This window comes from Mobula birostris, chromosome 15, assembly GCF_030028105.1.
Source record: "Mobula birostris isolate sMobBir1 chromosome 15, sMobBir1.hap1, whole genome shotgun sequence".
Lineage (NCBI taxonomy): Eukaryota > Metazoa > Chordata > Chondrichthyes > Myliobatiformes > Myliobatidae > Mobula > Mobula birostris.
The window spans coordinates 53,483,365-53,771,722 of record NC_092384.1 but is presented as its reverse complement, the minus strand read 5'-3'; the positions used below and the strand labels follow the sequence as shown (position 1 = coordinate 53,771,722).

At 40.2% G+C, this 288,358-nt stretch overlaps 1 protein-coding gene across 9 annotated transcripts; it reads left to right on the top strand.

Annotated features, from left to right (window-relative positions):
- The first annotated feature begins 93,266 nt into the window (after window positions 1-93,266).
- Window positions 93,267-275,976, top strand: LOC140210664 (uncharacterized). Of its 9 annotated transcripts, none has more exons than XM_072279827.1 (20): window positions 93,267-93,452; window positions 112,289-112,531; window positions 116,415-116,645; window positions 118,386-118,616; window positions 132,489-132,611; window positions 140,661-140,778; window positions 142,140-142,297; window positions 144,293-144,539; window positions 151,419-151,608; window positions 174,454-174,607; window positions 175,470-175,637; window positions 180,498-180,665; window positions 184,623-184,790; window positions 185,605-185,712; window positions 194,717-194,884; window positions 200,257-200,366; window positions 200,958-201,032; window positions 210,194-210,287; window positions 213,732-213,802; window positions 275,199-275,976. In XM_072279827.1, the coding sequence occupies exons 2-20, from the start codon at window positions 112,364-112,366 to the stop codon at window positions 275,284-275,286; spliced, it is 2,838 nt and encodes a 945-aa protein (XP_072135928.1). In that variant the 5' UTR covers window positions 93,267-93,452; window positions 112,289-112,363; the 3' UTR covers window positions 275,287-275,976. The 9 variants fall into 9 exon arrangements, with proteins under 9 accessions (XP_072135928.1, XP_072135922.1, XP_072135929.1 ...); XM_072279821.1 differs by having other exon boundaries at window positions 185,545-185,712; XM_072279828.1 differs by lacking the exon at window positions 275,199-275,976 and adding an exon at window positions 253,125-253,326 and having other exon boundaries at window positions 185,545-185,712.
- The last annotated feature ends 12,382 nt before the right edge of the window (window positions 275,977-288,358 follow it).

Sequence of the window (288,358 nt, the reverse complement as noted above, 5' to 3'; positions counted from 1 at the left end):
AACAAGTATACTGTTTTGGATATTGTTGGTGGGGACGACCTACCAGGGACAAGTTGCAGTGGTCGCGTCTCTGGCACCGAGACTGGACCCTCAGCTCAGAAAGAAAGGAGGGAAAAGAAGAGAGCAGTAGTGATAGGGGATTTGATAGTTAGGGGGGCAGATAGGAGATTCTGTGGGAGAGAGCGAGAATCCCGGATGATCTGTTGCCTCCCTGGTGCCAGGGTCCGCGATATCTCAGATCGAGTTCTCGGTATTCTCAGGAAGGAGGGTGAGCAGCCAGATGTCGTGGTCCATGTAGAGACCAATGACATGTATAGGAAGAAGGAGGAGGTCCTGCAAAGAGAGTTTAGGGAATTAGGTGCAAAGTTGAAGGACAGGACCTCCAGGGTTGCAATCTTAGGATTGCTACCCGTGCCACGTGCTAGTGAGGCTAGAAATAGGAAGATAATGCAGCTAAATACGTGGCTAAGGAGCTGGTGCAGGAAGGAGGGCTTCATGTCTCTGGACAATCGGGTCTTGTTCCAGGGAAGATGGGACCTGTTCCGACAGGACTGGTTGCACCTGAAATGGAGGGGGACCAACATCCTTGAGGGAAGGTTTGCTAGTGCTGCTCCGGAGGGTTTAAACTAGATTTGCAGGGGGAGGGGAACCAAAGTGTTAGAGCAGATAGTGAGGTGGAGGAGGATAAACGTCATGTGAGAACTGCAAGTATAGTGCATGGAGTAAAGCCAGATCTAACATATAAAGAGGCTTTGAGGAAAGAGAAACAGAATAAAGGGCGTAAAGGTAGTAAGGTAGAAAGGCTAAGGTGCTTGTACTTCAATGTAAGAAGCATCAGGAACAAAGGTGATGAACTGAGAGCTTGGATACGTACATGGAATTATGATGTACTGGCCATTACAGAGACTTGGCTGGCACCAGGGCAGGAATGGATTCTCAATATTCCTGGATTTCAATGCTTTAAAAGGGATAGAGAGGAGGAAAAAGGGGAGGAGGGGTGGCATTCCTGGTCAGGGATACTATTACAGCTACAGAAGGGGTGGGTAATGTAGCAGGATCCTCTTTTGAGTCAGTATGGTTGGAAGTCAGGAACAGGAAGGGAGCAGTTACTCTATTGGGGGTATTCTATAGGCCCCCTGGTAGCAGCAGAGATACCGAAGAGCAGATTGGGAGGCAGATTTTGGAAAGGTGCAAAAATAACAGGTTTGTTATCATGGCTGACATTAACTTCCCTATTATTGATTGGCACCTGATTAGTTCCAATGGTTTAGACGGGGCAGAGTTTGTTAAGTGTGTCCAGGACGGATTCCTGTCACAACATGTTGACAGGCCGACTAGAGGGAATGCCATACTAGATCTAGTATTAGGTAACGAACCGGGTCAGATCACAGATCTCTCAGTGGATGAGCATCTGGGGGACAGTGACCACCACTCCCTGGCCTTTAGCATTATCATGGAAAAAGATAGAATCAGAGAGGACAGGAAAATTTTTAATTGGGGAAGGGCAAATTATGAGGCTATAAGGCTAGAACTTGCGAGTGTGAATTGGGATGATGTTTTTGCAGGGAAATGTACTATGGACATGCGGTCAATGTTTAGAGATCTCTTGCAGGATGTTAGGGATAAATTTGTCCCGGTGAGGAAGATAAAGAATGGTAGGGTGAAGGAACCATGGGTGACAAGTGAGGTGGAAAATCTAGTCAGGTGGAAGAAGGCAGCATACATGAGGTTTAGGAAGCAAGGATCAGATGGGTCTATTGAGGAATATAGGGTAGCAAGAAAGGGCTGAGGAGAGCAAGAAGAGGGCATGAGAAGGCTCTGGTGAGTAGGGTAAAGGAAAACCCCAAGGTATTCTTCAATTATGTGAAGAACAAAATGATGACAGGATTGAAGGTAGGACCAATTAGAGATAAAGGTGGGAAGATGTGCCTGGAGGCTGTGGAAGTGAGTGAGGTCCTCAATGAATACTTCTCTTCAGTATTCACCAATGAGAGGGAACTTGATGAAGGTGAGGACAATGTGAGTGAGGTTGATGTTCTGGAGCATGTTGATATTAAGGGAGAGGAGGTGTTGGAGTTGTTAAAATACATTAGGATGGATCAGTCCCCGAGGGCTGACGGAATATTCCCCAGGCTGCTCCATGAGGCGAGGGGAGAGATTGCTGAGCCTCTGGCTAGGATCTTCATGTCCTCATTGTCCACAGGAATAATACCGGAGGATTGAAGGGAGGCAAATGTTGTCCCCTTGTTCAAAAAAGGTAGTAGGGATAGTCCGGGTAATTATAGACCAGTGAGCCTTACGTCTGTGGTGGGAAAGCTGTTGGAAAAGATTCTTAGAGGTAGGATCTCTGGGCATTTAGAGAATCATGGTCTGATCAGGGACAGTCAGCATGGCTTTGTGAAGGGCAGATCGTGTCTAACAAGCCTGATAGGGTTCTTTGAGGAGGTGACCAGGCATATAGATGAGGGTAGTGCAGTGTATGTGATTTACATGGATTTTAGTAAGGCATTTGACAGGGTTCCACACGGTAGGTTTATTCAGAAAGTCAAAAGTCATGGGATCCAGGGAAGTTTGGCCAAGTGGATTCAGAATTGGCTCGCCTGCAAAAAGCAGAGGGTCGTGGTGGAGGGAGTACATTCGGATTGGAGGGTTGTGACTAGTAGTGTCCCACAAGGATAAATTCTGGGACCTCTGCTGTTCATGATTTTTATTAACGACCTGGATGTGGGGGCAGAAGGGTGGCTTGTCAAGTTTGCAGACGACACAAAGGTTGGTGGTGTTGTAGATAGTGTAGTGGATTGTCAAAGATTGCAGAGAGACATTGATAGGATGCAGAAGTGGGCTGAGAAGTGGTAGATGGAGTTCAACCCGGAGAAGTGTGAGGTGGTACACCTTGGAAGAACAAACTCCAAGGCAGAGTACAAAGTAAATGGCAGGATACTTGGAAGTGTGGAGGAGCAGAGGGATCTCGGGGTACATGTCCATAGATCCCTGAAAGTTGCCTCACAAGTAGATAGGGTAGTTAAGAAAGCATATGGGGGCGTTAGCTTTCATAAGTCAAGGGATAGAGTTTAAGAGTCGCGGGGTAACGATGCAGCTCTATAAAACTGGTTAGGCCACACTTGGAGTACTGTGTCCAGTTCTGGTCGCCTCACTATAGGAAGGATATGGAAGCATTGGAAAGGGTACAGAGGAGATTTACCAGGAAGCTGCCTGGTTTAGAGAGTATGCATTATAATCAGAGATTAAGGGAGCTAGGGCTTTACTCTTTGGAGAGAAGGAGGATGAGAGGAGACATGATAGAGGTGTACAAGGTATTAAGAGGAATAGGTACAGTGGACAGCCAGCGCCTCTTCCTCAGGGCACCACTGCTCAGTACAAGAGGACATGGCTTTAAGGTAAGGGGTGGGAAGTTTGAGGGGGATATTAGAGGAAGGTTTTTTACTCAGAAAGTGGTTGGTGCATGGAATGCACTACCTGAGTCAGTGGTGGAGGCAGATACATTCGTGTAATTTAAGAGACTGCTCGACGGGTATATGGAGGAATTTAAGGTGGGGGGGGTTATATGGAAGGTAGGGTTTAAGGATTGGCACAACATTGTGGGCCGAAGGGCCTGTACTGTGCTGTACTATTCTATGTTCTATGTTGTATAACCTGTATAAATGATTGTTGCATTCAAAGTCAAGAGTACTTTGTGTATAACTGCTCTTCAAACTTACTTAGAAATGGCAGCCTTCTCACCCCAGATGAGAAATGTAGATCCAAGTCCATGATTGTGGTGCTGGGAAAGAGAAGACTCATTGATCAATGGAAGCACTAATAATAGTGATGACAATGGTATGGAAGTTCAAATATTCCAAAATTAAACAGTTGAGGAAAGACCCAATTAAGCTGAGAAGCCCAGGCAGGAAGAAACAAAAAGCCAAGGAGTATACAAGCTAAATAGTTTTCATGCTGTCCTCTGTGTTGTCCAGTATATTTGCTGACTGAGGTAAGCAAGCTCCATTTTGTAAAGCAGCATAATTACTTCCACCTTCTACTTTCTTCAAGCTTACATCTGTTATTTATCAATAGGGTGATTATTAAAAATGTGCAGAATGTATTTCTGTTTTCTTTCATCCAGTGTCAGTATTATTATCTGAAGCTACAGTTACAATATTATTACTGCAGTAGTTTAATTCACAGCCTTGGCAGGACACTCCCATGGGATTTAAATGATCTTATAACCAAATCTTTGAAGTGTTGTTCACATCTCTAGTGGGCCAAATATCAATTTTTGTCTATCTGCCAAAATATTATGGTGCTTAGACTTGATACGTTTAGTATGCAGGCCAATTCCTAGACACTGAAGTAAGGTAAAAATGGTTAATTGAAAACAGGAGGCACAAGAAAGATTGCAGATGCTGGAAAACTGGACCCACACTCAAATAGTGCTAGAGGAACTCAACAGGTCAGGCAACATCTCTCGAGGAAAGTGAACAGTCGACATTTCAGGCTGCGACCTATCATCCAGTCAAGGAAGGAGGAAGCAGAACCCAAAATAAAAGAGTGGGAGGGAGGAGAACGACCACAAGATGGCGGGTGATTGAATGATTAAAGAGCAGCATGGATCACAGTGCAAGAGCAGTGTAACTACGTCTCACAGAACTCCCATCAAGAAGAGGAGGAAATCTTCTTCAGAACAGGCATAATTCTCAGAGACTTTATAGCAGAGCAGCAAAATGATTGGAGAAGCTCAGGATTCTAGGACTAAGATACATAAATGCCAACTTTTTCTTGTATTCTAGAAGTAGTTTGGCATTATTGTCATGTGATGACCTTCTTTTCAGTCTTGAACCTTGTTGATTTGGACCGGCAGGTATCCAATGTTATTTGGTGGAAGGGAAAATAGTTTTTGAAACCATGTTTATGAAGGAAATTTTTGGCTTTAACCAGTGCACCATTTAGCAATGGTTTGAAACTGATGCTTGTAGTTTTGGGAAGTAGCACAGAAATGTATGGTTCCTTGGAAATGTTCATGCTGACATTTTGCTAATACAACACTGGTTTCAGTTTTTCATGTCAGACCAAATAAAATTCAAAAGTTTAATGAAGTGTTATACACTTCAAAGGAATTTGCAAAGCTACAAAAGAAGGGAAGATTTAGTTTATTCTGCCATCTTTCATGGATTTGATCTATTACTCCTCTGGGAGAGTACAAGTCAAAATTTGATCTATACCTGTTGTCTGGGCGTGAAATTTATGTCATATGGACCAGGAAGTTGGAACAAGGTTAAATGCATCAGAACTGTGTTTGCAATCATTTTTATGGCTCTAGCACCTAGATGTTCCAGTTACCTGCCTAAATTTAGGACTTAAATTGAGCAGGCATTGATTTGTAAATCATGGTGGAAGCAAGCAGGAAACACATTTTTTGAAAACATTGCTTAAGGGAGCCATACCAAAACTAATTTCACTTCAGAAATGTTGGACTTCTTTTACAGCATTTGCAATTCCTTAAAATATTTTAATAATTCTTTTGGAAAGCTGACCACTATATGCTTTGTGTAATTGTATTCAGTTGTCCCTACTAGTGCCTTGCTGTTGGATTGAATGAGGAATCGAAAAAAGAAGCACAGGAGAGGGAGACTCAGCAGGACCTCCATTTGTTGCTGAATAGGACGAAGGAGCAATGACAGTGTAGTATTTTAGTACTTGCATTTCAGTAAGGATAGGCAGCAACACCTCCACCACATTTATTCTAAACACTGGTTCTCCAAAAAGCTGCGTCCTCATCTCCATACTCTGCTCCCTGTATACACATGACTGCGTGGCTAGATTCCACTTTAACTCCTTCTACTGTGGTGGGCATCTCAGATAAAGATGAGTCCGAGTACAAGGATGAGATAGAGAGCTTAGAGACATGGTGTCATGACAGTCACCTTTCCCTCAATGTTAGCGAACAAAAGAGCTGGCCATTGATTTCAGAAAGGGAGGCAATGCACATGCACCTGTCTACATCAACAGTGCTGAGGTTGAGAGCTGTGGGTGTGAACATCACCAATAGCCTGCCCTCATCCAGCCATTACAATGTTACACCCAAGAAAGCTCACCAATACCTGCATCTCCTCAGGGGGCTAAAGAAACCTGGCATGTTCCCATTGACTTTTACTAATTTTTAGTGATGCGCAATGGAAGGCATTCTGCCTGGATGCATAATGGTTGGGTATGGCAACTGCTCTGTGCATGAGCATATGAAACTGTAGAGAGTTGTGGGCACAGTTCAGCACATCACAAGAACCAGCCTCCTTTCCATGGCCTCTTTCTATACTTCTCACTACCTCAGTAAAGCAGCCAGTATAATCAAAGACCCCCATCCACCCCAGACGGTCTCTCTTCTCCCTTCTCCCATTGGGCAGAAGATAAAAAAGCCTGAAGGCATATACCAGCAGGGTCCAGGACAGCATTTATCCCACTGCTTTCAGACTCTTGAACAGACTTCTTGTACGGTAAGATGGACTCTTGATGTCACAATATACTTCATTATATTTTTCACTTTATCATTTACCTGCATTGCATTCTTTCCGTAGCTTTTACACTTTATCTGCATTGTCATTGTTTTATCTTATTCTTCCTCAATGCACTGTGCAATGATTTGATCTGTATGAAAAGTATAACAAGATGAGCTTTTCATTTATCTTGATACATGTGCAATAATAAACCAGTAGCAACACAGTCACGGAGTCACGCCGGATTGAAACAGGCCCTTCAGCACATCTAATCTATGCCACCTACACTCAGTGGCCAATTTATTAGCTATCCCCTATATCTAAAAAAGTGGCCACTGAATGTATGTTTGTGTTCTTCTGCTGCTGTAGCCCATCCACTTCAAGGTTCAACACGTTATGCAATCAGGGATGCTCTTCTGCATACCACTGTTGTAACACATGGTTATTCGAGTTACTGTCACCTTCTTGTCAGCTTGAACCAGTCTGGTCGTTCTCCTCTGACCTCTCTCATTAACAAGCCATTTTCGCTCACAGAACTGCTGCTCACTGAATGTTTTTTGTTTTCACACCACTCTCTGTAAACTTTAGAGACTATTGACAGATAAACTCATTTTGGGCTTCAATGGGAATGGCTTTTGGGGCCCCCTGGTGAAGGAAGCCATTGAAATAAAACTAGAGGAAAATAATTTTAACAAAGACGAAGGTCTTTCCAAGCTGGTACAGTGTAAACCTAATTGGATGAGGACTAGCCAATCAGGAGGGACAGACGATGGGGGTATAAATACCACCAGAGTAGGTATGCCCCAGCATCAGCCCTGATGAAGGTGGCAGAGTTTGTCATTGAAACGTCAGTTAAAATTGATACCTGTACCTGGCTGGAAGCCCAAGAAGAGTTTATTCATTACATATGCCAGAAAAGCACTAGATCCTTTTTCTAGAGATTACTGTATGTGAAAATCCCAGGAGATCAGTAGTTTCTGAGATACTCAAACCAAGTCACTTAGATCACATTTCTGCCCCATTCTGATGTTAGGTCTGAACACCAACTGAACCTCTTGACCATGTCTGCATATTTTTATGCATTGAGTTGCTGCTACATGATTGCATTAACGAGGTGTACAGGCTTTCCTAATAAAGTAGCTACTGAGTGTACGTTGCCTAACAAGCTAGTTCCATCTTTACTTCACAGTTATTTGGAAACCAACAACACAGTGTAATCATAGTCACTTCTTTAGGCTGGTCTTTTCCTAGTTTCCAGGCAGTAGTCATTATGCTTTCATCCATCACTAGTCTGTAGTGCCACTAAATTTTGCAGAACGTTGGCTTCTGGGCGGCAAGAGTGTTTTCCATTGGCTGAAGGTTTATATCATAACACTTATCAGTAAACCAAACACACATTTTCAGAAACAATATATCATAAATAAACTGCCAAGGGCATTGGAGGGTCATGATGTGCCTCGAAGAATGTAACAAGAATTATTTGCCCAGAAATTCCAGTGTTTCTGTGTGGACATATTACATGGTCATTATGCAGAGGGGCAACGACCTTGCAATCACAGGACCATTTGCAAGGCACCTATGACTGAATAGGCATAGCACTTTTGTAAGGAGGGAAAACATGTTGTCTAAGACTCAGGTAGGTTTGTAGGAAGCAAAGGTTCTTGGTCAAAGGTCTAGTCTCCCAGTCTGGGGCCATGACATTTGTCAGAAAAATGGAGGAAATATTGGAATCTATAATCTCGGATGTAATAACAGAATACCTCAAAAAGAATAATAGGATTAAGCAGAGCCAATATAGACTTATGAGAATAAAACCACATTTCACTAACCTGCTGGCATTGTTTGAGTGTATGATTAGTAAAATAAACTAGGAGGAACCAGTGAATGAGGTGTATTTGGATTTTTGCAAAAGAGTGATAAGGTCCAACACTGGAAACTAATTAAAGTTAGAGTATTTAGGGCAAGGGAGCTCTTGGGATAATATACTAACAGACTGATACAAGTTTCCCCCACCATCCGAAGGTAGAGTGTTCCTATGAAATTCTTCATAAGCCAGAATATCATAAAGTGAAGAAGCAATTACCATTTATTTATATGGGAAAAAGTTGTGAGCGTTCGCAGACCCAAAAAATAACCTACCAAATCATGCCAAATAACATATAAAACCTAAAATAACAGTAACATATAGTAAAAGCAGGAATGATATGATAAATACACAGCCTATATAAAGTAGAAGTACTTTTCTACAATCATTGCAGCACTGTTTTCCGTAGCAAAAATCTCACGCAAGTGCTCTCAGCAGAAACACTCTTTCCAGTAACCTTTAAGCTATGAAGCTGCCAAATCATACCAAATAACACATAAAAATACATAGCCTATATAAAGTAGAAATCATGTATGTACAGTATAGTATCACTTACCGGAATCGGGAAGACAGCACCAAGCACAGTGTTGATGGTGTGTTAGGCTGAGTCGTCAGAGGCTGGGGTGGTGCTGTGGTTCTCAACCTCCGGGCAGCAACCAATACCAATCTGCGAAGCATGCAGTGGTGCAGCAGTAAGCCGGGATGCCCCCAGCACATTTTTAAGAAAAAAGCCGAAATAAACAAGCTAATTAATTAGGTGCCACCCGGCATGTAAATGTTGGCCCAGATCAGAGGCGATTGCCGATTGCGTCACTTCTGATCTGGGCCGACATTTACGTGCCAGGCAGCACCTAATTAATTAGCTTGTTTATTTCGGCTTTTTTCTCAAAGATGTGTTGGGTGCGTCCCGGCTACCGCTGCATTCTCCGTGGCAATGTATTGGTCCGCGGCCCAGGGGTTGGGGTGGTGGGACACTGGGGTGTCATCTCATTGTTGTCTGTTTCCATTAGGGCAGGCAGGTAGTCTTCTTCTATGTCTGCCTGCCTCGATGTTGAAGGTCGAGGTTCGTTGTCTGCTGTGGCTGATGTGAAATGCTTGAAAAACGACAGTTTGCTTGACTGCTTAGCTTCACACATTCCTCTATCATACAGTTCTTTGTAAGCACTCAAACCATCCTGCAAATTTGCCCTAAACCTACGTACTCTTTCAAAATTAAAGTTGTACTTTTCTGCAATCATTGTAGTCAATTGCAGTGAAAATCTCACGCAATCACTTCACATTCAGTTCCTGGATGACTTCACTTGCGGTCCGTTCGCTACTGCATTCGGTTTCGATTGTTATCCCTTCCTCTTCCAATTGCATCAGCTCTTCATCTATCAGTTCTTGGTGATCGGATGCCAAAAGCTCCTCAACATCATCTTCATCAACTTCCACAAGCCAAACTCACTTTGTCCTTATTTTGTTCACCACAATCAAAACACTTAATTATGTCTAGTTTTATGCTAAATGTAACACCCTTACGAGCTCTTATAGGCTTTTCTGATACCTTAGAACACATCTTGCTAATGGATGCTCACAGGCACATATTTAAGCAATGCCAGCTAGAATGCCGTTCCGAGGGAGGAGCTTGGCTGCTCGGGGCGCGGGCTGCCTTTTTTTGTAACAGTGAAAACACCTTCTGTTAGTGAAAACAGGGTACTAATGTAGGTCTTTTGTAACAACGAGGTTTCGTAAAGCGAATGCTCGAAAAGCGGGGGACACCTGTAATTGTTTTTTTGGGCAAAAAATAAACAATGGGAATAAACAATCATCCTGATGTTGGTAGGATGTGGTCAGTGGGACATAGCATTGTTTGGTACTTTAAAACCCTGGCTTTTCAAAATTTATATCAATAATTTGGTTGAGAGGACCAAATTTCATACTTCCTCTAGATGAAGTTGTGAGTGTGGAAAAGGATGTAAAGAGGTTTCAAGCAGATGCGTACAAGCTGTTTCAAGAGGCAACACCATAAAAGACAACAGGAAAAGTTGTGAAGCATTTGTAAATGTTAAGAAATTGAGCGGTGGTAGACCATAAGATCATAAGACATAGAAGCAGAATTAGGCTATTCACTCCACCAAGTCTGCTCGGCCATTCCATCATGGCTGATTTATCATCCCTCACAGCCCCAAGTTGATGATCATGTTTAAGGATCTCATGTATGCTTGTATACAACCCAGTGTTTGGGCTGGGAGTTGGTCTTAAAGTCTTGGCTCAAGCAACAGAGCAACGACTTGGATTACCATTTGAACTTTTAAGTGGCAACTTGGATTTGAATACTGCATTGTTACATTGTAGATCTGTGGTTAGGTTTCAACAATCATCAAATAAACCTTAAAGAGGAGGAATGAGCAAACGTAAATTCAAAGTTCAAAGTGTATTTACTATCAAAGAATGTATAAATTATACAACCTTGAGATTTGTTTGCTCACAGGTAGCCACAACGCAAGAAACCTGAAAGAACCAAAGAATAAAAATAAAAATAAAAGATCAACAGCCAAATGCAAGAGAAAGAAAAAAAATACAAATCGTGCAAACAATTGAACTGAACGACAACAATCAGAACCAAAAATTGAGTCCTCTGAAACCCAGAGTAGCCTGGAGTAGGCCCAAAGCCTCACTTATCAGTTCATCATATTAGTGGGCATGGAGCACAACAGTCGGACCAGTTATAAGTTATTTGGGGGTAGCGCAATGGTGCAGCAAGTACAGCTGCTGCTCTCAGTTCCAAAGACTTGGTACCCTCATCTGGTACTGTCTATGTGAAGCTTACTTATTCTGCCTTTCACGTGAGCTTCCTCTTGGTGCTCTGGTTCCCATCCCAGTGACAATGTGGTCAATAGTTTCATAGGGACATAGTTGAATGGTGGAAGCAGAGGAAGAAAAATAAAGTGGGTTTAGTGTAGGGCAAGTGTGAAATGGGTGATGGTCCATGTATATTCGATAAGCCAAAGGGCCTGCCTCTGTGCTTTATAACTCTGTGTCAATAAACCTACAAGCATTAACAGTAACTTACAGTTCTGGGAAAAAAAATTATTTTCAGAATGAAGAATTAGTTCAAGATGCGATGTCAATTAACTAATTTTGAAAAAAATAAAATTAGGAGATACTGTTAACATACGGAATCAGAGTCAGGTACAATATCACTAGCATTTGTCATGAAATCTATTGTTTTCAGTACATTGCAGTCCGCAGTAATAAAAGACTAAAAATTACAATAAAAAAGTATATTTTTAAAAATAGCGAGGCGGTGTTCACGGGTTCATTGTCCATTCAGAAATCTGATGGCAGAGGGGAAGGAGCTGTTCCTGAAACATTGAGTGTGTGTCTTCAGGCTTCTGCACCTCTTCAACAACAGAAGCGATGGGAGGACGGTACCTTAATGATGAATGCCACCTTTTTGTGACATCACCTTTTGAAAGTGTACTCAGTGCTAGGGAGGCTAGTGCTCTTGATGGAACTGGCAAATTTCTGCAGCTTTTTCCAATCCTGAGCAGTGGTCCCTTGATACCAGATAGTGATGGAACCAGTTAGAATGCTCTCCGTGGTACACCTGTAGAAATTTGCGAGAGTGTTTGGTGACATAGCAAGTCTCCTCAGATTCCTAATGAAATATAGCCACTGTCATGCCTTCTTTGTAATTGCATCAATATGTTGGACCCAGGATAGATCCTCAGAGATGTTCAAGTCAAGTCAAGTCACTTTTTATTGTCATTTCGACCATAACTGCTGGTACAGTACACAGTAAAAATGAGACATCGTTTTTCAGGACCATGGTGCTACATGAACAATACAAAAACTACACTGAACTACGTAAAAAAACAACACAAAACTACACCAGACTACAGACCTACCCAGGACTGCATAAGGTGCACAGAACAGTGCAGGCATTACAATAAATAATAAACAAGACAATATGCACAGTAGAGGGCAGTAGGTTGGGGTCAGTCCAGGCTCTGGGTATTGAAGAGTCTAATGACTTGGGGGAAGAAACTGTTACATAGTCTCTTTGTGAGAGTCCGAATTCTTCAGTGCCCAGGAACACACTGAATAACACATTGAGAACATTGCCCTTTTATGGTTAGACAATCCAGTCATCGTCATTTTATATACTGTAGACTACTTATTGAAGCTTAACCTTGTTAAGTTTAATGCCTTCTAGTCTTGACCTATCTAAGATTGGCATTTGTCTTTGATGCAACATTTCTTGTCATATATCAGGAGTTGTATGGAACCTCTGGTGTTCACAGCCTCCTTATTTACAGTGTCAAAACAGTGTGGATACTCCAAACACACATGTATTTTGACGGTATACAATATCCCACCTATACTGGCATGAATAGGAAAGTCAACAATGTAGCATGGTATTTAGTCTTCTTACTAAAGATACAGTTTCATTTCTAAACAGTGTTAATTCTAACCAATTATTTGAATCCACATGGGTAGAAAGCATCCAAGTTGTAAGTCATTTGACGTACTCTACAGCTGTTAACATGATATATATTCGTGCAGTTAATGAATTCCAAACCTTGAACACTTGTTGAATGACAAGTACTCTCTCTCTCACTCTCTCTCTCTCTCTCTCTCTCCCCCTCTCTCTCTCTCTTCCCCCCACCACCCCCCCACCACTGTGTTCAAAGACATGTATGAGTATCAGAGGTAAGCTGATGGAAACATGCAGATGCTGGTAATTTGAAATAAAACAGAAAATGCTGAAACATTTCACAGGTTGACAGCATCTGTGAAAAGAGAAACAGCTCTTGCTTCAATCCAAAGAGCCTTCAAGGGTCTCAGCAGAAATATCAACTGTTTATTTCCCTCCATAGATGCTGCCTAACCTGCTGAGTTACTCCAGCATTTTGTGAGAGTTGTTGAAGATTTCTAGTATCTGCAGAATCTCTTGTGTCTCTGAGAAGAGACGGTCTGCTGAGCAGGAGATCACGGAGTGAGTTGAGACTGGTACTTGTGGACTTTATGCACCACATTTACAAAGTGTCTGGGGCCCCATCAGAACTTGTCTGCCAAGTGGAAGATCTCATGGGCTATTAGTAAATCAGCAAGCGTCAATAAAAAGAAGTGAGATGTAAGAGGAGCAGCTGTTACTGGAATGGTCAGGTTTTGACTCAACAGGCTTCAGCAATAACACGCTGAAGCTAAGGGTGCAAAGTTAATTGGAATCATTCAGTTGATTCTAGAACATAAGCTGAGGAAGTTAAAACCAAAGATATAACAAGTGCAGGCAGGATAGTAGTTAAGGGAGTAGAATGCTGTAAAATGTGGGATTGCAGAGAACCTAACGGTCTCCCTGATGACTGCATTTGCAGAAAATGAACCCAATTTCAGGGTCAAGGAACTGGAGCTGGAGCTGGATGTACTTAGGACCAACCAGGAGGGTGAAAACCTAACAGATGAGGTTTTTACTGAGGTGATCACACACAGAATGCGGGCTTCAGATAGTAAATGGATGACCACCAGAAGTGGTGGGAGTAAGCAGCTAGGGCAGGGTTTCCCTGTGGCCATTCCCCTCAGCAAAAAGTATACCCCTTTGGATGCTGCTGGTGGGGGGTGGGGGGAGATGGATGACCTACTATGGCACAGCCAGGCCAGTGGCACTGTTGCCAGCTCTGAGGCTCATCTGGGAGAGGTAAATTCAGGTAGAGCGACAGTGATAGGAGACTCGATAGTCTGGGGAACAGGAGATTCTGTTGCTGTGAAAGAAATGCCAAGATGATGCATTGCCTCCCATGTGCGAGGGTCCAGGATGTCTCAGTGCAGCTGCAGAATATCCTCAAGAGGGAGGGTAAGCAACCAGAGGTCATGGTATAAATTGGCACCAATGACAGAGGTTGAAGGGAGGAAGAGGTCCTGCACAGTGAGCATAGGGATTTAGGAAAGAGACTGAAGAGCAGGTCCTCCAGTGTAGTTAATATCTGGATTACTCCCAGTGCCACGTGGTAGTCAGTGCAGGGATAGGGTGGTGGTACAGAAGAAAGAGTGGCTGAGGAACTGATGCAGGAGGCAGGGCTTCAGATTTCTGGATAAGTGGGATCTCTTCTAGGGAAGGTATAACCTGTAAAAATAAGTACAGGTTACACATGAACCCAAGGGAGACCAATATCCTTACTGGCAGCTTTGCTCGAACTGTTGCAGACAGTTTAAACTAATTTGGCAGGGGGATGGGAACAAGTGCGACAGGGCTGAGGATAGGACAGTGAGTCTGTGAGGAAGGACGGACAGATGATAAGGCAAAATTACAGTGAATCAGATGAGTTGAAGTGTAACATACGGTCAAAGTCAAAAAGGGTGATGAACACAGGACTGAAGGTGTTATATTTGAATGCATGCAATATATGCAATAAGGTAGATAATCTTGTAGTTCAGAGATAGACAGGTATGATGTGGGCATCACTGAGTCATGGGTGAAAAGAGATCATAGTTACGAGCTTAACATCCATATTATGTCCAAAGAACAGACAGGTAGGCAGAGAGGGTGGGGTGGCTCTGTTGGTAAAAAATGAAATTAAATACTTAGAAAGAGGCGACATAGGATTGAAAGATGTAGGTTGCTTGTGGGTTGAGTTAAGAAGCTGCAAAGATAAAAAGACCCAATGGGAGTTATATACATGCCTTTGAATAGTACGCTGGATGGGTGATGCAAGGTACAATGGAAGATAGAAACAACATGTAAAAAGGGCAATATTACAATAGTCATGGGGGATTTCAATATCAAAGGTTCAAAGGTTTATTTATTATCAAAGTATACAATTCTGAAATTCTTCTTCTCCAGATAACCTCGAAACGCAGAAAGAAAAGAATGACAGCACGATCATCAATCCCCAAATCCCTCCTCACTGTACAAAAACACGAACAAGAACAGAACAGGCACATCGACCCCCAAACCCAGCTCCCACACACATAAAAAAACGAGAAAGATCAGGTGAAAACCATAGAATATAAAAACTATGTCTGAAATATCAGTCTATAGTCCAAGTCCATATCCAAAACACAGAAAGCCTGGGTAAGATTCTCCAGGCACAGTGGCAGGCTGTTCCCTCTCTGTAGCAGAGCAATCTCACCAGCGATCCAAAGACAGCCTCCCCTCTCCAATAGCAGAGTGATTCCCCAGCGATCAAAAGGCGTCTCCCCTCACTGTAGCAGTGCGATTCCCCAGCGATCAAAAGGCAGACTCTCCTCTATGTAGCAGAATGGTCCTAAATACAGAGGTTGTTTGGGAAAATTAGGTTGGTGCTGGATTCCAAGAGATAAAATTCATAGAAAGCCTATCAGATGGCTTTTTAGAGCAGCTTGTGGTTGAGCCCTCTAGGGAAATACTATTCTGCATTGTGTAATGAACCAGATTAGATTAGGGAGCTTAAGGTAAAGAATCCTTGGGAGGCATTGAACATAACATGACAGAATTCACCCTGCAGTTTGAGAGGAAGAAGATAATGTCAAATGTATCAGTATTACAGTGAAGAAAAGGGAAATACAGAGACTTGAGACAGAAGCTGGCCAGAGTTGATTGGAAAGGGACACGGGCAAGGATGACAGCAGAACAACAATGGATGGAGTTTCTGGAGCAAATTGGAAGGCACAGGATAGATACATTACAACGATGAGGAAGTATTCTAAAGGGAGGATGAAGCAACTGTAGCTGACAAGGGAAGTCAAAGACAGCATAAAAGGCAAAAGAGCGAGCATATAATAAAGCAAAAATTAGTGGGAAGTTAGAGGATTGCAAAGCTATTAAAAAACCAACTGAAGGCAACTAAAAAAGCCATAAGGAGAAAAAAATTAAATATGAAGCTAGCCAATAATACAAGATAGCTAAAGTTTTTCAGATATATAAATTGTAAAAAAAGAGGTGAGAGTGGATATCAGACCACTGAAAAATGATGCTGGAGAGGTAATAATGGGAGAGCAAAGAAATAGCGGATGAACTTATTAAGTATTTTGTGCCAATCTTCACTTTGGAAGACAATAGTAGAATGCCAGAATTTCAAGAGTGTCAGGAGGCAGCAGTGAGTGTCGTTGCTATAACTAAGGAGAAGGTGCTTGGGAAGCTGAAAAATCTGGAGGTAGGTAAGTCTCATGGACCAGATGGACAACGTCCCAGGGTTCTGAAAGAGGTATTGTGAAGGTGGAAGTGTTATTAACGATCTTTCAAGAATCACTAGATTCTGGAATGGTTCTGGAGGACTGGAAAATTGCAAATGTCACTCCATTCTTTGAGAAAGGAAGGAGGCAAAGGAAGGAAACTATAGGCAAGTTAGCTAGAGTTCAGTGGTAGAGACGCTGTTGGATTATCCATTATTAAGTAAGGATGAGGTTTCGGGTACTTGGAGCCACATGATAAAATAGGCCAAAGACAGCATGGATTCCTTAAGGGTAAATCTTTCCTGACAAATGCATTGGAATTCTTTGAAGAAATAACAGACAGAATAGACAAAGGAGAGTCTGTGAATGTTATTTACTTGGATATCAGAAGCTCTTTGACAGGCTGATTGACAAAACAAGACCCCATGATATTGCAGGAAAGATACTAGTATGGATAGAAGATTGGCTAACTGCTGGAAGGCAAATTGTGGGAATAAACGGGGCCTATTCTGTTTTGCTGCTATTGACTAGTGGTATTCCGCAGGGGTCAGTATGGGGGCTGATTCTTTTTACGTCATATGTCAATGTTTTGGATGGTGGAATTGAAGGCTTTGCAGACAATGCAAAGATAGGAGGAGAGGCAGGGAATCTGTAGAAGGACATAGACAGATTGGGAGAATGGACAAGTAAGTGGTAGATGGAATGTAATGTAGGGAAGTGTATAGTCATGCACTTTAGTAGAAGGAATAAAGGAGTAAACTATTTTCTAAACAGGAAGGAAAGTCAATAATCAGAGGTGCAAAGGGACTTGGGGGTCCTTGTGCAGGAATCCCTAAAGGTTAAATTGCAGGTTGACTCTGTCATAAAGAAGGCAAATGCAATGTTAGCATTCATTATGAGAGGACTAGAATTTAAGATCAAGGATGTAATGCTGAAGCTTTATAAGGCATTGGTCAGACTGCCTTAAAGTATTGTGAACATGAGAAAAACTGCAGATGTTGGGAATCCAAAACAACACACACAATGCTGGAGGAACCCAGCAGGCCAGGCAGCATCTATGGAAAACAATAAACAGTTGACCTTTTGGGCCAAGACACATCATCATGATTGGAAAGGAAGGGGAGAAGTCAGAATAAGACGGTTGGGGGAGCGAAGGAAGTAGTACAAGGTGGCAGGTGATCAGTGACATCAGGTGAGAGGAAGGGGTGAAATAAGGAGCTGGGAAGTTGACTGGAAGAGATAAAAGGCTGGAGAAGGGGGAATCTGATAGGAGAGGACAGAAGACCATGGAAGAAAGAGAAGGGGGAGGAGCACTAGCAGAAGGAGATGGGCAGGTAAGGAGATGATGTGAGACTAGGAATGGGGAATGGCGGGGGAACAATTACCGGAAGTTTGAGAAATTGATGTTCATACATCAATGAGCTAGTGGTTTACCCTTTGGACAGAAGGAGGATGAGAGGAGACATGATAGAGGTGTACAAGATAATGAGAGGAATAGATAGAGTGGATAGCCAGCGCCTCTTCCCCAGGGCACCACTGCTCAATATAAGAGGACATGGCTTAAAGATAAGGGCTGGGAAGTTCAAGGGGGATATTAGAGGAAGGTGTTTTACTCAGAGAGTGATTGGTGCGTGGAATGCACTGCCTGAGGTGGAGGCAGAGACACTAGTGAAGTTTAAGAGACTACTAGACAGGTATATGGAGGAATTTAAGTTGGGGGCATATGGGAGGCAGGGTTTGAGGGTCAGCACAACATTGTGGGTCGAAGGGCCTGTACTGTGCTGACCTATACTATGTTCTATACCATCAGGCTGGAGGCTACCCAAGCGGAGTATAAGGTGTTGCTCCTCTAACCCAAGTGTGGCCTCATTGTGGCAGCAGAGGAGGCCGTGGACTGACATGTTGGAATGGGAATGGGAAGTAAAATTGAAATGGGTGGTTACTGGGAGACTCCTCTTTTTGTAGTGAACGGAGCAAAGGCGCTCAATGAAACAGTCTTCCAATCTACTTTGTATCTCAACAATATACAGGAAGCCACACTGGGAGCACTGGATACAGTAGATGACCCCAACATACTCACAGGTGAAGTGTTACCTCACCTGGAAGGACTGTTTGGGGTGTTGAATGGTAGCATTCCATTCAGGTCCCTAAACAGTTCTTCATGGCTTCATCTGATACCACCCAGGGTCCCAAACAGTCCTTCCAGTTGAGCTGACTCTTCACATGTTGGGGTCGTCTATTGTATCTGTTGCTCCTAGTGTACCCTCCTGTATATTGGTGAGATCTGACGTAGATTGGTAGACCGCTTCGTTGAGCTCCTTCGCTCAGTCTGTCACAAAAAGTGGAAGTTCCCAGTGGCTACCCATTTCAATTCTACTTCCCGTTCCCATTCCAACATGTCAGTCCATGGCCTCCTCTAATGCCACAACGAGGCCACCTCAGGTTGGAGGAGCAACATATTGCATCTGGGTAGCCTCCAACCTCATGATACGAACATCAATTTCTCAAACTTCCAGTAACTACCCCCTCTCTCTTTCACCAATCCCCACTCCTGTTTCCCTCTCTCACCTTATCTCATTACCTGCCCATCACCTCCCTTTGGTGCTCTTTCCCTTCCCTTTCTTCCATGGTCTTCTGTCCTCTCCAATCAGATTCCTCAGCCTCTAGCCCTTTATCTCTTTCACCAATCAACTTCCCAGTTCTTTACTTCACCCCTCCCCCTCTCCCGGTTTCACCTATCATCTGCCATCTTGTACTTCTAACCCCCCCCTCCCCCAACCTTCTTATTCTGACTTCTCCCCTTCCTTTCCATTCCTGAAGAAGGGTCTTGGCCTGAAACTTTGACTGTTAACTCTTTTCCATAGATGCGGCCTGACCTGCTGATTTCCTCCAGCATTTTGTGTGTGTTGCTTTGGAGTATTGTTAGCAACCTTGGGCCCCTTATCGAAGAAAAGATGTGCTAGCATTGGAGAGAGTTCAGAGGAAGTTCAGGAGAATTATTCCAGAAATGAAAGGATTAGTGTAGGAGGAGCATTTCATGGCTCTGGGCCTGTACACACTAGAGTTAAAAGAATGATGGGTGTTTATATTGAAAGCTATCGAATATCGAAAGGCCTGGATAGAGTGGATGTAGAGACGATATTTTCAATAGTGGGCGAATGTAGGACCAGAGGGCACAGCTTTAGAATAGAGGGATATCCATTTAGAACAGAGGTGAGGAGGAATTTCTTTAGCCAGAGGATGATGGCTGTATGGAATTCATTATCACAGAGAACCGTGGAGCCCAAGTCATTGAGTATATTTAAAGCAGAGTTTGATAGGTTCTTCATTAGTCAGGATGTCAAATGTTATAGGGAGAAGACAGGGAAATAGGGATAGTAAATCAGCCATGATGGAATGGCAGACCAGAGTTGAAGAGCCCTAATGGCCTAATTCTGCTCTTTATGTCTTATGGTCTTATGGAGAAAGAAGGAAAACCAGTTAGCCTTGAAAACAGGGAAGGTAGGGGACGGCAATGGGTGTACATAGGGAATGCCTGAAATGGGGTGAAATAATGTAGCTATTAAATTGGTAGTTAAGCTCCTTTGTTTGTGGAATGTGTTGCTAATGTTGTGAAGGCCAGGTCAGGCCTGGCAGACCAAGATGTGCAAATGACAAGAAATGGAGAGAGGAATGGCAAGTGAAAAATGGCTAGTCCTGATATAAACAAAAGAAAAGAGCAAGTTAGCTAAATCGGAAAAGATATGCTTTAATGGTAAATAAGGCAGCAGATGCTATCTCAATGGCTTGTCACTTAACCTTTGAACATCTAGACAACAAAGATACATCCATCAGGATGCTCTTTAGTGACTACAGCTCAGCATTCAATACTATCATCCCCTCAAAACTAACGAAACAAGACCTTGACCTCAATACCTCCTTGTGCAATTGAATTCTTGATTAACTCACTTGCGGACCCAATCAGTTCAGATTGGCAATAACATCTCCTCCACAATCTCCATCAGCACAGATAGAAACATAGACATAGAAAATAAGTGCAGGAGTAGGCCATTCGGCCCTTCGAGCCTGCACCGCCATTTATTATGATCATGGTTGATCATCCAACTCAGAACCCCGCCCCAGCCTTCCCTCCATACCCCCTGACCCCCGTAGCCACAAGGGCCATATCTAACTCCCTCTTAAATATAGCCAATGAACTGCCCTCAACTGCTTCCTGTGGCAGAGAATTCCACAGATTCACCACTTTTGCACCACAAAGCTGTGACTTACTCTGCTTTCCACACTTTACGCATATGACTGAGTGGCCAAGCACAGCTCCAATACCATTTTCAAGTTTGCTGATGACACCACTGTCATAGATCAGATCAAAGGTGGTGACGAATCAGCATATAGGAGGCAGATTGAAAATCTGGCTGAGAGGTGCCACGATACACCCTTAAAGCAATGTCAGCAAGTTCAAGGAGCTGATTATTGACTTCAGAATGAGGAAACCAGAGGTCTATGAGCCAGTCTTCATCAGAGGATCAGAGATGGAGAGGGTCAGCAACTTTAAATTCCTTGGTGTATTCATTTCATGTCTTGGGCCCAGCATGTAAGTGCAATTACAAAGAAAGCAGGGCAGCATCTCTACTTCCTTAGGAGTTTGCAAAGATATGGCATGACATCTAAACCTTCGGCAAACTTTTATACATGTGTGGTGGAGAGTATATTGATTGGCTGCATCACAGTCTAGTACTGAAACACCAATTCCCTTGAATGGAAAATCCTGCAAAAAGTAGTGGATCCGGCCCAGTCCATCACAAGTAAAGCCCTCCCCACCATTGAGCACATGTAGACGGACTATTATTGCAGTAAAGCAGCATCCATCAATAGGGACCCCCACCACCCAAGTCGTGCTCTCTTCTCACTGCTGCCATCAGTAAGAAGGTACAGGAGTCTCAGGACTCACACCACTGGGTTCAGGAACAATTATTACACCTTAACCATCAGGCTCTTGAACCCAAGGGGATAACTTCACTCAACTCACTTGCCTCAATACTGAAATGTTCCTACATCCTATGGACTCACTTTCAAGGGCTCTTCATCTCATGTTCTTGATATTTATTACTTACTTATTTATTATTAATATTTCTTTCTTTTTGTATTTGCACAGTTTTCTTTTGCACACTGGTTGAATGTCCATTTAATGCGGCCTTTCATTGAGGCTATTATGCTTATTATTCTATTATAGGTTTATCGAGTATGCCTTTAAGAAAATGAATCTTGAAGTTGGATATGATGACATATATGTACTCTGATAATAAATTTACTTTGAACTTTGAACTTCGATCTTTGAAGGCCTCTCCCTGTCTGTCCAGCCAGAGAGACAGCCTCTGCATCGTAAACCATGTTGAAGTAAACAGCATGATTCAAAGACAGGCAGTCGCAGAGCAGTAGAAGATCTGTTTCATTATGAGCTGCAACTTCTTTTAGCTAATCATGAACATCGCCGTGGGAGGTTCACACACTGTCTGAATATCGGTGGGAGACTATCAGCTTCAAATTCCTTACGTAAACATGATAATGTTATTTGTTCTTTGTCATGCAGCAGTATCAGATTACCACATCAAAAAACGTCCACATCAAAGAAAGTGACCACCACAGTTATATGAGAAATATTTTGAGATGGAAATTTGCTGTATGGTATATATTAAAAATGATAATGGATACCTGTAAGCAAATTTAAGAATGTAATCTAATCTTACAACTGCTGATGTCATCTGAACTCTTTGATTGGATTATTGTCTTACAATTTCCACATTTCTCTGTTTCTCCTGTTTTACAAAATAACTGTTGGGTCTTAAATATTAGTGCTGAAATTCCAAAGCATTTCTGTCAGTCCCTCACAGCTTTGCAGGAGGGATTCTAATTTCCCCCAGAAGTTACAGCAGGAGATTGAAAAAAGACATGCAGAATTTAAAAATTAAAACACAAACGACTGCATAAATATCCCTAGATGGATAAAGAGCATTCTTACTAAGAAACAATACCTTGAATTAATGCATTACCCAAATTTTGTGATGTTCTAAGGGTAGCTAATGAAGCATGGGATTATTGTCACAAGCCTATTAATTTAAGTGCACAATATTAGAATGCTGTTAGAAACTGAGCATCATGATAAATGCAGAAACAAAAGGCAATTCAGGTAATAGCATGTAGTTGTAAACGGACGAATTTTATTTGAAGGGTACACACCTTAAAAGTGTATAAATAATGGTAAATTCTTTCTGCATAATAAATGTTTTCTAAATCGCCTAACCTGAGTATTATATCAGAATTGAAACTGAACAATAATACCTTGCAGCTATTTAGGTTAACTGATGGCATTCTATGGGTTTTTAATAATTCTTTTATGTTCCCAGTGCACGTGACTGTATGCAGTTAGCTTCTCTGTTGAATCACCATAGCAACTGCCATTTCTTTGAAGTATATTTAATTCCAGATTTGCTTCAATAATTGGGCATAAAATTTCTTTGAAAAGGGTATGTGAATTGTATACAGACCAGCTTTAAGAAATTGAAGACATTCTACTATATATATAATCATTTTTAAATGTTTTTGTCTGTGAAGATTTTAAATTTATGCTGTCTGTGCACACGTGGAAGCAGAATATTTTAACCCTTGCAACTCTAGGACTTTAGCAAGAAAAAAGCTACATCAGACTGAAAGCTAAAATAATTTTTGCTTACCTTTAGATTGAAGCTGTATTAGCAATCTAATTGATACACCCTGAGACTGTGCAACCCATTTGATTTATCATGGTAAAGTGCAGCTTAATTACTAAAATCTGGCCTCACTTGATTGGAGATATCATTGATTGATTCGTCCTATCCATCATCTCCCCATATTTGTAATAAATAGTATGAACAGTAAGATATATGACAGAACAGTCAATATGGCTTAGAAATACAACTGTGTGAGCGTGAATTAATCTGTCTGATGTCCTGGTGGAAAAAGCTTTCCCGGAGCCTGCTGGGCCTGGCTTTAATGCTCGGTACCATTTCCCCAGATGGCAGCAGCTGGAACAGTTTGTGGTTGGGTGACTCGGGTCCCCAATGATCTTTCAGGGCCTGTTTACACACCTGGCACTGTAAATGTCCTGAATATTGGGAAGTTCACATCCACAGATGTGCTGGGCTGTTTGCACCACTCTCTGCAGAGTCCTGTGATTGAGGGAAGTACAGTTCCCATACCAGGCAATGATGCAGCCAGTCAGGATGCTCTCAATTGAGCCTCTGTTGTGTTCTGAGGATTTGGGGGCTCATGCATCTGAGTTATGAAGAAAGATTACAGGTTAGAACTGTATTCTTCAGAATGTTGAAGATTGAGAACAGATTTGATAGAGGTGTAGAAAATTATGAGGCGTATAGATAGGATAAATGCAAGCAAGCGTTTTCCACTGAGGTTAAGTGGGGCTATAGCTAGAGGTCATGGGCTAGGGTGAAAGGTGAAAAGCTTAAGGGGAACATGAGGGGAAACTTCTTCACTCTGAGGATTGTGAGAGAGCGGTACGAGCTGCCAGCGCAAGTTGTGTATGCAAGCTTTATCACAATGTTTAAGGTAAGTTTGAATAGGTACATGGATGGTAGGGGTATGGACAGCTATGATCTTGGTGCAGATCAATGGGAGTAGGCAGTTTATTGGTTTGGCATGAACTAGATAGGCTGAAGGGCCTGTTTCTGTGCTGTACTTTTCTATGATTCTATGACTCATAGATGCTGTCTGACCTGTTAAATCAGCATTTTCTGTTTTTATTTGCATAGGTGTGATATCAACTGAGTTTCCATTTAAGCATCCAGAAAGTTTTGAGTGCTACAATATGAGTTACCACATGAAATCTCAGGCACTATTCAATGATTGCAGCCCTGACTGTGTTTTGATTGTCCAGAACATCCAAGCATGAGCAGATAGACTGCATGCGCCATGCTGTATGCAAAGTATTTACATTTATCACAAGAAGTGCCGTGGGCCCTGCACATTTTGACACATTAAGGCTTCTGTATACAAAGGAATTAGTAAGGGAAGGCAGAAGAACCGATAAAGGATGGTTTTAGCTGTAGTTTAGGGGGAATAAGATCTTTCTGTAGGTAGATGTAAAATTGTCCCTAAAGTGTTTTTATTTACAGTGCAAAGTCTTCAAATATACTGGCTGGCAGTCAATCTTTTTGGCCTAAGGCCACTGTTTTGTTTGCATAGTTACAATACATATAGGAGTTGGGAGTATTTTGCTATTGATCAAATACTAAAAATCTACTTCTTTGTCTAAACTGCTATTGATTACCTCCTTAGAGAGGTGTATAAAGGAATGAAGGAATTAAAAATTAATATCCATCATCTTGAGGCCATTTGAGGCCCCTCTGTTGGTCGGGTTTGACCGTGGATGTTTTTGCCACAGCTGTCTACGTGATACGCAAGCCAGGGCAGTACAATATTGCGAGCAAGCTATTGCCCCTGTAATAGGCAGCCCCACTCCACGCAGCCGATTAATCCAAAGTATGCAGTTTTACACCAGTGGCACTGCAGGAGCTGGCCAGTCTCCATTGAACTTAACACAGGGACTTCAGCATCAGACTTTACCTCAGGGTTTACACCTGAGGCCTTCCCCATGAGTGGGTATAGCCACAAGGCAGCAGCAGAGGTGGTCAGCAGTCGGATCAGCGCATTCACCGTTTGGACCCAGGTTGGCGGTCACTCTTTACAGAAGGTCTGAGTTCATGCGGCTGCTTTCCTCACATGCAGATGAAAAGACATTTTCCATATTATGAGATTTATGTGATTATTGGACTGCACTTTATATTAGTTTCCTTCAGTTTTTTGATGTTTTCTTTCCTGTGAACGATTGGTGGGTGATCTGTGAATTTGTTGGTGTGCAAGGTAGTGGGGTTGAGCATTTGGTGCTACTGTTGCTGTTCTTTTCTGCAAGTGAGGGGGTCGGGAATTGTTATTGTGGCTGTTTTTTGCTGCGGGCAGGGGAGGGATTTGTGGTCTGAAAGTTTTGTTTCTTTTCTTTTTTGCACCGGTTGGGGGGAGTTGATGTCTTTTATTTCATCAACACTCATGGTCCTTCTGTACTTAATGGCTAGCTAGAGCAGACAAATATCAGAGTTGTATTGTACATGCATATTTTGATAATGAAATAAACCTTTGAATCTTTGAGATCAGAGCTTTCCTTCTACTAGATGAGCTGCCATCCACGGCCAACGAGCCCCACCTGTCTGAAGCAACTGGCTTTAAAGTGCCAGTAACTCTCCTTTGCCCCTTCTGCTGTCAGTAGAAATGTTCCACTGGGCTTAGTAGCTAAGCCACACGTGGAGGCCAGGAGCTGGACTTGTTTGTCAGAGGCTATTTGAGAGGCACGCCATTGGGAGCATTTAATAGGTAGTGGGAGCTTACCCCTACTACTACCCCTGGCTATAACAACCTTAAGGATGCTGTCATGTTAACCTTAACATGCTGCTGTCATTTTCACCCGTTTGGATGAAAAACTATGAAGTGTGACTGAGCACAACTTGGTCATTAGCCCTGCTGAGAAATTTAAAATGCTTTTTTTTCAGACATTAACACAGAAAAATAATGTTATATAGACTGTGATTCAGTGTTAATAGATTGTAAACTTAATGGATCATTCAGGATTTATTGAAAGTAGTATGAAAGGTAGCTCTTTTATAAAAATGTGAAATAGATATCTATGATTAGGACAATGTTAATTTAAAAATAATGGGAGATGTGAAATATTATACTTAACTGTTATCTCTTTTGTTAAACTTGTTAATATATAAAACAAATTGAGGGAGCATTCTTGTCATTATAGTAATTCATATGAAGAGACACAATGATAACTGATCCTTATAGTCCATTAGAGCATCAGTTAACTACTTCAGCTGATTTGGTCCATGTAACAGGAATGTTGAAGAAGGGGAGGTGGTAAGAGTTTGCAATGCTTTCTACATCATATTATTAATGCCGAAAAGGCCTCTGAGCTTCGGGCAGTTGCTCTTGAACTAAAGACGGAGTTGCATAATAGTGACATCATAGAGATATTTACATCCTCAGCAAAAGCTGGTGGGTGGCAAATTGCAAACCTGGACTCATCTGGGCTGAGAGCTACTAGAATCACTCTTCTGGCCCAGAAGGGCAGCTTGTCTCCTGCCTTAGCTTTCTGCTTGCCATTCATCCCGCACCTCTCTCACACATATACTCAAAAGGTCAAACACATATACACATCAAATATTTAGTCCATCGCAGAGTTGGTTCTTTGGGACAGTTCCTCAAAACAGTTTTACAATGTGCTACCGATTACGGTCATCTTGCATTTTATATTGGCTTACTCACTGTATATTAAAAAGGTATAGTGAGTAAGCCAAAGGTGCAATATGTATCAGTGGGAGGTGACGTTTAGCACTGCTGGCCCACCACCTCGAGGGAGTCTTGATCATAAGCAGGCCGAAACTCCTGAAGACAGGTGGCAGATCAACTGATGATCCCACTGGTGATAGCACAGGACAGTTAACATCTTAGTCCACGTGCATTTTTAACTCTGTATTAGGTTATGCCTAACCAATTGAAAGCAGCTTAAACTTCGATTTGAGATCTTTGGGTAAGAAGTGAGCATATGGTTGGCAGGATAATCTGGAATCTCATTCTGAATTGTCAAGATAATGCTTGGGTCAATTAACCAGTCTGCCTCAATAACTGGGGTCGGGCATCTGAAGCCAGTGTAAGTCATTAGAATCTGAAGAATAGAATGTTTCAGGAGGGTGCCACTGGGGAATTTTGGTGAGGTAAGATTTAAACTAAGATGTACATAATCATAGTGTGAGTGGTAATCACTAATCATAGTGAAAAGAGCTTAATTTTTTTTTTTGTGGAGACCAGAGCAGCATTTCTGCTAGTCCTGGCTTATGGAGAATCATTTAAGAACTAAACATTGCTAATCGTTTTGCTCAATATTCTTGGTAAGGCTGCCATCAGGTACCATCTAAGTACTGTCATAAGTCATGACCCTTGTATTCAGTCTGAAATATGAAATTAACAGTGAACACATGCCAGAGATCCGGTAAAGAGGAATTTTACTTTGATCTCAGCTCTGATAATAAATTTGGAACTCTTTGGGACAGTGACTTTTACTACCTGATGCCATGCTAAACATCAACAAATAAATCAGAAAAGTTTTCATGTAAGGTTTTCTCTCTTATTCAACTAATTTAATGTTTTATATAAGGATTTGTATTTATAAATATGTAGATGATGTAAGAAAATGTGAATATTGATAGTCATTCAGTGTTGTTATTTGGCAGGTTGCAGTAAAGGCAGAACAACTACGGATAATTAATGGTGTACATGAAGACTTGAAAGTGACTGCTGCACATTATGAACACAGAATTCATGAGATGGAGTCAAAACTCTGCCAAAAGCAGAATAATCAGAACCAGACTAGAGATAAGGTATAATAGAACTATTTTATTTTTCAGCACATATAAAAAGTGATGTTTAAAGTGATGAGATCAGCAAATTTAAAAACAACTCATCAATAAACATTATCTAAAAATTTTGAATTTGGTTTATTGATCAGGATTCAACTGGCAATCTCAATAGCTGGCTCAGAACACAACTGCACTACCACTACAAAGAATGTACAAAAATAATGTGTGTTTTTAAATTATAAGCTGTTAACATCATAGTAAACTATTGGAGAGTTTTAGGCTTTCTTAGCAACTGTCATGGTACGTATAATAAGATAATTATAAATACCCAACCTTTTCAGCCAAGATGTCAAGATTAGTACCTTGTCATTTTCGCCAGCATAATAATATTTGCCATTTAAATATTCTAACAAACTGTCACAGACAATGTTCTAAACACTTTGAAGAAACTTAAGTAGAAATATGCTTAAAAATGTTCCACTCTGCTCCAATTAATTATTACTGAAAGAGAAAGAATTACCACTCTGATATTTCAATCTTGTATTTGTGTGCACGAATAGGTTGCAAATATCTAGGTTGCCAATAGCCAAAGTGCTTTCTTTTCTCAATTGTGAAATTGTTAACTGAAGTGAACCAGGAAACAGAACAGAAAATGTCATTGTTAGATCAGGATGTGTACTGTATGTCTAAATAATTACTTTCTATGTTATTCATCATCAGTCAAAACATTGAACTTCTAAGCAAATAAACTGATCCAAAAAATGTATGATTATATTTGGAATCTGGCAGGCAATATTGAAGTACAGCAAAAATTTAATGACAAAACATATTTGATCATCTTTAGTATTGATTACTAAACTTTTAATCAATTTTAAACTTTGATATGGAAATCCATCAGAAGGAACGATCTTCATTTGTCAAAGGATATTTTCTTGTTGTTTTCATAATAGTGAATACTGAATTTCCTAGCCTTACTGGAAATTCAGAGTACTGGAAAGGAAAAAAAAACTTTCCAAGATTCAGCTATCTTATTAATCGCTAATAAAATCATGTATATCTTAATAACATTCTCCTCCTGAACTTTCAGTTGATGTTAGTCAATTTTAATCAAAGGACAACTAACTCAACTCCACAAACCTGCCTGTCCAGTTAGACCCATTGTCTCAGTTTGCTCTTGCCCCACCGAACTCATTTCTGCATACCTCGACACTGTTTTATCCCCCCTTGTTCAATCCCTTCCCACCTATGTTCATGACACTTCTCATGCACTGAATTTTTCAATGATCCCCACCGCTTTATTTTCACCATGGATGTCCAGTCCCTATATACCTCCATCCCCCACCAGGAAGGTCTCAAAGCTTTCCGCTTCTCCTTGGATTCCAGACCTAACCAGTTCCCCTCTACCACCACTCTGCTTCGTCTAGCGGAATTAGTCCTTACTCTTAATAAATTCTCCTTTGGCTCCTCCCACTTCCTCCAAATATAGGTGTAGCCATGGGCATCCGTATGGGTCCCAGCTATGCCTGCCTTTTTGTTGGCTTTGTGGAACCATCCATGTTCCAAGCCTATACTGGTATCTGCCCCCACTTTTCCTTCGCTACATCGACAACTGCATTGGCGCTGCTTCCTGCATGCATGCTGAGCTCATTGACTTCATTAACTTTGCCTCCAACTTTCACCCTGCCCTCAAGTTTACCTGGTCTATTTCTGACATCACCCTCCCCTTTCTAGATCTTTCTGTCTCTATCTCTGGAGACAGCTTATCTACTGATGTCTGCTGTAAGCCTATGGACTCTCACAGCTACCTGGACTATTCCTCTTCCCCGCCGTCTCTTGCAAAAATGCCATCCCCTTCTCGCAATTCCTCTGTCTCTGCCGCATCTGCTCTCAGGATGAGGCTTTTCATTCCAGGACGAAGGAGATGTCCTCCCTTTTTAAAGAAAGGAGCTTCCCTTCCTCCACCATCAACTCTGCTCTCAAACACATATCTCCCATTTCACACACATCTGCTCTCGCACCATCCTCCCGCCACCCCACTAGGAATAGAGTTCTCCTTGTCCTCACCTACCTCCTCACCAGCCTCCAGGTCCAACATATAATTCTCCGTAACTTCCGCCACCTCCAACGAGATCCCACCACTAAGCACATCTTTCCCTTTCTGCTTTCCACAGGGATCGCTCCCTATGCGATTCCCTTGTCCATTCGTGCCCCCCATCTCTTCCTACCGATCTCCCTCCCGGCACTTATCCTTGTAAGCGGAACAAGTGCTACACATGCCCTTACACTTCCTCCTTCACCACTATCCAGGGCCCCAGAAAGTCCTTCCAGGTGAGGAGACACTTCACCTGTGAGTCGGCTGGGGTGATATACTGCGTCCGGTGCTCCCGATGCGGCCTTCTATATGTTGGCAAGACCCGACGCAGGCTGGGAGACCATTTCACTGAACACCTATGCTCTGTCCGCCAGAGAAAGCAAGATCTCCCAATGGCCACACATTTTAATTCCACATCCCATTCCCATTCTGATATGTCTACCCACGGCCTCCTCTACTGTCAAGGTGAAGCCACACTCAGGTTGGAGGAACAACACCTTATATTCCGTCTGGGTAGCCTCCAACCTGATGGCATGAACATTGACTTCTCTAACTTCCGTTAATGCCCCACTTCCCCTTCGTACCCTATCCCTTATTTATATATTTCTCTTTCTCTCTCTCTCTCTCTTCCCCCCCCCCCCCCCCATTATAACTCCTTGCCCATCCTCTGGGCTCCCCTCCCCTTTCTTTCTCCCTAGGCCTCCTATCCCATGATCCTCTCCCTTCTCCAGCCTCGTATCCCTTTTGCCAATCAACTTTCCAGCTCTTAGCTCCATTCCTCCCCCTCCTGCCTTCTCCTATCATTTCGGATCTCCCCCTCCCCCTCCCCCTCCCACTTTCAAATCTCTTTCTATCTCTTCTTTCAGTTAGTCCTGACGAAGGGTCTCGGCCCGAAACGTCGACTGTACCTCTTCCTATAGATGCTGCCTGGCCTGCTGCGTTCACCAGCGTTTTTTATGTGTGTAACCCATCGCTGTAATCACCCTGTAAATTTAAACAGCACTCCCAAAACAGAAAGTATCTCTTCAGATGTAGAGACTATAATTTCATACTATATTCAACAACTTACAGAATTTTAGTTATCATCAAGGCATCCACCATTTTTATAGCCATCTCTCTTAGAACTTTGGAGCAAGGACTATCAAAAATAAGTTTGTTATCAGTTTCTCATTAACGTTTCTGGTGTTTTCTCTACTGTTACATTTAGTTTGTCTTTTACAATGATTTGAAGATTCAAAATATGTATTCAGTGCCTGTGCTTTATCTCTTTACTGTTTAAGTCACTTTATTTCCCATTACTATTTGTCATTTTTAACTGTTAAGGAATCAGGATCAGGTTTATTATTATTTTCATAAAATATGAAATTTGTTGTTTTGTGGAGCAGTACAAAATAAAGACAACCAAATTACTATTAATTACAAAAAAACAAATAAATGCTGCAAAAAAAGGAATAATGGGATAGTGTTCATAAGTTTATGGACTGTTCAGGAATCTGATGGTGGAAGGGACTCTCTTTGTTTTTTTCTAATGGAAACTCTTACAATATTTTTCATGTTTCTGTTTAGCCACGTATTCAACCTTCTGCCTTTTATCTTAACCAAACATTAAACCTCTTCTTTAATCTGATGCAATTCTTAAACTCTTTAGCCACAGATGGATTACTTTATCTTTGTTGTTTCTATTTCTTAATGGAACGTTCAGTTCTTTGAGAATTATGAAGCATTTCTTTAAATTCTTATTTAATGAGAAACCATTTATTCAAATTTCCAATCTATCTTGGTCAATATTTTCTCTGTACTTATATAATTAGCTTTACATTCAAGACTCTATTTCTAACAACTTTGTCACTCTCCAATAAAATACAAAATACTGTCAAGTGGTGATGTTTTCTCTAAATTGCATTCCATGAACTAATTTTTCAATTTATTTTAGTTAATTTGATTTACACTATGTATAAAGTTTGAAGTCCGCTGTGATTATTGCCACAGAGCCTCCTTTTTAAATAATTAATTCTTCTTTCAAATGGGTAGTGATGTTACTTTGCTTACCGACCCTTGTTATCCCATCACCATTCAGACTGCTTCCTATTCTTCTGACCTAGTTTGTACTTCACTAATGCCCTTAATATTCTTTTCTATAAGACTAACTCTGTCCTGTTCCTTTCTGTCTGCTCATTTAGCATCAACAATAGTATCTTTCAATTCCCAAGCTTAGTCCCTATCAATCAAGCTTTTCTAAAATCTACTGTAGGTCAGACCTACTTTGTTGTGTTTGTGCTGTTAGTTTATACAATTTAATCCAATTGCTTTGTGCATATAATACATCTGAACTCAACCTTTACCAGTTTTCTTTGAATTGCTCTTGTTCAGTGATGCAATGTGACTGACAAAATATCTGTCCCTTCCTACTACACACAGTTTATCACCATTGATATTTGTTGCTCGCCATATAAGCTAGACTTAATTTGATTTATGATGCAGGAAGTCCATTATGTCTTCGCCAATAGGAAAAGATCTCCAATCTTGTCTCATCTTCCAGACCTTAGTCTTTAGCAATGCAGTTCATGGCTCTTCAAATAACATTTAGATTTAATGAAGGGTTCTGCTTCTCTCAAGCTTTCAGATAAATTAGGCAGATAAATAAGTTATTTATTCATTCAGGTGTTAGCTTAGATTATGTGCTTGTACATGATGGGGAATCAACCTATAGTCCTCCCACAGAGGCAAACTGTATTTGCTTTATCAAGAATTATAGAGTCATGCAACTCAAAAACATGCCATTTGGCCCAACATGCACATGCCAACCATTAAGTACCTACCTCAGCTAATTCCTATATTCCAGCACTTGATCCATAGCCTTCCATGCCTTGGCAATTCAAGAGCTTGATCAGCTACTTGATTGTGAGAGAACCTGACTCCACCATCTTCTCAGATGCCACCATATTGGGAAATTGATTGGCGGCTGCACCCGCCAGAATAAGTGGGATCTCTCAGTGGCCACCCATTTTAATTCCACTTCCCATTTACATTCTGATATGTCCATCTATGGCCTCCTCCACTGTCGTGATGAGGATACACTTAGGTTGGAAGAACAGCACCTTATATTCCATTTGGGTAGCCTCCAATTTGATGGCATGATTTCTCAAACTTCCGGTAATGCCCTCCAACATCCCCCCCCCCACTCCCCACTCTCCATTTCCCATCCTTTTTTCCCTCTCTCACTTCCCAGTTCTTTACTTCATCCCTCCCCCTCCAGGTTTCACCTATCACCCAGTGGTTCTCTCTCCCCTCTCCCCCACCTTTTAAATCTACTCCTCAGTATTTTTTCTCCAGTCTTGCCGAAGGGTTTCGGCCAGAAACGTCGACTGTACTTTTTTCCATAGATGCTGCCTGGCCTGCTGAGTTCCTCCAGCACTTTGTGTGTGTTGCCCTCTGACTACAGATGGTCTGTTATGGAGAAAATATTCAGTTTCTACCATAACCATACCTTCATAATTTTGTAATTATCACCGCCCTGAGGCTCCTCCATTCTAATGAAAGCAAAGCCAGCCTTTTTTGTCTCTCTTCATAATAGAAAAGTTCTATTAGTGTCCTAGTAAACTCCTTCACTCTGTTTCCAATAATCAGAATAGGAATGGGAAGTGGAATTAAAATGGATGACCACTGGGAGATCCTGCTTTTTCTGGGGGACAGAGCACAGGTGCTTGGCGAAACGGTTGCCCAATCTATGTCGGGTCTCACCGATTTACAGGAGGCCTCACCAGACATAGTTTTTGACCCCAACAAACTCTCAAGTGAAGTGTCACCTCACCTGCAAGCTGAACAAGTGCTATACCTGCCCCTATATTTCCTCATTCTCTACTATTCTTAACCCCAAACAGACCTTCCAGGTGAGGCGACACTCGACCTGTGAGTCTGTTGGGGTCATATACTGTGTCCGGTGCTCCCGGTATAGGCCGGACACGGGGGGGGTGGGGGGGGGGCGGCTTCACCATTCCCCATCCCCTTTTACCTCTCTCACCTTATCTCCTTGCTTGCCCATCGCCTCCCTCTGGTGCTCCTGCCCCCTTTTTTTCCTTCCATGGCCTTCTGTCCTCTTCTATCAGACTTTCCTTTCTCCAGCCCTGTATCTCTTTCACCAATCAACTTGGCAGCTCTTTACTTCATCCCTCCCACTTCAGGTTTCAGCTATCACCTTGCATTTCTCTCTCCTCTCCCCCCACCTTTTAAATCTATTCCTCGGCTTTTTATCTCTAGTCCTGCCAAAGGGTCTCAGCCCAAGACGTCGTCTGTTTACTCTTTTCCATAGATGCTGCCTGACCTGCAGAATTCCTCCAGCATTTTGTAGAGGCTAAGGTTACACAATAAGCACATGACTGACGCCAATTAAGAACTGCTCAGCAACAGTCTCCTGTCCCAATTAAGCAGCATAGTATCCCAAATAAATGAAGAGAATCCCAGCTATTTTCTCAATTTGTTTTTTGTTTAACACTTGTCCCAAATAAGAGGCTCCCTCAATTAAAAGATGGCTCAATTAACCAGAATCCACTTTAAGCTCCCAGTACCTATTAAATGCTCCCAATGGTGTGATCCTCAAATAGCCTCTGACAACTAAGTTCAGATCCTAGCCTCCATGTGTGGTTTAGCTATGAAACCCAGTAGAACCGTGTCTGGTGTCAGGAGAATGGGTAAAGGCGTGTCACTGGTACCTTAAAACCAGTCACTTCAGGCAGATGGAGCTCATCAGCTGTGGTTGGCAGCTCATCTAGGAGAAGGAAAACTCTGATCTCAAACCTCAGCTGCCTTGCAGCTATACCCATTATGCAGAATTCTTCAGGAATAAATACCAAGGAAAAATCGGGAGCTTGAGTCGCTAAGGCTGTCCTGCGTTGAGTTCATCTCTGACTGGCAATTCCTGCAATGGTACACAATCAATAGCTTGCTCTCCTTATTGTACTGCCCTGGCTTGCATAACACATAGACAGCTGGACACAACATCCACGGTCAACCTCAACCAATGAAACGGCCTCTGAATATATATATTCTTCTTTTTTGATTAATCAGATAGAAAACATTTAGTAAACTGGGTCTATAGATTGTTTTGTTGGGATACTCCATCATGTTGCACTCCTACATTAGCTAAAGGTGCCCATAACTGAGAAATCGATAAAGTGATTGCTCAGTTTCAATTACATTATTAACTTGACATTGATTATGCACAGCTTGCACAGTACTTTACATAATTTCATCTGTGACATTAGAGTGATAGAATTTTGTGTTAATTTTAGGCTTAACACATTACTGAATTTGTAAAACTTGGCACCTCATAAATTATGTTTTTCAGAATATTAATAATGTTTCAGTTTCTTGGCAGGTGGTTTCATTTTTATTAAGGGATTTGTATTATGAAATCTTTTAATAAGAATGAGTTTGTAATACATGAAGCAGACTATTTGAATGTATTGCATTTTCAACAGGAATCTACATGATGTGACCTTTATATATGTACATAATCTACGCTAAATCTTAGTTCCAAATTACAGCACATTTGGTATAAACAAAAATGCTAGAAATTCTGAAAAGGATGGGCAAAATCTGTTGATAAAGAGGCAGAATTAATATTTCAGGCCATTGACTTTTCATTAAAATTATTATATGATTTTTGTAGCTTAATTATGCACTTTTATTGATTCCTTTTGTTTTAAACTAAACAGGATAATTAAAACTTATACACTAGGATATCACAGCCAGTATGTTCTTCTTTCTCTATACATATGCATGGGAATCACCTCTCACTAAAATACTTGCACTATACTATTAAATTCAAAAAACTAACTTTGATTGCATACTTTAAAAAAAAATGTATTGACTATGCATCTTGTCTTTATAATCTAATTTTCACTTCATGTCACATTTTTTGATCACAATGTCAATTTTTCCTTTGAAAATTGTAATCAATATTTCCTGTAAATATCCACAATATTAAATGTTACAATAGATTACCAACAATAACCAACTTACAGCATTGAGGGATGTAGATGTCACCTTCTGCTCTTTTTTGTTTCTCTCCTTTTAGATGACTATGGAAGTACTACTAGTGCTCAGAAATGTGTTTTGCAAATGTGGCTCAAACTAAAAGTGATGCACTCAGTGGTATAACAAGCACTTTCCTTTCCTATTGCTATCAATAGAGGTATTACATTGTTGTCTACTGACCTAATCCAGTTATAAAAGTCATTGGTAGCTATTGACCATACTGAAGTCTATTTTGAATCAGAAAGTATTCATGCCTCTAAAGTGGGTTGTTTATAAACAAAGATGTGAGAACACCAAGGAGGCAAATTGCATAGTGCTGAATAATTTATACCTGTTGAAGTACAGCTGTGTAAGAGAAGTTCTATGCAAGTGAAATAGAACAAGTGATATTTAGTGCATTCAGAACTGGGATTCTTCTAGCTCAGACCCCCCAGGAGTCCTAATAAGTGCCACTACATCTTAAGTTATCTCTGAACTCTCATATGTTCTTAGACAGCCCCTCAGGATTAAGGATCATTGGCTCTTACTCTGGTGTTGTGAGTTCTTAGGTGGCTAATGAAGCCAATACTGGGACTGTGGATGTGTCCACCATTGGAGCAACTGAAGGCAGACTGGCCAGTTGGGTTGGTGCTTTATGAAACCGTTGGTGTAATAATTTTATCCATTTTTCTTGTTGCAACACTGCATCCCAGCTGCAACAAATTTCCAATGGGAGTGGAGATGATTAGTAGAAAGCTGTTTATCTTGCAGCACTCCATACTCCACGTTGATGTGATTAGGTATGTGGCTGGAGCCGAGATTACGTGTGCAGGAAAAACCAGGTGTGAACAAGTCATGCTGTAATTGGAAAAGGTTGGAAACTAGTATTCAACACCATGTACATAATTATATTTAAAAAAACTTCAATGAATTCACCCCATAACTTTAAAGTATTTCTAGGTGTACAAATCCAGTTATTGAAAAGAGAAAGAAAGATATTATGAGAGCTAATTTATGAGGAACATTTTTAAAAACCACAGACACTATTTGCTTCTTAAGTGTATATGAAGGAAAAGAAAGTTCCAAAGTCCTGTAAAGAATAGAGTTGAAGAAATAGTTATGCGAAAAAAGGTATTAGCCAAATAATTTACAGGTATTTTTACATGTATTTGCATTAGAAGATCCTATTCCTTATAATACTGAATAATGTGGAGTGGAATTAAATAGCATTACCATTACTTGAGAAACAACATTAGGTAAACTCATGGAATGGGTAGAAAAGTTTTAGGGAAAAATATGTTGAGGGACAGAACCAATCTGTGCTCAAAAAGGCAGGAATTCATCAAACCAGTGAGTGTAATTTTGTCGGAATGGGGGGACATCCCATCCAACTAATTTGATTGATTTTTTAAAATAGCTAACAAAATGCCTGATGTAGACACTGCAGTTCATGTAATCTACATGACCTTCACTGACGCCTTTGGCATGATCTCACATGAGAGACTGGTCGAAAAGGTTACAATGCTTGGCTTACAGGACAAGTTGGCAGACTAGATATAAAATTGGCTTAGTAATAAGACAGAAGGTGATGGTGGAGGGTTGCTTATGTGATTGGATGTCTGTTATATATAGTATACCACAATGATCTTTGCTGGCGCATTACAGTTTGTTATGTACCTTCACGATTTGGTTATGAATACAGGAAGTATTGGTAAGTTTGCAAGTGACACAGAGGTCAATTGTGTTGATAGTTATAGGGTATAGAATTATATAGATTTGTTAGTAGAATGGGCAGAACAAGAGCAGATGAAATGCAATCCAGATAAATGCAAGGTGTTGCACATTGAAAGGACTATTAATGCTACAACTATAAATTATAGGGCCTTAAAGAGTATTGAGGCATAATGGGGCCTTTGTGTACAAGTCCAAGAATCCCTGAAGGTGGCAGCACAGGAAGAAAACATGCTGAAAAAGGCATACAGAATACTTGCCTGGTTTGTGGAAGAGCAGAAAGGTTTTAGTACAAAATTCCAAAACATTAATTAGGTTGAAATACTGTGTAGCCATACTATAGTAAAGACATGAGTGAACTGGAGAACCTATGAGGAGATTCACTAGGTTGTTGCCTGGGATGAAGAAGAATGAATATTCCTTGGAATGGAAGAGGCAGAGTGATTGCCTGATAGAGGTCCATCAGTTAAACTGAATGATTGCAAACAACACCATTGTTGTTGGACTAATCACCAGAGGGATTAATTCAAGTACCACAAAGAAATAAATAACCTTGTGTCCTGGTGAAATCACAATTTGGAGATGAATGCCCTCAAATCTGTGGAGATGCATATCGACTTCAGGAGGAATGTGTCTCTCCAACATCATCAACAAGTCTAAAGTCAACACCATTTCAGTATTCAGGTTCCTCGGCATCATTATTTTGCAGGACCTCATGTAGGTGAACCATATCTCCTTCATTAACAAAAAAGACTTGACAGAGGATGTACTTCCTGCAGTAGTTGGTAAGATAACATCTTCCGCAGCACATTCTGGTGCAATTCTCCACTGCTATAAGATAGAGCATCCTCATATCAGCCATTACTATCTGGTTTGGTGCAGCATCCCCATAATATATGAAAACCTCAGCAAACTGGGAGGCCAGCAGAAAAGTTCATTGGCTGCAGTGTACCATCACTGCAGGACTTGCATGTGTCCAGGACACAGAAACGGGCAGGAAATATCATTGCAAGTACTAAACACCTAACAAACTGCATTTGCCAAAAGTTCCCTTTCAAAAAGCACTATACGTTTACTAAAACAAAATCTTCATGCCATTTTATAAGTTTCTTCCCCCAGGCAGTTAATCTGATCAATTATTCTAGTTAGTTCCCCCCCCCCACCCCACTCTAACTATTACCTCAAACACTGCAGTGCACTGTAAACTTTAACCACTTTTTATGATGCTGTCTACACTGTAACTACTTACTGGTATTTATGTGCTTAAGCTCATTTTATTCCATATCCATACTTTAACCTCTAACTTTATTTTTATATATTTATATATTCTTTATAATTGTTAAATGTTGTAGTTTTTTTGCATGTAGTGCCAACACACCACAGCAGATTCCTAATACATGTGAATATGTATATAGCAAATAAAGTTGATCTTTGAAGTGCACAAGATTAGAAGGGATATAGCTAGGGTAGACAGTAGGAAACTTCTCCATGTAACTAAGATTTCTGAAACCAGAGGGAAGAGGTTTAGGATATGGAGTAAGAGGTTTCGACAGAGATCCAAAGGGGAAAGATGGAATTTGAAAAGCACAGCCTGAGTAGGTGTCTTAGAGTCGTATTGTGTTACAGGAAATTGGCCCCTCAGCTCAACTTATCCTTACCAACCTAAATGCTCCTCTGAATCCGTCCCATGTGCCTATCCACTCTCTTCTCATAACTCAAGCCTTCCAGTCCCACAATATCCTTGCAATTTTTTTCTACATCTTCTCCAGCTTAATCAAATTATTCCAATAGTACAGAAGATGGTGGAAGCATGTGCTTTCACAAGTATTCTTGCAACCATTTGACTCACCGTGCCATTGAAGGCTGTGGACAAAGTGATGATATAAGGGATTAGTAGTGATGGATAGTTGATTTTCATTCCATCGTCATTAGGAATGTTGTCTTCTTATAGTGAGGTCCTAATATTGTTGTGTTAGCTTCTGACTTTAACAAGTATAGTCATTTCTTTGCCATGTGCTTTGTACTGTTTATTCATCATGACATTATTAATGGACAGAATTCATTGATGTCTGCGACTAGGGAATATAAGAATTGAAGGAAGCCTGCCAATATCTCGTCTTTGAAGGAAGGCTTGAGGTTTTGTAGTTCTTTACATTTCAAGAACAGTATATCTCATGTGAGCTTAAAAATTCAGATGCAATTATTAAGATTGAGAAATATTGCATCCTAAATGGTGATAGGGTGATACTCAAGTTATGTGAAAGCAGTGTTTTATTCTGGTTAGGTTTGTTTTTCCATCCCAGATATTATGTCATCCCAGCAGATACCTCTTACTGCAGAAGCTAAATTTCACAGTCATAAATTAGATCAACCAGGACCTAACTTTAAAAAATCTCCTAGCTCCCTCATTACCTGGTTTACAATCTTGACAGAGATTGTGATTTGATGTTCAGAAATTTTGCTTTTACCAGAATTGCATGTATTAAAATGCAAATCAATATCTCCATTTTCCTGTAGCTTTATGATCATTAGTTTTTTCTTCTTCTTTTTCTTAAGCCTTACCAGCTTGCTAGATACATAGGGCATTTGACAATAGCTCACTGGATTCCTTTGTCCTGAGCCAATGAAAGGCTGATCAGCTCTGTGGCTTGCACTTTCACCACTCAACTTCATATATATTCTAGGCAAAGATCCTTCCACTCCCAGGATGAGGTCTTTGGAGCTTCTAGTGGTGTTACTGTAGCTCTAGGTTTTTAAAGGATGGGGTTCCAAGCCCCATGCCCAACCCTCCCCCTTTCACAGCCGGGCTTGGGACCATCCATGGTGGAGTTGACCATTAGCTTATTCTATTTGATTACAGATCTGGTCAACAGGTTCACTAATAAAATTTCTGAGCAAATACCAGAATAAAATACCTCTTCTCATTGGGCAATCTTTCTACCTGTATTTAAAATATGATATCATATCTACCTCAGCTTGACTGTTTACATACCAGACTTTTAAAGAAACATTAATGCTATATACTGACAGAAGCAATTTTTAAATTAGAGTTGAAAGGGATGGATATTTTTGTCGGTCACTTACACTACACATGTCTATAGAGTGGCATTGTACTGCACTTCTGAGGCTCAATCTAAATGAAACTGAACTTATAAAACTAAGTAGGACAAGAAGCAATAATATATATGCTCAACGATAATTAATTCCTGTGCTTTTGTTCTTTCTTGGGTACTTTTTCATTTGTATTTCACAGGGTATTATTCAATATTCAAAGTGGCATATTGGGCAGCTTTAAATGAGAAGAATAAAACTCAAAATCAACTTTATTCCTTGGCCATATTGAAAAAAAATGTGATTTAAAAGATTTCTTCGATCACTTTTTTATGTTTCTCAATCTGAAATGACACTTAGCATTCTAGAAACAACTTAAATATCTGCTTTTTGAATCTCCTAGAGAAATTGTAATGAAAACCACAAAGCTTGACATGTTCTTATTTTAACAGGTTTACTCCTGATTACTAATAATATGGGAACATATCACATGAGGATCAGGTTTTACAGATGATTCAAATATTAAACCATTAGTGACTAGTGCAGATTTATATAATACAAAACTCATTGCTACCTGTCTTTTTTTTCAGAAGTCTGTCAAAACTCTGCAAAATGATTGTTCTAAGATCATCAGTTTTAGTTAATCTGTGCAATTCAATCATACGATTTCCAAGGGAGTCTACTTATTGGGCCTTCTGCTATTTTGAAATTTCCCTTTTTATGTCTGTAAAGGTTAAGTTCTTCCATGCCTCTTGTCAAATTTACTTTCACTAATTACTTATTATTATTATTTCTTCTTTTTGTATTTGCAGTATGTGAGCATGTGGCCAAGTGGTTAAGGCATTGGACTAGCGACCTGAAGGTCGTGAGTTCGAGCCCCAGCCGAGGGTACATGTTGTGTCCTTAAGCAAGGCACTTAATCACACATTGCTCTGCGACGGCACTAGTGCGAAGCTGTACGGGTCCTAATGCCCTTCCCTTGGACGACATTGGTATCGTGGAGAGGGGAGACTTGCAGCATGGGCAACTGCTGGTCTTCCATACAACCTTGCCCAGGCCTGTGCCCTGGAGAGTGAAGACTTTCCAGGCGCAGATCCATGGTCTCGCAAGACTAACGGATGCCCTTACTTTACTTTTACTTTACTATTTGCAGGTTGTTGTCTTCTGCACTCTGGTTGAACGCCCTAGTGGCACAGTCTTTCATTGATCCTGTTCTGGTTATTATTCTATAGAGTTACTGAGTATGCTCACAAGAAAATGAATCTCAGGGTTGTATATGGTGCCCTATATGTACTTTGATAATAAACTTACTTTGAACTTTGACCTACTTAAACGCTTTTCTGTAGATGAAGTAACATCATGAAGACCTCTATACAATGTATAACTTCTACTCTCCCTTCGCTTGCTCCAACTTTGTATTCAGAAACACTCTTCTTTTCTCTTCATAGTATTGATTAAAAGCAGTATCTACTTCTGAAGCTGTCATAACTCTTAACCAAATCACTTAAAGCTTCAATATCCATCTGATGATACTCCACAACATGTTAGATCTATAGTGTTATTTGATTTATGTCACTTTACATAAAAATCTTAATTTCCTATTGCACATCTTCACAATAGCAAATCCCATGACTGAAAATTCATTCAGAACAACACAACTCCTAACCAGTCAATCAATAGTCAAATTGATTTTGAACTCCTCTTGATCACCATTTCAGACTCTAGTGATGACTTTGATCTCAGCATTAGAGAATACTGCTTTTTCCTGCCTCATATTATTGAGTGAAGAATTTTACAATATAAAGCAAACAAAATAATGAAAAAATAGATTGCTTCACTTCAATTTTCCATTGCAATATAGAGCATTTTATTCTAAAGAATGTCATTTGATTTGAATTATCTAGATTCGATTTTGATCAGTTAAGTTGACATAAAAACATCATTATGTTATTAGAAAGCTTAAATCTTTGCAAATTATGGTGTCAAATTAACAGGAGTATACAGTAATACTCTATATTAGGTTAAGAGATCATGGGATTTTAGGAGTGCTTTGCCTATGTTTGTCAAAATAGATAATAGATTGCTGCAGCCTTAAGAGCAAATTGATGTTTTGAAACAATGGCTCTGAAATAGTATTAAAACAATTAACTGTTGATAAAAGGTCACTGTTATCACCATTCTGATGCATTGCAGTTAAATTCAAAGTACAACAGTACCTTGGATTTTGTTGCAAAGTTGTATTTTCATTCTCAGTTTTTTTACACGTGTCAGGTGTCATTTCACTTGTTCCTGTCCTGTGTATCAGATACTGGAGATCATAATGCATCAGGACTGTGAACTTGCAGAGAATTATGCTCAATAATTCACTTGTGTTAGCAATTTTTTTGCCTGTATTGAATATTAGGAAGAGTTAAGATTTTGCTCAGTTCTAGGTAAAAACAATATTATCCTACAAGATGTATGTGGTCATTTCTGGCCCAGGTTTATTAATTTCTGCATATTATTACAGAATGTGGTTGAGCTGTTGTCTGGAAGCAACAACCCATAAAATTTTCATATACCACAATATGTGTATTTATTTTGCTCTACTCCTAGCATTTCATCATACTTTGAGCTCCTGAAAATGCTATTTTATTTCATGTACCGTTAAATTTTGTTATTCAAAAATTCTTATACTACCAGATATTGGTTTCAAAAGCTCCCTCTATATGTATTCCACTGCCTCATTAATTTTTTGAATGTTCAGAATGTGTGGGATGCAGGAAAGTGACACTATGGTAAGATATCAAACTTGATTTTATTGAATGCCAGAGCAGGCACAAGAAGCCAAAATGCCTACTCTTAATTTTATTCCTTGGTTTCTCTCTGCATGTAAAATATTATACCTCATGACTGATGAAAATTTATTAAAAAAGGTTTCATTTTCTGGGCATTAACTGGATTATAGTGTGCTTGCACTGAGCAACTAAAGATATCTTGTTGCAATAAATTTTAACTTACCATCAACTGTACACAACATTCCAGAATTACTTTAGAACCATGCTTGCAAAGCTACCAAGTCTTTACTTTTCTTCCCACCTTTGCAGTGCCAGTGTCATCACGTCGTTGATAAAGTTATAATCACTTCCTCGAAGGAAGGTTAACAAGTATTGAATTTTATTTTTTTGATGCCAACTTACGTTATAGTATAAAAACTAGGATAATGGTTTTGTGTTTCAAAACTGGACCTTTTAAATAAACACTTATCCATGTGATATCAATGTGTCAAATTAAGACTTAAAATTTACATTGTACGTTCTCATTTTTACAGATGACACGACTTGAACAGATAGTCAAACAGCTTGAGGATGAGAGAGCCCGACTGCAGGAACATTGTCATGAATTGGCTGAAGAAAATGGGCGGCTTTATGTACAGCTAGAGATGGAGAATTTAGCTGTGCAGACTGAGCAGAATGTGATGTCAACAGAGGTCAGTTGATGGGTATTTCAGTTTTAACCTTCTAACATGTTGGTTATAAGGTTATAACATATTATATTGAAAAGTGAAAATTGCCATATATTTTGCCTTAAATACTGTATTTTGAGCAGATTATGTACTTGTTCTTCATATACTTGTGAATTTATATCTACAAAAATATCATTAGAATATCCTGACTTTCATATACTATCTATTTCAAATGATTGTCTGTATCAAATGACATATCTCCTTTTTTGTGTGATAATTTCTTCTCTACCACTTCTTTCCATTCATTTTTCATGAACTATAGCCTGAGTATTTCATGGGAATCATTGACCTGGAAATTGGATTTATTATGTAAGGCATGCCAGGTTTGTAGATTTTATGTTGAGATACACAAGGTATCTTTCAATTATTCGATATGATGTCTTATTCCTGAGAGGACTGTTTTAGTTTTCATGCGAGGATCAATATATATCCCTACATCAGCAATCATGTACAGCGGTACCTACATAGATAACATTTTACTCATTATGCAGTGAGTCAATATCATGAGCACTGAAAGCTGTCAGTCAAGGCCCTGTGATGTTCCCGTGAGAGAAGAGGTTAAACACTGCCTTCCATATTTGTTACCTTCCATACTTATTGTCTTTGGCTTTGTTCTCTTTAAAGCAATTTACACTAAGGCTGCTAGATTTATACCAGTTGTAATCAAGTGTACTTTTTGTTTCAAGCATGAGTTTTACATTATATTTTGATTTTATTCTTATAGGTTTAATTGCATTTCTTCTTAGAAACATAGAAAACCTACAGCACAATACAGGCCCTTTGGCCCACAAAGCTGTGTCGAACATGTCCTTACCAGAGAAATGTCTTATTAAGTGTCATTGCTTATTTATTTATTTATTTCAGGAATATTTTCATAAATTCTTCTTTTTACCATTTCCTCATGGTAGATGACAGTAAAGCTGTCACCTGTAGCCTCCACTGTTCCCTCAGAATGACAGACTCTTCATCCCAACAACAGTCTTCATTTCTATGTAGTTGCTAATATGCTACAGGTGTTGTGCTGTATGGATCATCGTCCAGTTTCCGAATACAGTATAAGCAGACTTATCATTTTTATCCATCAAACTTTCCTTCTGAATTTTGTGGCATTAACTCTTAAGGTATCTTGTGGTCTGATAATACTCTTACAGCAGTATCACTTTGCCTAACCTCAAAACTTTACACTTTAAAGTGGAGCTGCTTTTTGCAGTCCTTCACTTTAATATCGCATGTCTCAGTGCATTTGGTGAAAATGAATGAAAATAATGTTGCAGTTGGCCTCAAATGCGTTTAGTAACTTTTAACCTACCATCATTCTTCTTGCATTTTTCTGGGTGTTCCCAGTGAATATAGTTGCTTTTGCAGTAGTTAAGGGTTATACTTATAACTAGGATCTATGTTTCTTAATCTTTTCAAAGGGAGAACAGCATGTTGATCATACAGTATATTTAAATCCACAAAGAAAATTATAATCCTACCCAAAAAAGGTCACAGCCCAAATTGTGAACTGCCCATTTCCATGGATGCTGCCTGACCTGCTGAGTTCCTCTAGCATTTTGACTATGTTGCTTTGGATTTCCAGCATCTGTAGAATGTCTTGTGTTTAAGAAAATTATAATGTATCATACAGAAAACTATAATTTGCTACATATTAAAGAAATCGTGTTTAAATATTCTACAGTTTTCCCATTAATTATGTCCGCTTTGTAGATCATTTTTACCAAGGTTTATTTCTTCCTAGTCTTAATTATCCCAATTCCAACAGTCATCAAACTCCAGAATGATTGGTGGCATGCACGCACGCGCGCGCGCGCACACACACACACACACACACACACACACACACACACTTAGACAGATGTGCCTCATTTGTCCTTATTGATTAGAGAAGCTTCAAGACAATAAGATTACACACCTGAAATGGGGTTCATTCAAAATATAAGTAGGATTCTTAATGCCAATATCAGGCCCCTTTGCCAAATTGGGCATTTATGATCATTTAAGTGTATTTGAAATAAAACCAGAAAATGCTGGAAACATCAGCAGCTCAAGCAGCATCTATGGAAAGAGAGACAGAGCTGAGGTTTAAAGTTAATGGTGCTTCATTAAAGCTCAGAAAAGTAAGGAGAGAAGAGGAAGAGTATAGAAGAGCATCTGAGACAGGAGTGATGAAGACTTACTAAATTCAGCAGACACATACTGAATATTTTGGTTATCTAAAATGGTATGATTCAGTTTTGAGCCCTGAACACAGTAATGAGTATAGAATAAAGATGAAATGCCGTTCTTCGTGAAAGAGGTCAAGTCTAAAATGATCAGAATGGAATGAAAATGTTAAAGTAACAGACAACTTGAAACTCAAGATCACTCTAGTGGACAGAATGAAGCTACGAGGGGTGATTGATAAGTTTGTGGCCTACAGTAGAAGGAGTAAATTTTAGAAAACCTAACTCATTTATTTTTCAACATAGTCCCCTCCTACATTTACACACTTAGTCCAGCGGTCGTGGAGCATACGAATCTTGGACCTCCAGAAAGTTCCGCAGCACAGGTGATTGATAAGTTTGTGGCCTAAGGTAGAAGGAGATGAGTTATACAGCTCTCGTTACATGCACATGCAGGTCAACTCTTTGAGTGATTATGCAGAACGTTTGAAGTTAATAACTAACCTCCTTCTACCTTAGGCCACAAACTTATCAATCACCCCTTGTACTTTCTTCAAAGAGCTACCTAACATTGTGTTGCTCCACTGTGATCTCTGGATCCAGTTCATCTTTTGAACCCTTTTGAATCACATGCAGTCATCATTTAGGAGTGTGATGGAATGCTTTCCGTTTCCCTTTTCAGGGAAAGCCAAAGAAGCTTAACACAATCCAGTGAAAGCAGCTGTTCACTCTATCAGCCAGAAGTTTGAGCATTCATGCCCAGTATCACCACCATACTCTAACTGCAGGGATTACTGTTTATAAAATGCAAATCCCTACCTTCAAAACATGCAGCTTGCATCATCTAGATAAGAATAAAGACAGCACCTGCTCTCTATCGGGACCCGCCTGGGAAGAATCCCTTTGTTCCATATTCTTCTATGGTTTTACATGTATAGGAACACAATCACCTCTAAACCACACACCATTCCATTTTGGACATGTATGTTCTTCTATATATGGCTTTCACAGAAGAAAATATAAAATTGTTGCTGCAGTATAATAGAGTAATAAATCTATTTTTGCTAAATGAATTTTTTTTTGTGTAGCTACATAGGAGAGAAGGATTGATTCACAAGCTGAAAAACGAAAGGATCGTCATGCAGGACAAAGCCAATGAGACTAAAGAAACAGTAAGAATTCTGTATTGTACTCTTTCAAAGTTTGATATAAGAAAACGTAAGTTATCAAAATAATAGCGCGTTTAAGTATAATATAATTGCTAAGTGAAGTACTTCAATTTCGCAAAATACAGTGTTATCAAATTATTTTTGTTGTTATTAGTATTATCATCTCTGTATGGATTTCCCTACATCTGTACAGGACCATGCTACAAATAAATTACAATTAAAGTAGTGATATTGTTAAACAAATGTTTTATTGGATTTATAATAGAAACTGCCTTGTCATACATAAACCTTTACAAGGAACTGTGCAACACCATCATGACAACATAGTAACTTTGTATATGTACAGTAGTTTCTACTGTAAATGCTGTTAGTAAGGACTAGAGCTGTCATTCCAATTGATGATATAATTTTGTGAGTGAATCATCTTTTAGCATACAAACTTGTACAAAACAAGATCCAACTGCAACAAAAACTACAGAGTTCGTAGTAGTGCAAGAGGTGTTCCATTAGGTTCCGTTGCTGAGTGAGGATTAGGGGTTAGGGGATTAGGGGTCAAGAACCTGTTATTTGTAGGAAAGTAACAGTTCCTGAACCTGATGATGTTGAATCTGGGTGTCTGTACCTCCTGCTCAGTAGTAACAGTAAGATGAGGATATGACCCAGGTAAGGATCCTTTATGACAAATGCTTCCTTCTTCAGGCAGTGCTTCATGTACAGTAGATTCCTTCAATGATGGGCATGGCTGTGGCTATGAACGACTGTGCTGTGTCCGCTACACTTTGTAGCCTCTTGCACTCCTGCGCTTTGGAATTGGAATCATACCACGCCATAGCAGAAGCAGTCATAATACTTTCAACTGTGCATCTGTAGACATTTGTTAGAATGTTTGGTGACATGCAAGATCTCTTTTAAGTTTCTAAGAATGTGGAGGTGCCCGCAAATCTTCATGATTGCATCAGTGTGCTGGGTCCAGGACAGGTCAACTGCGATGTTAACTTCCAGGATGTTGAAGTTGGTAACTCTCTCCACCTTTGTCTCATGAATGAGAACTGCCATGTGGTCTCACACTATCCCTTTCAGAATTTAAAGATCAGTTCATTGGTTTTGCTAAGAATAAGCAAGAAACTGTTATTGTACCACGACTTAACTAAGTGTTCTATCTCACTCCAGTTTGTGGACAAACTTTTAAATGATATTGGAGCTGATGGCATGGGGTAAATAGAGTAGAGCAGGGTGATAAGCACATAGCTTTGAAGTGGTCAGCGAAGAGGAAATGTTCTTTACTACACCAGGTCAGTTTTTATAACATTTTACTGCTCCATGCCTACTATTGTTGAAACTGAACATAGCAGCACCACCTGGATGGGGGCCTGGTAAGATGATTGATTCAGAAGACTGATAGAAGCAGTGAAGAAGCTGCCATTAGGTCTGCACGTTCAGGCTTTCATGCTCATTTATCTATTCCCAGAAGGTGAAAGACTGAAGGACAAATTTTTCTCCTCCTTATATACATTGGTGTTACTTAGCTGTAATAAATAGGTTGACAAGCTGCATTTAATGAATTGCCATAAAAATCGGTGACAGGGCAAACTTAGATACAAACCTACCAGCCGTTGTTTTCCAGAGGGTGGACCCTAGTTTTAGAATCAAAGAGAAGAGCATAATGAGCCTGCAGAGGAAATAGTGAGAATGAACTGCCCCTATGTGTTCAGCTGATTCTGTTGTAGACATCCATTAATTGATTTTGTCCATAAGTTATAAAATGTATAAAATAATGTGATATGTTAATCGTACCTTCATAGTTTTGCAATGAATGGCATCACAAACATAAGACTGAGACAATTACTGAAGGTAGGGAGAGAGAAATATTTCTATTGTTTTTGGATTTGATAGTATCATGAGAGTTCATTTATATGCAGAAGTGTTCACAAATTTCTTTTGAGTGAAGAATACTGAAAGGTGACTGGTTAAGAGGCATTGCTTAAGTGGACAGCCAGCACCTTTTTCACAAGGTGAAAATGGCTACGAGATGAAGGCATAATTTTAATTAAGGTGATTGGAGGAAAGTATGGGGGAATTCAGGGGTAGGATTTTTACACAGAGAGTGCTGGGTGCACGGGACACAGTGCCAGGAGTGGTGGTAGAGCAAGTACAAATACAGGGGTGGAAGAAGAGAACCTTGAGATAGGCACAGGGATAAAAGGAAAATGGAGAGCTATGTGGGAGTGAAGCATTAGATTGATCCAGGAGTAAGTTAAAAGGTCAGCTCAACATTGTAGGCTGAATTGCCGGTACCATGCAGAACTGTTCTATGTTCTATAAATCAGGCATTCATAACCCAGGAATGGCCTGTATAGAAATATAGGACAGGTGCATTTAAGGCAGAGATAGACAGGTTCTTGATTAGCCAGGGCATCAAAGGGTATGGGGAGAAGGTAGGGGAGTGGGGATGACTGGAAGAACTGGATCAGCCCATGATTGAATGGCGGAGCAGACTTGATGGGCCGAATGGCCCACTTCTGCTCCTATATCTTATGGTCTTATATGTGAATACATGGTTGAAGTGCCAGTTTTTGAGAGAGACCTTTATGTTTCAGGGCAGGGGTAACCTGTACAATAATTACCTGTTACATCTTTAACTAGAGGGAGACCAATGTTGGTTTGTTAGGCAGGTTTAAACTGATAAAGAAGGTGATGGAGCCCAAAATGATAATGGGCAGGCTGATTCATATTTAAAAAATAAAACACAAGTCCAGTGGGAAGAGTAGGGAGATACAAAAAGGAAGCCTGTGATAGTTGGTAGACTTAACTGCAATTACTTTAATGCAAGGAGCCTCACAGGTAATATGGGTGAGCTGAAAGTGCAGATAAGCAGATACAATTGTAATATTGTTGCAATCACAGAATCATAATTGAGGGAAGAGCAGGACTCACAGTTCAACATAGTGGGGTCTAGAATTTTCCTGTGTGATCAAAAGGAGTTTCGAAGAGGGGCTGCTGATCAGTTAAAACATTATGGTATTACTGAGGGAGAATATCCTGAAGGGGTTGGCCAATGAGGCTATATGAACAGAACTTAGGAATAAGAAATTGGAAGCTACTTTGATGGAGTTATACTACTTCCCTGCCAAATTAGTGGGAATTAGAAGAACAGATATGTGGACAGATCACAGAAGGGTGTAAAAGCAATAGAGTTGTTTAGAAAGGGATCTTAACTTCTTACCTGGCTATCACCACCCCTTGGGTCCCCTTCTCGTTCCCTTCCTTGTATGGTCCACTCTCATTTCTATTAATTCTTGCCTCTCCAACCCTTTACCTTTTCAACCCACCTGGCTTCACCTATCACCTGGTAGCTATCCTTCTTCCCCTCCCTCCCCTTTTCATTCTGACATTTTCCCCCTTCCTTTCCAGTCCTGAACAAGGGTCTTGGCTTGAAATGTTGACTGTTCATGCATTCTCATTGATGCTACTTGACCTGCTAAGCTCCTCCAGCATTTTATGTGCGTTGCTCAATTGTATAATCTTATATAATGTTTTTTAATAATCTCATGTTCTCTGTTTTTTTAAGTTTTCTTGGTCAAAATTTGGTTTAGTTTGTTTGCAATTGAGGTTAAGTTGGTTGATCATAAACCAGTGATGAATGGATTTAGCTTCGGTTACTAATTGATGGCATGTACGATTTTTTCTTTAGGAAATTGTAGCTTATTCATGACTTTTGTTTCCCTGTGGGCTAGGTAATAGCCTGCAGTCTTTACTCTTGATATAGCTTCAGGTTATTGCAATTCCAATAATTCATAAAAAAGCAATCAAGTTTTGGTTAAAAAAAAATCCGTCTTGGTAACATAAGCATGAATTCAAAAAAGGAATGAAAATGCTTCAAATAATTTCCCACCTGATTTAAGGTGATCTCTGCATTGAATGGTCTGATGAAAAATTGTATATGTGGTGTGACATGTTTTTGCCAGATTTGATGCTCAAAAGTATGGGGTCTTTTTTGTATTAGTATCATTCATGGTCCATTCTTTTTCAATCAATCTTCCATCTGCCTTTTCATCGCCTTACTATTTTTCTTCCTCCTTTTGTTCTTTATATGGGAAAGATATTGAACTCAGTCTGTGATTTGCTATGACCCATCTATAGTATCAAACAAAGTTTACAATATACTCCAGTCCTCCCTTGTTGGTCTTCCATGATAATCTTTATATATTTCACCTTCGGAAAATCTGCTCCTCTTTGAAACACATTAAATTACTCCTACAAACATGAGGAAATCTGCAGATGCTGGAAATTCAAGCACACACACAAAAAATGCTGGTGAACACAGCAGGCCAGGCAGCATCTATAGGAAGAAGTACAGTCAACGTTTCAGGCCAAGACCCTTTGTCAAGACTGAAGTGGCACGAACATAGGTGAGAAGGGATTGAACAAGGGGGGATAAAACAGTGTCAAGGGTATGCAGAAATGAGTTCGGTGGGGCAGCAGGAGCAAGCTGAGACAATGGGTCTACCTGGACAGGCAGGTTTGTGGATCTTGGGTAGGAGGTAGAAACAGGAAGTGCGGAGTATGGGAACTAAGGTTAGTAGCAGTGGATGGGGATCCCCTGAGCTGATAAAGTTGGTGATGGTGTGGGAGACAATGGCCTGGTGCTCCTTAGTGGGGTCATGATCGAGGGGTAAATAAGAGGAGGTATCCACGAGTTGTCGCTGTGCCTCAGCAAGGTAGAGGTCAGTACGCCAGACTACAACAGCACCCCCCTTATCGACGGGTTTCATAGTAAGGTTAGGATTAGTGCGGAGGGAGTGGAGAGCAGAGCGTTCGGAAGGAGTGAAGTTGGAATAGGAACAAGGTACGGTGAAGTTGAAACAGTTGATGTCCCATCGGCAGTTAGCAATAAAGAGATCCAGAGCAGGCAGAAGACCAGAGCAGGGTGTCCATGAAGAGGAGAAGGGTTGAAGGTGGGAGAAGGGGTCATCAGTGGGGGTGGGAGAGTTCTTGCTGAAGAAGTAGGCTCGAAGACGGAGCTGGCGGAAGGAGAGTTCAGCGTCATGGCGAATGCAGAACTCGCTGAGGTGTGGGCGAAGGGGGACAAAGGTAAGGACCTGAAGGGTCTCAGCCCGCAATGTCAACTGTACCTCTTCCTATAAATTACTCCTGACTGTTTTCTATTCCTTGACCTTCAATTTAACATTCTCACCCTTATTTACTAAAACTGTCGACAATCTTCTACATAATCCATGAGTTATTCTCCAGCCTTATATCCTGTTCTGCATCTTCAGCTCCTTGACCTTCAACTTTTGATACATCCCATTACCACTGGTAAATCAGTTTATTATTGTCACATATACTAAGGTTCAATGAAAAACATGTCTTGCATACTGTTCACTCAGATCAATTCATTGCAACAGCGCACTGAGGTAGCACAAGGTAAAACAATGAAGAGTACAGAATAGTGTTCCAGTTACAGAGAAAGTGCGTTGCAGGTTGACAATAAGGAGCAAGGTCACAGAGTGTGGTTGTTGTACTAGGAAACTGTTCAATAGTCTTATAACAGTGGGATAGAAGCCGTCTTTGAGCCTGATAGTACGTGTTTTGTGCTGGTATGCGCTTCTGCCCAATGGAAGGACAGAGAAGAGAGAGTGAGTGGGTGGGAGCTTTGATTATGCTGGCTGGTTTAATAAGAAAGAATCAGAATCAGGTTTAATTTCACCTGTATACGCCGTGAAATTTGTTGTTTTGTGGTTGATAAATTACAATAAGTAATTTGTTGTTAAAAATTACAGTAAGTACAGTATATACATATATATATATAATTAAATACGTAGTGGAAAAAGTGAAGGAAATAAAATACTGAAGTAATGTTCATGGGTTTATTGTCCATTCAGAAATCTGATGATAGATGGGAAGAAGCTGTTCCTGAAATGTTGAGTGTGTGTGTCTTCAGGCCCCGGTATCTTCTTGTTGGTAGCAATGAGAAGAGGGTATGTAATGGTTGACGAAGTCCTTAATGATGGATGCCATCTTTTTGAGGCATCACCTTTTGATGGTGTCCTGGATGTTGAGGAGGCTAGTGCCGATGAGGGATTTTACAACTTTCTGCAGCTTTTTCTTCTCTCCAGATCAAATGGTGATGCAACCAGTAAATTAGAATGCTCTCCACAGGACATCTGTAGAAATTTGCGAGTGCCTTTGGTGACTTACCAGTTTGACTCAAACTCCGAATGAAATATAACTGCTATCGTGCCTTCCTTGTAAGCACATCAATATGTTGGGCCCAGAATACATACTCAGAGATGTTGACACCCAGGAACTTAAAACTGCTCCCCCTTTCCACTTCTGATCCCTCGATGAGGACTGCTGTATGTTCTTTTGACTTCCCCTTCCCGAAGTCTGCAATCAATTCCTGACTGACATTGCGTGCAAGTTTGTTGCTGCGACACCACTCAACCAGCTGATCTATCTTGCTCCTGTACGCCTCCCCGTCGCCATCTAATATCAGGAATCGCTGTGATGCTTCATTCCCAGATGAGCTCAATACCTTTCATGCCTTTATGCACGCTTTGAAAGGAAGAATAAAACAACACCTGTTCAAAGCCCTGCAACATCTGTGACACTGTGATGTCTGTCTCAGAGGCCAACACCAGAACATCAAGTTAACTGCTTATCAATATATTTATTAAACTCTTATAAAATGGTATTTTATGCCTTCAAATCCTAGAAAATGTGCTTAGTCTATAAGTATTAATTTTTTATGTTGAATGCAGAGTACCATGTTTTAAAATCTGCAGGGTTACCTTTGTTTCTCAGAATTTTGATTTGCAACATAAATTGAAAGATTTATTGTTTAGACTTAGACCACAAGGCCATAAGATATAGGAGCAGAATTAGGCCATTTGGCCCATCGAGTCTGCTCCGCCATTTCATCATGGCTGATCTATTTTCCCTCTCAGCCTCAGTCACCTGCCTTCTCCCGGTATCCCTTCATGCCCTGACTGATCACAAATCTATCACCCTCTGCCTTAACTGCACATAAAGACTTGGCCTCCACAGCTTTCTGTGGCAATGAGTTTCACAGGTTCACCACTCTCTAGCTAAAGAAATTCCTCCTCATCTCCATTCTGAAAAGACGCCCCTCAATTCTGACTCTCCCACTATAGGAAATATCCTCTCCACATGTGCTCTATCAAGGCCTTTCAACATTTGATAGTTTCAATGAGATAACCCCTCATTCTTCTGAATTCCAGTGAGTACAGAGCCATCAAACATTCTTCATGTGACAAGCCTTTCAATCCTGGAATAATTTTCACAAACCTTCTGAAGATTTTCCATTAAGCAAACCATGCTGACTTAGGCCTATTTTATCATGTGCTTCCAAGTATCCCGAACCACAATTCTTAACAGTCAACTCCAACATCTTCCTAACCATTGAAGTGGGACTAACTGACCTGTAATTTCCTTTCTTCTGTCTCTCTCCCTTCTTAAGTTGTGGAGTGACATTTTCAATTTTCCAGTCTTCCGGAACCATTCCATAAGACCATAAGATATGAGAGCAGAAGTAGGCCATTCGGCCCATTGAGTCCACTCCACCATTCAATCGTGGGCTGATCTAATTCTTCCAGTCATCCCCACTCCTCTCCCTTCTCCCCAAACCCTTTAATGCCCTAGTTAATCAAGAACCTATCTATCCCTGCCTTAAATGCACCCAATGACTTGGCCTCCACAGCCACTTGTGGCAACAAATTCCACAGATTTACCACCGTATGACTAAAGTAATTTCTCCGCATCCCTGTTCTAAATGGACTTCCTTCAATCCTGAAGTCGTGCTCTCTTGTCCTAAACTCCCCTACCATGGGAAATAACTTTGCCAATTCTAATCTGTTCAGGCCTTTTAACATTTGAAATGTTTCTATGAGATTCTCCCTCATTCTCCTGAACTCCAGGGAATACAGCCCAAGGGCAGCCAGATGTTCCTCATATGGTAACCCCTTCATTCCTGGAATCATTCTTGTGAACCTTCTATCAACCCTCTCCAATGTCAGTATATCCTTTCTAAAATAAGGAACCCAAAACTGCACACAATACTCCAAGTGTGGTCTCACAAGTGCCTTATAGAGCCTCAACATCACACCCCTGCTCTTATATTCCATACCTCTAGAAATGAATACCAACATTGCATTCACCTTCTTCACCACCAGCTCAACCTGGAGGTTAACCTTTAGGGTATCCTGCACAAGGACTCCCAAGTCCCTTTGCACCTCTGCATTTTGAGTTCTCTCCCCATCTAAATAATAGTCTGCCCATTTATTTCTTTCACCAAAGTGCATGACCATGTATTTTCCAACATTGTATTTCATTTGCCACTTCTTTACCCATTCCCCTAAACTATCCAAGTCTCTCTGCAGGCTCTCTGTTTCCTCAACACTACACGCTCCTCCACCTAACTTTGTGTCATTGGCAAATTTAGCCACAAATCTATAAATCCCATAATCCAAATTATTGACATGTATCGAAAAAGCAGCGGTCCCAACACCGACCCCTGTGGTGACAGGCAGCCAGCCAGAATAGGATCCCTTTACTCCAACTCTGTTTTCTGCTGATCAGCCAATGCTCCACCATGCTAGTAACTTCCTTGTAATTCCATCTTGCTAAGCAGCCTCATATGTGGCACCTTGTCAAAGGCCTCCTGAAAATCCAAATACACCACATCTACTGCATCTCCTTTGTCTATGCTGCTTGTAATTTCCTCAGAAAATTGCAGTACGTTGGTCAGGCAGGATTTTCCTTTCAGGAAACCATGCTGGCTTTGGCCTATCTTGTCATGTTCCTCCAGGTACTTCATAATCTTATCCCTAACAATTGATTCCAACAACTTCCCAACCACTGATGTCAGGCTAACAGGTCTATAGTTTACTTTCTGCTGCCTCCCACACTTCTTAAATAGTGGAGTAACAGTTTCAGTTTTCCAGTCATCCGGTACAATGCCAGAACCTATCGATTCTTGAAAGATCATTGTTAATGCCTCCGCAATCTCTCCAGCTACTTCCTTCAGAACCCGAGGGTGCATTCCATCAGGTCCAGGAGATTTATCCAGCCTGAGACCATTAAGCTTCTTGAGCACCTTCTCAGTCGTAATTTTCACTGCACATACTTCACTTCCCTGAGACTCTTGAACGTCCGGTATACTGCAGATGTCTTCCACTGTGAAGACTGATGCAAAATATGCATTCAGTTCCTCTGCCATCTCTACATCTCTCATTACAATATCTCCAGCATCATTTTCTATTGGTCCTATATCTACCTTCAACTCTCTTTTACCCTTTGTATACTTAAAAAGCTTTTAGTATCTTCTTTGATATTAGTTGCCAGCTTCCTTTCATAATTTATCTTTTCCTAATGACATTCTTAGTTTCCTTCTGCAAGTTTTTAAAAGTGCCCCAATCCTCTATCTTTCCAATAGCTTTGGCTTCCTTGTATGCCCTCTCTTTTGTTTTTACTTTGGCTCTGACTTCATTTATCAGCCACGGTAGTGTACTTCTTCCATTCAAAAATTTCTTCTTATTTGGAATATATCTGTCTTGCATTTCCCTCATTTTTCACAGAAATTCCAGCCATTGCTGCTCTGCTGTCCTTCCTGCTAGTGTTCCTTTCCAGTCAACTTTGGCCAGTTCTCCTCTCATGCCATTGTAATTTTCTTTATTTCACTGAAATACCAACACATTGTAATTTAGTTTCACTTGCTTAAATTTCAAAGTGAACTCGATCATCTTGTGATCACTGTTCCCTAAGGGTTCCTTAACCTTAAGCTCTCTTACTACCCCTTGATCATTGCATAACACCCAATCCAGCACAGCCAATCCCCAAGTGGGCTCAACGACAAGCTGTTCTAAAAAGCCATCCCTTAGACCAGGGGTGGCCAACCTTTTACATTCCATGAATCAATTTTTTCAAGCACAAGTTCAGATGCGATTTTTTTTTATGCACGAGTTCTATATTAACATATTTTTACAAGAATTGAATAGGGGTACAAGAGTTGTATGGCGCATCTGAACTCATGAGTGAAAAAATTGATGCATGGAATGTAAATGTTGGCCACCCCTGCCTTAGACATTCTATAAATTCTCTCTCGAGGTCCAGTACTGGTCTAGTTTTCCAGATCCACTTTCAGGTTAAAACCCCAAACGATTATCATGACATTGACCTTCTGACATGGCTTTTCTATCTCCTGCTGTATTTGTAATCCACATCCCAGCTGCTGTTTGGAGGCCTGTATACAACTGCCATTAAGGTCCTTTTACCCTTGCCATTTCTTAACTCAACCCATAGAGACTCTACACCTTCCGATCCTATGTCATCCCTTTCTAATGATTTAATATTATTTCTTATACAGAGGGCCACACTACCCCCTCTGCCTATTAACCTATCTTTCTGATACACCATCTATCCTTGGACGTTTGCTCTCAATGGCAGCCATCCTTTAGCCAAGTTTCAGAGATGGCCACAACATCATACTTGCCAATCTGTAGCTGAGTTTCAAGATTGTCCATTTTATTTCTCATGCTGCGTGCATTTAGATATAACACTTTCAGTCCAGTACCTAGTGATTCTTGTATCTAGTATTCCAAGATCATTATTAATGCCTCCACATCCAGCATCTAGTGATTCTTGAAAGATCATTACTAATGCCTCCACAGTTTCTTCAGCCACCTTTTTCAGAGCCCTGGGGTGTACACCATCTGGTCCTGGTGACTTATCTACCTTCAGGCCTTTCAATTTCGCAGAACCTCCTCCCTACTAATGGCAACTTCACACACTTCTGCCCCTGACATTTTTGAAATACCACCATACTGCTAGTGACTTCCACAGTAAAGACTAATGAAAAATACCTATTTAGTTTGCCTGCCATTTCTTTGTCCCCCATTACTCCCTTTCCAGCATCATTTTGCAGTAGTCCAATATCCACTCTCGCCTTTCTTACACTCTATATATCTGAATAAACTTTTGGTATGCTCTTTCATATTATTGGCTAGCTTACTTTCATGTTCCATCTTTTCCTTAATGACATTTTTTAGTTACCTTTGTTGATTTTTAAAAGCTTCCCAAACCTCTAACTTCCCGCTCATTTTTGATGTATTATATACCCTCTACTTGACTTTTATTTTGGCTTTGACTTCCTTTGTTAGCCAGGGTTGTGTCATCTTGCTTTTAGAATACCTCTTCCTCTTTAGGATGTCCCTATCCTGCATCTTCCGAATTGCTTCCAGAAATTTCAGCCTTTGCTGCTCTACCATCATCCCTGCCAGTGTCCTTTTCCAATCAATTTTGGCCAGCTCCTCTATCCTGCCTCTGTAATTTCCTTTACACTGTAATACTGATATATCTGACTTTAGCTTCTCCTTCTCAAAATTCATATTGAATTCTATCATATTATGATCACTTTCCCCTAAGTGTTCTTTTAACTTAAGCGCTCTGTTCATTGCACCCAATACAGAAAGATGGTCTACGAGTGGACTCAACCATGAGCTGCTCTAAAATCCATCTCACAGGCTTTCTATAAATTCCCCCCTTGGGATCCAGCACCAACCTGATTTTCCCAATCTACCTGCATATTGAAATCCTCCATGACTATTGTAAATTGCCCTTTTGGCATAAATTTTCTATCTATCACTCTAATTTGTAGGCCACGTCCTTACTACTGTCTGGGTGTCTGTATGTAACTCCTATCAAGGTCATTTTAATCTTGCGGTTCCTTAGCTCTATCCACAACAAATCAACACCTTCCAACCTTATGTCACCTCTTTCTAATGATTTGATTTAATTTTTTACCAAATGAGCTACGTCACCCCTTTGCCTGTTCTTTCGATACATTGTGTATCCTTGGACGTTAAGCTTCCAGCTATAATCTTCTTTTAGCCATGATTCAATAATGCCCCAAACATCATACATGCCAATCTATAACTGTGCTACAAGTTTATCTACGTTATTCCATATAACTACCCACATTCAAATATAACACCTGCTGTCCTGTATTCACCCTTCTTGATTTTGTCCACCTTTTACATTGCAACTCATCCTGGTGAATACAATTTTGCTTCTTGCCACGAGTCTCGCTATCCTGGTGAATACAATTTTGCTTCTTGCCACGAGTCTCATTCTGGTTCCCAACTCCCTTCCAAATTAGTTTAAACCCTCCCAAACAGCACTAGCAAACTTCATATGTATCTGATGTCTGTAGTGTTTTGTGTATTAAAAAATACTGTCCATTAACAGAATAGTTTGTCACAATTTTTCTCTTATTCAAAAGGTTTTTCAGTTTGAGTTGCAGATGGAACATCTAAGGCAACAGCTCAAAGCAGCAGAGATGGAGAGAGAAGACAGCATTAAGGCAATGCAGAACTTAGAGAGTCAGCTGCAAGATTATAGATCTCTCCATCTTGAATCCACTAAAGAGGTACCTTTTTTTATTCTGAGCTATATTTGATGAATCTTGTATCATGTTCTTTTCCTGTAACATGTTTATCCATCACCCAAGCGAGGGGAGGTATGGCCCCATTACAAATACCTGGGGATACAAATTGACGATAAACTGGACTGGTCTAAGAACACTGAGGCTGTCTACAAGAAGGGTAAGAGCCGTCTCTATTTCCTGAGGAGACGGAGGTCCTTTTACATCTGCCGGACGATGCTGAGGATGTTCTACGAGTCTGTGGTGGCCAGTGCTATCATGTTTGCTGTTGTGTGCTGGGGCAGCAGGCTGAGGGTAGCAGACACCAACAGAATCAATATACTCATTCGTAAGGCCAGTAATGTTGTGGGGATGGAACTGGACTCTCTCACGGTGGTGTCTGAAAAGAGGATGCTGTCTAAATTGCATGCCATCTTGGTCAATGTCTCCCATCCACTACATAATGTACTGGGTGGGCACAGGAGTACATTCAGCCAGAGACTCATTCCTCCGAGATGCAGCACAGAGCGTCATAGGAAGTCATTCCTGTCTGTGGCCATCAAACTTCCTGAGGGTCAGACATCCTGAGCCAATAGGCTGGTCCTGGTCTTATTTCATAATTTACTGGCATAATTTACATATTACTATTTAACTATTTATTACTATTTTTCTATTACTATTCTATTACTATTTATTATTTCCATGACTATTACTATTTACTATTTACTAATAGTAATATTACTATTACTATTTCTATTACTATTTATTACTTATGGTGCAACTGTAATGAAAACCAATTTCTCCTGGGATCAATAAAGTATGACTATGACTATTACAGCACACGAAACAAGTCACTGAAATATTGAATAGATGTAAGAGAAATGTTCTTTTGTTGCCCTGAAAATTCTGATACAGGTACTTGGAAGCTGGGAAAATCAAACTTAACTTGGTAAAAAAAAAGCTAGAAAGGATTTTCCATTAATTTATTGTTTTAAGTTTAGTCACTCTTGCAGACGTACATTCAGAACTCAATGGGAGAATATAGGTAGTGGTAGTCAATTTCAGGAATAATATTCAGAAGATCTGAATACACTGCTCCAAGGATTTCATTGACCTCATGGGTTGGTAAAGTTCAATGAATATATCATCAAATGCCATTTTCTACCAACTCAATACATTACACTCTCTCATGCACCTGGCTGACATTAGCCCTGGTAACACACGGAAGACAGCTGAAACGTCTCAACCCAAGCAAGGCTGCAGGACCGGATGGTGTCAGTACCAGGGTGCTCAAAGCCTGTGCCCCTCAGCTATGTGGAGTACTTCGCCATGTATTCAACCTGAGCCTGAGGCTCCGGAGGGTTCCTGTGCTGTGAAGGACGTCCTGCCTCGTCCCTGTGACGAAGAAGCCACGCCCCAGCGGCCTCAATGACTACAGACCGGTGGCATTGGCCTCCCACATCATGAAGACCCTGGAGAGACTTGTTCTGGAGCTGCTCCGGCCTATGGTCAGGCCACACTTAGATTCCCTCCAGTTTGCCTACCAGCCCCGACTAGGAGTTGAGGATGCCACCGTCTACCTGCTGACCCGTTCCTACGCCCACCTGGTCAAGCCAGCGAGCACTGTGAGGGTCATATTTTTTTGACTTCTTCAGTGCGTTCAACACCATCTGCCCTGCTCTGCTGGGGGAGAAGCTGACAGCGATGCAGGTGGATGCTTCCCTGGTACCATGGATTCTTGATTACCAGACTGGCAGACCACAGTACGTGTGCTTGCAACACTGTGTGTCCGACAGAGTGATCAGCAGCACTGGGGCTCCACAGGGGACTGTCTTGTCTCCCTTTCTCTGCACCATTTACACCTCGGACTTCAACTACTGCACAGAGTCTTGTCATCTTCAGAAGTTTTCTGATAACTCTGCCATAGTTGGATGCATCAGTAAGGGAGATGAGGCTGAGTACAGGACTACGGTAGGAAACTTTGTCACATGGTGTGAGCAGAATTATCCGCAGCTTAATATGAAAAAGACTAAGGAGCTGGTGGTAGACCTGAGGAGAGCTAAAGTACCGGTGACCCCTGTTTCCATCCAGGGGGTCAGTGTGGACATGGTGGAGGATTACAAATACCTGGGGATACAAATCGACAATAAACTGGACTGGTCAAAGAACACTGAGGCTGTCTACAAGTAGGGTCAGAGCTGTCTCTATTTCCTGAGGAGACTGAGGTCCTTTAACATCTGCCGGACGATGCTGAGGATGTTCTACGAGACAGTGGTGGCCAGTGCTATCATGTTTGCTGTTGTGTGCTGGGGCAGCAGGCTGAGGGTAGCAGACACCAACAGAATCAACAAACTCATTCGTTAAGGCCAGTGATGTTGTCGGGATGGAACTGGATTCTTTGACGGTGGTGTCTGAAAAGAGGATGCTGTCCAAGTTGCATGCCATCTTGGACACTATCTCCCATCCACTACATAATGTACTGGTTGGGCACAGGAGTACATTCAGCCAGAGACTCATTCCACTGAGATGCAACACAAGCATCATAGGAAGTCATTCCTGCCTGTGGCCATCAAACTTTACAACTCCTCCCTTGGAGGGTCAGACACCCTGAGCCAATAGGCTGGTCCTGGACTTATTTCCTGGCATAATTTGCATACTACTATTTAACTATTTATGGTTTTATTACTATTTATTATTTACGGTGCAACTGTAACAAAAACCAATTTCCCCCGGGATCAATAAAGTATGACTATGACTATGACTAAAAGTTGCTGGTGAACACAGCAGGCCAGGCAGAATCTCTAGGAAGAGGTACAGTCGACATTTCGGGCTGAGACCCTTCGTCAGGACGAACTGAAATAACAGCTAGTAAGAGATTTGAAAGTGGAAGGGGGAGTGGGAGATCCAAAATGACAGGAGAAGACAGGAGGGGGAGGAATGGAGCCAAGAGCTGGATAGTTGATTGGCAAAAGGGATATGAGAGGATCATGGGACAGGAGGCCTAGGGAGAAGGAAAAGGGGGAGGGGGGTGAAAAACCAGAGGATGGGCAAGGGGTATAGTGAGAGGGACGGGGGAGAAGAAGGAGAGACAGAAAAAGAATGTGTGTATATAAATAAATAACGGATGGGGTACGAGGGGGAGGTGGTGCATTAGCGGAAGTTTGAGAAGTCAATGTTCATGCCATCAGGTTGGAGGCTACCCAGACAGAATACAAGGTGTTGTTCCTCCTACCTGAGTGTGGCTTCATCTTTACAGTAGAGGAGGCCGTGGATAGACATATCAGAATGGAAATGGGAAGTGGAATTAAAATGTGTGGCCACTGGGAGATCCTGCTTTCTCTGTCGGACAGAGCGTAGTTGTTCAGCGAAACGATCTCCTAGTCTGCGTCGGGTCTCACCAATGTGAAGGCCACATTGGGAGCACCGGACGCAGTATATCACCCCAGCCGACTCACAGGTGAAGTGTCGCCTCACCTGGAAGGACATCCCATTCCCACACGTGAGTGTGAAATTTGATGGGAGATTTGCAAGGTGACTGGGAAGGAATTGGGCAGATATTTGGAGGGGCCATCATGAGTGAGATTGAAAATATTATGGGGAGAATTGGCAAGTTGAAAGGGTGTGTGTATGGGAGAGAAAATGTGGGATACTGGGGTGATGATCAGTAAGGAGGGTAAATGTTGAAGAAGAAAATTAGGACCAGAGGGCAATTGAGTAGGGAGGGATTACTAACTGTGTTTAATGAAGCAAAATAATCAAAGCCACCTGATGCCTTGACTTTTCTGCCAGTAGCTAAGGTAGGATCAGACCCTTTTTCAGTGTTCAGGGCCCAAGCCATTTATTTATGCATTGTCAAATGAATGTTGTATACTATTTGATGCCATTGTACATTCCCAACAGCCTTAAACAATCAGGTTTTTGAGAACAAATTTGTGACCTACCCCACTACAACGTGGTGCTGTGCAGTAACATTTCTAAGCTGATTGGGCCTGTGAGTGGTCCTTTTATAACACATGAATCTGCTTCCTTCCATCCAAATACTTTTCCAATAATCCATACAACAGTAGTTAACTATACATTTTCCAGCACTCTATAGTTTTCTCTTAATGTCATTTTGCATTCTAAATTATGTCTGAACATAATCTAGAACAATCCTTTATAGACCCCTCTTGTAACAGGGCAAAAGAAAAATGTGATCTTACAGGGGGGAAACCACTTGAAGTCTTATGAAGTCCACTGGTTGCGTCAGACTAAGTATATTAAGGAATAAACATGATTTTTTTTATTGGTAGCAGTCCAATGTATTTTAACTATAAGGATGATAAGTATGCCTTAGTACTTACATCAGGTATTTTGGTTTATTTATATACAAATATTTTCATGTTCTTGAGCCTCGCTGGTTGTCTGAATATCATATAGATTGATGATCTCTTTTGTAGGTGCGTCAATGTGAAGATACAATTCGACAGTTGAATGCAGAACTCTTATCTATTCACAATACCCAGGATTCAGTTGAGAAGAGATCAGCTCAAAAAGATGAGACGATATACCAACTGCAAAATGAAATTCAGACTCTACATAGTGAAGTCTTGGAGCTTCAAAGCAAGGTACTGTATATCCAGTTGTTGTGCTTGTGCAATACTTTATTTAAACAAGTAACAGTGTGTATGTATGTACACTTAGTGGCTACTGTATTAGGTAGAACCTTGTGTGGTCTTCCGCTGCTGTCGCCCACCCACTTCAAGGTTCAATATTTTGCACATTCAGAGATGCCCTTCTGGACACCACTGTTGTAATGTGTGGTTATTGAGATACTGTCGCCTGCCTGTCAGCTTGAACTAGTCTGGCCATTTTCTCAGACATCTCTCATTAACAAGGCATTTTCACCCACAGAACTGCCACTCACTGGATGTTTTTTTGTTGTTCACACCATTCTCTGAGAACTATGTGTGAAAATCCCAGAAGGTCAACAGTTTCTGAAATACTCAAACCGCCCTGTCTGGTGCCAACAATCATTCCAAGGTCAAAATCACTTAGAACATGCTTCTTCCCCATTCTGATGTTTGATCTGAACCACAACTGAACCTCTTGACCTTGTCCGTATGCTTTTTGCGTTGACTTGCTGCCACATGATTGGCTCATTAGATATCTCCGTTAATGAGCAGGTATACACGTGTGCCTAATAAAGTGGCCACTGAGTATATTTACTAATTCAAGCTGCAATAATTTTTCTTCACATTTTGATTGTTACATTATTTTAAATGGAGTATTCAGGCATGAAAAGCTGCTTACCAAAGACTGTATGAACAAGAGAAAATCTGCAAATACTGGAGGAACTCAGCAGGTCAGGCAGCATCTGTGGAAAAAAGTACAGTCGTCGTTTCAGGCCAAGACCCCTCGACAGGATTTCAGACCCTTCAGCCAGTTAATAGTTAATTTAGAAATTATAACTGCCCAGGTTCTTCTAAGAAATGGCAACAGTTCTATATGAAACTGTTGGTATTCCCCTGCATAAGGATTGAGAGATTTGTGATTGATGAATGTTGAAATCACAATCCTTCTGAGAGATATTCTGCCTGTCTCTGTACCTCGGACTCCTGATGGAGTTGCTTGTTGGCGGAGAAACTGAAGCAACTGGACTTTGTCCAGATCGTACTGCTGCCTGCGTCAGAGAGGCATCGGAGGAGTTAGTGTGCAGTCTAACAGCAAGTGATTGACAGTCACTTTTCTTGTCATCACAAGGCACTGTTTAACATCATTAATGTGGAATGCTGCAAGTCCAAGTCAGTGATTTATTGGCGGACGATGGGTGATCTACGTGGCCTGGATCATAGCAAGGGCTAGGCCTCGTAGCACGATGTCGCGCGTTTACAGCCTCCCAGGGAGAGGCATTGGATTTGGTGCACTCCACTGGAGGTGGTGTGGCACGGGGTCAGTGTTTGCTCTGCAGAAGACAAGCTGTATTGTGCTCTAACGTAGCCTGCTGCAACATTTATGAACACAGGGTCTTGGACTATACACTTTTTGTGTGACTATATTTTACTGATATCTTAAATCTGCTATATGTGTCTTGTGCTGTGTGTGACTGTTGGTACTGTTGTTTTGCACTTTGGCCATGGAATAATGATGTTTTGTTTTGCTGTATTTAAGGGTATTCATGTATGGTTAAATGACAGTTAAACTTGAACAACCATGACTGATCAAAAAAATTGTTATGGAAACAGCAATGAAGAATCCTCGAGGGACCTTCATTGCTGCCCTAAATTCCAGCAGTGTAATGGGCAGTAAGCACTTGAACATTTCCTTGAGTTTCCCAATAGTGACATTGGGAAATGTCCTCATTTATATTGGCACCATCTTACACCCAACATAACTTCAGCAAATCCCTTCACTTTAATGGCGAGGAAAGGTTGTGAGGAGAGATAAGTTAAAAATAATACTGAACATCCTTTTTAGAATTAATTGAGAAAACATAAACCTTTTTAACAAATAAACATTAAATCATTTTAGCTTTTGAATCTTCCAAAATACATTCAAAACATTCCCAGAATATATTAGTCTTTGACTATTATGACAATTGATAAGCTTTTGCATATGGCTTATCTGATAATCAAACCTTTACCTTGGGAGGACCTACTAGAAAGTAATTTATAACCAGGAGTTCTACATTAGTTCAGTGTGGATCTAGCAGTTACAGCAGCAGTGAGAACAGCACGTTGTCAATTTCACTAAGTTCCCGGCCATCGTGATTATAATATTTAAAGGATTTTAATTTTTCAGTTCCTTCAAGTATATCTGTATTGTCTCAAGGTAGGAGAAGGTGATTCACCTAAACACCTGACTGCCATGTTTGCAGACTGTGTCAGTTTATTTCCAGTTGTTAGGTTTGAGCTAATTTAGTTTGACTTGTGTACTATTTCTTTCTTTTTACAAAAACAATTCCCTAACCAATCCTTCACAATTCTCTATATTCTCTATATTTGAAGAATATAGCAGCAGTATAATAATAAGACAAATTTCCTGTGGGTTGACAGTGAAGAATGTACCAAGGCTAATGATGTTGTCTGCATCAAAAATTAGTCTTTCTTTGTTTGCAATTGAGAATAAAGATTGAGCAATTTGCTTCCTCAAATTAAAATATGACTATTAAATAAGAACCCTGTAATCAAGAGTATTCTATTTCTATAAAAATCTGAATATATTTAACACTACGCTAAAGCTGGGACAGTACTGTTTGATGTTGGGACACATTGGCCCATGATGGTAAATGAACAAACATATTCATTAAGAAACTAAAGCTCAGTCCATTTGGAAGCAAGGAGTCAAAATGCTACCTGCTGAATGAAGTCTGAATCATGTTAAGCCTACAAGAGTCTCATTAATCTAATATTCAAAAGAGCAGCTCCGCATAATTCACAGTTTGATAGAACAGGTTTTCTTACTGGAAGAGCAGACACACTCAAAGGTTTCAACATTTTCCTGTCGGCTAAGTATTCTGCACAACCCAAGTGCCTTAATAATTCAGATGATTTGAACTGGACAAATGACAAAGCCAGCAAAAGTATTGGATAGCTGTGTCCTGGTAATAAATAGTTGGTGGACATTAACTTCTAGTAATAACATTTAAAGCCATGTAGTTCTCCAAGGCTTGATGTTTGCAGCCCCACGTATTTAATGCTTCTGAGAGATCCAAGTAAAGATAATTTAAGAATAAAACTGAAGAGTTAGTTGTGTTAACCGCTGGTGTCATTGAATTTGATTGACTGAAACTTATTTTATACTTAGTACAATGTAAGTTTAGTTGCATGGATGCATTTAAAATCATAAAATAATTTATTTTATATTAATTTTGGGGCTGTAATTGAAAATATATTTTTGCAATGTGAAACACGATAATAACCATTTCTCAGATGATACCATTATTCCAAAAATTTGACCAGGCTCTTTTCCAACATTTGATGGGACTACCCAAATCATAGAAACCTCCTAGCCACAATGTTAAACTGCCTGATCCCCAGAGTATCTTCATCTCCAGATTCTGATTCTTGATACCCTCCAATTTACCAATCGCTGTGACTGGCCACTACAGAAATTTCTTGCAGAAGATTCAGTGTAGTGTGTCTTTTAAGGTGCACATACAATACATTTTTTGAACTGAAGCAATTAATAGAAGTTTGCTTTTGTGCAATATGTTCTTTAAGTTGCACTCAGAGGAAAATAAATTTGTGTGCTTTTAATGCAGTGAATTCGAATTAATTGAACTATTGATGAACTGGGGCAACCAGCTTATTTGTTTATATGGGACACAACACCACTTAATTGGGTTGGAAGACTGTTGCCAAACAGTTTTTAACTGGCATCAGTCACATGCTCTTGCTCTGGGCATTGGACATTATATCTTGTTTAGAGTGAGCAGTTTTTAAATAACATCAGCTGTGTGTGATTGTGTTCAAAAGACAAGGATTTTTGTCACTGACATTTGGCAAGAAATAAGCAGTAAGACAATTCAGAACTGTTTCTCTCACTGTGGTTTGAAGCACTGAGGCTTGGAGATGCCAAAAATGGTCAGGGAGTGAAAATGAAATGATTTTACTGCTTCAACAAGTTAGGACCTATGAAGAATTTGAAGGTATCAGCAATCATCTGTGAATGATACAATGAAAAAATGAAGATCTTGAGAATGCAATTGTTGAAAGTATTGAATGAAGGCAGTTCACTATCTGCTCTAAGTGCCTGCCTTGATTTTGTTCATTTACAATCAAAAGAACATGGCAGCATACACTGGATGAATGTCTCCATCAATAACTATTTCAACCAATACACAAATTTACAGAACTGTAGTAGTATTGATAATATTCTAATTGTTCTATATTTCATTTAAATACATAATTTGTTACTCAAAAATGTCATTTTTATACTTTTTTAACTATTTCCATGAAACTTCAGCTAATTGGAGCAGCCGCTTAATTGGGCCAAAATGTACTGGTCCCAATGTGTCCCCGTTAACCGGAAACCACTGTGTTTGATAATATCTGACTGTTTGCTGCCTGGAAAGTCTAAATGATAAATTCACCCTTAGTTGGTACTGCAAATGTGCATTACATTAGCAGCAGAATGTTGTACATTGTATCTTCCATTGAAGTCATAAACATCCGTTACTATCTTGTGGATTAATGTAAGATGCAAAGATGAGTTTCTTTCCTTAAATTTTAGTCCAAAGTGTCTTTAGAATGGAATTGTAAAATACATGGCAAAAAAAAGGCTGATATAGTTTGACAGAAACAAAAACTGCTGAAAGCACTCAATATAAAAGGAGCAGACCAGGAGCCGCCTGCCCCAGGACTCAACTCCTTTTTCGTGTCAGATCCACCAAGCCCTCAATTCCCCGATCTTTCAAAATTTTATCTACCTCCCCTGTAAATGCCTCCAGGGTTTTTGCTTTTGTAACCTTTGGGGTAGAGAATTCCAAAGATTAATTCCCGTATCCTTACCCACTTCTGATACGTTAGTGAAGCAGTTAGAAAGGGAGAATACATAGAAAGGGACAGAAAAGTTGTGAATACAGGCCTCTGTCCAGCAAGGTCCAGCCATGTTAATGGATTGACAGCCTATATTGATGATCTGCAGCGTATATGTCTGGCTCTGACAGAAAGAAATAATTAGTTACCGTAAGTTATAGAATTCAGTATGGAGTACAGACAGCTACAATGTTCCTGGACAAAGGATATGGCACTGTTTCTCAAGTTTACAATAATCTCATTATTTCAGTGCAGGTGGTCACAGACAGATAGGTCAGAATATGAATGGGTTGGAGAATTGAAGTGGTAATCAACAGGGTCACCCCTGAATGCAAACATTCACTAAAGCTGTCACCCCAATCTGCATTTGGCTTCTCGTGGAATACAGAGATTGGAGCACAAGTTCCTTTCACTGAATATTAACAACTATTCTAATCTATTCATTGCTTTTTTTAAATTACACTATTATCATTTATATGTTTTCAAATGGATATTTTTAATGTTTCCCATCGAATAACATTCAAAGTCAATAAGTAATATTCTGCGAAACCATGTAGTTATATTCTTACCTTATTAAGTTTATGCTTATTTATATCTTTACCATGGTAATTATTACTAATTTAAGGTTTACCTGGGCATTTGGTTTCCTGAGGAGATGCTGAGCCTTTCTGAATACACAATAATTTTAAAAAACTTGATTAAAAAAATAACAAGATCTGCCTAGGTGTGTTTGATGGAGGCCTTTAAGTGTTGATCAAGATTGATCTGCTAGTAGAGTATAATAGCAATATTATATTTGGAAGAAATGAATGATTGTTTTTCTTTTGCCTTTTTGATTTCTGTGCCATTTTATAAATGCAGTTGCAATTGGGTTCCACCTGTAGAAATCTACAGCAAGCTTGGGTTATTCTAACATTGCCTGAGTCAGCAGATTTAATGGTAATAGAGCTGATCAGCAAACCACCTGTTTGCTGATGAAGCCAGCTCGTTACTGAGAGCCTGAAATGTCCCAGACTTTGTGGGTGACTTGAGTTTTCAGTGACCCAGGTTCTGGCGGGGTTTCTCTTGCACAGCTGGACCACTGAGCCTCTGACTAAGGTGAATTGCATGGTTAGGTTATAAGGTGCAATGCTACTGATCCAGAGACAATTCCTATTGATGGGGTTACTGCTAAATATACTAATACTGACCTAAAACCTGCACAGCTGTCAGGTCACAGAGCAGTCAGTACGTTAGCTGCCGAGTCCATGGCATGCACATGAGGCTTTTCACAAAAGATTCAACTCAAAAACTTATTTCTACAGCTTCTGATTTTGGACGATGGGGCAGGTGCTGCAAGCTATGTTCTTCAGAGCAACAGATGCAATCTTGTGGTTGGCCGCTCCCTGTTTGAAGCGGCGTCTGCGCAGGTTGTCTATGAGCAGCATAAGCTTAAGAAGTTTCCGAAGCCATCACTTTCACTGGCTCTTCCAAAGTTAATATTGAACATTACATTTCTGAAGACCAACAAGCACAAAGTCCAATGGACTTTCCTTCCATATTAGTATTAATAAATCCATTGGATCTGCCCCTTTCTGCATGATCCATCTGTGTAGGACTCGTAGTTTGGACTAATACAAATATGAGGTAGACTTCTGAGTTAAAAGCCAAGTTAGATTAAGGCTATGTAATAAGTGAAAGTATTCCATTGACCAGACCTTTGAGTTGAGAGGTAAAAGATGTTGACCCCCCCCCGACATACACAACCTCTCAGTCACCGTCAAATCAGAATATCAGTTTGTTTTCTCTGCACAGCCCTAACTGTTTAATTAGCTACATAAAACAAAATGAATAGAATGTGTAAGCAGACTATACATTATCATCTAACTGTTGTCCACCCAGGCAATTTTAAGTGAAACAGAAGCTTGACAATAAAGCTGAACTATCCACTGTGAGAAAAGATTGTCATAGCTGATATGAAACTTGTCTTAAAGGGAACTATTTTTTTTTATTTAGACACTACAATTAGAAAATCATGCAAGTCATAGAGAAAAGATCTTAACTGGTCTTCAATTTTTTTTTAATTATTTGGGCTGTTTGTCAGTGTGGTTAGATGCAACTAAAATTGGAGAAATTTCTTTTGCTATAAAAGTAAACTACTTCCATGAATGTCTTGCAGATTTCAAACAGAGAAGAGAAGCTATCCATCTTGCAGAGCAGCAGAGAGAATTTGCAACATCAATATAGCAGTTGCTATTCTGAGGTGAATGTTTTGGTACTGCCTTTCATACTCATTGAGTTATTAAATTCAGCAAGAACAATGTTGAATTTTATTCCAGTTTTGTAACCTGTTGTTGACATTAATCAGAACCAATCATTGATAAATAATAGGGCTTTCCTTCGATGTGAATGTATGTACTACAAATTTGGTTTGAATTACATACATTATTTCAAGTTGTGTCAGGAGAAAGTGACCACAACTCCCTGACCTTTAGCATAATCCTGTGCAGAGAAAGGAGCAAATGATATGGGAAAATATTTCATTAGATGAGGACAAATTACTGTAAAATGCTATTAGGCAGGAACTTGTGAGTGTAATTTGCAAGCTCAGAGAAATGCAGACATCCCACCCTGCAAAAACTCATTTCAGGGAGGTAGCACCATCAATTTGTGGGAGACTCCCGGAACTTCCGAGAGAGTTGGGATGCCTGCAATAGAGTAGCTCCTTAGCAGCTAGCCAGCTAGTTTAAATAACGTTAGCTATGCTAATGAACGAATGACACCTGTTAAACTCATCTCAACATGTCTTTTACAGTCTTAACCCACCATGGGCAATAGAAAAGTCACTGTTGCAAACAGTGCAGCGAGCAACTCTGTCATTATTTTTGACCCCTATTGGGCAGAGGTACACTTTAGGGTAGTCTGGGGTGACATATGTTTTATATTTTCTTTTTTTGGAACACTCTGCCATGGCGCGCTCTCTTGCTCTCTCTTTCTCTCTCTCTCTCTCTCTCTCTCTCTCTCTCTCTCTCTCTCTCTCTCTCTCTCAAAAAAAATGATTTCCGGGATATTGTATATAATTTGCGGGCATCGGGAGCCACTATTAATATGCTTGAGACTCCCGGAACTTCCGGGAGAGGTGGGATGTCTGGAAATGTATAAACAAAATGTGGAAAAAGAGCAAGAGAAAATAGATTGAAACATTACAAAGCTACTCCCCAAAACAGTCTAAACTAAGCCTAGTAATTGACCCTAAAAAACAAACCTAATCGCCATATAAGCCTAACTTCAGGCCTAAAAAAATAAACCTACTCCCAAAATGGCCTAAACTAAACTTAAGAACAAGGCCAAAAAATAAAACCTACTCCTTGAGTAGTCTAAATTAAGCCTAATAGCTAGGTCTAAAAATATTGTTTAGGTCTATAAAATTAGAGCATTGTGAATAGAGTGACACATTCCCTGTTAGTTTAATCCAGCCTGGGGACTCAAACGCAACAAGATACAAAAGAGATCACCATAAACTACACAAAGCAGGGAAGATATCTCTTCTTTGAACTCAATTAAAGCCCCGTACATCCCCCATTACAGATCCGCCAAATGCAGACCAGCTCAACGGGCACCCCCACCAGGACCCCCTCTCTCTCCCACCAGTGCCCCCTTTCTCTCCCCAACAGGTCCCCCTCTCTCTGCACTGTGTTCAATTCTGGTCACCTCTTTAAAGGAGGGATGGGAAACTTTAGCGATGGTGTAGAAGAGATTTATCAAGACGTGGCCTGGATTGGTGAGCATGCCTAACAAGGAAAGGTTTAGCGAGCCAGGGCTTTTCTCCTTAGAGCGAAAAAAGGATGAGAGGTGGCTTGATAGAAGTGTATAAAATAATAATAGGCATAGATGGAGTGGCCATCCAGTGCCTTTTTCCCAGGATGGCAATGGCTAATACAAGAGGGTATAATTCAAAGGCAAATGGAGGAAAGGATAGGGGAGATGTCAGAGGTAGGTTGTTTTACACAGTGGTAAGTGCATGGAATACACAGCCGGGTGTGGTGGTAGAGGCAGAAGCATTAGGGACATTTAAGAGACTCTTGGATAAGTACATGAATGAAATGAGTGTATCAGCAAAGAGAAGTATCAAGAATTGCAGCAGGATCTTGATGGATTGGCTGAGGAGTGAAGAATGGAATTATAACTCAGTTAAGTGCAAAGTGATTCATTTTGGAAGGACAAATCAAGGTAGGAACTTCATATTGAATAGAAGAGCCCTGGTGCTGTTGTAGATCTGAGAGACCTTGGAGTGCAGCCTTGTACAGTATTGTGTCAGTTTTGCTCATCCTATTATAGGAAGGATGCAATTAAGCTGGAAAGAGTACAAAAAAGAATTACAAAGATTTTGCCAGGACTCAAGAGCCTGAGTTACAGAGAGAGATTGGACAGACTAGGTCTTTATTCTTGGAGCATAGGAGGCTGAGGAGTGAACTCACAGAGTATATAAAATCTTGTGAGTTATAGCTAGTGAAAGCAGTTATTTTACCAGAGATGGAGAATTGAAAACTAGAGGACAATGTTTTAAAATTAGAAGTGAAAAGGTTTAATAAGAACCTGAATGGCAACTCCTTTTACACAGCAGATGGCAGATATATTCAACCTGCTATCAGAGAAAGTGGTTAAGGCAGTTACATTAGATACAGTTAGTAAGCATATGGACAGGTATATGGAGTTTAGAGGGAAATGGGTCAAAAGCTAGGAAATGGCATTAGGTTGAATGCACATCTTACCAAGGGGCCTTTTTTTTCCAACTTCAGGACTTTTTTTTACATTTAGTCATCATCCAAGGCCAGAATGGTTATTTCTGAAAGCATGAAAGTTTTCCTATTTGCTTACAAAAATTATGAAATGTAAGAAAAATTGTCAGACTTGCAGTACAAACTTATGGCTGCATCTTTTGTCATTTGGCATGATGTCTACCCTCAGGTAGAAAGAAAATACAGTTGCAATTATAACTGCCTGTTAAAATCTGCATTCTTATGATTCTTCTATCTGTCCTAGGAAACAGGTATGTTAATTGGCATGAAAAATACAACTGAAATTGTATGAGCTACAGTATATACAGTACAACAAACTGTTGACATTGTATGAGATGGCATAAATGCAGATAAGATATATGAAAAATGTTTATAAATAGTTTGAACTTTGTTTTCAATGAACATAAAAATCAATGGAGTATAAAGTACAAAGTAAATTTAGTATCAGAGTACAAATTTGTGACCATATACAACCCTGAGATTCATTTTCTTGTGAGCAAACACAGTAAATACAAGAAACACAATAGAATCAATGAAAGTCCACACAAAACACAACAAACTGTGCAAATACAAAGAGAAAGGAAAAACATAATAATGATAATAATTAAGCAATAAATATCAAGAACATGGGAAGAAGATTCCTTGAAACAGAGTCCAAAGTTTGCGGGAACAGTTCAGTGATGGGGTGAGTGAAGTTACCCCCTCTGGTTCAAGAGCCTAATAGTTAAGAGGTAATAACTGGTCCTGAGCCTGGTAGTGTGGGCCCTGAGGTCCTTTACCTGCTTCCTGATGGCAGCAGTGAGAAGAAAGTATGACCTGGATGGTGGGGGCCCTTGAAAACGGATGCTCCTTTCCTACAACAGCGCTCCATGTGGATATACTCAATTGTGGGGAGGCCTTCAACCGAGATGGGCTTGGTTATATGCACTACATATTTCTGTTGAAGGGTAATGGTGTTTCCGCACCAGTCTGGGATGTTTTAGAAGATATGCCAAATCTTCACAAACTTCTAAGAAAGTAGAGGGATTGTCATTCTTTCTTCTAATGGCACTTAAATACTAGACCATGGACAGATCCTCTGAAATGATAAAGCTGAGAAATTTAAGGTTACTGACCCACTCCACCTCTGATCCCCCAATGAGGACTGACTCATGGACCTCCAGTTTCCTCCTCCTGCTCAATAATCAGTTCCTTGGTCTTGCTGACATTGAATTAGAGGTTGTTGTTAAGGCACTACCCAGCCAATCTCCATCCTATATGCTGATTCATTTACTTTGATTCAGCCTGCAACAGTGGTGCCGTCAGCAAACTTAAATCTGGCATTGGAGCTGTGCTTAGCCACACAGTCATAAGTGTAAAGTGAGTAGAGCCAGAGGCTAAGCAAAAAAGCCTTGTAGTGTACCTGTACTGATAGAGATTGTGGAGGAGATGTTATTGGCAATCCAAACCGACAGGGATCTGGGAGTGAGGAAATGGAGGATCCAGTTGCATAAGAAGGTGTTGAGGCCTAGGAACTGAAACTTATTGATTAGTTTTGAGGAGATGGTAGTATTGAATGCTGAGCTGTAGTGAATGAAGAGCATCCTGATGTAGTATGCATCTCTGCTGAACAGATGTTCCAGGTTTAAGAAAAGAACCAACAAAATAACATCTGCTGTTGACCTGTTGTGATGGTAGGCAAATTGGAGCAGATCCAAGTCGCTTCTCATACAGGAGTTGATATGTTTCATTGCCAACCTCCCAAAGCACTTGATGATAGTGGATGTAAGTGCTACTGGAGGCAGCTTACCACATTTTTCTTAGGCACCGGTGTAATTCAAGCCTGCTTGAAGCAGCTGGATACCCCAGACTGCTGAAGCGAGAGACTAAAGATCTCAGTGAACACACCAGCCAGTTGATCAGCACGGGTCTTTAGTACTCATACAGGTGCCCCATCTAGGCTGGATGCTTTCCGTGGGTTCACCCTCCTGAAGGATGATCTCATGTTGGCCTCAAAGACTGAAATCACAGCATCAGCGGGCTGCTGGGAGTTTGCGATGGTTCCTCCATGTTTTGATGGCAAAGCGAGTATAAAAGACATTGATTCAGCTCATCTGGGAGTGAAACCCTGTTGTCACCTATGTCGCTTGGTTTCACTTTATAGGACATGAGAGTATTCAATTTCCGCCACAGCTGTCGAACATCCTTCACTGATTCAAGATTGGTATGGAATTGTCACCTAATTTGAATTAGGCACCTAATTCAAACCTATACTGTTTATCTCGTGTAGGTTCAGTTACTTTTGGGGCTTTGCAGCACAATAGTCTAGCTGTTAACATAATGCTAATGAAAATGGATCAATTCTGTAATTGTCTGTAAGGAGTTTGCAGGTTCTCCCTGTGACAACGTGGATTTTCTCCGGGTGTTCCGCTTTCCTCCCAAATTCCAAAGACATACGGATTAGATTAATTGGTCAGGTGTGTAATTGGGTGGTGTGGGCTCACTGGGCCACACCTATTACTGTACTGAATTTCTAAATAAGGTAAAATAAATGAGTGACAGACTTGAGTGGAGCACCAGCACAGAGGCTATGTACAAGAAGGGTCAGAGTCACCTCTACTTCCTAAGAAGAGTGAGGTCCTTTGGAGTATGCAGGCCTCTCCTTCACACATTCTACTACTCTGTTGTTGCCAGTACAATCTTCTAAGCAATGGTGTACTGGGACAATGACATCAACACGGGTGATGCCAACAGGCTCAATAAACCAATTAGAAAGCCTGACTCTGTGGGAGTCAAACTGAAGACTGCAGTAGAATAAAGGACCCTACGGAAAATTCTGCAATTCTGGACAATGTTTCTCACCCTCTGTATGCCACCTTGGCTGAACAGAGGAGACTAAGACAGCTGCACTGCTCCAAAGAGGGCTATATGAGGCCATTCTTACCCTCAGCCGTTAGGCTCTATAATGAGTCAACCTATAGGTGAGGTAGTGATGACCCCTTTTTTGAGGTAACTTACTTTTTATCCTTTCTTCCTTCTCTTCTAATATATGTATATCCATGCACGTAATGCTACTGTGACACTGTAATTTCCTTTGGGATCAATAAAGTATCTATCCATCTGAAAATAATATGTTATCTCAACTGCTAAATTATGTTAATATTGTAATATTCAGGGATGATGTTAAAAGTACTTTCATTATAAAATTAGTAAACAAACCTTTATGGAGCTATTGCATGCTTAAGGTATTCTTTTGAAACAGCATCAGATAAAGACAACAAAAATGTTCATCAAACCTTATTATATTGTCAGCATTGGATTAAATGAAGAGCTAATTTGGTAATCACTTCTTTACACCAAAATATGGAGAACATAATTTATCATAACAGAAGAGGAAAAGAGCTGGCAGCTAATTTTATTGCACATAAACAAGAATGATTTATCATGACAATAGTTAGTTCATCAGCTCAATTGTTTACCAATAGAAAGAAAAAAAATAGAATTACATAGATGGGGATACCTCATAATAAATTTCTTGCAATCTCATGAGGTGATGATGCCTCTTTAAGTGGGGTACCAAAGGAGCACTGAGGATTGCCACAGAAAGGGCCCTCCTTCATAGTCTGTATGTGAGAGAGGTTGTTAATTAAATAAGACATTCAGGTTTTCCTAAATGATGTTCTCCTTTGTAGATTTGAATTTTCGAGCATTGCAAAGATTTTTTAAACCCATATGTTGACAGCAGGTTACAGGCTCCGTTAGTGAGTGTATATTGAACGCAGATCTGTTTCAGTAATGCTAGATACAATATTTATTTAGGTTTGTTTGAAACATAGGAAGTATACTCCTTTGTCTCTTCAGCCCTAGTAATACACACCACTGCTAGCAGCCACAACTAATAGACAGATTCAGGGTTAGGAATCCCGTGATGTAAAATGAACCTCCTCCCCCCACCCGACCGCCCCTGGTAGCATAGTGGTTAGTGCATTCACTTTATAGTGACCACCATTGCCAATCAGGGTTCAATTCACACCACTGTCTGTATAGAGTTTGTCTGTTTTCCCCATAATCGTGCTGGTTTCCTCTGGGTGTTCTGTTTCCTCCCACGTTCCAAAGACGTATGGGTTAGGGTTAGTGAGTTGTGTGCATGCTATGTGGCGACACTTGCGAGCTGTCCCTAGCCTCGCAGATTTGATCCGAGGCAAACAACGCATTGTATGTTCTGATATTTTGACATACATGTGACAAATAAATCTAAAGTTAATCTTTATAAATTGCAGAGCTGAGTTGTTGCTATAGTAACTGTTATATTTGCATTTACATGATAATTGGAATACGTGTTATGATTTATAATATGACATATAAAAAGAGTATTTATTGTTTGCAGCTGTTACTCAAAAAAGATCATCTGGAAAAGGTGAAGAAAGGACTGGAAATTGCAACTGAAGAATCAATCCAATGTGCACGTCAGCTGTCCAACATTACCTTGGAGAAGCAGAAGCTAGATACATATTTGACTGTATTACAGGAGAAAAACAAAGCATCCGAACAAGAGGTATCGTAATTCCTCCCCTACCCCCACCTTCTAACTCCGACTCCTCATCTTTTATCTCTCCAGTCCCGGTGAAGGTCTCTGCATGAAACGTCGACTGTACTCGTTTCCATAGATGCTGCCTGGCCTGCTGAGTTCCTCCAGCATTTTGTATCATAATTTTGTTTTTTTATTAAATAATCCATGAGTGACATTGGTACACTTATTGCTTCCATATTTCTGAGGAAAGATAGAGACAAAAACAATAGAAGAACCCTGCAACTCATGTTCATGGCATTCGGCCATGCAATAGGTTCTATTTGACTGCTAGTTAAATGGACATTCTGGCTCACCAGTAGTGGGTCATTACTGTCTCTAGTTATTAGGAACTGGTGGTGGGAAGAAAGGAAAAACACACAGACAGGCAGAAAATAGAATACAATAATCAGAACTAAGGAGAGGCCACGATCATCACTGGATTAGAATAGTGATGAGAGAGAGAGAGAGAAAGGCCAATATATGTAGCAGGGAGAGACAGCTGCTACAGTCAGCCTTGACCAAGAAAGAGCCTTTAATCCAGGCAGAAGAGATACTGTGAACAGGCCAGAGAAGGAAACAGTTATGTTTTATTAAGCCATCAAGGGGTACAGAGAAAAGCACTTACTTTGTGAACCATACAACCCGTAACTTCTTTACCACCAGATTTACTGACCCTTACAAATTCGGTGCAGCAGCTGTTCATTTTAATTTATGCTTCCAATAGCATGGTGGAAGGGATGTTAATTAACTATTCTGCCATTCCATGAGACAGTTGGCTGCTCTAATATCTGCAAGTCATAAGCGTGACAGTGAATTTCCTAATGTTGAGTTTCCTGTATTTAAGATACTAAACCCCATTTTCTTTATTCCTGTTGTAGAGATTAGGATTCAAATTAGGAGAGTGCACAGTAGCATAGTGGTTAGCACAATGCTTTACAGTACAAGTGACCCAGGTACAATTCCCATAAGGAGTTTGTACAATCTCCCTGGTGATCACATGGGTTTCCTCCAGGTGTTCTGGCTGCCCCCACAGTCCAAAGACATATCAGTTGGTAGGTTAATAGGTCATTGCAAATCGTCCCGTGATTAAGCTAGGAATAAATCAGAGGAATTGCTGGGCGGCGTGACTCAAAGGGCTGGAATGGCTTATTCCATGCTCTATCTGAATAAATTTTTTTTAAATTGTTCTAAAAGAAAATAAAATACAGTGGACTTTGGTTAATTGTGCCATTGGTTAATTGGGACAGCTACTTATTTGTGACAACTTTTAAGCAACAAAAACTAATTGAGACAGGATTCCCTTTGTTTAATTGGGACAGGAGACTGTTGCCAAACAATTTCTAACTAGAATCAGTTATGTGCAGTTGCTTGGCCACTGGCACTACACCATGCTTAAGGCAAACAGTTTTTAAATAGCATCAGTTGTCTGTGTTTGCATTTAGAAAGCAATGATTTTTGTCACTGATAGTGGGCGAGAAGTAAGCAGTAAGACAATTCAGAACTATTTTGCTCACTGTGGTTTCAAGCATTCAGGCTTGGAGATATCAAAAATGGCCAGGAGTGAAAATGAAATGATTTCACTTTTTCAACAAGTTAGGAACTGTGGAAAATTTGAAGGTATTGACAATCATTTTGAATGTTACAATGAAAATGAAGATTTCGAAGATGCAATTGTTGAATGCATTATATGAAGGCAATCCATTATCTATACTAAGTGTCTGCAACAATTTTGTTAATTTACAGTCAATCAAAAGAACACAGCAGCATACACTGGATGAATTCCTCTGTTGATAACTTCAGAACCAATACATAATTTTATTGTACTGTAGTAGTATTGGTAAATTTTTTAATTTGTTCTGTATTTGATTTAAAAGTGTAATTTGCTGCTCAGTTAAATGACAATTTGTCTTTTTTATACCTTTTTAAAAATTTCCATAAAACTTCAGCTGATTGGGTCAGCCACTTGAATGAGTCAAAATGAACCGGTGTTCCAATTAACCAGAATCAGCTGTACAGTACTTTGCACTTGCCTTTCATCTTATAATTCCCTTGCTTTCTTGCTTCTGTTGGAATTACACAGGACCACAAATTTTTCAAAAGTGTTGCTTCCTCAGAAGTGTTCTTTGTTTATGATAGACCACTTGAAGCTGAACACAAATATAATTTCAGACAACTTGTATTATGCAGTAGTTTGGAGAAACAAGAAATTAACTTTTTGTTTAATATAATGCATTTAATTGCATAATGGTGCTGACACTTTGCAATCCATCAACTAAGCTAAAACTGCTTTGTTGATGATTTTCATCTGTACTCAGTGTCTGAGTCCTCTCGCTTTAGTGTTCAACAATAATCAGCCAGTATTGATGGATTCCAGTTACCCTGATACCATTTCTCCATGACTGCAATGTTCTGGTGAAACCTTTCACCATCCTCGTCAATGACAGTGCCAAGATTTGCAGGGAAGAAGACTTAATGGGAATGCAGAAAATGGATCTTTAGTGTCAAAGTTCAAAGTAAAATTTATTATCAAAGTACATACATGTCACCACATACAACCCTGAGGTTCTTTTTCTGCGGGCATACTTGGGAAATCTACAGAACAGTAACTGTAAAATGCAAACATCAGGAACTGTTAACAGTAAACAAACCATACAAATGCAGAAATAAATAGATAGCAATAAATAATGAGCATGAAATAACAATATAACAGAGTCCTTAAATGAGTTCTTAAATTAGTGTAGCTGCTCCATCTTGTTCAAGAGTGTGATGGTTAAAATATAATGGTCTTCATGGTTTCTCTCTCTAGTCCTATTCTACATAATCATCTTTTTCAGCCTTCTATGCAGGATTTCATATTTCAAGTCTGGCACAGAAAGGGCATTAGGTGCTTTGAAGATCTTTCCATAGACAATCGCTTTGCAACTTTTGAACAACTGTCTGTAAAGTTCAATCTACCCAACACTTAATTCTTCAGATATCTCCAAATTAGACATTTTATCAGCCCTTTAATACCAAACTTTCCTGAGGTACCCGATTAAAAATGTTGTGGACTTGTTTCTTCTTATGAACCCATTAGGTAAAGGTTTAATATCCACTATTCGAGATATGTTAACGATTTTGAGGCGAGTCCCCTTTGACAAAATTAAAACTGCCTGGGAGCATGATTTAAATTTTCCTCTGTCCGACAAGGTTTGGGATTCAATTCTCAAGTCAGTTAATTCAACTTCTTTATGTGCTTGCCACTGCCTTTTACAGTTCAAGGTTGTACAGAGGGCTCATATGTCTAAAACTAAATTATCGTGGTTCTATCCTGATATTAGTCCCTGTTGTGACAAGTGTAAAGGAGGTGAGGCTTCCCTTATTCATGTGTACTCGGCTTGTCCTAGCTTGGAGGAATTCTGGAGAGATGTCTTGTTAACTTTATCCCATATACTTAATTGCTACTTGGAACCTAACCCTCTGATTGCTCTTTTCGGCACCTCGGGAGAAGTTGACACACATCTGAGTCCAACCAAACATCGTACATTGTCTTTTGCCTCTCTTTTGGCCAGACGTGCAGTCCTTCTTAAGTGGAGAGATGTTGCCCCACCCACTCATGCTCACTGGCTCAGAGACATTATGTCCGGCTTAGACCTTGAAAAGATTCATTATTCACTTCTTAATTCGGACATAAAGTTCCAAAAGGTGTGGGGACATTTTCTTGAATATTTTCATAATTCCCGGTTAGATTAAAGGTTCACCCCTCCTTTTTCTCTTTTGCATTTAAATCCCTTACTTCCAGCTTCTTTCAGTTAAGACTTACGGTTTTTTTTATGTGTAAACGTATTATAGCTCAGGCAGTAGGCAATATACCTTTTTATAAATACAGCTCTGTGGTGATAAAAGTTCTGATTAACTTTTCTATATATCGTAAGGTTGGCTAGGAGTTGGGTAGTGGGAGGGTTGGGTGGTAACTAACTTTATACGATTCTACTATGGGTGCTTTTCCTTAACTGTTATGAACTGTGCATTTGATATGTTTGTTTTGCACGGTATAAACCTCTTCTTAACTTTTTTTTGTTGTTGCATTGTAGAAACTTATAAAAAAAAATTAATTTAAAAAAATATTTTAAAAAGAGAGTGTGATGGTTGAGGGGTAGTAACTGTTCTTGAACCTGGTGGTGCGAGTCATGAGGGACATGTACCTTTTACCTGATTGCAGCAGTGAGAAAAGAGCATGGTCTGGGTGGTGAGGATCTTTAATGATTAATGCTGCTTGCCTACAGCAACGTTTCAGGTAGGTGTGCTCAATGGTTGGAATGGTTTTACCCATGGTGTACTGGGCTGAATCCACTATCTTTTTTAGGATTTTTCACTCAAGGGCATTGGTGTTCCCATACCAGGCCATAATGCAGCCAGTCAGCTCACCTTCCACCACACACCTATAGAAGTTTGTAAAGGTTTTCGATGACACGCCAAAGCTCCACAGACTCCTGAGGAAGCAGGGGCGCTGTCATGCTTTCTTCTCAATTATATTTATCTGAGGGGTCTTCTGAGATAGTGACACCTAGGAAATTAAAGTTACTGACCCTCTCCACCTCTGATCTTCCAGTGCTTACTAGCTCATGGACCACTGCTTTCCCTCTCATGAAGTCTACAATCAGTTTGTTGGTCTTATTGACATTGAGTGAGAGATTGTTGTTATTACACCACTCAGTCAAGTTTTCAGTCTCCCTCCTTGTATGCTGATTCTTCATCCCCTTTGATACAACCACAACAGTGGTGTCATCAGCAAACTTGCATATGGTGTTGGAGCTGTACTTAGCCACACAGCCATGGGTGTAAAGCGAGTAGAGCAGGGGCTAAGTACACATTCCTGCGGTACTCCTGTGCTGATGGAGATTGCGGAGGAGATGTATTATACTTTATACTTTATTGTCGCCAAGCAATTGATACTAGAACGTACAATCATCACAGCAATATTTGATTCTGTGCTTCCCGCTCCCTGGATTACAAATCGATAGTAAATATTAAAAATTTAAATTATAAATCATAAATAGAAAATAGAAAAATGGAAAGTAAGGTCATGCAAAAAAACCTAGAGGCAGGTCCGGATATTTGGAGGGTACGGCCCAGATCCGGGTCAGGATCAGTTCAGCAGTCTTATCACAGTTGGAAAGAAGCTGTTCCCAAATCTGGCCGTACAAGTCTTCAAGCTCCTGAGCCTTCTCCTGGATGGAAGAAGGATGAAAAGTGTGTTGGCTGGGTGGGTCAATTCGAACTGACTGGGGTCTACAAGTGAGCAAGTCCAGGATTCATTGCACATGGGGGTTTTGATGCCCAGGTCTTGGAGCTTGCTGATCAGTTTTGAGGGATGACAGTGTTAAATACCAAGCTATATCAGTAAAGAGTATCTTGATGTATGCATCTTCATGATGCACTTCATTGTTTTGTGTGCTTGAAGCATGTTGTTAACCAGCTGCACATAGTTTGGTGCTCTGTAGGTGCCAAGAAATTTTTCAACAGCATCCCTGAATGCCTTCCATTCAATTTTCTGAGGTCCCACTATAAGTTCTTCAAATTGCCTGTCACTGATAATCTGTTTGATTTGTGGACCAACAAAAATGCCTTCCTTAATCTTGGCATCAGTTTTTCTGACTAGAAATATGAATTGAGATAACAAAAAATGGTGTTTTCAGAAAAATGGTGCATGTTAGAGAAATTTCATGGTGATTTTCATAAGCAGCAGTCCAGAATCCTTAAGATACACCCAAAAGTACTCAAGAAGCAAAATCTTTGTTGTCCAGTGTTATGGAAGCAATGTTTCTTCTAAAATCGGAATGTGTTTATTAGTTCACATGCAACAAGTTACAATGACAATCTTGTCTTTCATACTGTTCATATAGATAAAATCATTACACGGTCCATTGAGGTAGAACAAGGTAAAATAATAACAATGCAGAATAAATTGTCACAGCTACATGAATATACAGTGCATGTAAACAAAGTGCAAGATCATAACAAGATAGATTTGAGGTCAGGAGTCCACTTTATTGTACAAGAAGTCCATTCAACTCCGAAACACAGCAGGATAGAAGCTGTCCTTGTGCCTTGTGCCTTCAGGCTTTTTGGAGCTGCTGCCTGATGGGAGAACAAAGAAGAGAGAATGTCTGAGGTCTTTGATTATGTTGACTGCTTCACTGAGGCAGCGAAAAGTACAAACAGCATCTGTAGAGGGAACACTGGTTTCCGTGATGTGCTAAGTCGTGTCCACAACTTTATGGTTGTTTTTGCAGTCATGTGCCATTATGCATTAGTAAGGCTTTTGACAAAGTCCTACATAGCAGGCTGATCTGGAAGATTAGAGTGCATAGGATTCAGGGGGAGCTAGTGTGGTGGCTTCAGAATTGCTTCTGCTAGGAAGCGGATGGTGATGGTTCAATATCTGTACTGTGACTGAAGGCCTGTGACTAGTAGGGTACCCCAGGGGCCGGTGCTGGGACCGCTGTTATTCATTATTTATGTAAATAATGTGGATGTGAATGTATATGACACAATTAACAAATTTGCTGATGATACTAAGTTAGGTGGCCTGTTGCTAACGAAGCAGGTTAGAATGAATTACACAGAGAGTGTGATCAGTTAGAAAACGACTGGGAAATGGATTTCAGCTTAGATAAGTGTCAGTTAATGTACTTTGGACATTCAAACCAGAGAAGGACTAATACAGTCAATGGCAGGGCACTGTTGAGTGGTAGAACAAAGCAAGTTGGGAGTACAGGTGAATAGTTCACTGAAAGCAGCCATACAAGTCAACAGGGTGATAAAGAAGATGTTTAGCATGCTGGCCTTCATCAGTCAGCAGCACTAACTTTAGGAATAGAGACGTTATGTTGCATTTATATGAGTAAGTGGTAAAACTGTACTTGGAGCCTTATGTACAGTTTTAGTCACCTAAAATTGGAAAGGTATTGTCAAGCTGGAGGGAGTGCAGAAGAGATTTACAAGGATGCTCTCTGGACTAGAATGCATGAGTTATTGGGAGTGGTTAGCCTTTATGCCTTGGAGCATAGGAGGATGACAGGTGACCTCATAAAAGTTTATAAAATCATGAAGGGTATGGATAAAGAAGACAGCGATTGCCTTTTCCCTAGGGAAGGAGAGTCCAAAACTAGAGGGCACAGATACAAGATGTGAGGGAAGAAATTTTAAATAGATCTGAGAGGTAATTACCTTAAACAGAGGAAAGTAAGCATTTGGAATGAGCTGCCAGCGGAAGTGATCAAGGCAGGTACAATTGTAACATTTAAGAGGCATGCGATTAGGTTCATGGAGGGGAAGAGCTTACAGGGTTATGGGCTGAACGTGGGCAGGGAGGATACTGTGGTTGGTATGGACCAATTGAGCCAAATGGCCCATTTCCCTGTTACATCACTTTTTTTTTACTGCTCTACGAAGATGGTGCTATGTATTAATGAAAGCAAACAAAACAACTTTTTAATGCATCGTTTATGTCTTCAAGATGTTTCAATGCACTTTAAAGCTATTTAATTATGAACTGTACTTAAAACTTCAATGTAGATTTGCACAGTTGTGTTCAATAAAAAGTAATAAAATAACCTGCTTTGATATTACTGCTTGAAAATTACTCTGTTTCTATATTCTTGGACTCTATTTCATTAGATAATAGTGATGAAAATTTTAAAGCTAATATGTGCAGTTATGATTTCTTTTAAACATAGATACAATGAAAGGGTAGGTTATAATATCTGAGAAACACTTAAATTAATAAAAAACATGGTTTATCATGACCACGAATTTCACAATGTATTATTTCTTGATGGTAACATTTCATGAAGGATGAAATAATAAAAATAGTTTGCAGTAAGTATTTAAACTTATAGTGTATCTATGGCACATTATATTTATAAAACTTAAATTTAGATTTACGTTCAAAAATATTAACTGTCTTAAACTGGCTTAAAATATACTTTACTGTTGTTGCAACTGAATAAACATTTGAAATATTATCAGTTTGCTTTTGCTAAGTTAAACGAAGTAATGTTCATTTGAATAAGTTATTTTTAATTCAGTTAGGTCTTATTACTTGAGTTTTGAAAATTGATAATAAGACACTCTTAGAAACTCATTAAAAATAAAGACTGGCCTAGAAGTTGTGCTGTGAAAGCCCATTCTTACCTTGAGTGAGTGCTCTGGAAACCTAGCTCTTAGCTGATTGGCTAGGCTCTGTGCAGGGCCTTCCACAGCACAAATGACATTCCTGTCCCCAGTGTTGCTTTACTAGCTGGTTAAGACTTATCGCTTGCTCCTCGCCCTCCACTCATGCTTAAAGGCTACCAAGAGAGTTATATGAAAGCCCAGGTATTCAAACATTAAAAAATCCATTAAACCATCTAAAATACTACTTAAAAATAAAACTCTTAAAATTAAAATGTCTAGAAAACATTAAAATAATTAAATACATTTAAATCAACACAATTAAGTACGATGGAAACTCTTACTTTTTTCAGCTTCTCTATTGAAAGCACTAAGATCACTGGGCTTGTTTCAGGTTGACGTGGTGCAAGTTAAAAACGATTTTAAATATAATTCAAAATAATGCTTTATAAAAAGGAAAAGAAGTCTGATAAAATCTTCAAAGAAGTTTGTTCTATTTGGAAGGAGCATGCTTTATAAAATGTAAGGTTCTAAGAAAAAGTCTGATCAGCTCTGTTTAATATTGAATATGGAATGTTCCTGAGTCTTATTTTTTTCCCTAGTAGTTTTAAAGTGTCCTAAATATATACATTCTAAGATTCAAATGCCATGTATATTAATGACCCGGAGAAGGAACAGAGTACAAGGGATCCAAGTTTACACGTACTATGAAAATGGAAGGGCATATTATAATGAGGATATCTGGTCTCCACCTGCATATAGATAGGTTGAGTAAATGATAAAAACTTGACAAATAGAGTTTAATGTGGGGAAGTGAAAAGACAAGAGGAATTGTAGATCACTCACTAAGCAAAACACACAACCTTTCTCAGCACGACTCCATCAGAGGAATCCAGAATGACGCAGGTGTTCTTGTGTACAAATTGATAAAAAGCTGTCATTCAAACTTTGTACAAATATGCTATTCTGAAATGCCTTTAATGAACATGGCCAAAACTGTTTGCTTTATGACAGATTCACAGCAGGGATCAAACTATTCTGAAGCTAGAATCAGAGTTAAAAACTGCCGAGGAAAACTTGAGGAATGCAAAGGAGGAAGTAAGTGCTATGAAAGTTATTTTTCTAGGTTACTTCTGATGTCACCATTTTAGTTATTCTGAAGGACCAATGATTCAGGAAACTTGTCTTTTTTTAAATAGCTTGGGATAAACAAAGAAATAGAAACAAATGGGCCAAATTAAACTCTGGGAAATCCTTTGTCATGCCCTAAAGTGGTTAAGCAAATCCTAGAAGATCAAGGTGCCACATAAGAGACTGATTAATGTACAATAGGCATCCGTTCGTCTTGTGAGACCATGGATTCCATGGATTTGCGCCTTGGAAGGTCTTGCGCAGGCCTGAGCAAGGTTGTATGGAAGACCGGCAGTTGCCCATGCTGCAAGTCTCCCCTCTCCACGCCACTGATGTTGTCCAAGGGAAGGGCACTAGGGCCGATGCAGCTTGGCACCAGTGTCGTCGCAGAGTAATGTGTGGTTAAGTTCTTTGCTCAAGAGCACATTATACGAGGTGAAGTGTGACTGCATGGATCTGAAAACTGGTTCTCCTAAAGAAAGCAGAGAGTCAGAATGAACAGGTATTTTTCAAGCTAGAAAGATGTAAGTAATGAATAGCCCTGAGACACATGCAGGACCTTGAAACGTTGACCGTCCTTTATCTCGGCGGTTCTACTTAAGCTACTGAGTTCATCCAGCAGGTAATTTATTACCCAAAGATCAGCTCTGGGCCCTCAGTTATTTACAATGTATATTAATAGCCTGGAGAAAGGTGCAGAGTTGAAGATATTCAAGTTTACCCATAACATGAAAATTAGTAGAAGGGCATGTTGTGATAGGATATTTGAACTCTGCAACAGAATATAGGAAGGTTAAGTGAATGGTGAAAACTTGGGGCTTGATGCGGGAAAGTGGACGAAGAAAAAGAACTAAGTAAGAAGATTCACAAAGCAAGAAGTAGAACCTTTATTTGCAAGATTCTAACAGAGAATACACAATGATCCAGTTGTTCCTCAGTACAAACTGCAAACAGTTAGGTCACCAAATGAGATTCACTTGGCTGATTCCAGGGATGAAAAGTTTGTCCTATCACATGGCTGAAGAAATAAAATCTATATTCTTTGGAGTTCAGAGGAATAAGGAATGATCTTATTGAAACTTTAACAGATCTTATTAAAGAACTCACCATATTTTCATTCAAACTGTTGGAATAAACCAACAACATTGAAAGGTTTTCTTGTAATTAGGCTAAGGTTAAATCAGTAGGTTGCTGAGCAGTGTGACTTAGTGTGTTAGAAGGGTCTGTTCCACGCTGTATCTCTAAATAAATAACTAAATATAAATAACCACTACAAAGCTCTTAAAGTTGGCCATTTTTCTTTTTTAGATGTTTTCCCTTTAATCAGCATCATTTAATGGAAGGAACTATATTTTGACAAAACAGTGACAGCAACCAGTTTATCTTTTATTTTTCTTTCCTCACTGATTTTGAAAATTGTTGTATACAGAAATTTCAGTAATTTGCTTGTTTGCTTGTCCTGTAGCTCACACTCCAGCAAGGCATAGCAGCTAATTTAAGGGCAAAGGTAAAAACTCTACAGGCTGAAGAACAGAATTTACGAGAAGCCTGCAGAGAACATGATAAGAAAATGAGTCAGCAGGAGAAGGCTTTAGAGGACCTCCAGCACGAGAAGTCCATCAGTGACCAGCAGGTGAGAGATAAGTTTCGGCATGATGTGAAAAGTAAGGATCCTAATCAAATGGTGGAGAGTACCTATAATTTATAGACAAAAATAAATTCATGAAACTGAAATGATCAGAATCAAGTTTAATATCACCGGCAGACGGTATGTCATGAAACTTGTTGCTTTGTGGCAGAAGTACTTTGCAGTACATAGTTATAAAACTGTAAGTTACCATAAGAAGTATATATGAAAGAAAGAAAATTAAATTAAATATGTAGTGCAAAAAAAATACTGAAGTAGTGTTCATGGGTTCATTGTCCATTCAGAAATCTGATGGCGGAGGGGAAGACGGTGTCCTGGATGTTGAGGAGGCTAGTGCCATGATCGAGCTGGCAGAACTTACAGCTTTCTGCAGCTTTTTCTGATCCTGTGCAGAAACCTCTCCATACCAGATGGTGATGAAACCAGTTAGAATGCTTTCCACTCTATATCTGTAGAAATTTTCAAGTGTCTTTGGTGACATACCAATTTTCCTAAGATGCCTCATGAAGTATAGCCACTGTTGTGTCTTCTTTGTAATTGCATCCATACATTGGGCCCAGGATAGATGCTCAGTGATGTTGACACCTAGTAACTTAAAACTGCTTATTCTTTACACTTTTGATCCCTTGATGTCAACTCCTGTGTGCTCCCTCGACTTCCCCTTCCTGAAGTCCACAATCAATTCCTTGATCCCACTAACATTAAGTGCGAGGTTTTGCTGCGACATCATTCAGGCAGCTGACCTATCTCACTCTTGTATGCCTGATCATCACCATCTGAAATTCTGGCAACAATGGTTGTGTCATCAGCAAATTTATAGATGACATTTGAGCTTTGCCCAGCCACACAGGCGTGGGTGTAGAGAGACTACAGCAATGAGCTAAGCGCGCATTCTTGGGGTGTGCCAATGTTGACTATCATCAGGGAGGATATGTTATTTCCAGCACACATATCTGTGATCTGCTGGGGAGGAAGTCAAGGATCCAGTTGCAGAGGGAGGTTCAGAGGCCCAGGTTTTTGAGCCTGTTGATTAGAAGTGAGGATATGATCGTCCTGAATAGTGAGCTGTTATCAATAAACGGCGGCCTGATGTAGGTATTGCTGTTGTCCAGGTAATTCAAGGCTGAGCGGAGAGCCAGTAAGATTGTATCCACTGTAATCCTATTATGGCAGTAAGCAAATTACATCGGGCCCAGGTCCTTGCTTAGGCAGGAGTTGATTCTAGCCATGACCAATCTCTCAAAGCATTTCATCACATTAGCTTTGAGGGCCACTGGACAATATTTGTTGAGGCAGCTAACCCTGATCTTCTTGGGCACTGGTATGAAGCAGATGGGAACCTCTGACTGCAGCAGTGAAGATGACTTGAACAGTTAGGGTGGCACGGGTTTTGAGATACCCACCAGGGACACCATCAAGGTCTGGCACCTTGCCAGGTTTCACCCTCTTGAAAAATGTTCTGACATTAGCCTCAGCGATAGAGATCACGTGGTCACCAGATGCTGCAGGAATTCGCACAGGTGTTGTTTTATTTTCCCTTTTAAAGCATGCATAAAGGACATGAAGTTCATCTGGGAATGAAGCATCACAGCCATTCATGATGTTAGGTTTTGCCTGGTTGAAATCTCCTGCAATGATAGGGAAGGCATCAGGGTGTGATTGCTGATTACATTGCTCAGCCCTTCCAGTGCCTGCCTGACATTGGCGTGAGGTGAAATATACACTGCTACCATGATGGTAATATCATAACATGTATTTGTCAATATACTGTATCTATTCATATCTAATATTCTTAGAGACAAAGTTGCTGAAATGTTTGAGTCTCAATAAATTGTCCTGTAAGTAATAGCAGAGTATAAAGCTTCATAGTCCTTTACATTTTGCTTTGAATCATGCTCCCATTGTCTGGCCAATTGTGTTAAGAACAACTAAAAGTTTTTAAAAAAGTAGTCTTGATCTCAAGCAACATACATAAAAGTTGCTGGTGAACGCAGCAGGCCAGGCTGCATCTCTGAGAAGAGGTACAGTCAACATTTTGGGCCGAGATCTTGGCCCGAAACATCGACTGTACCCCTTCCTAGAGATTCTGCCTACCCTGCTGCATTCACCAGCAACTTTTATGTGTGTTGCTTGAAATTCCAGCATCTGCAGATTTCCTCGTGTTTGAGTCTTGATCTCATTTTGTTTGATCTGCTTTGTATAAATTAGTCAAGCTTTGAATACAATTAGATTAGTTTCCATACAATGTAGTGAAAGACTTCAGCCTTCTGTACACTAGATTGCTTGATGGGATGGGAGTTATTCACCACAATAAAATTCAAGGCACTGAGTGCATAGTAATTCTCAGTTCACTGTGCCCTTTTCATTTATTTTGCAAGCACTTTTCATATTCATTTATGTTCACCAACAACTTCTATTTTAGTTTAAGCAAAAGTATGCTACATCAGCATTGGATCAGTATTTGACATTGATAATGAATAAGATACTCTGCTGCCACAGTTATCTGGGGTATGCCGAGAGTTGCAAATCAATTTCATAAATTCATAACCCTCTTTCAGAAGAAATTCTTCCTCTTTTCAGTCCATTATTCCCTAGTTTATACCCTCCTACCAGAGCAAACATCTTTGTGGTGTCCATTTACCAAGACCTCTCTCATTTATCTAAGCTCCAGGGAGTGTGGGCCAATCTAGTCAATGCTTCTGTTCTCTTAGAGACAAAATAGCTTGCAGGTCTCAAAGTGTGGATTCACTAAAGACATATATACAGTAGTTGCAAGAAGACTTGCTTAAGCTTGTCCTCCAGCCCCCTTGCAATTAGGGCCAATATTCCATTTCTCTTTGAATTATCTGCAGTGCCTGAATGTTATCGACCTGCACTTTCTTTTCAAGGATGCCTATGCTTCAAAGCAATCCAGCTATTTTCCATTAAGGAAAGAACAGGCAGCTGTGAGGCCGTGAGGGTCAGCCAACAATGAGATGAAATGACAGGGAGTTGTAAATGAGGAAAACATCACTTAAAAGATTATTTCACTAAATGATAGAAGATCTTACTATTCCCTGGAACATTGAGCCTTACTGCATATTGTACTCCCCAGAATATGGAGCTTGCCAATGTCATCAACTTTGTCTCCAACTTCTACTTTGCCCTTAAATTCACTTGGTCCATTTCTGGCACCACTCTCCCCTTTCCTGATCTCTGTCTCCATCTCTGGAGACAAACTGTCAACCAATATTTTTTTATAAACCTGCCAACTCCCACAACTATCTTGACTATACAGTCAGCCCTCCTTATCTGCAAGTTACACATGCGTGAATTCAACCAACCGCGAATCGAGAAAACCCGGAAGTGCTCTTCCAGCTCTTGTTGTTTGAGCATGTACAGACTTTTTTTTCTTGTCATTATTCCCTGAACAATACAGTATAACAACTATTTTACATAACATTTACATTGTATTAGGTACTATAAGTAATCTAGAGATGATTTAAAGTATACAGGAGGATGTGCGTAGGTTATCGTGGATCGGGATCGGGAAAAAACGGAAGTTCTCTTACTAAGTAAGTCGGAACAGGTACATCCAGTATTATTTAGTGTCAGTTAGTCAAACGTTTGTCTTAGTATATAGTATATATTTTACCTTTCTATGCATATAAAACACTTAAGAAACGTATGTTTCAGCGCCGGGCTTGGGAACGGAAATTCCCAAGTTCGATCCAGTGACATACCGCTCCCGAGCGTGCTCTCCATTCGTGCCGGGTTGATGTGAAGGATCAAAAACCCAAAACCCCAAAACCCGATAATTAAACCACTGCATTGCTACGTAATAATTGTTGCTTTAATCGGGCAGGGCCTTTCTCATTTTATACTTCAAAATTGTTCCGATCGTTGACTGATTGTAGCCTAATGCTTTTCCAATGACCGATGGCATTTCACCTCTTTCCGATGGCTTTATTATTTCCACTTTATTTTCAATCGTGAACGTGATTATCTTCGTGAACAGAAACACTGCAGATTCAGAGCTCCACTGCTGGGTCCTAAGGTCCACCGCATTGAGACAGGTTGAATAAGGGACTTGAGCATCCACATGTTTTGGTATCCGCGCGGGGTCCCGGAACCAATCCCTCCCGGATAAGGAGGGCCGACTGTATTCCTTCCTATCCTGTCTCCTGTAAAAATGCCATTCCCCTTTCTCAGTTATTTTGTCTCCACCATATCTGTTCCGATGATTTTCCTCACCAGAATATCATAGGTGTTCTTCTTCTTCAAAGAATGAGGTTTCCCTTCCTCCACCATCGATGCCGCCCTCATCCATATCTCCTCCATTTCCCGGACATCCGCCCTCACTGCATCTTCATGCTGCCTTAACAGGAATAGAATTCCTCTTGACCTCACCTACCAACCCATGAGGCTCCACATCCAGCACATCATTCATATTCCTTCTAACTTCTTTTTACAGATGCACCAACCAACCATTGCTCAAAACAGGAAATATTTACACAGCCTGAAAACTGTGTTACACTTCACATCTTTTTTTGTAATATTCATACTATGAAGACTTAGAATGAAAATCGAAACATCACATACTTTTGATTTTATTAATTGAAGGGTATAATGAAATATAGTACAGCAAAGAAAATCTTTCCCGTTCTGTAAACATTTTCGTCTCTTTATTACAAATCCATTGTCTATATACACTCTCCTGATTAATTTTGCATCCAGATGAAAGATATGTGTTAATTCTTACAAGATCATCAAAATGTTCCACATCTCGTCTGTTTCTGGATTTACATTTTATTGAATTGATGAGACCGAATCCTCATTCACAGTCAGTACTAGAAGCTTGAAATGTTCAAATTCTTTGTTTCAGAATCAGGTTTATTATCACCGGCATGTGACAGCAAATTTGTTAACTTAACAGCAGCAGTTCAATGCAATACATAATATAGAAAGAAAAGAATAAATTAATTAATTAATTAATTAATAGATAAATAAATAACAGTATACATATATTGAATGGATTAAAATCGTGCAAAGAACAGAAATAATATATATTAAAAAAATAGTGTCCAAGGGTTCAATGTCCATTTAGAAATCGGATGGCAGAGGGGAAGAAGCTGTTCCTGAATCGCTGAGTGTGTGCCTTCAGGCTTCTGTACCTCCTACCTGACGGTAACAGTGAGAAAAGGGCATGCCCTGGGTGCTGGAGGTCCTTAATAATGGATGTTGCTTTTCTGAAACACCACTCCCTGAAGACGTCCTGGGTAATTTGTAGACTAGTACCCAAGATAGAGCTGACTAAATCTGCAGCTTCTTCCTGTCCTGTGCTGTAGCCCCATCCCCCCCGCAATACCAGACTGTGATGCAGCCTGTCAGAATGCTGTCCACAGTACATCTATAGAAGTTTTTGATTTTTGACATACCAAATTCCCTTCCCACTAATCTCCCTCCTGCCACTTATCTCATCAAATGGAAGAAGTGCTGCATCTACCCATTCACCTCCATTCAGATACTCAAACATTCCTTCCAGAAGAATACTTAATCTGCAAGTTATGTATTGGGGATTGTCTACCATATCCAATGCTCCCGATGCGTCCTCCTCTACCTTGGTAGGACCGGAAGTAGATTGGGGGATCACTTTGCTGAACGCCTTCGTTTCATCCACGAAAAGCAGAATCCCCCAGTGGCCAACCATTTTAGTTCCAATCTCCATTCCCATTCCAATATGTCCATAAGACCATAAAACATAGGAACAGAAATAGGCCATTTAGCCCATCAAGTCTGCTCCACAATTTCATCGTGGCTAATCCATTTTTCCTCTTGGCACCAATCTCTTGCTTTCTTCCTGTATTCCCTTCATGCCCTGACCAATCAAGAATCTTATCAACCTCTGCCTTAAATATACATACATACTTGGCCTCCACAGCTGCCTGTAGCAATGAATTCCACAGACTCACCACCATCTAGATAAAGAAATTCCTCCTCACCTCTGTTCTAAAAGAACATCCCTCTACTCTGAGGCTGTGTCCTCTGGTCTTAGACTCCCCACCATAGGAAATATCTGGTCCATAGCCTCTGCTACTGCCACAATGAAGTCACTCTCAGGTTGGAAGAGCAACACTTCATATCCCTCCAACTTAATGGCATGAACATCGATTTCTCGAACTTCGGGTAATATTTCCCCCTCCCCTTCCCTCTTCTTCCATTCCCCATTCTGACTCCCATCTCACCTCTCGACTTCTCCTTACCTGTCTATCTCCTCCCCCTGGTGCCCCTCCTCTTCCCTTTTCTCTCATTGCCCATTCTCCTCTCCTATTAGATTCCTTCTTCTCCAGCCATTTACCTTTTCCACTTATCAACTCCCTGCTTCTTACTTCCTCCCTCACCCATCTGGCCTCACCTATCACCTTCAAGCATGTGCTTCCCCTCCCCCACCTTCTTATTCTGGCTTCTTCCCCCTTCCTTTCCAGTCCTGATGTAGGGTCTCGGCCCTAAATATCACCTGTTTATTCTTTTTTATTGATCAGGTTCAAGTTCAAGCTTATTGTCATCTGACTGTACATATGTAGAAATCAAACAACACAACATTCCTCCTGACCACAGTGGACCCACAATGCATATATGACACAGCACATAAAACAAAATATTGCCATGAACAGTAAACAGCTCGCTGTCCTAGTGATGAGACTTCAGTGGTAGCGGGGTATTTTTCAGTCTTTATACTTATTTATTTAGAGATACAGCCCAGTAATAGGCCATTCCAGCCCAACGAGCCCGCGGCGCCCAGTTACACCCATGTGACCAATTAACCTTCTAACCCATCTGTCTTTGTCATGTGGGAGGAAACCGGAACGCTCACGCTTTCACAGGGAGAAACAGAACCTGGGAATTGGTCCCAGGTCGCTGGTATTGTAAAGCATTATGCAAACTGCTACACTACTTGCCACCCACTCACAGCCTGGGGAAGAAGCTTGCTGCCTGTCCTATTGTGTTCCTCCAACATTTTGTGTGTGTGTTGCTCTAGATTCCCAATATCTGCAGAACCTTTAGTGTTTGTGGAAATAACAGTTCAGTGAATTTAACTTTAATCATGGAAAACTCGTTGGAAGTACAATGAGTAAGATGCAGTTGGTGATTGTTTGGTGAGTTAGTTACTAGGGAAGCTAATTCTTGGTACCTGGTTCATTAATTTGATTGTATTCTTTAACCAGACAATTGGATAAAGATAGCCCAGTCCGTCTTCTATTTCATAATTTTCAAAAACTATTGCCAAAGTGTTGGGAAGGTGACTGTTAACAAAAATGAGGCAATTAAATTGGATGTGAAGTGGTGGATCAACACAATGAGTGCATCTGAATTTCTGTTATGAGTTGAGTTTAACTGAGCTCCGAATTGGGACTTCTGCTATTCAAAATGTGTTTGTCAAATGTGTTCAGGAACATTTTCTTCATCAGTACGTATAAGTCCCAAAGAGAGAGCGTGTGATGCTAGATCTGCTAATAAGGAAAGAGACAGGGCAGGGTACAGAAGTTTGTGTAGGGGAAAACTTTGCACCTAGTGAGCACAATGCCATTAGTTTCGAAGTAAATCTGTAAAAAGATAGGTCTGGTCCACGGGTTGAGATTCTAAATTGGAGAAAGGCCAATTTTGATCTGGCAAGTGTGGTTTGGGACAGTCTGGTTTCTGGCAAATGGGAGGCCTTCAAAAGTGAAATTCTGAGAATACAAAGCTTGTAGGTACTTGTCAGAATAAAAGGTAAGGTCACAGGTTTAGGAAACCTTGGTTTTCAAAATATATTGAGCCCCTGGTTAAAAGAAAAAAGGAGGTACATAGCAGGTATAGGCAGGTAGGAACAAATAAGGTGCTTACGAAGTATAAGAAAAGCAAGGGAACACAAGAAAAAAAATCTGGAGGGCTAAAAGAAGGCATGAAGTTCCCCTAGCAGACAAGGTGAAGGAGAATCCTAAGGCAGATATGTTAATGAGCAAAGGAAATGCAAAGGACAAATTGGTCCTCTGGAAGATCAGAATGATAATCCATGTGTGGAGCCAAAACAGTTGAAGGAAATCTTCAATACATTTTTGCATCTCTATTTACTTAGGAGACAGGGTACAGAATGTTTAAAAGTAAGGCAAAATAGCATCAACTTCATGGACCCCGTACAGATTACAAAGTAGGAAATGTTTGCTATCCTGAGGCAAATCAGAGTGGATAAGTCCCCAGGGCTTGACAAGGTGTCCCCTCAGACCCTACTGGAGGCAAGTGCAGAAATTTTCAGGGCCCTGGCAGATGAAATTTAATGCAGACAAGTGCGAATTTTTGCATTTCAGTAGGACCAACCAGATAGGTCTTAAACTGTGAGTGGTAGGGCACTGAGAAGTGCGGTAGAACAAAGGGATCTGGGAATGTAGGTCCATAATTCATTGAAAGTGGCTTCTCAAATAGATAGGATCATAAAGAATGCTTTTGGCACATGAGCCTTCACAAATCAATGTACTGTGTACAGAAGATGCGATATTACCGTGACTATCAAAAGTATTCACCCCCTTGGAAGTTTTCATGTTTTATTGTTTTGCAACATTTGATCACAGTGGATTTAATTTGTTATTTTCGACACCTATCAACAGAAAAAATTCTTGTATCAAGGTGAAAACATATCTGCACAAAGTGATCTAAATTAATTCCAAATATAAAGCACAAAATAATTGATTGCGTAAGTATTCACCCCTTTCAAGTTAGAATTTAGTAAATGTACCTTTGGCAGCAAATACAGCCTTGAGACTGTGTGGATAAGTCTCTATCAGCTTTGCACATCTGGACACTGCAATTTTTCCCCATTTGTCTTTACAAAACTGGTCAAGCTCTGTCAGATTGCATGGGGATTGAGAATGAACTGCCCTTTTGAAGTCCAGCCATAAATTCTCAATTGGATTGAGGTCTGGACTCTGACTTGGCCACTCCAGGACATCAACTTTGCTTTGGCTTTATACCTGGGGAAGAAAACAAATGTTCTCCCAAGTCACAGTTCTCTTGAGGACTGCATCAGGTTTTCCTCCAGGATTTCTCTGTATTTTGCTGCATTCATGTCACCCTCTACCATCACAAGCCTTCCAGGGCCTACTGCAGTGAAGCATCCCTGCAGTATGATGCAGCCACCACCATGCTTCAAGTTAGGAATGGTGTGTGTTTGATGATGTGCAGTCCTCAGCTTACGGCAAACATAGCATTTAGTATGATGGCCAAAAAGCTCAGTCTTGGTCTCATCAGACCATAGAACCCTCTTCCAGCTGACTTCAGAATCTCCCACACACCTTCTAGCAAACTCTAGCCGAGATTTCATGTGATTTTTTTTCAGCAGTGTCTTTCTCTTTGCCACTCTCCCATAAAGCTTCGACTGGTGAAGCACCTTGGCAACAGTTGTATGCGTAGCCTCTCCCATCTCAGCCATTGAAGAGTTGTCATAGGCCTCTTGCTGGCCTCCTTCACTCGTCTCCTTCTTGCAAGGCCACTCAGTTTTTGAGGACGGCCTGCTCTAGGCAGATTTACAACTGTGCCATATTCTTTCCATTTCTTGATGATTGACTTAACTGTACTCTAAGGGATATTCAGTGACTTCTTTAAATTTCTCTTTCCAATATTTTTATTAATTTATATATATATGAAAATACAGAGTACAGGAAAATATATATATATGTCAATACATTAAACTAAATCGCATATAAAGACTCCTTACCCTATATTCGTACAAGTCAATTAGTTCGTAACACTGAAAAATAATAATTTTATTATATAAAAAATCTAACCCACTACAAAGACCGAAGCTAATTAGTAGAAAAAAAAGATAAAAGATTGTTAGTCATCATCTGTGCTTTAAAAGCAAATCAAAAGTTTTGAAAATAATTCAGAAAAGGTCCCCACAATGTTTGAAAGTCTTGATTAGATTCAAGGATTGAACATCAAATCTTCTCTAAATTTAAACATGACATCACGTAACCATTGGGTGTGAATAGGAGGGGCCACATCTTTGCATTTAAGCAAAAGCGTCCTTCTGGTCATAAGAGTCATAAAAGCCAAAATGTGCAAATCAGATGGCACCAAAATAATATCCTTTCCTCCAACAATACCAAATAAAGCGGTCAAAGGATTAGGCTTGAAATTTACTTTAAAAAGTATCGAAAAGGTTTGAAATACATCCTTCAAATATCTTCTAAGACTTGGATTTCTTTAAATTTACTATCTGTAAATTTGCTGATGATACAAACATTGTTGGTAGAATCTCAGATGGTGACAAGAGGTCCTACAGGAGCAAGATATGTTAACTAGTGGAGTGGTGTTGCAGCAACAACCTGGCATTCAACATCAGTAGATGAAGAACTGATTGTGGACTTCAGGAAGGGCAAGACAAAAGAACACATACCTATCCTCATAGAGGGATTAGAAGTGGAGAGAATGAGCAGTTTCAAGTTCCTGGGTGTCAAGATCTCTGAGAACCTAACCTGGTCCCAACATATCGATGCAGTTATAAAGAAGGCAAGACAGTGACTATACTTCATTAGGAGTTTGAAGGGATTTGGTATGTCAACAAATACATTCAAAAACTTCTATAGTTGTACGGTGGAGAGCATTCTGACAGCCTGCATCACTGTCTGGTATGGAGGGGCTACTGCACAGGACCGAAAGAAGTTGCAGAGGGTTGTAAATTTAATCAGTTCCATCTTGGGTACTAGCCTATAAAGTACCCAAGACATCTTCAAGGAGCAGTGTCTCAGAAAGGAAGCATCTATTATTAAGGACTCTGGCACCTAGAGCATGCCCTTTTCTCACTGTTACCATCAATAAGAAGGCACAGAAGCCTGAAGGCACACACTCAGTGATTCAGGAACAGCTTCTTCCTCTCTGTCATCCGATTCCTAAATGGACATTGAGTCCTTGAACACTACCTTACCTTCTTAATATATATTGTTTCTGTTTTTTGCATGACCAAGAGAACAAGGAGGTCACCCTCAAAGCGGATCTCCCACCTGGTGAACTGCCTATCTCACTTTCCACCTCCAGTGTTTTCGCCACCCCTGAGCAGGGTGAATGTACAGAAGGCAGCTGGTTCGGATGGAATACCTGGCCATGTGCTCAGAGTCTGTGCAGGGCAGTTGGCCAGGGTCTTCACAGACATCTTTAATCTGTCCCTGGCCCAGGCAGTTGTCCCCACAAACTTCAAGATCACCACCATCGTGCCAGTGCCAAAGCATTCCACTGCCACAGGCCTGAATGACTTCCGTCTGGTTGCACTCACCCCCATCATTACAAAGTGCTTTGAGAGTCTGATTCTATCAGATATGAAATCCTGTCTGCCCTCTACCCTGGACCCCCATCAATTTGCCTATCGCACCAACAGGTCAACAGAGGATGCCATCTCCACAGCACTTCACTCTGCCCCGACCCACCTGGACAGCCCCAACTCTTACGTCAGAATGCTGTTCATTGACTTTAGTTCGGCATTCAATACTGTGATCTCCTCCAAGCTGATCACCAAACTTCGCCAGCTTGGTATCAGCGTATCCTTCTGCAATTGGACCTTGGACTTTCTGACTAACAGACCCCAATCAGTTAAGTTAGACAACGTCTCCTCCTCCACTCTCACCCTGAACACCAGCGTGCCGCAAGGTTGTGTGCTGAGCCCTCTTCTGTACTCCCTTTTCACCTATGACTGTGTTCCTGTTCATGGGTCTAACTCCATAATCAAGTTCGCAGACGACACCACGGTGGTTGGTCTGATCAGAGGGGATGATGAGATGGCCTACAGGGACGAGGTCCAGCACCTGGCTGTGTGGTGTGCCAACAACAATCTGGCCCTTAACACTCAGAAGACCAAGGAGATCATTGTGGACTTCAGGCATGCTAGCAGTCACGCTAATGTCCCCATCTACATCAACGGAATTGTAGTGGAGCGTGTATCAAGCTTCAAATTCCTTGCTGTCCACATTTCCGAGGAGCTCACCTGGTCCCTGAACTCCTCCATCCTGATCAAAAAGGCGCAACAGCGCCTTTATTTCCTGCAAAGCATGAAGAAAGCTCACCTCTGTCCCAGGATACCGACAGACTTTTACGCTGTACCATTGAGAGCATACTCACCAACTGCATCTCAGTGTGGTATGGCAATTGTCCCGTATTGGACCGCAAAGCACTCCAGCGTGTGGTGAAAACTGCCCAGTCGATTATCGGCACCCAATTGCCCACCATTGAGAACATCTACCATAAACGCTGCCTGGGCAGGGTGAAAAGCATTATCAGGGATGCATCTCACCCTAACCATGAACTTTTTACTCTCCTCCCATCCGTTAAGTGCTACAGGAGCCTCCACTCCCGCACCAGCAGGCACAGGAAGAGCTTCTTCCCTGAGGCTGTGACACTGCTGAACCTCTCATCACAGCGCTAAGCAGTATTGCATCTGTATTGTGCTGTCTCAGTACTTTCATATTTGTGTGCTGTAGCACTTTTTTTTATTCGCAGTTATTTTGTAAATAACACTATTCTTTGCATTTCTGGTCAGATGCTAAATGCATTTCATTGGCTTTGTATCTGTACTCGGCACAATGTCAATAAAGTTGAATCTAAAAAATTTTTAATCTATTCAATATACGTATACTGTAATTGGTTTACATATTTATTTACGTATTTTTTTTCTTCTAAATTATGGATGCATTAAACTGCTGCTGCTAAATTAACAAATTTCATGACACATGCCGGTGATAATAAACTTGATTCTGATTCTGATGACTTGGACATTTTCTTGATCCCATCTCTTGACTTGTGCTTTTCAATAACCTTTTCATGGAGTTGCTTGGAGTGTTCTTTTGTCTTCATGTTGCACTTTTTGTCAGTATACTGTCTCACCAGCAGTTGGACCTTCCAGATATAGGTGTATTTTTCCTACAATCAAATGAAACACCATAACTGCACACAAGTCTCCAAAATCAGATCTCCATTTAACATTATGTGTCTTCTAAATCCAATTGGCTGCACAAGTGATGATTTGGTATGTCAGTATTAAAAGGGGGTGAATAATTATGCAATCAATTTGTCATGGTCTGGTCCATGAAGTCCGCGTTCCGGTTCACATTCCGGTCCTTGGACTCCGGACTCCGGGTCATCCGGCTGTCCCTTGTTTCATTGGGCTTAATCAAAGGCACCTGATGCTCGTCTTGGGGCTGGGAATGTAAGTAGCCCTGGGTTTGAGTGTGGTTGCTAGTTGAAGTTGCTGCATTTTTATAACAGAGTGTGGGAGGAGGGAAGATTACCAAGTGCATGGAAAAAAGCAGTAGTAATTCCAATAAGGAAGCCTGGCAAGGATCTGTCAAAACCCACTAGCTACAGACCAATTGCATTAACATCAAGTATATGTAAGATAATGGAAAGGATGATAACAGAAAGGTTATCATATGAGCTTGAGAAAAGGGGAATGCTGGCAAGTTATCAGAGTGGTTTTAGAAAGGGAAGGAATTCCATGGACTCAGTGATTATGTTAGAGACTGAAATAAGGAAGGCCCAGGCAAATAGAGAGTCAGTAGTGGCAGTGTTCTTTGATATTGAAAAAGCCTATGATATGATGTGGAAGGAAGGATTATTAATTAAACTGCACAAGATGGGGGTTGGTGGGAGACTTTTTAATTGGATTAAAGATTTTTTGTTTGGTAGAAAAATTCAAGTTCGGATTGGATCAGAATTATCAAAACAGTACATAGTGGAAAATGGCACAGCTCAAGGTAGTGTGATTAGCCCGTTACTTTTCATCATTATGATCAATGATGTCTTCACAAAGGTACCAGTGGATATAGGTAGGTCACTGTTTGCGGATGATGGGGCCTTGTGGAAAAGAGGCAGGAACATGGACCATATAATCAGGAAACTACAAGAAGCAATTGATGAAGTGGTGGAGTGGGGTTATGATTGGGGATGTAGATTTTCAGTAGATAAAACTCAAACTGTATTTTTTACCAAGAAAAGGGTTGAGGTAGGGAAGAAGTTAAGAATGTATGGGGTTGAATTAGAAAGGGTTGGATCATTTAAATTTCTGGGAGTTATATTTGATTCACGATTAACATGGGCAGACCATATCAGGAAAGTTGAGGAGAAATGTAAAAAAGTAATAAATGTGATGAGATGTTTGACTGGTAGGGAATGGGGAGCAAGTTGTTCAGCTTTGAAGAGAATGTATGTGGCTTTAGTGAGATCTGTATTGGATTATGGAAATATAGTATATGGATCAGCAGCTAGGTCTCTTATAAGGAAACTGGATGTGATTCAGGCTCAGGCCTTGAGAGTGTGCAGTGGGGCTTTTAAAAACATCACCAGTGTCAGCCCTACAGGTAGAAATGGGAATAATGCCTTTGGAACTAAGAAGGATGCAACTGATGGCAAACTACTGGGCTAACTTGCAGGGGCACAATGATTCTCACCCTACTAAAGGAGTGTTGCAGGAGTGCTGGGAAAATGGGAGGTTTCAGAGGGATACCTTTAGTCGGGTAGGGAATGATATCGCGAAAGAATGTGGAGTATTTGATCTGAGGATAAGTCCTTCAGTAGTTTATCCAGTTGTAGCTCCATGGAAGCTTGTATGGCCTGACATAGACTGGCATTTGGTAGAGGTAAAAAGGAAAGAAAGATATAAAACAGATTTGGTAAATGCATTTAACTGTCATGTGATGGAAAAGTATAGTGATTATACTCACATTTATATGGATGGTGCGAAGGAACCTGAAACAGGAGTGACAGGGTTTGGGGTGGTAATACCAGCAAAAGCAATTGGAATCAGCAGAAGAACATCTAATAAGCTAGGGGTGTTTACAGTGGAGTTGCTGGCAGTGTTGGTTGTGTTGCAATGGGTGCAGAAAGCCAGACAAGCCAAAGCATTGATATGTTCAGATTCATCCTCAGTTCTAGCAAGTTTAAGGTCTTTTCACACAAACAGTTGGCAAGATGTACTTTATGAAGTCCTTCAGTTAGTTACAAGAATTGCAAATCAGGGAGGTCAGGTAAAATTTCTATGGGTTCCAGCACATGTAGGGGTGAAGGGGAATGAGAGGGTGGATGAGTTGGCAGAGAGGGCGTTAAAGAAAGAAAATGTGGAAATGCACATTAGTATCAGTAAAGCAGAGGTTAAGTGTGTAATCTGGGAAAAAGTCTACCGAATGTGGCAAGAAAGGTGGGACAGGGAGGGGAAAGGGAGGCATTTATATCAAATACAAAAGAGTGTTGCAGTTACTAGGGTAGGTAATGGAAACAGAAGAGAGGAAATTGTGTGGACTAGGTTAAGGCTGGGGCATTGTGCATCAAACAAAACATTGAAAATGATAGGGAAACACCAGACAGGATTGTGTGAGGAATGTCAGGAAGAGGAGTCAGTAGAACATGTAGTTCTGAGTTGCAGGAAGTATGGGATACAGAGAGAGATGATGAGAAATAAATTAAGGGAGTTGGGGATGCAGGAATTCACATTAAAAGGGTTGCTGGGCATGGGTGAGAGAGCACAAGTCTGGGTATTTTTAGCGTTTTTAAGGGGTACAGGGGATTTTTATAGAATATGACGAATAAACAGGAATAGGATACTAGGATGGTCAAAGATGGGAGGGTGAAGTGTAGGTTTGTATATATATATATATATATGTGTGTGTGTGATTGGGTGAAGGGATTTAGAATGTATGTCTAGTGCACATTCTGGAGCAGAGGGTGGCGGTAATGCACCATTAAGCTGGATGCCAACCGCCGTAAAACAAGATACAGAAAGACAGACAGTGGTTGCTAGTTTGTCTAGTCAGTATCCCATCCTCGCTTCTGTGGGGTAAGTCAGGCTGTCTTTGCTGTTACCCTGTGGTTGAATCTGTCCCTTCCTGTCCTTGCCTCCGTTGGGTAAGCCAGGCCATCTTTCCCGTTACCCTGAGGCTTCAGGCGAAGGTAGCAGGTGAGGGCTAGCTGAGGTGTGGACACAAGTGAGGTAGCAGGCAAGGCTTCAGACATGCCTATCATTTGTGTGAAGAAGCTGCCCTCACATCACTCTTAAATCTCTCTCCTCTGATCTTAAACCTATGCCTTCTTAATTTTAGCAACCTCACCCTGGGGAACAAAGACTATGTGCTTTCACCCTGTCCAAGCGACTTTATATGCCTCTATCAGGTCACTCCTCCATTCCAGAGAACAAAGACAATGGAGCCTCACCCTGTAACTCAGGTTAACCTCTCCCCAAGTTCCAGATGCCATCCTGGTAAATATTTTCTAAACTCTTTGTAGTTTAATAAGTTTTTTTCCAATAATATAAGAGGATCATCTTATATAACTGCAACTCCCAACTCCTCATTCCCCTGACTAATAAAGGCCAGGGTGCCAAATACCTCCTTTACCACTCCATCTACCCATAATGCCTTTTTCAACAAACAACACATTAACACTTCTGTGTCCTCCTGTTTCATAACACTCCTGAAGACCCTGTCTTTTATGTAAAGTCCAACTCTAGTTTGATTTTCCAAAATTCAATACTTTACATTTATCTGGAATGAAAGCCATTGCCAATCCTGAGCTTGCATCCCTAACTAAGATCCTCCTGTAATTTTTCATAATCCTCTATACTGTCTACAACATCACATATTTTTGTATCATTGCAAACTTAGTAACCATACCTCGTACGTTTACATCTAAGTGGTTTATATACATACAAGCAAGATACCAGTATCAACCCTAAAGCACACAGACCTCCAGTCAAAGAAACAGCCCTTAACCATCACCCTCTCCTTCCTGAGCACATTCTGGGGTTGGGATGAATGACCTTCAGAATCATAAGCATTTTCATTTGTGCTGCGACATTATTCCTCATAATTTCACTCAGTGCTGTCTGGCCTACTGAGTGTTAAATGTTGCCAGCAATTGCTGATCTTGCCCTTTTGGTATTTTACTTGGTTAAAAGCTGCCTTGATATCACGTACAGACTCCATTATATCTTTGTACAATCTTGGTCCATGCTTGGACTTAGGGAATAATGAGGTCTGGATCTAGTGCTCTTGATGAAATGCAGACTGAATATTATTAAGCAGATTACTGATGAGTTAGTGCCATTTGTCAATACTCTTAATGATGGCTTCCTTCATTTTGCTGATGATTGAGAGTAGACTGATAGGCCTGTAATTAGCCAGACTGTATTTATTCTCCTTCATGCACAGAAACCTGAAGGGTAGGTTATGTGTTGGTGGTATTAAGAGTATAGAAATATACCATATCATAATAGACCAAGGCACTGACAAGGTCAATCCCAAAGGTACAGGCTTCATCGCTGTGCTTGTGTCTTAAATTCTCTGTACATTTAGATGTTGGCAAGAGGATATATAGCATCAAAACAGTTAATTTTCAATGTTGCACATTAGGAATATCATTATTTAGTACCTTTAGTCTGACCTTTTATCTTTTAAAATTATGACAATTAAAATTATAATAGTGTATCCATTTCTGTCATTCTTATGCAGTGAAAATTATGTGATATTTCAAAATGATTTACATGAACTTTTGTCTTGTGTTGAAGCAACCGGCATGACATTAATTTTTAATGATTTCTTTCTGCTTCATTTGAAAAGTGATTGTGGTAACCCATTTTACAGGTAATCAGGCATGCCGTCCTGTACAGAATGATAACCAGTACACCAATAATCTCAAAAAAAAAGCAGCAAGGTTAAGGTTCATCACTGAAGGTGATGCAATAATATATTCATTGCCAGCAAATTATTTGGACATTTGCTTTCTTTCCTCTGGCTTAGAAAACAGGTATGTTTAATCGTCCAGAGATATTGGAATTCTGATTGACCAGCGGCCTTCTGGAAAAGTGTTTATTAATTTTGATTGATGAAGTGGTTTATCTTAGGCGGTTTTTCTACACTGCATCATGAAAATTATATTAGAATCTAAATGAGATTCAGAATTTCCTTTTTGACAAGGTTGGTTGATGAAAGGGTTCCATGTCAATGTCTGACACACTAAAATTATATGCAAATACTGTTTGAGCTCTATTCAAAATTAATCAAGGGGCAAAAAAGCAGACGATCACAGGAACATGTTCATACTTCTGGCTCATTTTAATTTGCCAAAGGGTGTTTTCAGATTAGTTAGCTTGAGAAATTGGGGTTTGACAACTATGCAAGAGCTTAGATTTAGTGGATTTAGTTGTCTAGTATTTCTCTAATTTTCCTTATCTTTGCAAATTTACAAGTATTTGTTTAAGTTATTTTTTTATTGTTCAAATCTAGCTCACAATGCCTATCAGTCTTGAAAATCAATGATTATTTTTAAAATAGATATATTGTATCCAGCCACCTTGCTTTCATCTTTTGAAAATTCTCTGCAGTGCTTTGTGAAATATTAATGATAATATTCAACATATTATAACATCAAACATATCAAGGATAAAGGGAAATGCATTATCAATATTAAGTATAGCCTAATTTTGAACTATTTTCATTTTATATATTCTCATAGCCATATGTAAATATTTTATGTGCTTTCACATGAAAGAAATGTTTTCTGAAATAATTTGTCATTTGACATATTTTGCCAGATATGTAGTTCATGTGGATTAACAGTATAGGCGCAGATAATGATTCAAGAGGAATGCGTAAAGGGTGTTTCAGTTAATTGGTGGAGGTTTTGCATGAACAAAGGTTAGATAAACCAATTGTGACAGGATGTATATACCAGATGAAAATTAAACTGAGCAAAAAAAAGCTATATGTGGGAGAGAGATTAGTTACTCAAATATCGATCATGAAAAGCAGCTGATGAAGAGCAATGTCAAGAATAAAGTTGTGACTTTCAACTCAACTCCTCTGGCTTCAAACATTTGTATGGAGAAAAAGATACATTCTTCACGACTTTAAATTGTATTTATAACGTACTCTTGGTGTGGCTAAACATTCAAAGGAGCATTTTTCAAAGAAAGTATAGCAGTGAATATTAGAATATAGAAGAGGGAGTTTTTAAGGTGTGTTTAAAGGAGGAAATGGAGACAGCAGGTTTTAAGGAAGTGATTACCTTTGTACTTTTATCAGTGTCATAATCATTTGGAATGCTTTGAAAATGCATAGTAGCAGCAATTGTTTGCCTCTAATGTTATTCCTTTAATAAAATGTGTCCAAAGAAAAAGCAAGCTGAAAACTTAACATTAACACAGAAGTCTAAATTAATATGGTTAATAAAAGAAAGATTGGGTTTTGAGAGCGGTTATGCGAGATAATCCAAAGATAATCCAATCTTGAATTTTCTTCAGTGTTTGAGGATTTTCTGAACAGTATTTAGCATTCTAAGTGGTGGATGTTAACCTTAATATTCCTGTGACCCTATAGGATGAAGCACAACCCTACTTTATGTACTAGTAGCAATATTTGTGGCAGCCTTAAATCTGATCTTGATGTCAGATAAAAAATGTGCTTTTGAGTGACACCTTGATAACTGTCTGATGTAGCCAGATTGTTTGATTTCTTATGTCTCTCTTCTCTTGTTTGATTTATAAAAATTCTCTTGGTATACAGTCCACCTTGATGATCAAATAAAAATGAAAGCAAAGAAGTAATGTAAAGCCTAAAGTAGCAAGCCTGAAAGGCGCAATGCTATTGAAAGTATTTCAAAGTGCTGTCAATATGCACATTTTCACTTAATTGTTCAGTCACAGTGCCATAACTGCGAAGTTTACCACTTTTTGGTGTCACTCATCTCAAGTGGCTAACGTAAAGTTCTTGGTGGTCATTTCAGATATTTCCAATATAAGGATGCAGAAGTGACAGGTACTAATAGATTTCTCAGACTCATCTCCATCTTCCGAGCTATCTGTTGTCAACAACCTTGATGTTATACGTCCCATTGCTATGGGAAAAAAAGAAGTTCCTTACTGTCTCAGGCACTCATGCCTCTTAGGTGTTGAGTGTATTCCACAGTCATCTCATTACTGATACTATTTTGAGGATGCTTTCAAGAAAAATTTAGAGCACTGTTTCAACAGTGTTGGGGACACTGCTATGATGCTTTGCACAGCATAGAAAATTTACATTTATTGTAGTATCCTCTAATACCTTTAATTAAAATTGTTCTGCTGTGGGAACAATTAATACATTGCTGAAGGTTTTGTCAGATACTAACTAATTATCAAAAGATAAGGAACACGATATGTGGTTTACATCTCTATTCATTATAGTTTTGTTATTAAAGGAGAATTCATTTAAAATGTTGTCATCTTTTACTACAATCAAAACTAAAAATCAGATATTCATAATTAAACTCCTGGCATAAGGGTTTGGAAGATGTCATTTATCTAAGTATTTAATATCTGCGAAGATCACGAATTCCAAATTCCATCTAAAATATATATTGAGATTGCCTTTGTTTATAATTTCATTAATTAATTGTTTCTCTGTGTAAAATAATATACGTGCATGTGTATAATTCAAAATAGTAACAATCGCCAGTGGAAAATTAAAGATAATTCATGTTTCTAATATTAGCTGAAAGGGCTGTATATGGTAAAAAAAAAGTAGCAAACTTCTTTCAATATTCACATGTCAATTATGAAAAAGCACAATATACTATAACAATATACGAAATAGAGCCTGTCACATGTAGGCAGATAGATTTTTGGTGCAGTCATTCTTTATTACATTGCCTCTTTATTACATTATACATTTTATTTGCGTAAAACTTAAAAGGTATTTCATGGGAAATTTTAACTAAATCCTTTTATATTGTAATTGTTCATCTACTCAGAAAATAATGCACAAATAATTCATATATCAGAGTACATGCTTTATGTTACTATTCAATTGTAACATAAAGTTATCACAAGCTCTGTGCACTATGTACTGATAGGGAACTTCCAGTTGCCTGGTTCTGTGCATCTAACAGATGAGCACAAAATTCATGTAATGATAGGATAACCTGAAATCCTTGTGCAATGCTCTGTTGATGAATTGATTCTTCTATCTGCATTTTACCACAAAATATGGTTTAAACATAAGATGTCAAGTCTAACCAGATGTAGAAGGCCTTGGTCAGTGCTGGTCAAATGCATAACCAATCAGCTGCAGGTTTATTGGGACGTAAGTTGGTGCAGACCTTGATGGAGGTAGAAATTTGGAATGGCAACAACTTTGGACTATTCTGAAGATATTGAAGGTGAAGGCATTTAGCTGTTTAGCCTAGGGTCCAATGAGCCTCCATCAAGATCAGGAACAGAAGAAAGCTGCGAAGGTTTTGACTTCCTTTTCAGAGGAGAAGGTTCTGTCAGACAAATTTATCTCAAAACTCCTCTGAGAAATACACCTTGATCCATCTGGGGAGCAATGATCCAAAGGCCAAACATTTCTTTGGAGTGGTTACAGAGATCTGCTGCTGGCTGCTGTCTTGAATATATCCAGCAACTGAGTGTTCACAACTCACTTAGTAGGGAATTCATTACCTCCAAGAGAATAAATTTCTTCACATCTGAGTACTGAGTAGTCTCCATCCTATTACAGGCCTTTTTTCTCTTCATCTTTTTTGCTTCTTCACGACATAATTCCAAGATTAATGAGCCACATGTTTGTGACATAGTTGATTTCCCAGTTCCAATGAAAGGCTATGAACCTGAAATACTAACACTCTGCTTTTCTCTCCGCAGATGATGCCTGAATTGTGGACTGTTTCCAGCAATTTCTGTTTGATTTTTTTTCTGATTTCATTGAAATATTAATATTAGACAAGGACATGAATGTGTAGGTTGGAGACATGGGAGAGAGGATCATGCAGGGATGCAGACCCCAATCTTAACTGAAAAAATAAGTTATGTGTGTCTATGTGTTTACGCCTGTATAACCACCCATCTCTCCAAATCTGAATTCCTGCTCATGCTCCTAGATGGAACAGAAGGGAAAAAAATTATCTTCATGTACTACCAAGGGATAATTCGTATTCACTTGTGACAATATTAAGTGCCTCCGTTTAATATGCTCTATATTGCAACATCTGTGACAATACAGTGCTACTTCAGTACTGCCCAAAGCTTCACCCTAGATCATATGCTCAATTGTTTGTAGTGAGTCATCTATTTATCATTTGAGCTAAGGTTGCTAGAAGTTCTGAATCACTTTGTGTGTTAGAAATATTTATTGCATTCATTTCATTTGTGATGCTCCTCCACATGCTTTTCCTGTTCTTGAAAGTTTACCACCAAGAAAAATACTTGGTGGTTTTATCTAAAGTACTCTTAGACCAAGAGCTGTCAAACACTATTGCACCAGTATTTGAAAAATCTTCCTACGTACTGTGGTTACATATCTGGTCAAGAAAATATAGTATAAGCTTTTAAATAAAATGCAATTCAAATTTCCAATTCCACCCTTAGAACCAGAATCAAGAGAAATCCATTTATCAGCTTCAGAAGGAATTGGAAGTTCTCAAGCATTCCCACGAATGTGGCATGGATCATTTTACTCATGAATCTGCTCGACTCCGGAAAGAACTTGACTCATCTTCAAAGGAATTACAGGAAAAGATGACTAAACTGCAACAGTACAAGTCCACAGTTGACACACTGAATTCTGATTTACAAAATGCACAGGAGCAACACCAAGAAATGCTCCATGAAGTAAGAATTGTTTTAGTATATTGTTACAGTAGCCATGTGTCTTTAATGAAAGACTTCTGTTCTCGTATATTTTAATTGTATCATTTTTCCAGCATGATAATATTTCACCAACTTCCCATAATAAAATCTTTTGGTGAATATGTGAGGCAGAAATAAATGGTACTATGGACAAAAATAGTCTGTTTACCATTTTTGCATCATTTTTATTTTATTTTAAGGGAAAAACTGAAAGTCAAACCAGCTGAAGCCCCAATTCATAGCTTGTGGACGCCAGCTGCAGGCTGCACAGATAATAATCTTGCTGACATGGGGGTGGGGAGGTGTTTGGTTTAAGATGCCCACCGTTACATGGATACAGAACTGAAAATGCCAATCATTAAGTAATGCTGTATTATGATGCTGAGATTCAACCTAGGATGCGATGGGACACATCAGTGATCTAACTTGGGGTCATCAGGTGTTTCAGGTCTTTCAACATCAGACACTCTTGCCCAGGCGTTGATCAAATAATGATAAATAAATAATGGCCATTTTTTTTAATCAAACATTGAATGGTGAAGTTCCATTTAAAAACTAGATATCTAACACTTAAATTGTTTCTCAAAGAAACTATAATTCTTATAACATCAAAAAAGTAACTCTCTACACTCTTTGCAATTCCTCAGTTGATAGTTCTTGGAATCAGAAAATAAACTCTCAGGGCAAATGTTAAATATAGTAGTTTTTTTAAAATCACCTATTTTATGTCATGTTATAATGATTATATTTCTACTCATGGTGGTTCCTGTATACACTTATGTTACCTATAATTTCTAAATTATGATGTCTTCTTGCTAAAAAAAATACAGGACATTGCAAGTTTGGTATCCAGCTGTGTCTTCTTACACTGTTTCTTGAGATGACTAAGTGTATCCATGCTTGTTCTTTGGCACATCTATTGACACAAACACAAAGGAAAAGGGTGCATTGCATTTTACATAATTCATCCAGATGCCATATTACAGATGAAGTTTAACTGGCTAAAATCTTAAAATTTACCAGATCAAGTCAGTGGAATGAAAAGGATAACTAAAAGGATGGTGGGAGAGGAAGGGTAAAATAGTGGTCTGCAGTGGGATTGGAGATGCTACATTCTCCCTTCCTGCAGTGATTCAGTGGTCTAATCCAATGAGCCGACATGTCTCAAATAGACCCAGCCCTCCACACAGTTAGACATCATGATAGGATGAGCATTGATCACAGCATCTTGCACTGAGACAGATAATAGAGACACTGTCATCTTTATCAGTGATGTATATGGAGAAGATCGCAGCACAACAATGATCGATGTTGCATTATTCATGTAGGGATACCAATTTGATCCTTTGATTTGCTGCATGTTGGATAGCTGAAAGGCATGATAAAGGTAAGATCTAGTAGAATGGCACCATTAATAGGCAACTCTTTGCATGCAGCTCTAATAGGAATCATCAAATATTCCCGTTTAAGACTATTACAGCTGAAATTCACAGTCACAGCCATGCTTACTTCAGTAAGCAACACCATTTTAAAATATTTTAAAATTTATTGACACTCAAAATCAATGAATGTCAGACATCAGATTCAGATCATGAGTGCAGTTCCTGTTTAAGAAAACGGAAGTAGGGATGCCGCACCAGTCTACAGGTACGATTGAAATCCAGAGGCCTTAGACTTCCACTCCAACCATCCTGCTGGCGAATGTATGGTCTCTGAAAAATAAAACTGAAGACCTCAGAGTAAGATTGCTATACAAGAGGGACATCAAGGGCTGCTGTGTACTCTGCTTTATGGAGACAATTTTGGATGCAGCGCTGCAGCCCAATAGCATCACCATTCTCTGCAAAGAGAAGACAGCTCAGTCTTCTAAAGGCAGAAGAGGTGCATATGTTTTATGATAAACTCATTGTGATGAGTCCTGCTCACCTGACCTGGAATATCTAGTGGTCAAATGTCATACTTTTAATCTGCCTAGTGAGTTTTCCCCCATCATCCTGGTAGCAGTGTACATTCCACCACAGGCCAGCATCAGGCAGGCACTGGAAGAGCTTAGCTTCCTATCAGCAGGCATGAAACTGTGCACCCTGATGCCTTCCCTATCACTGTGGGAGATTTCAACCAGGCTAACTTGAAGAAATCACTCAACAAATACAGACATCCCACCCTGCAAAAACTCATTTCAGGGAGGTAGCACCATCAATTTGCGGGAGACTTCCGGGAGAGGTGGGATGTCTGCAATAGAGTAGCTCCTTAGCAGCTAGCCAGCTAGTTTAAGTAACGTTAGCTATGCTAATGAACGAATGACACCTGGTAAACTTACTCAACATGCCTTTTATAGTCTTAACCCACCATGGGCAATAGAAAAGTCACTGTTGCAAACAGTGCAGCGAGCAACTCTGTCGTTATTTTGACCCCTATTAGGCAGGGGTACACTTTAGTGTAGTCTGGGGTGACGTACATTTTATATTTTCTTTTTTTGGAACACTCTGCCATGGCGCGCTCTCACCCTCTCTCTGTCATGGTCGCTCGCGCACTCTCGTGCTCTCTCTTGTTTTCTCTCGCTCGCTCTCAAAAAAATTGATTTCCATGATATTGTATATAATTTGCGGGCATCAGGGAGCCACTATTAATATGCTTGAGACTCCCGGAACTTCTGGGAGAGGTGGGATGTCTGCAAATACCGCCAACATATTGCCAACATATCCAGAGGAACCAACACACTTGACCACTGTTACACCACCATCAAGAATGCCTACTGTGCCATCCCACCCTCACACTTTCAAAAGTCCGATCACCTAGCTGTACCTCTACTCCCAGCATATAGGCAGAGTCTAAAGACTGCAGCACCAGTGGAGAAGATCAAGGAGGTATGGTTAAGGGAAGTGGAGGAGCACTTAGTCAGTGCTTGGAGTCGGTAGACTGGACAATATTCAGGGATGGATTTTCAAGTATGAATGAATACGCCACAGTTGTCACTGACTTCATCAAAACCTGTGTGGATGAATGTGTGCTTTCAAGAACATACCAGACTTGCCCAGACCAAAAGCAGAGGATAATCCAGAAGATTCGTTGTCTGCTAAGGGCTAGGTCTGTGGCATTCAAGACCAGTGATCCAGAACTATACAAGAAGTCCAGGTGCAGACAACAGAAGGCTATTTTAAGGGTAAGAAAACTATTCCGATTGAGATTAGAGACTGAATCGGATGCAAGTCAGCTTGGGCAGAATTTGCAGGCGAGTACTTCCTACAAAAAGAAGCCCAACATCATGAATGGCTGTGATGCTTCACTCCAGGTGAGCTCAATGCCTTTCATGCATGCTCTGAAAGGGAAAATAAAGCTACATCTGTGCGAATCCCTGCAGCATCCGGTGACCCTGTGATCTCTGTCTCAGTGGCCAAAGTCAGAACATCTTTCAAGAGGGTGAACCTTCACAAGGTGTCAGGACCTGATGATGTACCTGGTAGAGCTTTGAAAACCTGTCCCAACCAACTTCAACCAACACCTTCACTCTCTCACTGCTGCAGCCAGAAGTTCCCATCAGCTTCAAAAGGGTGACACGGAGAGCAGTGTGTATTGATTATGTAATCATGTGCAAATGGCATCAGAAAAATGACAAGTGAAGTAAGGTACTTTGCAACCAGGGAGGTTAAACCAATTTTCTAATAGGAGCAAACAGACATAATGATAACATTGGGGATAGCATTTCCAAAATAAGATTGGAAGATAATCAATTAACATTTAGTCGTATTTCTGAGAGCTAATATGTTTTAGATTCATTTCTAGTCTGAGCTATCCAGTTGTAATATGTCTATTTCTCTATCACTTTTGAACAACTTGACACATACACAAGTGGATCTTCTTTCAGATATCCCAGTTCAAGGAAATTGTGCACAAACAAGAACTAGAAATGGCTCAGCTTGGACAACAGCAGCTTGACTCTGAAAATCAAATTGCCACAGTCAATGAGAAGTGCAAATCACTTGAAACCAACTTGGATCTTTATAAACAAAAACACCAAACTTCTGTTAACAAGATGACAGAGCTGGAAAGAGCAAAGCAACAACTGGAAGCAGACTTGCAAGATACAAACAAACAGGTGAGTTGAGATCTCTTGTCTGTTTTGGAAAGGCTGCAGTATAACAGATCTTTAGTAAGTTAGAGCTTTGGTGTCATTGCTGTGGGTAACAAGATTGAAGTGTTACACCATACAGTGCAAAACAGCCTACTGGCAATTCAATTACTAAAACACAATGACTAAATTTAAAATAAGGTCTGAGTTATTTAGAATGACATCTAAGTTACAACTGAATTAAAAACAAACAACTTTAAAATTAAAAGAAACAGTGGTTGCACCATTCAGCTATTGCACATGTCCATGTTATAAAATGCAATGGCTAAGTATAAAACAGCATCATGAATTAAAGCTAAGATTTAAAGAAAAGAGCTCTGAAATCAAAGGAAGATAGCTGACCTAGATAAATGGATGTAGTGAGTAATTGCAATGTACTTCCACTCTCCCAGTTTCAACCATTAGGACATTACCACAGTATTACCCTTCCTGAAATCCACAATCATTCCTTGGTCTTGCTGATGTTGAGTGCAACATTGCTGCTGCGACATCACTCAACCTGCTGATCGATCATGTTTCTGTCACCATCTGAAATTCTGCCACCAATAGTTGTGTCGTCAACAAATTTACAGGTAGCATTTGAGCTGTGCCTATCCACACATTCATGAGTGTAGACAGAGTAGGTAAGTGGGCTAAGCATGCATCCTTGAGATGCACCAATGTTGATTGTCAGCGAGGAGGTTCATTGTCATCTGCACAGACTGTGGTCTCCCAGTGAGGAAGTCAAGGATCCAGTTGCAGAGGGAGGTACAGAGGTCCAGATTTGGAGGTTGTTGATTAGAGCCGAGGCTTTAATTGCGTTAAACACTGAGCTGCAGTCAATTGACAGCAGCTTGACATAAGTATTACTATTATACAGGTGATCCATGGCTCAGTGGAAAGCTAGTGAGATGGCATCAATTGTAGAACTATTGTGGCAATAGGCAAATGCAGCAGGTCCAGATCCTTGCTTAGGCAGAAATTGGTTCTAACCATGACCTATCTTTCAAAGCACTTCATCACAGTAGATATGAGTGCCACTGGGCAATAATCATTGAAGCAACTCACCTTGCTCTTCTTGCCTCCTCCTGGTTCCCTTGGAAGCCACATGGCAGCTTCATATGGAAATAATTGTCACTTCTTCATTGTTATAGGGTCTAAATCCTGGAACCCTTACCCTGTATAACATACAATGGGGGTACTTTTCCAGAAATACTTCACTGTTTCATGAAATTAGCTGACCATCACACTCTTAACTTAGCACGATAAATAGCAGCCTTGTCAGTAGCATTTCCATCTTGAAAAATGGATGAAAGAAAAATCTAACTTTGTTTATTAAAAACATACATACGGACTTGAAATTGTGTATAATGTATAGGGCTATTCATAAACTAGCAAAAATATATATTATTTATAGCATTTCATTTTCTGATTGTTATGGTATATATCATCCTTACAATCTCTATCTCTTAATATTATAATGAGGGAGAAAAATGCTATTCCCCTCCTCATTCATATTCTATTTATGGCATTGGTAGCACTTAAGGGAAAAGCTATACAAAATATAAACATTAATTTTAATATCTGAGTCTTAAGAATTAGGAAACTCATCTGATAGGTATCCCAAAGAGAAATTTAATTTATTGACTACAAAAGTTATCTTCAAAATATGCAAATGAGAGTTGAATGGTTAATTGTAAATCTCATTTTCCCCTTCCATTGACTTAGCTTTGTAGTCAAGATGAGATTCACCAAAAGCTACGAAATGAGTTGCTTACAGTGAAACATCAATGTGAAGACAAATGCAGACAGGTGGAGAATTGCGAGGATGCAATTGATAATTTGACTCAGCAGCTGCAAGCTGCACAAAAGGATCTGTCTGCACACAGAGTACATGTTGCCCAGTGTGAGGAGGTCATCCATACTCTACGGGACCAGGCTGCAGTTCACCACAATGAGGTGAGTAGGAGCATGTTTATTCAGCTTTTGATTGGAGTTATTGACAAAGTTTATTGGAAACTTCCCCTATTTGGACTGTATGGGAAAGCTTATGGATTTGACATGTCAAAACATAGCAAGCCACAACAATGCCACATATTTGAAAGATAAACTAAACATGTTAACATTAGAAAAAATGTGGACTTAAATCTATATGAAAGTGTTAATGTTGGTCACAGCATCATAACTTAGCCTACTGACCAATGGTAACTTTCTCATTCCAGGGCATCCACAGCAAAAGTGGGAACAAAGTGAAATTTGTTCCCACTTGCATTTTGTTACGGACAGCATTCAAATACTATGCTTCCACCAAGCAAGGAAAGAGATTTAAATTCAATTTATTTTTGAGCCGTAAAAAGGTACAATGTGAAAACTGGCCCATCAGTTTACCAAATGTACACCAGCTATCAAGCAATCATTTACACTAATCCTGCTATTTCTATATTAATCCCATTTTATTCTCCCTACCTTCAATTTCTTTCCCAGCCCAGATTCAAGCACTCATCCACACCCTAATGTAGATACAGTGGCCAATAATTTACCTAATCCACACTTGTTTGGGACGTGGGTAGAAACCAAATCACACGGAGGAAACCCACACAATCATGGGGAGAATGTGAAAACTTTGCACAGTCAGAACAAGAGCTCAGGATCAATATCAGGAGCTGTGATGCAGCAAGTCTACCAGCTCCGTCACTACTCTGCCAGCAACAGCAAGGAGGTACAGGAGCCTGAAGACACACACTCATTGTTTCAGGAACACCTCATTCCCCTCTGTCATTAGATTTCTGAACAGTCCATGACCACTACCTCATTACTTTGCTCTATTTTTGCACTATTTATAGATTTTTCTATGTTGTATATTGTAACATATAATAAGTATATTGCACTATACCACTGCTACAAAACAGATTTTACTACATATGTCAGTGATAGTGAATCTGGTTCTGATTCAGACATATGTCCCCAAAAGCACCAAATTTCAGTTGCGACCAAGACTCAGGATAGTAGGAGTTTAGATAAGTGTATACAGTGGAAGAAGGGTTATTGATTACAAATGGTGAAGGATCTGAGGCTAAGAATCAGATGTGTGGAGGTTCAGAGGGATTGTTGAGTCCTGAGGTTGTGTACTCTGGAGCCTAGAGATTGGAAGGAGGGCTGTTTAAATGCAGAGACACATTAATGTGGTCAGTTTTTAAGTTACCAACTTGCAGGCCCTGACACTGTGAATATCAGACCATCTTATGCTCAGGATATAATGGTCCAATAGCTTCTGCAATGCTCTAAAAGGGGGATGCATGGAGAATGATGTTATCCCACAAAGCTTTGGTGCAGAAATATGTAGTGTTTACAAGACTGACACAGGAAATTTCCGTCAATTTTTCTGGGTAAGAAAAATAACCTGAAAAAATTGTTGTGTTTCTCCCTTTTAAAAAAGAGTGACTTTTAATTGGATAAATTTGAACAACCTTGTGTTATGCAAATGAATTTCCAGTCTTTATGGTGATTTCAGACTCCATTCTTTCGAATAGATTTTTTTTCACGTGTTATCACTTTTTTGATGGAACTATTTAAGACCTTTTTGGAGATAGTTTGCATCATCTCTATTCTTTATATTGTAGATATCAACCCAAATTATTCACTCAATCAGAATCAGAGAAAAACTTTAAAATCTGATGGATGTATAGTACCAGTAAAGAAAAACTAAAATAGTTAATTTGATGTAATTAGCATTGTATTGCAATGAGTTGTTACAATTTTCTGGTGGGTGAGTAATCTGCAGCTTCTACAAGCAAACAATTAATAATGGTTGAATATATGCAAATTGAAACTTTTCATTTTAATAAACATTCTGTTAAGTGTGCTAAAAAGGTTATGAAAGCAAAGAAAATTTTTAGTCCGATGCAGTAGACCAAGTGACAGGAAATGCCAAACGCGTATTAGACAATTATAAAACAAAAGCTTAATTCTTTTTATATTTGTATAAGTATGAGAAATCAATTACTATTATATCTGCAAAATTACCATGTGCCAGAATCAACAAGTAACAGTACATCAACACATACTCTTGCTACCAAACAAGATCTTAGGCAGAACACCAAGTTTGAGTTTGCTCATTCATCGGCTACATGGACAGGAATGATAATGAAAGGAAATAGGTAAGAAAATACATAACTGATAATTTTAACTTGGTGTGCCTGATTGACTAGATCAATTCAGTCACTTGTTTCACACGTTGCACGATTTTGCTTTGAAGTGATTTTGGTGTGAATTAAGTCATGGAGGGTGTCTGTAGAAGTATTATTCTTATCATGGTTTGGAAGTATTTCTGATGAGATGGTATTTACAGAACTGTGAAATTAGATTTCCACAAATCTTTAACTGCTGGCATATTTATGATAGGAAGAGAGAAGTTGTAAACAAGATTGCTTATTCAGTGGCAAGGAAAACTAGTCAGGAAAAAGAGTCATGTATCAAGAAGCACAGATATTTCTTGCAGCTGCCAGTGGATTCTCCCACACATAAGTCAATTGTTCATTCTTCTCATGTTTTTAGTCCTCAGGGGTCTCAATGAGGAAGTCATTTTCTAAGTTGTTATTGTACATCCTGACAAACTTGCTATTCTTAAATAAGAACTCTGGATATCAAATAATCTTAAAAATTGAATAGTGTACACTGCAATATTGCTGATGGATGACTTGAGCTTGTGGTGTTACTCAGCTGGAGCACTTGGCAAATGCTGATGCTTTCATGTAGAGTTCTCAGTTCATTTTTGAACTGGCCAAGGATACCATCACTGGAAGATCTTTGAAGGTGTCTAACCGTTCGTAGTCCAGAAGTTAGGTCTAAAATACACACATTGAGCTGATGTCAATATATACTTGTATTTCCTGTGACTATGTGTAAAGCTGTGATGGACAGATAGCACATGAGGGAAATCTGAGGAAAATAGCACAAATTGCCGGAGGTATTCCACAAATCAGGCAGCATCTTTGAAGAGAAACAAGCAATCTTTGCCTGAAAAGTCAACTGTTTATTCTCCGCCATAGACGCTGCCTGAATTTCCAATTTCCTCCAGCTCTTTAATGTAATTTATTAATGCCATTATTTTAATTATTTTAAATATACCAATTGCTTGAGATTTGAGTGCCTTTGACAATTATTGCCTGTCCTTACTTGTCCTTAGGAAGAGCTTGTATTTCTGCAATCTCTTTGTAAAAGGTATTCTCACAATGTGGTAGCACAGGTTTAGGTCGGATCCCAGGACTTACCCCAAGCAAGAATGCACTATATTTCCCAATCAAAATGGCGAATCTGCAGGTCATGGTGTTTCGTGATCCTGCTTTCTTTGTCCTTTAGTGTTAGTGATTATAGGTTTGAAAAGTTTTGTTGCAGTTACCCAATCAAGTAACTAGGTAAGTAAGTATGAGAAAGTATCCTTTTATGAACATCATTGGTCCCAAATGGATACATTAGATTAGTGCTACTGCAAGATGCTAATGATGATTTTGTCTTGGGGCCTGCACTGAAATTTTCAGTCGATGCTTCAGGCCAAGACCCTTCATCAGGACCCGAAAAAAGGGATAAGAAGTCAGAGTAAGAAGGTGGGGGGAAGGGAGGAAGAAGTACAAGGCAGTAGGAGATAGGTGAAACTGGCAGGGGGGGTGAACATCTCCCTTCTACCTACTTTCTAAAAGGATTATTGATTTAATTAAGTTAGAAACATTAATTCAACAGCTTACGTTAAATTGTAAATATTTAGTGCAATTTTCTAAGCTGAAAGTATTACCGAATCAATTTTACAAGCTTCATTAAAGTCTGTTTCAAAATGCTTATGTTAAAAATGTTGAAAATGTTAAACTATGACAATCTTCAAAGCATAATGAGAAAGTCTCTGATAATCCCTGCATTCGGTATTTCTCTCTCACACCCCCACCCCTTTCCTGTCTTTGTCTGTTCCCACTCAAAGCTTTATAAAAACTGACTAAATTTCTGTTATTTTACCTCAAATTCTTTCATCTAATTGCCAGCAATAGGACTTTATACATTTGCACACAAAAATTAGAAATTGCAGATGATGTGACATAGAGAATGTATTGAGATTCTTTCTTTAGTTTCACTTGACCCCAGCTATTCCCTTTATTAATGGTTAACTCCAAAGGGAAGTTGGTCCCAATATTTTATAATTAAGGAATCTAAGATACATTGTTTACTTTGCACATCTAGTTAAAGAAGGCTGAAAATATTTCAGCTTTACCAGATATTCTTAAAGTGTGGACTTGCATGGTGCTTCCTCCTTCTAGAATGCAAGAAGGCTAAAAGTATAGTTAATTAATTGCGTAATCTATGGCAAGCTATTTGCTATTTAACAGGCATATTTTATCCTGTAAAATCACAAGATTGGTGCTTCATTTTCATCATCATCATCAGGTGCCATGCCCAGTTTGACCTTTGACTGTCATGGCCCACACATTCCTGTTTCGGATGGTAAACACAAAATACTCTGAAGGTGCTGGGGTCAAATGGATCAATTCTTTGGTATTCATTTCCAGTTCTCTGGCTGCTGTCTCCATCATCATTTGTCTTTGTCTTCCTCTTGCCTTCTTCCCTTCAATCTTTCCCATAATTACCGTGCATTCTAACTCCTCTTTCCTAATCACATGTCCGATGAAGTTACATTGCCTTTTCACGATCTCATACGTTATTTCTCTTTTTGTGTTTGCTCTGTTCATGACATCCTCATTAGATATTCGTTTCGTCCATGATATTCTTTGCACCCTCCTCAAAAACCACATCTCTGCTGCTACAATTCGTTTCCTCATGTTACTACATTTGTAGATATTGTCCAACATTCTGAGCCATATAACATAACTGGATAAACGTAACATTTCAGTACTCTGAGGTGGGTTGTCATGCCTAGTTTAGTATACTCTTCATTCTCGTAAAGGTGTCTATTGCCATCCCTATTCTTCTTTTGATGTCCAAGTCGCACCTGCCATCTGATGTCACCCAGCTTCCTAAGTAGCAAAAATTCTGTACTTGTTTTATGTCTTCCCCATTTATTCTCAGCCTGCAGATAGGTTTCTCCTTCTTTTTTGGATATCACCATACATTCTCTCTTTTTGCATTTGATGGATAGACCCATTTTTGCACTTTCTTCAACAATTATATCAATTAAGGTTTGTAGTTCTTCCTCCGTAGTTGCAATTAACACAGTGATATCTGCATATCTGGAATTATTGATGTTTTCACCACCAACTTTGATTCCCAAGATGTCTCTTATTTTTTGTAATATTTTTTCACTGTACACATTAAATAAATCGGAGGAGAAAACCTTGTCTAATGCCTCTCTTGATTTTCATAAACTGACTCACTTCTCCATCTATTCTTACAGCGGCAGTTTGTTCTCAGTACGGATTTCTGATTAGGCGGAGGTCTTTCGAATCTAGATCTAGAGTTTTCTATAATATTTCAAATAACTTATTGTGCTTCACTTTATCAAATGCTTTTGGGTAGTTGATAAAACAAACAAATCTTTTTGCACTTGAATAACTCGCTCTGATAGTATCCTTAACATCAATATTGCATTTCTTGTACCTTTGTCTTTCACAAAACCACATTGTTCTTTGCCTATTTCAGTTTGTACCTTACTTTTAGCTCTTGTCATCAAAATTCTTAGAACTATCTTGGTGATATGACTCATTAAACTTATGGTCCTATGTAATTCACATTCTGTTGCTCCAGGTTTCTTAGGAAGAGTGATAAGTACTTTTTTTTCATCTCTTCTGGTATTCTTCCAGTCTCATAAATGTCATTGATTAAATCAGTAAGTTTTTCAATTCCATAATCTTCAAGGGCGATTTTTAAGCATCGCATGGATTTTATCCCTTAGGTTGATACAAAGTGTACAGTGTGATACAAACTGATCTATGGTGATCACAGGTTATATTGGTAACCCTTTTCTTCTGGGTGGGATTTTGGTATTGAGGATAAATTGCTTCCTGTCTGGTTCCCTGGGTTCTGAGGTGACTGATGAGGCCAATGTGAGAACCAGTGTCTTCGAAAGATGGGATAGGAAGTGCCTGTTACGATGAATGGGTTGCCTTTTGGGTATCTCTTTTGAGCTCCCAGATCTGTTTTGAATTTATCCACTTTAGCTTGATGATAGTGCTGCACAATATGCCTTGTTTGGTTCTATCACATAGAAAGAAAGTTGTCAGGGTTTACGATAGCATGTTTTTCCAAAACAAGTTCAACTATTTAAATTGATCTGCACAACCTTTTTCCCTGAACATGATCCCTTAACTAGCCCTTTTGAACTGACATCCATGAAAACTCTGCCATTGTTGTTGTACAGCCTACAGCCATCTGACTTCAACATTCATATCCTCTGTTCATCTACTGGCCTGAAATATCTTTGAAATTATTCATTATTACAAACCATAATGACAGTCTGTTGATAAGCGCTCAAATAGATATTTTTGAAACACATAACATGAAACCTTTGTCACTCAAATCCATTCACTCTGATGTTCACGTAGATTGACTATTTCTATTGTTTAGGTGCCTCAATGTTGCATTACTAAGGAGCTAACATGGGAAATAACTAAGGTATAGATTTAAAGATGATACACAACTGAAGAATAGTTTTAAAGACAATATATGATCAATCCATTTTCGAATAACAATTTCCTAAAATGTCAGTGCTTATTGATAAAAGAAAACACTATTAAGGACCTGTCAAAACTACCTTCAGTGGCCACTTTGTTAAGTACATCTGTACATTAATGCAAATATTTAATCAGAAAATGCACAAAAGCATGGAGACATAGTCAAGAGGTTCAACTGTTGTTCAGACTAAACTTCAGAATGTGAAAGAAATATGTTCTAAGTGACTATTACTGTAGAATGACTGTTGGTGCCAAATAGGGTGGTTTAAGTATCTCAGAAACTGCTGATCTCCTGAGATTTTCATGCACAACAGTCTCTAGGGTTCATAGAGAATGATGCAAAAAACAAAAAAAAACATTCAGTAGGCGACAGTTCTGTGGTCAATATCACCTTGTTAATGAAAGAAGTCAGAGGAGAATAGGCAGACTGGTTCAAGCTGACAAGAAGGCGACAGTAACTCAAATAACCCATCAATACAACTGCAGTGTGCAGCAGAGCAACTCTGAACCCATAACATGTCAAACCTTGAAGTAGGTGGACTATAGCAGCAGCAAACCATGAACATACACTCAGTGGCCACTTTATTACCTATCTCCTGTACCTAATAAAGTGGCCACTGAATATACGCAACATAATAAAACCATACACAAAAACATCATCAAACTTGAAAATACTCAAATCCCCAGAGACATGCAGTATTGTATGGGCTAATCTAATGAACCTTAATTAGGAAGCAAGGATCGTTTTTTCAACCTTAAGCAACTCCGAATTAAATCCGAAAGGTGAAGATCAGATGTTCAATCAACAGCTAAACCAATGACCCATTAAAAATGAAGCTTCTGTGAAATTGGAATTTTTTATGTTATCTTGGGTTTTCATATTGATTTCAAAGCAAATATTATATGACAATTCAATTTGCAAATATGTCATCAAGGTACAAGGCTTCCATTAGTTACACTGAATCGCTTGGACAGAAAGGTAGTATTGATTTGAGTTTCTGTTAGCTGAGTGATTGCCTGGAATGTTTCTCTTCATGGATATTTTCTATAATAACAGTAGACTAAAGGAACTGTTGGGGATTTGTATGAGATTACTGTCATATTTTGCACCCCACAAAATATTTACCTTCTGTTTTGTGGCAGCTGAGATTGATAATTTTGTTTTATTGGCTATTATCTTTGATATGACTTAATATCAGCTTGTGTTTTAACATTTGTAATTTATGTCCTAGAGCAATCAATTGTAATCAGATTTAGAGTCATTAAAACAGGAATGCTGGAAATACTCACAAGCCAGATAGCATTGCAAAAAAAATGAAAACTCTACTATGTCTAATCAATGAACTGGACCAGAACTGGAAATATTCAGAAATGTTACAGGTTTTATCCAATTGCAGAAGCAGGGAAGCAGAGGATTGGAGGAAATAATCAAAGGGAAGATTTGCCATTGGATGAGAGGTATTAAAATAAAAATAGGATGATGGGTCAATGATAAAGAAAGTTTTTTATAACAAATATAGAACCAAAGGGTATGATGAAAGAATATGAAAATTATAGCAGAAGTCTGGAAAAGAGCGAGAAAAATGTTATAATCTGAATTTTTTAACTCCACCTTCAGCTGAATTCCATAAAGATAGTATTCCTACTCCTGATTGTGAGAAAGGAATCAATAAGAGTTGATTATTTCATTTCTAGGTGGATTGCAGTGTGCATATTGTGTATCTAATGCATTCATTGAGGTTTCATTTGAGGGCCATATAGTTATAGTACAATTCTATGACTTTATTGCCAATGAAATATGATAGCATTTATTTTTTTTATTTTGTGACAGTTCTAGTTTATCATACATTGTCAGTTCAAGATGGAGTATAAACTCATCCCTAAATTGTATCCATTTTTCAGACAGTTTACCTGCCTGAAATCCAGCGACTTGCATGTTTTTAAATCCACAGCATACATATCTCACTTGAATCACAGAAATCTGTGTCTCTCGAAGAATCTAACTAAGATGACATCTACATGTTATTTTAATATTCAGACATTAGACTTAAATGTTATAGTTTCCTTAAGTAGCACTTCAGACACTATTTATCAGCATCTCATCTTAAAATACTGGAGGATAGCCAGTAAGTTAAACTAATGCAGTGCTTTATTAAACAAAGGATCTTACAGGGTGAGAGAAAGTATTTAATTTTTAGTCTGCCTTCCCAATATACAAGATGAAACTTGTATAGAGTTTCCAGAAATTTCTCCATAATTTTTTTGAAATATATGCATTGAGGTTCTACAATCTTTTGAGTGCACACATTTGTGGCAGAACCTCTGTTTTATCTGATTCATTTGGAAAAATGTCCTTGTGATTTGTGAAGTAAATATTTTATTAGGCTTTCTCATGTTAATGAAATAATCCTCAGCTGTTGTACCCTCTGATCATGAGGAGCATGTTGCACACAGCTTTGTATATTATTGTTTATCGTACAATATTGGATATAGTTGGGTTATAGAGGTATGACAAATGTGGATCACAGGAACACCATGTATCATCATGGGTATGAATTTTCTTGTTTTCACAATAAAATTACTTTGCATGTTTTTGAGGCAAAATGTTTGCATTCTAAGACAGGTGTGACTTTAAAACCTTGTTAACATTAAATTGGAAGTTATCTGAATGCTGCATTTATAAATCGTGTTTGCCCTGGAGGTAACACAAAAAGATTGATTTTTCAGCCTCGCCAGGAGTTTTGATTTACAGCTTTAGGTTACCTGGATACAGCATGTTTTAGTTTATTGCTTGAGCCAGTAAAGTCTGTGCTTGTCCACTGATTCATTTAATCAAACCAATGACACTATCGTGCAAAAAGCGAGTAGTACTATGGAATAAGAAACTAACCTCAGGTTGGTTAATCTACAATAGGATGAAATAATTGTACTACCTGCAATATCTTATGTGCTGACCAGTTGTTTCCCATTGAATAATTTATTAGTATTCAGTCTGACATCTTTTAATCAAGTTTTGAAAATTATAAAATAGCAGGAAATTTTTGTTAGCTATCATAGAATAAACATGACCAAATCAAAAACTGTCATTTCATTTAAACGATTGAAGACCTTTCTGGTTTGATTTTTACACAAAACTGGAAGACTGCATAATTAAGCTTAACTGCAGAAGCACAATCAAGGCAAAACAGTCTGATTTTGGACTAACTCCGCAGCAGTACGGGGAGGACATTGTTCCATTGATGAACTAAGCTTCCTGAAAAGCAAGAAAAATTGAAAATTGGACTCAATTCAGTATAAGCGGCACTCTCCGATAAAGTGCAGCTATTTTGAATGTTGAAAAATTCCGTTTAGCTTTAGCGTTGGTAACTACTAGAAGGAGAGATGAGCAAAGCAGAGCAAACATGGACAAAATCTGTCCAGTTAACTCCACACTTTTCAGTGAGATACAATTGCCAGCATAGGACTTGAATTGCTCTACTCTTCCAGCTTGTTTACAGTTCCATCAGAATATGGCATTAAATGCCAACTACCCGGTTCAGAAACGTCTGGCTGATGCAGGGCCAGTACATACAAGGTGTCTGTGAGACTAGCAAGCTGGATTTGCAACAGGTGGCTCTACCGGGAAGGGGGGCGTGGGGGGGGAGCCACATTTCCATCTTGTCAATCATTCAGGTTACGGAACCCTGTTGTAAACGGGGAAACACCTTATTTAATATTCACAAGCCCAAATGCTACAGTTGATATCCAAATTAGACTTATCAATGGGTGTAATTATGTGTCCACATTTCAAATGTAGATCCCAGAATCTGCATAGTGCTTTACATGCTGAGGAATTCTGACTAAAATCATGGATCACAAACACAAGAAAATCTGCAGGTGCTGGAAATCCAAAGCAACACACACAATATTTTTTGCTGTTGGTATGTTCCCAGGTTAATTCTCATCCTGACTGGCAGCCTTGTCTTTGAGTCACTCTGAAGCAGACTATGAAACTTGGTCCATATCATGAGTGGAGCAATGGGGGCTGAGTCCTTGATCTGAGTGTCCCATCCCAGACAAGAATAATCCATTCATGATACACAGGGAATGATGTGATCCTTGACCAGGGGTGCGATGATATTTTCCAAGGTCAAAGGCTTTTCCCCAATGTCTAAGATGGGGCAAGGTAGGGACCTGGTAGTGTTCCTGCTCCTGCCGAACTGCAAGGGCTATTCTCACAAAGCTGTCTCTTTTGAGATGTTGGGCCATAGTTAAACCTGTAAAGGAAGCTAAGTCAGAGTGTGCCGACTTTAAATATTTAAATTTCTGTTCTGACTCAAAATTTTTCATTTCCATAAAAGTGTAGAGAAGAACACATTTGGAATGAGTTTGAGATGGTTTTAGTTTATTTCTGTACCACCCAAGCCCTCATTAGAGCTACATGTTTCCTCCTCCATCCTCCCACACCCTCCTTTGTGTGTTTGTACTAAACCATATTTATTTTACTTTAGTTTATCCTGCCCATGATTAGCAGCCCATAGGATCACAAATGACAAATGCAACAGTTCTTTCTTATAAATTGCACTATAATGTGGTTTTGAAATTGTCCCATGTATTATTTATTCAGTTGATTTAATTATAACACCATGGTTGCTTGACATCTCACAAATTTGATCAATTTTTTCAAGGAAGCAATGAAGCTGATTGATGAGAATGAGGCAGTGGATGTTGTCTACATGAACTTTACTAAAATGTTTGAACAGATCCCTCATGTTAGGTTGGTCCGGAAGGTTAAGTCATACAGGATCTGTGATGAGTTGGTAAATTGGATCAAAATTAGATTTGTCCTAGAAGACAGGGTAGTATTAGGAAGTGTTTTTTTTCCCCCTGTCTGGAGGTCAGTGACCACTGCTTGTAATATAGATTAATGATTTGGATGAATATGCAGGTAGTCTGAATTGATGAGGTAATCTGAAACTTAATTGTTTTCTCTGGAGCATCAGAAGTTGAAGGGCAACCTTTCGAAGTATATAAAATTTTGGGAAGTGTAGATATGGTTTATCATCAGAATCTTTTTTTCCCATGATGGAAAAATAAATTACTAGAGGGCGTAGATTTAAAATGAAAAGTGAAAGTTTAAAGGAGTCTTGCGAAGCAAGTCTTTTACCCAGAGAATGGCCGGTGCCTAGAATGCACTGCCAGTTGAGATGTTAAAAGCACATATATTGTATTGACAACATTTTAGAGGCACTTAGACAGACATGATAGGCAGGGAATAGGGGGATGTGGACTACTTGCTGGCAGGTGTGATTAATTTATAATGGCATCATGGTTGATGCAGACATGACAGGCTAAAGGGCTGGTCCCTGTGCTATACGTCTCTATGTTCTATGAAATCTGAAATAAAAACAAAAATTCTGGAAATACTTAGCAAGCAACAATGGAATTAACAGAATTAGTATTTCAGATCAATGGCATTTCATCAGAATTATTCATCAAAACATAAATCCTCATGAATATTTTAATTATCCTATGACTACAGAATTTGTTGGAAGGTCAGAAATTGAAGTGCTATTGCCTAAAATTAATCCTCTGAACACAATTTCCATATCTCATAACTTGTTTAACAACGTATCTAGATTTCACACCTTCTCCCTTTGTCAGACATTGGAGTGTTTTCAAAATAGATAACCATAATTTATTTACGTAGGCGTGATAGACATAGTCTGGTAGAACATTGCTGTAAACAAAATATCAATTTGTCATTAATTTATAATTACCAAAAATTTGAAAAATTGTTTTCTTCACCATCTTTTTGAGTTACTTTTGCAACTTCTGTCATCTTTTTTCTGAGGAATATTTGTGCTCCTGGCGTTCTTATATTATTAATCAAGCATAGATTTAGCCTAGAACATAGTACAACTGTGCCAATAATATAAAAGGGAACCATGAAGAGATTTCAGTGTTAATATTCACAATACATCCAAAGAGAGTTCTTTTTTATTCTTAGAGCACATATGTAAACTACGATACACTTTCTAGAAAGGCTTCCACTGCCAAATTTAAAAGCAAAGTTCTGCAAGTGGTGAAAAACTAAAATAGGAGCAACGAATGCTGGAATTACTCAGCAGCTCAGGGAACATGTGTGGAGAAAGAAACATAATTAATATTTCAGAAAGAGGGCCTTTCATCAGAGCATGGAACAGTAAGAAATGAAACAAAAACAGCAATAAAGGGAAAGGATGCAGGAAATAAAGAGAAGCAGCTCATCTTTGACTATGCATACAGGAGTTCAACAATTTCAGATAATCCTCTATTCTACTTCTATAGCTCACATTCCCAGCATTCAGATGTTTTTTTCCTCTCTCCCCTTCTGTTAAATCTGGGTTTCATTTGTTTCCCTATATTTATACCTCTCTCAAACACTTATTGTTATACATTATCCTTTACCATCTTCTTTCAACCTATACCATCATCATTCAGTCTCTCCTGGTCTCCAACTTATCATAGGTATTTTTGTTTGGCCTCCCTACCCTGTTCTCTTCTCTATAATTATTAAACTTGTTTCTAATTTTTCTCAGTTTAGACTTTAAGTTGAACATTAACTCTGTTTTTGTGTAAGGAACAGAGGCCACAAGGCGGCCTGTCCTGGGATTGTAGGCGTGTGCGTGTGAGGGGATGAAAGGGTAGGAAAGGGGCTTGCTATGGTGGTGTTGTCTTGTTTTGTGCTGCTGTCATTGTTGTTGCTGCTGCTTGCGTTGTTGTGTTCAACATTGTGGGCATGCTATGTTGGCACCGGTGGCAACACTTGCGGGCTGCCCTTCAGCACATCATTGGGTGTGTTGGTTGTTTGCAAATGACAAATTTCACTCTATGTTTTTATGTACATGTGTAGATGAATCTGAATCTGTGGGTGATGCCAATTCTGTTGAATATTTCTGACTTTTTTTTTATTCCATTGCAAACTTGGTGGGTTAATGTGGACATCTGAGAGGAAGACACAAAAAGCTGCAAATAATCAGTAGGTGCAGTAGCATCCATTAGGGAAAAGAAAATGAGAGTTCATGCTTCAGGTCTTAATGAAAGACCCTGCCTGAACTATTGAGTAGTTCCTGTAGTTCTCCTTTTATTTAATGCTTCTACTGTCCTTCAAAACTAAAGGTGTTTTTTTTTTGTTTTTTAGGCTACTGTTTGGGAAGAAAATGTAGTAAAACTCCAAGCAGATTTTGCTTCCTACAAAGCCACACACAGTCATGCTGATACGGAGTACAATTTCCAGTCTGCTCATCTTGAACAACTAAAGAAGGTACGCCATTTTGTTCCTTATCCTCATTTACTGCAGAATAACATGTTTTGAATCTTGTTCTCGAAATGCGAGCCATCAGTAGCTTTGAGAACTATGGGGCGCAATCTGAAGCAACCTATTACTTTAATATCACATTAACTAAGAAATATGCACAAGCCTTCCCATTATCAAGGACAACTTCAAGGTGGTGCCTCAAGAAGGAGGCTTCCATTTTGAAGGGCCCTCAGCATCCAGGACATGCCCTCTGCTCAACGCTACTAGCCTGAAGACCCACACTCAATATTTTAGGAACAGTTTCGTCCCCTCCGCCATCAGATTTTCAAACGCTCCATAAATTCATGACTGATACCTCACTATAGCTCTTTTGCATTGCTTTTCTATTTTTTCAGAATCAGAATCAGATTTAATATCATCGGCATATGTTATGACATTTGTGAATTTTATGGCAGTGGTACAATGAAATACATGATAAATAAATATAGAGAAAAAACTGAGTTACTGTAAGTATATATATGTCTATTAAATAGTTAAGTTCAAGTAAATAGTACAAAATAACAGAAATAATAAAGTAGTGAGGTAATGTTCATGGGTTCAGTGTCCATTTTAAAAATTGAATGGCAAAGGAGAAGAAGCTGTTCCTAAATCACTGAGTGTGTGCCTTCTGGCTTCTGTACCTCCTTCCTGACAGTAGGAATGTGAAGAAGGTACATCCTGGATGTTCTGTACCTCCTTCCTGACAGTAGGAATGTGAAGAAGGTATGGCTTGGGTGGCGGGGATCCTTCAATAATGTATGCCGCCTTCCTTTTGAAGATGTCTTGAATACTACGGAGGCTGGAACCCATGATGGAGCCGACCAATTTTACAGGCTTCTATTACTTTCTATTATTCTTTCTGTACAAATTACAAACTTTTATTGTAATCTGTAATGCTTGCAATATGCTACAAAATGGAAAATTTTGCAACTTATGTCAGTGACAATAAACCTGATTATGATTCAGAGATTAAAACTCAATATATTAAACTGAAGTTACTTAAAATTACATAGAATTTACAACAAAGAAATGATCAATTTGGCTCAGAAGATCTGTTCTGCACATGGGCCTTTTCCCATCCTGTCCTGTTGGTTTTCTACTCCCTTCATCCTCCCGTATAAACATTAAGCCTTTTCCTAAATCTGCCAGCTCTCTATGTTTCTGCCCCTCAAAAGTGTGGTGGGTTGTACGTATTCATTATCATCGATAATAAAAGGCTTTCCGAATTTCTTAATTTGATCTTAACATCATAACATTTCAATTATGTTCCACACTAACAAAGAGTTGGTGGGGATCATCACAAAGTAAATTGATAGAACTGTACAAAAACCAAGACTGAAAAGCTAGGGTAGACACCGGATCTTATGCAACTACTACCTCCCACCCCTGGATAGCTGAGCACCTCTCTCCCAGCTTTAATACCTATAAGAAGCGTACTCACTGAGGCCAGGACAGATCTAGTGCAAAAGCACTCTACAGAAAACTGGCACTACTCTGAACAGAATAGTTCACAGTGGAGTGTAGCTACTTTCCAAGGCTCATCTTATCAATCAGATAGAATAGAAAGCAAACCTTCCCTTTGATGGACCAGCCTAAATTGCATTCCATTCTAACTTCTCTGAAATTCCCCTCCTTCCATCAATGTGGGAACACCAATGTGATAGACAGTAGTGGTCCAAGGAATACAGTATTACCTTTTAGAATGATCAGAGCAACTCTAGCAGGAAGTAAGACCTTGATCCAATTATTGCCAATTATATATATATATATATATATATATATATACACACACATATATATATTTCTAAAAGAAACAAGTAAGCAAAATAAATTTATAATGGAAATGGAAACAAAAACAGAAAATACTCGAAGTACTGTATCTGTACTTGATCAGGCTGCATCTGTGGGAAGGGAAACGTAGTCAACATTTCAGAGTGGAGACTTTGACAGAACACTGTAAGGGAAGCTGCATAGGCAAGCGTTTCGTCATGTAATTAAATTCGTCTGTGGAGTTTCTCGAAGCACTCTAGGCATGTTATATGTCAATGACGCCATACAAAGATAGGTGGAGGGGCAGGTAGTGTTGAGTAACCAGGGAGTCTGCAGAAGGACTCACAGATGAGGAGAATGGGTAAAGAAGTGGCAGGTAGAATATAGTGTAGGGAATTGTATGGTCATGTACTATGGTCATAAAGGCGAAGACTATTTTATTAATGGGGAGAAATTTCAGATATCAGAGGTGAAAAGGGACTTGGGAGAATGTGTGCTGGATTCCCTAAAGGTTGAGTCAGTGGTAAGGAAGGCAAATGCAATGTTAGCATTCATTTCAAGAGATCTAGAATACAAAAGCAAGGATATAATGTTGCGGTTTTATAAGGCATTGGTCAGGCTGCACTTGGAGCATTGTAAGCAGTCCTGGCCCCCTTATCTAAGAAAGGATGTGTTGGCATTGGAGAGGGTTCTGGGGAGGTTCAGGAGAATGAGCACAGGAATGAAAATGTTACTGTATGAGGAGTGTTTCATGGCACTGCGCCTGTAGTCACTAGCGTTTAGAAGAATGAGGGAGGATCTTATTGGAACCTACCAAATGTTCAAAGACCCAGACGCGGAGAGGTTACTTCCTATAGGGGGGAATACAAGGACATCTCTTTAGAACAGAGATGATGAGGAAATTATTTAGCCAAAGAGTGGTGAATCTGTGGAATTTATTGCCACAGACAGTTGTGGAGGCCAATCATTGTGTATACTTAAAGCAGAGGTTGATAGGTTCTTGATGAGTAATAGTGTCAAAGGTTATGGGGTGAAGACAAGAGAATGGAATTGAAAGGGATAATAAAACCACCCAGGACATGTTCTCTTCTCACTGCTGGAAGAAGGTTCTGGAGCCTCAAGACTCTCACCACCAGGTTCTGGAAATGCTATTACCCCTCAACCATCAGGCTCTTGAACCAGTGGGGATAACTGCATTCAACTTCACTCGCCCCATCACTGAAATGTTACCACAATCTATAGACTCACTTCATGGTGAAGATCCCTGCTGCACCTGATGACCCTGTGATCTCCATCTCAAAGGCCGATGTTAGGCTCTCTTTAAAGAGAGTGAACCCTTGCAAGGCGGAAGGTCCCAATAGAGTACCTGGTAAGGTTCTGAAAACTTGTGCCAACTGTGGTAATATGTTGTAACTGGGTTAACTGTCTGGACACGCCCCTCTGCTGACTGCCCCTGTGGCTCCTCCCACAGATTCCTGTATAAAGATGTTTTCACCTTGCCCCTCCCCCTCAGTCCGGGGGCAGGCACTCACCATGAAGGTCGTATTGTACAGCGAATAAAAGCCTTTCAGTATTTTACCCAACTTCAGTCTTCTGGAGTTACTGAAGGTGCGCTTCACCAACCAACCAGCGGGAGTATTCAAGGACATTTTTAACCTCTCACTGCTATGGGCAGAAGTTCCCACTTGCTTCAAAAAGGCAACAATTATACCAGTGCCTAAGAAGAATAATGTGGGCTGCCTTAATGACTATTGCCCAGTAGCACTCACATCGACAGTGATGAAATGCTTTGAGAGGTTGGTCATGACTAGACTGAACTCCTGCCTCAGCAAGGACCTGGACCCATTGCAATGTACCTATTGTCACAATAGGTCAATGGCAGACGTGATCTTAATGGCTCTCCGCAAGGCTTTAGACCACCTGGACAACACAAACGCCTACATCAGGATGCTGTTCATCGACCATAGCTCAGCATTTAATACCATCATTCCCACAATCCTGATTGAGAAGTTGCAGAACCTGAGCCTCTGTACCTCTCTCTCTGCAATTGGATCCTTGACTTCCTAACTGGAAGACCACAATTTGTGCAGATTGGTGATAACATATTGTCCTCACTGATGATCAACACTGACGCACCTCAGGGGTGTGTGCTTAGCCCACTGCTCTACTTTCTATATACACATGACTGTGTGACTAGGCATAGCTCAAGTACCATCTATAAATTTGCTGATGGTACAACCATTGTTGGTAGAATCTCAGGTGGTGACATGAGGGCGTACAGGAGTGAGATATGCCAACCAGTGGAATGGTGCCGCAGCAACAACCTGGCACTCTGCGTCAGTAAGATGAAATAGCTGATTGTGGACTTCAGGAAGGGTAAAACGAAAGAACACATGTCAATCCTCATAGAGGGATCAGAAGTGGAGAGAATGAGCAGTTTCAGCTTCCTGGGTGTCAAGATCTCTGAGAATCTTACCTGGTCCCAACATATCGATGCAGTTATAAAGAAGGCAAGACAGTAGCTATTCTTCATTAGGAGTTTGAAGAGATTTGGTATGTCAACAAATACACTCAAAGACTCCTGGGCTACAGCACAGGATCGAAAGAAGCTGCAGAAGGTTGTAAATCTAGTCAACTCCATCTTGGGTACTAGCCTACAAAGTACCCAGGACTTAAGTACTCCATTATTAAGGACCTCCAGCATGCAGGGCATGCCCTTTTCTCACTCCATCAAGTAGGAAGTACAGAAGCCTGAAGCCACACATTCAGCAATTCAGGAATAGCTTCTTCCCCTCAGCCATCCGATTCCTAAGTGGACATTGAATCTTCGGACAATACCTCACTATTTTAATATACAATATTTCTGTTTTTGCACATTTTTTAAATCTATTAAATATACATAATTGATTTACTTGTTTATTTATTTTTTTATTTTATTTATTATTCTTTTTCTTCTGCTAGATTATGTATTGCATTGAACTGCTGCTGCTAAATTAACAAATTTCACATCACATGCCAGTGATAATAAACCTGATTCTGATTCTGATTCTGAAGGACTCTTCATCTCACTTTCTTAATATTTATTGCTTATTTACTTATTATTATAATTATTTCTTTTAGTTTCGTATTTGCACAGTTTGTTGTCTTTTTCATTTTAGGCACTTCTCCGTCCTGTTCAATGCAGTCTTTCACTGATTATATTATGTTTCTTGGAATTACTGTGTATGCCCGCAAGAAATTGAATCTCAGGATTGTATATGGCGACATATATGTACTTTGATAATAAATTTACTTTGAGCTTTGAACTTCGAATTCAGCCGTGATGGAATGGCAGAACAGAATTGATGTACCAAGTGGCCTAGCTCTGCTCTGATGTCTCATGGTCCTATGGTCATTAGATTTTACAAATATCACCAGATATGTATGGTTCCCTTTTTTAAAAATAGAAGACAATGTGATTTCATTTCTGTTGTGAATCTCTGATGCCCTTATAACATGATTTACAGCACTTTGTCATGGATTTCCAGTCTTGAATACCTACGTCCCAAACTCTAAGGAACATGGAATCATTTTCTGCTAAGACCTATGAAGAAACATGTGACATTGCTTCCGATTAGCTTTGTGTACTATCCAGGCATATTCAACAACAGTTCCAAAAATAAAGTCCAGGAATAGAGTGTTCTGGAGATTTGTGTGCATAAATCTATTAAGGACATTTTGAGAAAGTAGTTAAGATGTATGAGACATTGGGATTTCATAAACTGAGGTGAGCACAAAAGAAGTGAAGTCATTATAAGTTTATCAAACCTTTCACTAGGATGCAATTACTCCACTCCTAGACACACCCTTCAGGACAATGAGGAGGTACTTTGGAGAATATAGAGGAATTTACCACAATGGTTCATGGAATGAGAGATTTTAACCAGACAGATGAGTTGGAGAAGCTGGGCTTGTGTTTATACGAGTAATGAAAGTCAAAGGTGTGGAAAGGATGTTTCCCATGGTGGGGGAGTCCAGGACAAGAGGGCACAGACTCAGGATGGAAGGTTGTCTGTTTAAAACATAGATGCGGAGAATCTTCTTTAGCCAAAGGGTGGTAAAATTTGTTTATTATCACAAGCAGCTGCTAAGTTAACAAGTTAACAAAATAACGAAGTTAACACATCGCTGGGTGGATGTAAGGGAGAGCTTGATAGCTTCTTGACCGGACACACCATCAGATGTTACGGGGAGAAGGCCAGGGATTGGGATTGAGGAGGGGGGAAAAAAAGGATCAGCCATGACTAAATGGCAAAGCAGACTCGAGGGCCAAATGGCCAAATTCTACACCTATCTCTTCTGGTCTTATGGAAATTGAGAGGAGATTTAATAGAGAAATAACAAATCATGGCAGGCTTAGTAAAGATAGGGAGAGGAAGATATTCCCATTTGGTTAATGGTGCAAAAACTAAGGGACAGATTAAAGATTTTGGAAAAAGGAGTGAAGCAGGAAAGTTTTTCTTTCTTCAAGCAATTAGTAATCACTTGCAGCCCTCTGCCGACAAGTATCATGAAGCTATTTACATCATTAATTGAACTCACTTCATATGCTGCTATATAATGTAAATATTCTTGGGTATCCAAAATTCTTAATATGATGGAATATCAAAATATTACAGAGCAGTTTATGCCAACATATTCCAGAAGCTGCAGAAGATTGTAAATTTTGTGAGCTCCATCTTGGGTACTAGCCTACAAAGTACCCAGGACCTCTTCAAGGAGCAGTGTCTCAGAAAGGCAGCGTCCATTCTTAAGGACCTTCAGCACCCAGGGCATGCCCTTTTTTCACTGTTGCCATCAGGTAGGAGGTACAGAAGCCTGAAGGCACACACTCAGCGATTCAGGAACAGCTTCTTCCCCTCTGCCATCTGATTGTTAAATGGACACTTGGACACTACCTCACTTTTTTAATATATAGTATTTCTTTTTTGCACAATTTTTAATCTATTCAATATACATATACTGTAATTGATTTTGTTATTTATTATAATTATTACTATTTTGTTTTTTTTCTTCTATTGCATTGTACTGCTACTGCTAAGTTACCAAATTTCAAGTCAAATGCCATTGATAATAAACCAGATTCTCATTCTGAAGAAGGTTGTTGTTCATTGCATACCAAAATGGGATACTCAATTTAAAAGGCTTCAAGCTCATATCTTACAGAGGTGGAATATTATCAATTAAAATAAATAGTCTTGCATAGATCATTAACTGCACACCATCTGGTGAAATAAATATTTCTTCCCTACCTTATTGAACATGTAAAATTTTTATACTTGTAAGTTAAGGGTGATAAATGTTTTATTATTTCAATGAGTATTGCTCATTATCACTGGGTTACTTTAATATACTGAGATACCAGCAATGTTTAGCTGTGTTTCTCCAGACTTCGAACTCTAGTCATGTAACGGCAATAAATGTGACCAATGTTATTTAAATTATGTAGCATAATGTCATATTTATTATGAACAGCGCTTTCAAAACTTGGAAACTGTTCACGCAAACTACATGCAGTGAGGCAAAAAAGACCAGGAATCACAAGCTAAGCTAGTTTATCACGCAATAGTAACAATTTAGTTTATGGAGTTGTTAACTCAGCTGACATTCCTTTACTGTTATTTGAGTGAAAGTGAAGACAGACTATTGCTATCAAATCATTCTTTGCTTTTAAAATGTGTTCTTCCAGGATTTTGCACAAGCCGTTACCTGGAACTTTGAACACTTCCATGTTGATATTGTTTTGTTTTCTCTGATTCCTGTAATTATTTAAAAAAAAGCAAATCAGTCATCAAAAATAAAGGAAAACTTTTGTTTAATAGATGAATCAATTTCCCTGATCTATTAAAGACTCATAATTTTGTTCCATTGAATGCTAATAATGTCCTTTTAAAAAGAAAAGGGAAATTATAGTACCTATTGTACCTGGTTGCCGTGGGCAGAAAGTAGAAATCCAAGTCTACTGCCGGCTTAGTTGGAGATAAGTTATGATGAGTCCACAATAAGCGAGGTGTGTGTGCAAATCAGCATTTATTGGAAACAATACTATTAACTCCACTAACTTTAGTGATGCAGGAAGAGTGAAATTAAAATCTTTTAACTAAATCTTCCACATTGCTTTTGTTCAGCTGCTGTGGTTGAGTGAAAGTGGGAGCTTACTTTTGCTAATCAAATCATTTTTTTCTTTTTTAAAATTTGTACTTCCAGGATTTTGCCCAAGCCAATACTCAGAACTCTGGATATTTTCAGGAAATCAAAAAATACCAAGAAATAGTGCATAAAATGAACCTGCAGTTAACTTCTGTAACCGAACAAAAGGATAATGGTAATATAAACACATTCTTTGTCAATCTAGGGATGAAATGTATCATTGATAATATTTTAATTTCTCATAAATTTACCATTTGTTAATCTAATAAAGAGAATTATGTGTAAGATAAAGTGGGATGAACTATGATTCAGGGAAACTGCTCAGTATGTCAGTGATTTTAAACATTGAACTTTATCTAAGCATTTCTGACTGACTTCTTGGACAGAATACACATGGAGCGAATGCACAACTGCCAATAGATGAGAACCATTTTGGTGCTTGGCTGCCTACTAGTAAGTGACTGCTTTGGCGTCCAGGGAGTTTCTGAGAATTTAAGAAAGGCTGGCTATTACTAGTCCTTCTGGCCCCAGAAAAAAAAGATGTGTACCTGCCTTTTGTCTGATTTATATCTACATTATGCGTCTGCCTTCATGGAAATTGTTCATGTGGACAATGAGGGATGGTGCAGGAAAGGGTGATGCATTCCCATGTTCCTGGTGAGTAATTCCATGTCTTTGTCTACCTCTGGCCAGGAAATCTGTTGAGCCAGAAGACATAAGAATTGGATGGAAAACAAAAGCCATAAATTCATTTGTACACTTTTTTATTATTATGCAAGTGTAAGTCATTTCTTTTTTCTAGAGTGAAATATGATAACAACTGGAACCTAATTTGGGAAATCGTTCCCACAGACTGTGCAGGCATAGTAGTACTTTCAGAATTGTTCCTTACAGACAATCTGCAAGGCTTCTCATCCATAACAGCCTCCGGACACATCTGATCCTTGTGACAGAAGCAACCTAACAGAAGGGGTGACATTGGCATAGAGATGAGGATGAAAAACCCATCAATTCCTCAACATTGACTCCAGACCATCAAAGATACCATAAAAAGTCAAGCAGCAAATGACCTCCCACACTCAGAGATATATTGGAATGTTCCTTATTTGCATGAAATTCAGCTCTATTGAGAACGGAGAAGAGGAGGAATTTCTTTAGCCAGAGAATCATGAAACTGTGGAATTCATCACCACAGGTGGTTTTGGAGCACAAGTCATTGGGTATATTTAAGGCGGAGGTTGATAGGTTCTTCATTAGTCAAAGCATGAAGGGTTACGGGAATAAGGCAGGAGGTTGAGGCTGAGAGGGAACTGGATCAGCCATGATAAAATGGTAGATCAGACTTGATGGGCCACATGGCCTAATTCCTTCATTCTGCACCTATATCTTATGGTCATATATTAGAATGTTAATTTCAAAACTACTTCTACATCCTTTCTCAACTGCCAGTTTGTAAATGGTATTACAAAGAGTTTAATTGCCACTAAACTCTTACATAACACACAGTAACATTTTTAATTTAAACCTTACCTAAAGAGATAACATACTTGGAGAAGTTTGCTCAAAGCCTGCAACTTGACAAGGCATCTGATTTACAAAAACACCAGACGGAGACAGCTAAACTGGGACAGCAGATTATGAAACTGGAAAATGATCTCCACAACTGTCAAAAACTACGCACCCAACAAGAACAGGTGAGCAGGATTTAATACAAATTATTCAAGCTGTCTATTCTGAAAATAACATGGAAAGTAATATACTGAATTGAAAATGTAATTTATGTGAAACTGCAATGGGTAAAAATTAATCAGCTGATGTTTTGCAATGCACTGTACTAGTAGCATTAACAAATCAGTATCTTCCCCTTGCCGACATTCAGATTTATTCATTTATTTATCACATGTACTCGAAACATACAGTAAAATGCGTGATTTGTGTGAACAACCAACACCCACAAGGATGGGCTAGGAGCAGCCCTCGAGTGTCACCACACATTCTGGTGCCAACATAGTATGTTTACCATGCTCGGCAGAGCAACACAGAACACAACAAACGACAAAACAATAGCACCAATACAAGTCCATCTCCTTCTTCACACACACTCACACAGTCCTTCAACCCCAGGACAGGCCATCTTTGGCCTCCAACCTCGTATTTACAGCCATTGGGCATTAAACTTCCCCAGTGGACTCACAGACCCAACATCTCTAGCACTAAGGCTGTAACTACACTCAACAGACTCTGAGGGGGAAGGCATATTATTCCAATGCTCAACATCAGAACTCCTGAAGTAAGCAGGCTGAGCTCTGCCAAGACTGAACATTAGTGGTGCACACAAATAACAATTCGAAGATATTTTTCAAACTGATCATAATGGAGCCCAAAGAAAATGGCAGAAGTGACACATTACCTCCACCCTATTGGGGTGGTGCCTGTCTCATCAAGCAACTATGACAGAACCTGCAGGTCTCACTATGTTTTCAATAATCACCTCAGAACCTATTCAATCAAGAGTCATCTTTGGTTTCAAGGAATTATCTAAGATAATGAATTGTAACATCAATGTAGGTGGAATTCAATATGCATGTATTAGCACATTGTACACAAGACCAACTTCAACCTGAATGTCTTTTTCCTAACCAGCAAAGATATAAACACAAATTGCATTACATTTGAGTATATTTTCGTAACATTAATTGATCACAATGAACATAGTAGATTTGAAATCTTCCTTTCATGATAAATATTAATGCTAACCATGAATACAAAGAATTATGGAGATTCGCAAAGATGTATTTTCGTCCCAAAGGCAGAATTTCTCCTCTATGTATTACCAATGAGTGGGATCAACCTGCCTGTGGTTGCGAGCATTTTCATTAGACCAATTCCTGGAAAACCTACTGCATAACTAATTTATTCAGGATTCTGCCCTCTTTAGCAATGTGTGTTGCATTCCCCCGAGAGTTATTTTAATCCAGCCTTTGCTTATCTAATGATGTGGAAAAAGTCATTAGCACTTTAGCATAAACATTGGTCAAAACTGATAGTAGCTTGAGGCAATTTGTGACTAATTTGCTGTCCTAAAAGTTTTTCATTTATAATTGCCTAGTAATACATTGGGAGTTTTCTGAAGTGAAATAAAACGAACACATGGTGCGTTTTTTTTAAATGTAGTCAATTATATGTAGTAACTCATCTAAATGAAAATGTTCTACTTACATTTCAGAAACATAACTGAATATTATCATAAAGGACATTTGACAAGGGGGGAAAACTAATAATCAAGCCTTTCAGTTAAATAAAGCCTTCTGATTGCAGTGATTAATAGCTTTTTGTTCTAAAGAAAATGTGTTGCCTTTCAACATCTTAGCAACAACATTTATTTCAATCCCTATCTATTAAGTTAATGAATTTGCTGCTGTTGATTCATATTGCAGGGCTATAAGTTAGATCTGTTGGTGAGACCTTCCTCATCAGCCTCTAGATGCATTCTTAATTCAGCTCTTCTGTGATAGATGTGTTTGAAGCTGCATACTCACTTTGATGTTTCTTATTTAAGGTTTAATGCAGCCTCTGATGGGTACAATCAACTTTTGATCCAAGTGATTAAGCACTGGTTTTGGTCTGCTTAAATAATGCTCTTAGAAGTGAATTTCCACTGTACATATTCTCCATGGTTTCCTCCAAAGGCAATACAGAAGAGAGATGACCTCTTGAGAAAGTCCGAAGCAGACCTGCTCCAGGCTCGTGATAGTATCAAAGGGAAGGTAAGAGAAATTGAGAAGCAAGGCAGCATGGTGAAAGCCTTAACGATGGATCTTCAGAGGCTGGAAAAAGAAATGCAGCAAAAGGAAAATGATAACAATTCCATCAAGACCGAGAGAGAGCAGCTGAAACAGGATCTACAAAAGACCAACAAACAACGTAGGGAATTCGGTAAGGCATGCTGGAATTTTCTGCTATATTTGATGCAATGAAATTTCAAATGCGATATCTCATTGACAGAACAAGCATATATCCAAACTGCTTGTGAGAAGTGTCTTTTTTTTAATCACATCTAGATTATTTAAGTACAATTTCCATTTTCCAGAATATTTTTCTGCATGCTTAATTTTAAATGACGTAAGGTCCTTCTTGCTGGTTTTTCATGGTCTTCTTGTACTTCACTGAATTAATCAATTTCTAAAAGGATTAATACCCGATATCTCACTGCAGAAACTGATTCTTGCAACACCCATCAGTGATATAAGTGAAAGGCCAGATTTTGTGGTGAAAATCTACTTCTGGAAACTTCTGGAATGCACAGTTAACACCTAGATCTGGCAGGTGCCCCAATGCCACCCAATGCTCCTTTCAGAATACTATATATCAAATGTTATGAAATTACTGTACTGTAATTGTAGATCTTGACTAAACCAAATACAAAGAGTTCAGTAAGGTCATTTCAGTCTAAATACTTTTGATAATTTAATAAATCATAATCAATATTAAAGAAACTCTCTTGCATTCAAAATTAACTATAAACAAATATGAAATAAAGTATAATTCCTCCAGTTTTTACTTCTACCTGATATCTTTACCTAATATTTTTTGTTTCACTTTCTGTACCTTATTTGATATTGAGTTACACTTCCTGTTTCTGTACTCTTCAACGATTCTACAATCAAATTACGTAGAGGTTAGTCCTGACGAAGGGTCTCGGCCTGAAACGTCGACTGCACCTCTTCCTAGAGATGCTGCCTGGCCTGCTGCGTTCACCAGCAACTTTTATGTGTGTTGCTTAGAGGTATGATGATGCTGCCGACATATGGGATTAAGATGCTCTGCTGTTGGTAAAAATCAAATAACTGCACGTGCTGGAAATCCAAAATAAAAATAGAAAATTCTGGAAACACTCGGCAAGTCAGGCAGCATCTGTGAAAAGAAAAAAGGTTAAGGTTTTAGATTGCTTAGATAATACTCTGAGAAGTAATTTTCCACAGTGCATACGCTTGAGTTAAGGTTTCTCTTTCCATAATCGCTACTCAACATGCTGAGTCATTCCAGCATTTTCCATTAACTCTGTGAAGGGCGTTGCACATTAATAACATTAACAACCCTTTCCCATCTCCCATCTCAGAAACCCATGCTCAAACCCCTTAAGCAGCTACTGTGGTGCTGTGCCAATTCTGCTTTCCTTTTCTTGTCATAGATCAATCTGTGTGCATCTTCTCTACAACAGAATACTTGGCTTGCATTTCTCTCAGCACTGAAATGGCCCTAATCAAAGTTATAAATTGTATACTAATTAACAATGCTCTCGTTGTTAGTACTGATCCCTGTTAAACTCTTGAGATAAAGCTAAAGAGGGTACAGGAAAAATTCCCAAGGATGTTATTGGAACTGGAGGTCTCAATTTATAAGGAGAGATTGAACAGGATGGGTCTGTTATCACTGGAGCAGACAAATGACCTTACATAGCTTATAAAAGCATGAGGGCATAGAAAATGTGGATGGTTACCATCTTCCAAACTCAATGGGCCAAATAGCTAATACTGCTCCTATATCTTATGGTCTTTTTCCTAGGATAAGGGAGTCCAAAACCTAGAGACCCTAAGTTTAAGTGAGAAGGGAAGATTTAAAGGGAATCTAAAGGGAATTTTATCACAGAGAAGTTGGAGGTTGAATGGAATGAGCTGCCACAGGAAGTGATAGCCACAGATACAATCATAAAGTTTAAAAAAACACTTAGACAGTAACTGGATAAAAAAAGGTTTAGGGGGATATGGGCCAAATGCTCACAAGTGGGTTTAACTCAGGTGGGCATTTTAGTTGACATGAATGAATTGGATGGAGTAGCCTGTACCATTTTCCCCAGTGCAGCAATAGGTAATACAAGAAGCCATACATTTGATAGAGTATGAAAGGATATTTCTTAACTGTATCGATGCATGAAGGAATCTCGGGATCTCTGGAAGTGCCTACACGGTTTGATAGGGTACTAAAGGGTATTTCATACATTTGGATGAAAGTGTAGGGGGATGTCAGAGGTATGTTTTTTTTTACAGAGAGTGGTAAGCACATGGAACGCATTGCTGGGGGTGGTTGTAGAAGCTGATATATTAGGGTCATTTAAGAGATCACTAGATAGGCACATGGATGAAATCAAAATAGAGAGCTATGCAGGAAGGAGGGATTAGATTGATCTTGGAGTAGGTTAAAAGGTCAGTACAACATTATGGGCCAAATAGCCTGTACTGTGCGGGACTATCATTTTCTATTCTTTGCAGCAGTGGAACTGTCGAGAAATCAGTTCTCTCCAAAACTTTTTTTCCATTGTCTAGCTAAAAGGAATAGTTCTCATTTGAGTCCATTCTTAGTTACTCAATGCTAATTTTAACATCACTAGTCAAACCATCTTCAGCATTCTTCATTCTAATTCTCTTATCTATTTGAACCTGCCTTGGAGCCTTCATTTTCTCGTGAGTCCTTTAGCAATATTGTTCAATGACATTTGGTCAGGGTCCCGTATCCACTGATAACACACCTAGTTTCCTGTCCCCTTTGGACTGTTAAGATGTTTCTCTAACATGTGGTCTTGTTTGAGCTGGATCTTCCCATTCCAATACCTCAAATCTTCACAGCTGCCCTCATCAGAGTTCAGTGTGGACTATGTTAATTTGCTAGGACATTTTGAGATAAAGAAAGAGGTAGTGTTGGGGTTCATAACATTAAGGTGGATAAATCCTCAGAGACTGATGGGATATATCTCAGATTATTGAGAGAAGCATGTGATACGATTTCTGAGGCCTTGACCAATGTCTTAACGTCCTGTCTGGCCACAGGCATGGTTCCAAAGCTAATGTTGTTCCATTATTCAATCAGAGAAATTGGGATGATCATAGAAATCAGAGACTGGTGAATGTCTTGTCAGTGGTAGCAAAGTTACTGGAGAGGATTCTTAGGGATAGCACTTATGTGCATTTGAAAACCATGGCCTATTTAGAGGCAGTCAGCAGGGCTTTGTGCAGGGCAAATCAAGTCCTACTGACTTGAGTTTTCAAGGATGTGACAAAGGTGATAGATAAACGTAGAGCTGCAGATGTTGTCTACGTGGATTTTAGTAAACCGTTTGACATGGTCCTTCAAGGGAGATGCATACAGAAGATTAAGGTGAATGGGATCCAAGGTGAATTGGCCATTTGGATTCAAAATTGACTTGCCCATATAAGACAGAAGGCAGTGGTTGATGGGACTTATTCTGGCTTGAGGTGTGTGACTAGTAGTATTCCACAAGGATCCATACTAGGGCCTCTGCTGTTTGTGAAACAGTATATTTAAATGACTTGGATGAAATATAAATGGGTGAGTAAGTTGGCAGCAGAGGCACGTTCCAAGAGAGGATATATGGCTGTAATAGCGAGTCTGAGTCTGCATTAAGATTGCTACTTAAGACTGAAGTAATCTTGGTTTCTTTGATACAAAATTTTATTCCAGGTTCGGCCGCAAGAGAATGTCAATTTCCTCCCTGATCCTAGCAAAGAACGTAACAATAATATTAAGATATACCTTGTTAGTTGTGAAATATTTTGTAGTGTCCCAGGTTCATGAAACCCAACCCACATTGTGCTTTACATAATAGATTAAGGATAGTTTTTAAAAGTATTCATTTCTGACAACAGTATAATAACAATGTGAGATAATTGATCTAATCTCAATCAATGATTTTTCCAGATTCAATAATTTCTTCAGAACTACATGTGCACTTTGCAGTTGACACTGCTGCAGAATCTAATGAAGGCTTTCCAGTTAGTATTCTTTAATACCCCTAAAAGAGGCATTAAAAGTTGTTGTTAGGCATACAGAGACCAGTATTTCAAGAAATATGATTAATTTTGTTAAACCTGGTAAAAAGAAGTACTGGGAATTACTCAAATATTGACAAATAGAGCTGTGCCCATTCTCGATATGAAGATAGTGTTACAGGAATAAGCATTGCTTCTAAGGAGACATTACTTAAATGGAATATGAATTTCCAGTATATATAGCCATAATGTAAAATACTGTTTATCTTGTAGTTCAATAAATGCATATTATAAACAGAATAAAGTAAAATTTGTTTTGAGAGTCTCAGCTCAGTTTGATTGATGGTTATTTAGCAGTATATTGGGACAGTATATGGAATATGCATCCATATGAAATATTGGGATTTCTACACACACCAAATGCATATGCCCAAACTATCTGCTCTACCACACCAAATACTATATACTAATTCTGTTTACTTCAGCTTACTTCATTTCACTCCCTTTTGTTAACAATTACTGAAGTATACCTAAGATTTAAATTGAGTCTCTAATGTATAAAAATAAGTAATGAATTATTGTAATTATTCTGATTACCTCTTTTGTATCTCAAAACTGAGTGATTTTTGCTTTGGGACTGACTGACCTTAATGATCTTGTTTCTAAACCTTGTATATCAGTTACTCGTTATGGAAATACAGCGTCTCTTAGCCTTTTGCCTATCATCAGAACTGTCCTTTGCTGTATGAGAAATGTAGCATTGCCTTGGGCAATGAATTGATGAACCTTTTTATTTCTTACTATCTGGTTCTGCTAACAAGGGATGAGATTTTGCAGCTTATTAAAACTATCCATGGAAGGAGGTCAATCCTTTTCAGACATTGGAGAAGTAAAGAGAAAAGACTTTTAACACTCATTTCCTTTTTACTTAACATAATTTTGCTAATTTGCCTGTGCAATTAAAATGCATGTTCTTATTTTTAAGATTCATTCCAGAACCTATGTATGCAAAGGAAGACTTTAGAGATTGATATCATTACCAAGAGTTAGTAGCTTTTAAAGAGGTGTTTCACACATATTGTGTATTTCAGCCCTATTAGGCATTTTGCTCTCTAATGATTTTTCCTTGCGTGCCACATTTCCCTCCCTGAACAAAGGCCCTGTTTTATCATGCCACCCTCAGAAAAAAGAGTGGAAATGAAGTAAATGGGGATTTTTCCAGCTTCTACCCACCCTACAATTAAATTTTTGATCCATTCAACATAGATTTATGGACCTGACAAGTTCAGTAACTGCTGGCTGTAATCCCTCCTTAGAGAGAAGAAAAGATGGAGGAAAACCTCATTATTATACTGAAACAGCAGTAGCTGACACATCCTGTTGGTCATTTATTGTGTTCACTAGCATTGACATTACTTACCTGTACCTGATAATTTTAAAGATATGACAATAACAATGACAAGGATACCCAAATCCTGCTGACCCACACAAGATCTCATACTTCTAGTTGGACTGTGTGGTAAATTGTACTGCTGAATGTTTTTCTCATGTGAGTATAGAATCAAAATTGTTTAGCTAAATAAAAAGTGGTGTCCAAATAGCTCTTTCACAAGTGCATGTTTAAATTATTTTCTAAATGATTCTTATTGAAAGTGTGTAAATTTTTAATTTGTTATCAATAATGTGACCTTACCCCAAAATTAGGTCAAAATTATCATGCAAAGTACACAACTCAAAGAGCTAACCATTCTAGAAATAGTATTCCAGGCTATATATCTTTTATTGGTATCTACTTGTCCAGTTTCCCAGTCATGCAACATTCTTCACTGCAAAAAAATTTGATTTTATTTTCCAATGTTATTTATTCAGATTTATTCACCCTGGCAGGGTATTGCATATTAATTATATACACTTAATAGAGAATTGTTTGCATTTGTAGCACATATTACACCATTAATATGTCAAAAAGGAATTCATAATAAATATACAACTTTAGAAATACAGTCCTATTGTTAAGTAGATAAACACCAGATTGAAAATAGCTAAATTTCACTATTAGCAAATGCAATAAATATTAAAATCATAATGAAATAAATTTTATTTAATAAATATTGGTTTACATCGCCAATGCAGCATAACATAATACATAAATGTTATTTCGTATCCTGCGTAATAGCTCAGCAGTGACTAGTATTATTCATGAAGTATTTAAAATTTTAAGTCTATGTACAATGGCCAGTGTTTTGCAATAGGCCATGAAAAAATGGCACAGTCAGGGAAGCTACTCACAAAAGATTTGCAGGTTTCAGGGCGTAGTTTTACATGTGATTCTGCACAGTATCCAAAAAATCAATGGTCTCTGTGGGTCCTCAATCAGCAAAGGTCAGAGAAGTATTTTGGCAGTAGGTATCAAGTTGAAAGTTCAATTACTCCTGCTATAATCATAGCACTAGCGACTGATCCCCAAATTCACTGTTAATTTTAATATTGGATTTAGCAGAGAGAGCTGCACATTGTGCAGAAGTGTAATACCTTTAAAAGAAGCTCTTTACTCCTTAATTAACTGTGTATATGCATTTACCCAAAGTCACTTCTGGATTTAACCCACAGCATGCTGTTAGCCTTGTCATCATTCTTGTCACAAAATCTAGCCCATTTTATTAAAATGAGTCAAGTTTAGAAAAAAAATGTGTCATTTGTTCCTTTCTTGCATTACCAGTTATATTATCCATTCAATAGATCACAGTGAAGTCTTAAAGTAGTAATATTCGATTGTTACTTTTCTGCCGGTGGGTGTGATATACATTTAAGATCCAATTTATGGCAAGCAAGCGATAATTTTTGTTTTGCATTTTGAATATTTGCATAAGAATAGTAATGTAAATATTTCAAGTGATAGATTGATAATGAAACAATTCACACAGTGATGGGACTATTGTATTGTGCATTAATTTCATTGAAACAGAGATTATTGTTGGAACATTAACAAAATTATGAATCCTATTGTAGTAGTGGCTGTTTCACTTCACAGCACAGGAGCTGGCACACCAAGAGGAGAAACTTTTATTGATGGAGAACAGCCTGCAGACCACACAGCACCAACTCAGTGATCGTATTGCAGAAACAGTACGACATGAACAGGCAAACCGGAAACTACAGTCTGAACTCAAAGCACTGAAAGAGCTGTCAGTTAAGTACCAAAAGGAGAAAGAATATTACAGGTAAAATAGTTACTGCATTGTTTACAACTGTGACTTATTAATCATAAACTAATGTACTCAAGTTTTTAGTTAAAGATCAAATGGATTTATGATCTAAACAACACAGGTGCAGCAAAAAGCAAAGTATCAATTTTAAAGGACGTCAACTTGAATATATTTTGTGTCAGCATTTGCTAGTATAACTTTCAATGTCTATATCTATAACAGAAACTGTCTATAAACTTGAGTAGTTGTAGTTACACTCTCCCACATATGGTGGTGCTGTATCTCTTAAGTTTTGTATCCAAGCCTTTCCTACAGAGAAGCAACTCTGCCCCAGACATCTCTATTCCTCTGCTCCCAAAATTGCTGTGCTATTTAACAATATTGACACAAAGATACACTATAATATAAAAATGACAATTGATTTGAATTTAAAATGAGAGCTGAATTGTGTATTTGGGTTGTTTTGTGATTATCCTACAATAATAATCTGGGACAAAAAATGCAGTAGCACAGCAATTTTCCCTCATTATCATAGTAAAATAGTTTGTTTTTTTTAAGTTCAGTTATGTATTTTTTTTCCTCTTCTATTCAATCTCTTACCCAAATATTGTTAATTTAAAGCAAAACAAAAGAGTTGAAAATACTCGTAGGTTAGTCAGCATTTGTGAAAAGAGAAATTTAATATTTCAAGTCAAACACCCATTGTCAGAACTGGAAAAAAGAGGAAACAATTTGGTTTTCTGCAGTGGAGAAGGTGTAGCAGGGATGGGTAGAACAAGGGGAATATCTTATAAAATGAGAGCAAATGAAGTAATGGAGCAGTAGGAAGCACATTATGCTTCATTGTCCATGTGTTGTCAATAGCAAGGCTGCGGGACATGCCTAGCAAGTCAGACTATACAAATGGAAAAGCAAAATGGAACCCAAATGACGATAGACAGAAGTGGCTAGGTCTGATACAGACAGAAAGAAAGTGTACATTTGAAATTGTATCCTGCAGGTTGCCACGTAATGTTAAAAAAGCAAACTGCTAGAGGAACTTCACAGAGCAGGCAGCATCTGTAGAGGGAAATGGATAATCAACATTCCAGATCGAGACACTTCACTTAGAGCCTTCTTGAGCTTGTGTTGTTGGAGTGGTACTGAGGGCCAGAGACAGTCAGGAAAGAGTGGTAGTAATAGAAATTATAGCAGGCATCCAAATCGCACAGCCGCTCCTATTGGCTGAATGCAGGTGCTTTGCCAAGTGATCATCAATCTGCATTTGGTTTCTCCTGTGCAGTACACTAGATTAGAAGGAGCACAAGTACATCAGTGCTTCATCTAGAAGGGCTGTTTCGGAAAGACAAGAAATTGTTGCACTTACTGTGACCACAGAGGAAAATGCCATATGACGGGAAAAGTTTGGTGGGACAAAAGAGCAGACTAGGAGGTTGCAAAGGAACTGATGTCTTTGAAATGCCAGCAAAGGATTATGTGTTTGGTAGGAATCTTTTTGGAGCCAGCAGAATTTTGAGGAAGTCCCTAGAATCCAAGTAATCAGTCTTGTGAATCTTTGGGCAATATTTAAAATGTGGCCTCACCAAGACCTTGTACAAATGCAAGGGAGAAATTCCTGCTCCTATACTCAAATCCTCTTGTTATGAAGGCTGACATATCATTAGCTTTCTTCATGACCTGCTATTCTTGCATGCTTGCTTCAATTGACTGGTATAAAATGACACTTGGGTATCAGATCACTGCCGAGAAGGAGTTTGTGAGCAGCCTATCACTGTGGCAGGTAGGTAGGCCTCTCCAGGCTCATGTGATATCCCTGTTTTTTGATGAATGGTGGTGATACTGTTGGATGGTATCATGGTTCTGTGTTTATGGATTGGACTATTGCATTTATGGACTGTGGACTTATGGTTTTTATATTCTGTTTTTTATCACCAGTCCTCTTCCGTTTTGTTGTGCAATGGGAGGGTGTTTGGGGGTTGATGTTCTGTTTAGATTTTTTGCTGACTTTCATGTTCTTTCTTTGTTTCATGGCTATCTGGAGAAGACAAATTTCGGAGTTGTATATGGATACATGCTATAATAATAAATAAACCTCTGACCTTTGAACTTTCCTGTTATATCACCCTTTGGATAATAATCTTGCTTCCTGTTTTTACTATTAGGGTTTTGCCTAATCTCTCACTAATCAACATAATACTGCCCAACCAAATAGCATCAGAACCCCTCTACGTCTTCCACCCAGCTCAAACTCCCAGTAGCTTTGTGGGTAAAACAAGCTCACTGGTATTAATTCCTTCATTTTGATTTTTTAAGTTGTTGTGATTCCAGCAATAAACCATGCAATGCCCCTTTATTTACTGTCTGCCACTGAAAAAGGGCATGTTTGTTCCAACTCTTAGTTTTTTGTTTTCTCTCTGCCAACCAGTTCTCTGTGCATGTCTGTACATTACCCTCAATTGCTTTGTGCACAAATCTCTTCTGTGGGACTTTACTGGAAAACTTCCTACCTTTATTTCATCTAACGATAGCATTTATTCTTCAGATTTTGTGTGCTACACATGAAGAATCGCTGGGCACAAAATAAACCCTGATATCTGTTATTCTTCACATGGTCCTGGTTTGCTTTTGATTTGCACATAGTGTGGAGCTAGGCATGGCAGTGAAATTCTCCCAGTTTCCTGTCATAGTCGTGAAAGAAAAGATCGTATTAGGCTATTTGATTAGAAGATGAGATGTCATATGTGCACTGTAAATTCACATCTCAAATCAGTATCAGTCACATACACACATGCACACACACACGCACACAGTGGAAAGCATCATTGTTATTGACAGAATTTGTATCAAATAGCAAACTAATATAGTATATAAATATCCAGAGTGTGTGTGTGTCAGATACTCTTTTGTGTAATATGCCTTATGATTTCAACTTTGCTGTATTAATTTGTGCTTCATTTTCACCTAATTTAATTGAGCACAACAAAAAATTTAAATGTAATTAATTACCTTTGTTGTTTATGTTATAAATTGTAATGTCATCATTTTGGTCTGAGTGGTTAGGTAGTTAAATAGTTATTTTAGGTTATGGTCATATACACCAGGGTGTAATTGTCACAAAGGGGGTGCTGGGAACAGACCCAAATGCAAGACAAAAACACTGAAGTACAAGAAACAGGACTTGACTAGAGTAGGGACGTGACAGGATTCAGACCAGGAGCAGGGACAAGAACACAGACTTGGGCTAGGGAAAGCAGGACCAGGACCAGGACTAGGAACCATGGATTAGGAGACAAGGCTCAGACTCCGAGCCCGAGACTGGACAAGGACCCAGAACCTGGGTCTTGCCTCAGGCTCGGACCCCAGAACCAGGCAAGGACATGACATGGCTTGAGGCTTGGGCTCTTGGGTCTTGGAGCTTGGCTGCGGGGTCCTCGGGGCTTGAAATGCGGAGGCTGATAACTCAGAGGCTGGAGCTTGGAGACAGACTGGGAACTGAACATCTACATAGAGCCAGGACTTATCCTTTGACAAGTCAGGACTCAACTTCACCTCCACACCAAGGTGGGACAGGGCCACCTGTTGGGTAACGGCAGGACAGCCAGACTTACCCAACAGAGGCAAAGACATGTCACCCCACTGACTTACCCCACAGAGGCGAGAACAAGACATGACCCCCCCGCCCCCCCGCAGGACAACAGCAAGACAGCCTGAATTACCCCATGGAAGCAAGGACAAGACAAGACAAGACGAACACCAAAGAACAATAGACAGTTCCATCTCTGCTCTGGGGTAGCTCCAAGTCTCAGTTTGGCCAGCAACCTCAGCTGGCTACAGAAACAGCCAGATCCCTACCTAGCTAGGAGTGGCTGGCAGCCACTGAGCTGGCCAGGAAACAGCCGAATCCATACCACAAAGACAGCTCTGACTACTGACAGCAAGGCTCCATGAGGGGATGGTTCCCCAACACAGCCTAAAGATGGCAATTGGCTACTCTAGCCTTCCACCAGCAGGTTGCTCCAAGGCAGACTAACAAGACAAACCAACAGCCCACACTGTCTGTCTGTATCTTGTTTTACGGCGGTTGGCATCCAGCTTAATGGTGCATTACCGCCACCCTCTGCTCCAGAATGTGCACTAGACATACATTCTAAATCCCTTCACCCAATCGCACGCACGCACGCACACACACACACACACACACAAACCTACACTTCACCCTCCCATCTTTGACCATCCTAGTATCCTATTCCTGTTTATTCATCATATTTTATAAAAAACCCCTGTACCCCTTAAAAACGCTAAAAATACCCAGACTTGTGCTCTCTCACCCATGCCCAGCAACCCTTTTAATGTGAATTCCTGCATCCCCAACTCCCTTAATTTATTTCTCATCAACTCTCTCTGTATCCCATACTGCCTGCAACTCAGAACTACATGTTCTACTGACTCCTCTTCCTGACATTCCTCACACAATCCTGTCTGGTGTTTCCCTATCATTTTCAATGTTTTGTTTAATGCACAATGCCCCAGCCTTAACCTAGTCCACACAATTTCCTCTCTTCTGTTTCCATTACCTACCCTAGTAACTGCAACACTCTTTTGTATTTGATAGAAATGCCTCCCTTTCCCCTCCCTGTCCCATCTTTCTTGCCACATTCGGTTGACTTTTTCCCAGATTACATACTTAACCTCTGCTTTACTGATACTAATGTGCATTTCCACATTTTCTTTCTTTAACACCCTCTTTACCAACTCATCCACCCTCTCATTCCCCTTCACCGCTACATGTGTACAGCCCACACTCACTCCCAAGGCTACTTACATTGCAAGCCCAAAGATGGGAATCAGGTGCCTTTGATTTAGTCAAACAAGGGACAGCTGGAAGGCCCGGAGTCGTGAGTCCATGAACTGGAATGCGGACATCATGGACCGGACCATGACAGTAATGAAATTCCTTGCCTGCATGAAACTCAAAGTAACCAGTGTGCATGGTAATATTAAATTGACAATAAACACAGCAGCAAGGGCAAAGAGATAGAAATGGTGCATAGTAGTGCTAATAGAAAAGCTGAAGTGACAATAATAGAGGAGGTAGAATTAAGGATCCAACATGCGGCAGCACTACTGGGAGGGGATTTGATAAAGATGCTTGGTTCAGAATTCTGATAGCAGAGGTTGTAGTGGGTAAGAAGCTACCTTTGAATTTGGTTGTCTGGGCTTTCAAGGTCCAATATCTTCACCTAGAAGGTGGAAGGGAGAAAAGGGAATCAAAAGAGTGGCAGGCATCCTTGATGATAATATTACCCGTCCTGATGCAATGGTCTGCAAATCATCTGTGGGTATTAAGAATATCTTTATAGCAATTATCCAAGAGCAGTTGTTTGCAGAGCAGAAAGTGAGGGAGTACTAGGTGAAAGGTGCTGACTGGTCACTTGATAAACCCACTGAGAGGCCTAGTCCAATCAAGGACCAGGCTTGCTTATAAACATCTTACTGGCACTACTAAAAGCATTAAGTTGGTCAGTATGCTCAACAGACAGATTTGCCAATGTCCCTGCACTAAATGTTTGGGTGCCCCTGAAAAATTAGTATAATACTTGAGTAGATAAGTTAATTCACAGAGATTTCTGAACTTCCACATTTTTTGTACTATGAATAGTATTCAGAAAAAAACATTTATTGTACCCATGATTTTAAATACTTTCTTTTACTTAATTTAAATCTTTTCTTTAAGTCTTCATTTTCATTAAGAGTAAACAGATATGCCTTGAACTCCTTTAGTTAAAGCACTGTAATAATTTGGAATAATTGAACCATAAAATTAATAGTATTCACTTCAGTGGATTATCAGTAAAGCAAGCTGACATCACTGCTGGGATGTTTTCCTATCATCACTTAAAGAAAAGGGATGTCTGAACAGTCTGTGAACAGAGGTGTTAACTACATGAAATGCCAATAGGCATTAAGTAGGATTAGTAATTAAGTGATGGAAGGAAGAATAAACTGGGTATTTGTCAGACATGAAATAATTCCTTAAGTATCTTCTGCCACAAGCCTGGGAAATGTAATTGCAGGGGTATTGATTAGGATTTATATTGGTCTGGTGGCATGGATGGAGGAGAAAATGACTAGAAGTCAGCAGTATTGATTATCCATTCTAGGAGTTAGTGGTTTGCGATGTCTGTTTGTTATTGGGAATTTTCTCAATGAGGAATATTTCCTCTGACAGAATGAGTGAGTAAAAATAGTGCCGTATGAAGAATAGCTCTTGTGATTTCATATAATATTATAGATAGACCATTTGTCCATTATATTGAACACCACTAGAAATACACCTGTAACATTATATTACAACTGAATTATCCAATAGATTTTCAATAGATAATAGGTGCAGGAGTAGGCCATTCAGCCCTTTGAGCCAGCACCGCCATTCACTGTGATCATGGCTGATCACCCACAATCAGTATCCAGTTCCTGCCTTATCCCCATATCCTTCGATTTTGCTATTTTTAAGAGCTCTATCCATCTCTTTCTTGAAAACATCCAGAGACTTGGCCTCCACTGCCTTCTGGGGCAGAGCATTCCACATATCCACCGCTCTCTGGGTGAAAAAGTTTTTCCTCAACTCCGTTCTAAATGGCCTACCCCTTATGCTTAAACGATGGGCTCTGGTTCTGGACTCTCCCATCAGCGGGAACATGCTTCCTGCCTCCAGCGTGTCCAATCCCTTAATAATCTTATACGTTTCAATCAGATCCCCTCTCATCCTTCTAAATTCCAGTGTATACAAGCCCAGTCCCTCCAATCTTTCAACATATGACAGTCCCGCCATCCCGGGAATTAACCTTGTGAACCTACACTGCACTCCCTCAATAGCAAGAATGTCCTTCCTCAAATCTGGAGACCAAGACTGCACACAATACTCCAGGTGTGGTCTCACCAGGGCTCTGTACAGCTGCAGAAGGACCTCTTTGCTCCTATACTCAATTCCCCTTGTTATGAAGGCCAGCATGCCACCAGCCTTCTTCACTGCCTGCTGTACTTGCATGCTTGCTTTCAGTGACTGATGTACAACAACACCTAGATCTCGTCGTGCTTCCCCTTTTCCTAACTTGACTCCATTTAGATAATAATCTGCCTTCCTGTTCTTACCACCAAAGTGGATAACCTCACATTTATTCACATTAAACTGCATCTGCTATGCATCCACCCACTCACCCAGCCTGTCCAAGTCACCCTCCATTCTCATAACATCCTCCTCACATTTCACACTGCCACCCAGCTTTGTGTCATCAGCAAATTTGCTAATGTTACTTTTAATCCCTTCATCTAAATCATTAATATATATTGTAAATAGCTGTGGTCCCAGCACTGAACCCTGCGGTACCCCACTGGTCACTGCCTGCCATTCCGAAAGGGACCCATTAATCGCTACTCTTTGTTTCCTGTCAGCCAGCCAATTTTCAATCCATGTCAGTACTCTGCCCCCAATACCATGTGCCCGAATTTTGCCCACTAATCTCCTATGTGGGACTTCATCAAAGGGTTTCTGAAAGTCCAGGTACACCACATCCACTGGCTCTCCCTTGTCCATTTTCATAGTTACATCCTCAAAAAATTCCAGAAGATTAGTCAAGCACAATTTCCCCTTCGTAAATCCATGCTGACTTGGACCTATCCTGTTACTGCTATCCAAATGTGTTGTAATTTCATCTTTTATAATTGACTCCAGCATCTTTCCCACCACCGACATCAGGCTAACCGGTCTATAATTCCGTTTTCTCTCTCCCTCCTTTCTTGAAAAGTGGGACAACATTAGCCACCCTCCAATTGACAGGAACTGATCCTGAATCTATAGAACATTGGAAAATGATTACCAATGCGTCCACGATTTCTAAAGCCACCTCCTTAAGTACCCTGGGATGCAGACCATCAGGTCCCGGGAACTTATCAGCCTTCAGACCCAACAGTCTGTCCAACACCATTTCCTGCCTAATATAAATTTCCTTCAGTTCATCCATTACCCTAGGTCCTTTGGCCACTATTATATCTGGGAGATTGTTTGTGACTTCCCTCGTGAAGACAGATCCAAAGTACCTGTTCAACTCGTCTGCCATTTCCTTGTTCCCCATAATAAATTCACCCTTTTCTGTCTTCAAGGGCCCAATTTTGGTCTTAACTATTTTTTTTTCCTTTTCACATACCTAAAGAAGCTTTTACTATCCTCCTTTATGTTCTTGGCTAGTTTACCTTCGTACTTCATTTTTTCTCTGCGTATTCCCTTTTTAGTTATCTTCTGTTGCTCTTTAAAAGTTTTCCAATCCTTCGGCTTCCCACTCATCTTTGCTATGTTATACTTCTCTTTTACCTTTATACTGTCCTTTACTTCCCTTGTCAGCCACGGCCGCCCCTTACTCACCTTAGGATCTTTCTTCCTCTTTGGAATGAACTGATCCTGCATCTTCTGCATTATTCCCAGAAATACCTGCCATTGTTGTTCCACTGTCATCCCTGCTAGGGTATTGTTCCATTGAACTTTGGCCAGCTCCTCCCTCATAGCTCCATAGTTCCCTTTGTTCAACTGTAATACTGACACTTCCGAGTTTCCCTTCTCCCTCTCAAATTGTAGATTAAAACTTATCATATTACGTTCACTACCTCCTAATGGCTCCTTTACCTTGAAGTCCCTGATCAAATTCGGTTCATTGCACAACACTAAATCTAGAATTGCATTCTCTCTGGTAGGCTCCAGTACAAGCTGTTCTAAGAATCCATCTTGGAGGCACTCCACAAACTCCCTTTCTTGGGGTCCAGTACCAACCTGATTCTTCCAGCCTACCTGCATGTTGAAATCCCCCATAACAACTGTAGCATTACCTTTGCTACATGCCAATTTTAACTCTTGATTCAACTTACACCCTACATCCAGACTACTGTTTGGGGGCCTGTAGATAACTCCCATTAGGGTCTTTCTACCCTTAGAATTTCTCAGTTCTGTCCATACTGACTCTATGTCTCCTGATTCTATGTCCCTCCTTGCAAGGGACTGAATATCATTCCTCACCAACAGAGCCACCCCACCCCCTCTGCCCATCAGTCTGTCCTTTCGATAGGATGTATACCTTTGAATGTTCATTTCCCAGGCCCTGTCCACTTGAAGCCATGTCTCTGTTATTCCCACAACATCACACTTACCAATTTCCAACTGTGCCTCAAGCTCATCCACTTTATTTCTTATACTCCGTGCATTCATATACAATACTTCTAATTCATTACTCCCCTCACCTCCCATATCAATTCCTATTTCACTTGGCCATACTGTACGATCCCTTCTTGAGCATTCTGCTCCGTTGATTCTGTTGTCTGTCTTAACTTTTCTTATTCTCACCTTCCCTTTAACTCCATCCTGATATTTCCAGTTCGTCCCCTCTCTCTCTTCCCTCCCCCCCACTACTTAGTTTAAACACACCCGTGTTGCAGTGGCAAACCTGCTTGCCGGAATGCTGGTCCCCCGCCTATTAAGGTGCAACCCGTCCCTTTTGTTCAAATCATTGATTTCCATTATGATGGGCAGTAAGGCTGAAATATATCTGTACTTTTAGGATAGAATTTTGAGGAAACTTAATTGGAAAAAACGGAGTTCCAGAAGCGGTTATAAAGTGGTGGATATGGCACCTGGCACCACTGTACTTTCAGTTCAGAGGAGCTGAAGGATGGCCAATAACAGAACTTCACTTCAAGGACAATACTTTGATATCATGGGACGGTCAACCTGGCCGCTGCTGTAAAACAAATGTCCCAGGACAACCTGTTTATTTCACGTTGCTGCTATATGTAGTGACCCTGATCACTTCTGGCTCAGGAATTCCCATTCCCGTTCCAACATGTCGGTCCATGGCCTCCTCTTGTGCCATGATGAGGGCACCCTCGTGGTCAAGGAGCAACATGCTATATTCCATCAAGATAGGCTCCATGGCAAGAATATCGATTTCTCCTTCCGGAAAAAAAAATTCTCTCCCCTCCCCTCTTCTTGTATTCCTCACTCTGGCCTCTTACTTCTTCTCACCCTGGTGCCCCTCCTCTTTCCCTTTCTCCTATAGTCCACTCTCCCCCTCCCCCGCCCCCCCCAATATCAGATTCCTTCCTCTCCAGCCCTTTACCTTTCCTACCCACCTGGCTCACCTACCACCTTCTAGCTATCCTCCTTCCCCTCCCCCCTCCTTTTTATTCTGGCATCCCCCCCCCCTTCCTTCCCAGTTCTGAAGAATGATCTCAGTCCAAAACATTGACTGTTTGTTCATTTCCATGAATGCTGCCTGACTTGCTGAGATCCTCCAGCCATTTTGTGTGTATTGCAGCAGATATCTTAGCTTGGAATTAATACGTTGCGCTGTTTGAAAATGGTTCGAAGTGGTAAGTGAGGTAGCGATGTTGCAGCTTCCATCAGGAACATGTAGAACCCTAAAGGAGTACCCATACTAATTGCTGACCAGTAAAATTGTAACTCAAAGGAAAGAAAAATAAATAAAATGTCAGTTTTGCAATTATTTAAGGGCAAAATATTTTGTTTTTCATATTCCCTAAATGTCCTCTCCAAATTCCACTAAGCTCACAGAGCAACTTTCGTTTGCCAAGCTTGTAAATTGGTGAACCTCAGATACCAACAGGAAATTAGAACACTGAAAATGCATCATACCAGATACTTTCAATATGAGGATAAGAAATAGCAGAGTTTGACCAGGACATTGCACCTGGTCAACAGGAAGATGATCTTTTGTTTCAGTGACTTTCTCTACACTAAGCATATTTTTTGTGATTCCTTTAATATCTAAAAGTTTGTCACTTTCTGTCTTGAACTGAAACTGGATAAACAATGAAATCCTAATCTAAAAAATAAACGAGGACTGAGTGTCCTCATAATCTAGAAATCCGGAACCTGCTGAGCGCCAGATCAGAGGCATTCAAGTCTGGAGGTCAAGAATGCTACAAGAGGTGTAGGTATGATCTCCGGAAAGCCAACCCTCAGGCGAACTGCAGATTCCAGACGAGACTGGAATCAACGAGGGATGCTCAACAGCTGTGGCAGGGTTTGAATGCCATAACCTCCTACAAAGCTAAATCTTGAGACATAGGGGACAGCAGAGCTTCGCTTCCAGATGAACTCAAATGCCCTTGATGCTCGCTTTGACCACCAGAACAGGGAGGAACCATAGCGCACCCCCATGTCTCCCAATGGTCCTTTGGTCTCAGTATCTGAAGTTGATGTCTTTAAGAGAGTGTCCAGTCTGGATGGAGTACCCGGCTGAGTACTGAGGATCTGTGCTGACTAACTAACTGGTGTATTCATGGATATCTTCAACCCCACACTCCAGCAGTGTGTGGTATCCAGCTGCTTCATGCGAGCTTTTATAGTACCGGTGCCCAAGAAGAGCATAGTAACCTGTCTAAATAACTATCATCCAGTGGCACTTACATCCACAGCGAAGAAGTGTTTTGAGGGGCTGGTGTTGAAGCACATCAGCTCCTGTCTGAATGACGACTTGGATCTGCTCCAATTTGTCTACCGAAGCAACAGGTTTACAGCAGATGCTACGCCGCTGGCTCTTCAATCAATCCTGGAACATCTGGACAGCAAAGATGCATACATCAGGATGCTCTTCATCGATTACAGCTTGGCATTCAGCACCATCGTCCCCTCAAAATTAATCAGTAAACTCCAAGACCTGGGCCTCAGTATCCCATTATGCAATTGGATCCTAAATCTCTTCACTTGTAGACCCCAGTCTGTTCTGATTGGCAAAAACATCTCCTCCACAATCTCCATCAGCATAGGAGCACCGCAGGGATGTGTACTTAGCCCCTGCTCTACTCACTTAACACCTATGACTGGCTAAGTACAACTTCAACACCATATACAAGTTTGCTGACCACCACAGTGTGGCTGTATCAAAGGGGCTGATGAATCAGCATACAAGAAGGAGACTGAAAACTTGGCTGAGTGGTGTAACCACGCTCAATGTCAACAAGACCAAGGAACTGATTGTAGACTTCAGGAGAGGGAAACCAAAGGTCCATGAGCCAGTACTAATTGGAGAATTAGAGATGGAGAGAGTTAATAACTTTAAATTCCTGGGTGTCACTATCTCAGAGGACCTGTCCTGAACCCACCATATAAATATTATTGTGAAGAAAGCACGAGAGTGCCTCTACTTCCTCAGGAGTCTGCAGAGCTTCAGTATGTCATTAAATACCTTGGCAAACTTCTTTTGTGTGTGGCAGAAAATGTGCTGACAGGCTGCATTACGGCCTAGTATGGGAACATCAATGCCGTTGAGCAGAAAATCCTACAGAAGGGTAGTGGATTCAGCCCAGTACATCACGGGTAAAACCCTTCCAACCATTGAGAGCATCTGCATGAAACATTGCCGTAAGAAAGTAGCATCCATCATCAAAGATACTCACCACCCAGGCCATGCTCTTTTCTCACTGCTGCCATTAGGTAGAAGGTACAAGAGCCTCAGGACTCACACCACCAGGTTCAAGAACAGTAACTACCACTCAACTATCAGACCTTGAACAAAAGGGGATAGCTACACTCATTTAAGGACTCATTTAGGACTCTGTTATATTGTTCTTTCATGCTTGTTATTTATCGCTATTTATTTACATCTGCATTTGCATAGTTTGTTTACAGTTAACAATTCCTGATGTTTACAGTTTACTGTCCTATAGATTTGTTAAGTATGCCCAAAGAAAAAGAATCTCAGGGTTATATGTGGTGACCTGTATATACTCTGATAATAAATTTTACTTTGAACTTTGAAAATTCTAAAACTTCCCTACCCCGAATGAAGAAATTAATTCCAGCTTTAATCCTAAATGAGTGATCTCTTGTGTTGTACAGCTGGCCCCCATTTTCCGAACGTTCGCTTTACGACACCTCGCTGTTACGAAAGACCTACATTAGTTACCTGTTTTCGCTAACAGAAGATGTTTTCACTATTATGAAAAAAGGCAGTGCACGCCATGAGCAGCCAAGCTCCTCCCCCGGAACTGCATTCTAGCTGCCATTGCTTAAACACGTGCTTTCTATCAATTTATTTTGTGCATCTGTTAGCAAGATGAGTTCTAAGGTATCAGAAAAACCTAAAAGAGCTCGTAAGGATGTTACACTTAGCATAAAACTAGACATAATTAAGTGTTTCGATCGTGGTGAACGAAGTAAGGACACTGTCCGTGTGTTGAACTTGCCTGCGTCCACGACTCGCACTATTTATACACAGAGAGAAAAAATTTTGAAAGCTGCCGATGTTACTGTTCTGCTCGTCGCAAAGTGGTCTCTCTTCGTTGGCATCCAATAATAGATAAAATGGAAAGTCTATTGCTTGAGTGGATTGATGGGTGTACAAAGCGTGGTGTTCTGTTAAGTTTTCTTATACTTAAGGAGAAATCAGTCAGTCTTTTTAATAAGCTGAAACAGAAAGCACTGGACGATGGTGACGAAAGTGTAGCGAAAGTGGAATTTAAAGGTAGTCATGGGTGGTTTGTTTGGTTTCTGAGGTGAGGGCATCTTCATAGTTTAAACAGTGGTCCCTAACCTCTGGGCCGCGAAGAATGCAGTGGTGCAGCGGTAGTCGGGACGTACACAGCACATTTTTAAGAAAAAAGCGAAAATAAACAAGCTAATTAATTAGGTGCTGCCCGGCACGTAAATGTCGGCCCAGATCAGAGGTTGAATGCTGATTGCGTCAGGTGGTTATTCGTATAAGCAAGTGTTTAACTGTGACGAAACTGCAATTTATTGGAGTCTTCCTGATTCCAATGAGTGAAACTACACTGTACATACATTATTTCTACTTTATATAGGTTGTTTATTTTTATGTGTTATTTGGTATGATTTGGCAGCTTCATAGCTTAAAGGTTACTGGAGAGAGTGTTTCTGCCTAGAGCGCTTCTGCAAGATTTTCACTGCACTAGACAGTGCTGCAGAAAAGTATTTCTACTTTATACAGGCTGTGTATTTATCATATCATTCCTGCTTTTACTATGTGTTACTGTTATTTTAGGTTTTATGTGTTATTTGGCATTATTTTGTAGGTTATTTTTTGGGTCTGGGAACACTCAAAAATTTTTCCCATATTAATAAATGGTAATTGCTTATTCATTTTACAACATTACGGCTTACGAACCATTTCATAGGAACACTCTACCTTTGGATAGCAGGGGAAACCTGTATGTACTTTCAGTTATTTATCAGAATCCCTGTTATACATAACTAAAGCTTGAAATTTAGTTGATCCACACTGATGTGTTCTCCTTTTTCACCCTTTCCCAGTTGCCTTAAGTATAAAGAGAGATAATTGGAGGAATATCTAGGTTGAGGTCTCAAAGCTCACCATAATTCCATCCAGGCTCGACAAGGAGCTCAGAGACCTCGATCTTGACCCTGCCTTGTGCAGCTGGATCCTGGACTTCCTGTCAGATTGCCAGCAGATGGTAAAAATGGGCTCCATCACCTCCACTCCTCTGACTCTCAACAGAGGAGCCCCTCAGGACTGTATACTAAGTCCCCTCCTTTACTCCCTGGATACCCATGACTGTGTCACCACCCACAGCTCTAACCTGCTAATTAAATTTGTCGATGACACTACATTGATTGGACTAATCTCAAACAATAACAAAGTGGCCGACAGGGAAGAAGTCATCTCTCTGACACAGTGGTGTCAAGAAAACAACCTCTCTCTCTCTCAATGTTGCAAAACCAAAGAGCTGGTTGTGGATTACAGGAGGAATGGATATGGGGTTGAGAGGGTAAACAGCTTTAAGTTCCCTGGCATCCACATCACCAAGGACCTCACGTGGTTTGTACACACCAGCTGTGTGGTGAAAGAGGCACAACAGAGCCTCTTTCACCTCAGACAGTTGAGGAAGTTACGTATGGGCCCCCAAATCCTAAGAACTTTCTACAGGGGCACAATTGAGAGCATCCTGACTGGCTGCATCACTGCCTGGTATGGGAACTGTACCTCCCTTAATCGCAGGACTCTGCAAAGAGTGGTGCAGACAGCCCAGTGCATCTGCAGTTGTGAACTACCCATGATTCAGGACATTTACAAAGACAGGTGTGTAAAAAGGGCCCATAGGATCATTGGGGACCCGAGTCACTCCAACTACAATCTATTCCAGCTGCTACCATCCAGGAAATAGTATGGCAGCATAAAAGCTAGGATCAACAGGCTCTGGGACAGCTTCTTCCACCAGGCCATCAGAATGATTAACTCATGCTGATTAGAGTTTATTTCTATGTTACATTGATTGTTCTATTTATTATAAATTACTATGATTGCCATTGCACATTTAGATGGAGACGTAATGTAAAGATTTTTACTCTTCACGTATGTGAAGGACGTAAGAAATAAAGTCAATTCAATAACCCTTTAGAAAACAAGTGGTCTATCTTCTGTATCAATCCAATCCTCTAGTGACTTGCTGTTTGTGAGATTTGTTTCGCCCCAAAAGAAATTATTCCCTGACATATTTTTGGTTTCCATCCTCCAGGTTACCTTCTCTTCATGGTTACACTGCTTTAGCCATAAGACCACAGGACATTGCAGCAGAACGAGATTGTTCAGCCCATCAAGTCTCCTCACCCATAACCTTTGATGCTGTGACTAATCAAGAACCTATCAACCTCCACTTCAAATATACTCAGTGACTTTGCCTCCACAGCCATCCGTGGCAATAAATTCCATAGATTCAAAGATTCAACACCCTCTGTTAAAGGAATACCTTCTCATCTCTATTCTAAAGGGTCATCCTTCTATTCTGAGGCTGTGCCCTCTGGTCTTAGACTCACACACTATAAGAAACATCCTCTCCACATACACTGTATTTAGGCCTTTCAGTTTTTGATAGGGTTCAATGAGATCCCCCTCATTTTTCTAAGCTCCAGCAAATACAGGCCCAGAGCTATCAAACTTTCCTCATACATAAAACCTTTCATTGCTGGAATCATACTCGTGAACATCCTCTGGACCCTGGTCCTCTCAAAATGAATCATAACATTGCATTTGCTTTCCTTACCACCAACTCAACCTGCAAGTTAACCTTTAGGGAATCCTGCACAAGGACTCCTAAGTCCCTTTGCACCTCTTCTTTTACTTTCTCCCCTTTAGAAAATATTCTATGCCTTTATTCCTTGGACTGAAAAGCATGACCATAAACTTCCCTGCTCTATACTCCATCTGCCACTTCTTTACCTATTCTCCCAATCTGTCCAAGTCCTTCTGCAGATTCCTTGCTTCCTCAATGCTACCTGCCTCTCCACCTATCTTTGTATCATCTGAAAACTTAGCCACAAAGCCATCAATTCCATCATCCAAATCAATGACATATAAAATCAAAAACTGTGCTCCAAAACTGCCCCCTGCGGAACACCACTAGTCACTAGAAGCCAATCAGAATAGGCTCCCTGTATTCCGGCTCTTTGCCTCTTGCCAGGCAGCCAACCTTCTATCTATGTCAGTATCCTTCCTGTAATATCGTGGGCTCTTATCTTGTTAAGCAGCCTCATGTGCAGCACTTGTAAAAAGCCTTCTGAAAATCCAAGTAAACAGCATCCACTGACTCTCCTTTGCCTTTGCCTATTCTGTCTGTTATTTCCTCAAAGAATTCCAACAGATTTGTTGGGCCAGATTTCCCCTTTAGAAAACCATGCTGACTTCAGCCTATTTTATCATGTTCCTCCAAGTACAGTATCCCAAAACCTCATCCTTAAAAATGAACTCCAACATTATCCTAGCCATTGAACTCAGGCTTACTGGCCTATAATTTCCTTTCTTCTGTCTCCCTCCTTTCTTAAAGAGTGGAGTGATATTTTTAATTTTCCAGTGCTCCAGAAGAATTCCAGAATCTAGTAATTCTTGAAAGATTGTTACTAATGCCTCCTCAATCTCTTCAGCTACCTCTTTCAAAACCCAGGGGTGTAGCCCATCTGGTCCAGGTGACTTATCTACCTTCAGACCTTTCAGCTCCCAAGCACCTTGTCCTTAGCTATAGCAACTACAGTACATTCAGTTCTGACTCCCTGACACTCTTGAATTTCTGGCATACTTCTGGTGTTTTCCACAGTGAAGACTGATGCAAAATACTTATTCAGTTTGTCAGCCATTTCCTTGTCCCACATTACTACCTTTCCAGTGGTCAAATATCCACTTTTGCCTCTCTTTTACTCTTTATCATCTGAAAAAAACTTCTGGTATGCTCTTTGATATTATTGGCTACCATAACTTCATAATCATCTTTCTCTCATAATGGCTTTTAATTACCTTCTATTGGTTTTAAAAAGTTTCTCATTCTTCTAACTTCCCACTAATTTTTGCTTTATTATATACCCTCTTTTTTGCTTGAATGCTATCTTTGACTTCCCTTGTCTCCCACGATAGCCTCAATCTCCATTTATAATACTTCTTTGGGACATATCTATCCCGCTCCTTCCAAATTCCCCCCAGAAACTCCAGCCATTACCATTCTGCCATCATTCCTGCTGGTGTCCCCTTCCAGTCAATTTTGGCCAGCTCCTTTCTCATGCCTCCATAATTCCCCTTACTCCACTATAATACTGAAAAATCTGTCTTTATCTTCTCCCCCTCAAACTGCAGGGTGAATTCTATCATATTGCGATCACTGCTTCCCAAGAGTTCCTTTACCTTGAGCCCACTAATCAAATTCGGTTCATTGCACAGCGCTGAATTGCCTTTCCCCTAATGGGCTGAACCAGAAGCTGCTCTAAAAAGCCATATTGTTGGCATTCTACAAATTCCCTCTCTTGGCATACAGCACCATCCAGAGTTTCTAATCTACAAACGTTTGTACCTGCATATTGAAATTAACAGCTGAAGAACCTGAATTATGATATATGTCCTAAATTAAGACATTCGTTATCTCGCCCTCCAAGAAATTTGCAGTAATCTCAAAAAGGGTGCCACTGCAGCATAGCAGTTAGCGTGATGTAATGGAGTTAGCTCGAGGCAATGGATTTCTGATTTCAATTCCAATGTCCTCCTTAAGAAGCTTGTATGTCCTTACTGTGAGCGTGTGGTTTTCCTCTGGGTGTTCCAGTTTCCTCCAACAGTCCAAAGATGTACAGGTTAGTAGGTCAGTTGTTCATTGTAAATTGTCTTATGACTAGGCTAGGGTTAAATAGGTTGCTGGGTAGTGCAACTCGTTGAGCCAGAAGGTCCTGTTCTGTGCTGTATCCGTGAATAAAATGAAGTAGCTAAGCAAATATTTTTGTGACATGTGCATATTTATCTCCAATCAACATTATTTAAATTTAGAGCAGTGTTGGATCATTTGCCTTCCTATATATTTCTTATATGAGATCTTGTCTGTCATTTGGGATGCTGGTAGATTCTCATGTTTCTTGTCCCTAACTCTGCCAATATTAAAAATATGTATTTATTTCCTCTTCTCACATATAATGACATCAAATCAGTAGAAAGGTGTGACATAGGATCGTAAGATGTTGAACCCTTGAGGGATGAGTTAAGAAACAGCAAGGGCAAAAGGACCCTGATGGCAGTTATATACAGGCCTCCCAACAGTATCTGGGATGTAGACCACAGATTACAACAGGAAATAGAAAAGTCGTGTCAAAAAGGCAATGTTACGATAGTCATGGGAGATTTCAACATGCAGGTCAATTGGGAAATTCACGTTGGAAATAGATCTCAAGAGAGTGAGTTTGTTGAATGCCTATAAGATGGCTTTTTAGAGCAGTTTGTCACTGAGCCTGTCAGGGGATCAACTATACTGGATTTGGTGTTATGTAATGAACCAGAGGTGATTAGGGAGCTTAAGGTAAAAGAACCCTTAGGAGCCAATGATCATAATATGATTGAGTTCAACTTGAAATCTGATAGAGAGAAAGTAAAGTCTGACATAGCAGTATTTCAGTGGAGTAAAGGAGATTACATTGGTATGAGAGAGGAGTTGGCCAAAGAAAATTGGAAGGAGATGCTGGCAGGTCTGACAGCAGAGAAGCAATGGCCTGAGTTTCTGGGGAAAATGAGGAAAGTGCAGGATAGATATATTCCAAAAACAAAGAATTACTCAAATGACAAAATAGTACAACTATGGTTGACAAGGGCAGTCAAAGCTAATGTAAAAACAAAAGAGAGGGCATACAACAAAGCAAAAATTAGTGGGAAGACAGAGGATTGGGAAGCTTCTAAACCCTACAGAGAGCGACTAAAAGAATCATTAGGAAGGAAAAGATGAAATATGAAAACAAGCTAGCAAACAATATCAAAGTGGATAGTAAAAGCTTTTTCCAAGTATGTAAAAAAAATTAAAAAGAGATGAGAGTAGATATAAGACCGCTAGAAAACGAGACCGGAGAAATAATTACGCGGGCCAAGGAGATGGCAGATGAACTAAGTGACTATTTTGCATCAGTCTTCTCTGCAGAAAACACTAGCAGTGTGCCAGATGTTGTAGGGTGTGAGGCAAGAGAAGTGAGTGCAGTTACTATTAGAAGGGAGAAGGTCCTCAAAAAGCTGAAAGACCTAAGGGTATATAACTCACACAGGCCAGATGAACTGCACCCTAGTGTTCTGAAAGAGGTAGCAGTAGAGATTGTGGAGGCATTAGTAATGATTTTTCAAAAATCATTGGACTCTGGCATGATGCTACAGGACTGGAAATGTCACTTCACTCTTTAAGAAAGGAGGAAGGCAGCAGAAAGGCAACTATAGACCAGTTAGCCTGACCTCAGTGGTTGGGAAGATGGTAGAGTTAATTGTTAAGAATGAAGTTATGAAGTACTTGGTGACACAGGACAAGATAGGACAAAGTCAGCATGGTTTCCTTGCAAGAAGATCTTGCCTGACGAACCAATTGACCTCAGGAACATTTCCACTCATTCTATATACAGGGTAAGTGACTAATTGCATCCTCATTTCTCTTGCTCCCCAACATGCATAGGTTTTATATCAGTTCCATTACTAATGCTATTGTCTTGTTCTACACCGCTGTCCTGTTCCCCCCTCAAGTAGCTGCATCTCAAATCTGATACTGATGTTGTGTCTGGACTCATTAGTGTTGCTGCTTGCTGAGAAAATAACTGTACCAGAGCTATCAACAGGAGGTTCTTTACTGAAGGCAATAAACTCTCAAGTTACGGCATTACTTGTACTGCACGGTGTCAAAAGATATCTCACCTGGCACTCACTTCCTAAAAATCATACCAATACTTATAAGCGCTAAAACCTGTTGCTCAGTGTAGATGTGAAATCAGAACAATGAGTTCTGAATCCCCCTTTGGGAGAAGGATGGGGAGGATCAATGTTAATTTATTTATTCCCTTATTGTTCTTGGGAATAGCTTGGTGAGAAACCTTCTTGTTCTGTTGTAGAACATTCTGATGAAGGTATGAAAACGTTGAGAAGGAGTTCCAGAATTTAGATCTTATAATAACAAAAGGACATCTTTATATTTTTAGATTATGAGAACACTCAGTCCTCGTTTATTGTCATTTAGAAATGCATGCATGCATTAAGAAATGATAGAATGTTCCTCCAGAGTGATATCACAGAAAAACAGGGCAAACCAAAGAGTAACACTGACAGAACCACATAATTATAACATATAGTTACAGCAGTACAAAGCAATACCATAGTTTGATAAAGAACAGACCATGGGCACGGTAAAAAAAAAAGTCTCAAAGTCCCGAATCAATCAACTCCCGAGTCCCCGATAGCAGGCGGCAAAGGGAGAGACTCCCTGCCATAAACCTCTAGGCACCAACAACTGCCAATGCATTGGAAGCACCCGACCACAGCCGACACTGAGTCCATCCGTCCGAAAACTTAGAGCCTCCCACCAGCCCCTCTGATACAGCCTCCCGAGCACCTTCGACCTCGTCCCAGCCACCGAAACAAGCAAAGCCGAGGATTCAGGGCCTTCTCCTCCGGTGATTCTGGACCACAGAGTAACAGCGGCAGCGAAACGGGCATTTCAGAGGTTTCTCCAGATGTTCCTTCGTACTCTCACGTCTGTCTCATCAAATCAGAATTGTGTACGGTCCCCTACTTGACAAATAACAGACATCACCACTGAAGTGGCCGCGCACGCTGCGTCGCGCTGCCATCCTCTCCTCCTCCTCCTCCAAGTCAAGAAAGAGCGTGACTCAATGGGAAACATACAGGTTGTGGTGTCTCCATGTGTGTGAAGTCCTTGTTTCTTAATGGTAGAAGTCAAGCATTTAAGAAGTGCTGTTTAAGTATCCTGGGCCAGTAATGCATTTTGTAAGTGGCACATACTGTTCCCACTGTGCAGCAGTCGTAGAGGAAATGAATGTTTCAGGTGATTATCTGGGTACAAATCAAGCAAGATACTTTGCATGGTGTCACACATCTTGAGTGTTGTAGAAGCTGTGGTCATTTAAGCAAGAGGAAAACACTCCATTATGCTTCTGACTCCACTATGGATCACGGAGTCTCTCACTTTCAGGAGATCCAACCTCTAACCTATTCTTCTGTTTCCCAGCAATGCTTCAGAGTATTTATTGGGGATAATCAGCGTGGTAGACGGATGGCGAGGTTGTTTGTTGGTGGAGATGGTGAATACCTGGCAGTTTTGTGCTATGAATGTTACCTGCCACTTACCTGAACATAACTGAATGTAATCCAGCTCTTGCTACATTCAGCTCTGGATTTTTTCTTTTGCTAAGGAGTTATAAATAGAATTTAACATTGCACAGTCATCAGTGAACGTCTCCACATCTAACCTGATTATGGAAGGAAGGTTATTGATGAAACAAATAAAAATGATTGGGCTAAGCATGCCATCCTGAGGAATGCCTGCGAAGGTTAACTTTCAACAACCACAACCATCTTCCTTTGTGTGAGAAAGGAATCCAGCCATTAGAGTGTTTGAAACTTTGAAGTCCTTGACTTAGTATCTTACTGGGGCTCTTTGACGCTTTAATTGGTCATATGTTGCCTTGATGTCATGGGCAGTCATTCTCAACTTACCTCTGGAATTAATTTCCTTGGTCTATGAATATCACCTGATAGAACTGTCGATAATACATTGACTTATTTTCCTGAATATTTAGAGTTGTCTGATTGGTTGGTATTCAACATAACTAGAAACCAGCTTTCAGTGTACAAGCCATATATGGGGGATTTTCTACCTTGTTGACTACTTGCCAGCATTGAACTGCGTTGGGCAGTATGGCTAGAGACACGTTATTAAGGCATCCGTTAGTCTTCCGGGACCATGGATCTGCACCTGGAAAGTCTTCACTCTCCAGGGCGCAGGCCTGGGCAAGGTCGTATGGAAGACCGGCAGTTGCCCAAGCTGCAAGTCTCCCCACTCCACGACACCAATGTTGTCCAAGGGCCTATACAGCTTGGCACCAGTGTCGTCGCAGAGCACTGTGTGATTAAATGCCTTGCTCAAGGACACAACACGCTGCCTTGGCTGGGGCTCGAACTCATGACCTTCAGGTCGCTAGTTGAATGCCTTAACCACTTGGCCATGTGCCCACATAGAGACACAGCTCACACTGAAACACAGGTGATCAGTGTTACAGCAGATATACTGTTTCTTGTATCAAATTATTTAAATAATACCACATGGAGTGAATCTCTAATATGAGGATCAGTTAAGGCTAGGCTGTCAATAATGCATTATAAAGTATGAAAAGGATATTTAAATCTGGCACATTGTTATTACTAAAATGTTGCTTGTGACCTCTAGTCTGCATGCTGGAGATTAAATATATTTTTAATGGGTAGGTCTTAACTTTGATGACAACCAGAGTTCTCAATTTGTTTTCATTACTATGCACAGGACACAGATTGAAAAACTCAAAGTTGAGAATGCCCAGCATAAACAGAGTCAAGAAAATACAGTCAGAGAAGAACTAATGCATCAGCAATCAATTTACAAGATGGAGATAGAAGTCAATAGCAGCAGAGAACAAATTAAAATGTTGCAAGACCAGGTAAGTAAACTTCTCTAATGTCTGTAATGTTCTCTATTCATCTTGTGTGTGAATATGGAATTTAATCCTGATAGATGTTTTCATATCTATGGGACAGCACGGTAGCGTAGTGGTTAGCACAGCACTTTACGGTATGAGCGATCCAGGTTCAATTTCTGCTGCCTGTAAGGAGTTTATATGTTCTCTCTGTGACTGCATGGCTTTCCTCCCACAGCCTAAACAAGTATCAATTAGTAATTTAATTGGTCTGTGTAAATTGTCCTGTGATTAGGCTAGAATAAAACAGTTGGTGCACCTCGAAGAGCTGGAAGGGCCTATTCTGTGCTGTTTCTCAATAAATAATAAATAGATGTGTATGAAATTTTTGCAAAATCAACACTGTTGTATGCTTGTGGGTATCTTGTAACTGCAGGGTACAGTAGTTATGTCATAATGATATGAGCTCTTTACAGTAAAATTAATTGATATTCACATTGCAGAATACTGTGTGAGGTGCATTTCTTCCAAATCAGATGCAGCTTCAGTGAGTTTAATTCTCTGCAGTGTACCATAGCTGGTCTTGGATTCTCAGAAAATTCAAGCAACTGCCATATCCATTTAGAGGCTTATCAGGCCCCAGTAAGATCATTTGAGACTGATTTGCTTTTTTGAAGAGGATCTCACCAACTTTTGGGTTAGTGCCATGGGTGCCTACAATGCTCAGTTGCAGTTATATGGGTTAGGACCTGAAAGGTGTGGTTAAGCTCACTTGCTCCCAATTAATTTTTCCCTCCATCCTCTAAGTATCAAGGAGGGATTTAAGAATGACCTAGAATTTCATTGTGAACTACAATTACTCACTTCAAATTTTGCTGGCAATTAGATTCAACAGAGGGAAGAGGAACGCAACCAATTGCAGGAAGAATTAAAAATAGAACAGACCAGAAAACAAGACTTACAAAGGCACTTTCAGAAAATGAAAGATCAACTAGGAGAGCTGGAAAGAGAAACTGAAAATCAGAATGCAAAGCTTACAGCAAAAGTATTGGCGGTACGTAGAAACTATTGAAATGTCTGCATTATCTTTTTACAAGCACGGTATACTACCAAGAGGTAGATATTTAACAATAAATATTCAATACAGATAATTCTGAACAAAAAAGTTTAATCAGAAGTTGCATCAACTCTATTTTAATGGTTCAGAAGTGTACAGTAGTAACAAATAATAGGTAACTTATTTGACTACCATTAATTGTAGTCTTTTAACAGTTATTAAATACAAATGAAATAGAACCAGGATTGAAATCTATTGATTTGGACAGAGTGAGTTTGGCAGACTGGTAAGTGAATTGCGTTCGTTAAGTTACCTGCTGTTCTGTGTCTGGGTTCCTTCGTAATCCAATGGAGAATAAAATCTGGGAAAAATCTTAAATGCTCTACAATATTGATCACACAGCTCATGTCAAGGGCAAAGATCCACACAGCCACTACCCTCGAGGTAAAAGCTCCTTATTTCTCGTCCTGTTGTGGGTCAACAGCTGCGATAAACCAGCACACTTACAAGAATAAAGCAAGATGCATGAAAAATGCACTGTGATGCTGGAAACAGCAGTGCTGCTTCTGGCTTGACATGTCAGCTGCTGCTGCAGGAACCCGCAAAGCTCTAACACCTGCTGCTGATGAGGGCGTCACTTGACACTAGAACGTTTTCAATCCACAAATGGTGTTGATTTTCCTTTAACCTTGCTTTATCCCCAACAGTTCCAAATCACATTTTTATAACCTTTGACATTTGGTCAAAGCAGCAGGGTTACCATAGCAGTTAGCACAATCATTTTACAGTGCCAGCAATTGCCGATTGGAGTTTGATCTCCGCTGCTGCCTGTAAAGAGTTTGTACATTCTTCCCAAGACCCACGTGTGTTTCCTCTTGGTGCTCCAATTTCCTCCCACTTTCCAAAGACATACGGTTCGTGTTGGTGGGCATGCTATGTTGGTGCTGGAAGCATGGCGACATTCACCGGCTGCCCCAGCACAATCATTGAAATGTGTTGATCATTGACACAAAACAACACATTTCACTGTTTTGATGTTCCTGTGATAATTACTACTTATCTTTCTTTCCTTTCTCTCTTGTTCTCATCCCAAGTTTACCTTTGTGCCTTTCTGTGCTAAGGGAATGGGAGCAAACTGGTAAAATTCTAGTAATTCAGACGTCCTAAATCATGACCCAGAAATGCGAGTTCAAATCACACCAGGGCAGCCAGATAAATTAAATTAAACAATTTTAGATTACATCATGCCTATATAGTGATAAATCTGAGATGTTGCAAATACGTCCAACCTCAGCCTGGAAGGATCCCAAAGCCTGAAGTGGCAAAATTGATCTTCAAAGACAGTGCTATCACGGTCCTCACCTAACTTTGAAGTTTCTGTTATGGCTAAAGCAGGTTACAGGTTTTAGTTCAGACTACTTGCTGGAGGCTATTTTCATCTTCTCTACTGAACATATATATGAGAGCCGCTGGTTAATGCTGGCATCATCTGTAACATGTAAATCAGAAGAGCTTGTGGGATGAGGGAGGTGAGATACAAAATGTACGAGCATATAGAGACTTCAGCCCTATTGTTAATATATATGTGAGTGATGGAGGGATGTGCGGTATATTGAGTAGTGGCTTATTTGGTGGGATAATTGAAAATTTTAAAATACATTCTCTGACCATATCCACTTATGAATTAATTGAAAATATGCAGGTCTGCATCCAGGTTTTCTGGGCACAGCTGCTGGCATTCATTGTCATTGTTATCCAGCTGTCATCTTGTGTGTGTGAGCATTGCGCTGGATGTCACGGGATGTTGCATTCAAAATCCATTGAGCTTGTGTGGTGCAATTCTTCACATTCTCCACAATTACAATACGATCTAGAACACCCACTGGACGTGCTGCAGCTGCACTGCACCCCTCCTTGATAAAGAGCAGGCCAATTAAATTGTGTAGGCCAAACTTAAGAGATGCTAGCTGCTAAAAACAGCTGGGCTTCCAGTAAAGGTATCAGCCAACAAACAGCGCAATTGGTTTTGGCTGTAGTTATCAATTTGACAAAGTAATTTTGCAACACTGCCCACATTATAAGTAACTGGCGTGTAGATCATGCTTTGAAACCTCCATGCCCATTCCAAGGTGCGTCCAATTTAGTACCCCTAATTTTTTCTGGCATTCTGCTTTTCAAATAATTCCCAAGCCCTCCACTATGCTTCTTGCATCAACACCTCTACAAATGGGTAAGTGGTTTATTGTTGTCACGTGTACTGAGATATAATGAACAGTTTTTGTTTGCATGCCATCCAGACAGATGACTCCACACTATAATGAAGGTAGACAAGGTCTCTGTTGCATGTTCCGAATTTCACTGTAATTTTGGCACAGTGTCCACAAATAACTGGCGTGAGGATCATGCTTTAAGAGAGCTCACCCCAGCAAACAATTGCTGTAAGTCTTTGTCAGTACACATTGCAAGTTTCTGATGCTGAACAATATTCACACGAGTTTTTTTATAAGGTGACATCTCCTCTACACTTCAGATATACTTCCTCTTCCACCAATTCCATGACCTTTACAGAATTCGCATTTGTCATTGCATTACTAATTGTAATAACACCTATTTCATCTGTTACTTTGATACTGAACAGCCCAGAATTACCATAACTGCTGTTCTGCACTGAACTTCACTAATATTGGATGTATGTTTGAACAGGTTGCTAAAGGTTAAACAAATAGATGTAAATGTCAATAATGAAAACATCTGCTCTTCAACCGAATGTTCTCTTGAGAGAGATTTATATTTAATTGAAAAAATGATTATTTAATTGAAAAAATGATTATCTTAATCTGTAGAATAGATCTGAATATATTTAGGTTGGACTCCTGAAATGAAACAAATTAACTCTTTCATTGGGATAAACCAAACAAAATATTTTCTACATGAAATGAAGCTCTGTTTGGGTAAATTTCTCCTTTTGTGGAAGGGATATAATACATAAAAAAACTGACATTCTAACCATGTAAATCTATTTTCATCATTCCTATTAATCAGAGATTATATTATTTTGCCATTCTGTATCAAACAGCTGTGTCAGTGAAACTGTTGCAGAATTTTTCATAGTAGTTAGTCATATAGAGTTATACAGCACAGAAACAGACACCTTGGCCCAACTCATCCATGCTGACCAAGGTGTCTTCTTCAACATTTGGCCCATATTCCTCTAAACCAAGGGCTCCCAACTTTTTTTATGCCATGGTCCCCTACCTTTAGCCAAGGGGTCCATAGACACCAGATTGGGAACCCCTGCTCGACCCTGTCTCCTTTTACGTTTTTAATAATCAATGTACTTGCGCAGATACATTTTAAATGCTCTAGTTGTACCTGCCTATACTACTTCCTAAGGCAGCTAGTTCCACATCTCACCACCCTCAGTGGTGGAATATGGAACTTGCTGCTTGGATCCCCTTTCATGCTTTCCCTTCTCATCTTAAACCTATGCCCTCCAGTTTTCAGCTCCTCTACCTTGGGGAAAAAAACAGTGACGATCCATCATAATGATGCCCCTCATGATTTTATAAGCCTCTTCAAGGTCACCCCTCAGCCTCCTTTGCTCCAGGGGAAACAGGTCCAGCCTACCCAATATCTCCTTATAACACAAGTCCACCGGTCCCAGCAACTTCTTTGTGAACCTCTCCTGCACTCTCTTTTGGCTACAGATCACAGTGCAAAATTCATACACAAGTTTTACAACTTACAATGATTTACATATAACAACATCTGGAAGTGATAGCAATTTGATATTAATTAAAACCAGAGTTTAATTTTCATTACTACAAAGACAAATTGAGTTCTGGGGTAACACACACACACAAAATGCTGGAGGAACTCAGCAGGTCAGGCAGCATCTACGGAGAGAATAAACAGTTAACATTTCAGGTGTAGCCCCTTTTTCTCACAAATTCAGTTCTGATTGCCTCTTACTAAAAATGAGCTTTTATTTAATGATTTCCTTTCCTTACCAAAATAACTTCTATTGACTATTATATTCATCAGGATTTTCAATTGTTTTTCAGGAAATGTTCTTTAGTGCACTGAACATTCCAATTTAAATTCCCCTAATATTGCTGGGCACATGATCATTCTTACATACAAGCTAAATTAAATCTGATTCTAAATTTAAGCAAAGCATAACACATGTAGAAGCTAATTCAACCATTTGATAATCTAATAAAAATTCCACGCACCTTTCTTTAGATGAGTGGAACAAGTTTAATTTTTAACTTAATAACATCAATATGCTAAAACTCAAGGACCAAGTGAAAGTTGAAGCATACTATTATTGAATGGCAGCACAGCTGCAAGGAACTGTACAGTGATAAGTTGTTTGCTGAGTCTCATAAGGTAGTAGGTAAGGACAAGAGGAACTCTATCGCTGTTAAGGTGATGGGAAGGTGAAGTGAGTGTGGATGTTTGGGAAATGGAATAGATGCAACTGAAGACAGCATCAATAGTGGAGGAAGGGAAACCCCATCCTTTGAAGGAGAACACCTCTGATGTCCTGGAATGGAAAGCCCCTTCCTGGGAACAGTTCACATACTTTCCCTAAGTGGAGACTTACTGGTCATTTAAATGAAAAATATAAGATATTCAAATTCACAGTATCAGTGACTTTATACTTATCCATGAAGTTATTCTTTTCAACATAGCTCTAATTCTGCTCCTATGTTTTATTGTCGTGTCTAAAAACTTTATCTGTAGTTTGATTAATAATTGTAAGTCTTTTGTTGGAGAGTATCTATGAGAAGAGTTATTAAGAAACAACAAAATTCTGCAGCTAAGATAATTAAATAATCTTCTCTTTTCCAGCTGAGGGAGAGAGAGGATCGTATATTGAGTCTTGAAAATAGTTTAGCAAACTTGCAGAAGAAGCACCAAGTTCTGTGTAACAACTACAAAAACTGTGAATCAGAGTTACAAAATGCCCAGAAAAATGTTTTATCATCTCACAAACAAAACAGATATTATGCTGAAGAGGTAAGGGTCAGTGTGACCACACCATTGAATCAGTAATGTATTGTAGCATTATTGAAAGGAAAAGGAATAAATTCCTAATATTTATCTTGTTCTTACATAAGGGAAATACAGAACAATGGATGTTACAGGGTCAAACCAATTTTCATAATAGAAACATAGAAACATAGAAAATAGGTGCAGGAGTAGGCCATTTGGCCCTTTGAGCCTGCACCGCCATTCAGTATGATCATGGCTGATCATCCAACTCATAATAAGCAATACTGTCCTTTTTCTTAATAATACTTTCTGTCTTGCAGATTTTGTACTCATCAAGGTAGAAGGTTGGTTTCAGCCATACAATGTAGGCCTTGAGCACTTCTCAACGTTTTTGTGTGGATAAAAGCTACCTCTGTTCTGTTCAAAAATTAACTTCAATCTCAGAAATGTAATAGTTTTTGGGGCAAAAATGGCTAATATAAGAGATAATTTTCAGGTGATTGGAGGAAGGAGAGATGGCAGAGATAAGTAATTTTTACACAGTGAGCGATGGAGTGCACGAAATATGCTGTCAGGAGTGGTGTTAGAGGCAGATGCATTTGGGACATTTAAGATCTCTTATAGACACACATGGATGAAAGCAAAATGAAGGGCTATGTGGGAGGGAAGGGTTAGATTGATCTTGGAGTAGGTTAAAAGGTCAATACAACATTGTGGGCCAAAGAGCCGGTACAGATCTTCTGCTGTCTAATTCCCTGCTCTGATGCTGGTCTCACCATTGTGATTAGCAGCAGAGCTGTGAAGCATATTGTGTTCATGCTAGTAGTTTGAATCAGGGAGAATAGATTCACAGTGAACCAGATAACCAACCAGTGCAGGAGTTAAACAGAGTTAGTTTAATTATTGCATTTTAAAAGAATTTCAAAACAAATAATTAATGATTTAAATCAATTTTAATGCCTTTGACTAGCTGACACAATTAATGGTGATATGGAGATTTCAGACAATAACAATGAAGTTGTAGATCAGCCTAAATTCAGGTATCTAGTATATAATTTCTGTTACTGCTCTATTAGTTAAGTATGTTTTTAGAGTATTCTGTTACTTGAGTATTTTATTTTGCTTTTCTTTTTTAATGGTGAACCTTGATGGAGGGTAAAAACTTTGAGATAGAATTCATAAACAGGAGAAAGTCTGCAGATGCTGGAAATCCAAAGCAACACACACAAAATGCTGGATGACCTCAGAAGGTCAAATAGCATCTATGGGAATGAATGAACAGTCAACATTTTGGGCTGAGACCTTTCTTCAGGACTGGAATGGGATGGGGGAAGATGCCAAATTAGAAAGATTGGGGGAGGGAAGGACAGCTAGAAGGTGAGAGTTGAAGCCAGGTGGGTGGGAAAGGTAAAGGGCTGGAGAGGAAGGAATCTGATGGAGAGGAGAGTGGACCATAGAGGAAAGGGAAGGAAGAGAGTACCCAGGGGGAGGTGATAGGCAGGTGGGAAGAGGTAAGGGGACAGAGTGGGGAACAGAAGAAGAGGGGAGGGGGAGAGAAAATATTTTTAGCAGAAGGAGAAGTCGATATCCATGTCATCAGGTTGAAGGCTGCCCAGACGGAATATAAGTTGTTGTTCCTCCACCATAAGGGTGGCCTCATCTTGGAACATGGATCGACACTTCAGAACAGGAATGGGAATTGGAATTAAAATGTTTGGTCATCGTAAGTTCCGCTTTTGGCAGATGGAGCAGAGGTGCTCGATGAAGCGGTTCTCCCAATTTATGACTGGTCCCACCAATGTAGATCAGGCTCTGCATCAGGAGCACTGGACACTAAAGACAACCCCAGAAGATTTGCAAGTGAAGTGTTGCCTCACCTGGAAGGACCCTTTGGGGCGCTGAAAAGAAATGAAGGAGGAGATAAATAGGCAGCTGAATTTGGCCACTTGCAGGGTTAAGTGCCGGTAGGAAGATTAATGCGGAGGGACGAATGGACAATGGAATCACGGGGGAAGCAGTCCCTGTGGAAAGCAAAGGCAGGAGGAGGTAAAGATATGATTGGTGGTAGGATCCCTTTGGAGATGGCGGAAGTTGGGTAGGCTGATGTGTTGGTTGCTGAGTCTCATAGGGTAGTAGGGAAGGACAAAAGGAACTCTATCCCTGTTAAGGCGATGGGAAGGTGGGGTGAGTGTATATGTTTGGTAAATGGAGGAGATGCAGGTGAGGGCAGCATCAATAGTGAAGGAAGGGAAACCCCATTCTTTGAAGAAGGAGGACATTTCTGATGTCCTTGAATGAAAAGCCACATCCTGGGAACAGATGTGGAGGAAATGAAGGAACTGAGAAAAGGGAATAACATTTTTACAGGAGATAGGGTGGGAAAAGGTATGGTCAGGGTAACCATGGAAATTGATAGATTTAAAAAAGATGTTTGTGTCCAGAAATGGAGACAGAGAGATTGAGAAAGGGAATGGAGGTGTCAGAAATGGACCAAGTGTATTTAAGGGCAGGGAGAAAGTTAGAGGCAAAGTTAATGAAATTGACGAGCTCAGCGTGGGTGCATGAAGCAGCACCAATGAGGTCACCAATGTAGCAAAGAAAGAGTAGTGAAGTGGGGAAGGCGTGGAACATGGACTGTTCTGCATAACCAGCGAAAATTGGAACCAGATAGGATTGTAAGTTTTACACAAAAATTGAGTCTGGAAGAATTGATGGGTCTGTAGTCAGGTGATCAGTGGGAGGGTTTTTTTTTGATTATTTATGTGGATAGGGAGATAGCAGCAGAACAGCGGACACAGAAGATCTGATGAGTTGTCGCTAAGTTCAGTTGTGTGGGGACTGGAGAGATGATCAGTGAGCTGAAGCTGTCTGATGATGACTGAGTCGAAAAAATGGGTAACTGGTTTTTGGGGTGACTGATGGGCTGGCGCCAGGAGACTAATGGATGGGTTGTCATTGTGGGTGGTGCCATTGAAGTGCTGGGTGCTGGGGAATTGTGGGGACAGGTAAATTGGGTCCTGGGCACCTGATGGTTGCAGGACTGACATATATTTGAGATCTGGAGTATCTAATGATTGGTCACTAAGTTGGGAGATGTAGGATCAATGGGTTGTGAGTCAGGTAACTGGTGAGTTTTGAGGTCAGGTTACTTATGGATTGGGATTCAAAGAACTGATGGATTAACTGCTTGGAATTGTCAGTGGATTGAGGACTGTTAGTTTTGTGAGTTGGAAATATCACATAATCATTAGAATTGGGGGTCTTGTGATTGGTGATTTGGAGGTTGTATGGTTGATGGGCTGGCAGCACAGGGAGTGGAGAGTCAGATGATCAATGGGCTGGGAGGACAATAGTTAAATGGTGAATTTCAGGATGGGGTGGGAGTGTCAGATGATTCTGTGGTTGGTGTTGGCAGATTGGGGAGAGGGTTTCAGAAGAACAGTGGATTGAGTAGGTCAGGTTGTGCTTCAGTTATGAATAATGATCAGTAAGATGAAGGCATAAGGTGATCGGGAGTTTGGAACCATGATTTTTTCAAAGGCCTGATGAACAATCAGTGGGTTAGCGGCCATGTGATCAGGTGGCATGACAATATAGTGGAAGGCATAGGGCTTGGATGGTCAGAGGTGGTCATTGCTCGTTAATCGTGAAAAGGAAAACAGTTAGCAGATGGATATCTGTTTGGCCTCTTCTGGGAATTTGATGCATTACATATGGAACCTGAAAAAAATATAGCTGACATTGCAAGTTAAGCAAGTGTCTCATTTTATTGCTCACAGAAATTAGATTGTATAGCAGCAAAATTCATGATATCATGCAATCCATTTTCAAACCTTCAGACGTTAAATGGTTCTGAAAGTTTACCATGTCTTTAATACCAAATGCAGGCACAGTCATGCTGTTTCTCTATGTTAAAAGAAATTATATTTGTTTCATATGTTACCTGATTTACTTTCTGAAGCTGACAATGTAATTCCACAGGTGACTCAATATGAGGATGCAGTTGCCAAGCTCCAGTCACAGTTGGACATAGTCCAGGGACAGGCACAAAAGACTAAACATGAGTTGATGTCAGCAAACAAACTCATCTATGATCTGAGACTTGAACTAACAACTTGTCAGGGTGCCCAGAAAGAAAACATAGAACAGGTTTGTTACTTGCTAATTAAAGCTAACGCGCTTTCCTTTCTTCTGAAGCTTCAATGAATCAGTGCCTCTGTTGGTTTTTTGAATGTCTTATTTTGTCACCAAATTTGGAGTAGGCAATGCATGATTTTGTATACACCATCTAGATCACTTGGATAGTTTGGAACAAAAATCTAAGTACCATTTTCTTAAAATATAAGTGGATGTGGTAGTGGCATAGCCATTAAATTACCTGACCAGTGATCCAGAGATACAAGTTCAAATCTCACCATAGCAGCCGATTTCTGTTCAATGTAGTTATTTAGAGGCACACCATTGCACTTTGTTTAACACAAATAGATACACACCATTTCCGCAAAAAGATGAAGGTCCCTGACAGATGAGAGCTGTGGAGAATAGTTGTAGAATCTATTCTACATCTAGATAAAAATTATCTTTATAATTTGGATTATGTATGTAAACTAAAGATAAAGTTGTTATTGGGAGTGAGGAAAATTGACTCATGTTACACTTTTGCTATTGGTTATATCTATATTAAAAAAAATTAATGACCTTACTTACCAAATCCTTTGATTAGAAATATTACATAGTAATAAGGTGCTTTAATAAACAAAAGTCAAAGTGGACTTAAATAGACTGGTGTGTAAGATAGCTCCATAACCACTAATCAAAATGGTTAGTGTATTAGTACTGCTCTTCATTCCTAGGCTCTCATTGCCTTCAGATATACAAATGCTAGCTGTGTTTTCCTTTACAGTTAGCTGAGAAGAGTCGAGAGATAGCAAACCTGAAAAATGATATTGCATGTAATCAACAGAGGAGCATGCAGCTGGCAGAAGAAAGTACCATCTATGAGGAAAGGATAAAAAGACTGCAAGGTGAACTGAAAAAAATGCAAGAATTGAATCGGCGAGCAGAAGAGGAGGTAAGGCTTTATCTACCATAAAAGTGCAGATAAATAACTACTTACATTTCATTACAGTAGATTAATTTTTCTCACCTGTATTCTTCACATCTACTTATTTCTGAATCCATTTAGTTCTTGCTGGGGTTTGATTCTAGGGCCAGCAATCAAACCCTAATAGCTTAACCAAGTTGCTGTTGATGTAAATTTTGATCTTGAGTGCTAGCATTCTGTTTTAAAGGTCTGTTAAAAAGATCGAGGGAAAGTACACTTCATACTCAACTAGAACAAGTACGAGAGGTGATTGATATGTTCATGGCCTATTATTTTTCAACATAGTCCCCCCCTACATTTACACACTTATTTCAGCGGTCGTGGAGCAAACAGATCTTGGACCTCCAGAAAGTGTCCACAGATGGGTGATTGATAAGTTCTTTGCCTAAGGTTGAAAGAGATGAGTTATACAGCTCGTGTTACACACACATGCAGGACAACTCTTTGAGTGATTATGCAGAAAGTTTGAAGTTAATAACTCATCTTCATCTACCTTAGGCCACAAACTTATCAATCACCCCTGATGAGTTATTTATTAACTGATGAGTTATTAACTTCAAACTTTCTGCATAATCACTCGAAGAGTTGAACTGCACATGCATGTAACAAGAGCTGTATAACTCATCTCCTTCTACCTTAGGATCCGTACGCTTCACGACCACTGGACTAAGTGTGTAAATGTAGGAGGGGACTATGTTGAAAAATAAGTGTGCTAAGTTTTCTAAAATTGATTCCTTCTACCTTAGGCCACGAACTTATCAATCACCTCTGGTAACTATTTGTTTTTATCAATAGTATCAATAGTCTGCTATACTATTAAAATAAGATTGTGTATACTAAAATCATCTACTTTGATTATTTTTGTTAATTTAAATATAATGAAAGCTTCATATAAAAATAGTTGCTAATTATAAACCACAAGATAAACATACTTGCAGAATACATGCTCAGAAGTTTCTCAGAGTTGGCATTATTTGAGCAGTTATCAACACACTTTTGAAAAAATTCCCAAGTGAACTATTTCAGCAGAATTCTTATTGTAACTTGTATATATTTTCAGTTTAACTTCAATTTAGTTTACTATTCATTAAATCATCCCTAAATAGCAGTGTAATGGGTTGCTAAACAAGGGAATGAAAGGTGAACCCTAAAGTCCATTTTTTCACAGTATATACCCAACATGAATCTTAAACAATACATCCCAATTCATTAACAAAATCAGATGTGAAATAGGAACAGCATACTATAATATTTCTGTAATACTGTACAAATGTAATTATGTTGAGAGTCCTTAGAGATGGTAGCAGGTGAAAAGCATGAAGAAATGATTTTTTTTTTCAGGCCCAATGAATTTTGCTAAGGTCATCCTCAGTACTGATTAAACATAAGAATATGGTGATGTTTTTTATATAGACCAAGTGACTTAGTGATTGCTTTAGGATTAACCCAAATATGGTGCTAATATAAAAGCAGCCAATATTAATGTAATCTCATCTCCATGTATTCACACTTCGAGCATGCTTAATCAGCAGACACTTAATTAAAAATGCTTTGCAAATTAAACTTGTATTAGTTTCCGTAATAAACTGTTTTCCATTGATTTTCCTGTGTATTTAGATATAAAGGTTATGTGCTGATGCTTCAGGTTAGTAAATAAATAACATGGGTTCTGGATACTCAAAGTATATCTCTTATTCAAAATTAAAGATTCAAGATTGTTTAATGTCACTTCCTGTACACAAGTGTAGAGAGAACCATATAATTGTTACTCCAGATCCAACGCAGCCCAAAATAATACAAAAAGAACACAATAATAATAATAAAAACACACAAAGAAATAAATACATAAGATAGCTTGTATATACTGTATAGATTGATTGTATGTCCATAAAGTGACACGAGGCTGTACATAAGATGACTGATGGGAAATAACAAAGTAGTGGTGGAATTAGTGGGTGGAGGTGTTGCTCAGCCTTACTGCTTGGGGAAAGTAACTGTTTTTCAGTTTGGTTGTTCAGGTGTGGATGCTATGTAGCTTCCTCCATGATGGGAGAAGGACAAACAGTCCATGAGCAGGGTGGGTGGGATGCTTCATGATGTTGCTGCCCCTTTGCCAGAACCTTTCTGTATGCAGTATATGTCTTTGATGGCAGGCGACCCGATGTCAGTGATGTACTAGGCAGTTTTGACTACCTGTTGTTCAGCTGCCTTGTCCACCGCAGTGCAGTTTCCGTACCAAGCCATGGTGTAGCTTGTTAGGATCCTCTTTACTGTGCGTCTGTAGAGTGATGTGAGTATAGATGTGCAAAGTCCAGCTCATTTCAGCCTCCTTAGAAGGCAGAGGTGTTGGTGAGCTTTTTTGACTGTGCAGGATATATTCTAGGAGTATGAGAGATGTGCACTCCCAGGAGTTTGAAACTGCTTGCAGTTTCCACTGCTGTGCTACCGATGTAAAGGGTGGTATGAGTGGTGCAAGTTCTCCTGAAGTTGATAACCATCTCCTTTTGTCTTGTTGACATTAAGGAAGAGGTTATTTGACTGGCATCAGGCTTTAAGCTCTCCCATCTCCTCTCTGTAGGCTGTCTCGTCATTGTTGGTGATGAGCCCCATCACTGTTATGTCATCAGCAAAATTAACGATGTGATTGCTCAGGTGTTTGGCCATGCAGTCATGTGTGAGCAGGTACAAGACCATAAGGCCATAAGATATAAGAGCAAAATTAGGCCATTTGGGCCATCGAGTTTTCTCATTGCTAACCTATTCTTCATTGCTAACCTATTTTCCTTCTCAGCCCCTATCTCCTGCATTCTCCCCATATCCCTTCATGCCCTGATTAATCAAGAATCTATCAACCTCTGCCTTAAATATACCCAAGGACTGTAACATTGAATCAGGTTTGTGGGTTTGGTGACTGAGACAGATACACTGATTGTGAATAAGTATATTGATCATTTATTTGCAAACAGTAAAAAAATTTGACCAAACATTTGTTCCTCTAAGTTACACAAACTACAAACATAAACGTTCAACAAGCAGATAATTTGTTAAAAGTGCATGTGAAGCATTTTTTCCCTAGGGTTCTGTGCCAGAGCCCCAGAGACAAAGGAAAAGAGAGAGAAATTCCACATTTGCCACTATACCCAGGATGTTTGAAATTGGCCACTAGGTGAAGTGGCTTTCAATCAAAGTAAGTTAAGCTCCCCACAGGACAATGATTCGGCCTCCACAGCCACCTGTGGCAACAAATTCTACAGATTCACCATTCTCTGGCTAAAGAAATTCCTCCTCATCTCTGTCCTAGGAGGACACCTGTCTATTCTGAGGTTGTGTCCACTGATCTGAGACTCCCCCCACCACCATGGGAAACGTCCCCTCCACATCCACTCCATTCAGGCCTTTCAACATTTGATGAGTTCAAATAAGGCCACCCCTCATTCTTCTGAATTCCAGTGAGTACAGGCCCAGAGCCATCAAACACTCCTCATATGATAACCCTTTCAATCCCAGAATAATTTTTGTAAAGCTCCTTTGAACCCTGTCTGGTGTCAGCATATCCTTTCTTAGATAAAGGGCCCAAAACTGTTCACAATACTCCCTCAGGCCTCACCAGTCCTTTATAAAGCGTCATATTTATATTTCATCCTTGTTTTTATATTCTAGTCCTCTTGAAATGAATGCTAACATCACATTTGCCTTCCTCACTACCAACTCAACCTACAAATTAAAAGTTCAGGGAATCCTGCACAAGGACTTCCAAGTCCCTTTTGCTCTTCAGATTTTTTAATTTTCTCTCCATTTAGACAATAGTCTACCCTTTCATTTCTTCTTCCAAAGTGCATGACCATACACTTCCCGGCACTGTATTCTTTCTGCCACTTCTAATCTGTCTAGCTCCTGCTGTAGCCTCTATACATCCTCAAAGCTACCGGCTCCTCTACCTATCTTCGTATCGTCCCCAAACTTTGCCACAAATTCATCAGTTCTGTCATCCAAGTCATTGATATATAGTGTAAAAGTAAGCAGTTCCAACACAGACCCCTGTGGACTCCCACTAGTCACTGGCAGCCAACCAGAAAAGGCAGCTTTGCTTCACAATCTTTGGCTCCTGCCAATCAGCCAATCCTCTATCCATGCTAGTATCTTTCCTGTAATACCATGGGCTCTTAACTTGTTAAGCAGCTCCTGTGTGGCACCTTGTCAAAGACCTTCTGAAAATCCAAATACACAACATCCATCGATTCTCCTTTGGCTGTGCTGTTTGTTACTTTTTCAAAGAATTCCAACAGATTTGTCAGGCAAGATTTCCCCTTGAGGAAGCCATGCTGACTATGGCCTATTTTATCATGTGTTTCCAAGTACCCTGAAACCACAACCTTAACAATCGACTCCCAACATCTTCCCAGCTACTGAGGTCAGACTATTGGCCTATAATTTCCTTCTTTCTGTCTCCCTTCATGAAGGGTGGAGTGACATTTGCAATATTCCAGTCTTCTATAACCTAGCCAAAATTGATTCCTGAAAGATCATTACTAATGCCTACACAATCTCTACAGCTACCTCTTTCAGAACCCTGGGGTGTACACCATTTGGTCCAGATGATTTATCTATCTTCAGTCCTTTCAGTTTCCCAAGAACCTTCTTCCTAATAATGACAACTTCTGCCCCCTGACAGTCTCAAACTTCTGGCATGCTGCTAGTGTCTTCCACAGTGAAGACTGATGCGAAATGCTTATTCAGATGATCTGCCATATCCTTGTCTCCATTACTACCTCTCACACTTTCCAGTGGTTCGATATCCACTCTTATCCCTCTTTTATACTTTATATGTCTGAAGAAACTTTTGCTATCCTCATTAATATTATTAGCTAGCTTACCTTTGTATTCCATTTTTTTCTTCTTAATGACTTTTTTTAGTTGCCTTCTGGTGGTTTTTAAAAGCTTCCCAATCCTCTAACTTCCCACTTTGCTCTATTATATGCCTCCTTTTTGGCTTTTATGTTGGCTTTAACTTCTCATGTTTGTCACAGTTGTATCATCTTGTCTTTAGAATACCTTTTCTCCTTTGGAATGTATATACCGTATACTGCACCTTCCAAATTACTTCCAGAAATGCCAGCCATTGCTGCTCTGCCATCATCCCTGACAGTGTTCTTTTCTAATCAATTTTGGCCAGCTCCTCTCTCATGCCTCTGTAATTTCCTTTACCCCTCTATAATACTGATACATCTGACTTTAGCTTCTCCTTCTGAAATTGCAGGCTGAATTCTATCATATTACTTTCCCTTAAGGATTCCTTTCCCTTAAGCTCTCTAATCAATTCCAGTTCATTGCACAATACCCAATCTAGAATAGCTGATCCCCTCGTGGGTTCAACCACAAGCTGCTCTAAAAAGCCATCTTGTAGCCACTCTAGAAATTCCCCATCTTGGGATCCTGATTTTTCCAATGTAGCTGCATATTGAAATCCCTCATGACTATTGTAGTATTGCACTTTTGCATACATTTTCTATCTTCCATTGTAATTTGTAGACCACATCCCTACTACTCTTTGAGGGTCTGTCTATAACTCCCATGAGGGTCCTTTTACCCTTGCAGTTCTTTAGCTCTACCCACAATGATTCAACATGTTCCGACCCCACGTCAGCTCTTTCTAATGATTTGACTTCATTTTTTACCACAGAGCCATTCCACCCCCTTTCTGCTTACCTGCTTATCCTTTCAATACAATGTATATACTTGGACATTGAGCTCCCAGCTATAATCTTCTTTCAGCCATGATTCACTGATGCCCATAACATCATACATGCCAAGCTGTAACTGTACTACAAGTTCATCTACCTTATTCTGTATTTTGTGTGCATTCATATATAACACCTTCAGTCCCATATTCACCCTTTTTGATTTTGTCTGCCTTTTACATTGCAATTCATCCTGTTGACTGCAATTTTGTCCTGTCATCAGCCTCTCCTTGCTAGCAGTCTCACTACACACTGCCTCTGTAAACCAATGGCCTCTTCGTCAACACTATCACTCTGGTTCCCATCTCCCTGCCAAATCAAACCCTTCCAAGCAACTCTAGCAAATCTGCCCACAAGGATATTGGGCCCTCTTGGGTCCAGGCATAACACATCCCTTACGTACAGATCATACCTTCCCCAGAAGAGACCCCAATGATCTATAAATCTGAACCCCTGCCCCCTATACCAGTTCCTCAGCCATGCATTCACCTGCCAAATCATTCTATTCTTACCCTCTCTGGCATGGACAGCAATCCAGAGATTACTACCCTGGAGGTCCTGTTTTTCAGCTTTCTACCTAGCTCCCTAAAATCTCTCTTCAGGACCTCCTCACCTTTCCTACCAATGTCATTGGTGCCAATATGTACCAAGACTTCTGGCTGTTCATCCTCCTCCTTTAGAATGCCATGGACCTGATCCAAGACAAAATTGACCCTGGCACCTGGGAGGCAACATACCATCCAAGGTCTTCTGACTGTGGAATCTTCTTTTGCCACTGCAATTCTCTTCACCTCTCTTCTCTTCACCCTGTCACTGTGGCTCCCTCCTGGTAGGTCATCCCCCTCAACAAATCTAAAGTTATATGCTTATTATTGAGCAGAATGGCCACAGGTATACTCTTCACTGGCTGTACCTTTCCCTTTCTTTCCCTGACATCCACTTACCTGCCTCCTGCATAGAGGTGACTACTCCTCTCTATCACCTCTTCACTCTCCCACATGAGTTGAAGGTCATTGAGCTGCAGCTCCAGTTCCTTAATACGTTCTCTGAGGAGCTGCAGCTCGGTGAACCTGGTGCAGATGTGGTTATCCAGGAGACTGGACGTTTCCCAGAATTCCCACGCCTCACACATAGTGCAGAACACTGTCCCTGGAGCCATTCTCACTGAACTACTAGGCCCTAACAGATGAGGAACGAAGAATTATGAAGAAAAGGAGAAACCCACCAGATATTTTACCTCTCCCAGCCCAAGCCTGATGAGACCAAGCCACTCTAATCACTGACCATACTCATGACAATGACTGTTTCGAGAGTGGCCGCTCCGCTTACATTTGCATTATTTTTATTTGCTTATTCTAATGAATTTCGCTCGGTGATTGGTCATAGCCCAACTCTGAAAAACTACCTCCAAGTTCTGCCTTTTTAATCTTCAGTGCGAACCTAATTGAAAGAGTAGATATCTTCACGTACTCCCACTCAGTGATTGCTCGCAGTCCATATATGGAGTGCTCTACATATTTTGTTGAAATGAACTTAAATTTGTTGTTTTAATTGACATTCAAGGTGCTAAGTGACTTGTTATAAATACCCACTGCGTATTGCTCTCAAGGACTTACATACCGGACCTCCTTGAATGTGCTTCCTTTTCTGGGACTTTCTGAGTCCTTCATGTTAAGTCTAAACCACCCTGTAGAATAAATGACTTTATTTCAGTCTTTCTGCCTTGTCTACCCACATAACCACTAGAATTTTGCTGCTAAAGACCTAATTATATCCAAACCTTCCTTCTGATTATCAGGCAATTTCTGTCTCTCGTGTCACTTTTGATGACCATCCTTGCTATAGTGCCATTGAAGTTTCTGCACTCACATTAGTGGCTCTTCCTCACAGCAGGTAATCAGTATTGGAGTATTCCCAAAAGCAGCACAAGGTTGAGGCAGGGCTACATGTGAATAAACAAGTGGAACCCAGACCCTTCCGTACCAAAAGGAAAGATTTATCTCTGGTCACCCGTTCTTGGGTGATTCCCAACGCACTGGGCAACTTACTTTTCTTTCATAGTTTTCTAAGGGAGTGTATTAGGTCTGATGATGGCATTTCCACTCCAGTCTATAGCTACTATGAAAGCTTCGAAGTCTAACACAAAATACTCTGCAGATGCTGGGGTTAAAGCAACACTCACAACATGCTGGAGGAACTCAGCAGATCGGGCAGCATCCGTGGAAATGATCAGTCAACGTTTCGGGCCAGAACCTTTCATTGGGACCTGCTGAGTTCCTCCAGCATGTTGTGAGTGTAGCTTCAAAGTCTAATGGGGGATCCATATGTGCTGTAGTTGGTGCTTTGCAGGATGGAAGGATAAGTTGTCTGGGATGTCACCCATTCTCTCTGCTATTTGCAGACGGCTTCCTTCCTGCCCCACTCTGTTTCAGTCATTATAATTGAGGTATTCTGCACCATCCTTATGGGGCGGTGCAGTGGTGCAGCTAGCAGAGCTGCTGTCTCAAAGCTTCGGCACCCAGGTTCAATCCTGACCATGGCCACCATCTGTGTGGGGTTTGCATACATCCCCATGACCCTGCGGGTTTCCTTACGGTGCTCCAGTTTCCTCCCACCTTCCAAAGGCTTGTTGGTGGGCAGGTTAGTTAGCTGTAATTTACCCTAGTACATAGATGTATGCTAGAATATGGTAGGGAGAACAAAATGAGATTAGCGCAAGATTTTTTGTAAATGGATAATGACTCAGTGGGCTATAGGTCATATTCCTGTGCTGAGTGACTCTGTGGTTCTAAAACTCATTTTGAACTGTCATCTGCCATAAACTCCAATGAGCTGATGAGATTATCATATTTATTTTGAGTATCAAATGTCAGATATTGTATATCCACGATCTTCCCCCAACTTGAACTACATAGTTGGTACTAAAACTTGAGATCTGTGAAGAAGTAACTAACCAGAAGACAAATGCTAGCCTATTAAGAGGTCCGGTGAAATATTCCCTAACAATCAAATATAGTCTTGTATAAGTAGCCTGAGAACAAATCACTTTCCTGCTCATTTAGTCAGGAAAGTTGCACAAAGGCACCTTTACAAATAGATATGTTATGCACTGTCAGTGATTAACAGCAAAAAAAAAAGTAAGATTTGGTTGTCAGATTGAGAAAAATGGTGACAAAACAGACCTCATTGCAATGCAAAGATAATCTGACTGAAAGATCTTTCTTACACTGCAGGCACACATTTATGAGAATCGATTAATGGAGCTCTGCAGTCAGGTGACATTGTCACAGAGAAAGACCCATGAAACCATGAAGGAGCTTACTAGCAAGGAAGAAGAGCTAGTGATGATGAAAGTAGAACTGACTTCACTTCGAGAGAGGTACCACTCCAAAGCAGAAGAGGTAACATTTCTTTCCAGATTATGTAAATTTTAGTGACATCTGGCTAATTTAGGAAGAGGAATCTCAAGAGAATGCTGAAATTTGGGATCGTAAAAGGAACAATAGATTCGAGTACTTTTAAAAGGAAAATAACTGTTCACAGACTTTCTGAATGTTGATGAATTTAAAATACAGTGCTCATTGTCCACTGATTTTCAGTGCAGATACAGTGGTGCTGGAAAGTTTGTGAACCCTGTAGAATTTTCTCTGTTCCTGCATAATCATGACCTAAAATGTGATCAGATCTTCATGTAAGTCCTAAAACTAGATAAAGAGATCCCAATTAAATAAATAACACAAAAACATTATAGTTGTTCATTTATTTATTGAGAAAAATTATCCAATATTACATGCATTTGTTGGAAAAAGTATGTGAACTTCTGCTTTCAGCAACTGGTGTAATCCCCTTGTACAGCAATAACTTCAATCAAATGTTTCCATTAACAGTTGATTGGTCCTGCACATCAGCTTGGAGGAATTTTAGGTCATTCATCCTTACAAAACTGCTTTAACTCTAGGATGTTGGTGGGCTTCCTTGCATGATCTGCTTGCTTCAGGTCCTTCCATAACATTTCTATAGGATTAAGGACAGGACTTTGACTTGGCCATTCCAAAACATGAATTTTCTTTTTTTAAGCCATTCTGTTTTTGATTTTCTCTTGTCTTTCAGATCATTGACTTGTTGTATTATCCTACTTCTATTAATTTTCAGTTGATGGACTGCTATCCTGACTTTCTCCAGTAAAATGTCTTGGTACAATTTTGAACTCATTGTTTCTTCAACGATCACAAGCTGTCCAGGCCCTGAGGCAGCAAAGCAGCTCCAAACCATAATGCTCCTTCTACCATGCTTCACAGTTGGGATGAGGTTTTGGTGTTAGTGTGCAGCGTCCTTTTCCTTCCAAACATATCAATGCGCATTTCTGCCAAAAAGTTCAACTTGCATCTCACCTGTCCACAGAACATTATCCCAGGTCTTTTGCTGTTACCCTTGGGTTCTTTTTCACCTCCTTTAGCATTGCACGTGTGCTGTTGGTGTGATCTTTGCAGGATGCCCACTCCTAGAGAGTGTAGCAAAAGTACTGAGTTTCCTCCATTTGTAGACAATTTCTCTTACTGTGGACTGATGAACACTCAGGTCTTTAGAAATGATTTTGTGGCCTTTTCCAGCTTCATGCATCTCTACAATTCTTCTTCTAAGGTCCTCCGAAAGTTGTTTTGATCGAGACATGGTGCAAATAAACAGAACTTTCTTGAGAAGAGCAGGTTCTGTCGGTAACCAGACTTTGTGTGTCTTTTTTTATAGAGCAGGGCACCTCCAATCTCATCTCATTGATTGCAACACCTAATTCCAAATAGCTTTTGTAGAAGACATTACCTCAGAGGTTCACATACTTTTTCCAACAAATACATGTAATATTGGATCATTTTTCTCAATAAATAAATTAACGTATAATGTTTTGGTGCTATTTAATTAATTAGGTTTTCTTTTCCTAGTTTTAAGAATTACATGAAGATCTGATTACACTTTAGGTCATACTTATGCAGAAATAGAGAAATTCCTACAGGGTTCAGAAACTTTCTAGAACCACTGTAAGTCCTATCCCAAATAGCTTCAGTGGCACCATGAAAGTAGAAGTGCCTCCAAAAGAGCATGAATATGTAGAGATATATTCCTCAATACACTCATTTTCTTTATAAACATCAAGGCAGCTGAAAATATGGGAGATGAACCAATTCCTCTTCTCTGCTGCCATCTTGATCCCAGCCTCCAAATCCTAGGTCAACAATTGCTAGCCCAGAGTAAGGATCAGTCTGCCACCTAACATCACCGTGGGTAGATATGGGGTTCAGTGGCACATCATCTCCCATCAAACTGTTGTTGCACTAAAGATTATTATATTAAAGGTATGTACATTTTAGAAAATTATTTTATATTGTTTTATTAATAAATATGGATTCCTTTAAATTCCTTGAAATCTGCTGATGCTTTTATTAACATGTGTTAATGCTTTAGAACATTATAGGATATATTTATGTTTTTTTGACAGGAGGATTCAGTGTATAGGAGAGAGCCTTTATATTATCTACATTTTTGTTTTATATGGGAAGTCAGTGCTCCTATTGTTACACTTATTGAGACAAATAAGCAGCACAGAAACAGCCTGTAGTCCACCGAGTCCACACCAAACAAAAACTTTTACAATAAACCCATTTTATTCTCCATACTTTCCCGATACAAGACCAAAGAGCTGATTAAGGGGTTCAGAAAGGGTAGGACAAGGGAGCAGGAACCAATCCTCATAGAGGAATTAGACATGGAGAGAGTGAATAATTTCAGATTCCTGGATATCAAGATCTCTGAGGATCTAACCTGGTTCCAACATATCTATAAAGAAGACAAGACAGCGTCTACATTTCATTCGGAGTTTGAGGAGATTTGGTTTGTCACCTAAAGCACTCAAAAACTTTGATAGATGTACCGTGGAAAGCATTCTGACAGGCTGCATCGCTGTCTGGTGTGGGGAGGGGGGCTACTGCACAGGACTGAAAGAAACTACAGGAAGTTGTAAAATAAGTCAGCTCTAACTTGGGTACTAGACGCCGTAGTATCCAAGACATCCTCAAGGAGCGGTGCCTTACAAAGGCAGCATCCATCATTAAGGACCCCCATCATCCCATCATTCTCACTGTTACTATCAAGAAGGAGATACAGAAGCCTGAACGCACAAGCTCAGGGATTCAGGAACAGTTTCTTCCCCTCTGCTGTCCGATTCCTAAATGGATTTTGAACCTTTGGACACTACCTCACTTTGATTAATTCCGTGTTTGCACTAGCTTAAATTTAACTATTCAATATACATATATACTTACTGTAATTGATTTACGTATTTATTTATTTTTCTATATTAACATTATTGCATTGTACTGCTGTCGCTAAGTTAACAACTTTCACATCAACTGGTGGTGATATTAAACCTGATTCTGATGTTCTTATCATCTTTCCCAGATTCTACCACTCACCTACACAGCATGGCAACTAACAATGGCCAATTAATGTATCGATCAGCAAGTCTTTGAGATGTGGGAGGAAACCCACATGAACATGAAAAATTAACAAAATGCACACAGACAATACCTAAGGTCAGGTGCTACAAGGCAGCAGCTCTCTGAGCTGCATCACATGTCACTATCAGGGATAATGACTTGGTGTCATAAATCTCTTTCAAAGGGAAAACCACAATCGGACTCAGGAGGGCAAATTTCATAAGGCTTCACATAGTCAGCAGAACCTCCCTGTATTTACACTTCAAAATTGTAGATTTTAGTCTTTTTTGTCAATTTAAATTATTTTCTTTCTGGCATAGGTAGAACACTGAAAGTACATGGGGCACATCCATAATTCAGTTCTATAAACATGTATTTAAAATGAGACTTGGTTTGGCTTCCACTTCACTTCTAAGCAATCACAGATCAAAACAAGAAGCTAGAGGAGTGAGAGAGCTGTGGAACATTTGTGAGAAAGTAATGGTGCTTTCTAAACATAAAAATGCAAGTGCATAGTTTGTCCTTAGGGTGCAATGCACCAGAAGGAGACCACCATTGAAAGAATGAAGGCATTTGTATATGAGGTAAACAGTATTCCTCATTAGCACCCCCAGTTAAATAACAATCTAGGTAAACCAGCCAGTTTTGTTTTAGCATAATAACTTCTTTCCATCTTGATTAAATAGGGTGTCATTTGGATTAACCAGCATCCCTTAAACACAATTCACCTTAAGAGCCTTTTTGATTTGTTCTCAAATATACTGCTTAATATAATTTACCTTGTAAGAAATATAGATTACAGTTCAATCTAATTTCCATTGCATGAAGATTTCTATTAAAACAAGCTGCTGAATTCCTTTTCCAGCTGTCTGTTCATTGACACTCCAAAGGAGATGTGCATCAGTTGGGCAAAAAGTGAATTCAGAATGTTGTCAACCATGACAGCTTTTATATAGCATGCTATCTGCAGTGGCTGAAATTGCCATATTCATTACACCACATCATGACCACACAGCCACACTTTAAATTGATGTTGAAAAGTGTGTTGGCCTGCACTTCAACGCTTCATTGACACCAGAGAGTGGTTATTTCCATCTTATTTTTTTATCAGGTTTTGTTTCAGTACAGATTTTTGATATTGAAATATTTTGTTGGGTAATTAAGTGCAATGGGAAATTGAGACTGCAGTGTCTCTATTTCAGGAGGGCTCTTCTGGTAATAATTGACTGTGGAAATGTTGTTTGATCTCATTTTATATGGATACTACATTTTCTGCCAATCCAGACTTTTTAACATGAATGTGATTTGTAATAGTGAAATCTAGAACGAGGAGTTAAAATACAGAACTCAATCTTCACAAAGTTTGTAATAAAGGCTGCTTGTACTAAATACAAAACTTGTGTACTAGTGTTGTGTATTTACTATAATTTTATGTGGCTTTCAAAATTAAGAATTCCCAGACTAGTCGACACTTGTTTTATCTGCTGGCATCAGTCATTCCTGATTTGGTTTATGGACCTGTTAATTGTTTTGACATAATCTGTGAGCTACTTAGAAAAAAACTGTTTTGCCAAGGAAATGTTGTATATGCTGTCAAATGCTCCAAAGGGGCATTCTACACAGCCTTGGACTACATTTAACCACTACTGGTCAATTGCCTTCATGTGCTTTGCCTTGCAGTTTTAGCAGATGGGAAGTGATTAATGTGTGTGGAATCAGACTTTGAGGTCCCAGTTGCAATCTGATGATGGGAGAGTTACAGCTGAATGAACTAGAAACAGCTAGTTATGAGGAGAAAGGAAAAGATAATGGTGGGAAAATTAGTGTTGATGGGGCAGTGGGGGTAAGGACCAGTATCAGGTTTGGGGCCAGCGCTGATCAAAGACCCTGGGGCAAATGAAGGCTGGGTGGATGCATGGAAGGAAAAACCACCACTAGACAAGTGAACTGGTATACAATCCATGTCCATGAGCTGTTCTTTTCTGGGAATTCAGCACTTTTTAATTTTCAACCTCGGGGTATTCAGTAGCCACAGTGTTTCTCAATTTACTGATCCTTTGTACCAAACCCTTCCCTCCAGTTTTGACAGCTTAATTTCCATTATGATTATTATTTTCTTCTTTTATCCATCCACATCTGCTGTGTCATTCCTTGGCTTGCACTTTCCTGTTTTTCCTTTAGTTGCATGGCTCATTGGACTGCCAGTATTTTTACTATGTTGTTTGAGTTTTAAGTATATTGCAATCAGTTTATTTTAACTTAGATTTTTGGATGGGTTGTTTCAGCTTGAGACCTTACGAAAATCCTTGCATGGTGCAAGGTCAGACAGTTCAAGGTTACATCGAGAAAGTGAACTGGTTGTGGCAAATGTTAATCAGTGGGTAAAAGACCAAAAGTAAGTACCCTTGAGATTTTTCATTGGTATTAATGTTTAATAAATGCATAGCTGTTAAAGCAGGTAATTGTTTAATATTCTGATTGCTAGAACAGAGATGAGGAGAGATTTCTTTTGCCAGAGGGGTGGTGGATCTGTGGAATTCATTGCTAAAGACAGCTGTGGCGACCAAGTCATTGGGTATATTTAAAGCGAATGTTGATAGATCCTTGATTAGTAAGGTGTCAAAGTTCATGGCAAAAGGCAGGAGAATGAGGTTGAAAGGAAATGTAAAGCAGCCATGATTGTATTTTGGAGCAGACTCGATGGGCCAAATGGCCTAATTCTGCTCCTATGTCTTAACGGTATTAAACAGGTTTCCCTTTAACATTACATCGTAAAGAAAAGATGAACGTTTGAATATTAATATAAAACCAGAAAACATTGGCAGAATATACAGGATGTAAGTTATTATTTAATAGAGAATGAGATGGTATTGATATAGCAGACTAGAGTAATCTATGCCTAATTCAATATGGTTATTATGTTTCCTGTCTCTCTTATATTCACAAGTAATTAAAAAGTTATGCTTTCATTTACAAAAAAACACAGGCAAACCAATGAAAAACTTGGAAATAAGATCAAAGAGCAAACTAAACAAATTCTCCAACTATCAACTGAAAAAGAGTAAGTGCTGTTGTTGGGAACTAAAGATATAAACGTCAGATTTCCCGGTATTGGTATCAGAGTCATTAGTATCATACCAGATCTGTGCTGACTGGTAATACTCCTTCATTTATAAAATGGAAACAGCCAATTCCTTTATGGTCATTGTTGTTTATTGACTTACAGAGACAAATATGAGAAAATTATTTTTAGCAATTGACTAGATTGATCAAAAGCAGGCAGGGAAAACATTACTCTAACTATTAAGAAGTGGAATCGTATTTCTAAGCAAGTAAATATTTTTCCAGGAAGCCAAGGTCAATGATGAGTTTGTGCAAATGTGTTCTTAGAATCACTTTCTCTTTCTTCCTCACATCATATTTTCCTTGTCTCCCCTGCCTTATGATCCACTTGACCTGTGGGCATCTTGGTGACTGTCCTCTACTTAAGGACATATAATGTAATAGCCTCTTAGTTACTTTAAATTGAGGTGCACTTAAAATAGTGAGTTCCTCCAGCAGATTATTTGTTGCTCCAGATTCCAGCATTTACAGTTTCTTGAGTTTCTATGGTTACGTCATTCATGGGCAAAAGTAAAGGAGTGGTTTAAGATCAACCATCCTTGCATTATTGGCACTGTGTTAAATGAAGTAACAGAATAAAGCTGTTTACTTTCTGATTTTTAATATTAGAACTCACTTTATGGTTTGCTTTTACAATTTTGGTATTATTCCAATGTGTATATCAAAGTAGGACATGCTGTAACCACTCAAGAAATCAGGAAGTATCTGTAGAGAGAAAGAACAAAGGCGCGCGAGGTTGTCAACCTTTCATCAGAAGCAGGAAAAATTAGGAGATAAAGTTTTTAAATTGCAGAAAAAATGGAATGGGGAGCTTTGTGATTGGGTGGACACCAGGTGAGACTGAAGGCATGTGTGCTGGAACTGGATAGGAGAGTGGATACAGGTCAGGGAAATTCAGAAGGTATGTGTGAGAACATGCAAGCAGAGAAGACAAATGAAATTAGATTATGAAGACATGCAGTCCTCTTTTATTGTCATTTAGTATTTCCTCCGGTGTGATATCACAAAACACAGGACAGACCAAGACTGAAAAAAACTAACAAAACCACATAATTATAACATATAGTTACAACAGTGCAACAATACCATAACTTGATGAAGAAGTCCATAAGCACAGTAAAAGTTCAAAGTCTCTCAAATGTCCCACATCTCACGCAGACGGAGAGAAGGAAGAAAAACTCTCCCTGCCATATCCGACCACAATCCGACTCTGAGTCATCCGAAAACTTCGGGCTCTGATCAGCTCTCCGACACCGAATACTGAGCACCATCATTTTCCAAACCATTCAACCTCCTTCTCGGTCACCAACAGCAGGCAAGGCCGGGGATTTTGAGGCCTAACGACAGCAGCGAACGAGCGTTTCAGAAATTTTTCCAGATGTTCCTCTGTGCTTTCACATCCATCTTCATCAAATCAGAATTGTCCACAGCCCCTATTTAACAGATACAATATCATTTTTCATCGGAGGGCTGCGCATGCGCAGTGTGAAATTGAAAATCACCAGGAGAGAAAGAGACTGACTACTGGAAATATGAGCTAAAAGGCAGAAATTACACTGAGCTTTGATGGAACAGTGCAAAGGATTGAAGATGGAGAGTCTAGGGTGGGAATGGGATGGAGAATTAAAGTAACAAGCACCAGGAATAGATTTTCGCCCTCGCAGATTGAATGGATGTGTTCTACAAAAAAATCATCCAACCTGGAATTGTTTTCCTGAAAGTAGTAGAGACCAAATGTTATATATTAAATGGGAAGAAATTTAAGTGGTTCATGCTTCATCTGGAAAGAATATTACGGTCACTGGACAATGAGAAGCGAGGAAGTATCATATCACTCATGCCTCTGAAATGGAGACTGCATTTAGTGGGAATAGAAGAACTAACCAGATTATCCCAAAGGCAAATGTACATTGTGCTCTTGAAAGCAGTAATTGTATCAATTTTTGGAGGTGTCAGAAACTATGGATAATAATACTTTGATTGTGCAGGCTCATGGAGTGGGAGCCAGAGATGGGAACTCTATCCTTATTCTGGGTGGAAGGAGAGGTGTGAGAAATGGAATTAAGGCATTGCTAACCACAGTGGAAAGTCTGGCTGAAGAGAAAAAGAGACATCTTGAAAGCACTACTGTGGAAGAATGCACAGTGAGAACAGATGTGAGAGAGACAGAAGATCGGGAAATGTAATGGAGGTTCTGCAGAACGCAGGGTGGATGGTAGTCAAAGGAATTATAGGAGTCTGGGCCTTTCCATGAATATCAGTCACCCCTGAAATGGAGATGGTGATGTCAAGAAAGGGAAGGAAAGAATTGTAGAAAAGGACATTTTAAAACTGATTATACGTTTGTAAATTACTAGTAAGGATGACAAAAGCTTTGTTTTTTCGAGGGCTAGGTGTGACATTGATGGTTATTAAAGTATCAGAAAAGGCTAGCTCACTCACTACCCAGTCTCTCTCTGTCCATACTTCTCTCTGTCTCTTCACTTTTGTGGGTTGCTGAAACATTTCAACATCTACATCATTATGCTTTTGAATCATATGTAGTAGAGTCTTCATTTTTTTATTTTACAAAATATGTTTTGATAATATAACATGTTTAGATATAATGTGTAATTAGGGATTATTCATAAGAGTTGATCAACTGCTGTAACCATGCTGTAAGTAAAGCTAACAGTATATTACTTGGTGTGGAGATACATCTCTACCAAAGAAGGCATAAGGTGCTCCTTCCCTCCGCTAGCCTGCAGGGCACCCCTGAGCAAGGTGTAGCATCTGCTTAGTCCCCCTATCAGGATCACATGAAGCCACAGGAGCAGGAGGTGAATGGTTTTATGAGCAGCTGATGCATATCACAAATTCTGGTTATGTGACCACTGATGCCAGACTGACAATCTCTGAGGAGTATTGATAAAGGCTGGAGTCACCCCTCTTGTAAGGTCACTGCCCAGAAGAGGGCAATGGCAAACCACTTCCAAGATTGCCAAGAACTATTATGGTCATGGAAAGACTATGATCACTTACGTCATATGACAAGGCACATAACGAACAAATGATATTACTTGAGAATTAGTGTAGGTAATCATTTATTCCAGTGGCCATGTCATTCAAATTAAAGACTAAACAATGGTCAGTTAAAAATAATCACATTTTCTTGTTAAATATTGGAGTTTGAAACTTTGAGCTAAAGCTCTTAACAAGCTGAGATCTTTACATAACACCTTAGTATGAAAATAAAGCAGCTCTGTTGCTCACTCTAAGACCTTAAGCATTTAAAATAGTTTTTTTACACCATAAAGTAATAATGCAAAAGTAAATAAATCCAGCAAAAAACATGAAACACCCTGGTTTCCTTGGCTGCCTAAGTCTAGGAAAGACAACCTTTGGCCCCACCAAACTCGTGAGATTGAGGTGTGAGCCCCCCCTAAACCCCGGCTTGTGTGAAGGCTATATAATTTGCTACCCTGTTACAAATTATTGCCACAAAATAACAGACATTACACTGCATACGATTAAAGGAATTATATTTATGAATCTTAACTAAAGGGTTAGTAAAGAATAACAAAAAGAAAAGGGCCCATTCTAATTAAACAGTCAAATGTGCACAAGTTGGAGCTCATCTTGAATTTCTCTGTCACTCACGCACTGGGTCTCGGTCAACATGAAAGCACACTCCACCTTCCAAATGTCTCTCACGATCCTTCTCAAACAAACAGGTCTTCCACCAGAAGGTATGCTACAACCGGTTCTACCCAGCGTCTTCTCTCTCCATCTTCTCTCAAACAAAAGCCCCAAGGCCAACCTTAGTGTCCCTCACCAGAGAAACCTCCCCTTAATTTGACCATCCTAATTGGATGGCACACATTTCTCCTATCTCTTATCTTCAACAATAACCCAAACAAGCATAAAAACAGAACAGAGTGCTCTTAATGAACTGCCAAAATGAAATACATACAGGATAACAGTAAAAATATGAACCAGGGCATTACACTCTCCCCCCACCAAAACAGTCATGTCCTCATGACTTTGAAATAATTTTTCATCTCATAATAATAACACCACTTTCAAAGGAATGTTGTGATGTCAGCACCTCCAATCCATTTGTAAATGGTAGTGACATATCTCACTAGGGGGATAGTCGTAGCACTCTGGCCGGCTACATAGGCCAGCCTATCTGGGGGTCTCCTGACTCTTTGAGACCTCTGTATCCCATCATCTATGTCTTCAGTTTCATATATTTCTTGGGATACATGGCAAGGCCTCCTCCTGTCTATTACTTGTGCCTTCCAGCAACTCAGGTCCCTCTGATTTCAGCTTCATTCCCAGTTACTCTAGAGCCCGGCCCCCTTCGTAGTCCAGCTGCAAACCTGCTTGTCCACAGATAGTCCCCCACCCCGATTTCACCTGCCTCAGTGTGAGAAGGGTTGGGAATCTCTTCCTCAATTAATGGGGAGTTAGCAAAAGGCAGCATATACTACACCTCCATTTCCTCATCCTCTGAGTCTATATCCCATTCAGGGGCGGGAGATGGTATAATCTTTCCTGCTGCTGAGGATTCAGTCTCTCCACGTCGCCGCAGAGTCCTCTGACTAGGTGTAGGGTCCAGGTCAGGCTCTGGGTCAATACTCACCTCTTGTCCCAGAGGTAGAAGATGGTTCCAATGGAAAATCTTGACAGGCCCGTTCCCATCCTCTGGTTTCACCCAGAACACTGGTACATTTGGCACCTGACTCTCCACCACATAGGGAGTAGCCACCTAGTGGTTGGGCAAATTATGCTTCCCAGGTAGCCCGAAATTCCTTATGAGGACTCGGTCTCCAGGTATTGTTGGGAGAACCTAAATTTTGATCATACCTTCTCTTATTTCCTTGATTCTGCTTGGCAGCCAAGACCTCAGCTAATTCATAAGCCCTTTCAGCTCCATTCTCATATCAGATACATACTTCAGATAAGTCTATTTATCAGCCTCACTCATGAGGATCTGGTAATACCCACACCTCAAGTCCAGCACACTGAACCACGTCACATCACTCAGGCAGGCCAGCGCATCCTCGATTCTCGGGTTTGTATGCTGGTCGGGGACTGTATGCCCGTTCAGAGTCCAATAGTCCACACACATCCATACCTTCCCATTCTTCTTCCTGGCCACCACTATTGGAGACGCATAAGGGCTTCTGGACTCAGTGATGATCCCAGCTTCCTTCAACTTCCACAGATGCTGCCGAACGTCCTCCACCTCTGCAGGTGCCAGTCACCGCGACCTTTCTCTGTACGGGGTGTCCTCTGTCACCCAGATGGTGTGGCAGGTGTTCTTGGAACAATCCACATCAAACTCATCAGTAGAAACTAGCTTCAAAATTTTCTCTATCAACCTCTCTTCCAGCCTCTAGCAACCAGGGAGTCCCCTAAATTGATTGACTCAGCAGTTAACTTCCCTCTTTTCAGAGAGAGTTTCTCCCCGGCTTGTCTCACAGGGACACTATACATTACCGTCACCGGGATGAGGTGTGCCATCGGCATCCCCCACCTGAGGGTGACATTCCGCTCTGAAGTGTTCCTGACCCTCACTGTCATCCTGTTCACCTGTACAACTGAGGGCTTCTGCCATTCGGGCCTCACCAGTACCCCAGGAGGTAAGCATGAGTCCTCTTCGTGGTCTTCCGGAACATCCACCAAGAGGGCCTTGGCCTCAGGCACTCTGGGAAGATTGGGGGTTTCCCATCGCCCTCGCTGCTTCCCCAGGCCGCAACACGACTGGATCTGATTGGGTGAACCACACAGTCCCTTCTTTATGCTCATCATTTAGCCCAGTGTGGCCATGCACTTGCTCAAAAGCAGCTCGGAACACAGGGTGATTGAACAACGTTTTCAGAAAGTTCGCTCCAACTTTCTCCTTGCAGACTCCCACTAGTGTCCTCGCAATGGGAGTATTTGTCCCCACAAGAATTGAAGCTTCGCCCTTCTCGACCGGGTCCAGACAAACCAGCATTAATGTATCAAGGAGCTCAGCTACTCGCACATCTGCCTCCAAAAACTCCATCTTCAATGATAAGTAAACATCCGTACTAAGACCCCAGATCTCTAGTGCACTGGGTGGCTTCAGTGGTAAGTGTGTCAAATACTAGTGGCAAAATGAGTGGTACAGCAAAGTGACCTGTGACCCTGTGTGAAGTACGGTTCTGGCATAAATACCCTCTAACCGTAGCAATACACTGGAGCTTGGCCCCACTAAGCCTTCAGGAATAGGGTTTTTTGCTTTATGGTGTTCCTCGATACATTACTGGGAATGTATCCCCTGAGATGCCAGGCCATTCCCTCACTGGGTCTCTTCTAAGTTTCCCAACGGGTCTCTCTGCTTAGATACGCGGGGGCTCACTCTCCAAGGGGTTTCCCGTCGTTCACACTCCTGCCTGACGTGTCTCTCTTCACCACTGTTATAACAGAAAATACCGGCCGCTCCCCTTCTTGCTGGACCAATTCACTTGCACCCCTCTTCTTAGTCCGTCCCCTCAGGGTGTCTGACTCCATGTCAGCTTTCTTTTCCTGTCAATAACAACCGGAACATCTCAGTCTGTGCACTGGGCCGTTTACTCGCCAGAGAGGTAAGGGCTGATACCAACTCAGAACTCTCACTCCTCGCTAGGGGACTCATTAGACATTTCAAATCAGACCACACCTTCCCCTCGCTCCGCAGAAATGAGAGCAACCTGTCTTTGAGGTCTCTGCCCCCCCACTACGGAAGAGTTGCTTGTGATTTGGCCCACTCGCCTACACTCCCCTCCTCCCGGAAAGTATGGACAGCCCACAGACCACCCCCCCCCCCTCTCCTGGGGCCACAATAGTACCAGGCAGTTCCACTGCTGTTACGTCAGAGCTAGTCTGAATTAAAACAAAGTGTTTGCCCACCATTTTATCAAACCTCTGCTCAAATTGATTCCGGATGAGCCCCCACAATGAAACACACCTAGTTTCCTTGGTTGCATAAGTCTAGAGAAGACAGCCTGTGGCCCCGCCAAACTCATGAGTTTGAGGCACTTCCGATCCCACCCCAAACCCCAGCTTGTGTGGAGGCTGTTTAACTTGCTACCCTGTTACAAATTAATGCCACAAAATAACAGATATTACACTGCATACGATTAAAGGAATTATATTTATGAATCTTAACTAAAAGGTTAGTAAAGAATACAATAAGAAAGGGGCCATTCTACAACGCTTGTAATTAAACAGTCAAATGTGCACAAGTTGGAGCTCATCTGGAACTTCTCTGTCACTCACACACTAAGCCCTAAGTCAACGTGAAAACACACCCCATCTTCCAAATGTCCCTCGCAATCCATCTCGAATAAACAGATCTCCCACCGGATGGTATGCTATGACCAGTTCTTGCCAGCATCTTCTTTCTCCATCTCCTCTCGAACAGAAGTCCCAAACCCAACCCTAGTGTCCTTCACCAGAGAAATCTCTCTTTAACTTGACCATCCTAATTGGATGGCACACATTTCTCCTCATCTCTTATCTTCAAAAATAACCCAAACAAGCATGAAAACAGAACAGACTGTTCTAACAGAACTGCCGGAATGAAATGCATATAGCAAAACAGTAAAAATATGAACCAGGGCATTATAAACAAATATAAGGTAATTGATAAGCTATGGAATATGTTACCTCATATGAAACATCAAGTGAAGATAGGATGAGGCATTTTCAGTATATTATATTTGCACTAAGACTGTTATGTAATTTATAGTAACAATTATTATACAAGAACGAAAATTAAAGTGAACTTTGAGAGGATTAAAGAATAGTTAGATTTTTCAGGACACACTTAGGTTCTATATTTGGCTACTATTTGATATAAACAAAGTGAATGGCTGACGTGAGATACACAGACCTATGATCAAAAAAGAGCAACTGAAACACTGCAGTCAACAAACTACTGAATAACAGAGGATCTCTTCAAAGTAGTCCTAGGTTAGAAGAATAATCTTATTCAGAAAGAGAATTACTATCCTGGAAGAAGTATAGAAACTCGCCACCAGCCATTTAGTCCGATCTAGTTTGTGAATGTTGTACTACCTTGAATCATTGATGTCATCAACAATTGAATAGATTGGTTCTAAAGCCTTCTTTCACCGATTCGATTGAACAACAAATCATTTTAGAATTTAATACTATTCAATGTCCCTAGTACTTATTCAGATCTTCTTGTTTCACAAATGATGAGAGTTACTACCTGGCACAAATTCCATCAGATACAGCATAAGCAGTTTTAGTTTCCACGATCTACAGAAAAACTAAGTTAATGTAACAAGTGGATGACTATACTTACAAACCTTGTATATCTGAAAGTTGCAATGTGTCAAGCTGGAAGCAGGTTTATTCCTCAAGATTATGCCTCATTGAAACATTGTTCAGCTGTTGGGATTCAATATTGTCAATTTTTCTCTCTCCATGAATGCTACTCTAGTTCATCTGTGAAAAAGATGGCACTGAATGCATCACATCATTTGGATAACTTTTGTGATCTTTCTCGATTTCCTTTGCTTGCAGCACTAGTCCTCTGCTTTCCAGTTCTGAGTTATTGAACTGAAATATCAACCATTGTTACTTGACAGCCTGAATCTTTACATCATATTCAGTTTTTATTATATTTCAAGTATTGCATTTGCACTAATATCTAGAGACTTTATCTTATGGGCAGTAAAAGACGCAGTTCGGATTCAAGATCCATTTTATTCTGACAATGGATGCAAGTCTTTTCTTGATCTCATATGATATGTATTTAACTTGAATAAATGAAAAGTTTGGCGTGCACAGGAATGTAGCATTCATGCTCTGTGGCTTGTAAATTACTTTCATAGTAGCACCATCTATGTGGAAAAATCAATATGTGGACTCTTTAGCTTTTGATTTTCTGACAAGAGCTATAAAAATGTAATAGCATGAATCAGTTTTCTAAAGATCTTGTAGTATATTTTCACCTAATATAATAACCACAAGATGCTTATTTTTGGTCCTTTGCTTTTAGTGTTCATTGTCTTCGTTTTCTTTATCTTTGCTGTAGTAATGACATTTGCTGTTGAAATCTTTATCACAACACAGCCATCTACAGGAAACAAATGAACGACTGCAGCAGGAGAACAAGAAATTGAGAGTTGAAATGAATGAGAAGAGGATAACAAATGAGAGGCTAAAGGTGAGCTTCATAATTCCATAAAGGAACTTCAAGAGGATGGTGATGTAGCAGCAGGTCCATGTGAGTGTCAGCTCAACTCCCAGATGATGTCATTGGAATGCAAGGGTGATACAACATTTATTAATGTTTAATTGTTTCATAAATAAATGTTGGCTGCAACATTTTCACTATTTTTTGACAACTGCACGGGCCAACCATTTCTCTGAGCAGCAAAGTTTTGCACAGCCTGAAAATTATTTGGCACTTTAAATTCTTTTTTTGTCATATCCCTGCTATGAATACTTCGAATGAAAATTGAAAAGTTATATTCTTTTTATTTTATTTATTAATTGAAGGGTATAATGAAATACAGTATAACAAAGAAAACCTTCCACGTTTTGTAAGCTTTTTCTCATCTGTCTTTATCACAAATCCATTGTCTAGAAACACTGTCTAAATTAATTTTGCATCCAGAAAAAAGATACATCTAAATCTTCATTAGATCATCCAAATGTTCCACTTTAGTCTGTATCTGGATTTATATTTGATTGAATTCATAAGACTGAATCCACATTGGCAGGCAGCTCTAGAAGATAGAAATGTTCCAATGATGTCAACAAGAATTGACAGTTTTTCAAATTCTTTGTTTCTAAGCACATGGTTCAACATGTCAGTAAACATCTTAATTCTTTCTTTTCAAATCTTTTTATTGTTATATTATACAGGAAAAATAACATGAGTACATTGAAGTAACAACACTTACAATGTCTCAAAAAAGACATTATCTTAAAGATTGAAAAACAAACGTCTTAATTGAATCAATCTTAACTTTAACAGAAATGACAAATTTGAAATCACATTATCACTGCAATATTTTTGAGGCAACACTCCCATGGAAGTTTGTAATAGTAGCTGAATTTCTTTTTGTCAGTTATACAACATTCTCCTTTCCAAATTCAAAATCGGTTGTATTTTCAATAGCAACAGGGTCAAAAGCTTGCCATTCTCTTAAGTCACCATCAGGATGTCTATTAATCAAATAATTACACACATTAAATGAATCAAATAATAGGCATAGTATTGACGTCAGAACTTTGAGATGCATGCAGATCTTTCATTTTGTCACTCCAACAAATGATATCGCCAAGGTACTGTGACCATAACTTTTTAATTTTCCTTTTGCATACTGCAGTGCTTCAGTTGTATTCAAACAGGTTTTCTGAGGGAATTTGCAAAGAGATGCTAGATCTTCTAAAACATCGTTAAGGACAGTTAATGCTGCTCAATATGGTGACAGGTCAAAACCTTCAGGCAGTAGTTACTGGTTGGATCATTACCTTCATTAACTTGCTTTTTACAATACTGGATCAAAACTTCGCAATTCCTTCAAGTACCTGGGGGTGCACCTGGATGACAGACTTGAGTGGAGCACCAACTCAGAGGCTGTGTACAAGAAGGGCCAGAATCGCCTCTGCTTCCTGAGGAGACTGAGGTCATATAACCATATATCAATTACAGCACGAAAACAGGCCATCTCGGCCCTTCTAGTCCGTGCCGAACTCTTACTCTCACCTAGTCCCACCGACCTGCACTCACTCCATAACCCTCCATTCCTTTCCTGCCCATATAGCTGTCCAGTTTAACTTTAAATGACAACATCGAACCTGCCTCAACCACTTCTGCTGGAAGCTCATTCCACACAGCTACCACTCTCTGAGTAAAGAAGTTCCCCCTCATGTTACCCCTAAACTTTTGCCCTTTAACTCTCAACTCATGTCCTCTTGTTTGAATCTCCCCACTTTCAATGGAAAAAGCCTATCCACGTCAACTCTATCTATCCCTCTCATAATTTGAAATACCTCTATCAAGTCCCCCCTCAACCTTCTACGTTCCAAAGAATAAAGACCCAACTTGTTCAACCTTTCTCTGTAACTTAGGTGATGAAACCCTGGTAATATTCTCGTAAACCTTCTCTGTACTCTCTCTATTTTGTTGACATCTTTCCTATAATTCGGCGACCAAAACTGTACACAATACTCCAAATACTGTACACAGTACTCCTTTGGAGTATGCAGGCCTCTCCTTCACATATTCTACCAGTCTGTTGTCGCCAGTATAATCTTCTATGCAGTAGTGTGCTGGGCCAATGGCATCAATACGGGTGACGCTAACAGGCTCAATAAGTGATTAGAAAGGCTGACTCTGTTATAGGAGTCAAACTGGATGTACTGTAGGCTGTGGTAGAACAAAGGACCCTACAGAAAATCCTACCAATCCTGGACAATGTTACTCACCCTCTGCATGTCACCTTGGCTGAACAGAGGAGCACTTTTAGTAATAGGCTAAGACAACTGTGCTGCTCCAAAGAGCGCTATATGAGGTCATTCTTACCCTCGGCCATTAGGCTCTATAACGAGACAACCTACAGCTGGGAAAGTGATGACCCCGCCTCCTGTTAGACTGTTTGAGGTAACTTATTTTTTATTCTTTCTATACTTCCCTTATAATATTTGTATATCTCTGCACTTGTAATGCTACTATGACACTGTAATTTCCTTTGGGATCAATAAAATATCTATCTATCTATCTATCTAAGCATTAACGTCAAAATGCCATTGACAGCTATCTTACTTCATTTAGTGGTCTAAATGATACAGTTTCACATTCTGTGACATTAGCTAGTTCTTCTAGCTTTCCTTTTTTAACCAATGACCTGCTGAATTTTGTATACACAGTTCATAGCAGTGTTTCTATATACTGCATAATTGACACTTTTTTCAGTGTGTTGTCTAATCCCAGATCTTCTCTGTTCGCAATGTAAAGTTGCTCAGAAAGATGCTTTATTTCTCTTCAAAGAATTGCTGTCACGCCATTATTCTTTTTAAGCATAACATTTGCCCCATCTGACATAAACATCACCACCTTTTGAATATCAGGACGGTTGTTGATATAATTTTTTTATTGCTCCAACAACAGTGGTACTTCTATCATGCTAGTGACTTTCAAAGTACCTATAAACACAGCCTTATAAGAAGTTTCATTTGCCAGTTGAAACTTAAATTAAGGTTGTGGTACATTTACTATTTAAGAAATGTATGGATTATATTGATTAACACAATTAATTACAGGGTATTTCACAATTATATTAACAGATTTTTAAATTATATTAGCGTAATTTCAAAATGATATTAAAATTGTATTTAAAAATTCCAGCTGCGCGGCAACAAAGGCTATGTGTGCAGGGGCATTTCAGTGAGAGTGCAGCCATGTAGCTTAGAAGGAACAGTGGTTGGGTATAAACCTTTACTGCTTACTAAGGTTGCTATATCACAGTAGAGTCAGACAAGGTTTGAACCTGGACTCTCTTCCGTCTCAGTGTAGTAATTCATCTCATAATTCCTGGAAAAATAACTGTCCCATTTGTCCTCAATTATTGAACCTTGCTAATTTATGTCTGTCATACAGGCATTGCACAGTTACTCAACAGAAGACCCCAGGGTCATGCTTCAGCTCCAGAGGCAACTTCAGGATGAAGAGTAAGTACTTTACTCTGAATATTACCATGTTTCATTTTTTTAAAGCTCAGTTACACATTGAACTTGGCTCAATTAACAAGAGCACTGACATTCAACAGCTAATTGAAGTCCGTTCACTGATGTAATTTCTGAATCTTTACATTGATACCTTCCTTATGGCACAGCAAATTCATTTCATAAATAACCCAAGGCTTACAGGCCAAAGAAGCAATCTACTAACGATGAATTAACACAAATAGATTTGGTCTCATAAACACAAGAGATTCTGCAGATGCTGGATATCTAGAGTAACACATACAAAATGCTGGAGGAACTCAGCAGGTCTGGTAGCATCCATGGATTGGATTAAGCAGTTGACGTTTCAGGCTGAGGCCTTTCATCAGGACTGGAAAGGAAGGGGGAAGAAGTCAAAGTAAGAAGGTGAGGGAGGGGGAGGAGTACAAGATGGAATTCTGGGCAGATGTTATCTGATTTAATTGTTCAAAATCCAAACTCTAATCTCCTCAAACATGTTAAAACCATAAGACATAGGAGCAGAATTAGGCCATTTGGTCATCAAGTCTGCTCCACCCTTCCATCATGGCTGATTTATTAACCCTCTCAACCCTATTCTACTGCCTTCTCCCTGTAACCTTTGACACCCTTACTAATCAAGAACTGATCAACCACCATTACAAATATACCCAATGATGAATTCCATACATCTACCACCCTCTGGCTAAAGAAATTCCTCCTCATTTCTGTAGAACAGGCCCTCTATTCTGAGGCTGTGCCCTCTGGTCCTAGGCTCCCCCACATCCTTTTCACATCCACTATATCTAGGCATTTTAATATTAGATAGGTTTCAATGTGATGCCCCCTCATTCTTCTAAACTCCAGCGAGTACATGTCCAGAGCCATCAAATTCCTCTTGATTCCCATAACCACATCCCCATCGTCCTCCTCTCCCTTTCTAGCTATAAAGAATTTTGATTTCCAATGCACAGTGAAAGAAAAGAAAAACTGCAATTTCATAGTGAAATAATTGTAAAAATTATTCAAATCCTTTCAAAGCTACAAATAAAATTATTTTTTATTTAATTACAGTTAAAAATAATATTAGTGCATACATTCGTACTCTATTTTATTGCTCTGTAAGAAGTTGGATGACTTCTCTAAATATGATGTTGGAAAGGCAACAAAGAACACCTTGAAACAACACACATCAAATTTGCTGGTGAATGCAGCAGGTCAGGCAGCATCTCTAGGAAGAGGTACAGTTGACGTTTCGGGCTGAGACCCTTCGTCAGGACTAACTGAAGGAAGAGCTAGTAAGAGATTTAAAAGTGGGAGGGGGAGGGGGAGATCCAAAATGATAGGAGAAGACAGGAGGGGGAGGGATGGAGCAAGGAGCTGGACAGGTGATTGGCAAAGGGGATATGAGAGGATCATGGGACAGGAGGCCCAGGAAGAAGGAAAAGGGGGAGGGGAGGAAAAATCCAGAGGATGGGCAAGGGGTATAGTCAGAGGGACAGAGGGAGAAAAAGGACAGAGAGAGAGAGAGAAAGAATGTGTGTATATAAATAAATAACAGCTGGGGTACGAGGGGGAGGTGGGGCATTAGCGGAAGTTAGAGAAGTCAATGTTCATGCCATCAGGTTGGAGGCTACCCAGACGGAATATAAGGTGTTGTTCCTCTAACCTGAGTGTGGCTTCATCTTTACAGTAGAGGAGGCCGTGGATAGGCATATCAGAATGGGAATAGGATGTGGAATTAAAATGTGTGGCCACTGGGAGATCCTGCTTTCCCTGGCGGACAGAGCGTAGGTGTTCAGCAAAATGATCTCCCAGTCTATGTCAGGTCTCGCCAATATATAGAAGGACACATCTCTCTCTCTCCTTTTTCTCCCTCTGTCCCTCTGACTATACCCCCTGCCCATCCTCTGGGTTCCCCCCCCCCTTCTTTCTCCCTGGGCCTCCTGTCCCATGATCCTCTCATATCCCTTTTGCCAATCAACTGTCCAGCTCTTGGCTCCATCCCTCCCCCTCCTGTCTTCTCCAATCATTTCGGATCTCCCCCTCCCCCTCCAACTTTCAAATCCCTTACTAGCTGTTCCTTCCGTTAGTCCTGACGAAGGGTCTCGGCCTGAAATGTTGACTGTACCTCTTCCTAGAGATGCTGCCTGGCCTGCTGCGTTCACTAGCAAATTTGATGTGTGTTGCTTGAATTTCCAGCATCTGCAGAATTCCTCGTGTTTACGTTAAAGAACATCTTGACTTTTTTCTGCAGTGCAGGATAGCATTCAGAGATTTCTTTCTGCAACCAAAAGTCTTGATATGATTTTTTGAACCGAGGCTTCAGTTCACAGTCATTTTATAGCAAGATTAGTTCTTCCTCTATCCTTCCTGTAAATTCCTCATTACAACAGTTAAGAAATAGATTTATTAGCCAGTCTGGAAATCGGATCAAGAGAAGATCCTGAAATTACTCTGACATGTCTTTATGCAGCTCATCCAAGTGGAAACAGTATACTTGAAGATCATCATCTGATATTTTTTTCTTTCTCTTCCACCTCAGAGAGGCTCGAAAATTGGAAAACGTAACAATGCCCAATGTTGCACTTAAATAGGGTTAATTTGGACAGAAGTATTGAAACAACTGATTTGCCCTTGTTAAGATTCACATTATTTCCTTGCAATTGAAGATTGATTTCATTAAACTTTGTGAATAGGTCTGACAAATAAGCAATGTAATGCCTAATATTCTTGAGTTGATTATTGAATGAAGCATTCGAGTATTCAAAGGATTTTATCACAGTTTCAAAAAGAGCATGAAAGTGACTCAGGCAGTTTCCTTTAGAGAGCCATCTGACTTCTGTGTGCACCAGTAAGTCTTCAAACTGTTCATCATCCTCAATACAAAGATCTGGAAATAGTTGAGAATTGAGAGAATAGGGCTTAATTTTATTTAGGGCTGTGATAACAATATTTAATGATTTATGACAAGGTGTTGTCTGTGAATTACACAGTGAATGGTAAATAGGTGCAGCTTTTTTCAAGAAAGTAATAAGTCTACAGTGGAGTTCTATTATTGATGGTGTCTCTCTGTTGGACAAGGAAGAACGTTGGAGGACAGAATACCTTTCTCTCAGAAACTTGCTCAACAACCCAAAATATTGACTCACCCTTAGTATCTGTTTCTAGTGCCCTTGCAAATAACAATTCTTGAACCACATTTTCCTCATTTATGAAGTGAGTATAACCGAGAAGCAAAGATTTGTTGACTGGCAAAGTTGATTCATCCAACTGCAGAACAATTTCTGTTGTCCTAAGTATGTTGCACAATGTGTCTTCCACATTCTCAGACATTTCATCTATTCGTCTTTGAAAAGAGTTATCACTGAGTGGAATTGTGTTAATTATTTGATCTGATGACATGTAAACCATACTCAGAACCTCCATTACTGCTGGCAGAATCAGTTCTTCTCCATTTGTATGGGGCTTTTCAGATTTAGCAATGAAATGTTGTATGAAGCACACAAACCATCACTGTTTTGTTGTGAAGGGCTGGCAAACTTGTTTTGAAGTATTGACCATTTCTGAAAGTTTCACAAAGTGACTGAAAATAAGCTCTTTTTTTGCTTTATCACTGTGTATTCTCTTCAAATATTCAAGCAGCCTGGACAGGTTCATCACTTTACTTAAAAAAATATATAATTTTTTACACAACAGACACACTGGTTGGTTGCTTGCTGCTGGCACAAATCCATATTTCAGATACTTCAAAACATACTGTCTACACTTCTCTATTATATAATCTGCTTCTGTCATTTTTGTTATGGGTTAATAACCATGGTCAATCACCATTTGTTTAAGTCCAGTCTCAGGTGCTGCAATCAATAAGCAGGAAAGTTATGGCATCATGAAAGCTCAGGCAAAAGTTGACTCTCTGCCTGAAGGTACATAAAGTGGGACAGCGATATCTCAGTGAGCTGTGGGCTAGAGAAATGCACTCAAGACTATTTGAAAGGCTGGATTCTGAACTTTACTCCATTGAATGCCATAACCTAATTCACAGGAATTATGTCATTATGTGATTAGAGTATGAGAATAGTACTAGCTAACACTGTACTACAGTAGTAAACGACAATAATACAAGGGCCGGGCCCAGAATTAACATGATTATTTCAGTACAGATTTCTCATGATATGCCAAATACAGAAGCGTCACATTGCTTTTCAATGACTATAATGTGCTTCGAGCAAAGTCCAAGAGAGCAGTGAGTTAGCAAGAGATGAAGTGATTACGTGATCATTGTAATCAATTATGAGGCACTGAGGATCAAATGCTTATTATAAGTAATTAATTTCTTAAACTAAGCCTTTGATCCCTCACTTGCCCTCCTTGCTAACGGTCCAAGACCAAATGGACAATCAGTGTGATTGCATCTGCTGTAGACCTATTGTGCCAATAGGCAAATTGCAGCAGGTCCAGGTTCTTGCTTAGGCAGGAGTTGATCCTAGCAATGATCAACCTCTCTAAGCACCTCATTCACGGTAGATGTGAGTGCTACTGGGCAATAGTCACTGAGCCACTCTCCCTGCTCTTTTCGGGCACTGATATGATTAAACCAGGTGGGAACTTCTGACGGGACCAGTGAGATACTGAAGATCTCCTTGAACACTCCTACCAGTTGATTGGCACAGGTTTTCAGAGCCCTACCAGGTGCATCATCGAGGCCCGACGCCTTGCAAGGGTTCACCCTCTTGAATGACGTTGGCCTTGGAGACAGAGATCACAGCGGTCACCAGATGCTGTAGGGATTTGCACAGGTGTCATCTCCCTTTCTAAGCATGTGTAAAAGGCATTGAGCTCAGCTCATCTGGGAGTGAAATAGCACAGCCATTCATGGTGTCAGGTTTCACTCTGTAGGAAGTAATGGCCTGCAAACCCTGCCAGAGCTGACGTGCATCCAATTCTGTCTCTTATCTCAATAGAAATTGGTTGTTCGCTCTTAAAATAGGCTTTGGTAGGTTATGCCTGGACTTCTTGTATAGTTCTGGATCAACCGGTTTGAATGCCACATATCTAGCCCTCAGCAGATTATGAATCTCCTCATTCATCCATGGCTTTTGGTTTGGGTTGTCTGGTATTTTCTCAAAAGCACACACTCATCTACACAAGTCTGATGAAATTGGTGACAACTGTGGCGTGTTCATTCACAAGCCATAGTCACCACAATAGTAGTTTGATATTGAAGACATTTTAAACTTATATGAATAGCTATTATTTTTCACCTCCTCTGTATAATACATAAAAGAAATTCAAATCAGTATGATTACAGAAAAAATAAATCAAATATATCAGTAAACATAAAAGGAACGGGTTGAAACCACAGAGATCCATTCATGTTCTTCAAGACTCGCCTTTGCTTTGTTCTAAGTGCTTAGTTCTTGAGTCTGCCCTCAACTGGAGTAAACTTTTTAAGAGCTATATGTCTAACAAAGCCCAGGATGTAATGACAAAAAACTGCTCACATCCTTTGGTAGAATAAATGCTTAACAGCAGTCTGTAACACAGTTTGCTTGTTTTGAACTTTAACTATGGAGACTGCAGATCCTTTAAACTTTGTATATTCCAAGATGTTAACTTCAACTTAAGAGTGTTGCGTAGCTTGGTTACCAAGAATATAATAATAGAAAATTAGCAAAATAAAAATATTACCACACAATATAGTATCCAGGCATATTCTTTGGAGATAACAGAAAAAAGTTTAGGGAATAAAGAGATCAGTTACCTGCTACAGGATATCTCTTAACTCCTCTTATGGACGCAGCGTTAAAGTAGCTGGTCTAGTTAAGTCTTAGGTCAGTGGCAAACCCTTAAATCTTGCAATGTTTGGTGATTGTAACACATCTGAATGGAAAAATAATGTGGTTAGATTTTCTTGTTAGGCACTCGTGGAATTTGTGTTGTATGAGTTTTTTTGCACTTAACAATCCAGACCCAAATGTTCTTCAATCTTGCTGCACTTTGCATGATTACTTCATTAATATACCTTCTCATTTCTGAAAAAATAAGGGGAAGTTCAAAGACAAAACTGCTGAAAATGACTGGACGAGAATGCTTGTTTGTAATAATCTTGCACTGGTATCCTAGGAATGAGATTTGACCTCCAATAACCATAATCACCTTCACTTACCTATTTGTTTTTGGGGTGGGAAATGGGAACAGTGCCTGGCCAAGAGAACCAAGTAAAAAACAATTTGGAGCCTGGAGGAAATTAGAAATGGAGTCATGAAACAAGGTAGTCACAATAACTATTTTCATTCACCCTGCATCCCTATTTTTATTTACTTTACTTGGTCTTGTCTGTGCATATGCCATTCCTTATTCATAAGCCAACTGTTTTCAACTACACACTGTGATCAGCCACCACACTGTTCACCCTCTTTTGTTATTTCTATTTCTGCTGCCTTATTTCTGAAGAATTAGTTGAAGCTGAAGAATCCATGTCAATGACATTTTCATCACAGAAATATTCACTTATGAGTATCAATAGACATTATGGTCAGCCTGGCCCATCTCAACCATGCTGGCCATGTCTCTCCAAACTCCATCCCTTTTGCCCTCCTATCTGAGTACCTTTTAAATGTCCAAACATCCTTTCAAATGTTGCAACAGCGTCTTAACCCTCCAATATCTCTTCTGGCAGCTTATTTCAATTATTCACCACCCTGTCTGTGCGTAAGAACAAAAGTACCCTTCAACTCTCCTTCGAATTTCTTCCCTCTCAGCTGAAACATGTGTGCTCTCATTCTAGACTCCTATCTATAACCCTCAATTTTGTAAACCTCTATAAGATTCCTACATCCCTACCCCACGGCTTCCTACATTACAGTGAGATATAACTCAGCCTATCTAATCTCTCCTCATAACTACATCCCTCCAGGCATCATCTTGTTGAATTTCTTCTGACCTGTCTTTATTTCTACCATGACCTTCCTGTAATGTGGTGACCAGAACAGTTCTGGTCTCTAAATGTGATCAAACCAAAGTTTTATACATGAAGTCCCAACTCTTATACATAGTGCCTTGGTTTCATACCTTTTCACTACCGTCTCCATTCATATCACTACTTTCAGTGAGCTATGGGACCCCAAGCAACACACGCAAAATGCTGGAGGAATTCAGCAGGCCAGGAAGCATCTATGAGAAAAAAAGTAGTCGACATTTTGGGCCGAGACCTTTCAACAGGACTAAAGAAGAAAAGCTGAGTAGATTTAAAAGGTGGAGGAGGGGACGGAGAAATACAAGGTGATAAGTGAAACCGGGAGGGGGAGGGATGAAGTAAAGAGCTGAGAAGTTGATTGGTGAAAGTGATACAGGGCTGGAGGGGGGTAATCCGATAGGAGGGAACAGAGGCCATGGAAGAAAGAAAAGGGGGGAGGAGCACCAGAGGGAGGTGATGGGCAAGCAAGGAGATAAGGTGCGAGAGGGAAAAGGGGATGGGGAATGGTGGGGGGGAGGGGCTATTACCAGAATTTGAGAAATCAATGTTCATGCCTCAGGTTGGAGGCTACCCAGACGGAATATAAGGTGTTGTTCCTCCACCCTGAGAGTGGCCTCATGTTGACAGTAGAGGAGGCCGTGGATAGACATGTCAGAATGGGAATGGGACATGGAATTAAATGGGTGGCCACTGAGAGATCCTGCTTTCTCTGGCAGATGGAGTGTAGGTGCTCGGCGAGACAGTCTCCCAATCTACGTCGGGTCTCTCCGATATACAGGAGGCCACACCGGGAGCACCGGATACAGTAGATGACCCCAACAGACTCACAGGTGAAGTGTCGCCTCACCTGGAAGGACTATTTGGGCCACTGAATGATAGTGAGGGAGGAGGTGTAGGGGCAGGTGTAGCACTTGTTCCACTTGCAAGGATAAATGTCAGGAGGGAGATCAGTGGGGAAAGACAAATGGACGAGGGAGTCACATAGGGAGCAATCCCTGTGAAAAGCAGAAAGTTGGTGGGGCGGGGGAGTAAAAGATGTGCTTGGTGATGGGATCCTGTCAGAGATGGCAGAAGTTCCAGAGAATTATGTCCTGGAAGCGTCCTGCTGAAGGGTCTCTGCCTGAAACGTTGACTGTACTTTTTTCCACTGATGCTGCCTGGCCTGCTAAGTTCCTCTAGCATTTTGTGTGTGTTGCTTGGATTTCCAGCATCTGCAGAATTTCTCTTGTATAGGACCCCAAGGTTTATCTGGACAACAATGCTCCCAAAGTCCCTGCAATTTACTCTGTATATCCTATTAGGATTTAACCTTCTAAATATATTACTTTACATTTGTCTGGCTTATGTTCCATCAGCCATCACTCTACAGGACAGAGGAAATGTCCAGCTCTATCTTTAAACAACAGTCTTCAATATTTTTGTATCATCTGCAAAAATACTAATCATATCCCATATATTCTCATTTAAGTCACATATATATAACAAACAACAAAGCTTCTAGCACTGATCGCTGCAGTACATGATTTATTCTAGATTTTCAGTCAAAAAATTATCATCCATCGGAACCTCTGCACCAGCTTACCTGGCGGAACCTGATCAAAAGCCTTACATCCCTATCTTCATCAACCTTTTTGTCACCTCTTCAAAAAACTTCCTCATATGTGTAAGACATGATCTCCCCTGCACAAAACTCCACTGGCTCCTCCTCATCAGTCCCTGCATTTACAGGTGAACCTTGTCCCGCAGAACCTTCTCCAGAAACTGTCCTAACACTGATGTAAGGCTCATTGGCCTATTCTTTCCAGATTTATTTATACTGTCTTGCTGGAACAAGGGAGCAATATTAGCTGTCCTCCTGTCTCCTGGTGTCACAGACATGGCTGACAAATATGTAAAATATTCTGTCAGAACATTTTGTTCCTTTGCTATTCTTAGCGTCCTGGCTGGCCCTGGGAATTTAACCACCTGAATGTGCTCTATAATTTCTAGCACTTTCTCATTCCTGATGCGGATTTTCACTAAACTGCATTTGGTATAAAGGCACTACTGCTGAGTGACTCACCAAATTATTTCCTCGATAGAGTGTAACTTATCCAAGCTCCCACGTGATAAACAAAACCTCTAGAACAGGGGTTCCCAACTTTGAGTCCAAGGACACCTTGCTTAATGGTGTTGGTCCGTGGCATCAAAAAAGGTCTAGAAGAAGTTGCCAAATGACAGAGGATGTCATGATGAAAGAAATAGGTAGTGAGTGACAGTTCTACTTCTTTTGTAACAGCATGAATATCTTTGTCTTGTAAATATAGGCAATGTTTAGGGCAAATTTTTTAAGATGCAAACTTCGCAAAGTAACTAATGACACTAGATCAGTTAATCTCTTTAAGTTGAAAGGATCAGTGCAGAGTTTCCATTCAATAGTGATCTTTTGCTTGGCTGTCTTTTTCAGAGTCCTGAGAGCTAAAAGTATTTGTGAAAGCATTTACCTGAAATGTAGCTGCTTAATAAAGCAGCAGGATTTGTCATTGACTGGTAATTACACCACAGAAAATCAATTCAACTGCTTCTTACTTAAAGGAAATCTAGAGTTTTCCATTATCCAGCTTAAAGGGAAAAATTTAATGCATGACTGACATCCGAAAGGTCACTCACCCTCCACAATGAAATACTTATCAAAGAAAAAAGCCAATTAACCCTATCTCTACTTGTAGCATACAATTATTTTCCATATACCATTTAAATTATTTAGCTGGTGCACAGCGAGAATGGTGTTTGGCAATTTAATTCCAACGGGAAAGCAAAAACATAATTTAGTCACAAAAGATTATGACTGGGAACAGAGCACAAGAACCTTTTTTCTAATAAAGGTTCAGTTCCATAGAAGGCAACAGCTTAACCTATATTATACATTTCAACATTATTTTTGGAGCATAAAAAATAAGCAACATTTTTCTTAAAACCTGCACATACAGATGAGTACACAGAGCCAAAAATGTCCAAGAGTGGCCATTGATTTGTGTGCCATAGACAGAAAAAATCCTTTGCCTTTAACAGCTTTTCATCTGTTTATATTTGCAAGGCCTGGGAAAACATTCAGTTTTTTGAGAAAGCCTCCATGGAGCAACTCTATTGAGTTGCTTGCATTTTACCTGGTTCATATTTATCTCCATAACAATGAAGCATTGATATCTTTTCCAACGAACTGCACTAATAAACCATGTAGTTAAAAAAAACAGCTCTGACTGATATGAGAAACAGTCTCTGTCATTTTTAGAAGCTCTGCATTATTAGTCCCTCTCAGCCCTGGGATGATATTATATAAAAGCAATAATATTATTGTCAGGCTGTTAATTGTAATGTAACTTGTACACATTTTTAGACATAATTGTGAGTATTTTTTTCCTTTTACTCAATGACACAGTAAGAGGCCAAAGAAGCAATCCCATTGGTCCCTTACTCTCATGTACCCCTGCAGCTTACTTATTGTCTCTCACGCTGGCCCTTCAGCAACCCTTTGATTCTTTGTGCCATTAAGAGAGAAGCTAAAGTAGCCTTTTAATTTATGTGTTTGGGATGTGTGGGGTAACTACATCACCCAGAGGAAATCCACACAGTCAATGAGGAAGCATGCAGACTCCACACAGACAGCGCCTGAGGCCAGGATGAAATCCACGCCTGGAGCAACGAGCAGCAGCACCATTTTGCCACACAGTTAAATTGGATTTGAATATAATTCACTGTTATTCCTGAAAAGATTAAACCAAAGTATCATCCGTGTGAATAAAATCATTTAATTACTGCTTTAGACACATTTCTTAACAATCATTAATACTTTTCTAAATTTAAGACAAAATAATATATATCAGAAGACGTAGTCACATAAGTTGCTGCCTAAGAGTCATCTGGAAAAGAATGGAATTGAATAGCTAATCAGCTTCAAAAATTTGATAGACGTCACATTGCCAAAGATCATCCATCTGAAACTTCTGGTAGATACATTGCCTACGCAAACAAGGACCCTGGTCATTTTTTTGCAACAGATTGCCATGGCCAATTTCCTCAGGTGGACTGTACCCACAACAGAGGCATAGCCAGTAGCCACAACAGAGGATATAATACCTAGTCCATCTATTTTGCTTGCTACCTACCAGAAAAATCACAAAGGCTTTCTGGAGATCTCTTCAATTAAGAAGGATAGGAGACTCATATACTTTGGTTGGTTAGCAGAAAAGCCCTGAGAGACATTCTGACTATTGTCACCAGTCACCAAGATAAGATGTCTTAGATTTACCTTAAGATACAATTTCTGAAATACATCTTATGGAAATATTTGTTTGATGATGAACTTCAATTTTAAAAAATTACAGAAAAAAAGAGATTTACCTTAAGATTTTTTTCAATAGCCCAAGATTAAAATGAGAGGCACAGGGAGAAGGGATGAGCTAAATATCCAGCATTGTACAGACCAATAGCATATTTTCTGTATAAAATACTAAAAACTTCCTCATTTAGGCTTCCTTCAGCCTTGACTCATCATCATGTTACATTGAATGCACCAACAACCAAAAGTGGTGTCACAAAAAAACCTTGCATTCAACATTAGAAAGACCAAATGATTGATCGTGGACTTCAGGAAGGAGGTCAAGGCAACACACACCAGTCCCCATCAAGGGATCAGCGGTGGAAAGGGTGAGCAGTTTCAAGTTCCTGAGTGAAGAAGGTGAATGCAATGTTGGCATTCATTTCTAGAGGAATAGAGTATAGGAGCAGGGATGTGATGTTGAGGCTCTATAAGGTGCTGGTGAGACCTCACTTGGAGTACTGTGGGCAGTTTTGGTCTCCTTATTTAAGAAAGGATGTGCTGACGTTGGAGAGGGTACGGAGAAGATTCACTAGAATGATTCCGGGAATGAGAAGGTTAACATATGAGGAACGTTTGTCCGCTCTTGGACTGTATTCCTTGAAGTTTAGAAGAATGAGGGGAGACCTCATAGAAACATTTTGAATGTTAAAAGGCATGGACAGAGTGGATGTGGCAAAGTTGTTTCCCATGATGGGGGAGTCTAGTATGAGAGGGCATGACTTCAGGATTGAAGGGCGCCCTTTCAGAACAGAAATGCGAAGAAATTTTTTTAGTCAGAGGGTGGTGAATCTATGGAATTTGTTGCCACGGGCAGCAGTGGAGGCCAAGTCATTGGGTGTATTTAAGGCAGAGATTGATAGGTATCTGAGTAGCTAGGGCATCAAAGGTTATGGTGAGAAGGCGGGGCAGTGGGACTAAATAGGATAAAATGGATCCTATTTATGGCGGAGCAGACTCGATGGGCCGAATGGCCTACTTCTGCTCCTTTGTCTTATGGTCTTATGAAAACATCTCTGAGGATTTATACTGGGCTCAACAGATCCATGCAGTTACAAAGAAGGCACAACAGCGGCTATATTGCATTTGGAGCTTGAGAAGATTTGGCAAGTCACCAAAGACGTTCACAAATTTCTGCAGAAATACCGTGGAGACAGACTGTATCACCATCTGGCATGGTGCAACTACTGCACAGGATCAGAAAAAACTGCAAACGCGGGGAAACCTGCAGATGCTGGAATTTCAAGCAACACACATAAAAGTTGCTGGTGAACGTAGCAGGCCAGGCAGCATCTCTAGGAAGAGGTACAGTCGACGTTTCGGGCCGAGACCCTTCGTCAGGACTAACTGAAAGAAGAGCTAGTAAGAGATTTGAAAGTGGGAGGGGGAGGGGGAGATCCAAAATGATAGGAGAAGACAGGAGGGGGAGGGATGGAGCCAAGAGCTGGACAGGTGATTGGCAAAGGGGATATGAGAGGATCATGGGACAGGAGGCCTGGGACAAAGATAAGGGAGGGGGGAGCACAGAGGACAGGCAAGGAGTATAGTGAGAGGGACAGAGGGAGAAAAAGGAGAGAGAAAAAGAATATATATATATATATATATGTATATATAAAATAAATAACAGATGGGGTACGAGGGGGAGGTGGGATCCGACGCAGACTGGGGGACCATTTCACTGAACACTTACGCTCTGTCCACCAGAGAAAGCAGGATCTCCCAGTGGCCACACATTTTAATTCCACGTTCCATTCCCATTCTGATATGTCTATCCACGGCCTCCTCTACTGTCAAGATGAAGCCACAGTCAGGTTGGAGGAACAACACCTACTTCTGGGTAGCCTCCAACCTGATGGCATGAACACCGACTTCTCTAACTTCCATTAATGCCCCACCTCCCCCTCATATCCCATTCATTATTTATTCATTCTCATTCTCTCTCTCTCTCTCTCTCTCTCTCTCTCTCTTTCCCTCTCCCTCTCCCTCTCCCTCTCCCTCTCCCTCTCCCTCTCCCTCTCCCTCTCCCTCTCCCTCTCCCTCTCCCTCTCCCTCTCCCTCTCTCTCTCTCTCTCTCCTTTTTGTCCCTCTCACTATACTCCTTGCCCATTCTCTGGGCTTCCCCCTCCCCCTTTCTCCCTAGGCCTCCTGTCCCATGATCCTCTCATATACCTTTTGCCAATCACCTGTGCAGCTCTTGGCTCCATCCCTTCCCCTCCTGTCTTCTCCTATCATTTTGGATCTCCCCCTCACCCTCCCACTTTCAAATCTCTTACTAACTCTTCTTTCAGTTAGTCCTGACGAAGGGTCTCGGCCCGAAACATTGACTGTACCTCTTCCCAGAGGCGCTGCCTGGCCTGCTGCATTCACCAAAAAAACTGCAAACTCAGCCAGCTCCATCACAAGCACTAGTCTCCCCATCATTGAGGGCATCTTCAATAGGCAATGCATCAAAAAAGCTTCATCCATTATTAAGGACCCCCATTACCCAGGACATGCCCTCTTCTCATTACTACCATCAAGGAGGACATATAGGAGCCTGAAGACACACACCCAACAGCTTCTTCCCCTCGGCCATCAGATTTCTGAATGAACAATGAATCCATGTACACTAGTTCACCATTCTTTTTTCTCTGCTCTCTTTTTAATTTTAGTTATTTAATTTAATTTTTAATATATTTTCTTTAGAAATTTATAGTTTGTTTTGTTATTATGCATTGCCTGTACTGATGCCGCAAATCAACAAATTTCACAACATATGCCAGTGATATTAGACATGATTCTGATTCTGATTCGGACTCCATGTCCCTCCTGAGTCTAGCGGTTAAAGCAGCGGTCAGGGCAACATGATATCATTAGAGCCTGCGCAGGTTAAAATTGCAGACTCCAGGACAAAGGGTGGCAAGCTCCCTCACAATTTATATCGCATCCCTCCAAACCCAAGGCAACCAAGGACGAAGTTAAAATTATCTCTCACAATATATCAGTAATCCACGTCTTTACATGTACATTAATCCCAATAAAGTCCCAGTTTTCATTCCAAAAATAAACAGACTCATGTGTAACCATTAACAATCAGTTCTGATTTCTCTCTGTACCCCTTATTTTAAACACGAGTTACCAGAGTCAAGAATAAGCCGTATGGTCAAAGCCTCTATTCATCAAGACATCTGTACTCAATAACTGGCAATAAGATTATGAGAGCCATAGATAGAGTTTACAGGGAGTACCTGCTTCCCAGTTTGAAATGTCTAATACCAGAGGGCATGCGTTGAAGGTGAAAGGGGGAAGGTTTAAGGGGGATGTGAGGGGTAAGGTTCTTACTCAGAGAGTCGTGGATGCCTGAAATGCACTGCCTGGTATGGTGGTAGGGGCAAATACATTAGAGGCTTTTAAGAGATGTTTGGATAGGTACTTGGATATAAGGAAGATGGAGGCATATGGACATGGTATAGGTAGAAGAGATTAGTGTTTGGGTGGTTTTGATTTGCTTTTTAGCTTGTTTAGCCCGAATGGCCTGTTCCTGTGCTGTACTGTTCTACGTAACAGTCAAAATAACTCCTAGGGATCAAAGGGATTTGATCCTGAATAGGGTAATAAGAAAGCATTAATTAATAATGATGGATGATGAGAGGTGACCTGATAGAGGTGTATAAGGTGATGAGTGGCTTTGATTGTGTGGATAGCCAGAAGCTCTATTTCAGGGCTGAAGTGGCTAACACAGGGGGCATAGTTTTAAGGTGCTTGGAAATAGGTACTGAGGGGATGCCAGGGGAAAGTTTTTCACACAGAGAGTGGCGGGTGCGTGGTGAGTAGTGGAAGTGGGTACAATAGGGTCTGTTAAGAGCCTCTTAGATAGGTACATGGAGCTTAGAAAAATAAAGGGCTATACGCTAAGGAAATTCTAGGCAGTTTCTAGAGTAGGTTACATGGTCAGCACAACATTGTGGGCTGAAGGGCCTGTAATGTGCTGGAGATTTCTATTTTCTAATAATTTAATAGTTACTATGTCTCTAGAGATTCAGTTCAATCAAACAAAGCAAATTACAAAGATCCAAGGTAAGAGTTGATCATGGTAAATCAGGACAATTCATTTACAGGTATAGTAGTGGACAAACAATAGCTGACATTTAAAGATTTAGTACAACATACACCTTAATCCAATAACAACACAGAGGGATGCGACTTGGCACCTTGGTTCCAGGACAACTCCTAGGGAAGCATCCCTTGATTCTCATGCCCCCTCCTTCTTTTTCCTTGTACCCCTGAAACTTGTTCGCTCTCACACATTCTCATGCATTCTCCTTTGATTCTTCTTGTCATAAACTTATAACGACAGACGTCAATTAACCTACCAAATTTCCCTGTAGGCACAAACCCTACAAAAATTGGCTCAAATGTCACAAATAATGCTGAAGGCACATTGGATCAAAAGAAAATTTTTATAATAAATCTGAAAAGTGCTCTAAACCTCAGTATTTGGGAAATTCTAGAAAACAAAGAAATGAATAGCAAAAGGGAAAGTAGAAAATAGTATTCAATAAGATATACAATAAACTATATATATCTCACCATCATTATGTGCTGTGTCGTATGACATGAAAAATCATGGTCCTCCAGCTGTCTTTAATCTGTCTTTCCATCTGTTGTTCTTATTCTTTTCTCGATCCATGACCACGATTGCTCTTGCAAATTTTTTTTCTACAGAAGTAGTTTGCCATTGCCTTCTTCTGGGCAGTGTCTTTACAAGATAAGTAATCCAGCCATTAGTAATACTCTTCAGAGATTGTCAGGGCTTGTGATATGCTTCAGCTGCTCATGTGACCATCAACTACCAGCTCCCATGGCTTCACATGACCCTGATCGGGGGTGAGGGGCTAAGCAGATGCTACACCTTGCTCAAGGGTGACCTGCAAGGTCTCGGGGAATGAGGAGCTGGAAGAAATTGGGGATGAGTTGAGAAAGGCATTGGAAAAATAAATTGGAGTAAAAGCTGCTGAATTCTATGATCTGATGACCTAAGTATCAAGGTTTTGGAAAAAATGGTAGTATATACAAATATTTATCATCTTCCACAATAGTAAAACAACTCTGGAATGGTTCTGACAAATTGGAAGGTTGCATATTTAGCCTCATAGCCTCATGGTTTAAGAAATAGGAATGAAAATTTACAGGGAACTACAAACAAGAGAAAATCTGCAAATGCTGGAAATCCAAGCAACACACACAAAATGCTGAAGGAACTCAGCAGGCCAGGCAGCATCTATGGAAAAAAATACAGTCGACATTTCTGGCCGAGACCCCTCAGCGGGACTGGAGAAAACAGGGTGAGGAGTAAATTTAAGATTTGGAGGGAGGGGAGGGAGAAACACAAGGTGACAGGTGAAACTGGCAGGGAGAGGGGTGAAGTAAAGAGCTGGGAAGATGATTGGTGAAAGAGATACAGGGCTGGAGAACAGGGAATATCATAGGACAGGACAGAAGGCCATGGAAGAAAGAAAAGGGAGGAGGAGCTCCAGAGGTAGGCGATGGGCAGGCAAGGAGATAGGTGAGAGAGGGAAAAGGGGATGGGGAATGGTGAACGTGGGGGCGGGGGGCATTACTGGAAGTTTGAGAAATGAATGTTCATGCCATCTGGTTGGAGGCTACCCAGACAGTACATAAGGTGTTGTTCCTCCAACCTGAGTGTGGCCTCATCATGACAGTAGAGGAGGCCATGGATTGACATATTGGAGTGGGAATGGGAAGTGGAAATAAAATGGGTGGGCACTGGGAGATCCTGCTTCTAGCAGACGGAGCATAGATGCTCGGTGAAGTGGTCTCCCAATCTACGTTGGGTCTCACCAATAAACAGAAAGCCACACTGGGAGCACCAAGCACAGTAAATGACCCCAACAGACTGACAGGTGAAGTGTCAGCTCACCTGGAAGGACTATTTGGGGCACTGAATGGCAGCGAGGGAGGAGGTGTAGGGTCAGGTGTACTATTTGTTCCGCTTGCAAGGATAAGTGCCAGGAGGGAGATCGATGGAGAGGGACGAGTGGATAAGGGAGTCACGTAGGGAGCGATCCCTGCAGAAAGCAGAAAGTGGGTGGAGATAGAGATGGCCAAAGTTACAGAGAATTACATACTGGATGTGGAGGCTGGTAGGGTGGTAGATGACAACAAGAGGAACCCTATCCCTGATAGGGTAACAGGAGGATGGAATGAGAGCAGACGTGTGTGAAATGGAAATGATGCGGTTGAGGGCAGCATTGATGGTGGAGGACAGGAAGCCCCTTTCTTTGAAGAAGAAGGACATCTCCTTCGTCCTGGAATGAAAAACCTCATCCCGAGAGCAGATGCCCTTTTCTTTCACCTTATCTCCTCGCCTGCCCATCACCTCCCTCTGGTGCTCCTTCCCCCCTTTTCTTCCTTCCACGGCCTTCTACCCTCTCCTATCAGATTCCCCCTTCTCCAGCCCTGTATCTCATTCACCAATCAACTTTACAGCTCTTCACTTCACCCTTCTCCATCCCGGTTTCACCTGTCACCTTGCATGTCTCCCTCCCCTCCCCCCCCCCACCTTTTAAATCTACTCCTCGTCTTTTTTTCTCCAGCCCTGCTGAAGGGTCTCGACCTGAAACATCGTCAGAACTCTTTTCCATAAATGCTGCCTGGCCTGCTGAGTTCCGCCAGAATTTTGTGTGTGTTACAGGGAAATACAGGCCACTTGCATGAATGCATTATTACATAAATTATAACAGGCAGTTAGAAATAATAGTGTGGGGACCTACAACAGGGAAATCATATTTCTGTGCTCTGTTAGAGTTTATTTCTGAGGTTGTAACCAGGACAGAAAAGTACTGTACAACCCCTGAGAAAGTGTTGTTTTTAGACTTTAAGAATGCCTTTAATTAGATAGCATACAGTTTATTAAACAGAAGGACAGCACAGGCATTTGGGAATAATACATTGACAATTGGCTAATAGACAGAAAGAAATTTTTTTTGGATTTAGATTATGCAAGATGTGGTGAACCATAGGGATTGTGTAGAAATGCTAGCAGTTCACAATCTGTATCAACTGTGCACCTGTGTGGGGCAGATCAGCCCATGCGAAGAAAATAGACCCATTGCTTAACGAAGCCTGCCGAATAATCACGGGCACACTGCGCCCCACACCCACTAACATCATTTACAGACTTGCAGGCATTGCTCCCCGAGAGATCTGAAGACACACTACAACAAAAATTGAGAAAGGTAAACAGAACTTGAATCGACAGCACCCACTACATCATCATGTGCCACTTTCCAACCGCCTAAAATTGAGGAAAAGCTTTGCTACAGTGGAGGAACTACCGCATGGAACATCTCCCCAAACATACAGGATTGACCTCTGGCAACAAACAGAAGCCAGACAATGCAGTGCAAGGCCCCACAGAAATGTAACCAGACGGGGCACTGCTTGACAGATGGAAGTGGTGCACTCTCAACAGAGCAAGAGCGGAGTTTGTAGGACGGGAGACAATATGGTGAAGTGGGGTTTAAAGACCAGCAAATCCTGGGTGTGGCGAAAGGGTGCAGAACATTAAGCACATTCTGCACAACTGCCCACTCTCACATGGTTTAGCTGACACTGACCTGCTCAACATCAACCAAACAACACTAGAGTGGCTGGCTGTCTGGTGTGACAAGCTATGAATGAAATGTTCGGTCGAGCAGACCATGTGTTTTATATTCATGCATTGCCAGGTGGCAGTCTCCTGCATGAGGAGAATACAAAGAGGCTTCAAGGGAATATACGGTAGAAAGGCTGAGCAAATGGACGAGGACATGAGCTTCTGAGTTCCATCAACATTTCGTGTGTTTTGCTTTGAATTTTCAGCATCTGCAGAATTTTATGTGTTTGGGATATCCTTCCTTTCCATTGTAGTAAGTAGTACATCCGACAGGCAGCCAAGCTGCAAAATGCAAATTACTGCCACAGAACTTTAAATATGGCCCAGCAGAATGTTCAAAAGCTTGCAAAAACAGGCAGATCGGACCTCCTTTTAATATATTGTCTTATTATTTAAAATTAAGAGTTATAGATATTCTATTGTCTCACATACATGGTTGGAAACATCAGAAGGGTAGCACTGAGTGCAATTTTAATCCTTTGTTCTGTAATTGATGCAGTTTTATTAACTGTCATTATAATCCTCAGATCTGTGTGAAACTAATGCAACAGAGTATTTCATCTCATCTGAATTAAGCCTCTTTGAAGTTAAAATCGAGGCAATTTTCTTGGCCAGAAAACCACACCTGCTTTGCCAAATTACCATATTTTAATAGAAATTTGTAGACTTTGCAATATAAAGAGAAAGCTGCACTGTCCCCAGATGTTTGGCTTAAAGAGTTGTCCTCATTAATTTTAGCCCATACAGATGGGGTTCTTAACGATTGACTGCTCTATTTATTTGGGATTAAAATGAAATATTTATTTGATATGCTTATTCAAGCATGTTTTTTATGTTGGTTATTTTTATTCTGTCTTTTTGTTTGTAATGTGTCGGTTAACCAGAATGACACTGGTGAGGCTCTGTTTCAAACTGCCATGCTGAAAAACTGGAAATGCTCCTTAGGATATTAGGTTTACAGTGATGAATGAGTGGAACTTAATGCAGCATGGCAAAAGTGCTTTGGACTGCAGGCTTTCATGTTGGACCATGTTAAATTGCTGAATATTTAGACATGGTAGCAGATTCACATTACAGTGAAATGTTTGATGAATTTGTAGGATCAAAACCACAGTAAAGTCAAACTGGTTTGAAAATAAAATTCATGATCCAAACCTATTTCTATTTTAGCAGCATCCCCATCACTAGATACCTTTTCCAAAAAAGCAAACAATGGCCACTGCCAACTCATTTAAAATATTTAGGAAAAGAAATTAGTAAGAAATATTACATTTCTTTAGGATCTCCTACATGTCTTTCCCAGGCTAAGGTAGTTGGTTTGTAGTGATGCTTTTGAACTGAAACTTTGTGTGCCTTATGTCCAAATGAAATAACCAGATACTCAACAGTTAGTCACATTTTATAATTCCTTGGCACTATATATTGCATCCCCAATACATGGAATCATTTCTGATAGCCATCAAAATTGAATCTCAATCATGAATAGACTTCTCCATCTCATCAGGGTAGCTGGCTAGAATTGTGCAATTATTATGAAGAATATAACCCTGCGGGTTTCTCAGCTAGTAGTTGGCTCAAGAATATGTTAGAAGCTATCTTTTGACTTCATCTGCTCATGATTTGCTTCTGTGTAGTAGCTAGAAGGAACTATATTCTTAATTAGAATTTTTTTTTAAATTTAGACCTTCCAACTTCCGTAGTTGCTTACCTTTGCAAATGCTATTGAAGGAGTATTCCTGCAATTCAAATATCTAATAGTGAAAAACATTATAATTATATCTTGTGTATAGTTTGCCCATGAATCAGTGGCCATCCATATCTTAACTCTTTCATACTTTGCAGCTTGTCTTAGAAATAGCACATTAAGAGCAAGCCAAGTAGCAATTAAGCAAATTAGCCTTTGCTGAGTGCTGGCACTTTTAGCTCAGAAGTAGATCTTAAATGTAGTTTTATTACTCCGCCTCATCTTAATCTAAACTGATGTTAATTATTTTATGGAATTAGTTTAAGTGCCTTTACTTGGCAAAAAGTTGTAAACTCAGCCAGCTCCATCCTGGGCACTAGCTTCTGCAGCATCTAGGACACCTTCAAAAGGGGATGCTCAAAAAAGACCTCCATCACCCAGAACATGCTCTCTTCTCATTGCCACCATCAAGGAGGAGGTACAGGAGCCTGAAAACACTCATTCAACATTTCAGAGACAGCTTCCTCCCCTCCGCCATCAGATTCTGAATAACAACGCAACCATGAACACTACCTCAGTCCTTTACTCCATCTCTCTCTCTTTTTATATATCTACTTAATATTGTAATTTATCATTTATAATTATTATGTATTGTAATGTGCTACTGGCTGCAAAACAACAAATTTCACGAAATATGCCAGCGATGGCAAACCTGATTCTGATTGGGTGAAACATTAAACTAATATTGCCTGCCTGTTCAGGTATACCTAAACAATCACAAAATGCTATTTGAAGAATTTATCCCTCAGTCAACATCATTAAAACATATTGGCCCAGAATCTTCTGCCAGGATCAACTTCCTTACATTCTCTGCCTTCCTGGCCAGATATTCAGACCTGAGGCTATTGGATGGCTGTTTTAGTTGGGGAAGGAATAAGGGTTACAGCCCTACCGAGCCAGTAACATTTGGATCAATATGCCTGCCCTATTTCATCTTGGTGCCTAATAGAGATACTGATTCTATGGCAGGAGTAAGCTGCTGCATGTATTTCAGGCTGGGTAATTACCACAATCTTGTATTTTACCCGAGTCAAATATTCAAATGCTACTAGGTCCAGTGAAGGAAAAGCTCATGATCCACTTCGGGACTTCTGCAGTTTATGTACACTCTCTGAATCCAGAGCTTCATGGTACCTACCAAGATATTGGCTCAGGTTTTGCAAATCAAAAAAAGTACTGACTATAGTCTCGCTACGATTCTGGGACAATACCTAGTAATCCATTTCATTCTTTTGTGTAGAACCCTGCTAGATGCAAAGTGACTATGTGGTTACATGATAACTTCAACAGCATTTCAAAAGAATTCATTAAGAATGAATCCTCAATGATTGCAAGCTAATCTGTCATGATTTTCTTAAATGGCAGAACAATCTTGAGGGGCCAAGTGGTCTTCTTCTCCTAATTTCTATGTACTTAGGATGCTGCACACACAAGCAAACCTTTCTAAAGGTTTAGCTACATGAAGGGCAATCATAGAGGTAAAATATTGTTGCAGCTGAAGCTTAACGCAATTATGGAAAGAAATATAAAGCGAAACCTGAAGCAGTATCCGAAATCTGTTCTTGTAGATCTTGACAACATGATGGCTTGTGAGAATAACTTTCATGTTATGGAAGTAAGATAATAGAAGACTTTGGAACCCATATCTTTTTAAGTCATTTGGGAATAATGGAACTTTATTTAGTTTCACAGCTTTTCTTTACTAAAATCACCCAGCCTTATGTTGCTGTCTCCGTTATCTGCAGGCTAATGCTTCTCTTGTTCTGCTTTATCTTGTCCTGTATAACCTTTCCCTGCCTTGAGACAAGAGGGTCTCCTCCCTCTTCTTCATAGTCTGCTTTGAAATAAATTAGTTTAAATCCATTCTGCTTGACAATATTTTATAGAAAATGTAAGCAGTGATGATAATGGAAACTTTTGCTTCTTTTAGAAGCTCCTAAAAAATGAGAGTTCAGAATATCTGTGGTTTGTTCTACTTTCATCATGACCCCTACAGAGGATTTTCACTTTACTATCAAGGAAGCTTCCACGGTGGTAGGCTTTAACATTTGTGATTGGCATCAACTTAGTAATTCCCATTAACATCTAGGGGTTGCATGTACTGTACAAAATTACATCTTTTCTTTAAAAACACTCTTTTGTTGCCTTATTGTAAAACAAAGATCTATGGCTAGTAAGTTAATTGGTCACATAGGTGTAATTGGGCAGCCTGGGCTCGTTGGGCCGGAAGAGTCTGTTGTCATGCTGATCTCTAAATCAAATGAATAAACTAAGCCTTTCCCATTATACCTCTTCTGCATCCTTATCCTTTATGTCAAAGCACATAAGTAGAAATATTTATCTTGTGGAATCCAATATAGAAATATGTTTTCTGCAATATTTTCAGAAACACTGAAAGGGTCTAGGAGCAAAAATAACTAAATTAAATCTATTCAAGTTGGATTAGGTGAGGAAATCTATTTTATCCAGTGCCTACTTCAAGATAATTGCTTGGTGAACATCTTTGCTTAATAATTATCTGGAAGGCAGATGAATGGCAAAAATTACTCTAAATAGGGCAGGCACACTGATCCAAATGTGGTTGACCCAGTAATGCTCTGACATACCCTTTCCCAACTGAAATAGCCACCCAGTGTTCTCAGGTCTATAATCCTTCCTTCCTTGCACCCTTAGCTCCTGGTGGAGTCATCGGGGTGCCATCATGACAAGCTTTGCATCAGTCTGTTCCATCTGTCACGGTTGTGTGCCAGAGCCTGGGTCACCACAGATGTTTTCCCTGTCCATTCTTTAACGTTGTCCGTCCATCTTTTCCTCTGTCTACCTCCCCTTCTTTTCCCCTCCACAGTTCCTTGTAGAATGGTCTTTGCAAGGCCACTGGATCTTGTTATGTGGCCGTACCAACTCAGCTTTCTTTACTTCACCGTTGTGAGAAGGTCCTCATGGGGGCCAAAGTGGTGCTGGATGGTCTTGCGGACCTGCTCGTTTGTGATGTGGTCCAAGTATGAGATGCCCAAGATGTTGCGATAGCATCTCATTTCCAATGCCTGTATCTTCCTCTGTAGCTCTGCTGTGAGGGTCCATGTCTCACATGCATATAGGAAGATGGAGAATACCAATGCACGCAGGAGTCTGATCTTGTACTTCATGCTGATGTTGCTGTCCCTCCATATTATCTTGAGTTTGGATAGTGCAGTCATTGTCTGTGCGGCTCTTGCCAGGACTTCTGGTCTTGATCCTTCATCACTGATGATTACCCTCAGGTATTTGAACTGCTGCACTGTCTCAAGTTTTTGACCATGGACTGAGATGTATGTTGTGATGGCACCGCTGGCATTTACCATGAGCTTGGTTTTCTCGGCACTTATTTCCATTCCAAACTTTGTGGAGGCTCTGTCAAGATGGCTGACCAGTTTAGCCAGTTCGTCCTCTTTTCCTGCAAGTCCATCAGTGTCGTTCAGTAAATCTTAGGTTTGTGATGTTCCTCCCTCTGATGCTGGCTGTGCCCACATGATCTTCAAGGGCCAACACTCATGATTCGTTCCAGGAAGACATTGAAGAGAGTGGGGGAGAGGAGGCAGCCCTGACGGACGTCTACAGAGGTATGGAACCTCTCCCCGATGGTGCCCTGAGCGAGTACTGCACTGGTTGCCTTGGCGTAAAGCTGATGGATTGTATGAATCAGCTTCTACCCCATGTTGAATTTCTTCATGGTGGTCCATAAGGCATCATGCCAGACTCTGTCAAATGCCCTCTTGAAGTCTATGCAGACGTGGTAGAACTCTCTCTGGTGCTGAAGGTGTTTCTCACAAAGGGTGCGGAGGTTGAAAATCTGCTCAGTGGTGCTTCTGCCCTTACGGAAGCCTGCTTGTTCCTCGGCAATGATGTCTTCTGCCTGAGGTCTCAGTCTGTTCAAGATGATTCTGAGCATTACTCTACTTATATGGCTGATCAAACTGATGGTACAGTAATTCTGGCAAAGTTGGAGATTGCCTTTCTTGGGAAGCACAGTGATCAGCGACTGAGTCCAAGGTGTCAGCCATTCACCTGTCTGCCAGATCTTATTGCAGATGGTGGTAAGCATGTCTATCGTGGCCTCTCCTCCATGCTTCAGCAGTTCAGCAGGGATGTTGTCAACTCCTGCTGACTTCCCGCACGTCAGTAATCGTACTGCGGCTTCAACTTCTTCACACATGATTGGATAGTCTTCCTCATTGGGAGATTCCTGTATATTCAGCACACTTGGATCCCCTTTGTTCTAGTAGTTGTATAGTTCTGAACAGTACTCTGCCCACCTTTCCATTATTTCCTTTCCTTCTCTGAGAATTTTGCCATTTTTGTCTTAGATGGTGTTCACTTTGGCCTGTTTTCCTTTGGTAAGATCTTTCACTGGTTGTAATGCCTTCTTTGTGTTGTTGTTGGAGAGGCTGCCTTCAATATCCACACATTGTTCCGCTATCCATCTTTGCTTTACTTCCTTCATTTCCCTCCTGATTTCCTTGTTGATTTTTCTTTATTCTGTTCTTTCCTCTGCTTTATCTTTAATTACCATAAGACCATAAGACAAAGGAGCAGAAGTAGGCCATTCGGCCCATCGAGTCTGCTCCGCCATTTTATCATGAGCTGATCCATTTTATCCTATTTAGTCCCACTGCCCCGCCTTTTCATCATAACCTTTGATGCCCTGGCTACTCAGATACCTATCAATCTCTGCCTTAAATACACCCAATGATTTGGCCTCCACTGCTGCCCGTGGCAACAAATTCCATAGATTCACCACCCTCTGACTAAAAAAATTTCTTCGCATTTCTGTTCTGAAAGGGCGCCCTTCAATCCTGAAGTCATGCCCTCTCGTACTAGACTCCCCCATCATGGGAAACAACTTTCCCACATCCACTCTGTCCATGCCTTTTAACATTCGAAATGTTGCTATGAGGTCTCCCCTCATTCTTCTAAACTCCAAGGAATACAGTCCAAGAGCGGACAAACGTTCCTTATATGTTAACCCTCTCATTCCCGGAATCATTCTAGTGAATCTTCTCTGTACCCTCTCCAACGTCAGCACATCCTTTCTTAAATAAGGAGACCAAAACTGCCCACAGTACTCCAAGTGAGGCCTCACCAGCGCCTTATAGAGCCTCAACATCACATCCCTGCTCCTATACTCTATTCCTCTAGAAATGAATGCCAACATTGCATTCACCTTCTTCACTACTGACTCAACCTGGAGGTTAACTTTAAGAGAATCCTGTACGAGGACTCCCAAGTCCCGTTGCATCTCAGAACTTTGAATTCTTTCCCCATTTAAATAATAGTCTGCCCGTTTATTTTTTCTGCCAAAGTGCATAACCATACACTTTCCAACATTGTACTTCATTTGCCACTTCTCTGCCCATTCTTCCAATCTATCTAAGTCTCTCTGCAGATTCTCTGTTTCCTCAGCACTACTGGCCCCTCCACCTATCTTCGTATCGTCAGCAAACTTAGCCACAAAGCCATCTATTCCATAATCCAGATCGTTGACGTACAATGTAAAAAGAAGCGGCCCCAACACTGATCCCTGCGGAACACCACTGGTAACCGGCAGCCAACCAGAATAGGATCCCTTTATTCCTACTCTCTGTTTCCTGCCAATCAGCCAACGCTCTATCCACATATGTAACTTTCCCATAATTCCATGGGCTCTTATCTTGTTAAGTAGCCTCATGTGTGGCACCTTGTCAAACGCCTTCTGAAAATCCAAATATACAACATCCACTGCATCTCCCTTGTCTAGCCTACTGGTAATTTCCTCAAAAAATTGTAATAGGTTTGTCAGGCAGGATTTTCCTTTAAGGAATCCATGCTGAGTTCTGCCTATCTTGTCATATGCCTCCAGGTACTCTGTAACCTCATCCTTGACAATCGACTCCAACAACTTCCTAACCACTGACGTCAAGCTAACAGGTCTATAATTTCCTTTTTGCTTCCTTGCCCCCTTCTTAAATAGCGGAGTGACATTTGCAATCTTCCAGTCTTCTGGAGCCATGCCAGAATCTATCGACTTTTGAAAGGTCATCGCTAATGCCTCCGCAATCTCCACAGCTACTTCCTTCAGAACACGAGGGTGCATTCCATCTGGTCCAGGAGATTTATTGACCTTTAGCCTATTCAGCTTCCTGAGTACTTTCTCTGTCGTAATTGTGACTGCGCACACTTCTCTTCCCTGCCACCCTTGAGTGTCTGGTATCCTGCTGTCTTCCTCAGTGAAGACTGATGCAAAATACTTGTTCAGTTCCTCTGCCGTCTCCTCATCTCCCATTACAATTTCTCCAGTATCATTTTCTATCGGTCCTATATCTACTCTCACCTGTCTTTTACTCTTTATATACTTGAAAAAGCTTTTAGTATCCTCTTTGATATTATTTGCTAGTTTCCTTTCATAGTTAATCTTTTCTCTCTTAATGACCTTCTTGGTTTCCTTTTGTAAGGTTTTAAAAACTTCCCAATCCTCTGTCTTCCCACTAATTTTTGCTTCCTGGTATGCCCTCTCCTTTGCTTTAACTTTGGCTTTGACTTCTCTTGTCAACCACGGTTGCATCCTTTTTCCACTCGAAAATTTCTTTTTTTTTGGAATATACCTGTCTTGCACATTCCTCATTTTTTGCATAAACTCCAGCCACTGCTGCTCTGCTGTCTTTCCCGCCAGTGTCTCTTTCCAGTCAACTTTGGCCAGTTCCTCTCTCATGCCACTGTAATTTCCTTTACTCCACTGAAACACCGACACATCAAATTTCGGCTTCTCTTTTTCTAATTTCACAGTGAACTCAATCATGTTATGATCACTGCCTCCTAAGGGTTCCTTCACCTCAATCTCTCCAATCACCTCCGGTTCATTACACGATACCCAATCCAGTACAGCCGATCCCCTAGTGGGCTCAACAACAAGTTGTTCTAAAAAGCCATCTCGCAGACATTCTACAAATTCTCTCTCTTGAGATCCAGTGCCGACCTGATTTTTCCAATCTACTCGCATGTTAAAATCCCCCACAATTATCATAACACTGCCCTTCTGACAAGCCTTTTCTATTTCCTGTTGTAATTTGTAGTCCACATCCCTGCAGCTGTTTGGAGGCCTATAAGTAACTGCTATCAGGGTCTTTTTACCCCTGCTATTCCTTAGCTCAACTCATAAAGATTCTGCACCTTCCGATCCTATATCATCTCTTTCTAACGATTTAATATCATTTCTTACCAATAAAGTTACGCCTCCCCCCTCTGCCTACCTTCCTATCCTTCCGATACACCGTGTATCCTTGGACGTTCAGCTCCCAGAGACATGCATCCTTTAGCCAGGTCTCAGTGATGGCCACAATATCATACCTGCCAATCTGTAGCTGTACAACAAGATCATCCACCTTATTCCTTATGCTGCGTGCATTTAAGTACAACACCTTAAGACCAGTATTTGATACTTTTTGCTTTGATTTCACTGCAACTTTATTGCACTTTAACTCATCCCAATGGCTACGCATTTGCCCCATCACCTGCCTCTCTTTCCTGACATCTTTACTGCTCACTATCTTAGATTTATTTCTGTTATCCCCTTCCTCTGCTCTACCATTCCGGTTCCCATCCCCCTGCCAAATTAGTTTAAACCCTCCCTAACAGCTCTATTAAACTTTCCCGCCAGGATATTGGTCCCCTTCGGGTTCAGGTGTAACCTGTCCTTTTTGAACAGGTCATACTTCCCCCAGAAGAGATCCCAATTATCCAAGAATCTGAAGCCCTGCCCCCTACACCAGTCTCTCAGCCAGGCATTCATCTGCCTGATCCAACGACTCTTGCCCTCGCTAGCACGTGGCACAGGTAGCAATCCCGAGATTACTACCCTGGAGGTCCTGCTTCTCAGCTTCCTTCCTAACTCCTGGAAATTTCTCTTCAGGACCTCCTCCTTTGTCCTATCTATGTCATTGGTACCAACATGTACCAAGACAACTGGCTGCTCACCCTCCCCCTTTAGAATATTCAGGACTCGATCCGAGACATCCCGTACCCTGGCACTTTCTTGTGTCGCACGTATCCAGTATCTTGTTAGTGACCCATGGTTTAGGCTTATGGCAGCTTTTCCCCAGTATCATGCTTGCTGTTTACGTCATCACTGTGTTAAAGTTATTTGTGGTGGTCTCCAGGTCTTCATCAAGGAGGAGTATTGGTGCAAACTTCCCCCCAACTGCTGCCTGAGGTTCTTCAGAGATGGCGGGGTCTTTCAGTTTTTCAAGGTCGAATCTCAGCTGGCGGTTTTTTGGCTTGTTGATTCTCCTCAAGCGCACTCTGATGTTCATCATGACAAGGTCATGGTCACTGCCCACGTCTGCTCCTGGGAATGTTCTGGTCTTCGGTCTATTCACACCAGATTTGTGCCGTCTTTGCCCTAGGATGTAGTCAATCTGGTGATGTTGACCACTGAGGGCATGCTAGGTCCATGTTCAGGATGCTTTGTGCTCTCCAAGTGGGTTCGACAGCACCATGTTGTTATAACTGGCAAATTCCAGCCGGCGTAGTCCCCTCTCATTGGAGGTGTCATTGCAAGAGGGGCCAATGAGATCCTCCCACTCATCTTGTGCGTCTCTGCCCACCTTGGCATTCCGGTCACCCTGAATGATCAAAATATCTTTTTTTGTCCACCTTGTTGATGACATCTTGTAGTTTCTTATAGAATTCTTCAATGTGTCAGTCGTCGCAGTCTGTTGTTGGGGCGTAGACTTGTGCCACTGTGATGTTGAATGGCTTTACTCGCAGGCGGATGGTCATGAGCCTGCTTTACACTGGTTGGCATCCTAGGACTGCGTTCTCAATGGATTTGTTGACTAGGAACCCTACGCCATTTTCCTGTCCGTTCCCTTCGCCACTATAATAGAGTACATGTCCTTTCTCGGTAGGCACTTCTCCAGCGTTCTTCCATCTGGCTTCACACAGCCCGAGGAGGGGCCAGTTGTATCTTTCCATCTCATGCGTGAGTTCCCTGAGTTTCCCTGCTTGGTTCAGCGTTCTTACATTCCTATAGGAACAGGCCTATATATCTTGCATTAAAGACTATAATGCTAGATATTTTCTGCAAGGTGGGGATGAAACAGGACATTCAGTGGCACAGTGATTAGGTCCTGGCCCTGGAACAACTATGAAGGCTGCAACGGCTGGCAAAACCCTGCCCTTAGTTTTACCAGTTATAAAAGTTGAGGCATTTTTATAGTTTTTGGTGGCTCCAGCATTCAGAAATATCTATTAAAATTGAAGTAATTAAAACATTATATTAATATTTCAGAAATCATAGTCAACTAAAATACCTAAAATATTTATGAATAATTAGCAGTAAACTAAAGAAAATTGTGTTGGCGCATGGCCAAGTGGTTAAGGTGTCAGTCTAGTGATCTGAAGGTCGCTAGTTCGAGCCTCAGCTGAGGCAGCATGTTGTGTCCTTGAGCAAGGCACTTAACAATACATTGCTCTGCGACGACACCAGTGCCAATCTGTATCGGCCCTAGTGCCCTTCCCTTGGACAACATCGGTGGTGTGGAGAGGGGAGACTTGAAGCATGGGCAACTGCCGGTCTTCCAATCAACCTTGCCCAGGCCTGCACCCTGGAAACCTTCCAAGGCGCAAATCCATGGTCTCACAAGACTAACAGATGCCTATAAATATATAAAAAGAAAATTAAATTTTAAAGTGTAATTTTGCCTCCAAATTTCAAACCTTCAATCAGTGGAATCTGTTTTTGTGTCACATCTAATATTACACATGCAAAGTTTGAGTCCAAGCTCAGTTGTAATGTCCTCTGCCACTAGATTTAATGTGGAATCTGGCAGAGGAATTAAGTATCAGACACAAAGTACTGAATGAAATCAGGTCCAAAATTTCTATATTTGTGTGTATGTATAGGATTAATTACCATCTCAATGCTGAGGTTCACCACCATTAGTCAATGAGATCTGGCCCATTAACTATGTCTCATTTATATGGAGTGTTGTGAGTGATTATATTGACAAGCAGGTTTAATTGCAGAAAAAATTTGGGACTATTTTTCTGACACAAGGTTATGGTATTTAACTACACTTCTACTTTTCCTTCATTATCGATCAAAAATGAGTAGTGTTTTCACAGATAAAACAGATTATACAACCATTCCCCATCCACTGTTTCTTTTTGTGATGTTTTCTATATTTCTCCAGAAATGTATCCTCCCTTGTCTTGTTTCTTTCTCATTGTCCATTATTCTTATGTTTCTCATGTATTTTAGCTCACTTAACATTCACAATTAATTGCTTTAAAAATTACAATTATTTACTGCAAACCAATTGGAACTGAAAATCCCTGGTTTATTATTGACAGATGAATTTATTGAAATAATACTATTTACATAATGCTTTTTCTTCAACTTTAAGTCTTACATTCGGTAATGTCCCACTTGCAACAATTACAAGCTGAAGGGACTGATGTCATTGCTGTGTAGAAATTGCATCACAGAGCTCCATTTTACTTTGAGATATATCATCCATTTTCAATGAAAAATGAACATGCTTTTAAAAATCAAGGACTTACCATCAAATCCACAATTTTTGCTTTTATCATGATGCACCTCATGCACTGACATTCGGAGGACTGCAGACATATGCAGTGGCATCCAGTGACGTCCATTGCACATTTAGACATCAGGTCTATAAGCTTCAGCCACCCTCATGACACCCTCAGGCCATTCATACAGAAATAAGCTTTTACCACAGCTGAAAAGCCTGCTGAAGTACACCCCAAAAGGGACCTCACTGATCAAGTCTCAGAATGGCCCTGTGAATAACTTATTAGTACTCCTCTCTGATGGGCTGTGCACTCTTCAGTAACTGTAATGGACCCACTCTGCCACACCTCAAAACTTCACAGCCCTCACCTAAACCTAATGTTAATTATCTTCTGCTTGATGCAACAATCCCAACATCCTCTCCCAATTTCTGAAACATTAACTAACAAACACATCATTCCCTAAGTATTAATGTTTCCAACTTGACAGTCAACTACTGCCTACCCTAGTCTCTCTTTCATATAGTATCAGTACCACTCCACCTTCAAATAAACCCCATTTCTACCCCTAGATCTTAACTTTTTGATTGTGCTGTATTGATAGAAAAATCTTGTGGAAAAAATGAGCTTGCACCTTTCTAGGACTCCCATGAAGATAATGTATGTGGTTCATCACATTGTTATAGTTTCATGAGTGCCAACCAAGTTCTTGGTCCATGTGTGAATGCAGTCCAGATTATCACTTCATATGGTTGACTATATTTGATTAAAAAACAAAATGAACTCAAGTCAATCTGCTCAAATCAGCAAGGATAATTGTTGGTGCCCATTGTAGTGATCCCATCACTCTTGTTTATCAGTGACAGAGGGGCACTTGAAGGAAAAGAGGCCGTTGCTGGTAACGCTCTAACCTCCCATGGACAGATAAGGATGCAACCAGGAGAATATGGTCTCATCTTCATCATCAAGCTAGTTGGATTACAAAAATTGCATAGACAGAATTACAGACAGAATTAAAATTTATAAATATAATCACAGCATGTGTTTTAAAAAATAGTATTGAATAGTTTGAGGAGATTTCTGTTCTTCTGTGTTGGAACCTCCAAAGAAAAATAAAGTGCTGGAGGAACTCAGCAGGTCAAGCAGCATCTGAGCAAAAGGAATTGTCGATATTTCACGTTAACACTCTATATCAGGACTCAACAGTTTGCTTTTGCTCCACATTCCATATCCTCTTGTGTCTCCATTAGAAATTGTACAGTTCAGCAATATAGAGACAATGGAAGGGCCAAAATTACATTGGCGAGATGAAGCTGTCTGCATAGAGAAACTGGTACCTTGGTCTTAGGGAGCAGTTGCCAAGAAGTAGCATCAAGAAGGAGGGCACTGAGGGCAAATCCTCTGGAAAAACCAGCAGCAGAGGTGTACTTGAAGGAAAAGGGGGCATTGCTGGTAACACTCTGCCTCCAATGGACAGATAAGAATGCAACCAGGAATATATGGTCTCATCATCATCAAGCTGGTTGGAGGAGGACCACATAGTTAGTTGTATCAAAGACTGCCGATAGATCTAGAGGACAGAAAATGATATATTAACATTTAAATAATCAAGTAGGATAACATTACTCAAACAATTCTGACAAGACACCCAATTAGAATGATTTAAACCAGGAATTCCAACAAAGATGGACAAGGATTGTGTTAAAACTTTAGAGGAAATGAAGATGGAATGAAACACAAGTTAGAAGCATTAACCTCCTATTGACATTGTGGAATCCCAAAGGAGCCAAAGACTGGGAAGAATTGAATAGGAAAGGGATCCTCCTCCATATGCTAGAAATCTGAAATAGAAACAGGAATTCTGAGAAACATATAGCAGCAGACAGCGTTTGCAGAGAATGAAAATGGATCTAAATTCAATTTAACTGCTTACCTCTTATTTCCATATATATAAGATACTGCTGCTGATATCTTTAAAAAACATTTTGGTCTGTGTTGAGTTTATTGATCTCATTTAAGAATAATATTGGTCATTGCAAAATCAAACAGAATTTATTTCTTTATCGTTATCCAATAATTCTTAATGGAGGCTACATGAATATCTTTTCATTAGCGTTAATAACAGGTACAAATTGTGTATGGGAAGAAAGAGCAAGCAGGTTACTTGAAATGGAAGGTGAAGAAAAGGATTGACATAATGATCACAGAAGTTAAGTTGAACACTTAAAATACAGAATAAAAAAAAATAAAGAATTTATTTTCAAGTCTGTAAACATAAAATTGAATTAACTGGGCCAAAAATGTTTTTAAAAAATCAAAAATAATTTATCCATCTGATAATAACTGATTTATCATGCATTTGCTTAGAAGAATGAATTATATTTATAGGTTTAGTGTCAATGTGTTTATCCATCCTTAAAAGCAACTTTGATGAAGTGGTATTACGTATATGGAATATTTGAATAATTCTCAATTATCAGGTGCAATTTTTAAATGCAAGTTAACTAAAGCAGAATGGTTCACAACAAGTATGAATGGGTTCTCAAATCTAAAAACATAGCAATATTTATTTTCTTATTCTTATGGTTTCTGCTTGCTTTATTTCACAGCACAGCCACATTCATTTTATCAACTATCTAATTCAAAGTGACAGGAATCTCCTATCCTACTGCAGCCAGTCCTCCTGCTGTGAGACTGTACTCAAAGATTCTTCTTTCCTCCTATTTTTGCAATTGAGTGCCTTTCCATCTTAACTCTTTCCACAGGGATTGAGCAGCAGTGGAAGACTAATTCTATCTTCCTCAGTTACACAAGTATCATCGTAGCACTTAAGGGGTTAATCTGGGTTGCTCTGCATGATTGTCATCAGTAAGTAATTAAGTTCATTGGACTGTGACCTTCAAAGTCACAGCAGAAAAGTGAAAGACAATTAGAATAGTCTTTTGTCATGGACTCCACTATAAATTAAAGCAAGGCAAACATGACACTGATTTATGGTCTGTAGTTATTTCTTTTAGATTTTCAGAAGTGGATGGTTCTGAAGAAAGTATGAAGAATTCATGTTTTCTCTTCCACTATCACTCTCAACCTTCTAATTATCTTACATTTAACATACGAGCATTTCACCTTTCTCTATGAATAGCAAAATTTCTTCTGCTTAGAAGGAAACATCAATTTGATGCGTACTTCTAGTTTTGATTGTATACATTTGAAACTATGCAGCATATTTTATTGAACAGAAGTGGACCCTTAAATGTAGTCAGAGCTTCAGTTATTATCAAGGTCAGAAGAATCAAAGGAAATTGCCTTTAATACTGCTGCTTCCGATTTAAACAATTGCAGTTTTATCTTTGATGCTGCCTTTCATATTTTTATTTAATTCATTTGATGTCACTTTGTGATAACTGCATCTCATATCTTCTTCTTTTGAAAATATTCTTCATGCTTTCAACTTAAATATCTAATTTTTGTAATGGAAACAAATTATGTAATAATGGTAATAAAATATTTATAAAGAAATATGGAAACATTAAGTAAATTCACAGGTTGTGTTGTGTTGGAGAGAAGATGCAGGTTTGCAAGATGTTTTTCTCCTTACGGTAAATTTAGCTTGTGGGCATTAGCGACATGAAGTACTGGAATGGACTTTCAAAGAAAAAATACTTTAAAAGCTGTAAAGTGAATGTAAACTTTAAAATTTTCCATACTAATAGGGGATTGGAAAGTAGGATTCTGTCCATATGATGGTTAATAGAACAGAGTAATGGAAACGACTGTAGTTAATTACAGATGTCATTTTACATGTTCATATAGCATTTGATTTTAACATATTTGAAGTATTGCTACAATTCTCAACAGTAATTTCTCATTTAATCATTACAGGAAAAGTATCTTGTGTTCCAATGAGAACATTTGAAATTTATAGCAGTACAAGATTATCTGATTAATAAAATCACATACTCTTCACTTTCAATTAAAACAAGATTATTGTCCTGTACTATAATTATAATGGCATCCTTAACAATGGTATTATGTTCAGGAATATCAACAACCATAAAGAACAGTATTGCAAAACTAGTAATTACTGGAATTATAAGCAGCTTTTGAAAAAGTGTTTGAACATTTCCTAGGCTGCTTCAGGAACCCGGATAACATGACAGATTTGTATGATGGTTGGCAATAATCATTGCTGACTTAAATAAAAATATTAATTAAGGATATCCTGTTGAAGTTTTAAAAGGCATTGATCAGATGCACTTGGAATATCGCGAGCAATTTTGGGCTCTATGTCTAAGGAATGACGGAGGGAGTAATTGGAATATCGCGAGCAATTTTGGGCTCTATGTCTAAGGAATGACGGAGGGAGTCCAGAAGAGGTTCACAAAAATGATCCCAGGAATGAAAGGCTTTTTTTTTGTCTCAGGAGTTTAGAAAAATGAAGGTGAATCTCATTGAAACCTACAAATATGGAAAGGCCTGGATAGAGTGGATGTGGACATGATGTTTCCGTTAGTAAGGGAATCTAGCATGCAGAGGCACAACCTCAGAATAAAGGGATGTTCCTTTAAAACTGAGATGAGAAGGAATTACTTCAGCCAAAGAGTGGTGAATCTGTAGAATTTGTTGCTACAGAGGGCCGTGGAGACCTAGTCATTGGGGCACTTAAGGTAGAAATTGATAGGCTCTAGATTGGTAAGGGGGTTAAAGGTTATTGGAAGAAAGTAGGAGAATGGGCTTGAGAAAGAAATCACCCATGATTGAAAGCTGGAGCAGACTCACTGAACTGAATGGCCTAATTCTGTTCCAATATCTATGGACTTAAACTGGAACATTGATTACCAAAAAACAAATTGACAAGCTTTGTTGCATCTTGTACGTGGTGAACGTTTCTAGTCAAAGTACTTGTCTTCGATTGAAATGTTATTACAAAATTATTTGTTTCCTCAGTTCTTAATAAGTGTTTCTCTCTCTACGTTGTAGCACTGAAAGGGAGAAGGTATGGTGATGGGGGAAACTGATAGCTGTGCTGTGATTCTTAGTCTCTGGATTCCATGCAGGATTTTGATATAAAAATGGAAATTGATTTCTCAATATCAGAATCTCAGTAAAAATATATTTACAACCAAGACTGTGTTCCCCACCTACAATCAGGCATAGAATGAAAAGTACTGAAGATTCAGAATTAATATGATAATGAATACTTAACCATGGTTTTGAATAAGGGCCAGAGCTGATTAAAGCACATGATACATCTGAGTGCTTTCATGAGCTCTATACTATTTAACATAAAAGATAATTGAATATTTATTATGGCCACAAGTAAATCATAAAATATCAAAGCTTTTTTTAAGAACAGAGAGAAAAGAATTATATTTATTATTGTTATATTTGGAGCACCAGATTTTTTTCCCATTCCAAAATGCTATTTGGTGAGATTCTGAAATGGAAATGAGCTCAAACTGTAATGGAATCAGGTGATGTATTCCCTGATCTAAGTGCATTGTCCTGCACTGTTTGTATTCTGTACAGAAGCTCATCCAATCTGACAATATCTTGACTATAATGCAACCACTTTACATCAACACAAGTAATTGTGCATTTAAAGAGAGACAGTGGATCACATTCAATTTTTAATTAGCAAATCATCCAGTAAACAATGATATAAGTACCTTAGAACTAAAGCAACTGAATGAGCTTGCGCTGTAATATCAATAGGCGGTCATCTTTACTCCATTTAATGAATCTTTCCGGTCACTATTAGAATGTATATTCCAGTTTGTGGAAGCTGTAATTGGAAATAGAGATTTGATGACAGTATGATGCACACACAAATACTGGCATTTATATTTGATACTTTCCTCCCAACATATTAAACAATAACTTCACTAAAATTAGCATCTTGGTTGAAATTATCCTAATTATTTATGTATATATTGGGGTGCCTAAACTCTATCTCAGTCTTCAATTAAATAAAAATTACTTGTATAATCATATATGCACTTCTTTCCCTGTATCTCTTCCAGTAACATCAATCATATCCATCTTTTGCTGTCTTCACACTCAGAGAGCTGTTGTGCATTCTTTCACCTATATTTATACCACACCTCTGCCAGCTCTTACCCACTGGTTCCTCCTTCAGCGTTATCGACAGTGGCTCTGCTGAATGTCCATGAGACCATAAGATATAGGAGCAGAATTAGGCCATTCAGCCCTTTGAGTCTGCTCCACCATTCCATCATGACTGATCCCAGATCCCATTCAACCCCATACATTAGCCTTCCTGCCATATCCTTTGATGCCCTGACCGATCAGGAAGCGATCAACTTCCACCTTAAATATACCCATGGACTTGACCTTCACCTCAGACTGTGGCAGAACATTCCAAGGATTCACTACTGTCTGGCTAAAAAAGTTCCTCCTTACGACTGTTCTAAAAGATTGCCCCTCAATTTTGAGGCTGTGCCCTATAGTTCTGGATAGCCACCATAGCAAACATCCTCTCCACACCCACCCTCTCTCGTCCTTCCAACATTCAGTAGGTTTCAATGATAACCTCACACATTCTTCTAAATTCCAGTGAGTACATCACCATTCCAACTGGTTAATGATTATTTTACTTAGTTGGGTGTCAAAATTACGAAGAAACATAAGGATTTATTCAAGAATAATATTTTACCTTTAATTGATCAAATTAATCAAACTTTTATTAAATGGCCCCCATTGTTTCGATCAATGCTTGGTCGAATTAAGGCTATTAAGATGATTCTCCTACCAAAATTTTTATACTTGTTTCAAGCATTACCAATTTTTATTTCTAAATCCTTTTTTGATATTTTAGATTCTAAAATCTCTTCATATATATGGCAGAACAAAAATCCTAGATTAAGTAAAAAAATATTTACAGAAGTCTAAAAAGGATGGTGGTTTGGCTTTACCAAATTTTAGATTTTATTATTGGGCAATTAATATCTGATATTTAGTATTTTGGACACAAGGTTTGGATATAACTTTACGCCCACAATGGGTAAACCTGGAATGTAAATCTTTACAAGGATTTTCTTTGACTTCCATTTTAGGGACTTCTTTACCATTTGTTATTTCTAAATTAAATAAACAAATGGTTAATCCAATAATTAAGCATGCAATACGAATATGGTTTCAATTTCATAAATTTTTTGGCTTGACCCAGTTTATTTTATCAAGCCCTATTAGGTCTAATTTTTTCTTTCAATCTTCTATTATAGATCAAGCTTTTTCGATACGGAAAAGGAAGGGTATATTAAGCTTTCGTGATTTATTATTGGATAACTGTTTCATGTCTTTTGAACAGTTATCTAAAAAATATAATTTGCCTAGATCTCACTTTTTCAGATATTTACAAATTAGAAACATTAAATATTAATTTACCCACATTTCCAACCACATCCAATTGATATTATGTAAAAAATTCTGTTTAAATCCTTTTCAGTTTAATAGTATTCATTTATGATTTGATTATGAAAATAAATTCAGGTATATTTGATAAAATTAAGATTAAATGGGAAAGAGAACAACTTCATTTACCTATAGAAAAATGGGGAAAACATTCTCAATTAGTTCCTTGTCCTCTTTATGTGCTAAACATACATTGATACAATTTAAGGTGGTGCATAGGGCACATATGTCTAAAGACAAATTAGCTCATTTCTATTCACGTTTGTGATAGATGCCCAATTTGTGATAGATACCATTCTGAAGTTGCTTCCTTGGCTCATATGTTTTGGTCTTGCCCTTTCTTGCATAAATATTGAAAAGATATCTTTGATATTATTTCTACTGTTTTGCATATTAATTTACAAACACACCCTATTACTGCAATTTTTGAGTTACCAATGATGGAAGATGGTTACTTCTCCCCTTCAGCCTGTCAGATGATTGTTTTTTTAACATTAATGGCTAGAAAATTTACCTTATTGAACTGGAAAGAGGTCAATCCCCCTACTACATTTCAATGGTTTTCTCAAACTATATCTTGTTTAAATTTAGAGAAAATTAGAGGTGGCACCTCCGACCCTTCGATTAAATTTGAAGAAACTTGGAGACCATTTATTCAACATTTCCATACGATGTAGTTTGACCTTTTCGAATCCTTTTTTTTAAACTTAAAATACACGGATAGAGGAGTGGAGTTAACAACATTAATGATTCTATCCAATGTAATATGTTAGCCTGTCTTTTTTTTCTATAGTTCTGGGTTTTTTTAGTTTTATTTAGCTTAGGTTAATATCACTTAGCTAATTAATGTCTTTTTTTCTTTTCTAATTTGGGGTTTTTTTTAGATTTTTTTCTCATTTATCCCTCTATCATGTTTAATTATATGTAGAGTTTGGAAAATTTATACATCTGTGTTATTACCAATGCTGTATTTGTAATGTCAATTATTAATAATGTAATCCCAATCTCTGTTCATTAATATTGTTGTTATGTTTATAATTTTGAAAATTAATAAAAAAGATTGGAGAAGAAAGAAATTCCAGTGAGTACAGGTCCAAATCTGCCAAATGCTCCTCATAAGTTCATGCCTCCATTCCCAGAATCATCCTCGTGAAACTTCTCTGGACTCCCTGCAATGACAACACATTCTTTCTAAAATACGGGTCCCAAAGCTGTTGACAATACTCCAAGTGCGGCCTGACTAGTGTCTTATAAAGGTTCAGCATTATCTCCTTGCTTTTATATTCTATTCCTCCTGAAATAAATGCCAACATTGCATTGGCCTTCTTTAATCACAGACACAACTGTAAATTAACCTTCTGGCAGTCTTGCACGAGGACTTCTAAGTCCCTCTGCACCTCTGATGCGCGAACCTTCTCCCCATTTAGATAATAGCCCACATTATTGTTCCTTTTACCAAAATGCAATATCATACATTTCCCAACACTGCATTCCATCTGCCACTTTTTTGCCTATTCTTCCAATCTGTCTAAGTCCTGCTGCAATCACATTGCATCCTCTGTACTATCTACCCCTCCACCTCCCTTCATATCATCCGCAAACATTGCCACAAAACTATCAATTCCATTATCCAAATCATTTACAAACAATGTGGAAAGTAGCGGTCCTAATACTGACCCCAGAGGAACACCACTAGTCACTGGCCAGCCAACCAGAAAAGGCCCCCATTATTCCCACTCAGTGCCTCCTGCCTGTCAGCCATTCCGCTATGCCAGTGATATTTCCTGTAACCCCATAGGATTTTATCTTGTTAATCAGCCTCAGGTATGGCACCTTATCAAATGCCTTCTGAAAATCAAAGTAAATAATATCCACTGCCTCTCTTTTGTCCACCCTGCTTGTTACTTCCTCGAAGAACTCCAACAGATTTGTCAAGCAAGATTTCCCTTTACAGAAACCATGCTGACTTTAACTCATTTTATCATTAGTCTCCAAGTACCTCAGAACGTCATCCTTAGTAATAGACTCCAACAGTTCCCGACCACTGAGGTTAGGCTGACTGGCCTCTAGTTTCCTTTCTTTTGCCTTCCTCTCTTCTTAAAGAGTGGCGTGACATTTTTCAATCTTCCAGTCCATGGGACCAGGCCAGAATCAAATGATTCTTGAAGGATCATGACCAATGCATCCATTATCTCTTCAGCAACCTCCCTCAGAACTCTGGGATGTAGTCCATCTGGTCCAGGTGACTTATCCACCTTAACACCTTCCAGTTTGCCTAGCACTTTTTCCTTTGTAATAGCAATGGCACTCACTCCTGCTCCCTGACACTCACGGACCTGTGGCACACTACTAGTGTCTTCCACAGTGATGAAAATTACCCATTAAGTTTGTCTGCCATTTCTTTGTCCCCCATTACTACTTCACCAGCTTCATTTTCCAGTGGTCCAATATCAACTCTCATCTCCCTTTTATTTTTTTATATAACTGAAAAAACATCTAGTATCCTGCTTTATATTATTGCTTTGTTTGCCCTCATATTTCATCTTTTCTCTTCTTATAGCTTTGTTAGTTGCCTTTTGTTGGATTTTAAAAGCTTCCCAATCATCCAATCTCCCATTCACTTTTGCTATCATACATGTCCATGGCTTTTATGCAGTCCTTAACTTCCCTTAAATGTCCTTGCTCCTTGTCAGTTCTCTCATCTTCTTTGTCTTGGCTCTTTTTTCCACACTCTTAGCCAATAATACTAGCAATTGTCTCTATTCAGCTCTCAATTCTCTTACTTAATTGACCATGGCTCTTTCAACTTCATCAAAATTGCCAATTTTCAATTTTACCCGGCTACCTCTGCATTTCTCAATTTCTTCCTTACCGGAAAATCTTTCTAGATTTTAATTATTATTGTTCAGAGTAAAACAGTTCACACCATTTATAGCTATGTATATTCGATGGCAATTATAAAGGAACCAGCATATTAAAAAGCAACATAAACCTCCAACAAATGTCTTTCTTAATTGCTAACTTTTGAGTACACCTATTTGCAATTACTAAGGTAAATGCATTTTAAACAAATAGTTGTTTGAAACAGCTCGAAGACTCAAACTGGCTCAAACTAGTGTATAAGATGATGAGAGGCATTGATCATGTGGATAGCCAGAGGCTTTTTCCTGGGGCTGAAATGGCTAACACGAGAGGGCACAGTTTTCACGGTGCGTGGAAGTAGGTTCAGGGGAGATGTCAGGGGTAAGTTTTCTATGCAGAGAGGGTGAGTATGTGGAATGGGCTGCCGGCAATGGTGGTGGAGGTAGGTACGATAGGGTCTTATACAAGACTCCTGGGTAGGTACATGGAGCTTAGAAAAATAGGGGGCTATGGGTAACCCTAGGTAATTTCTAAAGTAAGCACATGTTTGGCACAGCATTGTGGGCCGAAGGGCCTGTATTGTGCTGTAGGTTTTCTATGTTTCTAAACTATAAGACACCGTACAGCAATAGAGTACAACATAGAATTGTTTGTTGAACTGAATACAATTGCATGCCTAATGTATTAAAAATGATGTCCTTGACTATTCTGAAATATAAACTCATTTGTCTGGCGTAAGTAGTATCCTTTTGTTAAATATGGAAGTAGCATAGACTGAAACACATTGTGTTCACCATGTTCTTCAAAATAATAAGCACATGATCTCATGGGGCCAAAGCACTGAACCTTTTCTTAACAATCCCAACCCTCCAGGAGTTAATTCAGTTCCAAAATCACAGTTGGCAATTTTCTTTAAAAATTGGTATAAAATATCGATACAACCTGGCTATATGTAACAATTATGTCTTTACCATTCCATTCTCAGACTGATAAACAATATTTTAGGCAATTACACCTGGTTAGAAAACAATATTGACATCCATCTGGGTTTGCATTGGCTTTCCAAATTATTGAGAACAATCTGAAAAATATGTTGCCAAAGAAATACTTCAAAAACACAGATATTATTCTAATATTTTTCTAATAAAATTCTGTGTTAAATTATTCTAATAATCCAATAGATCTCTGGATGTACCAAAGTCATTAAGAAGGGAAATGGCCCAGTGTCTAGCAATGTAATCAAGAAGAGAACTGCCTATTGGTTTTAACCAGAAACCACATTTCATCTGCTATTGTGGGCCAGGGCTGTCAGAATAAAAGTACAAATCTTGCATCCAACAATATTTGCTGTGTTCTGTTAAGTATATAAATTTGTTAAGAATGACTGCCATGCACAGGTTAATGTCAAGATATAATCTAAACATAGTTTATTCAAAAAAAAACTTGAATGTAACATATAATATGCAATGTCGTAATTATTTACCTTATTTCTCAAACCATACTCAATCGTCACCTCCTAAAACAAAATCGGATTTATTATTACTGACGTGTGGCATGAAGTTTATTATTTTGCAGCAGCAGTACAATGCAAAGGCATAAAAATCTATAAATTACAAAATAAAGAAATGGTGGGAGGGGATGGAATAATGAGGAGGCGTTCATGGACAGTTTAGAAATCTGATGGTGGAAGGGAAAAAAGCTGTTCCTACATTACTGAGTATGGGTCTTCAGTTTCCTGTACCTCCTTCCTGACGTAGTAACGAAAAAGGGGCATGTACCAGATGGTGAGGGTCCTTACCATCAGGATAGATCTACAGAGTCTCTCAAAAGCAGAGGTGGTGGAGTATGCCTCATGATCAACTCTTCTTGGTGCACAAATATATCAGTGCTGTCCCAATTCTGCACAACAGACCTGGAATATCTTGCAGTTAAGTGCCGTCCTTTTTACCTACCACAAAGGTTCTCCGGGGTCATTTTGGTAGCAGCATGCATTCCACCTCAGGCCGATGTCAATCAGGCTTTAGATGATCTGAGCACAAAACAGCTCATCCTTATGCCTTCACCATTGTTTTGGGAGATTTTAACCAGGCCAGTCTGAAAAAAATCACGAAGCAATTACCATCAACAAATCACTAGCAATGCCAGAGGAAAAAACACACTGGATCATTCCTATACCACCAGCAAGTATGCCTACCGTACTATTCCACATTCTCACTTTGGGATGCCTGATCACCTGGCTGTGCTTCTACTCCCTGAGTATAGGCAGAGACTGAAGACTGCAGCACCAGTAGTGAGGATCAAGTAGGTATGGACAAGGGAAGCACGGGAGTACCTACAGGACTGCTTTGAATCGGTGGACAGGACTGTATTCAGGGATTCGTCTTCGAACCTGGATGAGTATGCTGCAGTTGTTACTGACTTCATTAAAACCTGTGTGAATGAGTGTGTGCCCACAAAGACTTACTGTACATTCCCAAACCAAAAGCTGTGGATGAACCAGGAGATACGTCGTCTGCTGAAGGCCAGATCTGTGGCATTCAAGTCTGGCAACCCAGGCCTGTATCAGAAAACTAGGTATGATTTATGGAGGGCTATTTCAAGGGCGAAGAGACAATTTTGAACAAGGTTGGAGGCAACATCGGAGGCACGACAACTCTGGCAGGGTTTGCAAGACATTTCTTCCTACAAAGTGAAACCCAATAGCATGAATGGCAGTGATACTTCACTACCAGACGAACTCAATGCCTTCTATGCCCACTTTGAAAGGGAGAATACAACTACAGTTGTGCAGATCCCTGCTGCATCTGATGACCTTGTGATCTCTGTCTCAGAGGCCAACGTTAGGCTTTCTTTTAAGAGAGTGAACCCTCGCAAGGCGGGAAGTCCTGATGGAGTACCTGGTAAGGCTCTGAAAACCTGTGCCAACCAACTGGCAGGAGTATTCAAGGACATTTTCAGCCTCTCACTGCTATGGGCAGAAGTTCCCACTTGCTTCAAAAAGGCAACAATTATACCAGTGCCTAAGAAGAATAATGTGAGCTGCCTTAATGACTATCGCCCAGTAGCACTCACACCTACGACGATGAAATGCTTTGAGAGGTTGGTCATGACTAGGTGAACTCCTGCCTCAGCAAGGACCTGCACCCATTGCAATTTGTCTATCGCCACAATAAGTCAGTGGCAGATACAATCTGAATGGTTCTTCATACGGCTTTAGACCACCTGGACAACACTAACACCTATGTCAGTATGCTGTTTATCGACTATAGCTCAGCATTTAATACCATCATTCCTACAATCCTGATTGAGAAGTTGCAGAACCTGGGCCTCTGTACCTCCCTCTGCAATTGGATCCTTGACTTCCTAACTGGAGGACCACAATCTGTGTGGATTAGTGATAACATCTCCTCCTCGCTGATGATCAACACTGGTGCACCTCAGGGGTATGTGCTTAGCCCACTGCTCTACTCTTTATATACCCATGACTGTGTGGCTAGGGATAGCTCAAATACCATCTATAAATTTGCTGATGATACAACCATTGATGGTAGAATCTCAGGTGGTGACGGGGTGAGGAGTGAGATATGCCAACTAGTGGAGTGGTGTCGCAGCAACAACCTGGCACTGAACATCAGTAAGACAAAAGAGCTGATTGTGGACTTCTGGAAGGGTAAGACAAAGGAACACATACCAACCCTCATAGAGGGATTGGAAGTGGAGAGAGTGAGCAGTTTTAAGTCCCTGAGTGTCAAGATCTCTGAGGATTAAACCTGGTCCCAACATATCGATGCAGTTACAAAGAAGGCAAGACAGCGGCTATACTTCATTAGGAGTTTGAAGAGATTTGGTATGTCAACAAATACACTCTAAAACTTCTATAGATGTACCGTGGAGAGCATTCTGATAGGCTGCTGGAATGGTGGGGGGGGGGGGGGTGTTGCTGCTGCACAGGACCAAAAGAAGCTGTAGAGGGTTGTAAATTTGGTCAGCTCCATCTTGGGTACTAGCCTACAAAGTACCCAGGGCATCTTCAAGGAGAGGTGTCTCAGAAAGGCAGCATCCATTATTAAGGACCTCCAGCACCCAGGGCATGCCCTTTTCTCACTGTTACCATCAGGTAGGAGGTACAGAAGCCTGAAGGCACACACTCAGCAATTCAGGAACAGTTTCTTCCCCTCTGCCATCTGATTCCTAAATGGACATTAAACCCTTGGACACTACCTCACTTTTTTAAAATATAGTATATCTGTTTTTTGCACAATTTTTAATCTATTCAATATAGGTATCTTGTAATTGATCTAGTTATTTATTATTATTATGGTTATTATTATTTTATTATATTTTGTTTTTTTTGTTCTAGATTATGTATTGCATTGTACTGCTGCTGCTAAGTTAACAAATTTCACATCACATGCCAGTGATAATAAACCTGATGGTGATTCTGATGGTGATTCTGAAGGATGCCTTTTCAAGACATCCTCAAAGGTGGGGAGGGAGGACTATATCCATGGTGCAGCCTGCATACCAGGCAAAAAAAGAATATCAGGGTTGTATGAGGTGACATGTATGTACTCTGATAGTAAATTTTACTTTGGACTTTGATGCCACCAGTCAGATGCTCTCCACTATACATACATCTTAGAAATTTGTTGACATAGCAAATCTCCTCAAACTCTGAACAAAGTATAGCTGCTGGTGTGCCTTCTTCATGATCGCATCAATATATTTGGGCCCCAGATGTTGAAACCCAGGAACTTAAAGATACTAACTCTTTTCACCCCACTGACCCATCAATGAGCACTGGTGTCTGTTCTCCCAACTTCTCCTTCTTGAAGTCTACAATTCTTTGGTCTTGCTGACATTGAATGTCAGGTTGTTATTGCAACGTAACTCAACCAGCTGAGATATCTTGCTCCTGTATACCTCCTCGTTGCCATCAGAGGTTCTACCAAGGACAGTGGTGCCATTGGTTAATTTACAGATGGCATTTGAGCTGTGCTTAGCCACACAGTCATGAGTGTAGAGAGAATAGAGCAGTGGGCTAAGCACACATCCTTGGGGTGCATCTATATTGATCGTCAGCAAGGAGGAAACATTACTATCTATCTGCACTGACTAGTCTCCCAATAAGGAAGTTAAGGATCAAATTCAACTTCAAGTTCAAGTTCAGTTTATTGTCACTCAGCTGTACACATGTACACTGCCAAATGAAACAATGCTCCTTCAGACCACGGTTCAAAATACAGTACATATACACACTAGTGTAAAGGCATCCATCAGTCTTGTGGCACCATGGATCTGCGCCTGGAAAATCTTCACTCTCCAGGGCGCAGGCCTGGGCAAGGTTGTATGGAAGACCAGCAGTTGCCCATGCTGCAAGTCTCCCCTCTCCACGACACCAATGTTGTCCAAGGGAAGGGCATTAGGACCCATACAGCTTGGCACCAGTGTCATTGCAGACCAATGTGTGATTAAGTGCCTTGCTCAAGGACACAACACGTTGCCTCAGCTGGGGCTCGAACTCACGACCTTCAGGTCGCTAGTCCAATGCCTTAACCACTTGGCCACGTGCCCAAGTACATATAACTCACACACATTACACATAAAGTAATATTACCAGACATAAAGTAACAAATAAAAAGTTGCATTTACAACACAAATTATAAAGTAAACAATTGTAGACATGGGTATAGAGGCCCAGGTTTTGAAGGTTGTTGATTAGTACTGAGGAAATGATGGTGTTGAATGGTGAGCTGTAATGAGTATGTCTTGGTGATCCACAGCAGAGTAGAGATCCAGTGAGATTGCATCTATGTAGACCTGTTGTGCAGTAGGTGCATTTCAGCAAGTCCGGGTCCTTGCTCAGGAAAGAGTTAATTCGAGCCATAACCAACCTCTGGAAGCATTTCATTATGGTCAACTGGGGAAGAGTCAGTGAGGCAGTTCACTCTGCATTTCTTGGGCACTGAAATGAGTTTCTGGCTTTTGAAGCACATAGGAACCTCAGACCAAAGCAGTGAGAGATTGAAGACGTCCTTGAATATATTAGCCAGTTGGTCAGCATGGGTTTCCAATACCCAGACAGGTACACGGTCAGGATCCTCTCGAAGCATGGTCAGATATCAACCTCCAAGGTAGAGATCATAGGGTCAGTGGATACTGGAAAGATTCACACAGGCGTCATATTATTTTCCCTTTCAAAAGACACGTAAAGGCATTGAGCTCATCAAGGAGTGAATCATCACTGTCATTTAAGCTGTTAGGTTTCACCTTCTAGAAAGTAATGGCTTGCAAACTTTGCCACATCTGTCATGCGTCCAATTTTATCTCTAGTTTCACTTGTAGTTGCCTTTTCGCTCTTACAATGGCCTCCATAGGTCGTGAATGGATTTTTTTGTAGGATTCTAGATCACCACTTTTTTAAAGCCACAGGTTGAACCCTCGGCAAACTGTGAATCTCCTGGTTCATCCAGACCTTCTGATTTGGGATGTCCCTCAAGGTACACACAGTTCTCGATGAAACCAGTGACGGTCTCAGCATTTTCATTCAGATCCAAGACAAATCATCGAATATGGTCCAGTCCACCAATTCATAGTAGCCCTGTAAACACTTCTCCACCCTCCTTGACCAAATCTTTGCTATCCTCACCACTAGTGCTGTGGTTCGTAGTCTCTGCCTGCATGCTCAGAGTAGAAGTACAGCTAGGTGATCGCACTTGCCATAGTGCGAGTGTGGGATGGCATGGCAAGCATTTTTGTTGGTGACACAACAGTGGTCAAATGTGTTGGTTCATCTGGTCCTGCAGGTGATATGTTGGTTGTAGTAGGTCAGAGACTTCTTCAAGCTGGCTGGCTGAATACCACCCGATGATCGGGAAGGCATCAGAGTGCATTGGCTCGTGACTGTTGATTACAGTGCTCAGCTCTTCCAGAGGCAGGCTGATGTTGCCCAAGAGTAGAATGTGCAACAGCACTAGAATGATAGCAGAGAATTCACTCAGAACATAGAACACTTGATGACACTTAGCTGTCAGATGCTCCAAGTTGGGGAAACAGGACTGAGACCGAACCGTCACATCTGTGAACCACGAAGAGTTAATCATGAAGCAAAAGCAGCCTCCTCTGCCTTAACCTGGTGCTACTGTCTGGTTCACGCTGTGGACAGTGAACCCCTCAGGATGGATCGCTGTGTCTGGATAGCTGGGGGTATGCCAGCTCTCCCTGATGTCCCTCTGTTACCGCAGTCTTACTCTGAGGTCTGCAGTTTTATTTTCCAGACATTGTACATCAGCGAACATATTTAAAATAATAAATTCATGTTTAGACATACACAAGAGATTCTGCAAAAGCTGGAAATCCAGAATAACACATACAAACTGCCCGATAAGTGTGAAGTGGTTCATTCTGGTAGATCCAATTTGAAGACAGAATATAATATAAATGGTAAGACTCTTGGCTCTTAGAGGAACTGAGAGATCTTGGGGTCCATGTTGAGGACACTCAAAGCTGCTGCACGGGTTGACAGTGTTGTTAAGAAGGCATTTGGTGTGTTGGCATTCATCAACCATGGGACTGAGTTCAAGAGCCGTGAGGTGATTTTACAGCTATATAAGACCTTGGAGTACTGTGTTCAGTTCTGGTCACCTCACTACAGGAAGGATGTGGATGCTACAGAGAGAGAGAGCAGAGGAGACTTACAAGGATGTTGCCTGGATTGGAGGGTGTACCTTATGAGAATAGGTTGAGTGTACTTAGCCTTTTCTCCTCGGAGCGACAGAGGATGAGAGGTGACCTGATAGGGGTGTATTAAGATGATGAGGGGCATTGATCGTCTAGATGGCCAAAGACTTTTTCCCCAGGGCAGAAATGGCTAGCATGAGGGGGCATGGTTTTAAGGTGGTTGGAAATAGGTACCAAGGGGATGTCAGGGGTACGTTTTTCACACAGAGAGTGGTGGGTGCATGGAATACACTGCCAACAGCAGTGGTGGAAGCGGATACAATAGGGTCTTTTTCAAACCTCTTAGATAGGTACGTGGAGCTTAGAAAAATGGAGGGCTATGCGCTAGGGAAATTCTTGGCGGTTTCTAGAGTAGGGTACATGGTCGGCACAACATTGTGGGCTGAAGGCCCTATAATGTGCTGTAAATTTCTATGTTCTATGTTCTAAAGCTGGAGGTACTCAGCAGGTCAGGGAGAATCAATGGAAAAGAATAAAGAATCAATGTTTCGGGCCTGGACCCTTCATCTGGACCCACTGATTTATGCTGTGATTTTGAACCTTCAACCCATGTATACTTTATTGATATATTAAATCCTTGAATCCCTAATATTATATGGAACAAAACACTCATTATGTGGTGTTACAGGTAGACAGCATGGTGACGGCTGGCCTTCATCAGTCAGAACATTTGTGTTCTGCTATAGGAGAGAGGCCGTTAGGTTGAAAATACTGCAAAAAGATTTACAAGGGTCTTGCCAGGAATCAGGGGACTGAGTTATAGGGAGAGGTAAAGTAGGCTAGGGCAGAATCAGGATTATTATCACTGACATATGTCATGAAATTTGTTGTTTTGCAGCGGCAGTACAGTTCAAGATATTAAAAATTACTATACCATATGTTATGATAAATAGATAATCATATCTCCCTGATGGTAGCATTGAGATGGTGAGGGTCTCCAATGATGCATGACGCCTTCTCGAGGCACCGCTTCTTGAAGATGCCCTTGACGGTGGTAAGGATTGCGTCAGTGATAGAGCTGGCTGATTCTACAGCTGTCTACAGCCTCCACACCAAACGGTGATGTAACCTGTCACAGTACTCTCCACCACACATCTGCAGAAATTTACAAGTCGTTGGTGACATACTAAATCTTCTTAAATTCCTATGAAGTAGAGCCACTGGCATATCTTCTTTGTGACTATATCGATGCATTGGGCCCAGGATAGATTTTCTGAGATATTGATGCCCAGGAACTTGAAGCCCCTTGTCCTTTCCACTGCTGACCCCTCAAAAAGGACTATCATGTTTTCTCCTGACTTTTCCTTCCTGAGTCCTCAACCTGTTCCTCAGTCTAGCTGATATTAAGTGCAAAGTTATGGCGATACCATTCAACTAGCTGATCTGTCTCACTCTATCCATTTCCTCATTCTGTCTAAATTTCTGTCACCAACAGTGGTGTTATGGGTGAATTTAATCATTGGGTGTAGGAGAGATGTATAAAATCCTAAGTGACTAAGTTATTTTAGGATACAATAATGAGGTTACTGCACACAGTCCTTTTCAAAGGATTGGGTAATCACAAACTGGAGGACAGGTTGAAGCTGAGAGGGGAAGATTTAATAGGAACCTGAGGGGCAACATTTCACTCAGAGTAAGGTCCATATATGGAATGAACAGCCAAAGGAAGCAGCTGAGGCAGGTATATTAAAAATACTTAAAAGATATTTAGATTTTTTAAATTAATTATCAGAGATACAGCATGGAACAGGCACACGGCCCTGCAACCCACCTATTCAACCCTAGCCTAATCACGGGACAATGACTTAATCCCTCCACTTTAATTCACTGTTAGATTGAGGCTTCTATTTTCATCCTTTGAATTTTGCTAAGGAACACTGAGATCTCAGTTATCTCCAATATTGTCTAATGATTTAAAGATATTTTCTGGCTTTAGTAAGAGCACTGAATAAACTTTAATAAAGAAAGGCCAATGGGCAAATATTCAGAACACCAAAAACAAAACCTTGGCTGTATTGACAGAACCCTGCTATTTGTCCTTTTATCAGAACTGTTACATTGCATGACATCTGAACATAACATAAGCACATCACTGAATTCCTGGACAAGCATTCATCTTCCATCATGGCTGCTCTCATCCTCTTCCCCAACTCTCCAGTAATAAAAATTGGGATTTGTTTGTAATTCTAGTGCAGGTATTGGATCATGCATATTCAATATTTTGATTATTATTTCTCTTAATCTCAATCTTGGTACCTATTATATGCTGAAACTTCTGTTTTACAAGTGATGAATTTCCTAATTTTCTTGTCAATATTAATTTTTTAATCAAGATTTAATCCCTACTGGTTCAACAGCATACCTAACCATTCTATTCTGCTAAATTGGCTTTGGCATCTAATAAATTTTGACATTTTGATTGAGAATGATTGAAGCACAAATATTCAAGATTCCATTTTAGTTAGTTTGGTTCATAAATGAGTAAGCCTTATAAAGAAAGTACCGCATTTGTGGATTGGTGAAGCCACTGAGATTCTGTATTAGATATTCTGGGCATTGGTGCATTTCCTATGGAGATCTTTAGGTAGTCCTCAAGACTCCAGATGCAAATGCACCTGAAAGTGCAGAACTGAATTCTATTCCATGTATTACAACAAGAATTTAGTCATGGGAAAAGAAGCAAAGATAATTTACTATGATTATGCCAGAATGAGTGACTATATCGTAAGGAAAACTGTATAAGATATTTTTTTTTTGCTGAAGGGAAGACCTGATAAAATTATTTAAAATATGGAAGGGGTTTGATAGAATAAACATAGTGTAGATGTTTTCATTTGTAAGAGAGCCCCAAAAAAGATTCATAAATATTAGAATCTCCATAAAACCAGAAGTGAATTAAAAGGGAAACTACACTTACAGAGTTGAGGCAAATGGAATAGGTACATTTAAAATGCAGGTAGTAATACACAAGTGTTAAAGAAATAGAAGGACATAATGATAGGATGAAATAAAAAAGTAGCAGAAGGCTGGTTTAGAGCATGTTTGACCAAATTTCCTGCTTCTCACTTCTGTGATGATATATAACTGTCAGATCTTCATTTCTCTAATCATTCAGGAGTAATATCTGACCCAATTCTGCACTTAATAAAGAATTTTAGAGTCATGCTCGAAAGCAGATTGAAAAGTACTAATTCATAATCTAGGAACTCAATTCTGGTTTGCATTTTTCAAGAGTAATTGGATTTCATACTACTTTATATCATTCCTGTCTACTGTATGTGCTCAACAGTCATGTGTTACACACAAAATTAGATCTATAAGTAATAACCTATATCACAGCTCACCCACAGAATATTACAGAGAAAATTTGAATGTAATTGGAATATATTCAACTTCAGGAGTAGAAGATTAAGATATGGACATCTGTCTCTTGAGAATTTTCTGGAAACCTCAGTTGCACTCTGATTCCAATGTAGGGAGATTCATGCTGTAACATATTCATGTCATAACTAACCCACAGATATTAATACTGTCAGCAAAACCAAACGCATTCTATTTTTCGAGCTCACACTCATTTTGATGATCACAAACCATGAAAAAAAACAATTAGATTTCACAAAAACTGTGACATTTTCTAAATGTTTCATTTGAATATTGCTGCAATTATACCATCTCAGAAAGTGCTCGCATTTTAGAACTGGTGACTTATCTATGCTGTCTATTTTAAACTCAACAAATGTTGCTTTCACCATGTTGAGCACTTTAATATCAAACGCCTGCATACATTATAATAATGATGGGCACTTAGACAAGCTGTTAAACAAATCTGTCTGAGTTAATAGCACTTCTCTTATTTGCAACTGCCTTTCATAATTTACATCAAACTCATCCAAAAGCAATAAAGCATCATTTACCTGTAACAAACACTGGTGCAAATCACTTGTAGTTCTATTTAGTGCTGAACATATTATGCAAACAAATCCTGAGCTTTTAAAAGAAACTAATTGTCATACAGCTCTTTCTGTATTATATGATAGCTTTACCTGAACAGTATAAGATATTCATGATTATTCGTGAACTATCAATTACAGAAATATTTTTATCATCATGGACAATTTATAACAGCATAGTGTCAGATATAAGAGAAAGTATGAGGAAGATAAGACCATAAAACATGAGCATAATTAGGCCAGTCGGCCCATCGAGCCTGCTCTGCCTTTCCACCACGGTTGACTTATTATCCCTCTCAAACCTATTCTTCTGCCTTCTCCCTTTTGACTCCCTTACTAGCTAAGAACCTATCAACCTCCACTTTAAATATATCTAGGCCTTTCAATGCTCGATAACCTTCCATGAAAGGCCTAGATCGAGTGGACGTGCAGAGGATGTACACTGTCTCTTTCCAAATACAATTTGTCGTCGGCATTAAAGATATAGACTGTGACTGAGAGCCAAGATTGGACTCATAAGCCACTTGAGAGCCCATAAGTAGATCAACAGAACAAAGACCATCATCCTCGACCTTGAGGGATAGCCACGACGATGTTTTAGCTGCACAGATAACTAAGTCACTTTATTTTCATACTCTGCACCAAACACAGAAACAGAAAAATAATACCAGCTGGAGTAGGGCACCATGTCCCTCAAACCTGTCTCATAATTCATTATGACCATGGCTGATCTAACCAGCCCTCAAACTCCATCTTTGTGTGTGTGTGCCAGGTTTACATAGACCTCAAACTCATGATCTTTCAAAAAATTAACTACCTCAACTTAATTGTGGATCCAGCTTCCATAATCCACTGGGATACAGAATTCGAGAGATTTACCACCCCTCTGCAAGAAGAAATTTCTACATATCTTGGAATTACCTGTTCACTGTTATAAGCAAAAAAAAAGTTTTTATTTCTGCGTCTGCTCTTTCTATCATAAACTCAGTATAAGAGTTGTTCAGCATGGAAACAAGGCTTTTCAGCCCACCATGATCATTCTGACCATACGCCTAAATCTCAATTACCGCATTAATTTCATTTTCCTCTCTGCCTCGTTCATTCAAATACTTGATTTGATGCCTATTATAATGCCAGCCTTCAACATCTCCTCTTACAGCTCATTCCAGATACCAATCACTCTGAAAGTAAAATATTTACCCCTGAAATTACCTTTAAGTCTCTTCCCTCTCTCTTTAAACCGATGCTCTCTAGTTTTAGACATCTGTACCATGGGCAAAAAATCTCTTGACTGTCTCCCCTGTGTATGCCTCAAGTAATTGTATATAGCTTTTATCATCTCAGCCCTCAGGCATCTTTGCTCCAGTGAAAATAGAGCCAGCCTATCCAACCCCTGCTTATAACTCAAGCCCACCAAAACGGGCGATATCCTGTGATTCTTTCTGCACCATCTCTACTAACTCACATCTTTCCTGTAACAAATTGACCAGAGCTGCACACAAAACTCCAATCACGGCCTAATCAGCATTTTGTACAACTATAACATGATATCCTAACTGTTGTACTCACTGTCTCAGCTAATGAAGCCAGCATGCCTTCTTCATCATCCTGTTTACCCATGTGTCACCACTTTTGGAGAACTAGGTACTTGTATTCCTAGGCCTCTCTGTTCAGCAACACTTCCCAAGGTCTCGTCATTCACCGTTTAACTTGCCAAATGCATCACTTTGCACTTCCATAAGCTAAATTCCATCTGCCATTCCTTTGCCCATTTTTATAACTGATCAATATTGTGTTACTATCATAGACAACGTTCTTTATTATCCACTATACCATCAATTCGGTATTATGCGCAGACTTACTGATCTACCTACATGAAGACATAGGAAACAGCAGATGCCAGAATCATAAGCAACATACAATATGCTGAAGGAACTCAGCAGGTCAGGCAGCATCTATGGAGGTGGGTGAACCATCAACATTTCAGATCGAGACTTCTTCATCTAGATCAGTCCGGATGACAAATCTTGACTGAAATATCAACTATCTACTTCCCTCGATGGATTCTGCCTGACCTGCTGATTTCATCCAGTGCTTGGTGTGTTATTCGACCTACATTCTCAACTAAATCATTACCATATATGACAAACAACAGATGACCCAGCACAGATCCCTGCACCATACTACAGTTGGCACAAATCTCCAATCTGAAAATCAACTAAATCAATTTTGTATCCAATTGGCTAGCACACTCTGGATCCCATGTGTACTTTCTACACCAGCCTACCAAGCATGACTTTGTCAAAGGACCCACTTAAGTCCACATACACAACATTTATTGTCCTGCCCTCATTCGTCCTCTTGGTACATTCTTCAAAAAACTCAGTCAAATTCATGAGATGTCATTTTCCATGCACAAAGGCAGTAACAAATTATGTTTAAATCCTTCAAATTAGGTTTGTGTATTTGTACATTACAATCCTTAAACTCAGCAAAACAAAATGAGGGAATACATTAGGGAAAATTGATTTGATTAACTTTGGCATCACTGAGTAATGGCTGAAAGAAGATCATAGTTAGGAACTTAACATCCAAGAATACACATTGTATCAAAAGGACAGGTAGGTAGGCAGAGGGGGCAGGGTAGCTCTGTGGTAAAAAAAAAATGAAATCAAATCCTTAGAGGTGACATAGGATTGGAAGATGTACAATCTTTGTGGGCAGAATTAAGAAGCTGCAAGGGCAAAATGACCGTGCTGGGAGTAAAATACAGTCTCTGAACAGTAGCTAGGATGTTTGGTACAACTTACAACAAGAGATGGGAAAGGCATGCAAAAAGGGCAATGTCATAATTGTAATGGGGGGCTTCAATATGCAGGTAGATTGGGAAAATCAGGTTGGTGTTGGAATCCAAAAGAAGGAATTTGTAGAATACCTATAAGATGGTTTTTTAAAAGCAGCTTGTTGTTAAGCCCACTAGGGAAAAGGCAATCCTAAATTGGGTGGTGTGTAATGAACCAGATTTGATTAGTGAGCTTAAGATAAAGGAACCCTTAGGAAGCAGTGATCATAATATGATAGAATTCACCCTGCAATTTGAGAGAGAGAGAAGCTACATGATTTACATAATACTACATATATACTACAATACTACACTGTATTATTACAGTGGAGTAAAGGGAATTACAGAGGCATGAGAGAGGAGCTGGCCAAAGTTGATTGGAAGGGGACGTTAGTAGGGATGATAACAGAAAACAATGGCTTGAGGTTTAGGGAGCAATTTGGAAGGCACAGGATAGATACATCCCAAAGAGAAGTATTCTAAAGGAAGGATGAGGCAACTGTGGCTGACAAGGGAAGTCAAAGACAGCATAAAATGAAAAGAGAGGGTATATAATAAGACTATAAAATATAGGAGCAGAATTAGGCCATTTGGCCCATCGAGTCTGTTCCACCATTTCATCATGGCTGATCCAATTTTCCTCAGCCCCAATCTCCTGCCTTCTCCCTGTATTCCTTCATGCCCTGAACAATCAAGAATCTATCAACCTCTGCCTTAAATATACATAAAGACTTGGCCTCCATGACTGACTGTGGCAAAGAATTCCACCCTCTGGATAAAGAAATTCCTCCTCATCTCCATTCTAAAAGGACACCCCTCTATTATGAGGCTGTGTTCTCTGGTCTTAGACTCTCCCACCATAGGAAATATAAACATAAGCTACCCAATAATATAAAAGAATATACAATTTTTTTCAGATATACGTAGAAAGAGTAAAAGAGAAGTGAATGTGGATATCAGACTGTTGGAAAATGAAAATGGAGAAGTAGTCACTGGGGACAAAGAAATGGTAGATGAACTGAATAAGTATTTTGCATTTGTCTTCACTGTAGAAGACAGTAACAGTACGCCAGGAATTCGAAAGTGTCGGGGGGCAGAAGTGCTATTACTAAGGAGAAGGCGCTTGGATGCCGCAAGTTCTGAAAGTAGATAAGTCACCTGGATCAGATGGACTATGTCCCAGGGTTCTGAAAGAGGTAGCCAAAAAATTTGTGGAGGCATTAGTAGTGATCTTTCAAGAATCCCTAGAACTTGGAATGGATCCAGAGGACTAAGAACTTGCAAATGTCACACCACTCTTTAAAAAGTGAAGAAGGCAGAAAAAAGGGAATCATAGGCCAGTTAGCCTATCTTCAGTGGTTGGGAAGATGTTGGAGTTCATTATTAAAAATGAGGTTTCAGGGTATTTGGAGGCACTTGATAAATAGGCCAAAGTCAGCACGGTTTCCTTAAGGGGAAATCATGCCTGACAAATCCATTAAGAGTTCTTTGAGGAAATAACAGGCAGGATAGACAAAGGAGAGTCAGTTGATCTTGTTTATTTGAATTTTCAGAAGGCCTTTGACAAGGTGTTGCAAATGAGGCTGCTTAACAAGATAAGAGCCCATGGTAATACAGGAAAGATACTAGCGTGGATAGAAGTTTTATGCCCCCTTGTTTAATCCCTTCCTACCAATGTTCGCGATACTTCTCACACTCTTAAACTTTTCGATGATTTTAAGTTCCCTGGCCCCCACCGCTTTATTTTCACAATGGATGTCCGGTCCCTATATACTACATAAACTCGAGGAATTCTGCAGCTGCTGGAAATTCAAGCAACACACATCAAATTTGCTGGTGAACGCAGCAGGCCAGGCAGCATCTCTAGGAAGAGGTACAGTCGACGTTTCGGGCCGAGACCCTTCGTTAGGACTAACTGAAGGAAGAGCTAGTAAGAGATTCTCTTACTAAGAGATTTTCTCTTACTAGCTCTTCCTTCAGTTAGTCCTGACGAAGGGTCTCGGCCCGAAACGTCGACTGTATCTCTTCCTAGAGATGCTGCCTGGCCTGCTGCGTTCACCAACAAATTTGATGTGTGTTCCCTATATACTTCCATCCCCCATCAGGAAGGTCTCAGAGCTCTCCGCTACTTTTTGGATTCCAGACCTAATCAGTTCCCCTCTACCACCACTCTGCTCCGTCTAGCGGAATTAGTCCTTACCTTTAATAATTTCTCCTTTGGCTCCTCCCACTTCCTCCAAACTAAAGGTGTAGCTATGGGCACCCGTATGGGTCATAGCTATGCCTGTCTTTTTGTTGGCTTTGTGGAACAATCGATGTTCCAAACCTATTCTGGTATCTGTCCTCCACTTCTCCTTTGCTACATCGACGACTGCATTGGCACTGCTTCCTGCATGCATGCTGAGCTCGTTGACTTCATTAACCTGCCCTCAAGTTTACCTGGTCCATTTCCGGCACCTCCCTCCCCTTTCTAGATCTTTCTGTCTCTATCTCTGGAGACAGCTTATCTACTGATGTCTACTATAAGCCTACTGACTCTCACAGCTATCTGGACTATTCCTCTTCTCACCCTGTCTCTTGCAAAAATGCCATCCCCTTCTCGCAATTCCTCCGTCTCCGCTGCATCTGCTCTCAGGATGAGGCTTTTCATTCCAGGACGAGGGAGATATCCTCCTTTTTTAAAGAAAGGGGCTTCCCTTCCTCCACCATCAACTCTGCTCTCAAACGCATCTCCCCCATTTCACGCACATCTGCTCTCACTCCATCCTCCCGTCACCCCACTAGGAATAGGGTTCCCCTGGTCCTCACCTACCACCCCACCAGCCTCCGGGTCCAACATATTATTCTCTGTAACTTCCGCCACCTCCAACAGGATCACACCACTAAGCACATCTTTCCCTCCCCCGTCTCTCTGCTTTCCGCAGGGATCGCTCCCTACGCGACTCCATTGTCCATTCGTCCCCCCCATCCCTCCCCACTGATCTCTCTCCTGGCACTTATCCTTGTAAGCGGAACAAGTGCTACACATGCCCTTACACTTCCTCCCTTACCACCATTCAGGGCCCCAGACAGTTCTTCCAGGTGAGGCGACACTTCACCTGTGAGTCGGCTGGGGTGATATACTGCATCCGGTGCTACGATGCGGCCTTCTATATACTGGCAAGACCCGACGCAGACTGGGAGATCGTTTTACTGAACACCTTTCTCCGCCAGAGAAAGCAGGATCTCCCAGTGGCCACACATATTAATTCCACATCCCATTCCCATTCTGATATGTATATCCACGGCCTCTTCTACTGTAAAGATGAGGCCACACTCAGGTTGGAGGAACAACACCTTATATTCCGTCTGGGTAGCCTCCAACCTGATGGCATGAACATTGACTTCTCGAACTTCCACTAATGCCCCACCTCCCCCTCGTACCCCATCTGTTATTTATTTATATACACACATTCTTTCTCTCTCTCTCCTTTTTCTCCCTCTGTCCCTCTGAATATACCCCTTGCCCATCCTCTGGGTTCCCCCCCCCTTGTCTTTCTCCCTGGGCCTCCTGTCCCATGATCCTCTCATATCCCCTTTGCCTATCACCTGTCCAGCTCTTGGCTCCATCCCTCCCCCTCCTGTCTTCTCCTATCATTTTGGATCTCCCCCTCCTCCTCCCACTTTCAAATCTCTTACTCACTCTTCCTTCAGTTAGTCCTGACGAAGGGTCTCGGCCTGAAACGTTGACTGTACCTCTTCCTAGAGATGCTGCCTGGCCTGCTGCTTTCACCAGCAACTTTGATGTGTGTAGCATGAATAGAAGATTGGCTGACTGGCAGGAAGCAAGGAGTGGGAATAAAGGGTTGGATGCTGGTGACCAGTGGTGTTCCACAGGGTTCGGTGTTGGGATGGCTTCTTTTCATATTATATATCATGTTATATAATGTGAAAAATACAGATTGTTCACAGCCTGACTGCAGAAATTCTAATGGTTCGACATTTGACTCACTAAATGATGTTTCAAGATTCAAGATTTTTTTATTGTCATTCTTTAGTACATATGTAAAAGAGAACAAAATGATTGTCACTCTGGATCTGATCATTAAAAAACACTAATCATAAAGAATACAATGTTTTAAAAATGTTTGCCACTCTTTCTGGAAACTTGACTAGACAGGTTCCTGTGAACTCTTTCAATTCACCGTATCCTCAGTGTCCATGCTCCCTTTTTACTTACAGGTTGTCTCCGAGTAACAAACTGGTTCCATTTTTACAGACATCCTTGTCTATTTTGTCCAGAAATCAGAAAAAATGTAAAAATCACTTCATATGGTAACCATACCTCCACAGTATTGTAAGGAACGGCATGAGAAGTACATAACACTGATAAGAAAGAACAATTTGTGAAAGTGAAGAGAGAAAAAAGGAACTAGTTCTGCTGTTTTTTGGAATAAGCAAGTGAGATTGTTCCTGTGTATGGGTGTCTGTAACCTGGAGATAGCCTGGGTCTGGGAAATGTATTATTGTACTGTGTAACATCTAAAAAACGGGGTTAATAACGGGATGACTGCAACTAGGGGCTTGATGATCAGTGTGGACTCAGTGGTCCAGGGGGGCCATTTCTATGCTGACTCTCTCTATAACTCTTAAAATATGCAGAGAAGCCTCCAGTATTATCATCTGAGTTCCACTACTTTTACTCCAGGCTTGAGCAAAATCTAAGGGATCTAGATCCAAGCCTTTAACTGACCCACTAGGGTGTACATTTTTTATGTTCTCCTGACCAAAAGGAACAGGAGTGCCTCCCTGCCTGTGGCTTCCTCCCCTCTCCCAAATGATCAAAAAAATCATTCCAATGAATTTCTGTAGACACCCTCTAACGCTCCCAGATTTAACTGCTGGAGCAGCAACCACACCACCTCTCCAGGATGGAACACAGATACTCAATGGCCAGAGATAATAATCAACACTTGTATTTCAAGGTGCCAAATGTTCCTTACCTGGAGCTAGAAATTGACACCATTGCCTGAGCTACAAGCTACTTTGCTATGGCAATTTACTGCTTATTGATCTCAGAATGCTCTGCAGAGATAGCAGCGAGATTAGTTAAAGGGCAGGCCACATTACACACTGATGCTACCTCAGTATCATGCATTTCATCTTGTCCAGCTTACAATTTGAATAACTGATCGAAAGTAATTCTTCTGCAACAAGAAATTTGTTTTTTCTTAGCAAGATGCATTTTTTGTTCACTATCTAGAAAATTCAGTTTGTTTTTATTGTCCTCAGCTCATTTCGCACAATGAGAAGAACCTACAGCAGCACAGGAAACACGAGAAAACCCAAATCTCTTGCTGCCAACTGGACCTGCAATTAGATACTTGAGAAGAAATACAGACTGGGCCTCAGTGTGGGCACACTTAACCTGTTCAGGCACCAGATCAATTCCATGGAATGGGGTGTATCAAAATGTTGTCTTCTATTCTGAGACAGTATGGTTTGGTGGTTCACAATTCAGAATGATATACATGCAAAACAAGTTTGTATTTTGGTGCAATGTTTTGTGAAATGAAGACAATGGCCTTTTTTCTGTAGGGTTTATGTGTGCAGCAATAAGTCTTGTTCATTATCTAATCCTTATATCTTGAATACATGTCCAAGTCAGATTTCAAATGAATAAGAACTCATTTATTAGCAATTAGCTATTTATTAATAATTGGCACCAAGATGTCTACCTGTTTGGAGACCAATTTGATCCGCTCATCATCTATATTTTAAAATTATTTTTCAGTTAAAAAAATCTTATTGACTATGAAGATAGAAAGTATGTTACTATGCTTTGTAGTTGGCATTAAGTGTGGAGATAAAATTGGAACATTTTTCATTGTAAACAATGCTGTTTTGCACAGTACTGACTTCATGTAAAATGTTTACATCTTTTTCTTGAATGCCCTGTTTGTAGGGCCTACAAACTACAGAAGTTAACTTAAAATATTATATTTTTTCATGCACTGATTGTGTAATAATGAACTAACAATCATAAAAAAACTTGGACCAAGTTAATAAACAGTCAGCTCATAATTTTGTGTGTTTTGTAATTAGATGAATAAAGCATATTTGATCAACTCTACAGATGAATGTTCCCATTTACTATGGTGTAATTCATTGTGTTTGATAAATACTCTTTGCAATAATATAGTTATGAGCCTACTACTGAAAGCAAAACCTAACATTGTGAATGGCTGTGATGCTTCACTCCCAGGTGAGCTCAATGCCATTTATGCTCGCTTTAAAAGAAGAACAAAACTACAGCTATGAGGAGCCCAGCATCACCCACTGACTCTGTGATCTCTGTCTTGGAGGTCAACATCAGGCTGTCTTTCAAGAGGGTGAACCCTCGCAAGGCAACAGACCTCAATGGAGTACCTGATAGGGCTCTGAAAACCTGCATCAACCAACTAGCAGGGATGTTCAAAGACATTTTCAATCCCTTATCGCTACAGTCGGAAGTTCTCACTTGCTTCAAAAGGGCAACAGTTAAACCAGGGAGAGATGCCTTAATGACTTTCACACAGTACCAGTCACACCTACGATGATGGAGTGCTTTGAGAAGTTGGTCATAGCTAGAATTAACTCCTGTCTCAGCAAGAACCTGGATCCATTGCAATTTGCCTATCACACAATAGGTCTACAACAGATGTGATCTCATTGGCTTTTCACCCGGCCTTGGATTACCTGGACAATACAAATATCTATGTCAGGATGCTTTTTATTGACTGCAGTTCAGCATTTAACACAATAATTCCTACACTTCTGACCGAAAAGCTCCAGCAGCCAGGCCTCTGTACCTCCCTCTGCACCTCCCTCTGCAACTAGATCCCTGACTTCCTAACCAAAAGACCACAGTCTGTGTGGATCAGAAATAACATCGCCACCTCACTGACAATCAACACTGGTGCACCTCAGGGATGTGTGCTCAGTCCACTGCTCTGCGCTCTCAACACTCCTGACTATTTGGCCAGGCGCACCTCAAATGGCAACTATAACTTTGCTGATGATACAACCATTGTCGGCAGAATTTCAGATGGTGATGAAAAGGGTGTACAAGAGCAAGGTATATCAGCTAGTTGAGTGGTGTCACAGCAACAACCTTACACTCAGCATCAGTAAGACCGAAGAACTGATTGTGGCCTTCAGAAAGGGTAAGACGAGGGAACACACAAGTCCTCATAGAGGGATCAGAAGTGGAAGTGAGTAATTTCAGGTTCCTGAATATCAATATCTCTGAGGACCTATCCTGGGCCAAACTACAAAGAAGGCACAATACAGGCTATATTTCATTAGGAGTTTGAGGAGATTTGGTTTGTCACCAATGACACAAATTTCTACAGATGTACCATGAAGAGCGTTCTATAACTGGTTGCATCATCATCTGGTGTGTGGCGGGGTGGGGGTGGCTACTGCACAGAATCGAAATAAGCTGCAGAGAGCTGTAAACTTAGTCAGCTTCATCATGGGCAACAGCCTCCGTACTATCCAGGACATCTTCAAGAAGTGATGCCTCAAAAAGATGGTGTCCATCACCCAGGTCATGCCTTATTCTCATTGCTACCATCAGGGAGGAGGTACACACTCAATGATTCAGGAACAGCTTCTTTCTTTCCCTCTGGATGACCATTGAACCCATGAACACTGCCTCTCTACTTTTTTTTAAACTTCTTAAATTTTTTAACTATATATATATATATATATATTTACCGTAATTCACATTTTTTCTATTATTATGTATTGCATTGTACTGCTACTGCAAAGACAACAAATTTCACGACATATGCCAGTGATAATTAAACCCAATTCTGATCCTGAAAGCCACCTTGACATATCTTTATGTTCTGTATCAAAAGCAATAACCTAACATTTCCACTGTTCTCCTTGTATATGGATGTATCACCTTAAAATGCAAATGAAAAATACATGGAATATCATGAGGAGATAGGATGGGGTAGCATGAAATAAATGTAACAATAGTCAAAGAAAATTGAATTTTGACATGGGAAAGAGCTAACAAGACAAAACTGCACAAGTGAAAGATCACAGAGGTTGAAAGATACAGACCATTACTCTAAACCTGGGAGATGAGGTCTGATGGTATTTATGGCAGATAAATAAAGGTTATCCTGGAAAATGCAGTTGTTCAATTTTGGTGGAAATTTCACATCACAATTTTTCCTGAAGAGAGAGACCAGAATAGACAACCCCATGAATTTTATCCACCTCTTCTTAGTCACAAAAAAAGAGAATAGGAAGCATGATATTTACTTTGTCACCCTTAATTATGTTTTGTAGATGGTGTGCTGACTTAAAATTCAGCTTGTGAACTTATTCCACTGCTTGTTTTTTTCAGCTATACAACTGTGATTCTTTTAACTTCAACCAACCACCTAGATCAAAGAAAGATCTTATGCCACAATTGTAACTGATTAAAAAGACCAAATCCTCAGGCAGTTCAACAACTCTACTGGTTGTTGAAGCTTTTAAGTATTTTCCTTTACTTTCTTGAAGCTAATCAACTGAGGCCAATTATTTGAATCTAAAGTGGATAGGATGATAAAAATTTGATTTAACCAGCTCAAGGTACCTTGAAACTTAAGTAGGAGCCCATTTATTCTGATGACACTGCAACTTCCCTAAAGCATTTTTAGTGAACTGTTATGCCTTTGTTACTGCCAATTTGGCACCAAAATGTAATGCATCAACTTTGATATTAGCAGACAGAATACATGGATGTAATTGAATAACATTTAGGCAACCAATAGCCATGTGCAAACACATATGTACTCTTATAATGCATGGAAGGCTGCACGACAATGCAGTGATGCTAAAACGGGCTAGAGCAGCTAGCCACATAGCTTACCAGTTCATTGTCTCTTGACATTACGAGTCAGATTCACATTGGAGGTAAGATATGAAGACAGCCTTCTTACAATGCATTCAGGATCATCAAATTTGCCATGTTTGGTATACATATTTATTAAGACATCACTTTGAAGTAAGCAATAAATTAGAAGACACTTCAGATTTGTCAGTTCTATGTACTGTGGACCTCCAATAGACCTAACTGGGCAATCAAACCTACTTAGTAAAATGTCAAATGTATTTCTATTTGATGAGTGAATTATTTTTATTGGGGTTAAAATGCAAACTGATGATGGTGAGGAAAGGAGACATGATCTGTTTTGAGTGGCCAGATGATATACTGAAAATAATGCTCATATTCCAATTGTTGAATTTGTTGTAAATTAAATGTAACTTTTCTTGAAAGTTATGAGGAAATAAATAGAAAATTCCTGAAAACTGAATATAGCTTGTAATTATTCTGCAGCACTATTAGGAAATAAAGCTGTATTGCTTACCACGTCATACCTATGTTTAAGTTTAAAGGAACACCAAAAACAAGAAGCAGTTAAGTTTAAAGGGAGCACAGAAATCAAAGTCCTGGTGAGTAGACAGAGTACAATGGGAACCTTGACACCTGGTGAGTGGATGAGCATTGTGAAAACCCTGAGACCTGGAGGGTGGACGGAGAAACATGGAGACCCTGAGACCTAGTGGGTGGATGGAGAAACGTGGAGATCCTGAGACCTGTTGGGTGAATGGAGAAGTGTGGAGACCTTGAGACTTGTTGAGTGAATGGAGAAACGTGGAGACCCTGAGACCTGGTGGGTGGATGGAGAAATGTGGAGACCCTGAGACCTGGTGGGTGGGCAGAAGAGTATGAAAACACCAAGACCTGGTGAGTGGATGGAGGAACATGGAGACCCTGAGACCTGGTGGGTGGACAGAGAAGTGTGGAGACCCTGGGACCTGGTGGGTGGATGGAGAAACGTGGAGACCCTGAGATCAGGTGGGTGGATGGAGAAACGTGGAGACCCTGAGACCTGTTGAGTGAATGGAGAAGTGTGGAGACCCTGAGACTTGTTGGGTGGATGGAGAAATGTGGAGAGCCTGGGACCTGGTGGGTGGATAGAGAACTGTGGAGACCCTGAGACCTGGTGGGTGGACAGAGAATTGTGGAGACCCTGAGACCTGGTGGGTGGACAGAGAAGTGTGGAGACCCTGAGATCAGGTGGGTGGGTGGAGAAACGTGGAGACCCTGAGACCTGGTGGGTGGACAGAGACGTGTGGAGACCCTGAGACCTGTTGAGTGGATGGAGAAGTGTGGAGACCCTGAGACCTAGTGGGTGGATGGAGAAACGTGGAGATCCTGAGACCTGTTGGGTGAATGGAGAAGTGTGGAGACCTTGAGACTTGTTGAGTGAATGGAGAAACGTGGAGACCCTGAGACCTGGTGGGTGGATGGAGAAATGTGGAGACCCTGAGACCTGGTGGGTGGGCAGAAGAGTATGAAAACACCAAGACCTGGTGAGTGGATGGAGGAACATGGAGACCCTGAGACCTGGTGGGTGGACAGAGAAGTGTGGAGACCCTGGGACCTGGTGGGTGGATGGAGAAACGTGGAGACCCTGAGATCAGGTGGGTGGATGGAGAAACGTGGAGACCCTGAGACCTGTTGAGTGAATGGAGAAGTGTGGAGACCCTGAGACTTGTTGGGTGGATGGAGAAATGTGGAGAGCCTGGGACCTGGTGGGTGGATGGAGAAGTGTGGAGACCCTGAGACCTGTTGAGTGGATGGAAAAACGTGGAGACCCTGAGACCTGGTGGGTGGACAGAGAAGTGTGGAGACCCTGAGACCTAGTGGGTGGATGGAGAAGTGTGGAGACCCTGAGACCTGGTGGGTGGATGATCACTGTGAAAACCCGAGACAAGATGGGTGGATGGAGAAGTATGAAACCCCTGAGATCTGGTGAGTGGATGGAGGAGCATGGAGACCCTGAGACCTGTTGAGTGGATGGAGAAACGTGGAGACCCTGAGACCTGTTGAGTGAATGGAGAAGTGTGGAGACCCTGAGACCATATGGGTGGATGGAAAAGTGTGAAAACCCTGAGACCTGGGGGGGGGGGGGGCGTTGGGAGAGGTGGTTGGAAGGAGAAGCATGGAGACCCTGAGACCTGGTGGGTGGGCAGAAGAGTATGAAAACACCAAGACCTGCTGAGTGGATGGAGGAACATGGAGACCTTGAGATTAGGTGGGTGGGCGGAGGTGTGGAGACCCTGAGACCTGGTGGGTGGGTGGAGGAGTGGGTAATCTCTGAGACTTGGTGGGTGGGTGGAAGAGTGTGGAGATTCTGAGACCTGTCGAGTAGACCATGGGAACTGTAGTCCCAGCTCTAAAATTACCCAGTGAGCCAGGTGCCAACCATCAGGATTTACTGTATTGCCTTGGTGATATGGTTGGTGGATTGTTACAACTTTAGGAGACTGTGGCACATGGTCATCTCTTGCTACGTTGTTGGTGCCACACTTGCAATTGCCACAAGTGACTCAAGTTTTCTTGATGCTCAAAGTCGTTGCAATTTTATATCATTCTCAAATACAAAACACAAACACCTTCACTACTTTACACTGCTGCTGAGGAAGGAATTATTGGAAGTCCCAGAATGCAAAATGTGAGTTTGCAAATCTGCAATGCATGACGGAACTGAAGACAATCCTCAAAACAAAAAGCCAATTAATTGAAGCAGAAAAGAGTTCTATGATGAGCTGGCAGAAGCAGTACAAACATGCCAAATATAGCACGTCCCCGAACCAACGGTGCCTTCAATATTTGCTTGGAGTACGTAGGCATTGTTAAGGTTAACAATATTGCAGAGGCTGCAGGTGACATCTGAAGGGCAAAATGTGGTGATTCCCATCAGATCCCAAGGATACAACACGCAAATACCAAAGAGTGTAATAGCTGCCCCATTTTGGTGAAATTGTTGAGAACCCGAAGGGACAGGCCAGGAGAGGTCCAAAATATTTTGAGAGTAAAATATTCACAGCTGTTATTCACTAGACTGCAAACAGATGTCAGAAAAGATAATTGGGGTTTTCACTGGCAGTCTGAGAGATTTGGCAAAACAATGTAAATTAGTGTATGTTCTAGAACAGAATGAAGAGGAGCAGAGGAATAAATGAGATAATGATGAAAGGATAGAGGTTAAACTCTGTAAGACACACAATCTTACTTTTGAGAAAACATCAATTCCAATTTAAATGGAAAATAGTACTTGGAAACATGATAATTCAGTCAGTTCAACATGCACACAGATATCTTGGGCAAAGCTACAGTAACAACAACTGCTGCATCAGATGACTATTCACCATCAGGACCTGGTTACATGGGCATTTTCAACAGCAACCCAGCTACAGCTGGGAAATGAACAGGCAGGAAAAGCACACATCATAATATAATTGCAAAAGGCTGAGGGACCTCTTGCTGAAGTCATAGAAATGTCATAGTTCAGCCTAACCACTGTTTTATATGTACTATAGTTGGCAAGCACACATCATTTGACAGCCATATATGATTGCAATGAGCACAGGGCGCGAGGAGAGCAGGAGAGGCGGGGTGATGGCGTGGTGATTGGGCATGAGCATGGGGCGCAAGGAAAGCAGGAGAGGCTGGGTGATGGAGTAGCAGTGGGCATGAGCAGGGTGGCGCGAGGGGAGCAGGGGGACGCAAGGAGAGCAGGAGAGGCGGGGTGATGCCGTGGTGAAGAAGTGCAAGAGAGTGAGTGGGTAAGAGAGGGCAAGGGCAGAGGAGAGGAGATGAGAGGGGGGCAGAAGGAGGAATGAGAGGGCATTGAGGGAGGTGTGCGTGGGAGTGCTGAGGGGTTGAGGGGTTTTCGAGTTGAGGTGGTGGGGCAAGGGGGCAAGAGCAGGACAAGGGGGTTAGTGAGAGAGGCGAGGAAGGGTGTGAAGAATGGCCAGAGAGAGAGGGGGGGATAAGAGACAGAGGATGAGAGAGAGATGGCTAGGGAGTGGTTGTGTGAGACAGAGAGGTTGAGCAGGAGAAAGGGTGTGGGAGCAAGAAGGTGAGAGCGAGAGAAGGAGGGCAAGAGCAAGAGAGAGAGAGCGAGAGAAAGAAGGTGAGAATGACAGAGGGAGGGCGAGAGAGAGCAAGAGGGATTCAGATTAAGAGAGCAAGAGAGTGGGTGAGGGTGAAAGAGCAAGAGAAAGCACGAAAGGGGGCGAGAGCAAGAGTGCAAGAGGGACTCTGGTTAAGGGGGAGGGGGAGAGGGAGAGGGAGATCCTTCTTCATTGCTGCCGCATAAGGCAGAAATCATGCTATAAAAATTCAAACAAATTACTTTTTCTGGGGCCAAATGTAACTGCAGCTGTTTTCGGCTCATACTGCGTCATTCTGGAATTTTGCCTGAAAAGCGATGGAAACACAAATCATGCTTACAATAATAATGTATTTACTGCATCAGGCAGTGCTGACATGGTCTGACCACTTTATTCTGAAGCAGGCTAAGTGATTGACCACTCTCAGAACAAAAGATCCAGAAAATCTGATGTATGGGATGCACAGGGACTTTGGGTTCAGAGCTGGCTTTCACAGTGGTGAATGCAGCAGGATATAGATGGGTGGCAGGTGAGGTCTAACCCGAGCAAGTGAGAGGAATTGTGAGGGTTTTGCTGATTGAGTGGTCAAATTCAAGGAAAAGGACCCTTAACAGTATTGATGTCCCTGAAAGAGCCATGTAGGCAGGGTGGGAGAGAGGTTGTATGATATGCTTGCCTGCTGTGGTCAGGGGATTGAGTATAGGAGTGAGAAAGTGATATTGCATCTGCATAAAACTTTGGTTAGGCTGCACCGAGTACTGTATTGTGTGCAATTCTGATCATCCTATTACAGGAAGGATGCAGAGTCTTTGGAAAGGGTACGGAAGAGGTTTACCTGGATGCTGGCTGGAGTTGAGGGTAAGAGTTTCAAGAAGAAACTGGACAAACTTAGGTTGTTTTCTCTGGAGTATCAGAGGACGTGGGGAGATCCGATAGAAGTTTATAAAATTGTGAGAGGCACAGATAGGATAGACAGTCAGAATCTTTTTCCAGTGGTGGAAATGAGAGGAGGAAGGTTTAAAGGGGGTGTGCAGGGCAAGTTTTTACACAGTGTGGTAAGTGTCTGGTAGGGTGAGTAGTGGAAGCAGATATGAACGTGGGGTTTAAGAAATGTTTAAATAGAAATATGAATATGCAGAAAATGGAGGAATATGGATTATGTGCAGGCAGAAGAGTTTTAGTTTAATTTAGAATTGTGTTTAGCACAGACATCATGGGGGTTGATGGGCTTATTTCTCTGCTGTGTTGTTCTATGTTCTGTGTAATATACTTGCAACAGAACAGCTTAATGTGCAGCAAAGCAATTTAAAAGATCACTTCCTGACTGGTATCCCAACTCACTAATCACTTACCTTCACTCTTCAGACTTCCCACTCACCTGTGATAAACCCAATCTACTCACTACATCTGCTCACAATCCCCACCACCAATCCTCCAAAGTGAATCAATGTCCCAGTCCTTGAGCCACAACCTCTCTCCATTCTAAGATCAGCCTAATCTTTGTTGCTGATCTTGGATGTCAAACCTCTCCAGTGACACCTCACCCCTAGATTTTCCTGCTCTTCTTTGCAATGAATTATCTCATGGGGGCTGCCCTGGATTTTTAAGTAGAAGGCTCATGATTAGAACAGTCATTAGTGTAATGCGCTGCAACAAAACTGCTTAATCTACAGCAAAGAGGACTCCCTGATCAGTTTCCAAACTGGGAATTGCAGATTAATGGGGCACTGTGTTCGTCAAAGAGCTTTAGGATGAAGATTTAACCTTTTGCAGCACTGGAGACAGACCTAATGATTAGCTTCTGTGTTCTCGACTTCAACTTGGAGACATATTCAGCCAACGTTACTTGGAACACTTTGGAGCACCACATGCCAGTAACAGCATTAGTAATTTTTTTAAAACAGAGTCACATAGTGTTCCTTAAAAACTTGAATTATTGAGGAACAGAGTCAGATGTTAGGCTCTTTGCCAATTGCTAGATTATTAAACCATGTTATAGTAGAGCAGAATTAGGCCATTTGGTGCATGGAGTCTGCTCTGCCATTCCATCGTGGCTGACTTATTATCCCTCTTAACCCCGTTCTCCAGCCTTTGACGCCCTTACAAATTAAAAACCTATCAACTTCCGCTTTAAGTATATCCAGTGACTTGGCCTCTGCAGCTATTTGTGACAATGAATTCCACTGATTCACCACCCTCTGGCTAAAGAAATTCTTCCTCATCTCTGTTCTAAAGGGACATCCATCTACTCTTAGGCTGTGCCCTCTGGTCCAGCCTCTCTGACTATAGGAAACATCCTCTCCATATCCACTCGATCTAAGTCTTTCAATATTTGATAGACTTCAATGAGATCCCTCCTTATTCCTCTAAGCTCCACTGAATACACATTCAGAGCCACTCCTCATGTATTAACCCTTTCATTTTCTGGATCATTCTGAATTGAATTGAATTGACTCTATTTCTTACATCCTTCACGTCCATGAGGAGTAAAAATCTTTACGCTACGTCTCCGTCTAAATGTGCAATGTGCAATTTATAGCAATTTGTAATAAATAGTATGTACCACAGGACAGTCAATACAGCATAGATATACAATTGTGTCAACATGAATTAATCAGTCTGTTGGCCTGGTGGAAGAAGCTGTCCCGGAGCCTGTTGGTTGGTCCTGGCTTTTATGCTGTGGTACCGTTTCCCGGACAGTAGCAGCTGGGACAGTTTGTGGTTGGGGTGACTCGGGCCCCAATGATTTTATGCACCTATCTTCGTAAATGTCCTGAATCATGGGAAGTTCACATCTGCAGATGTGCTGAGCTGTAAAGTCCTATGATTGAGGGAAGTACAGTTCCCATACCAGGCAGTGATGCAGCCAGTCAGGGTGCTCTCAATTGTGCCCCTGTAGAAAGTCCTTAGGATTTGGGGACTGGTCTTTTAAGAGACTTTTGGATAGGTACATGGAGCTTAGAAAGATAGAGGGCTATAGGTAAGCCTAGTAATTTCTAAGGTAGGGACATATTCGGCACAACTTTGTGGGCCGAAGGGCCTGTATTGTGCTGTAGGTTTTCTATGTTTCTATGTTTCTGTAACTGTCTGAGGTGACAGAGGCGCAATTGTGCCTTTTTCATTACACAGCCTGTACGTACAGCCGACATGAGGTCCTCGGTGATGTGGATGCCGAGGAACTTAAAGCTGTTCACTCTCTCAACCCCAGATCCATTGATGTCAATAGGGGTTAGCCTGTCTCCATTCCTCCTGAAATCGACAAGCTCCTTTGTTTTTTGCGACATTGAGGGACAGGTTGTTTTCTTGACACCACTGTGTCAGGATGATGATTTCTTCTCTGTAGGCTGCCTCATTACTATTTGAGATAAGGCCAATTGATGTAGTATTGTCAGCAAATTTAATTAGCAGATTGGAGCTGTGGGTGGTGACACAGCCATGGGTATACAGAGAGTAAAGGAGGAGGCTTGGGACACAACCCTGAGGGACACCTGTGTTGAGGGTCAGAGGGGCAGAGGTGAGGGAGCCCACTCTTACCACCTGCTGGCAATATGACAGGAAGCCCAGGATCCAGTTGCACAAGGCGGGGTGAAGACCGAGGTCTCTGAGTTTCTTGTCAAGCTTGGAAGAAATAATGGTGTTGAATGCTGAACTATAGTCCAAGAACAGCATTCTCACATAAGCATCCTTCTTCTCCAGATGTGTAAACCTTCTCTGGACCCTCTCCAAGGCCAGCACATCTTTTCTAAGATAAGAGGCCCACAGTACTCCATGCAGTCTGACTAATGTCTTAAAAAGCCTCGGTGTTACATCCTCACTTTTATATTCGAGTTCTCCTGAAATGAATGTTAACATTGTATTTGCCTTCCTTACCACTGACTCAACTTTTAGGGAATTCTGCACAAGGACTCCCAAGTCTGTTTGCACCTCTGATTTATGAATGTTCTCCCCATTTAGAAAATAGTCCATGCCTTTATTCTTTCCACCAAAGTGCATGGCCATTCACTCCTCTACACTGTATTCCATCTTGGCACTCCTTGGCCCATTTTCATTATCTGTCCAAGACCCTTTGCAGACTCCCTTCTATATTAAAACTCTATACATCCAGTTACTTTGATTCCCTTATAGGTCTTGAAGAAGCAATTCTAAATTTCTACTACCTTTCTAATAACAAAAACTTTTTTTTAAAGTTTCACTCCAAAATCTTTCATTTTCATATTATGCTCATTTGGCTTCAATTCTCCCACCAGATGAAATATTCATTGAATGTATCTTAATAATTCCTTCAATAATTAAAAACACATCTTCTAAACTTGTTGGAATAAATAAGGTTTATGTGATCTATCTACATAAAATCAAACCAAGGATTAAATCAGATGAACATATGCAGCATCTCTTCCATGGTCAATATACCAACTGAGAGTTGGTGCTGATGGTATTCCTGATAGGGTTAGAACAAACGTCTGTGTAGCTGAAATTTCAATTGCTCACTTTCAAATTGCTACTCACTGAAGATAAAGGCAACACTTGATGAGCTTTGTTGGTTATTCTGCACCTCCGCCCTTACTTATTTCTGGAATGTCCACAGGAATTCAAATTTACCAGTTTTTAGAGGGGCAACTGGATGTGTCCTTAATGCTAAGGGTAAACACGTTTGCTAATGGTAAACATGCATATGTGTCCAGATCGTCAGATTGCACGTATCTACTCAGATGATTATTGACGCTGGGAGTCGTTACAATGCTTGCTCCACCTTGCACACAGCCCAGCTTAAAATGTTACAAAAGAACTTCAATGGTAAACAATCTATTACAGCTGGTGAAAGTACTTAAACCTTTATAAACTGATCCTCTGATAGGACTAACTACTGTGTCTGTCCATTACAGTTTGCAACATTGGATCACCCTCTAAGGAAACTATTTATAACTTGTACATTATGAGAGAAGTCACACAAATTATTTGCCACTAACTGCAAGTGTTTCCCTGCTCAGGCATTTGCTGTGTCTCTTTTAACTGCAAGCAGTCAAGGTTAATACATACTAGTTCAGAGCAACACCCCATCACTTTCAGCCTTACAGCTAAATCAATAGCTAACATTTTTCGAGAGCACTTTAGTCAATATACAACACTTAAGTTGTCTGAAAGAAATGGAAGATGCCAATAATCACTACTAATGCGGTTTTATTTCTCAGCTGTCTCCTGTGACACCTTGTTACTGCAGGTGATGGTTACTTGTTATAGCAAGCCTCAAAGTAGAACTGAATAAGAGTTATCTTCATTTATTTGATGGTGCATTGAGGACAATGATTTTTTTTAAATCTCCAGCAAGCTTTACTGATTGTACTATCCTCCTGGCCGGCTGGTGACGCAGTGGCATCAGCGCCGGACTTCGGAGCGAAGTCTCCCGAGTTCGAATCCAAGTCGGGCCACCCCCAAGCACG

Bases quoted from the DNA above. Each gene is read 5' to 3' on its own strand.
- LOC140210664 (XM_072279821.1), top strand. From the start codon at position 112,364: ATGGATCATTTTACTCATGAATCTGCTCGACTCCGGAAAGAACTTGAC. The intron at 144,540-151,418 runs GTAAGGCATGCT...TTCACTTCACAG, and splicing joins CAAACAACGTAGGGAATTCG to CACAGGAGCTGGCACACCAA. The intron at 213,803-275,198 runs GTAAGTACTTTA...TATTGTCCTCAG, and splicing joins AGGCAACTTCAGGATGAAGA to CTCATTTCGCACAATGAGAA.